Source organism: Mustela putorius, unplaced genomic scaffold (assembly GCF_011764305.1).
Source record: "Mustela putorius furo isolate JIRA1106 unplaced genomic scaffold, ASM1176430v1.1 tig00000743_pilon_pilon_pilon, whole genome shotgun sequence".
NCBI lineage: Eukaryota > Metazoa > Chordata > Mammalia > Carnivora > Mustelidae > Mustela > Mustela putorius.
Genome location: NW_025421464.1, coordinates 4662992 through 4946850, shown reverse-complemented (window position 1 = coordinate 4946850; position 283859 = coordinate 4662992). Strand labels below are relative to the sequence as shown.

Below are 283859 nucleotides of genomic sequence, written 5' to 3'. Positions count from 1 at the left end.
TTCCCAGGTGTTCTTATTTGGTTTTGGGACAGACCAGCTCATGAGGTGGTCCCATTACTGGGATGATAAATATTGGTTTGAGAGTAACATGCACAGTTTCAAAGAAGAGCAGAAGGTCATCCTCACGCTGCAGGGCGAGGGGAAGGTTGCTATCTACAGCTGCCATGTTTTCCATCCTGTTTAGTCCCCGGAGGCCCTAGGAGGGGGGCACCATGGAGTGTCAGAAAGAGGACCCCATATATAGATCACTCTGCTGCTAAATAAAACTATAGCTTATTTCTCTCATTGGAGTCCTGGTGATATTAAAGGGCTACATCCTATTTCAGATTCTTTTTTATTTTTTTAATTTTAAAGATTTTATTTATTTATTGGACAGAGAGATCACAAGTAGGCAGAGAGAGAAGGGGAAGCAGGCTCGCCGCCAGGCTGAGAGCCCAATGCGGGGCTCCATCCCATGATCCTGAGATCCTGAGATCATGAGATCATGATCTGGGCGGAAGGCAGAGGCTCACTGCCACCCAGGTGCCCCCTATTTCAGATTCTTAACAGCATACATATCACACATATCACCAAACCATATGTATGTATATATCTCACAAGGAATATCTATCTATCTATCTATCTATCTATCTATCTAATCTCTCACCAATAAATTTAATCAAATGAAAAGAGGAAACAAGCGAGCCCTAAAGTTGAGAACAAATCAAATGGATCTAACCATATTTAACTTGATAACAGAAGCACCAGAGAAAAGAATTATTTTGAGTTCTTTTGGAACTCAGTACACTGTATATCCTTTGCAGGATATATTCTGTGGACAAAAAGAGCTACAAAGACATTTTAAACATCACTTAGTAGATTTTTTATAATATTGGTATTATTTTTGAAACTATACGATGAGTATCATGGAACAAGGTAAATAAATAATTATAGCAATATTATTAGGAATAATAAGTATAAAGTCAGACCGGTAGAGAGTAAAAACCCTGTGACATTACATTCAAATTGGAAATATCATTATAAACTCAATTTTTAAGTTAGTTTTTATTGTGGCAAAATATACACAACATTTACCATTTTGACCATTTTAAAGCATGCAATGCAGGGCCATTAAGCACATGCTGTTGTGCAGCCAACCCCGCTGTGAACTCAAGATTTTCTTTTTTTTTTTTTTTAAGATTTTATTTATTTATTTGACAGAGATCACAAGAAGGCAGAGAGGCAAGCAGAGAGAGAGAGAGAGGAGGATACAGACTCCCTGCTAAGCAGAGAGCCCGACTCAGGGCTTGATCCCAACACCCTGGGATCACGACCTGAGCTGAAGGCAGAGGCTTTAACCCACTGAGCCACCCAAGCACCCTGACTCACAATTTTCCGAATACATTTTCTGCTCTGCCATCTGAATAGTCTAAAAGCCTGAACATAGCGGTAGCAAGGATTAATCCCAGAACCCAGATTTTGTTTTCTAAACACTTCTTTCCCACAAAGATTCCAAGTCTGGACAGAAAAGTTACAAGGAAAACCCAGACCTCAATGTTGGGAAGATTTGAACATCAAAAGTAGCACTTATGGTGGAATCACAGGGAATATAAAAAAGATACATAAAGAGATTCAGAAATAAAACCAGTTCGTTGGGAGGAACTATTACATCAACTGGGAAGGGGAAGCATTTATCCTGCTTTCCTTGTAGAAACAGTGGTTCAAGGTAACCAGACAGCCTTGGCCAACAAGGGTGTGCAGTTGCTGGGTCTGTAAATGAATAGCCAGTACATTCTACCTCTCTGTCTGCCCAAGAAGCGCGCACACACACACACACACACACGCATGCACGCACACACACTAACAAAATGCCTATGTCCCTCATGAGACCAGGTGCACATGTACCCGCTCCCCAAGGGCTCTGCGGTGACTGGCTGTTTTGCTTGGAGCCAGAGTCCAAAAATCCCCAAAGGCGTGAGCAGCACAGCTGCCCATCGTCTGTTATTCCGGGTACTGGACCCAACATGACGCATATAAACCTATTTGGAGGAATAACGTTACCCACGGCAGAAATAGTCTTTAAGAATCAGCTGCTTCTGGAGAGAGGTTGGAGAAGAACTGGATGGGAAATGGCTACCTTCTTTTCTACTGAATTTTGTAACCAGGGGATGCACTGGCTTCATTTTAAATAAATGAAACAAAAATCTGCGGTGGGGGGAAGTTTGGGTGGAGAGAAATGTACTTAGAACCACATCATGGTTAGATCACTGTAGGTTCTTTTCTTAAGAGGGGCCGGGAGGCTCTTCCTCTCCCCATCCCTGCCTTAAGCCCAGAACCCCTGCACTGGCAATAGAGGCCCCCGTCTCAGAGAGAGGGGATACCACAGTCTGGCCTGCTGTATTCCTGTCCTCATTATCCTTGATTTCCAAACCCTCCCTTGTCGGCCAGACCCTGGGCTGAATGCCAAGAGGAAGGCGATCATCCCCCAGGCCTCCAGGCAGGAACTCACAATGTGGCCTGTGTGGCGGGGTCCCTGATACTGGGCTGCCATGAAGAACCCCATGGGGCACCAAACCCATCTCCTCTAGGAAGGGCACAGGATACACCAAATGTTGCCTCTTGCCCGCTCCTTTCAGCCTCCATCAGCGCACCCTGTAGAGCTTAAGGGACTGTGAAGGAGGCCGCCAGCACAGGGGGGCGCCGGTGAGGTCCTGACCAGCTTCCTACTTCTCCCAGCGTCTGGTGTCTGAGTCAGCCCGCCTCTTGGCCCAGTGCATGGGACTGTAATGAAGCCTTCGTGGTGGATGTTAGGCTTGTGGGCTGCCTTGATGTTCACCTGTGGCTGATGCTTCTGCTCTGCTCCGGAAGGTCTGACTTGAGCAGGCTGGCTGGTAGAGCTCCAAGGGCCTGCCATCATTCTTGGGACGAACAGGCACACCTCTGGACCCCATATCCCAGTGTATCCATCCAGTCAGCTTGGAAACACCCTGAAAGGGCTTTTCAGCGGTTTCTTCCACCGTGATGTTCTGTGGCACTTTGTCTGGCTTTAATCGAGTGGCCAGTGAGTCTCTTCTGGACATCCGGGTCATTCTGTGTCTGTCTACACCCAGGCACGTCTTCCCTGGGGAAGAGCTCCTCTTTTCAGGGCTCACTGTGCAGCTTCATGACACACAGGTGTGATAAGTATTTGCCAAGTGAATGAAGGGCTGGATCCGGGGCAGGGGCAGCAGTCAGCCCATTTTCTCCACAAGGTTTCTATGTCTGGAGTTGGGCAGACGAGAGGTGGGCCCTTATACAGAGAAGGGAGTTGGGTCTACTCCAGGCACTAGCAGAAGGCAAGGGAAGCAGCCTGCTAGAATGTGAGGCTATTCTTGGCCAGGAGCAATCCTTAGATTCTTGGAGCTGCCTGGCAGGGCTGAATACTCAAATCTAGGAGAGATTATGACAGGAAACCAAGAGAGGAGTGACATATGGATCACCAGACACTGGATAAAGCCCTCCCTGATTCCCTCACCTGGACAACAAGCAATAGTTAAGGAAGAACCAAATTTGAAAACAAGTTCTCCACTCCCTGCCCACCTCTACACATAGGGCCATGTGCTGAGATCAGAGAGTAGCCACTCTCGGAGGGACATGGGGCACAGCACTAGCAGAGAAATGCACTCTCCTCGGACCCCTGACCCATTCACCTTTTTACCTCCAAGCTCTCCCACTTGTGTGAGGCTTTGGGCCTCACAAAGGCATACAAAGAGCTGATAACATTGGTTAGCAAAGGACTAAGAAGAAAGGTCATGATGTCCACACTGACAGGCCACCAATATAAACGAACTAGGTGACACCCCATGAGCACAGCCCTCCTTTCTCCAGAGGAGCCTCCGTTCTCGGCCTTGTCTCCATGGGAGTCTAGGCAAACCCGGGTCCCAGCAGAGTAGACAGAGCAAATTCCAGGGCGCCAAGTGAGACTCTGTGGTCTTCATGCTCCCTTGCCTACTTTCTAAGCGTGGGGAGAGGAGCTCAGCCTTCCCACTGTGCTGGATGGTCACACAGGGGATGTGCCCTGCCCCTCCTGCCCCCCTGCCACCAGCCCAGCTCTTCAGGGCTAGTGTCTGCACAGAGCTCAGCTGTTCCCTTCCCCTGGTCTGGGGAGCGAACAGGTGGTCAGTGGATCAGGGGGTGGGGCTGGGGAGGACGCGGCACTTGAAGGTATCATCTGTCCAAAGACCAATTAATTAAACAATCAGTTGGCTGAAAGGGACCTGTCTCACAGGTGGAGAGGAGGCCTGCATGCAAAGTCTTAGCCTGGGAGTTGCCTTGATGCTTTTGTGGGTGAAGGATCCCCACCTCCACGGTGCTTCTGGAAAGTTCTCCTGCTGGCCCCAGAGCTGCAGAGGCTCTGAGGTTGCTCACCACGGCGCCACATCTGCATAGCCTGTTTTCACGGGCGGGCTGTCTGCCTGGTCTGACTTCCAGATGGGCTCCAAAGCTCCTCATGGAGCTAGAGACCTCCATCTCCAGAGTTCCTGGGCTCTGGGCTGTATCCCCTCCCTGACTCCTTTTCCACTCCAATGGGGTCCAGCCTCCTCTGTGTGAGAACACGGCATCAAGTGGTAAGTGGTCTGTGCTCTTCTCCACAGGCACTGATGCTGGGAGACCCAACTCGTGTCCAGCAGGTCAAGGAGGAACTATTTCAGCTGATCCCCGGTCCCCAGGTCACAGCAAAACCCTGAGACCTGCCCACACCTGTCCCGTGCTAAACAGTGCAGGACTCAGGGGATCTGCAGTCTTTGCGCCATGGGACATCCACCGTTGAGCAGCACACTGGGTCTCAGAGGGGGCGGGAGGGTGAAGGTGGTGAGCAGTGCTGGCCTGTGAACCCCAGTGCCCTCCTGACTTCCTGTCTCTGCAGAATGAACCAGGCCCCATTTTTAGGTTCAGGGAACAAGGGTAACCAAAAGAGCCTACCTGCACATAAAGTACTGGAGAGGGCCTGGGAGCTGGCAAGAATTCCCACTCCCTGTGGAAGCTTCCAGATGTAGCGTGGGCTGCACGGTCTTGAGCCTTGGTGGACAAGGGCACCTCTTACCAGGTGGTGTGACTGGTGGAGGCCCCAGGCCTGGAGCAGGCACCCCTTGGCTTTTTTATTTTTTTAAAGACTTTATTTATTTTTTGGCAGACAGAGATCACAAGTAGGCAGAGAGAGGAGGAGGCAGGCTCCCCGCTGAGCAGAGAGCCCGATGCAGGGTTCTGGGATCATGACCTGAGCCGAAGGCAGAGCCTTTAACCCACTGAGCCACCCAGGCACCCCACCCCTTGGCTTTTTGGTGTAAATGTCGATCTTGCTGTCACTAGGCCACCTGTGACTACATTCCCTACCCCCTCGCTAACATATAGACAGTTTTTCCTTTCCTACCTCATGCCAGGCAGCTTTTTTGCCTTCAAGCTTCTGCTAGTCCCAAATAGGGAAGCAGATGGATGAGTCAAGGTAACTAGGTTGTGCTCTGGTGATCCTTGTTCTAATACACAGTATGGAGACTCGTTGAGAGTGGGATGCCGCACCCCCCCAGACCTAGGCACTCCCTGGAACAGGAACGTGGCCCAGGCTCTGGCTCAGCTCTTGTCCCTTTCTACTCTTAGGGCTTTCTGGCCTGTACCAGCCTCTAGCAAAACAGATGAGGAGGAGGTTGGAGGAAGAAGTTTTGTGAAAGGAGACCCTTGCGCTCAGCTCTGACCTTTCCCCTTAGGGATCTGGTGACCAACTTCACCATCCTCAAGTACATCCACGAGACCTAGCTGGTCAGGAACATAACCCAACCACCGATTTGCTGTGGCATGGGACAAGGAGAAGGAAAGGAAGCGCTGGCCTGATGCCCTTAGGTAAGGTTGGGTCCTGTCTGGAAGGTCCACACTCTAAGCTAGAGAACTAGAGGGAAGAGACTGGAAAGGAAGGTTCCAAGAGAAGTCCTGTTTGTCTTTGAGAACTCCTGGCACAGAAAAGGCCAGGTGAGGATTCTGAGTCATAGGGAGCCTGAGCAGAGGTGGCATCCAGGGTCTAGAATCTTTAGGGCCTCAGGTATAGTTCGGCGGGGGGAGGGGAAGGGTTCTAAACTGTGACTTTTTACTAAGCATCTGTTGCGGAGTCTCGTACCATGAATTTTTTTTTAGAACAAAGCTTCAGCAGTGGTGAACCCCCCTCTCCCATCCGCTCTGTGTAATGTGAGGGGATACAAGGGGACTGAGCCCTGAGTAAGTAGGTTTGGGGTAGTGGGGTGCTGCTCTCAAAACCCACATTCTTGACTAGGCCTTAGCTCCATCCTCAGGCTTAGAAAAAGGAATTCCAGATGACAACTGAAGGGCCAGAAGGTGGCCAAGCCCAGCTTCTCTAAAGAAAACTGTTCTCTTAGGCTTCAAAGAAGTTGCCAATGGTAAGTCTTAGCCAGTGAATGGGGTTCAGTCCAGGGTGCCTCCACCAGGGTCAGTCCATAAGTGACAAATTCTGCTATCGTCCAGCCTCTTTACTGGTTTGACACGTGACTGGACTATGGGGGACCAGAGTTGGTCCCAGGTGGTATGCCCAGGAAGGGAGGCTGGGGGCATTCACTCAGAGAAGGGGAGTGAAACCAGATGGAATGTCTGAACTCGAGAGACCGACTAGCCGAAGGTCAACTCAGTGTTTCTGAAGCCCTAGAACTTAAGTCAAGAACATATTATAGTTCCTCATCCTCCCTGAGATCAAATCTAGATTCTAAGCCCCTCTATCATCCCCTTCCCTCCCCATCTACCCTCGGCCCCAGCACACTCCGCCATAGGCCCACAGATCTCACCAGCAGGCCTAGCAACCCCGCCTGACGGCTCCAGCCTTCAACGGCCAGCTCAAGCCTTCCTTCCTTGGTCACTGAAATTTCTATGCACTTCTGGTCAGCACACAGAGCTGTGACTCATCCATGAGTGTTCCTGCCAACTGGACTCAAGCTCCCTGTGGACAGGGGCTTTGTCTTGCTGAGTCTGCCATAAGCCTTCTCTGTCAGAATGCAGGTGGACAAGGAACTCACGCCGCCTGACAGGAATCTGTGGCAAATTCTTCCTTCACAAATGCCCCGCTGTGCTGTGGCCACCCAGTGACAAAGTGGAGACAGTAGCAGAGAACAAACACAGAGACGTGGGGTTTATTGTTGGTGGGGAGGTGCTGGGACAACACAATTGAGACAAGAGGCATCGGATGCTCCTGTAGGTGACTCTGTGGGCAGCTGTGACTTGCCTCGCTCCCATGGGAGCCAGGGCCTGCTCCCAGCCTTGTGGGCTTCCTTCCTTCCTCCTGGGCCATGACAGCCAGCTGTCCATCCATGTAGTCCCAGGCTGGCCTGGATTCTGCCCCGGGTGCGGCTGCTACCTGGAGATGGCTTGGGTAGTGCTGGGACTGGGGCACAGCGGGACTGGTCCTGGGGACGTCAGACTTTGAGTCAGGGACTCGTCCAGCTTGCGGGTCTCGGCTTCCAGGACGGTGGCCTCAGGGGCCTGGGCCACGGCCAGCAGAGAGTGGGAGAGGCTGTGGTGCAGGCCCGCTAGCTCACGGCTGGTCTGCACCGAACGAGCAATGTAGTCCTGCTTCTGCTTCCGCTCCAAGGCCAGCTGGGCTCGCAGCAGGGCCACCTGGGTCAGTGCGGGTTGGGGGAGGGGACCAAGAGGGAAAGAGTAATTAAGGGCCTTGAAGCGGCCCCAAGTCCTCCTGCTCCGCTCCTGGGAAGAGCATTTGAATCAACTACCCCACGCCAATCTCAGGATCAGGCTCTAGGGTGTCTGGGACAAGGGCCCTTGGGAGTCCTGGGAAATCCAGGGCTCCTCAACCCTGGCCATGTAGGAGACTCAGATAGGGGCCTTACAAACAACAGCAATGACAAAACTACTCATCCGTTTTATTGAGGGATCATTTGCATGTAATAAAATGCCAGGATTTTAAGAACATGTTGTGATGAGTTTGATCACACACGTGTGCGTGCGTAACCGCTATCCTGATCGAGATACAGAGTATTTTATCGTCACCGCAGTACGCTCTACTCTGGAAACTCTTGATAAATACTCTGACTTAATTAGAGGGCGCTGAGGCCTGGGCATCAGCGTTTTTTCAAAGCTTCCCAGGTGGTTCTCAGGTGCAGCCAGGGCTGGGAATCACTGACGAACCCTTGTTTCTCCAATGAATACACAGCACCAGGAGGTGGTTATGGGGAGCTCCGGGCAGCGCCAGGACGAGGGTGAGGCAGAGAGGCCCCTGGGTTGTGGAATTTAAGGAGGGACTCCAGGTCGCCAGTGAGCATCTCCTTAAAATTCTCACCTGGGTGTCTCCCTTGCCTCACCCTTGTGTGGGCCCCATCTCGGGAATGCTTTGTGTGAATTCCAACTAATAGCTCAGTCTAGTCATATGGTCAGGCTCTGCTGGTAGTGACTATTAGTTCCTGAAACAGGCCCAGAAATAAAAATTCCACGGTTCTTACTACTCTGGGGCCTTGAGAGACAGGGTGAGTCTTCAGGTAAGGCCTGGGAGGCAAGAAGGCACTTGATCCTGGCTTTCTGGGGCGAGGCAGCTGGAGCTGCGCTTTGAGGTGTGGATCTTGGTGCTGGTGCCAGGCTACTCTGCCTGGTGTGTTGGCAACAGCACGGGTGCATGTGAGGGCAGAGGAGGCTGGGATCCTTGTTGTTTGCTTTCCTCTGTCCTCCTAGAATCTTCTGTCTGCCCTTCAGCCCTCTTTATTCTCCTGCTCCTTCATAGCTAGGAACCTGGTGGTCTGGGGTCTGGAGCATGCTTTCTTCCCTCCTCCTACTCTAAGCAGATGGGAGGTTGAGTTGGGACTGGGCTCTTCTTGCCTCCCACACAGACTGAGGTTCTCTGAGGGAGGAACTATTTCCTGTCTCCCTGCTGGAGGGGCACAAAGGGTCAGGCACACAGCAGACACTCCTGCTTTATTGCCTGATGGCAAAGGAGGGAAAGGGGGCTTAGAAAGCTGATCCTTCCAGAACATACCTCTTTCTGCAGTTCGGCCACGTGCTTGGCATCTGAGGAGCCCTTCTGTCCTCCTCTTCCATCCTACGAAGACAAATACCATTCTTACTGGAATAGGCCTTCCTGCCCTAGGGGTTCTGAAATAGGCATCTTTAGCCAGCTCATCTCAATCCTGGGGGCCAAGGCAAGAGCTATGTGACAGAACCCAGACTGGACTCCACGGGGCACAATGACCATTGGGCAAGGAAGCCTGGGAGGGCCCAAGCCAGCCTAGTGGATGACGCCCCACAGAGACCTGATGTTGAACATCCAAAAGGCCTGGGTGGCATTGGCTTCTTGAAGTCAGTCACCTTTTTTTTTTTCTCTTTTTATTTTTTTATCTATTTGACAGAGAGAGAGAGAGATCACAAGTAGGCAGAGAGGCAGGCAGAGTGAGAGAGAGGAGGAAGCAGGCTCCATGCCGAGCAGAGAGCCCAATGCGGGACTCGATCCCAGGACCCTGAGACCCTGACCTGAGCCGAAGGAAGCGGCCTAACCCACTGAGCCATCCAGGCGCCCAGTCACCTTTTAATTTACAGAAGTATAACATGCATTTGCCTTGTGGCAGCCCTGGGCTGTGAGCTAGGGGTGCAGAAAGGAAGTAAGACGAGGTGCCTGCCCTTGGGAAGCTTTCATAAAGGAAGGGGGATGGAGAGCTCGGAGACACTCAGCTGGCAGCAGTCTCTCCCCGACAGGCCACAGCACCGTTCATGGATAGCATAACTCAGCTAGAAGAGTCCTAGTATGGGGAGTCTTCCTCCAGTTCCTTACCCCAAAAAGGGAGTCTAACTCCTGGAAATCCCACAGACTCTAACCTCGCAAATTCAGTCCTATAAGGGAGGAGATCTGAGAGGCCCACAAAGCTGCTCTAAGGCTCATGGGCATGTCAGGGTCTGGCAAGTACCACCTGACACCCACTCACCCGGGATTCTGACCAGAAACTTGATGAGCCCCGCTCCTAGATGAGCCCAAGGCCCTGGTCTGCAAGCAGGGAGGTTACACATCAGGGAAGGCTTTTTGAGCTCCTGAGAAGGTAGGGCTGTGAGCCGTGACTCCATCCCCACCCACTGAAGATGGATGGGCCTCCTTCCTGAGTCAGGGACAGACTGAGCTGTGCAGAAGCCAGCCTGGAGGGGCTCCCCTGAGCAGCTCACACGGCCGTGTCCCCCTGCAAACCTGCTGTATGGGGGACGAAGCTGTGGCTTCCCTGACCTCCGAGACGCCCGTCCTCGATGCGCGCATGGAGTCCCTCTTCAGTTTCCTGCGCTCTCGCTCCACCTGCCGAGATGCAGGTGGAAAGTCAGGGCTCGGCTTGGCTCTGGGGCTGGAACAGAACTGCTGCCCTCAAGAGGAGGCTGGCATGCGTGTGGCTGTGGGTGTAGGGGTGAGCAGGGGACAGCAACCTCGAGAAGGGGTGAGGAGGGCGCAGGCCAGGGCAGCCCTGAGAGCAGAGAGGTGCTGCTGGGGCAGAGAGGTAGGACCCGCCTCTCAGGCCTTCTGACTGGGCTTAGCAAATGCTTTCTGTAGTATTTTGGGCTCTGCAGGCCGTTAGATCTCTGGCCCAACTATTTGACTCCACTATGCCGGTGTTCCCATGAACACTACTTTTCAGCAAGAGGCAGCAGGCTGGATATGACCCCTGATCTGACTGCTCTGCTCCGGGGGCTCCATGAGAAGTGAAGATACCCGTGTGCTGAGCCCCAGATAAGGACACTGAGGACACGAGAAAGGACTCACCTGCTCCAAGGCGGCCCGCAGCTGGACGTTGTGATGCTGCAGCCTGCTCCGGTCAATCTCTAGCTGTGCCACTGCTCGCTGGAGGTGTTCCAGCCTCTGTCCCCAGAGCTGCTTCTCCTCTGTCCCAAGACCAGGCTCAGCCTCTCCCCCTGGCACCTGCGGGACAGCCCGGGGACTCTCACCTGGCCAGCCCCTTAGACCAATGGGGGAACAAACAGAGGGCAAACAGACCAGTGTGGCAGGTCTGAGCTTCAGGGACCCAATTTCCAAAGGAGGGGAACAAGCCCCTGGAAAGGAGCTTCCTCCTGGCCATCGGTTCCCACCAGGCCCCCAGCTCACCTCTTTCAGCTGTGCACCTACCTCTTCTCTGGGTCCCCGTTCTGCTCTGCTGGTTGAGCCGGGGCTCAGGAGTCGCTCCTTCTCCAGAGCTTGCCTGGTGAGCTCCAACTCATCCTGGGTTATTGAAGTGTGGAGCAAATCGCACCGTAGCAACCTCCTACCCAGCCCCATGCTACCTTCCATCCTCATCAAAACCCCAGAATTCTCTCATCAGGTTATAATCTTATTGTTCCTGGAGCCTCTGAGCTATTCTAGGGTAGAATTTTTATTTACAGATGACAAGCAAAGCAGTAGAGAGGGATCTGTTGGAAGTTACATGGTGGGCTAGGACTAAAACCTGCCTTGTTTGAGATCTTGCATAAATTAAGCAGCAACCTGGAGCACTGAGGTGTTGTAGAAAGAGCATGGAGGGTGCCTGGGTGGCTCAAGGGGTTAAAGCCTCTGTCTTCTGCTCAGGTCATGATCCCAGGACCCTGGGACTGAGCCCCGCATCCGGCTCTCTGCTCAGCAGGGAGCCTGCTTCTTCCTCTCTCTCTGCCTGCCTCTCTGCCTACTTGTGATCTCTAACTGTGAAATAAATAAAATATCATGGATTCGGGAGACACACAGAGCAGGGTATTCTGTTGCTACTTACTGGCAATATGACCTGGGTCAAGATATGAGCTCTCTCCAAAACCCAATTTCCTCATTTGCAAAATGACCACATGCTCCATGAAGCATAGATCAGGCTTTTGGGGTTTAATCCCTCCTGATAAGCGGGGGCCTCAGGCTAGATATTTTCTAGGCACTGTATGTCTCACAGGGGGAGTTCGGCAAACAGGCAGCATTCTAGAGTCAGACTCCCTAGATCTAGTTCTGCCATTGACTGGCCATATGACCTTGGACAAGTTACTTGGCCTCTCTGAACTATAAACGAGAGATAATTCCAGCTTCTCAGGGTTGTTGTGGAGGGAAGCAAGAGCAACAGTGCATGGCATGGAAAATGCTTAATAGAAGATATGATGGCAGTTAGATGAAGGGCTGTATCTGAAAGATGTTCTTGAGTGTTCGGGGGGGGGGTGGTGCCAGTGCAGGGGGATGCTGACCGGAGCTATAATACTGCTCAGCAATCCTCCCGCCCAGCAACAGACCTTACTTGTTCTGTGACTATACGAACGAGCCTAGAGATAGGAAAAGAATTCTACTTATCGAATGCTTATCTCTTTTCATACTCAAGATGGCCCTACAGGGCTGGTATTGGTATTCCCCCAAAAGTCAGAGAAGTGAAGGCACTTATCTGGGGTCACACAGCCCATAAACTGTAGGATGGTATTGCAAACCCAGGAACTTGACTCCAAAGTTCACACTTGGATCCCCTTCTCGGCATATTGCCCCCAGACGGGAAGCCCCTGCAGCGCTGTGTCTGAGAGGATGGGAGGGGTTCTCTGGGGCTCAGCCCTGGTCAAGGCCCAAGATGTGGGGTCAATTTCCTGGAAAAAATGGGCTGGGTTGTTCTTGGCAAGAGAGACAATGCTTCTCTATGGCCAACGGTCAACCTTGCTTTCCTGTCTGCTCTGTTGCAGGCCTTGTGGCCAGTGCTGGGGCAGCAAAGGGGACTAAGGCATGGCCCCTGACCTTGAAGTTGAATGCCACACCCTAAAGTCCACTTCCCTTCTCATTTGATATTCCATCTAGAAGAGTTCACTTATCCTTAACTGCTGAGGACCCCAAGTCTATCCTTAGCCTCACCCTTCAACTTCAGATCACTTCACAGACCCGCTTCCTGGACCTCACCCCCTACAGGTCCCACAGGCACCTCATTCTGCGGCTATTCCACAGCATTCCTGAAACCTGCCTATGAGCAGAAACCTGGGGGGTCGGTTTCCTTCTGCCCTTTCTTTAGTCCCCTGTTTCTTAGCCAGTCAGCTGCCAGAAGGCCTGTGAGCTTCTAGGCCCCCCCCCACCGCCCCGAGTCACCATCCACCCTTCCTGTCTTCGGTCATCATTTGTCCCAGGACTTCGAGGACCACCTCCTTGTCGGTCTCCCCAGATCTACTGTGACATTAGATGTGTCACCCTCCCTCACTGCCCCAAACACTTCGTCCAGATCCCACTGGTCACCCAGGTCCTCGACATGACTCCAAAGCCCTGAATGATGGGGCCCTCGCTGCCTTGTCTTCTGTGGTCAATTGCCCCTCTGCGTCCCATTCAGCCTGAGGTCTTGTACGGCTGCTCCATGTTCTCCTTCCTCTTTCCTCTTCCCCAGAAAGCTCCTCCCCACCCTGTGCTTGGCTAATTCCTTACTGGTTCCTTCAGATTTAATCTTAAACTCTGCTTTGACTGGGAAGCCTTCTAGGATTTACCACTAGGAGAGGCCAGCTGGGTGCCCTCTTTGTGCTCAAGAGCACGCCGAACTTCCCTACCGAGGCTCTGACTTGAACTAGACACTGCATTCCAAGTGCTTATCCGCTAGACCATAAGCTCTATGGAACTGTGGGCGTCTCTCCATATCCTCCCAGATGAGCACAATACCCTGGATTCCATCTCTCTCTGCCCTCTTGCACCCTGAGGTGTCACAAGCCCGGGGTGGCAGGGACCCTCTGAGTGCAGCCAGACATCAGCCTCTGCCCCCCAGCCGTTACCACCCATGGAGTGACTCACCTGCAGCTTCTGCTGCTCCGAGTCCCGCTCCAGAACAGAGGCCTGCAGGAACATGGCTACGTCCTGCAGGCTGCTGACGCTCGCCTTGCTCTGGGCCAGGGACAGCGCCAAGTCCTGGGCCTTCTCCCTCCACTCTATCTCCCGGGCCTCCGTCTGCCTCAGCGCTGCCTGCAGTCGCTCCAGCTCCTGCTGCAGCCGCGGCCCGGCAGCGCCAAGCTTTGTAAAGGGCTCCTCCGCCGGGGAGGCTGCGTGGCTGTGGGCTGAGTCCTCCAGATTCTTCCTTTGCTGGGCCTCCCTCAGCCCCATGATCTCCTTTTCCTTTTGGGCTAGAGTCAGCTGCAACTCCCTTAGGCTTTCACGGAGGCCCCGCACCTCTTCCTCTTCTCTCCCCCGCTCCGGACCCTGGTTCCCTGGGAGGGCATCTTCTCGGGCTCTCTGGGCCACAGACTGCTCTAGTAGCTGTCCCTGCCTCTTCTGATAGCTCAGCTCCTCATCCTTCTGGGCCAGTGCCCGCTGGAGCTGCTGCACGGCCTCCTGGTGCCGGAGATCCCGGTCCTGGATCTCACCTTCCCGCCTCCGCAGGGCCTCCTCCAGCTGCCGGGCCTGTGCCTGGCAGGAGTCCAGGGCAGTCTGCAAGGTGGCCGTGCTGGCCTCCAGGCTGCGGCTCAGTTCTGCCTGCCCCAGCAGCCGCTGCTCCTTCTCCTGCAGGGCGGCCTGAGCCTTGCTCAGGGCCTCCTGCAGAGCCTCGGCCTGCTCCCGGGCTGTCTCCTCCCGCTGCTCGGAGGACCGGCTGGCTGCCTGCAGAGCCTCCAGCTCCTGGTCCCGGTCCTTGAGCGCAGCCTCTGCCCGCAGCAGGCGGTCCCGCAGGCCCGTGACCTCTGTCTCGTGCTCCTGGGCCCGCTCGGCACACTGTTGCCGGAGGGCCAGCAGAGCCTCCTCCTGCTCCCGAGACTCGGCCCTGAGGTCAGCCAACACCTCCTCCAGGGCCTGCCCACGCTGTCCCTCCACAGCCAGCTCCTCCTGAAGCCTTCGCACATGCTCCCTGTGCTCCTCGAGCTCTCCCTGGCGCTCCTGCAGCTGCACACGGGCCCGTTCCACGGTGCCCTGCAGCGCGCTCGCCTGCTCCTTCGCCGTCTCCTCCTGCGCCCGCGCCTGCTGCTGCTGGTGCCGCAGGGCCTCGAGCTCCTGGTCCCTCTGCGCCAGGGCTCTCTGCGCCTCCTCCAGGTGAGCCTGCAGGGCCTGCTCTTTGAGCTCCCCCCGTTCCCGGGCCTCCTGCAGGTGCCGCTGCAGGACCACTAGCTCCTGCTCTCGCTGGCTCAGGAGCAGGCTGGTCTCCCCCACCTTCCTGTGCAGGCCCTGGAGCTGCTGCTCCAACTGGTCCTTGTGCTCCCTCAGCTCGTGCAGGCGCTCCTGCTGGCATTCCACTTCCTTCTCCTTATCACGCAGGATCAGCTTCAGGTGCTCGAGGCTCCCACGCTGGGCTTTACTCGGGCTCTTCCCTTCCTCCGCCTGCTCCTGCATGGGCGGCCTCTGGGAGGCCAGCTCCCGGCCTCTCTCCCTCAACGACAGCTTGATCTGGCCCAGGTCCTCCTCCAGCATCTTGGTCTGCAGCGTCCTCTGGTCTTCTAGGGCCCGAATCCTCTCCCTCTGGAGCAGTACATCCTGGTCCCGCCTCTCCAGGTCCCGAGCCAGACGCTCTTTCTGCCTCTGTAGCTCCTCGATCTGCTCTCGCTGGCACGTCAGCTCCTGGTCCTTGTCCTGGAGCTCTCTTGCCAGAAGGGTGCCGTGGCTCTCCAGTTCGTCGATCTGGCTGCTCTGGGCCTGCAGCTCCTGGCTCCTCTCCTCCAGGTCCAGTGTCAGGTGGGTGAGGGCCACCCTCTGCATCTCCCTCTGGCCCTCCAGCTCCTCGATGGCCTTTTGCTGGCATTCCATTTGGTGATGGTTTTCCTCCAGTTCCAGGGCGAGGCACTCCAGAGTGACCAGCTGCTTCTTCAGATCCTGAATCTGTTCTTTCTGGGACTCTATCACTTGGGCCTTCTTCTCAAGTTCAAGAAGCTGATGCTCCAAGATGCTCCCCTGGGTCTCTCGAGCCTTCTCAAGCTCTTTGATTTGCTCCCTCTGCACGGCCAGCTTCTGCTCCCGCTCCTGAACGGCCAGGGGCAGGTGCTCTAAGACAGACCTGCACTTCTCCAGCTCCTGGATCTGCTCGTGTTGCACGCCCACCTCCTGGCTCCTCTTCTCCAGGTCCAGAGACAGGGCGTCCAAAGCAACCTTCTGCATCTCCCGTTGTTTCTCCAGCTCCTGGATGCTTCCCCGCAGAGCCTCCACCTCCCCTTCTTTTTCGGAGAGGGCCTGGGTCAGGATAGCTAAATTTTCCTGCAGAGCCTTCCACTCGGCCACTGTCAGCTCGCCCTGCTCCTGCAGAGCCTGGGCTCGCTCACGCTCGGTCTCTGCTTCCTCGCTCTTGAGTTTCAGGGCCGAGCGAGCGGTTCTCAGGTCCTCCTCCAGAGCCCTGACAGCACTGGCCTGAGCCCTGGCTTCTGCCACAGATGCCTGCAGACGGTCCACCTGGGCCATCACGTTCTCCTTGGCTGCCTGCAGGAGCTCTCGCTCCTTCTGGAAAAGAAGAAGAAAAACCACCGTGGGCTACATTTCCCAGATACCATCTGCCCAGTGCAGGCCCTTCGTCTCCTTTCCCTGCAGCCTTAGCACCAGCAAAGGTCGGGGGACAAAGAGAACTGGTGCCTTCCACTGAAGCTAATCTAGTAAAATATTGTCCTTACGGAATTCCAGGGCTCTGCTAGGCCCAGAGGAGAGAGCCTGAAACAAACGAGCCATCCCAGACTCTGGTCCTTCAGGGCAGGGGACAAATACTTCAGCCTCCTTTCAGGAAAACTGACCAGGGCCTTCCTAATGGACCTCAAGGAGCCAGCCAGGGAAACTGAGCCCCTTGCTCAAGGACGCTGGGCACTACACGTGGCTGGGGCCTGACCACAGGCCCAGGTGGGTTTGGAGCTTCAGCCTGGCCCCCAAGGACTCCTCCTGAAAAAAGTCCCTGCCCCAGACCAGGCCCACCTCACCTGGGCCTCCAGTCCCTGCAGCTCTGCTTGCCGCAGACGACTCTGCAGAGACGTCACGGTTTCCTGCAGTTCCGTCAGCTCGGATTCCAGCAACTTCTGCTTTCCTTCCCACTGGCATTTCTCTTTGGGAATAGGGGAGGTGGTAGAGCGAGGCCCAGGGTGAAGGAAGAGAGGGACATAGAGGCAGATGGAGGGGGAGGAACAGAATCAAAGGGGAAGAAGGGGAGGAAGGAGAGAATTACATCCAGTCTCACAGCCATGTCACCCATCAGCCAGCTGTTCCGGGTTTGTCTGGGCCCCTGCGGCTCCCACACTCGCATCCGTAGTTGCCGCCCGGTGCCGGCACTTGCCTGACTCTCCTCCCAACACTACCTCATCCTCATCACGTAGTGATCTCCAGCCCTGGATTCCAGATCCAAGGGTAGGGGGGACCAAAGATGCTGGAGGTCCTTTCTAGTCTCTAATTCTATGGTTTGCAGAGGTTCCCAGAGACCACTGTCGCTCTACAGGCTGCCCCCCATTTCTGCAAGACCCACTAGCTCTGTGTGTGTGGCTCTCAGGGAGCCCTCTGGGATACTTTCAAGACCTGACCCCCCTCCCCAAGTTGTCCTCTTCTCTTCTACCACAGAGCCCTGGCCCCCTCCTTTCTTTTCCAAGTAGTCACCACCCACGCCCTTGGCCGTGCCAGGGGGCGGGGGGCATTCTCCCCAGGTCCCCCGAACTTTGGTGTCTCCTGAACAAGCCCATAATCCCTCTGCTGTCAAAGGTGAGTAATTTTGACGACACAGCTGGAGAGAACAAAAACAAGTAACACAGATAAATGACAAAAGACACAGAATTTTATAACATTCTCACAGTCCTGGCCCTAGGTTGCCTGTTTTTTAATCTGCAGGCAGAGAAAGTGGAAGCCCAGCCAGGAACTTCTCTCAATTCACCTACTCTGTCCCCCTGAATTCCTCAAAAGCCAAGCAAAGCATAAAAACTGTTCACAGGGGTCATCACCCCTTTGGAGAGGTTTCTAGGTAGCTTCTCACAGTTGGGAGCGAGCAGCAAAGAGTGGCTACCGCTTCTGGGCTTCCAGCCTCTCCTCTCCCTCCAAATCTCTCCACTTGCCTTGAGCTTCTTACCTTCCTGGTTCTGGGAGAGCTGTCTCTGCAAATCCTGTAATTCTGTGCAGACCTGACTTTTCTCCGCCTCTGCATCAGCAAGACGCTGTTCCAGCTTCAGAGCCTGCTCCCTGAGGTCATCCTGGGAAAGGAAGGGCAAGGCTAGACTCCAACCTCCTCATGCCCCACCAAGCTATCCCACACCGGGACCCAATTGCCAGCCCCCCTTCCTCTCAGCCTCTGTGGGATCTGCCCCCTCAGATCTGCTTCCAGATCACTCCCTGGAGTCGTGAAAGGCTCTGCTCCAACGGCCTGGAGCCTAGAATCCCTGTCTAAGCCCTGTGCACCTTCGTCCGGGGTCTGTCCTCTGTCCAAACTCTTACTTCAAAGCTCAGCTCCAAGGTCCCTTCTTCCTTCCCTGTGACCCTCCCCAAGCAGGAATGAACTGTCCCTTCCTCCTGTCATTATCATTTGCATCTGTAACTGATCTGGTTAATTCTATCAGTTCTGCTTACTTTAGAAGGCAGTTTCCTTCCTCAGCCTTCTCGAGGGTGGAGATCTGGTATTTCTCCTTTCCGAGCCGTCAGCTCACACTGGCTGGCACAGAGGTGGCATTCAATTTTTACTGAATGATAGGTTCACTGAGAGGTGGAATTTACGGGACATTTAGTTTAGCCTTAGGCCTGGAATGTTCCTATAAATGGCAGCCTCAAATCTCAGCAGTCCGTTTGTCGGGTTGTTCTTGGAGGTATCGGCACCAAGAACAAGTAATTCACAGCTGAGAGGAAAATCAGGCAAAACAATATTCCTCGTCTGTGTAGGCTTCTCTAGTTCAGAGCCTCTCACGTCCCTCACTCGCTCGATCCTCACAACCCTGAGGCGCGCATCATTTGCCCCTGCTGACTAGTGAAACCCAGGCCCAGGAAACCAAATGCTGTGCTCATGCCTGCCCCGTGAGGAAAGGCTAAAGATGGAATTCATCCCAAACTGGGAATAAAACAGCTCAAACTGCTTCATGAGTCCTCTTCCGGGGAGTGAAGAGTTCAAGGAAGGAGAACAGGGCATCGTACCCGGGCCTGCTGAGTCTTCCACAGGTCTTGGTGAAGCTTCTGGAGGGCAGATGCCACTGCCTCAGCTGACAAGGCTGCCAGGAGGGGCCCTTTCTTACGGAGGAGCCTAGCTCCATTCTGGTCTGAAAAAACGAGGAAACAGCTCCTCACTTGGCTGCCCTATGAAAGGAAACAGCCAAACCTCCCCAGATAGTCTTGGCCTTCCCACAGATCCCTCCTCTCCCCAAAGAGCCCCTCCTGAGCAGATCATTCCTCAGGCACTTTCTGCATTCCTATGTGCCAGGAGCTGTGGCGGGCACTAGATAATGCTAGCTGTCACTTGTTGGGCATTTATTAAACGCCAGGAACTGTGTGACCTCTTTGACTTATGTACTCTCAGAAACTCCTTAGAAAAATCCTGAGAGAGGAGGCACCTGGGTGACGTAGTTAGTTAAATGTTCCACTCTTGATTTCAGCTCAGGGCATGATCTCAGGGTCGAGAGATTGAGCCCCAAGTCAGGCTCTGTGCTCAGAGGGGAGTCTGCTTAAGATCCTCTCTCCCTCTCTCTCTGCCCTTCGGCTGCTTGCGCATGCGTGCTCTCTCTTTCTCTCTAAGAAACAAAAAATCAAGCTCAGGGAGGACTGAATTAATTCCAGAGTCTGTGACCTTAACCTTGCTGTGATATTGCCTAAGGAACTGGGGGCCCCTGCCTTCTCCCTCCAGGGAGCCAGGGGTGGCTTTGGCCCAAAGGACCGAGTCCTTGCATGGCCGTCTTACCTGCCTCAGGGCCCCAAAGGGAAGCAGAGTCTCCCCCGCCACGCAGCTCAGGCCTGCCATCACAGGTGAAGCCCAAGGCCTGCTGCAGAACAGAGCAGAGGCTGGCCAGCTGGGCCTGGGCCTGGTGCCCGGGCTGCTGCTCTGCCGCCAGCGCCGCCAGCCGGGTCTCTGCGCCACGCAGGCGGAGCTGGACTTGGGCAGCCTTGGCTTCGAGGGCGCGCAGCGAGGCTCGCAGCTGCTGTTCTGTCATCTGAGCTGCCTCCAGGTCCTCCAGCAGTTGTGCTTCCTGAGCCAGAAAGTCCGCCTCCTTCTCCCTCGCCTCCTGCTTCAGGAATTCCACCTGCCGGGAAGGCAATGTTGTCACTCTGAGCAGGGAGTGGATATACCTTGACCGACCCCCCCTGGCCTCACACTGAGCAAGCCCTGGGCTCACCTTCATTGGGGCCAGGAGGCTTAGCTCTCCAATGGGCAAGGAGGGCTCTGGAAGGAGTGTTACCCTCCATCCAACCGGCCTGCCCGCCTACTGACTCCTGTCACATGTACCTAGGCAATGCAAACGGGCTGTGGCCCTAGTTCCCCTGGCAGCCACACCAGCCCCCTGCTTCAATCAGAACTCGGCCTAAACCCTGACACTGAGCTACATGAAAACGGTCGCAATAATAATGGCTCCCATTTATAGAATGTCTGCTGTGTTCTGACACTTCATACATTCCCCTAATGGCTAAGAATAATCATCCTTGTCTTACGGATGAAGAAACCGACGCTCACGCAACCTGCAAGCTAGACTGCTAGGAGCCAAAGCCAGCACTGATGACCTGACCCGGTCCTTCTCCACCCTAGTCTCCCTTCCAGTTCTGACCATCTCCCTCTTCCTCTCCTGGTTCCCGCTTTCCCCTGTGCCCAAGGTCTGGGGTCCTGGTGTGAGCAGATGGAGTCCTGAAGTTTTCTTGGTGCTGCCTATCTGATCTGTTCTGTTGCTGTGTCTCGCCAAGCTGACCTGGCACACTTAGATGCGGCCACACTTGACCCAGGCCCCTGGGAGCCCCGCCCCTTTGGGCACCATGTTCTGGGCTGTCAGAACCCTCCCCGGAGCTTCCTCAGCTCTGCGTCAGGTTAGCCCCCACCCTGCCCAGTCCTGACGTGCCCCTCCTGCCAGGGCTGCTACAGTCCCAGCACATCCTGTAATACGGAACAAGAGAACGGTCCTCTTCATGGGAGGGTCCTAAGCAACTGGCTTCTCCACTCCAGGAGCAGGCCTCTGCCGAGGAACGGGGCCCACGAGCGGTGTGGTTGAGTACCTGGGCGCTGAGCTCTCTCCCCTCTCCCCGGGCCTCCTGCACGTCCTGGCGCAGGGAGTTCAGCTCTTGCTGGTGAACAGACTCAGCTTCTTGGAGAATAAGGAGCTTCTGTTCCTTTTCCATCAGCGACTGAGTCAGGCTGCAGAGAGGCCAGAGGACTAAGGTCATTCTCTCAGGGAATGAAGAACTACCTTCTCATGTGACTGTGCTAAACATGGCACTAACCCTTCAGAGAGAAACAGTAAGATCACAATGGCAGCATAACAACAGAAGCCAGCATTTACTGAGCACCGACTAAGTGCTCCTAGGTACTTCTGGCACGTGATACCTCCTTTCAGCTTCAGCTTCTTCTCTGGCAGATTCCAGAAATATCTATGCAGCAGCTCAAATTCACTGTATCCAGTTCTTCCCATCCTTCTGCACACCCCTCTTCCCGGCCCTGCTCCCTAGCTCAGCGAACGGCACCTTTATCTACCCGGTGGTCCAACTTGGCAGCCTTGACCACATCAGAGTTCTCCCTTTATCCTACCTATGTCCAATCAGTGATGACATATAATGGACTCCAATTCCCTCAACGTCCCTTGAGCTCTTCCCCTGCTCCCCTTCCCCACTCCCCCTACCCTGATGCAGCCTTAGTATCTCTCAGGCAGACAACTGCACCTGTCTCCTAACATGTCTGGCTGCCTGTGGTTGCCTCAACAAGAGGGACTGTCATGCTTCAAGCTCCTACATCACTGAGAAGACACGCCATGCTTCACCCGGATGGCCCTAACTCATCCCCAAGGTTTCTTGCCATCACTACCTCTTCTGATATACCCTGAGCTGGATCGTGCCAATTTCCCTGCTTAAAATCCTCCAGGGGTCTCCTACTAAACCTAAAATAAATTACACACTCCTGGCCATAGCCCACAAATCCCCAATGACACAGCCTTGCCCAGATCCTGCACCTGGGTCTTATTCATCAGGCTCTGGTCACACAGTGCTTCCGGTGTCCCCAAATACCTCACGTTCTGAGCCGTCTCTGGGCCCTGAGATTTCTCTTCCTACCACAGAGCTCTCTCTCACCCCTTTGCCTGGCTGGTTCGTGTCTCCGCAGTGATCAGTTTAAATGCAACCTCCCTAAGGAAAGCCTTCCCTGAAATCTTATCTGAAGTACATCCCTGGGGCACCTGGGTGGCTCAGTGGGTTAAAGCCTCTGCCTTCGGCTCAGGTCATGATCCCAGGGTCTTGGGATTGAGCCTTGCATCGGGCTCTCTGCTCTGCTGGGAGCCTGCTTCCTCCTCTCTCTCTGCCTGCCTCTCTGCCTACTTGTGATCTCTGTCAAATAAATAAAATCTAAAAAAAAAAAAAAAAAAAGTCCTTCCCAACGCCCCCCCATTTTGACATCAGCATCCTGTTTCTTCCCTCCATGCCATGTAACATAACCTGCACCGATTTCTCTGGGGGATCACTTAATTAACATCTTTCCCACAAAACGGTAAATTCTGCTGAGGCAGGGGGCCATCCCCAGCCCCTGGCACAGTACCTGGTGCCCAACATGTACAGGCTGGGGCTAGAGACATGAGCAGCTGGATCCGCTGAGGGAAGGGCTGAGGGAAGAGCTGTCCACCTCACAGTGACCACAGCAGCTAGACAGACAAAGCCTACTCCGTGGCCTGTTGAACCTACCTGGCTTTCTCCCTCTCTAGCTCCTTCTGCATTCGGCTATACTCCTGGGCCTCCCTCAGCTTCTCCTGAACCTCCTGCTCCACCAGCCTCCTAGAGTCATCCCTGGAAAGCAGCTGAGACTTCAAGTCCTCCACCTGGAAAGATACCACGTGATGACCAAGGGCAGGAGGCCCTCGGGGGGAGGCTTCTCACCAGGACTCCAGGTCCTCTGAGGTCACAGTCACTGGCCCATTTCCAGTGCCCTGGGGGTTTCTGCCAATGCTTACACACTATTCTTAGCACCCCTCTCTCTGTACCGTCCAGCTCCACTGTGGTCTCCCAGCTTCACATCTGCTGTGTCAAGGCAGGCACAAATCAAAATCTTGGCTGAATATAACCAAAATATAACCAGAAGCAGGGTGATAAAGGGATGGGCAAGTGTACAGTGATCGTATTTTTTGAAATAAACAATCAGAGGGGTGTCTGGGTGGCTCAGTCAGTTGAATGTCTGCCTTCGGCTCAGGTCATGATCCCGGGCTCCTGAGATCAAGCCCCACATTGGACTCCCTGCTCAGCGGGGAGCCTGCTTCTCCCTTTGCCTGCCACTCCCCCCTGCTTGTACTCTCCCCCTCTCTCTCCCTGTCAAATAAGTAAATAAAATCTTTTTAAAAACCAACAATCAGAACACCAGCTGATAATGGGATTCTGAGAAGGAAAAGGAATCAGAGTAGGAAAAGCAACTTGGAATATTAAAATACTGGATCTCTGGGGAGGGTGGGAAGAATGAAGGGCACAGGGGCTGCCTGAGAAAATCTAAGTTCTGTGGTCATGACAGGGAGAGATGACTGTCCCAGGGCTCCAAGGGCATGTGTTCTACTCTAAGCGCCCTTCCATTTTCCTCTCCTTCCCAAGCAGCCCCAAGGCTCCCCTTTAGCGCAGAGGGAGCAGGCCAGCCTGGCTATAGGGCTGGGACAGAGAAGGAGGCACCTGTCCCTGCAGGTCCATCTTCGCCTGCAGCAGGGCCCTGCACTCTTCTCGCAGGGCAGCGAGGTCGTCTCTGCTCTGCTGGCCCGCCTGCTCCAGCTCCCGCCGCGCCTCTCGGAGCTGGGTCTGCAGCATCTCGGTGGTCTCCTGTCAAGGGAGAAGACCACAGTGAGCAGGAGAAAGCTCCCATTGGGGCCTGTGTTTTAAAGTCTGTGTCATATAAATACCAGTTTTTCAAAGGGGTTGGTGGCAAAAGCTGAGGCAGGACCCAGCAATCCACACTGTTTCCATGATGCCACCTCGGCCCTCACCTCCTAATCTGTCTCCTCCCCCACAGAGCGCACTGGCTCACCCCAGCTCTCTCCGCCAGTGCCCGAGTTGGTCGCAGTCCGTCACCGAGACCCCCGCAGCAGGCTCCTGTTGCAAATCCCTACTTCCACGCCACGACACCACTCCTTGGCATGCATGTGCACACGCACAAACATGCACACACTTCTCCACTCAGCAGCTAAAATATTTTTTAAAATGCATGTAGCAAGTCATGTCTGCTTTTATTTTTTTATTTTTATTTTTCAGAGGGAGAAGCAGGCTCCCTGCGGAGCAAGGAGCCCGATGTGGGACTTGATCCCAGGACGCTGGGATCATGACCTGAGCCGAAGGCAGCTGCTTAACCAACTGAGCCACCCAGGCGTCCCTCATGTCTGCTTTTAAAATCCCATCCAACGGTTTCCCACTGCCCTTAGAACAAATTCCAAGCTCCTCCCATGCTAACCAAGGGCTCCTGCCTATCACTCCACTCAACCCTGAGCCTATCACGGTGGGGCCACTTCGCCTCCTTTCTGTCCTGGCACTCCTCAAGCCCTTTCTGTCTGTCCCACTGCCCTGACCATGGCTATTTCCCCTGCCAAAACGGATCTTCAAACAGCTGGCTTCTGGGGCACCTGGGTGGCTCAGTGGGTTAAAGCCTCTGCCTTTGGCTCAGGTCGTGGTCCCAGGGTCCTGGGATCAAGCCCCACATCAGGCTCTCTGCTCAGCAGGGAGCCTGCTTCCTCCCCCCCCTCTCTCTCTGCCTGCCTCTCCACCTACTTGTGATCTCTGCCTGTTAAATGAATAAATAAAATCTTAAAAAAAAAAAAAAAGCTGGCTTTTTCTTCTTCCTTTTTTTTTTTTTTTAAAAGGGCTTTACTAAGGGGCACCTGGGTGGCTAATCAGCTGCCTTCAGCTCAGGTCATGATCCCAGGGTTCTGGGATCAAGCCCCGCATCAGGCTCCCTGCTCATCGGGGAGGCTGCTTCTCTCTCTCCTTCAGCCCTGCCCCCCTCAACTCGTGTGCATCCGTGCTCTCTCTCTCAAATAAATAAATCTTAAAAAAATAAAAGGGCTTTACTGAGACATAGTCCACATATCATACAATTCACCTGTTTAAGCATATGATTTGATGGTTTTTAGTATATTCAGAGTTGTACATGTCACCACATTTCAGAATGTTTTTATCACCCTGTACCCTCCCTATTCCTATCCCCACTCCCGACTATACATCTGCTTTCTGTCCCTGTAGCTTTGCCTATTCTGGACATTTCCTACAAAGGGAACCCCACGGGACATGGCCTCTTGTGACTGGCTTCTTACACCGAGCATAAGCTGTCGGAGCTCATTTCTGCTGCTGCATGCGGCTGGCTCTTTTCAGCCTTCACGTCTCAGCCCAAGTGTCACTTTTTCAGTCAACCCCACCCCCGACCACCTTGTTCAAAGTGGCCTCTGGTGACTCACTCTCAATCCCGTCACGTCACCCTATCCGTCTCCCTCGAAGCACTCCTTCCCACCCGTGATCATCTCATGAATCCTCTATCTGCGCATTTTTGTATGCTCCACCACTAGAACATGAGCTCTTTGAGGACAGGGACCATGTGTGTCACGTTCACAGCTGAGTGCACCTCGATGGTTGTCCTGGGACGGCACCTTGCCCCGGACCGGGTGCACAGAAGCACCAGAGGGCTGGCTGCGCTGCCTTGCCTCCCTGCCCAGGACCGGCCTCCATACCTGCTCCTTTAACTTCTGAACCTTCATGTCCTGCCTCAGCCGCTCCAGCTGTTGGCTGGCATCTGCGAGCTCCTTCTGGGTCTGCAGCAGCGTCTCCAGGAGGGACACCCTCTCCTTCTCTGTTTCGAGTTGCATCTGTGGAGGGGCAGAGAGGCGAGAGCTTGCCATCTCAGGGGTCACCGTGCTCACCTGCTGGGCCAGGAGCACATTCCCACTGCTCTAGGGCTCCTCCGGCAAATGGGGAGGGAACCCAGGGTCAAAGGAGGTCTGGACCTGCTTGTTAAGAACCAGGAAGTGCAAAGATTGTCCCCGGTTTGTGAGCTGACAGGATGTGGTGAGCATCGGCCCTCCCTCAGGAAGTGTGACATGCCGTAGGCCCTAAAGCTAACTCAGGGGTCCTCGGGCTCACTAGCAGCAAAGGGAGCAGGTACTTCTCTTCTGGAAGCCCCCTGCAGCAGCATGCTAGGGAGTGGACAAGGAAGTGGTCAGAGGTAGGGGGAATCGCAGCTCGGATCTTCCCAGCTTCCCACCTGGCAGAGGGCGCTCTCTGCCTCTGCCCGTTCTTTCTCCCTCTGCCTCCGGATGGTCTCCATGTCTGCCTGCTGTTCCTGCAGCTTCATTTCCAGCTCTGTTTTCTCCCTCTTTAGGCTCTCCAGGGCCTTATCCAGTTCTTGCTGATGCCAGGAGCGCTCCTTCTCCTGGTTACATGAGGGAAGCACCGTTAGAACCCAGGGGGTGAGGAGAAGAGGCAGGAGGGGGGCTGGAGCAGAGAAGGTCCCCCCTTCCCGGCTGAGTCTTTGGGCCCTCCCTTGGACTGTCTCCCCATCGATAAAGTGAGGTTGCCAACTCCTGCCTTACCTATCTCATCACATTTTATGAGACTCAAATGAGATTTATAAAAAAAAGTCAAATGATACATGAAAAAGTGTTTTCTAAAATGCAATTCTCGGGACGCCTGGATGGCTCAGTTGGTTAAGCGGCTGCCTTCGGCTCAGGTCATGATCCCAGCGTCCTGGAATTGAGTCCCACATCAGGCTCCTTGCTCTGCAGGGAGCCTGCTTCTCCCTCTGCCACTCTGTCTGCCTGTGCTTGCTCTCTCTCTCTCTCTCTGACAAATAAATAAATAAAATCCTTACAAAAAAAATAAAGTGCAATTCTCCCTAATATAAGTTACAAATGTCATTTTAAATCAACCAAACCACAGGTGATGCTATGACTATGAACTGAAGAAGCAGATTGGTTCTCTGATGCCCACTCTCCCCTACTTTAGGCACGTAACTCCCAAAAAAGCAAACTTTGGTTGCCATCTTGCCAACAAGTCAGCCTTGTAATAGGAGTCAAATCACAAATACGCATAAAGCACAAGTCAACTTCCACTTCCAGAAATCTGACAAACAAGATCTCTGAATAATCTAGCTGCAAAATGGCAAAAAATACTGGATAAAATATTAAATATACATTTCCACGTATAATGAGCCAGCAGGAACTTCAGAGAAGTCAAAAATAAAGGCAAGACTTGTGATCCAAAGAGGTAAATGAATGCAGAACTGGCTTTCTCTTGGAGGCCTTTGCTATACCTAATAACCTTGAAACTCATCTTAATGCTATGTGGGGAAAGAAAACAGAAGACAAGGGTGGGGAGTCCAATAGAAGATTCTCACATAAAGCTGGACCCCCACAGGGCTAACCAGAGGTCAACAAACTATGGCATGTTGGCCAAATCTAGCCAGCCTCCTTTGCTGTGTGGCCTGTGAGCTAACAGTAGTTTTTACATTTTTAATGATAAAAAAAGAAGTTAAAAAAAAAAAAAAGACTTCGTGACATGTGAAAATTATATGGAATTCAAGTTCCAGTGTCTGCACTTAAAGTTTTATTTGAACATAAACATGCTCATTTGGTTACATATGGCTGCTTTTGTACTACAACAGCAGAGGTGAGTTAATTACGACAAAGACCTTAAGGTCCACAAAGCTTAGTATGTGGCCCTGTACCAAAAACTTGCCTATCTCTGGGCTATAGTGCCCTCAGTAGAAGGATAAACTTGAGAGAGAGATGAAAGAGGAGACAAATGGGGAAGAAAAGCAGAGAGAAAGTAGGAGAGAAAACAAAACAAAAACTCCACAAAAGGAAACAATAAGAACATTTGTTTGTTTCAACCTTTATACAGGGTAAAAAAAAAAAATCTCCCTCAAGAAGTCAACCACAACCTGGTCTTCATATGGGTGCAGGGCCTAAATGGGACGCCATACACTTTCAACAGAAATTTTGTATCATTTTAATTTAAAATTTTATTTTAAGATGAGATGTTCTGGGATGCTAGAACCTTTAATCCAACACTACTAGAGTAAGTGAACTGAGTTAATTTCTATCATATTTCTATGCCTCAGTTTCCTCATCTACAAAAATGGGGATAACAACAGTGTCCTCCTCTTCTGCCAGGAAACTCCTAACAGAAGTAAAAGCAAATCTTCTGAAGAAAAACTCCTTCACCTGAGGACTACAAGGATTCCCAAAGAAAAATTTCTAAAGAACATGAGCTCAGAGCCAAGAACCACAAAACACACAAGCGAGAACCAATGGAAACAACATATAACAGCATCAGGCCCAAAAAGATTTTAGTTACTGGTATTATTAGCATAAAAATATGTTTCATGTGTTAAAAGAATAAAAGAGGATGAAAATACAAAATAGGGAAAAATGATTAAAACCAAGAAGATTTGAAAAAAATAATGGAATACACTGCCTAGAAATTTAAAAAAATTTAGTAAATGAAATTTAAAACTTGGCAAATAGACTACATAGCAGATTAGACATCGCTGAATGGGGAGTTGAAGAGAGATCTGAAAAAAAATCATCTACAACACAGAATAGAAAAAGAAAATGAACACAGAAAATTTAAGAGTTAAGATACGTGGAGGATACTGTAAGAAGTTCTGACACCCAACTAATCAAGGTCTTCCTGATACCTACAATGGAATAATCACTATGCTAAGAGAAAATAACTACCATCCTAGAATTTTATACCCAGTGAAACTATCCTTCAAGAATAAAGTAAAAAAGGAATATTTTCAGACAATTAATTACCAACAGATTCTCACCAAATAAATTCTATTTCAAGGAGGAAAATAAATCCAAATGAAAGTCTAATACACAAGAAGGAATGATCAGTGAGAAAAATGTCATTTTTCAGTGTATCTAAAACAAATATTAACTGTATAAAACAAAAGGTCAGAATAGTTTATGGTGTTAACAAACTAGTTATAACAAGACATTGCATAAAAAAGTACAATGGGTCGGAGGAGTGAATGAAGGTAAAATGTTCTGAGGTCCCTGTGTCATTCAGAAAAACAGGAAACATACCAAATAACCTGAGATTTTATTAAGTATGTATTTTTATTTTACTTTTTACTTTTTAAAGGATTTTATTTATTTATTTGACAGGGAGAGAGATAGCGAGAGAGGGAACACAAGCAGGGAAGTGGGAGAGGGAGAAGCAGGCTTCCTGCTGAGCAGGGAGCCCAACCTGGGGCTTGATCCTGGGACCCTGGAATCATCACTGAGCCAAAGGACACCCAGGCGCCCTTAGGTACATATTTTTAAATATTAAAGGAAGCAACTACAAAAATTAAAAAAAGAATAGAGAATATACCATCCAAAGTAATAGAGAAAAAGAACTGAGAAAAAAAATACAACTTAATCATCCAACTGAACTCCCTAAAAATTAAGAAGAATAACCTCTCCACCCCAAAAAGGTATAAAAAGGCAGGAAAAACAGCATAGGATGGTGGAAATAAATCCAAATGTACCTATAGGGACAATCAAAGCTAATGGACTAAATTATATAATTAAAAGACAAAAGAAATACAGTTCTAAACCGGGAAAAAGGGGTCCAAGGTATTCCTCTGTGCCCTGGGGCCAGTTTAACAACTGTAAATCCCAAGATCCATGCTTAACTCACTGTACATAGCAAAGCAAAACAACAATGACAACAATAACAATAACAGCCAACACAAATACAGAGCTTACTACATGTCAGAAATCATTCTCAGGGTTCTCCATATACTACTCATTTAATAACTAGAAACTGGATTTTGCACCTTGGAGACCAGGTGCAAGACCAGGTCCCATTTAGATCTCTCTCTCTCTTTTTTAAGATTTTAAAATTTATTTGACAGACAGAGATCACAAGTAGGCAGAGAGGCAGGCAGAGAGGGAAAAGCAAGCTCCCTGCTGAGCAGAGAGCCCGACTCCGGGCTTGATCCCGGGACCCTGGGATCATGACTCAAGCCGCAGGCAGAGGCTTTAACCCACTGAGCCACCCAGGCGCCCCCAGATTTCATTCTTATAAGCAGCTGCTTCTGGCCCAAGAGTCAGCAGGTAGAGTACCCACTGAAGGGAGGCCAGGTCTGCCTCTCCCGTCCCCAGCCACATCCATGACCTACCCATTTCTCCTCTAGCCGGTTCACCTCCTCCTCATGGGCTGACTTCTGCTGCTGCAGGGCCGTCTGCCCCTCGTGCTCAGCCTGGGCCAGCCGAATGGCTGCCCTCTCCCGCTCCTGCTCTGCACGGCTCCGCTCGGTGTCCAGTTCCAGCTTCAGGCACCTCACTTCCCCTGAGATGCCACAGATGCATGAGCTCCCATTCGGCCTCTGCCCTCTTTCTTTCTCCCCTCTCCTCAGACCTCGGGAGCAAACTCCCATCTCGGAAGCCCTGGGCCTGGCCACAGCAGGACCTCTGATAACTTCCCACGGCCTTGCTGGCTTTCCACATCCCCATGGAATGAATCGTCCCCGTTCCAGTTGGGGTCTCACCTTGAATGACTTCTTTGGCACGAGTGACAGTTTGAATCTGGACCTCCAGTTGGCCCTTGGTGACCTCTATCAGAGAATTTTGTTGTTGGGCCTCAAACAGACTGCTCTCCAGTTGCTCCTTGGCTGAGCTGTGAGGTTCAGGAATCAGGAAGAGTTCTGACCCATCAGGCCCCTTAACCTTCCTTAAGACGAGTTGAGTTCTAAGTACTGACCACCCAGAGAAATTAGGGAGCAGCGATAAATTCACAACTCGCTTAGGAGTTGTGATACTTTGGGCCTGGAACCGGGTTTGGCTCCCCTTCGCCTCACAATGCTCCCTCTGCCCTTGTCCGAACTGGGTCTGGGCCCTACCTGAGCCCCAGCAGTTGTTCGGAGAGGTCCTGCCGGTCTCGCTCCACAGCCTGCAGCCGCACCTCGAGGGTGGCTCTCTCTCGCACTAGGGCTTCCTTCTCCTGGACTTCCCGAGCGAGCACTTCTTCCTGTCGCTTTGTCTCCTGCTGTAGCTGGTCCAGCTGAGCTAAGGCTGCCTCCTGCTGATGACGGGCCTGGGAGGAAGAAATGGGCAAGCTACAGAGTGGAGGCAGGAACCACCCCCCCCCCCCGGGTTGCTATCACCAGGTTAGGGCCGCTGGCCCTTCAAGGATTCCCGACCCAGCTCTGTGAGTTTGGACGGTCACCCGCTCATGTAAATCCTATTTCCTGTGTCAGCCTACAGAACTCTTAGCCGAGACCCTGTGTGTTAGGGCTGGAAGAGAACTACCTCTAAGGAGATTTTAGTCTTAAGGAGTAAGACACCCAAAACATCAGGAAGAAAGTGATCAGTCTCTGAGAAAGGGACTCTGGAAGGGAGGTATATGTATCATTTTTGGGGCAGTGAGAAGTTTGGTAGAGGAGAAAGATGAACTTTAGCTGAGCCACTGGCTCAGAAAAAAATTTACTGAGTTGCTGCTATGTGTCAAGACATTTTGTTAAAAGGTGGAGGAACAGGGGGGCTTGGGGGCACAGTCAGTTAAGTGGCTGACTCTTGTTTTTTTTTAAAGATTTTATTTATTTATTTGACAGAGATCACAACTAGGCAGAGAGGCAGGCAGAGAGAGAGGGGGAAGCAGGCTCCCCGCTGAGCAGAGAGCCCGATGCGGAGGGGCTCGATCCCAGGACCCAGGCAGAGGCTTTAACCCACTGAGCCACCCAGGTGCCCCTGACTCTTGGTTTTTGCCTCAAGTCATGATCTCAGGGTTGTAAGATTGAGCCCCATGTTGGGTCTGTGGGCTCTGTGCTCAGCATTGTGTCTCCTTAAGTGCTCTCTCCCTCTCTTTCTGCCCCTTCTTTTTTTTTTTTTTTTAAGATTTTATTTTTATTTATTTGACAGAGAGAGATATCACAAGTAGGCGGAGAGGCAGGCAGAGAGAAAAGAGAGGAGGAAGCAGGCTTTCCACGGAGCAGAGAGCCCAATGAAGGGCTCGATCCCAGGACCCTGGGATCATGACCTGAGCCGAAAGCAGAAGGCCTTAACCCACTGGGCCACCCAGGCGCCCCCTTTCTGCCCCTTCTTAATGCTCTTGCATGCTCTCTCTCTCTCTAAAATAAATAAATAAATCTTAAAAAAAAATGATGTAAGAATAAAAACAAGTAAAACACAGCCTTGTCTTCAAGGAGCTTTTGGTCTAATGGTGGAGACTATAAATGGATTATACCACAGTGTGTCTTATGTGTGGTGTGGTAGCTGGAATATCTGGAGGTAGAGTACCTAGGAAAGGCATCTAATTCAAGCCAGAGGGTGTGAGTTGCTGGAGGAACTGAAGGATTCCTACAGAAATTCTCTTTAAAACTGGAAGGTGGGGGGGGGGGAATACCTGGGTGGCTCAGTTGAGCCACTGCCCTTGGCTCAGGTCATGATCCCAGCGTCCTGGGATCGAGTCTTACATCAGGCTCCTTGCTCAGCAGGGAGCCTGCTTCTCTGCCTGCTTGTGTGCCTGCTCTCTCTTGCTCTCTCTGACAAATAAATAAAATCGTAAAAAAAAAAAAATCAAAACTGGAAGGTGGGGCGACTGGGTGGCTCAGTCATTGGGTGTCTGCCTTTGGCTCAGGTCATGGTCCCAGGGTCCTGGGATCGAGTCCCACATCGGGCTCCCTGCTCAATGGGAAGCCTGCTTCTCTCTCTCCTACTACCCCTGCTTGTGTTCCCCGCACCCCATAAGATAAACAAAATCTTAAAAAAAAAATCGGAGGATGTATCCCAAACTAGTAATATCAGTCATTTTTAGGAAGTAAGATCTTCCCACTTTCTGAACCATTTCTGTTGAGTTTTCATCTTTTACGACGGGTTTGTGCGATACCTTCGTGTAATGGCATCAGATCTGTCCTCTCACCTCGCTGAGCTTCTCCTGAATTTCTTCCTTCTCTTCTTGGATGCCCCTGAGGTCTGCCTGCAGCTCAGCCCTGCTCCCCTCCGCCTTCTGCAGCTGAGCCTCCAAGACAGTGTTCTTCTCCCGAAGGGCTTCCCGGCCCCTCTCGGCCTCCGCCAGGCCCAGCTGCAAAGTGTTTCTCGCCTGCTCTGCTGCTTCCATTCTGCGGCACACAGACTGGTTCTCCTGTTCGAGCTACTGGTCAGAACGGGAAAGGCATCAAAGACCAATGGTTACAGCTTACGGATCAAGTGCTAAGACAGAAAACCGAGGGAGATGGGACTCTGTTCTCCAAAGAGGAACACAGGAGGGCTTATGGGAGAGGCAGACTATGTGCATTCGTTTGCTCTGGTGCCTGTGTTCCAGGCACTGGGTGGGTTGATGCTGTGGATGGTGATTAAAAGGCAAAAACGCTTACTCAAAGAATTCAGAATAAAAGGACTCTGGAACATTTCCAGGGCTCAAGGTAACAGTGGTAGTGAAGAGCCATGTTACATCTGCAACCCATAGAGAAGACTCTTTGAGATGTAGGCTCTTCAGCAGATCCTTTTCTGGTGATTGCTATTATCTCATGCAATGAGATTAAACACCTTGTCTTCCTTTCAGAGGATGCGGGCCTTCTTCCTGGCCCTGGTGATTTTACCCTACAGCCCGTAAGTGGTTCTGTGGAGGTGTGAAAGGGGACTATTTTTAATGGCCAAACCCAGGTGTTATAGTCTTGGCTGTCCTCTGCACCCCCAATGCTCCTTTTGCTCATCTCAGGACTACATTTAGGAGCTGAGTTGTCTTGGGCTGATCTATTATAGACTCCTCCCGGTTATGGGCATCAGGTCTACCAGTCACTGGCTGGCCTTGCGTCAGGGCCCAGACCTACCCTACAGATCAGAGAAGTCTTTGCTTACCTGGAGAAGCTGCTGGTTCAGTCCAACTTTATCTAAGGCCAAAGCCTCATTTAAGGCACTGAGCTTGATAGCAGCAGCCCGAAGATCGGCAACCTCAGCCTTCAGGCTGTTCTCAGAACTTGACAGTTCGGAAACTGACTGTTCTGCCTAAAAACAAGGAGAGTTAAAGGGATGCCTTGTGCCAGCTTTCCTGCCACAGTGAGCAGCTCACGTCCCCAACACCTGCTGCTGTCCTTGTACAGAGAACACTCTTCCTTCCCTTACATTTGAAACAAGTTTTCCCTCTCTCCCTTCCTTCCTTCAATCACAGAGAAGTAGGAGAGGAGCTCACGGTAGAGGCAAAGACATCAGGATGTACAAACAACTAGAACTGCAAGGACATCCCAGGCAATGTAAGCCCACAGTGCTCTGCAAATTATTTACTGTGTTTATTCGGTTTGGGGGAATCAGAATTCTATGTTTGGCAGAAGAGCTGGCAGCGAAGGTGGGTATTGAGCGGTGAGGAAGAGTTGTGGGTAGAAGGAGAGGAAGGACGCAGTCCAGCCAAAGGGAAGAGGAGCCCACAAGCAGCGGAGGCAGGAAAGAGCAGCGTGAAGCCGGAGAACATCACGTGATCAGTGCCAGGTGGCAGGAGTCGAGGTGGATGGGGAGTTAAGAAAGGATCTGGAGAGAGGAAGAGGCTGGGAACAGTTTGGGGCAGATGCAAAGGGCTTTGAACGTGTCACCAAGCAGCTGGGAAGCCACTGAATGATTACAGGAAGGAGATCGACGTCACCAGATTTACACTTTGGAAAACCATTCTAACTCCAGCCTAGAGAGTCCATTGGGAGGGACAGAGGCCAAAAGCAGAGGCAACTAAGTGATGTAGGAAATATGAAGGGTCGTGCCTGGGTAGGTGAAGAATGAATGAGTCAGGCTGCATGCCTTTTGCCTAGAAACACAACTCTCTAAAACCCCCCTCACCTTCCCCAAGCAAGCCCACCTACCCTGGTCAGCGCCAAGGTCACTTCTGTTTGCTCCTGCCTCAGCAACTCCCTTTCCAGGCGACTTGCCTCCAAGGCCTCCCGAAGAGTGATGAGCTCACTGAGCGATTCTGACTGTCTGGCTTCCAGGCCCACCAGCATCTCCTGACTAGGATGGAAAGGAGAGGAGGCTGGGGCCAGTCTCAGGGGGTGGCCACACCCCAAAAGGTAACAGGAGTGTGATTACGCTTGTCACGCAAAAGGATGAAGAAGGTCCCTAAAAACCATGAACTCCATGGTTTATTTCTAAATAATAAGAACTCCAGGACATATAAAGTGAAAAAAGTCAGACATTGGGAGAAATTAAGAATATGCATAGGCCAGCTCATTCGGTAGAACATGAAAGTCTTACTCTCAGAGTCATGGTTGAGGCCCCATGTTGGGTGTTGGAGTCTACTTAAAATAAAACAATAGGGGCGCCTGGGTGGCTCAGTGGGTTAAAGCCTCTGCCTTCAGCTAGGGTCATGATCCCAGAGTCCTGGGATCGAGCCCCGCATTGGGCTCTCTGCTCAGTGGGGAGCCTGCTTCCCACCTGCCTCTCTGCTTACTTGTGATCTCTGTCAAATAAATAAAATCTTTAAAAAAATAAAAATAAAATAAAATAAAATAAAAACAATAAAATTTTGTTTAAAAAAGGAATATATGCATGTATTTGCATGAAGCAGATGGAAAGACAATCAACAAAGCAGTTTAAGATGTTGCCTATAGAAGCAAGGGAAATGGCATGAATGAAACAGAGAAGCGGATCTCTGAGTTTGTCTTTTTTTTTTTTAAAGGGAAACGCTGGGGAGGAGTTGAGGGAGAGGGAGAGAGAGGCTTTTAAGCAGGCTCCATGCCCAGCTCTAGACCCTGTGATCATGACCTGAGCCGAAATCAAGAGTTGGGTCCTTTAACCGATTGAGCCACGCAGTCACCCCTGTGTTTGTCTTTTTTAATAGTTTTGACTTTCAGGTCATAATAAATATTGATATATGTATTACCAGTTCACACTAATTAAATTTAAAAACATAATTATCTTTGTGGGTTGTCTATTCTCCTTAGTATGGGGGAGACCATCCTTGCATGAGTCATGATTCTTATAGTAGTCCTTCAAGATTCCATTATCCGTGCCTCCTGCTGCAAGGAGCGAGAGCGCAGGGGAGGAGGGGAATGTACCAGAGGGGAAGAACACAGGCCCCGCTACCAGTTACTGAAGACCTACCACATGCCGGCTCTATGCCAGCATTTTGCAAGACAGTGCTCTAACCTTTCCACGGATCCTTCAAGGTAAATACTATCATCCCCATTTTTTTTTTTTAAGATTTTATTTATTTACTTGAGGGAGAATGAGTGAGAGAGAGCATGAGAGAGGAGAAGGTCAGAGGGAGAAGCAGACTCCCCCAGGAGCTGGGAGCCTGATACGGGACTTGATCCTGGAAGTTCGGGATCATGACCTGAGCCGATGGCAGTTGCTCAAACAACTGAGCCACCCAGGCGCCCTATAATTCCCATTTTATACAAATAAAATAATCTACCCAAGCGGCAGAGCCATAATTTTAACTAAGATTTCACCAGCTCAAAAGTCCTTGCTTTTTCTATGACATATATGGGCATTTATAGATTCGCTAGGTCTCTTGATTCTGGAATTCCCTTTCTCTTTCTTTCTTTCTTTCTTTTTTTTTGAAGATTTATTTATTTGACACAGAGAGAGAGATCACAAGTAGGCAGAGAGACAGGGGGAAGCAAGCTCCCCGCTGAGCAGAGTGCCCGATGCGGGACTCGATCCCAGGACCCCGAGATCATGACCTGAGCCGAAGGCAGCGGCCTAACCCACTGAGCCACCCAGGCGCCCCTGGAATTCCCTTTCTTAATGCACTCATCTCCCATTACTACCTGGGAAAAGTCCTACCCTCCAGCCAGCCTAGCCTACTCTGTATATGCCACGAATCTGCTGCATTCTTTTCTTTGCTAATCTGTCCCTCTGGCCCCTCTCCCACTCTCTACCAATCAAAATATGTCCAGGCCCAGCTCAAAGACCACCCCCTCCTCCATGAGGCTTTCCATTATCAACCGTCACTCTCATGCATCCAAAGGACCCAGCTGGAAGCTCTGGTTTCCTCATACTTCATCTGGCCTCATGCCACAGTTTGCTATTTACTTGTCTGTTTTCCCCATGAGACTGCAACTGCTTGAGATCAGGGCCTGGGTCTTACTAGTTCCTGTACCCCGCAGTGCTTCAGCCCTTAGCGGGGCTCAGAAAAGCCTGGGTGAACTTGCTGTATGCAGCCTTCTGCAAAAGGAGCAGAGTAAGCTAGTGGAAACCCACTGCACGCCAGGCTTCGATTTACTCCACTTCCTATGAGACGGGAGTGGGTGGAGGAGAGTGTGGAATTGAAGGGACCATCAAGCCCCAGGGAGGAGGGGACACACGTACAGGCGCTCCCTTTCCCGGACAGCCTGGTGCAGCTCCTCCTGCTGCTCCTCCTTCTCGCCCTGAGCGGAGTCCCCCTGCAACTGAAGCTCCACGTTCGTCCTCCGTAGCCGCCACGCCTCCTGCTCCAGCACCTCCAGCTGCTGCTGCAGCTCTGCCCTGGTCTTCTGCAGCAGCTCGCGCTCCCTGGAACAAGCAGAACCTCCTGGAACAAACCTTGGAACCTCCAATCCTTCCCGGAAGCAGACATCACAGGATCAAAGGACAGACGTGTTATTTCCTTTCAAAATCTCATCTTCCCTTTTGAGCAGGGAACTTTTTTTTTTTTTTTAACTCATCACAAACACCCCAAAGTGAGTGAGCAGGAATAAGCAGAACACAAAGCAAGACATCCCTGGACAACCCTGGGGGTGAGGGCGGGCAGGGACAGGCAACCAGAAACATCCAGGGAGTGAGCAAATGGCTGGATGAGGACTGAGCCGGGAGTGGGGCGGGGGAAGGATGAACAGCCCCCTGCTCACTTGCTAAGAGACTCCACTTCCCCCTGGAGGTCCACGGTCTGCCCTGCCAGAGTGTCCCGCTCTCCAGTGAGCTTCTGCAATCGCTGTCTCAAGGCCTCGCCTTCCTCCTCCCACTGATCATGCTGTTGCCGCAAGGAGCTCATAGCTTCCTGGCAGCCCGAAAGCTGCTGCCTTAAGTCCTATGGAGGGAGAGGGACAGAAGTGAGATGGTGACCAAGAGGGCAGAATGAAGCTCCCTGAGAGTGGGGCTGGGTGAGGCAGCTGAGGGTTGCCAAGGATAAGGGTAAGCCAGGAATAGAGACGTGGCCAGTCAAGACGACAGAGGATGAGAGATGACTACTGGGCTTCTGTGCTGCCTGGAGTCTTGGGGCCCATCATCTTCAGATGTGAGCTGGGGCGCGATCACGGAGAGGGTTAAGTGTAGCTGGAACCCTTAGAGTTGGGAACACTTACACTACACTTTGTGTAGTGCTATACAAAGATGGCATGCCAAGGGAAGCATACCACTGGGCACACAGAATGTGCCTATTAGTCACAAGGACAACTGGGCAGACACCGGGAGATTCTAATGAACACTTTGGGAACGTTGAAAATACCTCAAGAATGGTCAACATAGTGGAAAGGGCAGTGCAGGGACCCCTTTGTGGCTCAGTCGGTTGGGCGACTGCCTTCGGCTCAGGTCATGATCCTGGAGTCTCAGGATCGAGTCCTGCATTGGGCTCCCTGCTTGGCAGGGAGTCTGCTTCTCCCTCTGACTTCCCCGCTGTCATGCTCTCTCTCTCTCTCATTCTCTCTTTCTCAAATAAATAAATAAAATCTTTTAAAAAAAAAAAAAAGGAAAGGGACAGTCCAGGTGAGGAAGGTACCTGGGGCACAGAGCAGTTCGGACACACCCATACCCATGGCTGAGGAGGAATGGTCAGATTCTCACCTGCACAGCCTGGCGTCTTCGAGTCACCACTGAACGCACCAGAATAAGGGCCTTTTCTGGGTCCTGGGAATCAAACTGGGAGGAGAGGCCACTAGCGTCCAACCCCAAGGAGCAATCCTCACCACAGCCTTGGGCCATGCTGTCCCCTTCTTCCACCATGACCTGAAACCCAACACGGTAGAGTCACTACCCTACTGACCAAGGCAGAAGTCCGCACAGAAGACTAACTAGAAGACTAACTTGAGAAGACTAATCCTGGACAAACCTGACATTTTCCTTCTCACGTCTTTTCCCCTGCAGATGGGCGGAGGGTATCTGAGAGCAAAAAGGATTGGTTCCTCCAATCCCTCACCTTTGGTCACCCAAACATAGGACTAGCAAGAAGGCTAGAGTACTCTCTGAGGCAATTAACAAAAGAAGAAATGAAGAAAGGAAAGGGTACTGATGTAACAAAGACCAGAGTCCAGCCACTGGCCTGAGACTTGCAGATGGCAATAAGGAACAGGGTCTCTTCCAGTAGGCAGGGCCAGCACGTGAATGCTTAGCTACCCCTGAGCAAGCCCATCCTCAAAGACACTCAGAGAACTCGTTCCTCAAAGACCCTAAGCCCAAGCATCTCAGAATGTGGAAACCTAGGCATGACTAAGAGGACAAGGAGGCCTGCGGAGCAGTGAGCCATGATCCGGTTTCCACAAACAGAAGGCTTACCAGTACCTGGGTTATATCCCTGATCACCTGCTGTAAAGACAGCTTCTCCTCTTGGGCACTCCTACTGAGAGATGCCTCGTGTTCCATTAATTCTGCATGATTTGTCTCCTGAACAGGGAACAAGACAGAGCTGTGAGCCAAACTTGCAGAAGTATCTACCGTTCCGGGCTCCAAATGAATCAGAAGCTCATTCTGTCTCTTCGGTCAACGCTACTTTTTCCCTGACCACAGGTGAATCCTACTGTTGTCCCAGGACTCTGAGGACAGTGGGATGTGGTGATTAAGAGTTCAGAGTAAGCAAATCAGAGCTCCAAATGGGAATGCCTAGGTTAGAGTTCTTACTCGATCACATCCTAGCTTGGCAACCTTAGGCCGCTGCTTCTTTGAGCTTCTTTTCTCTTTAAAAAAAGAGAAAATTAACAGCAACTACTTCACAGATTTGTGTTGAGGCTTAAATGAAAAAGATACATGTAAGTTACTCAACACAGTGCCTGGCACAAAGAAAATGCTCAATGAATGACAGGGGTCATGGGAGGGAGGGTGGCAGCTGTCCCTGAACATCAAAGCGATCCTGGAGACCTAAGGCTAGACCAGAGAAACCCCAAGCCCCAGAGCTTTCCTCAGTTTTTCTGATCATACTGTTAGTGAAAGCCTGAAGACATACACTTGCAGCTGTGTTTTCTTTGGCCTGCACAGAACTTGAACTGACATTTATAAACTGAGAGATTTTGAGAGATTTTATGAATTGAGAAATTCTGACTTTCCGGTTTTTCTCAAAAAGTTAACAGATGAGCCACACCAGCTTCCAGGTCCCCACAGCAATAATTTTCTGAAGTTGAACAGTGGGTGCCTCTGCTACAGGAGACTTGTATTTTTTGGGGTTCCATGGTCCCTACGATGCCTCCTTGTTTCCTTAATATTGAGATCAAGTGTCCTCTCCTGTACTCAAAACGAACTATGACAGCGCTGGGCAACCAACCAGAATCCGTACAACTGAACCCACTTTACTCTTCGGCATTATCTAGGCACTGCAGACATTGGACTTTGCAAATTTCTGACCAAAGGGAACCAAAAGGCACAAGTAACTGAGTCCCCGCTGAGCCCAGCTTGGATAAGAAGACCAGAGGTTTGCATGTAGATGGTCATTCAGGATCTGTCTAAAGAGAAAGATCTGAAAATTCTAAGAAACTAAAGGAAATGTGGAATTAAGCCAGAAGTTCTAATTAGTCGAACCTTCAGAGAGTCCCTTTGATAATATCTCTGGCAGATGAGAAGCCAGGGACACGAACCTCACTCTTCCACAGGACAGACTTCTCAACGATGGAGGCTCTCTTGCTGGTAGACAAATTGTCCCAGCCTATAGCTTCTAGTCACCGACACTGCCTGTGCCGACCCGAAAACATTAAACAAGCCAACTCCTTCCCCCTATGTTAGTCCTTCAGGTCTGTGGCAGCGGCCATTATGTCTTCCCTCAAGCCCTTCTCTCTCCAAGCTGACCGTTGCCACATTCCTCAGTTGTTCCCCATGTGACTGGGTTTTGAATCTCTCACACAACCCCACCCTTTGCCAGTGTGCCTCGAAACGCGTGTCCCACTCTCTCTGAGGAGGACATACTGGGTGTGCACATCATTGTAGTTTCCTCAGGAATGCAGGAGGGACGGGACGCAGTATTTACTGATGAAGGAATAAATCAATGAGTTAATTAATTGTCAGATTCAGCCAACATTTTTTTTTTTTTTTTTGGTTTTTATCAAGGCACATTTAACTGGTATCCTGCATCATCTGTCCATAAAGGAAAAGGAACCTACAGGCCCACTCCCAACTCCTTTCCAGAACAAATGGTCACGTACCAGGATCTCCACTGTCTCTCTCAGAGCTTCTAGCATCTTCTCATAATCCTTATTTTGTTTCTGAGCCTGGGTCAGCAGAGCAGAGAGTTCGGTCACCCTGAAGAGAGAGCACAGCACTATCATCCCGGAGGCCCACTGAGGTGGACAGGCCTATCATGTAGCACACCCCAGCCCCAACAGACACTCCCACTGCAGCCCCCCCACAGCTACCTGGGCACCCCCACCCCTGTACTCCCTGAGTACCACATAACGCTATAGCCTTGAACTGGGGTGAAAGGCAGGAGTCAAAAGGCACTCAGACACATGCAGGGATTTACCACATCTCATGGCTGGAGCACGTGTTTGAGGGCCCGAGAGCTGAAGGAAAGCCCTGGGCCAGGCCTTTCCAGGCCCCACTTGGTCTTGAAGTCAAGCACCCTGAAGCCAATAAGAACATCAGAGTTGCCACATGGGAGAGTCCCCAGGTCCCTCTAGCCCAGGGGTCTCTGATAAGGAAAATGAAGGGGTAATTTGGGGAAGATTATGGTCAACCTCTGTGATATTAACCTCAAAGTTCAGGGAAATCATCATATAACTCTGTCACTTAATGCTACATCTTGGAGCTCAGTACCTAGTATTCTATGGGTAGCTAAATAAATATTTTTTTAAGTTTTTATATTTTTTAAAGTAATCTCTAAACCTAGCAGGGACTCAAACACATGACCCCAAGATCCAGAGCTGCACATTCTACCAAGCCAGCCAGGCACCCCTAAATAAATATTTCTTAAATAATGTTATTTAGGAGTTAAAATTATTTTTTTTCAAGTCTTAATAATTAATAAAAAATATCTAAGAGCTTTCATTCACTGTATGGCTATTCATTTAATCCTTGTATCTTTCAACAAACATTCTTTGAATGTTACTCTACAGTAGATGAAATGCCAAGCACTGGAGACACAGACTTAACTAAGACATGGTCTCTCTGTCCTTCCCAACCCAACCCAAAACAAACTGCTATTTACATCCACCACCAATAGGTGGTGACACAACCCTAGCCATGGGGTATAAGCCCCAACCTGTCCAGAAATTCAAATGGGGCTCTTCGCTCAGGTCCCTGCCCTTCTTACTATTATTTTTAAAAAATCTATTTTGTCATAATCCAAAACAAAAACAAAAACAAAAACCCCCAAAACTAAATAATCAGAGAGAAACAGTGGGATCAAAGCTGTAACAAGCAAGTCAAAAGGCCACACCAGGGCATAGAAATTTAACAGGCTACTGAGTGCAGAGAAGGGTTCTCAGAACCATGCCTTAAAGGATAAGGTGGAGGCAGAAGGGAGGGAAGCGTTCCAGGCTAAGGTCAGCATGTACCAAGGCAGGGAAGCATGGAAGAGCTTGGCTGTTCTGGGAATGGGAGTAGGTTGGTGTTGACAGACAACAGTCACCATTAGGTCTATAAATCAACAGGAGAAAAGCTGAGCTGCAAGACAGTCTGAGGGCAGAGGGCAGTGACATGGCCCCAACTGTGGCTTCAAACTAGACTCCCTCTGGCACCTCTCCTTGCCCTCCGGTGGGGGGGAAACGCTCTTCACACCCCACCCCCAACTCCTATCAGCTGTCTCGGTCCCCCTAAGGGAGTCACCACCCTCGGCAGACCCCAGCCCATCTCACCGATCCTGTAGCTCAGCCTTCTCCAGATCGCCCTGACTCTTCAGCTGCATTAACTCCTGGCTCCTTTCATGGGCCTCCTTCTCCAGCTCCTGGGTCTTGGTTAGTAGAAGCAGCAGCTGGCTTGGCTCATTGCCATCCAGTCTCCCAGAGCCCTCAGACTCTCGAGACTGGGCACCCACAGTCAAGCGCAGACAGCAGGTCAGCAGGGACCCCGAAAGCCTCACATGCTCAGCCTTGAGCTCCGTCAGGTCTCTGAGTACAAGGCAGGAAAGAGCGGACTCTGGTAAGCATGGATTAAGGGAGCATCGAGATCAGGCCCAGTAAAGCTTGAGGAGCAGGTCTGGGAAAATCATCTGAATCCAGCAATATCCTCCCTCCCCCACCCACTCTTCCATCCCCTTCTACTTCATGCCCCGCTGCTACAGCAGCCCACTGCCCTAAGTCTAGAATCAGCAGGGGCAAACCTCCCTTCCTAAACCCACACTAACCTGTCAGTAGCTGACTTCATTTCCAGGAAATGGCGTCGGAAGGTCACCACCTCCCGCCACAGACCAAGAAGGCGACCGTGCTCCCCTTTCAGGTAGCCCTTGAAGAACTGTGTATTCAGAAACCCAGGTCATGTCAAAGGGCAGAGGGCCATCTTTTGCCAGCACAAGAGTCTTGCATTCCTCCTGACTACTCGGGGGAGGGAAGGAGGGACTTACAGGAGAGAGCTTATGAACGGGGGTCTCTATTCAAGTCACACTGAAGTGTTTAATAAAGTTAGCAGTGGCATTTAAGAAGTCGAAGGGTTTGAGATGGCATATGACCTTCCTCTGAGCGGATTAGAAAAAGATAAACAGTTGTTGCTAAGCCGCCATTACTACCACAGACTTACAGTGAGGACTAGCACAGTGCCTGGCACCCAGAAAAGACTCGGGAAACATTCGTTTCCTTGCACTGGGATCTGAAAAGTCCCAGGGTCTTTATCTGGTCTTTCTTTCCCATTTGGTTTCAATAGCTACCTCCTTAGCTTCTAGATATGCAGACCTCCAGAAGAAGGGAGTCAGCAAGCTTTCAGATCCTTCTAGAACCAAAGCTAGTCCCTCATGCAGGAACAGAGGTGCTCTGAGTGTCATGCCACCTGCTAGCAAAACCTCGACGAGGCAGGTAAGGACAGGAGTCAGCCGAGAGCCGAGGCAGGGCAAAGTCGCCAGTCGGAGTGGGGAGGAGAGCCGGGGACTCTAGTGACAGCTGAGCTTCCATCCAGGTCCTCAAGGTACTCTTTTCCAACACTGACCAGGCTGGTGCCCAGAGTGCAAGCCCTCCTGTTCCTCCTACCTCCTGCTCCATCTGCCACTGGCTCTCCTTCCTCATTAGCTCATCCCGGGCTCGGCTCCAGTCCACTGTCAGCTTTTCCACATCTTCCCGAAGCGCTTTATTCACCATGTCAGCTTTTTCCATGTGCAGTCGAAGCTGGGTGTTCACCTCTGCTAGACTCTCACACCTGCACTGGGGAGGGGCAGGAGCAAGTGCAAAATAAAGGCTTGATCCAACCCTTGGACCTCTTGGAGTAAGACGACAAACACTGGAATTTTCCATTGCCAGGGACTGGAGGGCTAAGGCTGAGGTCCGTGGTTTGAGCCCTATTAGCGCTCAGGGCCGAGGTACCCTTTTCTGCCTTTTCAACCCACAGGCCACCAGAATCGCCTGCCCCCACCTCCCCGACCAGAGAACTTGGGGTTCATCACCTCTGTTGTTCCTCCTCCAATCGGACCAGCAGCTGCTCCAGGTTCGGCTCCTCCACGCTTTCCCACCTCTGTGGGGTTGGTCCCTTAGCCAGACAGAAACAAGATTTTTTTTTACCACCAAAGAGAACACCATTCAGACCAATGGCTTGATGCCCCCTTCTGCAGCCACCTGCTTTCTTTCTATTCCTCCTCTCCGGTGTTAGCAATATGCCTCTTTACTCCACCACTACATCCTGAAGGTAAATCCACTGCATCCCCTTCTCCAAAAGTGAACCAGTAATGTCTCCTGAAAGACGGCGCTGGGTAGGGAAAAGAGCTTTCAACCCAAGAAGTGTAAGATAGAGCTCTCACTAACAGCCTTGACTTCTACTACACTACATTTTGGAGTGTGGGAAGTTATTCAACTTCTCTGAGCCACAAAGTCTTCACTACAAAATGAAGGAGACACCGTTCCTCATAGAAAGTTGCCTCGTAGATCGTTATATGACAATGCCTAATGGCGCCTGGCCTACACGGAATGGTGCTCAGTAAGTTTTGTTTTTTCCCTTCCTCTGAGAGAACTTTTCTGAGGGTAATGTGAGAAGGTGCCAAGAGAGAGCTGGAACAAAGGCAATGAGTTTTTCAAAGCCCGTTCTACCCAGCCAAAGGCACAAATAAATTCCTCTGCCACAAACATGTTTAGGCTTGCAAAGCCCCACATCTAAGACAGATAAACACTGACACCTTCTGGAGGAAAAATGCATTTCTTCCCTCTGATTCCACATCCTTTCTAGTCTGATTAAATCTCCTGAAGCTACATTTTGTCCTCAGAGAGCCAAGGGTTGGTGGCTGACAGGCCCGGAATAGCCAATCCAATCAGAGTATCTGTGGGATAAAGCTCTCAGGGACTGAAGAGAGGAAGGACTTCCACCAAACACGGCCTTGTCACACCCCAGTCTCCATCAATCAGCAAACAAGGCCTTCCTCGCAGGTATATTCACTGAGGGCTCTGGGGGCGACACAAAACAGTCTCACTCACCCCAGTGGCTTCCAGCTGCTTCTCCAGCTCTTGACACCAGGTCCGGTACTGCAACACCTGAGGCAAACAGAGCAGGGTGTGGGTGACGGTCACAGCTGGTACCAACAGCCCAAACCAAAGGCCCAGGAAGATTTGGGACAAACCCTGTGTGAACAGTGTCTGGGTGACAACAGCGGGGTAAGGCCATAACATTTCATCATTTCCATTTGGTCAGTTAATAATACTCTCTCCATGCCTGTTGTATCGGAGGGGTAAGAGTACAGGCTTTGGAACCAGAAAACACCGGACCAGGTCCTCGCTCTAGCCGAGGGGAGCAAACATAGACAACCCACTTAGCCCTTGGGACCGCCATCTTTAAAAGCGACAGGATCGATCTCTCCTGGAGTAGTTGTGAGCGTCACAGGAGAGGCTGCTGAGGGACATTCCCACTACATGGCTCTGTCTCCTGGAACCCTTATCCCACCTCAGCAATCAGTGCTTGGGGGTGTTCTCTTTGCCTCCCTGGATGGGCTGCTGCCTCACCTTGGCCTGCAGCTTCCTCACGAGGGTTGCCTGCCTCTGCTGGGCCTCCTGGGAGCTCTTCAGCTTCCGCCAGGAGGCGGCTTGGTTCTCTGCCATCTGTTGCTGTAGCGCCAGTACTTGCTCCTCCAGCACCAGCTGCAGTGCCTGGGGCTTCATATTGTTCAAGCCGGGGCCTCCCGTCTCCATGGGAGCACCAGACAGGTAAGCCCACAGGCCCCTATTCAGCCAGAGGCTGCTCAGTCCCGGTAAGGTCTCTAATCATTCCTGTGCCACTTGAGCTGGGGACCTCCTCTTGAGCTGGGGACCAAAGCACACAGAGGAGATGAAAGGAATGTCTGGGTGATTCAAATTTACTCATCAAACATTCACTAGATCTGACAAAGCTGAGTTGGAGAAAGTGAGTGGATTCCTTTACTACAGGATCCATCAGAGCCTTTAAAATACTAACATGGACCCTAATCTCTAAAGGGGGGGGTGGGCTAAGCATCATTTCCCAAATTTACTGGATCATGAGACAACCTCAGAGAACCAGGGTTTTCTGGCACACCTTCAGGAACTCTGCACTAGATCAAGAGCGCTCAGTTTACCTGCATGTTCCTGGTGCTTGGCACAGTGCCTATGAGCCATCTGTAGAAGGAATCCCTGAAGGTGTTTCTAGTCTAGTTGGGGAGAAAGACACAATCACAACACAATGTAGTCCGTGTGATCATGACAGAGATGTTAATGACAGGAAGGGTAAATAGTGGACTGGCATTTAACCCAATCTGCTGGTCTGTGAACTGTGTGAATCACCACCACGGTTAATCCTTGTCAGGTATGTCTATGGGTCAGCCACAGTTCACTGCTTTACCCGTGCTAGGTCATTCTGTCGTCCCAAGAATCTTGAGACTTCCAATGCCTTCCTATCACACTTCAGCAGAAGTGATATTAGAACTCTTTGTACACGGATGAAGAAACTGAAGCTTACAAAGAAAGCTTAAGCCTCCGTTAAGAAATTAAAAAGGTTAAGCAAGTTGTCAAAGTTCATACAGTTTGCATTCAGTTATTAGGGATTTGAATACCAGCAAGTCTGACCATCTGATGAAGAAACAGAGTAGCAGGCATTTCAGGCCAGGAGGGTCCATTAAGACAGCAGGGGATGCAGTGGGAAGGCAGGGGGAGGGGGAAGGAATCACCTTCAGTTAGGATAGCAAACTTTAGTTAAGATAGCAAACCTCCTCACCCAGCAGGAGCTAGGCCAAAACAAGGCAATGGGCCATCTCCAGGGGCAGAGGGGAGACAGGGACAGGGGGACGCCAGCCTAAGCAGAGAGCTTGGAAGAGACATGGAGAGGGGGAGGCATGGTGGTCAGGAAGAGTTTGGGGCACCAATTCAAGCTCTGCCTCTAATGGGCTCTGTGATCTCGAACATACCATTTCCCTTCCAGTCCCTCATCCATGAATGAAGGTTCCCAGCCATGTTACCTCTGAGTTTCTGAGGCTTCTGAAACACACGATAACCTGGGAGGAGGGGGGTAGGTTAGAGCTCTCATTTTATTAACCCTGAGACATGAGATTCGCACTAGAAGGGTTAAGGAATATTTGTTTTTCCAATTACCTATCAAGAAAATAGAAAATTAGAGCTGCCCTCTTGGTCTAGCTAGCACCCCATCAGTGTGAACATCTGAAGAAAGTGGTATATACAGTGATGAAGAAAGTAGTATATACAGCAAATGCAAATCTAACATTTGCATATACACTGGGAGTTTCAGGGGCCCCAAATCCCTTTAATGCACCAAACTGCTGACTTCCTACATCCTGGCTCAAATGCCATCTCCTATCATGTCATCCCAGATGTACTCGGGAAGAGTTAATCACTTTTATAGCTACATATATGACCCTATGTATTTAAGACATTTATATATATATAACTGTATATATAATACAGAAAGAGTCTAATGACTATATTACATCTTATGATTATTAATTGTCTATCTTCTCTACTAATCTGTGAATTCGCAAAAGCAGAAGCTGTCTAATTCATTTTGGTCATTAGGATGTTGAGGAAACACATGTGGGCCTCACTCCAGGCAGATCTAAAACCTTAGCAGAGGTTCGAAACGTGACCTGCTCATTCTTTTCCACCATTATGCGGCCTCTGCCAAGCTTTTAAGAATTCAAATTAGGTACACACATTTTCCACTGGGAGAATGCACACGAAAATGCTTATTTCTGGGGGTGCCCAGGTGGCGCAAATGGTTGAGTGGCTGACTCTTGGTGTTAGCTCAGGTCATGATCTCAGGGTCATGGGATTGAGCCCCAAGCCTAGCTCTGTACTCAGCTTAGGGGTGAGGAGGGGTGGGGGTGGTTGGGGGGGTAAGGGAGTCCGCTTTAGATTCTCTCTCCCTCTCCCTGCCCCTCTCACTTGTGTGTGCACCAGCACTCTCTCTCTAAAATAAAGAAATAAATTTTTAAAAAAATAAGGATTTCTGGCTCCTTTGGAAAAGCAGAATATCTAGTGACCTGTGACCCGCATCCCTACAAAGCAACGACCAGCTGTAGTTAAGAGTGTTTGCCCCTTGAGGATGCGGAGAAAGGGGAACCCTCCTACACTGTTGGTGGGAATGCAAGCTGGTGCAAACAGTATGGAGGTTCCTCAAAATATTGAAAATAGAACTGCCCTATGACCCAGCAATTGCACTACTGGGTATTTACCCTAAAGATACAAACCTAGTGATCCTAAGGGGCACGTGCACCCGAATGTTTATAGCAGCAATGTCCACAATAGCCAAACTATGGAAAGAACGTAGATGTCCATCAATAGATGAATGGATAAAGAAGATGTGGTATATATACACAATGGAATACTATGCAGCCATCAAAAGAAACGAAATCTTGCCATTTGCGACAACATGGATGGAACTAGAGCGTATCATGCTTAGCGAAATAAGTCAAGCGGAGAAAGACAATTATCGTATGATCTCCCTGATATGAGGAAGTGCTGATGCAACATGGGGGCTTAAGTGGGTAGGAGAAGAATAAATGAAACAAGATGGGATTGGGAGGGAGACAAACCATAAGTGACTCTTAATCTCACAAAACAAACTGAGGGTTGCTGGGGGGAGGGGGGTTGGGAGAAGGGGGGTGGGGTTATGGACATTGGGGAGGGTATGTGCTTTGGTGAGTGCTGTGAAGTGTGTAAACCTGGCAATTCACAGACCTGTACCCCTGGGGATAAAAATATATGTTTATAAAAAATAAAAAATTAAAAGAAAAAGAGTGTTTGCCCCTATCTAAGGGGGGGCATATGCTCTCCAGTTCACCAGTCTCCAGCCCCACCACCGCCCCAGTCGCCCCAGCCTATTCTCTCCCTCACACCGATAGCAGATTTTAGTGGCTATTTATCACTGCACTTGTGCTGTTGCTTTTCTTGTAAAAGTTACAGAGGAAAGTTCAGTTTACTAATTTACATTACCCCCTGGACAACAGAAGACCGTGGAGTTCATAGAGCCTGGAGGAGACCGTAAGGGAAGGGCACAGAGTGGGAAGGGTAGAGTGGCGCCAGTACTCCGGGCTGCCTCTTCCTAGCCTCTAACCCGGATGAATGCAGTCTTCCTCCACACTCCAAAGATTGTCTTTTTCTGCCCTTCCTTTCCACCACGGCTGTCAACCCGTTCATGGGGGGGCTCTGTGAGATGCTGATTCAGTCTCTCCCTGTGGAGGAGGCACGAGCTTGCGGGGAAATCACTCTTCTGCCAACACTGCCAGCAACAAAAGTAGCTCTCAGTTGCTTCAAGGGACCCGACGGACCTTTTTCTTTCCTAATACCGTGAGCACTGGGGCTGGGCTTTTGTACAGTGGGAGTCTCAGAGGTCTCAAGGGCATCCTCTCCCTCCTTTGAATTCCTATCCCCCAATGTTGAGCTGAACCATATAAAATTGCCACATTTGCCCATCTTTAACCTACAAAAATGGTAATGTTGTATAGTCAATCTACTGTCTCTACAGGCAGCTCTGCCACAGTCCCCAGAATTCTCATACTTAAACCATCTCTTAGGATGAGGCTTGGGCTGCTCTTAATCTGGGTGGCTCAGCTGGTTAAGTGTCCGACTCTTGGTTTCAGCTCAGGTCATGATCTCATGGGTTGTGAGATCGAGCCCCTCAGTGGGCTCTGCACTCAGCACAGAGTGAGCTTTCTCTCTCCCTCTATCCCTTCCCGTTGGTACGTGTGTGTTCTCTCTCTCTCTCTCTCTCTAACAGAAATAATCTTTTTTAAAAAAAGGCTGCTGTTGGGGCGCCTGGGTGGCTCAGTGGGTTAGGCCGCTGCCTTCGGCTCAGGTCATGATCTCAGGGTCCTGGGATCGAGTCCCGCATCCGGCTCTCTGCTCAGCAGGGAGCCTGCTTCCCTCTCTCTCTCTCTCTGCCTGCCTCTCCGACTACTTGTGATTTCTCTCTGTCAAATAAATAAATAAAAGCTTTAAAAAAAAAAAAGGCTGCTGTTAAGATGTGTATACTCTTTGGGAAGGTGATAGTAATGCTTCAGTAAAGAAGTGGAATTGTATTAGAATTATATGATTATTTTATTTCAGCAGATAATTTAAACATTTTAGAGCTATTTAAAAAATTTAGTCCAATCCTCCCATTTTACAGGTAAGGAAACTGAGGCTTCCAGAAATATAGTAACTTCATCTTGCTCATGTTTTATTTATATGTTCCACTTACCCCCAAGAATGATTTGGAATTATAGCAAACATACCATATGAATGTAAGATGTTACTAATAGGGGAAACGGGGTGCAGGGCAGACAGGAACTCTCTGTATTATGCCATTTTCCTATAAATCTAAAATTGTTCTAAAAATAGTTTACCTTAAAAATGATTTGAAGTGTTTTACAATTAAAACAAAAAAAATCCCCATAAAACTTAAATTCATTAAAACTAGAATAAAAAGAGGGAGCGAACAGAGTCTCCTCAAGATGGAGTTCAGCACTGTTTTATTAACACTCTGTCAATCTCCCAGGAAACGAACTAGCAGACCGCCAGAAGAAAGGTAGGTTTCCGTGTCCCCCCAGCAAAGCAAAAGGCCAGTATTTGGCAAATGGTTAGCGGCTGGATGGTGTTCATGTGAGACCGTGGAGGTCAGTGTGCTCTGTAAACTGTAAAGCACTGAATAGACAGGAAAAGGAAAAAGATTCACTTCTTTTATGCATTAACTTATTCCATAGACACTCATAAATTGGGATCTCTTCTGGGCAGTCTGCCACAGTGATAGAGACATGAGCAAGGCTGACCACCTCCTTTTGCCAGAAATCAGACTAGAAGGGCAGTAACCTCTGAACCTAGTGTGGAAAGTGACAGAAGAGTGATACACATTATGCTGAGTTCCCCTCACCTGAAACAAACCAAAAGGGGTATTTAAATAAAGTCTAGAATAGAAGCAACACCACCTAGACTTGGAGGTGTGTATACTGCAAGGACTAGCATGGGGACTAGTATCATTAAATAGAATTTGTCACTTACAGCAAAAAAAAGGGAAAAATGCTTGAGGGCACAACATTTTACTTCCTGAACAATGAAAATTAAAATATATATATATATATATATATATATATATATATATATTGTCTGTAGAGACAACTTCTGTTTCTTGGTGGACACACAAAAAAATTCAGCATGTTTTCTGCCTCCAATACGCTATATATATATATATATATATATATATATATATATATGTCTGTAGAGACAACTTCTGTTTCTTTGTGGACACACAAAAAATTCAGCATGTTTTCTGCCTCCAATACGCTATGGGACCCGTGAAAAAGCTTGTGGCAAGGGGGTGGGGGGACAAAAAAAAAAAAAAGAAGCAAGTTCTGAGGTTTATCCTTGACTGCACCTACGTGCACCCAAATGTTTATAGCAGCAATGTCCACAATAGCCAAACTATGGAAAGAACCTAGATGTCCATCAACAGAAGAATGGATAAAGAAGATGTGGCATGCATATATATATATATATATATATATATATATACACTACGCAGCCATCAAAAGAAATGAAATCTTGCCATTTGCAATGGCGTGGAAAGAACTAGAGGGTATTACACTGAGCAAAATAAGTCAATCACAGATAGACAATTATCACATGATCTCCCTGATATGAGGAATTTGAGAGGCAGGGCGGGGGTTATAGGGGGTAGGGAAGGAAAAAATGAAACAAGATGGGATCAGGAGGGAGACAAACTATAAGAGACTGTTAATCTCACAAAACAAACTGAGGGTTGCTGCGGGGAGGGAGGGAGGGAGAGGGTGGTTCGGTTATGGACATTGGGGAGGGTATATGCTATGGTGCGTGCTGTGAAGCGTGTAAGCCTGATGATTCACAGACCTGTACCCCTGGGGCAAATTATACATTATATGTTAATAAAAATAACTTTAAAAAAAATCATGGATTTTTTTGATTCCATGGATTGGAATCATGGATGCTGCCAATTTTGAGCAGTTTCTTCAAGAGAGCATCAGAGTGAATGGAAAACCTGGGAATCTCCGTAAACCAGAGCAAGATGGCTGTTAATTTCTGAGGTGCCTTTTTCCAAGAAGTATTTGAAATATCCCACCACAAAACATTTGGAGGAGAATAATCTACGTGATTAGTTGCATTGCCTCCATATTTACCACGATAGGGGAAGATGAGGATTAAAATTCATTTACCTGGAATATTTTGTATGAGTTCTTGAATAAAACTTGGGAAGCAAAAAAAAAAAAGCTTGTGGCCCCATCCATAAACCTCCCATGAGAGGCCTCTCTCTTTTTTCCTCCCACCTCTCTGGCTTCTCCCTTTAGTCTCCTTTGCTGGTTTCTCATGTCCCCAAGGTTGGAGGCCCTAGGGCTCAGGCTTCTGGCCTCTCCTCCATCTACATTCATTTCCGGGGCAACCTCATCCTCATCAGTTTCCTGACTTAAAATAGCACCTAGAGGGGCACCTGGGTGGCTCAGTGGGTTAAAGCCTCTGCCTTTGGCTCAGGTCATGATCCCAGGGTCCTGGGATCGAGTCCCGCATCGGGCTCTCTGCTCAGTGGGGAGCCTGCTTCCTCCTCTCTCTCTGCCTGCCTCTCTGCCTAGTTGTGATCTCTGTCAAATAAATAAATAAAAATTAAAAAAAATAGCACCTAGATATCCATGAATCCCATGTTAGGTCTCCAAGCTACACTTCCCTCTGAATCTTTACACTCCTAGACTAAGTCCAGACACCGGTTTAACTTCTCCACATGGGTGTCTAAGAGGCATCTCAAAGTTAACCTGTCCAAAAGTGGACTTCTGCTCCTGCAATCTTCCCCATTTTAGTATATGGCAATGCCATCCTTCTGGAGCCTCAAGCCCAAAGCCTATGGTCATATTTACTCCATTCTTCCACACCCTATAACCAATCTATCGGCAAACCTGTTGGCTCTACCAGATGCTATCACTTTTCAACCTCTCACTACCACCATCCCAAGCCAAGGCACTCTCTTGCCTGGTGTGGTGGCTTTAAGGGACACCCACAAATTCTTTGATATTTCTTCCTTCAAGAGGCAGAGCCTAATTCTCTCTCCTTGGGTAGGAACTGGAATAAAGTTAATGAAGCTGAATAAAGTAGAAATGACTTCTAAGAAAAGGTCATAAAAGGCACTATGGCCTCTCTCTCTCTCTCTCTTTTTACTCTCCCCACCAGGTCCTGAGAACACTCAGGCAGCTCTGTGAAAAAGGCCCTGCAGCAAGGAAAGATCTTGGGAGCAAAGCAGCCAGGAACCTGACTGCCATCTCCTGAGAGGGTCCTGAGAAACCCTAGGCCAGAAACACCCGGCTAAATTGCTCTTAGATTCTTTTTTTTAAGATTTTAAAATTTATTTTGAGAGAGAGGGAAAGAGAAAGAGAGAGCATGAGCGGGAGAGGCAGAGGGCATGGGAGAGAGAATCCCAAGCAAGGAATCCAGTGCAGGGCTGGATCCCATAACCCTAAGATTAGGACCCGAGCCAAAACCAAGAGTCGGACACTTAACCTGACTGTGCCCTGCTCCTAGATTTCTAATTTACAATTGTGTGAGATAACGATTGCTATTTCAAGCTGCTAAATTTGGGGGTGTTTTCTTGCCCAGTGATAAAGAATTAATACATCTGGATTACTGGAAAAGCTTCCTAGACTGTTGTAATGCTACCACCCCTGACTTTAGAATTTGTTCTATCTCAACAGAGTATTCAGAGGGATCTTTTAAAACAGTGACAGATTGGGACGCCTGGGTGGCTCAGTGGATTAAAGCCTCTGCCTTCGGCTTAGGTCATGATTCCAGAGTCCTGGGAGGGAGCCCTGGGATCGAGCCCCGCATCGAGCTCTCTGCTCGGCCGGAAGCCGGCTTCCCCCTCTCTCTCTGCCTGCCTCTCTGCCTACTTGTGATCTCTGTCAGATGAATAGATAAAATCTTTAAAAATAAATAAATAAATAAAACGGTGACAGATTATGCAACTCAGAACCCTCCAATGGCTACTCAGAGGAAAATCCAAAATCATGTTCATGGCCCCGAGGCTCCTAATTATTTGATCCCAGCCTCCAATGGTTCTAATTCCATTTCCTACTCCTCTCCAGTCACACAGCCTTCCTCGAGGCATGTGCTTGGAACACACCAAGACACCCACTCATTTCTGGGCCTCTTCCTCCAATTATCTTCTTGATTCGCTCACTCCCTTACCACCTTCAGATCTCTGTTCAAGTGTTACCTTCTCAGTTAAAGTTGTTCCCTAACCTCCAAATATAAAATATCACCACTCCTCCACACACTGGTATTTCTATTTACCTTATAACGTGCTGTCGCTATCTGATTATTATGTGTAATATACTGATCAGAATGTAAATTTCCCAAGTACAAGAATAGTTTTATTGACTGTTATATTCCCAGCTCCTAAAACAGTGCCTGGTATAGAGTAGGAACACATTAAATATTCGACTGACCGAATGAAAGAATATAAGGGCATTAGGTATCGTGATCCACATCATCAATGGTCTTACAAAACGCTCACAGCTCTATAACCTTCTAAAAAGCAAAAAGAGGATCATGTGGCTTATATAGCATTTTACTTTCTCAAAACAATTACCTGCAATCTTCACCAAAAAACCCTTTGAGGTAAGATCATTGTCTTCATTTTGCAGACAAGAAAAATAACGCTCAGAAAATGGAAGGGATATAAATGACCGGTAGCCAAGCAAGCATGAAACCCCAATCTGCTTCCAAACTCCAGGCTTAATCCATTACATTAAGCTGCCTCATAAATCATGAACTATGAAATCACAGCTCTATGAGGGGTACTTTCTAAAGCCTGTGAAATGATGAGGTCTAGGTCTGCAGCTCTCTGATGGAAAAGGAGCAAAGAAAGGTAGAGTGTGCCTGAGGAACATAGGGCAGGAAGTAGGTTCTGGCCGGGATTTTGTCCCAATCTCACTCCCTATATTTGGGGATATCAAATCTTCTTTCCAAGCCCTCTCAGTCAAAATGCACATCATAACCGTGCCCACCATAACACACGGGGTTAAAGTAAAAACCAATTCAATAGACATTTATCAAACCCAAAGGCAATCCAGTGAAATTATCACATGCTCTGGGGATTCACAGACTAGAATTCACCTCCCAGCTCCACTCACTAATTAGTTATGGAACTCTGGGCAAAATGATCTACGAATGCCTCAGTTTCTTCATGCATAAAATGTGAAGACATAGAACCCACTTTATGAAATTGCTGTGAGGATTAAACGGGCCTTCACCTGTAATACATTTAGTGGCACTCGACACTTCGTGACTATTTAGGAAATCTTAGTGTCATCATGTGCCAGGCTCTGTTATCTAGAGACAAAAGGCAAGGCATAATATCCTAAGTGCACGGGTGTACAAGTGGGCAGGAAAAATAACTCCGTGCAACGAGTTCAAAAACCAAGCAGTGGAATTAACAGCGCCTGCAGAAAGCGGCTGGGAAATGTTTCCAAGGAAGTGATACTTGAGTCGGGTCGCGGAGAGCCAGAGTTCCGGAGCGGGGCGGTGGGTGCGACTGGGCTTTAGGACAGATCACGTGCAAAGCCCCAAGGATAGAGGGAGTCGCAAAATTCTGGGAGCCGGGAGCGAGACGCGCGCAGGACGGAGAGCACAGCGCCTTTTCCTGACACCTCCGGACCCGGCAGCTGCGGATACGGGGGTCGGGAAGATCCCTTTCTGCGCGGAGTGGCGGCCGCGGCTGGAGGCGTAGGCAAGGGGCCGGAATCCCTAGGACGGGTCCCAGACCCGCTCTGGGCCTCGGGTTCGTCCCGGGGAATGGGAAGCCGCTGCTCGAACGGGATTCCCTGAGGCGCCCTCTTCGGGAGCGTCTCCGGACCTCGGACCGTTAACCCGGGCACCTCCCGCCTGCCCTGAGGCCCCACCTCACCACGCTTGGCTCCCGCGATTTCCAGCGTGATCCTCAGCACGGGAGCGGGAGATGCAGCCACTAAGGCCCGGCCGGGGGCGGGAGCCCAGCCCCGGGTCCCGGCCAAGACCCCGCCCCCCCCGACTCCGGCCGGGGCGGCGAGCCCCGCCCCCGGAGCCTGGATCCCGTAGTCGGATTGCGCCGCTTCGGGGGCTGCCGCCATGTTGAGTACTGGCATCCGACTTACTGGAGTGGCCCAGAAGGAACAGTGGGATTACATTAAGAGATGAAAGAGTCCCTGGCCAGAGATGACGACAGCCAGGGGTGCTGAATTCGAGTAAGGGAAGTCTTGGTAACTGAGAAATCTTGCCCTCAATCATCCCCGTTTTGGCTTCGGAGTTACACACTGCGCATGTGTCTGGGGCCTGGTTATATGTGCGCCTGCTCACTGCTCCCCCCCGACAAATCGGACTGCAACCCGCGCTTGGGTCTGGATAAAACGTGCTGGGAGACCAGTTCTTGCGTTTTTTCACATTCAGATCGCGAAGCTCCAAGCAGCCTCAGGCAACACGACACTTACAGCATACTCAGTGTTGTTCGGCCGCACAGCACTTTTTTGCGCGCGTCTTGCACAGAGTGGCATCTGCGTGAATGTTTTAGTCCGGAGAACTGCAGTTTGTCTAATTTTCTGTGTAAACCTGACTTTCTCAAGGGAACTCGTTCTTAACCTGTATGACCCACTGTTATTTCGTAGCGTTTTGTGCTTAAATTATGAATGCATTATCATCCAAAACATCTTAGAAAAGTAAACTTCATTTACCTGTCTCTTTTACATTCAGTGGTTCTAAATTTTTAGTTGGGATTAAAAAAAAAAAATCAGGGATCTTCTTAAAATGCAAAGTCTTGAGTGTGACATCCTTAGAGTGTGAGTAAACCAAGGGTGAAACCCCAGGATCTGCATGTTGGCAAATACCTTAGGTGATACATCAGGGACACATTTGAGCAGCGCCGATAAGGCTGTGTATCTCTAGCACTCAGCACAATCCCTGGTACAAAACAGGTGCTCAGTAAGTGCTGAGTGAATAGTTGAATGGATGAATGGACAGTAGGAGTGAAACACAATCTGCAGCCAAAAGAACCTGACAAGGAAACACTTTGATAAGTGTATCTTTTCTCCTATAAAAACAGAAAAAGTTCTCAACGGTTACTTTGAGAAAAAAAGTAAGTGGAGGGCAGGAGGGAGGAGGGGGAGGACCAGGACTCTGAAAGGCAAACTAGGGAGAAAAGAAGAAACATCCAAGACACTGGACAGAGAAAAAGATGCAAAGAATCAGTGGTGTGGGAATCCACCCCAGGCAAATACTCCTGCAATGGGAACTGTGCAAGAATGTTCACTACAACAATATTTGGAATGGAGAGAAAAGAAACAACCTCTTTGCCTCAGGGTCTTTGCATATACTATGCCTTCTACCTAGACCGCCCCCCCCCCAGGCTTAACTGATACCTTTCCCTCCTTCAGGCCTCAGCTTAGATGATACTTCCTCAGCTAGATCTTCCGTGACCATGTTATTCAATATAATATCCTATCATTTTTAAAAAAGATTATTTATTTGACAGACAGAGATCACAAGTAGGCAGAGAGGCAGGCAGAGAGAGAGAGAGAGGAGGAAGCAGGCTCCTGGCCAAGCAGAGACCCTGATGTGAGGCTCGATCCCAGGACCCTGGCATCATGACCTGAGCCAAAGGCAGAGGCTTTAACCCACTGAGCCACCCAGGCGCCCCTATCCTATCATTTTCTATCACAGTACTCTGTTTCTTTCATAACATTTCCCACTTACTATCATTTTTTGTTGACTTACTATCTTTCTCCACCTTAAAAGTTTAAGCTTCACGAGGCGAGGAAACTAGATCTGACTTATTCCCAGCAGTTAGCACAGAGCCTGATACATGGTAGGTGTTAAATAAGCATCCATTGAATGAATGAATCAAGTCAGCCTCAGTATTACAAAGATTGATAACGTAAAATTCATCAGCAAACTATTCAATATGTTTAAAGACCATGAGGAGTGAATACAGGTTTCATACTACCAGTAAAGGGTAAATGTAGTAGAAGGGATTAAAACCAAAGCAATCTCAGTCTTTGCAAAGGGGGGATTTGTTTATTCATTCCCTTGTTTGTTTATTCATTCACCCAGCAAAAGAGAAAGTTGGAAATTGTATCAAAACATAAAGTAGTACAACTGGGTATTTTGTCTGGGCCAGAGCAGAAAGTGGAGTTCAGTGATGTGTGAAGGTGGTTAATATTCCCCCCGGCCAGAGGTTCTCCAGACTTAGAGAATACATCGGCCTTCAAATGTTCTTCAAAGTGCCAAGAAATTTTGGGACAAGCAAACGAATAATCATACACATCACTTGAATTGCTTGAGGCCCTAGTGCCGTCTGAGGAAAGAATTAATCCATTTGGCTGTGTTGAATCTGTCTGACGAACCAGAGTAGGGAGAGGTCCTCAAAGGAGCCTGCACTGAAGGGAGAGAAGATGGATCTGTGGAAAGAAAACCAGCATTGGTTCCCTTCAGGTGAACTGGGCTTCTTTCTTTATGCTCCAAATTATATCTCTGGAACATGCTTTGTATCCTAACTCTCTCCTGGGGCTAAAATATGGATCATGCACCCCAGCCTTGCTTGTTATTTATAGATATTCTCCCTATTCCATGCCAAGAGGCTGCCTGCACTGACTGACTTTCTTTCTTTTTAGAATTATATATGTGAAATTTCAAAGTGAGGTGCTAAAAAAAAAACAACAAAAAAAAAAACACCTTTTTCCCCTAACAGCCTAAAATCTATTTTAAAGGGTTTTTTTTTTTTTAAGATTTTATTTATTCACTTGACAGACAGAGATCACAAGTAGGCAGAGAGGCAGGCAGAGAGAGAGAGAGGAGGAAGCAGGCTCCCCACTGAGCAGAGAGCCTGATGCAGGGCTCGGTCGCAGGACCCCGAGATCAGGACCTGAGTGGAAGGCAGAGGATTAACCCACTGAGCCACCCAGGGGTCCCTATTTTAAAGTTCTTAAATCCCTTATCTATGGGGTTAAGAGAGCAGAGGATAGAGAAGTTGTGTGGAGCTATTTCTGGCTGTGAGTCCCCACCCTTCTTGGAGAAGATTTAACTGCTCTAAACAGGTGATTGAAAGAGGGAACTTCCAGAAGGGTCTGAGGTGCCAAATCTATCCCCCATTGCAGTTGGAGAACACAGGGACTCGATCTTCCTCCTGCCTGGGAAATCTAGCAAAAAGAGACAAGTCTGATAACTGCTTTGGTGGCAGACCCAGGAGAGTGCTGCTGTGTTGGAGTTGGCCTGCTCTCCCAGAATTTGTCAGGGAATGTTTTGTTTGTTTGTTTTCTGGGTGCGGGTGCAGAGGGAGGGAAAGAGAGAATCTTAAGCAGGCTCCACTCCCAGCATGGAGCCAACTTGGGGCTCAACGTTACAGCTCTGAGATCACGACCTGAGCCAAAATCAAGAGTTGGCTGCTTAACTGAGCCTCGCAGGCACCCCGGGAAATGTTTTCTGTAGGCCAGATATGGGCTAAGTGAGAGAAAGCTTGAATAGGCCCATCCTGGCTCCTGTTCAGTAGGGCCTCCTAGAGGGAAAAAGAGACCCCAGAAGAATGAAGACAAATGACCACTGGCAACAGAGAGGCCTTTGCTAAGGGGGAATTCAGGACAGGGGCTCAGCAGGGAACCCCTAAAGAGCCTGTTAAAAGAACCCCATGAAGTTTTGATGATGGGCAGGAGCAGCTATAAACATCAGCCAGACCCGGAAAGCATAAAGCCAGCCACGTTATGGCTGTTCAAAGAGTTTAAAGAAGACTTTTGCCACTCCTTTCCCCATCTTCCTCTCCATGTCAACACCTCGAGCTGAGGATGACAGAGGGGAAGAAATTGAGGAAAAAATCCCAGCCATTCCTCCCTTTCTCACTCCAAGCCACCAGTCCGAAGCAGAGCTCGGGACACAAAAAGTATATAGTGTCTTACAGTAGATTGTGAACCACCTGCTGCTGCCCATCTGAGTCTACTCTTTCCTCATTAAACAGATATTGATTGAGCACCTACTATGTGCCAAATCCTGAATTAGACACTGGAAGAGACCCACAGATTAGTAATGCATGGACCCTGCCTAGAGCTTCAGCTCACGGACTCACATGGGAGTCAGGAAAATAACATGTTTCATACACACAGTGTGGTAAGTTTTGGAAGGAAGGAGTGGCTGCCTTCAGAGAGGTAGTGATGCCGTAACCTGATGGCAAAGGTTAAATCTGCTGTGCAGAGAAAGGCAGGAAGGGAATTCCAAGCAGTATGCATGTCACAGTAGTGTACAGGAGCCTACCATGTTAGGGGAATGCTGGGGGTTTCCTCCAGGAGCTCCTCTTGCTGATTCTGCCCTTAGGATTGTATGAATTTTCTTGGATTGGAGAATTATATATAAGACAGACCCTTTCATCTGCTGCAAATTTTCCCCCTGGTCCTGACCCTGCCGCAGGGGGCAAGTCTTATTCTAGTCCCGGCCCCTTCTTACTGACAAAGTCAAGTTCTAAGTAGCTAATTCATCCAAGCTTGACATTTTTCGAAGTGGGCGGCATCCTTCCACTGCCATTCCGGACTTGGGCAATAAAGGATGTTTGGTGACAGCTCCCATAGGACCAGGTCCTCTCCTTCTTCAAAAAAAAAAAAAAAAAAAATGAGCCCTTACTTATATTTTAACCTGAGATTTTACCTACTGCTTCAGGTGTAACAGCAACTAAGCTCCAAGATTCAGACAGGAATCAGGTGGAGGAACATGGTGGAAAGAGCACTGGGCTTGGAGGCAGACATACTCACCTGGGGTTGAACTTGTGGCTCTGCCTTGTGTCCTCAAGCAACCAGCCCTTGAGGCCCTCTCTGAGCCTCAGATCTCTCAGCTACAAAACGGGGATACATAATACTTCTCTATTAGAATTTTATTTGCAACATAGGAGATAAGATGAGATGAAGGGAGGGAGGAGTAGAAGAACTCTAGCAAGAATCTGAGCTTTCGGGGTGTCTGGGTGGCTCAGTGGGTTAAGCCGCTGCCTTCGGCTCAGGTCATGATCTCAGAGTCCTGGGATCGAGCCCCCGCATCGGGCTCTCTGCTCAGCAGGGAGCCTGCTTCCTCCTCTCTCTTTGCCTGCCTCTGCCTGCTTGTGATCTCCGTCTGTCAAATAAATAAATAAAATCTTTAAAAAAAAAAAAAAAGAATCTGAGCTTTCAGAGTTTAAGAATGACAATAAGGTTTTCACATCCCAAATATTAACTGTGGTTACCTCTAGGGACGGAGACCGGGGAGCTGTGTGAAAGGACTAATCTCTTTTAATTAAAAAGCTTTGGTATTGGAGTGACTGGGTGGCTCAGTTGGTTAAGCATCTGCCTTGGGCTCGGGTTGTGATCCCAGGGTCGTGGGATCGAGTCCCATATCTGACTCTCTGCTCAGCGGGAAGCCTGCTTCTCCCTCTCTCACTCCCCCTGCTTGTGTTCCCTCTCTCGCAGCGTCTTTCTGTCAAATGAATAAATAAAAAACCTTAAAAAAAAAAGCTTTGGTATTGTTTGAATTTTTTTTTTTACAATAAGCATGAATTAATTTCGAATTAGAATATATTTGGTATGGATATCATACTTCAATAAAAAGTTTTTAAGGGGTGACTAGGTGACTCAGTCAGTTAAACATCTGCCCTTGGCTCAGGTCATAATTCCAGGGTCCTGGGTTCGAGTCCCACATCGGTCTCCTTGCTCAGCAGAGAGCCTGCTTCTCCCTCTGCCTGAGCTCTCTCTCTCTCTCGTGCTTGTGTTCTCTCTCTCTCTCTGACAAATAAATTAATAAAATCTTTTAAGTTTCTAAAAATATCTCATATTGTATAGAAAGTTATCCAGGAGACTGATAAGAGTGGTTGATTCCAGAAAAGACTAGAAGAACTGGGCTTTTCTGCCTATTCTTTTGTACTACTGTTCAAATTTTTTTTTAATCACAAATTTGTATTATTTCTTTAAGATGTATAATTTTGAAGGGATTTTTAAATTACTTTTAAAACAAAAATATTTGAGATAAAGAATAAAAGTGAAAAATTATGGTTACTTTGCTCATGCCCCACACCTGCAACAGACAGAAACATACATACACCAACACACAGTTTCCAGACTATAGGAGTTGGCATGGGTGGACCTGTGACAGAAGGCCCTGGCTCTGACCAGATGCAGTTCCCGAGGAGCTCAGCTGGGGGAGCCATTGAGAGCTCACTAGGGGAGAGCCCCAAGGAGTGGCAGCTCCTGGGAAGTTTAAACAACGCAAACCAGAAAGGGAACGGGAGGATTATGTCACTCTGTTCTTTTGGGGCTCTCTGGGCTCCGTTGATGGGAACAGGTCAGGCTCCACAGATCAGAACAAACATGGAGGGTCAGGGACTCTGGGCCCTCTTCCCATCCAAAACCCTAGCATGTAGGGTGATACCACGAAAGATCAACCTTCCTTCTAGAGGGAAGAGCACTGGATTCTGAGTCCTGTGTCTGCGTTGAGTCCTGCCTCTAGCATTTCTATGTGATCTTGTGGCAGTCACTTCACTTCTCTGAGACTCAGTTTCCTCATTTGTAAACAAGGTTAGCATATTAACAACCGAATCCTTTTTTTTTTTTTTTTTTAAACTATAAATTATGGAGCACCTTACCGTATGCCGGTCACTGAAAGAAAGGCGCTTTGCATATGTAAATACAATTTAGTTCTAAAAAGAAGATATTTGGGTTCCATTGGTTAAGTGGCTGCCTTCAGCTCAGGTCATGGTCCCGGGGTCCTGGGATTGAGCCTCGCATTAGCCTGCTTGCTCAGCGGGGTTGGCTTCCTCTCACTCTGCCCCTCCCTGCTCTGTGCTCTCTCTCACTCTCCCTCAAATATATGAATAAAATATTTAAACATAAATAAATAAAGACATTTTTATCCTAATTTTATAGGCAAAGAAACAGATCCAGGGGCGCCTGGGTGGCTCAGTGGGTTGAGCCTCTGCTTTCGGCTCAAGTCATGATCTCAGGGTCCTGGGATCGTGCCCCACATCGGGCTCTCTGCACAGCAGGGAGCCTGCCTCCCTATCTCTCTCTCTGCCTGCCTCTCTGCCTACTTGTGATCTTTCTGTCAAATAAATTTAAAAAAAAAAAAAAACCAGATCCAGAGAAGTGATTTTTTAAAAAAGTAATCTCTATGCCCAATGTGGGACTCAGACTTAACAACCCCAGGATCAAGAGTTGTATGCTCTACTGATTGAGCCAGCCAGGTGCCCTTGGAAGTGATTTTTGAAAAAATATAGGTGAGGGAATGGCTGGGTGGCTCAGTCGGTTAAGTGTCCGTCTTTGGCTCAGGTCATGCTCTCAGGGTTCTGGGATTGAGCCCCACGTCAGGCTCCCTGTTCAGTGGGAAGCCTGCTTCTCCTCTCTCTTCTATTCCCCCCTGCTTGTGTTCTCTTTTTATCTCTCTCTCACACAAATAAATAAATAATCTTTAAAAATTTTTTTAAACTATAGATGATAGGTAACATTTATGTACTGCTTGCTATGCATGAGACACTGTTCTATGAACTTACAATTGATAACAATTCCATGAGGTAAGCATATTATTATTATTCTAATTTTATATAGTAGGAAATTGAGGCACAGAGAGATTAAATTAACCTAAGGTAACACAGCTGGTGAAATGGGGAGCCAGGAATTAAAGGTAGGTAGCCCGGCTCTTAATCATGTTACAGATCAGACTTTCCTTCTTAAAACTCTCCATTGGGTTTCCCAGCACAGTAAAGATAAAATTCAACATCCTTTCTCTGGCTTGCAAGGTCATGTTTGAAGTGGTTCTGACATTATCTTACTTCATCTCCTATCATTCTCCTGCTTGCTCACTCCACTTCAGCCATACCAAGTTCTCTTGGTTGGTAGATATGTGGAGCACATTCCTGCCTCAGGGCCTTTGCATATGCTGTTCCTCCCACCTGGAATGATCATTCTCCAGTCTTTTGCATGGCTCATTCCGTCACTATATCTAGATCTCTGCTCAAACTTCACCCCTACACAGAGACATTCCTATCTAAAACAGACATTCCTTTGACCCTACTTAATTTTTCTTCACAGCATTTAGAACTCTCCGTAATTATGCTTTTGTTTGCTGGTTTATCTGTCTCTTCCATTAGAATGAAAGCACAGACTTGGTTGTCTTGTCTAACTCAGTGCTCAGGTGTGGGATCTATCACATGATAGACACCCAACAGAGAGTTGCTGAATAATTAAGTCCATAAATGAATGAATATTCATGGGTACTGAATTGGCTAGAGGCACAGGCAGGATGCCAGCTGAGGCTAGAGGCTCTGCTGTAAGCCACTGTGCTTTGCCGGACTGGCTCTGTCCGTGATAGCATCACGGATATGAAACCACTGTAAGAACTGCTAAGTGCCTGAAAAAAGCAAAGGATTATTATTATTATTACTCAGTGCACTGTTTGCTCATCTGAGAAATGGGGATAATAATAATCTGCCCACCAACTTTAAGAGGATGTTTTGTGGACCGCCAATGAGATAATGGATGGGGAAACATACAGAAGTTAAAGGCTCTGCATGGCAGAGGGAACCATGAAGATTATTTCTATGCTGGTGGCTTCCCAAGGCTCCCGTCCTCTACCTCAAGTTTGACATTAATATTGCTGACAGGAGTAGGGGAGGTAGGGGGACATGGGAGACCAAGGGACTCTGCATCCCAGTAATTAAACATGTTGGACTGAAGTCCTGCCAACGGCAGCATCTGGTTGCAATTACCAGAGGGGACTGAAGTGATTAGTCACCTTTATAGTGAGAGCCACATCGGTCCCCTGGGTTCTTCCCTGGAGAGAGCCTTCTCATCAAGCTCGAGTCCCCTTTCCCTGCTCTCGTCTCATTTCTGGAGTTCCCTGATATCCAAACAGTGGTCCCTACTCTGAGACTCTTCCCTGTCCCCAAAGTCCCAGCCCTGCTCTGAGACTCCTCCATGTTCCCAAAGTCCCAGGCCATTGGATGAAACCTTGACTGAGAGCCAGGAGTACCAGAATCACCCCACCACCCTTTTACATCTTCTTGTGTTTCTACGGACCAGGTTAGGATTCTTTGGCACAAAATGTGTCAAAGCAGGAATTCAGCTTAAAAAGCAATTTAACCTTTCTGAACTTCTCTTTCTTCATCTACAAAGCGCAGATACCAGGAACACCTTCATCGTGGGATTATTGGGAAGATAAGTAAGGTACAAAGTACAGTGGACTATGAGGGCCAGAGTCTCATTTATTTGACTACCTGTTTAATAAATAGTATCTATTATGAATATTTGTCAGGTGCTAGGCTGATACCTTTTATGATTCATTTAACTGAATCTCTGTAAACACCCTGGGAGGTGATACCGTCATGATCCTTGTTTAGGGTCTCAGAGAGGCTTAGAGGTTTCCAAAAATCATGCAATGCATGAAAGCATCTGCCAGAACCAGGATACCAAGCCAGCGTGTCTCTAGGGGCCCTTACTCCTTATCAAACCATGTGCTGGGACATCTTTGTTGTTTGATTCATTCATCCCTTCATTTCGTCAAGTGCCTGATAAGGGGCAAGACAGAATTCCTTCCTTTAAGGAACTCAGAGTCCATCAGGGAAGTCATGACAGGTCCATAAGTCATTATACCTTGAGGTAGAAAATTATGGGCTTTTGTATATAAGGGCCACTTAGAGGTTTATTCATCCGTATCACACACACGGAGAATTTGCTATGTGCTGGACCCCGTGCCCAGCACTGGAGATAAGTGAGAGATAAATATAGTGCAGTCTAGACATCATCTAATGGGGGAGACAGAAATTTCAATAAATTATTTCAGTTGTCAGGGATTAAGTTATGATTTTAAAAACATGGGAGGGGTGCCTGGGTGGCTCAGTGGGTTAAAGCCTCTGCCTCCAGCTCAGGTCATGATCCCAGGGTCCTGGGATCGAGCCCCACATTGGGCTCTCTGCTCAGTGGGGAGCCTGCTTCCCCCTCTCTCTCTTCCTGCTTCTCTGACTATTTGTGATCTCTGTCTGCCAAATAAATAAATAAATCTTTAAAAATTAAAAAAAATTTAAAAATCAAAACATGGGGAAAAGGTACATACACAGAGTAGAAGAGATAAACTGTGTTCAAAACAGGGGGCAGAGGCAGGAGTGGGTAAGGTCTGAGCTGCCAAAGCAGGCAGGAGCACAGAGGTAGGATGGCAATTCAGAAGTGCATATTTTCTGGTGGATGAGGGAAGGCTTCCTGGAGGAGAGGGTACATGAGCTGGCACTTTTCCATAGGTAAGTTTTAGAGAGGGGGAGCTTTGGAACAGAGAGGTCCTGGATGTCTAGAAGCCAGTTACCAGGTAATTATAGTAGAACAGGTGGTGAGGACCGAGATAGTGAGGCAGTGGGGGATGGACAGGAGGGAGGAATGTCAGAGATGACTGCTTCAGTGTGGGCCAGCCAAAGGGAAACCGAGTATTGTGAATGTGGGCAATTGGGGGTGGGGGAGAGTAATGAATTCAGCTCTTTCTTTAAGCTGCCCCAAAGAATGTCTGATGGTGCTTTGGTCCTCTGAGATGGGGAGTTGGAGCTCTACAGGGTATGAGGGCCCAGGAGCACACAGAAAGCTTGAAATGGCCAAGTTATGCTGCTGTGCTCTGAAGGTCAGTGAGGATCCAGGAGCATCATTATGAAAAGGCTGGTCAAGCACCTGGACACTCTAGCCCTGTCTCAACCTTCATTCATCAAACACTCGCTGAGTTTCTACTCTGTGCCAGATCATGCTGAGAAACCAATCTGGTGACCTTAGAGTGAGAACAGATCCCCATTAAGCAGGCTCAAAGGATCTCAGATTAAGAGGGAAGCTTTCCTGATTACTCCTTCTACGCTGCTTCCTACAGTGTGACAAGTGTCATGGCGACAGGTACAAGAAGGGGTAGTTTGTCCTATCTGGGGATCAGGGAGGGCTTCCCAGAGGAGGTGGATTTTCAGCTGAAGCTCTCAGGATGAGGAGGACTTCCTCCAGTTGTGGGAGCTGATATTTCAGGTGAAGGGAACAGCTTCTCCCCAGGAGTCCTGCTGAAACTCTGACTTTTTCCAGAACTACCTGAAAAACATCAAGGGGGATGTCATTTTTCCAGTGTCCTGCAGGGGCCGCTGCTGCCCTAGGCTGAGGCTGCAGCCTCTGGGCTCAGCCAGTCCTTCCCAACAGAACTCAGGCATCTGTCTTGGCTGGGGTGGTAGTGAGGTACACCCCAGACCTGCCTCCATCGAAGGAATGGGCTCGGGGGTGGCAGTGCCCCCTGAAGCCTGAAGAAATCATCTGAACTCCATCAGTGGCACTCGAGGGGAGGGGTGCAGTGGGGACAGACATTTTTTTGTCTCTGGGTCACCACAAGTTTATTAAAATAAAAGCAACTGTGGGTAAATGCTGCCATCTGTGCTGCCCCCCCAACAACAAATCAGGCCCCAGACTAGACGCAGGGGTTGAAACTGCTTTAAAACACCCCAAGGACTTAACTGAAAACCCACACTCCCCATGCTTCTGGGGCTTAAGATCTTGAGCTCATTCCTTAGTATCTCTCCTCAGGAAGGTGGGGTGGGCTGCCCCTGGAGGTGGAGGTGAAGACCCCCTGAGTCTGCTCCATGGGCTGAGAGGCCCCCTAAGCCTAGAGCCCTGCCGCGGGGCTCTGTGCCAAGAGCCCCCCGTGAGCCATGGCCTCGAAAGGGCAGCGGTGATTTTTTTCACATAAATATATCGCACTTAAATGAGTTTAGACAGCATGACATCAGAGAGTAATTAAATTGGTTTGGGTTGGAATTCCGTTTCCAATTCCTGAGTTCAGGTTTGTAAAAGATTTTTCTGAGCACCTGCAGGCATGTGTGTGTGTGTGTGTGTGTGTGTGCGCATGTGTGTGTGTGTGAAGTATTTTCACTGGAAAGGATTCAAAACTTAAAAAAAAAAAAAAAACTGGAGCACACAGGCAGCATTACGCCATTCTTCCTTCTTGGAAAAATCCCTCAGCCTTATACAAGCCTCCTTCAAGCCCTCAGTCAGTTGTGCAGGAGAAAGGGGGCGGTCGGCTTTCTCCTTTCAAGAACGAGTTATTTTCAGCTGCTGACTGGAGACGGTGCACGTCTGGATACGAGAGCATTTCCACTATGGGACTGGATACAAACACACGCCCGGCAGACTTAAAGAGTCTCAGACTGAGGAGAAAGCCTTTCCTTCTGCTGCTCCCGCTGCTGCCGCTGCTTTTGAGGGTCCACTCCGTTCATGGTTTTTCCTGCCAGACCAGAGTCACCTTCGCTGCTGCCGTCCTTCTCTCTGGTGTCATTCAGAGGCTGGCCAGAGGATGAGACTCCCCAAACTCCTCACTTTCTTGCTTTGGCACCTGGCTTGGCTGGACCTGGAAATCATCTGCACTGTGTTGGGTGCCCCTGACTTGGGCCAGAGACCCCAGGGGGCCAGGCCAGGCTTGGCCAAAGCAGAAGCCAAGGAGAGGCCCCCTCTGGCCCGGAGCATCTTTAGGCCAGGGGGTCACAGCTATGGTGGGGGGGCCGTCGCCAATGCCAGGGCAAAGGGGGGCACCGGGCAGACAGGAGGCCTGACACAGCCCAAGAAGGATGAACCCAAAAAGCTGCCCCCAAGATCGGGCGGCCCTGAACCCAAGCCAGGACACCCTCCCCAGACAAGGCAGGCGGCAACGCGGACGGTGACCCCAAAAGGACAGCTTCCTGGGGGTAAGGCACCTCCAAAGGCAGGATCTGTCCCCAGCCCCTTCCTGCTGAAGAAGGCCAGGGAGACCAGGCCCCCTCAAGAGCCCGAGGAGCCGTTCCGCCCGCCCCCCATCACGCCCCACGAGTACATGCTCTCGCTGTACAGGACACTGTCTGATGCTGACAGAAAGGGAGGCAACAGCAGCGTGAAGTTGGAGGCTGGCCTGGCCAACACCATCACCAGCTTTATTGACAAAGGGCAAGGTGAGGGGGTGGGGTGGCAGGGGCTCGGCTGAGAGGGAGGGGCATCTGCATGCGTGGAGGGGCCTTTCAGAGCCCCGACTCTGCTGCACCGGTGGGAGAGACTGTGTGCATCGGCCTGGGGTGGTGTCTGGGACTTACCTCCCACATGCCCGGTCCCAGGCCGGGTCAGAGCCAATGCCTGCAAGGTGCAGAGGGGGTTACTGAAGCCCGGACAGGAGACAAGACCTGCCAGTTGGTGGCAGAGTTGGGGACCACACTTTAAGACTCCTACCAGGCCATGCTCTGTTCCAAGGTGGGTTGGCCAGACTTTCCAGGCTCCAGAGGTTTGTAGGTTTTCCCAGATGGCAGGGAGAGAAGTTACTCTCCAGTTACCCGTGGTTCTGCAAATTTGCCTTCAGGTTAGGGGACAGAGGAGGTGGGATGGGTGAAGGCAGTAAATGGGACATCTTGGAATCATGGAATGACATTTAAATATATGGTGTGGGGTGTGGCAGACTTAGGGTCTAACTTGCAATGTGACCTTGAGAGAGTTCTTTTTCCCTTTGAGGCCTCGGTTTCCCCATCTGCACAACTCGATGGTGGGGATGGACTGGGTGATTTCTGAGAGTCCTTCAAAAATGAACACTTCATGTCCTGTCCTAAACACAGATCATTTTTATCGTCAACCCGGGAGGGTATCCATTCCCCTCACCTCACTCTATGTTCACCTAGCATTACTGTTTTGGCTTTTCCCTCTCCACTTGCTGTGTGATCTCAGCAAGACTCTTCCCTTCTCAGGGCCTCAGTTTCCCTGTAAGTGTGAAGAGGGAGATGGATTACTCATTGCCAGGGTTGCTCATAGCTCTTATGCTCTGGTTCTGGGAGGCTTAGGACTTCGGCTGGCAGGGTGGGGGAGGGGCCAGAGATGGGGAGAGGCTCCTCATTAGAGCTGGCCTGTGGGGGAATGACAGGGTGGGAGGAAGCGGGAGGCAGCAGGTCTGGCTGGGGTGGGGGAGGTGGCCTGGCTGCCTGCCCAGCAAGGGAAAGCTGTGACCCCTTGGGGGCTCATAAAATAAGTCCTTGTGCCCCCCAGCTCTAAGGGAGCTTGCAGAGGGGGAGATGGGGAGTTTAAAGGCCTAATTAGTCACCTTCTAGAGCAATGTATGAATGCTTCCCAATGGCAAATTGGTATTTAGGAAGGAGGGCATGCTGATTTGGACACACTACAGAGTTTCTCTCTCTCTCTCTCTCTCTCTCACACACACACACACACATACAGCCTTGTATTTATACATATATGCTGAATAACACACATGTACACATGTAAAACACACCTTCTTACATGTACATACAGCATCATCTTACACACACACACATATATATACATATCCTTCAAATATTCACACGAGCACAATCATACACACTCGTCACTCACTATACTTTACCTTTTGTATTCACATTTAAGCCCAATTGTATGCTCACACACACGCGCACACACACACACACACACACACCCCAGCTGTCACTCACACACACGCTCATACACCCAGCAGGGTAAGACATGCACACAACAAGATCATTAGACTAGGAAGCCGGGGAAATTGGATTGTCACTTGCCCTCCTGTGCCGCATCTGTAGAATGAGAACACCAAGATCTTCCTTAAGGTGTAGTGGGAGTAGCTCAGGGTTGGGTATAAAAAGTTCTAGACTATAGTTCCAGTTCTAATCCTCTCAGACTTCGGTTCTTCTCTGGAAAAAATAGGGCTCATTATAATACCCATCTATCTCTCCTATGAGATATCATATAAGATAAAAAAGAGATGGGGAGGGAGATGAAGCAGCAGTTCTAAGGCTGAGGCATGTCTGATATGCATTGTCCTTGACACAAACACCCAGAACTGCTCAAATCACCACAGTCACATCTATGGAGCAACAACCCTACTTGCTCTGCCGTTTAGGAAGCTCCCTTATTTTGAAAAAGGCTCTCAGTGGTTTGGGTCTTGGCCTCTGTCAGAGTAGGGGAGAGGTTAAAGAAAGCTGTCTCCAGAGCAGAGAGAGCCGTGGCCCTCCCCTGAGGCCCCAAGGTGGCTGGCTTTCTTGGTGAGGTTGCAGGGAATGACTTCTGGGTGTTCTCTCTAGATGACCGAGGTCCTGTGGTCAGAAAGCAGAGGTACGTGTTTGACATTAGTGCCCTGGAGAAGGATGGGCTGCTAGGGGCCGAGCTGCGGATCTTGCGGAAGAAGCCCTCGGACACGGCCAAGCCAGTGGCCCCCGGCATCGGGCGGGCTGCCCAGCTGAAGCTGTCCAGCTGCCCCAGCGGCCGGCAGCCGGCAGCCTTGCTGGATGTGCGCTCCGTGCCAGGCCTGGACGGATCTGGCTGGGAGGTGTTCGACATCTGGAAGCTCTTCCGAAACTTTAAGAACTCGGCCCAGCTGTGCCTGGAGCTGGAGGCCTGGGAACGGGGCCGGGCCGTGGACCTCCGTGGCCTGGGCTTTGACCGGGCTGCCAGGCAGGTCCACGAGAAGGCCCTGTTCCTGGTATTTGGCCGCACCAAGAAACGGGACCTGTTCTTTAATGAGATTAAGGCCCGCTCGGGTCAAGATGATAAGACTGTGTATGAGTACCTGTTCAGCCAGCGGCGAAAAAGGCGGGCCCCGCTGGCCACGCGCCAGGGCAAACGGCCCAGCAAGAACCCCAAGGCCCGCTGCAGTCGGAAGGCGCTGCATGTCAACTTCAAGGACATGGGCTGGGATGACTGGATCATTGCACCGCTTGAGTACGAGGCCTTCCACTGCGAGGGGCTATGTGAGTTCCCCTTGCGCTCCCACCTGGAGCCCACGAACCATGCAGTCATCCAGACCCTGATGAACTCCATGGACCCCGAGTCTACACCGCCAACCTGCTGTGTGCCCACACGACTGAGTCCCATCAGCATCCTCTTCATTGACTCTGCCAACAACGTGGTCTATAAGCAGTATGAGGACATGGTCGTGGAGTCTTGTGGCTGCAGGTAGCAGCACTGGCCCGCTGTCTTCCTGGGTGGCATGTCCCAGAATGCTGGTCACAAAAGCCCGTCCCTGCACTCCTGGAATCAGAGAACCTGGGAAGCAGCAGCCAGAAGCTTCTACACCGTCTGCATGATAGGGGGTTCCCAACAGCCTTGCTCTTACTCTCTGAGTGGGACTGGGTTCAAGGTTCCCTTCTAGCTCCAAGTCCCCTTGTCTGAGGATTTCTGCCCTTCTACTGCTCTGACTGGCAGGGACAGACCCAGGGAGACAGACTCTGAATGGGACTGAGACCCAGGAGACCTTGCTTTCCAATGAGACTCAGCCCTCAACCTCTCCTTACCTGGGCCTTTCTGGTTTCCAGACTTTCCAGGGAGGGCTCCTCCTGGGAGGGCCCACAGGTGCCGCCCTCTCTTTTGAATCACCATTGTGCCTGGTGACTTCCTGCCGCTGGGGCAAATGAGATGCTGATTGGGCAGGGGTGGGCAGGAGGGGGTAAGGGCTTGGGCCGGGGTGAGGAGTGTGAGGCTGTTAGACTGTTAGATGAAAATGTACATTGACGAGATAAAAAGCAAAACTGTTACTAAAACTGTGGCAAATTTCTTGCTTACTCCAGGGGACCCGGTGACCCCTCAAAGAATGACTGACCCAGGGAAGGGAGGTGCATTGCCTGAAGCAAAATGGGAGGGTACAGGCTGAGTAGGGCCAATGGCTACCTCTAACCCCATTCCCGTTCCTTCCAAAGACCCGTTGGTCTGGAGCTCTTGTCTGCTCCTCTGGGGCCTGGCAACAGATTTGACATTCCTTAGTCGAGCTTGTTGCCTCTGAAATGGATTCCTACATGGGAGGGAAATTGGGAAATTCATTTCCTCTAAAATCATCCCCACTTCATTCACCTATTTGCACCCCACTCCCCCACATATTCACCATTTAGAGAGCCCTCTACCTTTCAGTGGGGAACTTGGGCTGCCAGGGATCTCCTCCTCCCCGTTGGGGCATCTTCTTTTTGCCACTGACCACTGTTCCTTGAACCATCTTGTCTGTGGCCCTGCTACCCTCCAGCTTGACAGCTTTACCAGTCCTCCTGCTCATCAATCACCTCCTACCCATCACTCCACCTCTAGAAACAGCTGCAGTCCCTCCCTTTCACATTATATATTATACATATACCTAATCATATATTAGATAAGTAACCTCCCCACTAACCTTAGACAGACCAATGCCAGACACATCCTGACAATGTTTCCAGCTTGGCCCAGAGGAGATGCCCACTTCCCTTTAACCACTAGAATCCATAGGGGGCATGAGGCATGAACGCTTGGGAGGGGAACAGAGCCCTTTGGTTGGTTGGGAAATTTGGGCATGCAAATCTTTGTTCTAAGGGCTCTGGACCAGACTCTGCCTGGCTGCAGAGAGGGAGGACCAGGGGAAGGGAGTCTAGGCCTCTGCTTCCCACCCAGAGGGCCTCAACATTTTCCCCACCTCTCTCCAGCTGGGTCTTGGATTCCCAGGGCTCCTAGCCAAAGCTGTTTCAACAGTAGGGATTCCTGCCCAGCTATGGGCAGATCTTGTGTCCCTTCCCTCTAGGCCTGAAACCTGGGCTGTCAGGACCTGAAACAAGAGCCCAGCGCAAGGGGCAGCCTACCTTTGAGCTCCCTCCCTGGCTTGGAGGCCATTACCTGTCCCTGAGGGGCCAGTCTGCACCTGGAGCCTAGCCCTCCCTGGCCAGGCTTCGTTGTGTTTGGCTGATGGCAGGCCTGCGAGCTCCGGCAGTAAACAAAGGAGCTGCCACAGCAGACAGAGTTCTGGTGTGAGGGGAGAGCAGGTCTGGAGGCGGTGCAGGAGAAGCCAACCAGGGGTCTGTGGACACAGGGAGAGCAGTGTAGAAGCAGGCGGGCTGGAAATTCAGGGGAGAGAAGGAGAGATGCAGGACGAGAAGGTTACAGGTGGGGCTGGCTCCTAGAGGCGCTGATTTTCTGGTCTGTGTGTCCTTGATTTCTTGGAAAGTCTGACAGCCTAGAGCGGCACCCTGCCTGAGCCCTGTCAGAGGGGGCTTCTTGTCGTCTCAGCCCCTGTGCTCGTCCTGTCCTGCTGTAGTCCCGAGCACTGCGTTGACTGTTGTGGTCTGGCTTGGAGCTTCCTCTCCCACCTCAACCTGCCCTGGAACTTGCTTTCGCAAAAGAGCCACTCAGACTGTGTGCCCTCCCCTTTTTCCTCCTCAGACTATGGGAATCCAATCAGACCAGTGTGGGAAACAGTCCTTCTATCCTAACTATCTGATCAGCTTCCTCCCTGGACAACGATATCTACCTGAGAATCCACCTCCAGTCCCCATCGAAACAAGCTACGGACTTGTAGGGAACACTTGTGTGCCAGAGGGCACCAAGCATGTATCATTCTTGGGGTTCACAAACAGGCTCTCTGCTGAGGTTCACAAACATGCTCACGGCTCTGAAGGGCTCAAAAGGCAGCCCAGTTTCAAATTTCGGATCTGTCACTTAGAGTTAAAGGCCTTGGGCAGGTAACTTAATTCCATGAACCTTGGTTTCCTCATTTGTCGGGGTTGAGGTGGGGGTGGAAGTCAGGAGTGGGGAGGGGTAGACAATATGCCTATTTCATAGGGCTACCTGTGTGGATATGAAAGACACTCAACACAATGACCAGCCCAGTGGTGGCACTCAATAAATATTAGCTGTTATCATTATTGCGTCTCCAACAGTCCTGTGAAGCAGGTAGGGAAAGGACTATTACTCTCCACTGCCCACCCCCATTTTTATAGATGAGGAAGCTAACATCCAGAGAGGTAACACAGGCCTCCTGTGGGTCTTAGCATTCTTTGTACCATTCTTACTACTTCTCTGGGCCCCCCATGCCACTGAATCCCGTCCTGGCATAGACCTTGCCTTCCTGTTCCTAAAAGTTTCTCCTTGGGGATACACAATATGTTAGCTTCTGGGGACAAATAGCTAAGCATGTAGGTTAGGACAGGGAAGATGAGAGGCCCATAGGGGTGGAAAGAAGTAAGGCTCCTAGTGCTCTGATGTCATCTCTTAGCCCTTTCTACATCCCTATGTCCCAGGGCCATACATGGGAGGGGGACTCGGCTTTTCTAGGGTTTGGAAACACAACTCTGGAACACCTCTTGGACTTCACTCTGACTCCACAACTAGTTCTTTGGTTCTGTGTACACTTGTAAGGAAACAGAGTAAGGAAGGGTGAGTCCCATATGCTTGGGAGTCAGGCTGATCTGCGTTCCAGTTCTGGTTTTATCACTTTCCAGCTGAAACTCTCTAAGCCTCAGTTTCTCTGTCTGTAAAAGAGGGATAATAATATCAAATTTAGGGGACTGGGATTTGGAAGAGGGGATATTTATTCATTCCAACAAACTTTGATCCATTCATTCATTTGTTAATCAATAAGATTTTATTGAGGGCTTGCTATGGCTCAGACTCTGTGCTGAGGGTTGGGATAATAATAACAATCACAATTGTAAATGTTTATCTAGGGCCTATTATGTGCCAGAATACTGTGCTTAGCACTCTACCTGACTTCTCTTACCTGGCAATGACCAGGCCCTCAAGTTCCATGCATGAATGAAAGAGAAAATAAAGACCCTAAAGAATGCTAGGATGATGATATAAGAGGCTGAATCAAAAGAGATGAAATAAAGGGGAAATTTCGAATTGTCCATCAGAATGCACAAAACTGACCATACAAGTACAGCATGTAAAACAATGGGATTTCACAACTTCAGATGGGAAAGAGATTGTATTCTAGGCAGCTGTGAACTGGATTGAATCAACGAATATAATGTGGGTGCCTAAGTGCAAATATTAAGTGTGGGCTTCATTCACAGACAGGTAGTGTATAAACCCAAGGAAGTTGTCATTTGCTGTTAGGCAGGACTTGAGGAGTGTTGAGATGGACAGAGTAAGGGAGAAGCAAAGTCAAGCGTGAATCCTGTGGGGTCTTTTCGCTTGGGCAACTGGGTGGAAGGTATGCCATTCAAGAACAACAATGAAAGAGAACACAAAAGGAGGAACACATTTTTGAGAGGAAGATGATGTGATCCGATTTGGACATGTCAAGTTTGGAGAACTCTTGTTTAAGATTTTATTTATTTATTTGACAGAGAGAGAGAGAGAGAGCGAGAGCGAGCACAAGCAGTGGGAGTGGTAGGCAGAGGCAGGAGATGCAGGCTTCTCGCTGAGCAAGGAGCTAGATGTGGGCCTCGATCCCAGGACCCTGGGATCATGACCTGAGCTGAAGGCAGACGTTTAACTGATTGAGCCACCTAGGCACCCTGAAGAACTCTTAAGAGATTGAATTTAAATAGGAAAAGCAGGGGCGCCTGGGTGGCTCAGTGGGTTAAAGCCTCTGCCTTCTGCTCAGGTCATGATCCCAGGATCCTAGGATCAAGCCCCTCATTGGACTCTCTGCTCATCGGGGAGCCTGCTTCCCTGCCTCTCTGCCTACTTGTGATCTCTGTCTGTCAAATAAACAAATAAAAAATCTTAAAAAAAAAAGGAAAAGCAGCAATTCTTTAATGAAATGATAAGAAGAAGGGATACACTCATATGATAAAAGCAGGTTTGTTGGTTGTGAGGTGGGAAGTCAAGTTTCATTCTGATGGTTTCTAATTTCTATTTTCTCTGCGAAGTAGGAGTTGAGGCTGTCTGTTCAGAGACAGTAAGAAGGGGTCAGAATCAAGGTTTGAGGAATGTGGAAAAGGCTCCTGTTATGGGTTTAACTATGTCCTTCAAAAAAATATGTTTAAGCCCTAACCCTCATATCTGTGAATATGACTGTATTTAGCAAAAAGATCTTCGCAGACGTAATCAAGTTAAGATGAGGTCATTAGGCTGTGTCCTCATGCAATATGACTGGAGTCCTTAGAAAAGAAGAGATGCACAAACAGGCAGATAAGAAGAAGATCATGGGGGTGCCTGGGTGGCTCAGTGGGTTAAAGCTTCTGCCTTCAGCTCAGGTCATGACCCCAGGATCCTGGGATCAAGCCCCACATTGGACTTTCTGCTCAGCAGGGAGCCTGCCTCCCCCTTTCTCTCTGCCTGCCTCTCTGTCTATTTGTGATCTCCGTTTGTCAAATAAATAAATAAAATCTTATTTAAAAAAAAGAAGAAGATCATGAAATGACAGATGAAAAAGTTGGAATTATACAGTGGTAAACTAAGAAACACCAAGGATTGTTGGCACCTGCCAGAGCTAGGAAAAAACAAGAAAAGATTCTTCCCTTCAGAGAGAGCATGGTCCTGCCAACACCTTGATTTTGGACTTCTAGCCAAAACAATACGTTTTCATTGTTTTAAACCACCTGGTTTGTGTTTTACTGTTGTTGTTGTTGTTGTTATGGTAGCCCTATGAAATTAATGCCGTTATGAATCGCAATCCTAGAGAAAGCAAGCCGAGTTGAGCATAATAGAAGTGGATAACCATATTTGGTGGTACTTGTATGATTTTCTTGAATAATACTCAATAATCTGGATGCAGGCATGGAATGCATGAACAATTACAGCGTTGGAGTCTTTCTAGGTGGACAAGATAGATGTTTGAGTAAGAGAGTTAATATTGGTATGAGAACAATTGGAGTGATAGACCATATGATCTGAGCTCCATAGGAGTATAGCGAGGAGAGGGTTGACAGAGTATAAAGAGAAGAGATAAAAGGTCTGGAGGTCTCCATGGGGTAGAATGACAGGTGTACTAGAAGTAATAAACGAAAGCTGAAAGAATAGGATGGTTAAGAACACAGAATGGGGGCGCCTGGGTGGCTCAGTGGGTTAAGCCGCTGCCTTCGGCTCAGGTCATGATCTCAGGGTCCTGGGATCGAGTCCTGCATCGGGCTCTCTGCTCAGCAGGGAGCCTGCTTCCTCCTCTCTCTCTCTGCCTGCCTCTCTGCCTACTTGTAATCTCTCTCTGTCAAATAAATAAATAAAATCTTTAAAAAAAAAAGAACACAGAATGGCATAAATTGAAAATTTCAGAATTAAAACAATTCCAGTAATAAAGTCCAGGAATTGGCCATGGAAGGGGGTGGCTGAACACTCAGAGAAATTGAACCATAATCATACAATATGTAGCCTCTTGTGACTGACTTCTTTCACTTAGCCTGTTCTCCGGGGTCATCTGTATTGTAGCTCTTATCAGTAGTTCATTCCTGTTTATTGCTGAATAACAATCCATTTTCTCAAAAGACCACATTTTAGTTATCCATTCATCAGTTGATGAACATTCGGGTTGTTTTCACCTTTTTATGCTATTTTGAATAATGCAGTGACTAACATTTATATACAAGTTTTTGTGTGGACATATGTTTTAACTTTGACCCAGGAATGGAGTTAGTGGGTCATATGGTAATTCTGTGTTTTCATTCTGAGGAACAGCCAGACTCTTTTCAGAACAGCTGTGCCATTTTACATTTCCATCACTAATGTATGAGGGATCAAGTTTTTCCACATCCTTGCTAGCACTTTGTATTGTATGTCTGCCTGCTTATAGCCATCTAGTGGTTGTGTGACATGGTATCTCATTGCGGGTGCATGTGTGTGTATGTGTATGTATGTGTGTTTGTAGTTCCCTAAGGACTATTGATGTTGATAATCTTTTTATTAGCTTATTGGCCATTTGTAGATCTTCTCTAGAGAAATTTCTATTCAAATCATTTGCCCATTTTTAATCGGGCATTTGTTTTTTTACTATTGAGTTGTAGAGTTCTTTGTATATTCTGGGTACAAGTCCCTTATCTGATACCTAATTTGCAAATATTTTCTTCCATTCTGTATCTTTTTACTTTCCTGATGGTATTTTTTGAAACACAAAAGTTTAAATTTTTATGTGTTCCAATTTATTTTTTCTTTTGTCATCTGTGCTTTAGGTGTTACATTTAAGGTTTTATCTAACATGAGGTCATAAAGGTTTACTCTTATGTTTTTTTTCCCTAAGAGTTTTATTGTTCAGTTTTTACATTTAGGTCTATGATCTATTTTGGGGTAATTATCCATATGGTGTGAGAGAGGAGTCCAACTTCCTACTTCTGCATTTTTAAAAAAATTGTGAATATGTATTATACCTACCCACCCCACCACTCCTAACTGTAATATCCTTGAGGGCAAGGACCAAGTTCTAGTTCTTTGTATTTTCCATAAAATCAATGAGGAATTTTTTTTTTTTTAGGATAGGATTTGGAGAGTAACATGAATGTTTTTATTTCAATTTTATTTTATTTTTAAGATTTATTTATTGGGGTGCAAAAGCCTCTGGCTTTGGCTCCAGTCATGACCCCAGGGTCCTGGGATTGAGCCCCACATCAGGCTCTCTGCTCAGCAGGGAACCTGCTTCCCCCTCTTTCTCTGTCTGCCTCTCTCTCTCTGCCTACTTGTGATCTATGTCTGTCAAATAAATAAATAAAATCTTAAAAAAAAAGATTTATTTATTTACTTTAAAAGAGAAAGAGTATGCGAGCAAGTGGGGGGAGGGGCAGAAGGAGAGAATCCTCAACTCCCAGCTGAGTGTGGACCCCCAGTATGGAGTTCGATTTCACCACCCTCATGACCTGAGCCAATGTCAAGAGCTGGATGTTCAACCAACTGAGCCACCCAGGTGCCCTTCTTTTATTTATTTATTTGTTAAAGATGTATTTATCATTTTAGAGAAAGAGGGAGAGAGTGAGAGTGGGAGGAGGAGGGACAGAAAGAGAGAGAGGGAGAGAGAGAATATTTTCTTAAAAAATATTTTATTTATTTGTTTTTATGAGGGAGAGAGAGAGTAAGAGAGTGCAAACAAAGGGAGTGGCAGGCAGAGGGAGAGGGAGAAGCGGACTCGCTGTTGAGCAGGGAGCCCAAGTTAGGGCTTGAGCCCGCGTGACCTGAACCAAATCCAAGAGTCAGATGCTTAGCCAACTGAGCCACCTAAGCACCCCTATTTTATTTTATTATTAAACATTTTAGTTTTAAGTAATCTCTACACCCAGTATGGGACTCTAACTCACAACCTTGAGATCAAGAGTCATATGTTCCTCCCACTGAGCCAGCCAGGTGCCCCTATTTCAGTTTTAAAGGTAGTTACATAGATATGGTCAAACTTCAAATAAGACAAAAGGATACAGAGTGAAAAATGTGTCTACTCTTCATACCTAACCTCCTAGTCCTCCAGTCTTCTTTCTCACAATCAACAACCATGACCAATTTCTTGTCTATCTTTTCAATGATTTTTTATACCTATACTAGCACACACTTGGAATAGAATCCAAAGTTTTTACCATGGCCTATAAAGTCCCCCAGGATCTGGCCTCTATTGCCACCTTATCAACCCCATCCCCTCCCAACTCCATATCCTACTTTTCCTTATTCATTTGGCTCAAGCCATAATAATCCTTTGGTTCTTCCTTGGAAGCACCAAACATTCTTCCACATTGGGATCTTTGCACTTTTCCTCTCTGCCCAACATGCTCTTTTTTGAGATAGTTACATGGATCTCACTCTCATTTCATTCACATTCCTGATCAAATTCAGTGAGGTCCTGCTTGACCATCCAAGCTAAAATAACTATCTGCTCTATTACTTTTTATTCTTGTTCTGCTTAGCACTTACCAATACTTGGCATTAGATTATATCTATTTATTTGCCCGTTTGTCTCCTTTCACTGGACTATAAACTCCATGAGAGTAGGAACATTTATTTTCTATTGTATTGTCAGCATCTAGATCTGAACTTGCATCATGGTAAATGCTCAGCAAATATATTTCTTTAATGAATGACTGAATTTCAATGTGGAGCCTCTATGTGGAGGTGTGGGAATCCTGAGGGGTAGAGGCAGTGTGGAGAAAGATGAAACATAGAGAGAGGGAGCTTTGGGAGAACAGTGGAGATTGCTGGGACACAAGTTGTTGACAAGCTCTGATGGTGGAGAGAAGTTGAGCAGCCTGGAGAGTTGAGACCAAGGAGCAGGGGGAGGAGCACCGTGAAGGGCATCATGGAACCTGCCATCTCCATGGGTTTCAAGAAAGATAAACTTGTTTATACTTTCAGCCTGTTCACAGAAATTTCCTTCTACTTTCTGTCTTAACTGAAACCTGGCCTTCCTCTTTGAATAGTATTTCTATTATTTCCCTGCAGCCTTTCTTCTCTGGGATGGTGCTTGTCATTATTCTACACCCTTCAAGTGTTAAGATGGGCAGTTAAGGAGTCTTCATCTGCTTGGTCTCCAGTAATTACCCCTCTTCCTGCTGCTCCTTCATGGCTCATGCTCTACGTTCATGTTGCTTCCAAACTCAGACACTCTCTTAGACTTTGGCATCAGAATATGCCTCTTCATTCCAAATCCAGCCACCATCTGAGATAACCTAAATGTCTATATAGATGACTCTCTTGAAACGTGGGCCCTCAATTCTTTGAAGACCTCTTCCCCAGGGATTTCTACCTCTCCTTTACTTAGGCCACTTTCTTAACAGCTTCTTCCTTTCTTTAAGTGTTTTACCATTCAGATTTCCTGGCCTACCCCTTGAACCTCTTTCTTAATAATATTATCACTTTCTTTTTGCTGAGGACATCCATTCCATGACCTGGAAAACCATAATCCTTTAATAAATGCAACTATCAGCTCTCTCCTCTGCTAATTCCAAGCTGGCAAATGATTTTGAAGAAAAAAAGAGGTAATTGGTGCTATTAAAAGTTTTGGTCTTAAATGCACAAGAATATTCATGGAAACACTGGTCATAGAAACAATGAGAACAAAAAGGAAACAAACGTCTGTCAACCATATTATATGATAGAACAGCTATTAGAAAGACCTGAACTGGATCTATAGAGAGCAACAAACACAGAATAAAAAAACTGTTGAGTGAAAAAAAGGAAGAAGCAAAATAAAACATAAGAATGTTGTCAATTAATTAAAAAAAAAAAAAGAAGGAAAGAAGAAAAAACCCCCACACCAGCCAGAGTGATATATTTTCTGAAGGAATATGTATATATATGTGAAAACAATACAAAATATCTAGAAGGAAATTCGATTTTAGAGAGGGTGGAAAGAATTGGGATGCAAGGCACAGGTAAAAGGAACTTTAGATTTATCTGTAACATGTTAAGTTTTATTTTTTATTTTTTTAAAGATTTTTAAAAAATTTATTTATTTGACAGAGAGAGAGATCACAGGGAGGCAGAGAAGCAGGCAGAGGAGGAAGCAGGCTCCCCACTGAGCAGAGAGCCTGATGCGGGGCTCGAACCCAGGACTCTGGTATCATGACTTGAGTTGAAGGCAGAGGCTTTAACCCACTGAACCACCCAGGCACCCTAACATGCTAAGCTTTAGAAGAGAATGTGATCATGCATCACCTTTTAATTTAAAATTAATTAATAAATTAAAATTAATAAAATGAAGATTTACCAACTTCAACTAGATCCTCCATGTTTCAACTGGCCCCTTTTTCTTTTGTTCTCTATTGAACTTTAAACTCTCTCCACTTTTCCATAGTCTCCGTGCCATCTGCATTCCTCTGAGTGGGAAATCTCTCCCCCTTAGTTCACAGAGAAAATAGAAATCATCAGAAAGGAAATTAAGTATCAATCTTTTTTTTTCCTCTTGTGCCCAACATCTTAGGTAATCATTTTTTGTGTGAATTATTTATTGGTCTATTTGGAAAGCTTTTGTATTACATTTTTAAAAAGATTTTATTTATTTATTTGAGAGAAGGAGAGAATGAGGAATGGGGAGGGGTAGAAGGAGATGGAGAAACAGAGAAGCAGACCTCCTGCTGAGAAAGAAGCCTGATGCAGGGCTAGATCTGAGCACCCCAAGATCATGAGCTGAGCAAAAGGCAGATGCTCAGCCAACTGAGCCACCCAGGCACCTCTTTTTTTTTTTTAAAGTTTATTTATTTATTTTAGTAACTTCTACACCCAAAGTGGGGCTGAAACTCAACCCTGGGATCAAGAGTCATATATTCTTCTGATTGAGCCAACCAGGTGCCCCTAACATTTGCTTCTTGAATCTGATTAACAAGAATGTCTCTATTATCTCTCTTTTTTTAAAATTTATTTATTTGACAGACAGAGATCACAAGTAGGCAGAGAGGCAGGCAGAGAGAGAGGACAGGAAGCAGGCTCCCAGCTGAGCAGAGAGCCCGATGCGGGCCTTGATCCCAGGACCCTGGGATCGTGACCTGAGCTGAAGGCAGAGGATTAACCCACTGAGCCACCCAGGCGCCTTCTCTTATCTCTCTCTCTTTTTTTTTAAGATTTATTTATTTATTTATTTATTTGACACAGAGAGAGAGAGAGAGATCACAAGTAGGCAGAGAGGCAGGCAGAGAGAGAGGAAGGGAAGCAGGCTCCCCGCTGAGCAGAGAGCCCGATGCGGGACTCGATCCCAGGACCCTGAGATCATGACCTGAGCCGAAGGCAGCGGCTTAACCCACTGAGCCACCCAGGCGCCCCTCTTATCTCTTTTTTAAAAAAAGATTTTATTTATTTATTTGAGAGAGAGCATGTGCACACACTTGCAGAAGTGAGTGGGGGGAGGTATAGAGGGATAGGGAGAGAGAATCTCAAGCAGACTCCTCACTGACCATGGAGCCCAATGTGGGATTCAATCTCACAACCTTGAAATCATGATCTGAGCTGAAATCAAAAGTAGGTTGCTTATTCGACTGAACCACCCAGGTGTCCCTCTTGTCTCTTTTTAATATGTGATATCACATGTCCTAAGGTACATGTAGGACCACTATACCATTGTTTTTCAATAATACATATATAAACTACAGACTGGAAATCAGAAAGCATCTTCACTTTGGCTTATAAAATCCTTCATATGGAAGACTGATGAGGGAAATCTTTCTATTCTGTATAAAAACAAAACTAAATTCATGTACGAAAATCATTAGTGTTTGAATACTATTAGCCTACTAACTGGTCTTCCATTTTCATATTTAACTCTCTGATCCATCTATGTCAACATCAGCTTCTTTTTTTTTTTTTTTAAAGATTTTATTTGACAGAGAGAGATCACAAGTAGGCAGAGAAGCAGGCAGAGAGAGAGGAAGGGAAGTAGGCTCCTTGTCAAACAGAGAGCCCGATGCGGGGCTGGATCCCAGGACCCTGAGACCATGAACTGAGCTGAAGGCAGAGGCCCAACCCACTGAGCCACACAGGCACCCCTTAACATCAGCTTCTTAAACATGGGCCAGTTAGTTGTCCCCTGCTTAATATCCTCTAATGGCTTCCAACTATACTTAGAATAAAATATAGACTTCATCTAGTAGTCCTTGCATATGTTAGCTTCTGCCCATCGTTTTTTTTTTTTTTTTTTTTTTTTTAAGATTTTATTTCACAGACAGAGATCACAAGTAGGCAGAGAGGCAGGCAGAGAGAGGAGGAGGAAGCAGGCTCCCTGCTAGATCCCAGGACTCTGGGATCATGACCTGAGCTGAAGGCAGAGGCTTTAACCCACTGAGCTACCCAGGCGCCCAAGCTTCTGCCTATCTTAATTATCTCTTTAAATGAATTCAAATTAATTTCAATGCCACACTGGTTTTCTTTTTCTTTTTTAAATATTTTATTTATTTATTTGACAGAGATCACAAGTAGGCAGAGAGGCAGGCAGAGAGAGAGAGGAGGAAGCAGGCTCCCTGCAGAGCAGAGAGCCCGACGTGGGGCTCGATCCCAGGACCCTGGGATCATGACCTGAGCCGAAGGCAGAGGCTTGAACCCACTGAGCCACCCAGGCGCCCCTTTCTTTAAAAAAAAAAAAAAAGATTTTGTTTATTTATTTGACAGAGATCACAAGTAGGCAGAGAGAGAAGAAGGGAAGCAGGCTCCACAGTGAACAGAGTGCCATATGCGGGGCTTGATCCCATGATCCTGAGATCACAACCTGCACTGAGCCACCCAGGGGTCCCGCCACACTGGTTTTCTTTGGGTTCTTTTTTTTTTTTTTCCCAGTTTAAGTATAGTTGACACACACTGTTCTATTGGTTTCAGGTATACAGCATAGTGATTTGGCAACTCTATGCATTACTCAGAACTTACCATGATCAGTGTAGTTACCATCTGTCACCACACAAAGTTATTACAATAGTATTAAATCTCTATGCTGTACTTTTCATCTCTGTGAATTATTTCATAACTCGGAGTTTGTACCTGTTAATTCCCTTCACCTATTTTATCCATCTTCCCACCCCCTCCCCTCTGGCAACTACCAGTTTTCTGTATTTATGAGACTGTTTCTGCTTTTTTATTTATTTGTTTTGTTTTTAGATTCCACATATAAGTGAAATTATATGGTATTTGTTTTTCTCTGTCAGACTTTTTTCACTTTTCATGATACTTCCTAATTCTATCCATGTGGTCAAAAATGGCAAGATTTCATTCTTTTTTATGGCTGAGTAACATATTATTGTGTATATATATATATATACACCACATTTTCTTTATCCATTCACCTATGGATAGCCACTTAGGTGGCTTCCATATGCTGGCTACTGTAAATAATGTTGCAAGAAACTAAGGGGTGGATATGCCTTTTTGAATTAGTGTTTTTGTTTTTTGGGTATAAATACCCAATTCTTTGGATGCTTTAAATAAACTCTTATTCTTTCCCATTTCAGAACTCTCCTCGAATCTTCTTTCCCTTTCTCATCCCCCAAGACTTGCTGAGAAAATAGCATATTCAAAGTGACTTGCCATGGCCAGCTTCTTTTCATCCTTTGGGTCTCAGCTTACATGCCATCTCCTCAGAGAGGCCTTACCTGGTCATACTAGCTAAAGTATAATTTCCCATGTTATTCTCAAGGTTAGTTTGGTTGTTTCCCTCAAAGCACTTACCATAATTTTTAAATAAGTCTTAATTACTTTATTTTTTCATTGGTTTACTAGACTTTTGCCTTGCCTCCCCAGCAGTCTAGGAGCTGCACAAAGCCATTATCCACACCTGTCTTGTAGCCAGCACATAGTGAACATTCATCTTTGCTAACTGAATGACAAGAAGGAAGTCCTTGGACATCCTGTCCCTCTGCTCTCAGTCAAACCCGGGGAGCTTCCACCCCCACCTTTCCTCCTCTACTGCTCTTGGATACAATGGAAGGGGTCCTCCAGCCAAGGCCATTCTCTCCCACCTCCTCAAGAAGCTCCTTGCATCCTTGATTTTTTCTTCTGTATCTTCACCTTTACAATAATTTCCTATCAATAGGTAAAAGATATTCTCATGAAACCACCCACCCGTCAGAAACCCCAAAAGTTCTCTTCAGGCCTCAGGTCAGCCCATGACCACCCTCTTGCCCTGACTTTCAGGATTCAGCTTAACACTCTTCTGTGTTCCTCTACAACTCTTTCTCAGGCTCTTTTTTTTTTTCGGGAGCCCTTATAATGTTGGGATCTCCCAAAGTCTTTCCCCCCCTCACCCCCCAACTCCCCCACTGACAAGGGGAGGGATTCCCACGGGGGTAGAGTCTGGAAAAGTTCGGACAACGGGGCGCTGAGGAATGAGGCTGGGTGAAGCAGAGCGGACAAGGAGAGAGCTGAGAAAAGCCCTAGGCCACTGGTCAAGGAGGACAGGTGCTGCGGAGAGGACTTGAGCCTCTGTGACGTGTCTTTGGGGTGAAGACTGGAGAGACCGGGAGGCGCGCGCCCGGAGAGGCAGCCTCGCGCTCAGCTAAGAAAAGCGCGCGCTCGTGAGCGCGGCGGCCTCTGTACGCTTGCGCCGGCGTTGCCGGGCACCCGCCGGCAAAAGAACGACATTGGCAAGGGGTGGGGGCCGCGGGGACTCCGGAAGGCCACCCTTTACCCGGAAATGGTTGTACAGGAACATGGCGTTGCTGGTGCGAGTCCTTGTGAGTGAAGGAGTAATTTGCTGCGGTCGCCCGCTGGGCCCCAGGGTTGGAGTCGGAGAGGGCAGGGCGGGAGAAACTGGAGGAAAGTGCAGGAGGGGAGTTTGTGCGGCAGCGAGGCTACGCGGCCGCCTTCTCAGTGGGGAGACTGAGGCAGCGTCCTACTTCCCCCTACCCTCTGTTTGGCTGTGACGTCCCCCTCTTTGGAGGTGGAAGAGAATGACATAGGACCTAAATTTGGCGAAGTTGGCTTTTTTAGTCACCTCATGCGACCGCTTTCCCGCCGGGAGAGGCAGCACGTGGGGGCACTGATTGGAGTGTCTTGAGACCTGGGTTCTAGTTTCTGTTCTGTCACTGATGCCCAGTGTGACCTTGGGCGAGTCACTTTCGGGTCTCGGTGTCCCGATGGGAAAAATGAGGTCAGTCTGCAGTCCTTTTGGTTTTTGAGGTTCTCTGGGTTTTGTTTCCGAGATAGTAAGACGATTTATAACTGTACAGTTAAGTGGAATACTATTTTAGGTTGTTAGGTTGAGAGCTGCACGAAACTGGGCTCATATCTGTCGTTCTGACTGCCCAGCACAGTGCATGGCACATCATAGGTGTTCAAGAAATACTTGTTGAAGGAAGGAAGGATTACTAGGCTTTTTAGCAGTTTTTTTTTTTTTTTTAAGATTTTTATTTTACTTATTTGACCGAAAGAGAGACAGAGAGGGAATACAAGCCAGGGGAGTGGGAGAGGGAGAAGCGGACTTCCCTCAGAGCAGGGAGCCCGATAGGCGCTGGATCCCAGGACTCTGGGATCATGACCTGAGCCGAAGGCAGCCGCTTAACAATTGAGCCACCTAGGCGCCCCTAGACTTAGCACCCTTATGGGAAACTACTGCCCTGTGATTCAGTCCTTATTCTTCTAGCATACTCTGACATCTGGGAATTCAAGGAGAAAGAACGTGGCTGCAGGAAAAGGTTAGGAAGATACAGAGCTTAGTTACTAATCATTGAGGGATGGGAGGGTTTATAATTTTAGGGAATCTTCCAAAAATTGTTTTTTAGAGCAGACACTTTCTGCTCTAAGAAAAAAAATCTGTTTTTTAGAGTAGACACTTTCCATTCCTGCCTCGGGCTGTCTTGTGAGTTGCTATTTACACCTAACTTTTAAATCTTATATATGGTTTGCAAGGACTGCAGTTTTACCTCTTGTATTTCTTGTCAGCCTAGCAAAGTGCAGTACTCTCTATTGCTGATCAGTAAGTCTTTGAAGAATCATAGCTCATTTAACTTACAGAAAGATTCATTTGGTGAAGTAATTGTTGATGCAGGACAGAAATTGATTCAGATTTGAGAACTGTTGGAAATGGCAACTAGGATGTCCTTACTTAGTTTTCAAGGTGGATATGTCAGGAAAAAGATGAAAAGTTTATTGAGCTGTACATCCGAAATGAACACCTTGATTTGTCTTGGAAGTTATTGGCTGCCCCAGATATATTAAATATTCTTGTCCCTGAGTTTGTGGACTGTTGCAGGTTTATTCCTAGGTGGTAGCATCCATTGAAACTGCCAAACTGGCCTCTGTTAGTCATATTTTTTTCTATGTATTCCTTTCTGTTCATCTTTTTAGATAAAAAGTTTAGGTAAGGAAGGTCCTTCACTTTTTTAGGGTTTAAAATCACTTTCACTTTATACTGTGATTGTTTATAAAGTCCTCTTATATGATACAATGTGCTGCATGACAAAGCCATGGACTAGTTGAAAGTGGCAGTAAACATGAAAGCAACAGATATTTATTGATAACCTATTCCGAAGAAGCATCTTGGTTAGGTACTGAGGAATTCGTAAATACAGGAAATCTACCTGTCCAGGAGTCTGAAGAGCCTCGGTCGAAAGCTTGGCTCCATTACTTACTACGAGTGTGACCTTGAGCAAGTCATCTAATTTCTCTGAGCCTCAGATTTTCTTAAAATTTTGATAGGATTGATCAGAAAATCAGTTGACACAGGTGACATTTAAGTGCTTTTCTTCCCTTCCTTTTACTTTAGCAACTGTTTTTAGAGTTTACTACATTCTAGGAACTATCCAAGGGACTGAGGATGAAAAACATAAACCTTTCTCTGAAGTGTATAATCTAATTAGGAGAGGCAAAAAAGAGAACAACTAATATAGTACTTGAAATGCTGTGAGAGAAGACTGTACCAGGTGCTACAGGAGCAGAGTAAGAGACACACCTAACCCAGCTTGAGGATAAGCATCCGTTGGGGAGAGATGCCTGAACTAAATGAGAGTATTGGAGAATGGGAGAAAGAGCACAGAAAAGAAGCATTAGCTTATTCTACTAATGCCAGACAACCAAGAACTGTACATGAATCTTTGGCTTGACTAAGGGGTACTTATGGGGAAATGGCAGGAGAGGAGTCAGGGTCTTGTGTTTCAAGGTTAGGATTAGAGTTTTATCCTGAGGCAGAGGAGAACCTTTGAAATATTTTAAGGGAAAATTCATTTTTAATAGGGTTTTTTCCAAATATTATTTATTTATTTTTCAAGTAGTTTTCAAGTTGAAAACATCCTGATCTTCATTCTCAAGTTGTTCTTAACACCTATAATATAATCCACTAAGGTACTTCTATAGGGTGAGACCCTGAGTCTTGCAAGTGGGCTAAGGAAGGAGATTTTTGGTGGGTAGGGGGTAGGTAAGCTGCACATGCGCACTGAGGGGTGTTTGAATGGTGTGCAACCTAATGTGAACTGATAGCAGGTCAGGGTGTGGGCCGATTTCCTGTGGTCCCCAGTTTGTGTTGGGCCCTGGAGACTGGGTTCTAGGACAAGGTTACTCTCTCCCTGATCTTTTGTGACTTGTGCTGGAGATACGCAGGTAGTCTGTGATAGTGATGTATATATATTACTTGGCATCATCTCTCATGCTCTAGATGGCATCTATGTCAACGCTTCTGTTTTTAGGGTGAAAATGTTTATTTTTAAAGGTTTTTTGATACATTCTTTTTTTACTTAAATTTTTAAAGTTAATAATTGACATACAGTAAGTTGTACTTCTTTATTTACACAATTTGATAACTGTTAACATACATAGACACTTGAGAAGCTATCACCACAGTAAAAAAAATGAACATGTTTCTCCCTCCCCAAAATTTCTTTGTGCTCTTTTGCAGTCTTTTCTCCTGTTGTTCTCCCCCTGCAACCACAACTGATCAGGGGAACACTTGAGTTTCTTCTCTCATTTTCTGTTTTTATTTTTGAAATTTTTATTTATTTTTTTAAAGCTGTGGTCTTTTTAATTTTTTTTTTTTTTTTAAAGTAAGCTCTAGACCCAATGTGGATCTTGAGCTCATGACCCTGAGATGAGGAGTTGAGTGCTCTACCAACTGAGCCAGCCAGGTGCCTCTCTTCTCTCATTTTTTAATTGAAATTTTAAAATTGTATCTTGAAAATATAAAAAAGTTAAAAAAAACCCCTCATCTTAGTGAACTCTCACACCTGCTGTTAGATTTTTGCTTTAATAGATCCCTGTAGCAGTTGTGGATGGATCAAAGGGCTGAGGTTCAAGTCCTGAAGCCGGTCAGAAGCTACTCAAGTAATCCTGCAAGAAGTGAGGAAGGCCTATAGTAAGAGGGGAAGTGTGGTTAAAGAGGAAGGGATGATTTTAGCAGGTATTGAGGAAACTGTCTGCAGGGATGGGGAAAGGTTAGATATTGAGGGTGAGGAAATGGGATGTCTAACAGTGAGTCCCAGGTCTGCCTTGGATGACTGAGTTCATAGAGCAGTGTCCTTTACTGAACGTATCCAGCTGGAGAGGGTGGTGTTTTGCTGTTAGTGTTTGTTTGTAAGTAGCTGGAGAGTTGGTGTTCAGGAGAGCGTAAGCAAGCTGAGATAAAGACTGTAGTTGAAATGAGATGTTGAGACTTCCATGGCAAGAATATGGATAGTTAACATTTTTAGGGCATTTATCAAGGTGCCCTGGGTAGCTTGGTGGGTGCTGTGCTGGACTCTTGATTTCAGCTCAGGTCATGATCTCAGGATCCTGAGATTGAGCCCCACATAGGGCTCTGCACTCAGTGGGAAGTCTGCCTGAGATTGTCACTCTCCCTCTCCCTCTGCCCTCCTCGCAGCCCCGTGCATGTACGTATTCTCTCTCTCCCTCCCTCCCGCTCTAAAAACAAAAAAAGTTTGACATTTATAGGGCGTTTATCATGTGGTAAGCACTCTTAAATACTTTATATATGTGAATTTACTTAATCCTGACAATAGCCCCCTGAAAAGGTAGACACTGTTGTTTTCTCCATTTTAAGATAAGAGATTTGAACCCCAGAGAAGTAGTATTCCTACAACTTTCTCATTCGTTTCTCCTTAGTTTTTCTCTTCTTTCTCTTCTGCAGCAGTGGGTTTAGGAAGTTCAAACACTGCAGTTGCTGAGTAGCTCTAGCAGAGGAACTGGACACTTGAGCAGTGCAGGGCAGTGGGACTCGTTTATGGTTTTATCTAATAGTTACCTTTATCACCACTGGGCATAGGTGATCATTTTTACTTTCTTTGACAGTAGTAGAAATTGCAGAAAGCCACTCTGTACTTAAAAAAAAAGATTTATTTATTTATTTGAGAGAAAGAGAGAGTGTGTGTGTGGGGCAGGGTGGGGAGCAGAGGGAGAGAGAAATTCAAACAGGCTCTGTGCTGAGCACAGACTTGGATTCAGGGCTTGATCTCACGATGCTGAGATCACAACTTGAGCCAAAACTAAGAGTTGGACACTTAAGTGACTGGGCGACCCAGGTGCCCAGTACTTATATTATATTTTGTACTTATATTTTTTAATTGTAGTAAAATATACATAAAATGTACCATTTTAATAATTTTTAATTTTACAGTTCAGTAGCATTAAATACATTCACATTGTTGTGCTGCCATCACAGCCATCAATCACAGAACCCTTTTTATCTTGCAGAACTGAAATTCTACCAATTAAATGATAAATTACCATGCCCCCCTCTCCTTACCCACTATTCTTTCTGTCTTTATGATTTTGAATATTCTAGGTACTTCATATTAGTGGAGTCATATGGTGTTTATTCTTTTGTTACTGGTGTATTTTACTTAGTATAATGTCTTCAGGGTTCTTCTATGTTGTAGCATATGTCAGAATTGTCTTCCTTTTTTTTTAAAGATTTTTTTTTATTAGAGAGAAAGAGAGGGAGAGCAAGCGAGCCTGAGAGAGGAAAAGGCTAGAGGGAGAAGCAGACTCCCCACGGAGCTGGGAGCCTGATGTGGGATTCAATCCCGGGACTCCGGGATCATGGCCTGAGCTGAAGGCAGTTGCCCAACCAACTGAGCCACCCAGGCATCCAGAATTGCCTTCTTTTTTTTTTTTTTTTTTTAAGGCTGAATAGTATTCCATTGTATGTATAGACCACAGTCTGTTTATCCATTTGTCTGAGGACAGACACTTGGGTTGCTTCCATCTTTTGGCTATTCTGAAATAGTGCTGCCATGAATATGTATATCTCTTCAGGTCCCTTTTTTCACTTCTTTTGGGTATGTATTCAAAAGTAGATGGGGCGCCTGGGTGGCTCAGTGGTTGAAAGGCTCTATCTTTGGCTCAGATCGTGTTCCTGGATTCCTGGGATCGTGTTCCTGGATTCCTGGGATTGAGCCCCACATCGGGCTTTCTGCTCAGCGGGGAGTCTGCTTCCCCCACTCTCTTTCTGCCTGCCTCTCTGCCTACTTGTGATTTCTCTCTCTGTGAAAAAAAAAAAAAAAGATCTTCAAAAGTAGAATTATTGGATTTTATGGTAATTCTGTGTTTAATTTTTTGAGAATTTGCCATTTTATATTCTGCAGTAGCTGCAATGTTTACATTCCCGTCAGGAAAGCATAAGGCCTCTAGTTTCTCCACATCTTTGCTAGTGCTTATTTTTCCTTCTTTCCTTCCTTCCTTCCATAGCGACCATTTTTTTTTTTTTTTTTAAGGAGTGCATAGGAGTGGAGTGGGTGAGGAGGGGCAGAGGAGGAGGTAGAGAGAGAATCTTGAGCAGTCTCCATGCCCAGTACAGAGTTTGATAAAGGGCTTGATCTCCCAACCCTGAGATCTTGACCTGAATAAAAATTGAGAGTTGGACACTTAACCGACTAAGCCACCCAAGCACCCCCTTAGTGGCAATCTTAATGGGTGTGAGGTGATGTCCCATTGTAGTTTTGGTTTACATTTCTCTAATGATGAGTGATGTGGAACATATTTTATATGCAAGCTGGTCATTTGTGTAAATGTCTGTGTGACTCCTTTGCCTGTTTTTTAATTGAGTTTTTCTTTTTTTTTTATTTAAGATTTTATTTATTTATTTGTCAGAGAGAGAGAGAGAGAGAGAACCCAAGCAGGCGGAGTGGCAGGCAGAGGCTGAGAGAGAAGCAGGCTCCCTGCTGAGCAAGGAGCCCAATGTAGGCCTTGATCCCAGGACCCTGGGTTCATGACCTGAGCCGAAGGCAGTGGCTTAACCAACTGAGCCACCCAGGCATCCCTCTTTTTTCTTTTTCTTTGTTAAAATTTTATTTATTTATTTGTCAGAGAGAGGGAGAGCACAAGCAGGGGAGCAGAAGGCAGAGCAGCAGGCTCTCTGCTGAGCAAGGAGCATAATGTGGGAACTTGATCCCAGGACCATGGTCATGACTTGAGCTGAAGGCAGATGCTTAGCCAGCTGGGCCATCTAGGGATCCCAGTTTTTTTCTTTTTAATATATTCTGGATTCAGTCCCTTATCAGATACATGATTTGCAAATACTTTATCCCATACCATGGATTGTCTTTTTACCTTACTGATAGTATTTTTTGATGCACAAAAGTTTCTAATTTTGATGAAGTCCAACTTAACTATTTTTCTCTTATTGCCTGGGCTTTGGTGTCATATCCAAGAAATCCTTGTCAAATCCATTGTCATCATCTATATTTTCTTGAAGAGCTTCATAGTTCTAGGTCTTAAGTTTAGGCCTTTGATCAATTTTGAGTTAATTTTTGTATGTGTTAAGGTTTTACTGTGGTTTTTGTTATTTTCTTTGTGTTTGCCATGGGAATTACAATTAACATCTTGATTTATAACAATCTAGTTTGAATTAATATCAATTTGATTTCAATAATATATAAAAACTTTTATTCCATTTAGTGCCATTCCTTCCTGAGTCCCTCATGCCCTGTCATCAAATTATATATTTATACATCGTGTGCCCATCAGCATAGATTTACAATTACTCTTTAAGCAGTTCCCTTTTAAATTAAAAATAAAAATGGAAATAAAAAATAATTATAAACAAAATATATTTATGATGTATTTTTTATTTTTCTAAATAGTTAATCTTTATCAATGTCCTTTATTTCTTCATGTGGATTTGAGTTTACTGTCATGTCAGAAGTCTCATTTCAGCCTGGTGTTTTCCCTTTAATATTTGCTATAGAGCAGGTCTGCTGTTGACAGATTTTCTTAGTTTTTTTTAAATCTAGAAAATCTTTATTTTTCATCCCACTGCCTCCTGACTTCCGTGGTTTCTGAGAAGAAATCAGCTGTTAATGTTATCAAGGCTTTCTTACACATGTTGAATGGCATTCCTACTTTCAGGATTCTGTGTTTTTGTCTTTCAGCAGCTTGATTATGATATGTCCATTTACAGATCTCTCTGAATTTATGCTACTTGAGTTAGTTGAGCTTCTTGGACTTCTAGATTGATGTTTTTCATCAAATCTTGGGATTTTTTGGCCAGTATTTCTTCAGATATTTCTCTCTTGTCCTTCCATTATACATATGTTGGTACATTTGAGATCATGACCCATAGCTCTCTGAGGCTCTGTGAAATTTTTTCATTCTTTTTTCTTTCTGTTCTTTCTTTCTGTCCTTCCATTATACATATGTTGGTACATTTGAGATCATGACCCATAGCTCTCTGAGGCTCTGTGAAATTTTTTCATTCTTTTTTCTTTCTGTTCCTTAGTCTGGATAATCTCAGTTGGCCTATTTTCATGGGCACTGATTTTCTCTTCTTCAAATCTTATGTTTAACCCCTTTAGTGAAATGTTCATTTTATTCTTTCAACACAAGAATTTATATTGTTTATTTAATTTATTTGACAGAGAGAGAGAGAGAGAGAGAAAATGCACAAGTAGGGGAATTTGCAGGCAGAGGGAGAGGGAAAAACAGGCTTCTTTCTGAGCAAAGAGCCTGACGGCTCAGTCACGGGATCCTGGGATCATGACCTGAGCTGAAGGCAGTTGCTTAACTGACTGAGCCTTCCAGGTGCACCAAGAATTTTTTTTTTTTAAAGATTTTATTTATTTATTTGAGAAAGAGAGAGGGATGGGGGTCACAAGTAGGCAGAGAGAGAGAGAGAGGGAAGCAGGCTCCCCGTCGAGCAGAGAGCCTGATGCGGGGCTTGATCCTAGGACCCTGAGATCATGACCTGAGCTGAAAGCAGAGGCTTTAACCCACTGAGCCACCCAGGCGCCCCAAGAATTTCCATTTTTTAAAAAAATAATCTCTGTTGATATTCTCTATTTGGTGAGATAGCATTCTTATACTCTGCTGTAGTTCCTTAGACATGGTTTCTTTTAGATTTTAAACATTTAAAATAGCAGGCTCCAAGTCTTTGTCTAGATTGTCTAACATCTGAGCTTCCTCAGGGACAGTTTTCTTTTATTTTCTTCTTCAGGGACAGTTTCTTTTTTTTTTTTTTTTTCTTTTCCCAAAGATTTTATTTACTTATTTGACACAGAGAGAGATCACAAGTAGGCAGAGAGGCAGGCAGAGAGAGGGGGAAGCAGGCTCCCTGCCGAGCAGAGAGCCCGACGCGGGGCTTCATCTCAGGACCCTGAGATCATGATCTGAGCTGAAGGCCGAGGCTTAACCCACTGAGCCACCCAGGTGCCCTGCCCCAGGGACAGTTTTTACCATTTTTTCCCCCTTCTGTTTCTTTACATGTTTCATACTTTTTTTTTTTTTTTTTGTATGTTTGTTTTTTGTTAAAACCTGGACATTTAAAATAATATAGTATGGCAGCTTTGGAAATCAGATCTGTCCTTTCTCAGAGTTTGTTTATTTTTTTTCTGTTTAGTGACCTTTCTGTATTTATTCTGAAACGTCTGTATTCTTTGTTGTGTGGTCTCTGCTTGGTTAGCTTAGTGGTCAGATAATGATTGGAGACTTCCTTAAATACTTGGAACCAGTACGTCTCCTGGTTTTTGCTGAGGGACTCTGTGCACATGTTGGGGCACGCTGTTCTGCCAGTCATTTAATATCTCTGTCTTAAACTTCACTTTCTTCTTGTGCGGAGCCTCAAGGTCAACCAGAGTTCTCAGGTCTTCACCTGTTCATGTATACAGCTCTGTGCATATGCATGGCCTTCAGATTCCCAGGAATATGTCAGACGTTTTCAAAGCCCTGATGAGCTCATTCTCTTGCTTTTCCTTTTAAGCTTTTTTATTAGCCTTTTGTTTTCCCCAAGTAGTATCCACTACCTCAGGCAGCCATGAAGTTAAACAGTTGCCTCTATTTGTTTTCAACCAATACTCCTGGGGAAACGTTTTCATATTGGAAGAGTTCCAGGGCACCCTCGCAAATGAAGTCTTACAAAGAACTACTAACAGATCAAATATCGCTAGTGCTTTGCAAATAAGGCTTTAAGCAGGGCACTTGGGTGGCTTAGTGGGTTAAGCCTCTGCCTTCAGCTCAGGTCGTGATCTCAGGGTTCTGAGATCGAGTTCTGCATTGGGTTCTTTGCTCAGCTGAGAGCCTGCTTCCCCCTCTCTATCTGCCTGCCTCTCTGCCTACTTGTAATTTCTCTCTCTCTGTGTCAAATAAATAAATAAAATCTTTAAAAAAAAAAAAAAGGCTTTAAGGAGCATCAGCCCCATTCAGAAGTCAACTTTTCTCCAGAGAAGATTAGTTCTTTTTAGTGAATATTGCTATTTAGAAGCCAAACCTGGATGCTAGATGTAGTCTGCTTCCAGGACCTATTAAGACAAGGTTAAGAAGTGTATGTAAGTACATACATATACATAAACACACATCTGTTTCTATATTTATATATACATAACAAAAACCCATACTAATTACTCTAAAGCCATACTAGTACCATAGGGTTTATTGTACTCTTCGTCTTTTCATATTTGTTAACTCCTTTCTTTAATAGATAACCCTTAATATATATAATAATTAATATATGTTAATTATTTGCTCAATCTTAGTACATTTACTGATTTGCTCAAATCTTTCCTGGACTTAATCTTTTAAATCTAAGATTGGACACCCCCAACAAAGTGGGAGAAGCAGAGTATTCAGTAAGTATGGACATTCTCTGCTCCTTCTGTCTGAGTAAATACCCTTTTATAACATGCCACTTTGTAACTTGTAGGACAGTTTGCTCAGGTAGTGTTTATCTTTGAGATTATGGAATTGAATTAGTTTCCATGCTATTGGGAGTACAGGAGCCAGTGGACATTTGCAGAGTGTATTTGGTGACTGTGGTTGATCTTCATTATTCACAGATTCTATATTTTTGAATTCATCATGCTTGCTAAAATTTATTTGTGATCCCAAAATCAATACTCATGGTACTTTTGTGGTCATTTACGGATTTGTGCAGAGGAGTTAAAAATTTGAGCTGTCACATCCAAGTTCCTAGCTGAGACAGATACTCTAACTTCTTATTTTAGCTCTTTTTTTTTTTTAAAGATTTTATTTATTTATTTGACAGAGATCATAAGTAGGCAGAGAGGCAGGTAGAGAGAAAGAGGGGGAAACAGGCTCCCGGCCAAGCAGTGAGCCCAATGTGGGGCTCAGTCCCAGGACCCTGGGATCATGACCCGAGCCGAAGGCAGAGGCTTTAACCTGCTGAGCCACCCAGGCACCCCCTTATTTTAGCTCTTATAGTGTAAACAAGTACCCTCTTCCAGGTTACTTAATGGCATGTGTTTTTGCATTTTTGTGCTTTGTTGGTGATTTCCCTGTTGTTGTTGTTTAATATTTTCTTTATTTATTTGACCGAGACACAGCGACAAAGGGAACATAAACAAGGGGAGGGGGAGAGGGAGAAGCAGGCACCGGGCCAAGCAGGGAGCCCCATGCGGGGCTCAATCCCAGGACCTTGGGATCATGACCCAAGCTGAAGGCAGATGCCTTATGACTGAGCCACCCAGGCTCCCCTGTGATTTCCCTGTTTTTTTTTTTTTTTTTTTAGGGTCTTAACTATAAATCTTTATTTTTATTTTTTTTTTTATATTTTACCTATTTATTTGATAGACAGAGATCACAAGTAGGCCGAGAGGCAGACAGAGAGAGAGGAGGAAGCAGGCTCCCTGCCGAGCAGAGAGCCCGATATGGGGCTCGATCCCGGGACCCCGAGATCATGACCTGAGCCGAAGGCAGCGGCCTAAACCACTGAGCCACCCAGGCACCCATGTGATTTCCCTGTTTAATATGGCTGCCAAATGTTAGTGCCATCTAGTGCTGTCTGGTATTGCTAAGTGCAAAAAGACCGTGATGTTCCTTACAGAGAAAATTTATGTGTTGGATATATTTTGTTCAGGAGTGAGTTACAGTGCTATTGGCTATGGGTTCAATGTTAATGAATCAACTACATATACATATATATAAAATAAGCTGTCTTTAAGTAGAAGCACACAAGGTTATATATTGATTGGTTGATGGAAATGGGACCAGAGGCTTGTAGGAACCTAAGCCTGTATTTACCGAAGGAGTGATGGTTCAGTATTGACTAAGTGTTTGTGTGCACTTGACAAAACAAAACTATGGGGAATAGGAAAATGGATGCCATGTAAAGCCTTTTCTAGCTCATGAGTAAGCTGAGGAAAATACTGTGTATCTTAAATACCACATGGAGCAAGAGGCTGGTCAGCAACAGACTGATTATAGTTGAAAAATTGGTCTGTCCAAGTATTTTGAAATACAAATGTAAAATCACCTGCAATTTTCAATACTCACAGGAAATAAAAACGTGGAACCCGTCTAAAATTTTGGTTTTTGAAGCATTGATGAGGCAAAAGACAATAAAACTGGTTCCCATTTAGTTGTGGTGTATATATTATCCTAGGTTAAAGCAGTAATTTTAACCATTGGAAATGGCTACAAATGATTTCCTAAACTTGGGAGTTGAGGTTTGCTAATTGTTATAAGCCTGATATCAGTATCTGTAAGTGGGAGAGAAGTACTTTCACAGTTTTATATTTATAAATGAAGAACTGGGAGAGGTATGGAGGAAAATGGACCGAGTAGAGTCAGTAGAACCAGTACTTGGAATCTGGGGATACTGCTTGAAGCTAATGAACTCATGGGTTGGGTAAGAGGGAAGAAGAGGAACTGACCAGAAGGGGATTAGGTTGTGTGGGGAGGAGCACTAATTCCCAAACCTGGGAATCTGAGTCAGGTTTTGGAGCTGCTGAATGGAGAATACAAGGCAGGGTATTTAAATATAAAGTTGAGTCTACAGGGGTCCAGTTGGTAAAGATCAGGTAATCAAGTTTGACTAAAAGGGCACTTGGAGGCACTGAGAGCTTTTGAGAAAGGGAATAGCAGATTCAGAACAGTATTTTAAGAAAATGGTTCTTGTTGCTGTGACAGTTTGCTATGGAAGGAGAAGCTTCTGCACATAATTCAGTAACAGTTGTTAAAATGATGCTTTTGTGTGTGTTTTAGAGTTCTTGAGGTGCTTTTACAAATGATCCTTGGAACACGCCTTTGGGGTAGCTTTTATTATTCCCACTTTACATTAGGGAAAATAGAGGTCCAGAATGTTGAGTAACTAGTTCAGGGTCACACAGCTATTTAATAACCATCTTGGAATTCATATACCCTTCCTGCTGCACCTCAGTTTCAATTAAGGGTTTGAACAAGAATTATTGTTGTAGGATTGGAGAAGGAAAGAACAGAGCTGATTGCGTCTTTCTTCTAATAAGAACTGATTTAAAGTGTTGGCATAAAACCAAGTAGAACCAAAATTAAAGAGAAAAGTTTTGTTGACGTGGGAAAAAATATGATGAAATTCTTCAGAAAATCTTTCAGAGTTTTTATTGTTCCTACATGTAACTTCCCTTTACTTTTCTTCCCCTGCTCTGGACTTAAATCTGCAGAAGTTTATCCCATATTTACATTTTTAGGAAAGGAAGATCTAACATTGAGTGATTCTGGCAAATGATTAAGTGTTAGTAAACAAAAAGCTAGTAACTGTGTCTTATTTAAATATTATCCCAGCAGATCAAATCTCAGCTGAAATAAAATATTAGAAGCTTTACTTTTCATTCAAAACATAAGGGGTTGTGAGTGGCCTATTAAAAATAGTTATACAGGGATGCCTGGGTGACTCAGTGGGTTAAGCCTCTGCCTTTGGCTTGGGTCATTATCTCAGGGTCCTAGGATCCAGCCCCGCATCGGGGCTTCCCCCTCTCTCTCTGCCTGCCTCTCTGCCTAATTGTGATCTCTGTCTGTCAAATAAATAAATAAAATCTTAAAAAAAGTTTTAAAACTATGAGACACTTTAGAAAGCATCTCTAGGTTTGAAATTCCTATACGTTTTTCTACATCTTACCCCTTCCTGCCTACTCTGGAGGAAATGGAGATTCACATTCAACTTACTGTTTATTTGGACATGCTGCAAGGTACATTTGTTGATTTTTCTGAAGTTCTGAGAAGTAGGGAGTCCAAGTACATGGCTCTTTCCACAGTACGATACTGTGTTTTATTGTTTCAAGACTAGATTATAGAGTGTTAGGGGAGACTTTGGAGATACTCCCTTTACCCTTTCATCCCATAAATGAGCATGGATTCTGGAGTTGGGCTACCTGGGTTCAAATCTTAACCCTATCATTATAGTAACTGTTTATCTTTTAGAGAGAGGGCGTGTGCACGTGTGTGAGTGTGTGTGTGTGTGTGTGTGTGTGTATGAGTGGGGGCGGGAGACAGAGGGAGAGGGAGAGAATCTTAAGCAGGTTCCATGTTCAGCATGGAGCCTGAGGTGGGGCTTGATCTCATGAACCTGAGATCATGACCTGAGCCGAAGGCATGGTCATAGTGATCCCACACTGCTTACTGTAAAGGGATTCTGTGAAGATCAGACAAGTCAGTGTTTATGAACTTGCTATTGTAAACGCTTATTTAAATGATAATCTAATTGTGAAATGCCTGAAGTCTGCTTATTTTGTTACATTCCTGAGAGGGAACTCATGTATCCTGGCTTGAGTCAGCCATTACTAGAGTTGTTTTGGTTCATAGATCTGGAATAGGTAGGGGTATATCTTCCTTAGAGAGATAAGCATGCGGAGTTTTAGTCTTGTCTTATTTTGGAAGTTCTCTTTTCTTTTTTTTTTCTTTTTAGAGATTTGTATTTATTCATTAGAGAGAGAAAGAAGAGAAGGAGAGAGCGTGAATGGAGAGAGGGACAGAGGGAGAGGGAGACGCAGACTCCCTGCTGAGCAGGGAGGCCTGCATGGGGCTCTATTCCAGAACCCCGAGATCATGACCTGAGCTGAAGGCAGAGGCTTAACTGCTTGAGTCACCCAGGGACCCCGGAAGTTCACTTTTCATGTACCCTGTTCTGGGAGGATTTTTAAACTTCTATACATGGAGTGGGATAGAATTCTTGACATTTTTTTCTCTCTCTAGAAGAACCGGATTAACATTTCCCCATGGGTTCCAGTATGCAGCCGATTGGTACCTATGTCGTCTACACAGGGACAGTGGGGCAGGGCTCTGTCTGGTACTTTCCAGGTAAGGTTTGTTGTTTCTTTGCTTGGTATGAAAACCTTAGTGTTTATTTGCAAATGTCATATATTTATAGATTAGCCAAACAAATTGTGTGATGGAAAAACCTCATGAGACCACTTCTGGGTCTCTGTGGTGCCAGCTCAGGACTGATTCCTACAGTATGGTGTCTAGGGCGTTGCTTCTAAATACCCCAGCAGTGGAACTTAGCCTAGGATACCATGCTACAGTCTGATGATTTTTACTGTTGGGAATGTTTCCAGATATTCACCTCAGAGTTAACTTCAGTTTTCTCTTTGCAGCCACATTGTGCCACTTTTATTTGGGGTAACAAATGTTTCTTTTCTTTTCTCTTTTCTTTTCTTCTCTTTTCTTTTCATGAACACAAAATCCAAGGAACAATTATTTGAGGCCTTAGTTTACCATTGACCACATGATTCATTACCTTAGACCCTCTTTGAGAGTTTTTTCTCCTGATTTTTGTTAATTATACAAATAATTTAGTAATAAGGGAAATAAAAATCATCCATGACCTCAAACTTGAAAACATCTGGTTTTTTTCCAGTCCTTATGTGTGCGTGTGTGCTAATTTTTTCCTTAGATACCTTAACAAATAACCACAGAATTTTATTTTCTGGTGCCCTTTCACTTATTAGAGCAGACATTATTCATGTTAGGTAGATTGCATAATTAAATTTTTTAATGGCTACGTGTTATTCTACTTACTTAGGCCGTGTTTGATATTAAAATCACTTCCAATTTTTTTTCCATTATAGGCTTAATATAGTTACCATTTTCTTGATATATAGTTTTTAAAATTTTTAATTATTTATTAAATATAAGTTACTAGGAGGGTGTACCCTGGGTTGATGAGTATGAGCTGTTTCTTTCTCCATAAGGTTGTTTTAATTTATAGTGCCATCAGCAATGTATATATAGGTAGTCTTTCATTATTACCACCTCTGAATTGGGTGTTTTAAAAAAATTTAAACTAACTGGGTAGAAAATATTGTCTTGTTTTGCTTTGTATTTCTTTATTTATCTGTCGGGGCTAAACATTTTTCTGTGTTTACCAGTTGTAGTCTAGTTTTTAAAAATCATATGCTTGTATCATTTCTCCATTTATCTATGGGAATTTATTTTTCTTACCAGTCTATGTGAATTCCTTCTGTAGCCACTAACTTCTTCATATTTGATGTAATTAAAAATATTTTTGATAAAAAATTGTGTTATGTAATTTATTTATGTAAATATGCTAAAACAATTTAAAATAGTATAATTCCCTCTAACTAGTGTGTAAGCTTTTCCCTTCTGAGGACACATTTTGTTTGTGCCTGTACTTCCTGGGCTTCTTACTCACTTTGGCACAGAGTAGGCGCTAAATATATGTTGAATGAATAAAGAATATGTCTGTACAGAGGAGGCATTCTACTTTATGTAGTCATGGAGCTATTTCTTTTCAGAGTTGAGGTATGTTCTGTTACTCTTTGTGCATTGGAAAATTTTAATGAAATTTATCATGGAGTTCTAAGTCATTTGTTTTTGTGTGTATATGGGTGGGGGGAACTCATCATGTGAATCTCAGACTTATGTCTCATTCTTTGAATCAATAAACATTTCTTGAGTACCTAGTATGTACCAGGTACTGTATTAGGTTCCGAGACAGCATTATAGCAATCATCCATGAAATAACTTAGGGTGGTTTATCTCATGCTGACAAGAGGTAATTTCAGCCAGTATAAATAAACTGAACATTTTGTTGTGCCTCATTGGCACATTTTCCCACTTTGAGGACCCCTGGTTGGAAAAATCTGGTTTTCTTCAGGTACATGTCTGACAGGGAGACAGATTTAGCTCAGAATGGAGAAGAACTTTGTGTTAATTAGAATTGTGGGGTCATGGAATATGTGGGCTACATTTTGACATAGTAAGTTTCCCGTTACTGGAAATATTCAGGCAACGGTTAGAAGACTTATGTGTTAAGAGCATGACATAAAAGAATTCATTGGTTGAATGATAGTATCAAATGATCTCTAAGGTAATGTCCAATGCTGTAATCCTGTTAATATTTTCAAAAAGTTAGGGACATTATATTCTTATCTCTGTCATGCTTTGATGAGTCTACTTAAAAAACATTTTTTTAGGGGGGACTGGGTGTAGGTTAAGAGTCTGCCTTTGGTACAGGTTGTTATCCTGGGGTCCTAGGATTGAGCCCTGAGTTGGGCTCCCTCCTTCTCTTCTCTCTCTGCCTCTGCCCCCCACTCACGTTCTCACTCACTTTGCTCTCTCTCTCCCCAGTAAATAAATAAATCTTAAAAAAAAAAAAACCATAAAAAATCTTTTCTAAAATTTGAAATAAATTTACAGAAAAGTTGCAAAGATAGTATGCTTATATTCCCTTCGCCTAGCTTTCTCTAATGTTAGTATCTCCTGTAACAATCGTGCACTTATTGAAACTAGGAAATTAACATTGATATTATACTATCAACTAATCTGTGTAACTTTTACCAGTCTTTTTTCCACTAATGTCCTTTCTTTGGTTCTTTAATTTCAGTTTGTCTAATATTTTCTTGTAATTAGGTTATACATTTTTGGCAAAAGTGATGTTCCCTTCTCAGTGCATGATTACAGGGGATATATGATGCCAATATGTCTTGTTACTGATGATGCTAACTTTGATCACTTGATTATTTAATTGGTGTCTGTCAGGTTTCCCTACTATGAAGTTACTATTTTCCCCTTCATAATTAATAAGTACCTTGTGAGAAGATATGAGGCTATGCAGATACCCTGTTTCTCAGCATACTTGTCTTCACTACTTTTAACATCTATTAGTGTTTCTTTTTGTAAGATATATAATATCAATTAATTAATTATTTTAAAAGTTGTGGTTCAAAAAACACATAGCATTAAATTTACTGTGTTAACCATTTTTAAGGATATACTTTAGTGTAGTGTAAAGTATATTCACATTGTTGTATGATGGATCTCTAGAACTTTTTCATCTTGCTAAACTGTAATTCTATACCCATTAAACACTAATTCATCCCACCCCACCCTTGGCAACCACATTTGTACTTTCTGTTTATGATTTAGACTATTTTGGATATATGTTTAAGTGGAATCATATAGTATTTGTCCTTTTGTGACTTAATGTTGCTTAGTATAATGTTCTTTTTAAGGTTTTACTTTATTTTTTTTTAATTTATTTGACAGAGAGAGATCACAAGGAGGCAGAGAGGCAGGCAGAGAGAGCAGGGGAAGCAGACTCCCCACTGAGCAGAGAGCCCAATGTGGGGCTCGATCCCAGGACCCTGGGATCATGACCCAAGCCGAAGGCAGAGGCTCAATCCACTGAGCCACCCAGGTGCCCCGCTTAGTATAATGTTCTTAAGGTTCATCCGTGTTGCAGCATGTGACAGGATTTCACTTTATAAAGGTTGCATAATTTTCCATTATATGTATATACCACATTTGCTTTATCCATTTTGATGGGACATTTGGGTTGCTTCCACATCTTGGCTACTGTGACTAATGCTACACTGATGTAGTGTGCAAATATCTCTTCAGGGTCCTGCTTTGGATTCTTTGGGATGTATACTCAGAAGTGAGATTACTGCTTTATGTGGTAATTCTGTTTATGGTTCTTGACTGCTGTAATCGTTCCTGTGATGTTCGTGTAATGGTGATTTTCTGTTTCCATCATGATTACTATATTTATTGTTTGGAATTCTACTGTTTAAGGAAGAGCTGTTACTTCTCTATTTATTTATTCAGTTATTTATATCAGTATGATCTCATGGATGTTTATTTCCCTCTGAGTTGTAATTTGTCTCGCTTATTATTATTTTTGTTTATCAAATTGTCCAGGTTTGGCTCTTAGGGACTCCATCTTTTCTGTGAGCTTTCATCATTTTTGAACATTCTTTATTTCCTAGCACAAGATGTTTCAAGTTCATGTTGTATTTTCTTTGCTTTAGCCCTGGATTCAGCAATTTCTTTAAGGAGCCCTGGTTCCTTTAACTGGAGAATAGTATTTGGAATGTTTGGAAACTCAGAGATTTGTGCTCAGTGCACAGAGCATGTGTCATTGACCTCTACTTAGGTTTTTTTTTTTTTTTTTTCTTTTTTAAAGATTTTATTTATTTATTTGCCAGAGAGAGAAATCACAAGTAGATGGAGAGGCAGGCAGAGAGAGAGAGAGGGAAGCAGGCTCCCTGCTGAGCAGAGAGCCCGATGTGGGACTTGATCCCAGGACCCTGAGATCATGACCTGAGCCGAAGGCAGCGGCTTAACCCACTGAGCCACCCAGGCACCCTCTACTTAGGTTTTTGAAAGCAGCTTGATACAGGGGAAGGAAGATAGCTCTGAATATATGTCTAATCCTTTAATGAATTTTTCTTCTTTGGACCTTATTGTCCTTATTTCTAAAGTGGGAGAAAATTGTATCAACTTTGCAAAGTTGTGAGATAATTTGAGTAAAAAACATCAAGCATATAGGTGTGAGGCATATAGGAGATCTTCAGTAAATTGTAATTGCTGTTTTTGTTGCTATATGTATGTTGATGCTACTTGGGTAAATTTTATCCTCACTATATAAATTGAAACTTAAAAAAAAAATTGTCCTAAACTACCTCAAGTTGCAAGCTTTCCCTGGGTCTTAGTTTTCTCGTCTGTGAAATGAAAAGGTTGGACTTAGATCTTTGAGATTTCTTCCAGCTCAAGTGTTGTTATTCTGAGTTACTCCTTAGTTCTTCAGTTGCTTTTTCTCCAAGCTGAACAACCTCAATTCATTTTAACCTTTCCACTAGGACCTTTTATTCATCTCTTTGATCATTCCTGTGGTTCTTTTCTGGATCTTCTCCAGATCGTCCTTCTATTTAAAAAAAAAAAAAAACAACAACACCTAAGTTTTATTGAGTGCCAACTCCATGCCCAGAATGATATTGAGCAATGGGACAGTATAAGAGGGACCGTTCGCTGGTAGAGCTTACAGTTTTGCTAAAGGGACCAGTTACGCATACCATGGTAGTCCAGAATTGCTGGAGTCCTTCCTTCCTTTCCTTTTTTTCCCCTCCTTTCTCTTCCGTCCCTCAGACCGTCCCTTCCTTCCTTCCTCCCTCTTTCAGGTCAGGAAGGTCTCTTTACTTTCAGAACCTTCCTGAAAGGGGGGAAAAAAAAAGGTAAAATCTTACATTTATTTTAATAAGGACTGCCTGTTTAAGAGTTTATCATTGGAGTTGTCTGGAACAGGTTCTGTTTCTTGTGTAGTGAGTCTTTCTGTTCTCCATAAGACTATGAGCTGCTTGAGGATAGGGATTGTTTGTATCCTAAAACCTCACACAAAGACTAGCATATTGTGGGCATTTAATTAAGGTTGGGTGAATGAAGAATGTATACATAGCATAGATAAAGACAAGAAGGAAATAATAAATAACCATGTAAATGGTTGGGTTTGTTCATTCAACAAATATTTGAATGTTTCCCATATCCAACACCCTGTATTTCATTCTGGTAATATGTCTAGTTTCTACCCTCATGGATCTTTTCCGTAGTGGTGATAGGAAATAAGCAGGTTTTAGAGGTACATACTTGTACATTATAATGAGTACTATGAATGAAATGAACAGGCTACTGCTAGAATAGAGAATGATGGGATTATAAGAAACTATTTTAGATAAAATGGTCAGAGAAGTCCTCTTTGAAAAAGTGACATTTGAGTATTTCAGGGTATTTTTTTTTTTTCTTTAACAAGAAGTTGTTTATTGGTATTTTTTCAGATTAAAGAAAGGAAAAATTGATGTCTTTAAAGGTCAAGGGAATCTTTTTTGGGGGGCAAGAACAACAAATTGTAAATGTGTGTATTTATAAATATGTGTAGGTATGCGGAAATTAGGTGTTGTTCTTGGTACTAATACTTAGGTACTTCAGTAGTTCAAGTAGTGTTAAATGTTAGCTCATGAATAATGGTTAGAACAGAAATAGAGCAGTTGGTGAGACAGTCACACAGGAATCCACTGCTTACTCCTAGAGCTATGGGAGAAGAGAAGGATCATGTAATCTAGTTAAAGAGAATTTGCCCCAAAGCCCAGCTAGTTGAAATTGTTGTCAGTTTTTTTTTTAATATTTTATTTACTTATTTATTTGACAGAGAGAAATCACAAGTAGACGGAGAGGCAGACAGAGAGAGACAGAGGGAAGCAGGCTCCACGCTGAGCAGAGAGCCCGATGCGGGACTCGATCCCAGCACCCTGAGATCATGACCTGAGCCGAAGGCAGCGGCTTAAACCACTGAGCCACCCAGGCGCCCCATGTTGTCAGTTGTTTTTTGAACCTGTTTGAGTGCTTTGTGTTCTAGATAAACTATTATATTGGTGTATGTAATGTAATGGGAGGTGTTCTGTGATTGTTCTGTTTTATAAAGCCTGCTTAATACCTATGAATTAAAAGCACAAGTGTCCTTGGGACTGACTGGGAAAATCCTAATATTTTAATATCCTTATTTGAAAAGAAAAGTACATAATAACTCAATTAGAAATTCTGTTTTTCCCTCATTAGAATTAAAGAAAAAATCATTTCATTTCATGTTTTCCCTCTTTCCTTGGAATAAACCACTTCTGCTTCCTCACCCTTGTTTTGGTAAAGGTAATAAAACATTACTGAGAATTTGGAAACTGTTCCTAAATTCATCCATAATTCTATTAACTTAACAAAGTTACTCTTTAATTTCTATATGTTTCTTTCTAGAGATGCCCATATACATTCATGTGTCTACCTATAATCTTATACATATAAGTGTTTTCATGTTGCTAGCAATAATGAGCTTTAATGTAAACTCTGGACTTTGAGTGATAACGATGTGTCAGGGTAGGTTCATCTGTCATAAGAAATGTCCTGTGTTGCTGGGGGATGCTGGTAGTGGAGGATGTGAGTATATGAAGAAGGGGTTTATGGGAGTTCTCTGTACTTCTGCTCAGTGTTGCTGTGAACCTAAAAATGTTTTAGAACATAAAGTGTATTTAACAAATCTCAATGATTACCTGATTTTCTATTGAGTGACTTTACTGTAATTTAATTAACCATCTTATTGGACTCCCCCTCTTCCCCCACCAAGTTTTCACTCTTGTGAATAATGCTACACTGAGGCTCTCTTACATGAAGCTTTTTCCCCTTGGGAATTTATTTTCAAAACTGCATTTATTGGTCTTGATTTTATTTCCAACCTAATAGCGTTAATGGTGACTATTAAAGAAGACAATATATGTTAAGGCACTTAGCATTGTACCTGGCATATGATAATTGTAAATAGTGGCTATTTTATTGCCCAAGTGCATTCAAGTGCAATGAGAACATAAAAGGAAAGCAGTTCTGATCTGAACAACAATGATGTTGGTGATGATGGAAGCTTCTATTTATTGAGTATTTTGTGAAAGGTACTTTACATGTGTTATCTTCTTCAGTCCTCCCTACAACTGAGATTCAGTAAGTCGCTCATGGCCACCCAGCTTATACATGGCAGAAGCAGGCTTTATTTATTTATTTTTTAAAAAGATTTTATTTATTTATTTGAAAGAGAGAGAATGAGAAGGGAAAGGGTCAGAGGGAGAAGCAGACTCCCCGCCTAGCAGGCAGCCTGATAAGGGACTTGATCCAGGGATTTCAGGATTATGACCTGAGCCGAAAGCAGTCGCTTAACCAACTGAGCCACCCAGGCGCCCCAGAAGCAGGCTTTAAATTTAAAATTGACTGTTAAGGGGCACCTGGGTGGCTTGGTGGGTTGGGCCTCTGCCTTCGGCTCGGGTTATGATCTCAGGGTCCTGGAATTGAGTCCTGCATCGGGGGGTGAGGGGGAGGTCTCTCCTCCACGGGGAGCCTGCTTCCTCTCTCTCTCTCTCCCTGCCTCTCTGCCTACTTGTGATCTGTCAAATAAATAAATTTTAAAAATCTGTTTAAAAAAAAATATTGACTGTTAAGAGTCTTTCCCCCCCATCTACCACACTGCTGCCAATGTTTAGGTAGGTCTTTATTACAATTCTAGTTCCTAGAGTTGCCCCAGATTTATTTAGTTCCAGGTTTCCAGGGCCAAATCCTTTTATTTATTCAGGTATCCAACAGATGTTTATTGAGTACCTACTGCATACCAGACACAATCTTAGGTGCCCATCTCGGATTCTTTTCGTGATCAGATCACCAGGACCTAGGTTGGAAGGATTCTATGATCTTTACTTTGAAGCAACTCTTCTCAGAGTAACCATCCAAGTGAATGCTCTCTGTTGCTTACATCTATTTTTTTTTTTTTAAATCTCCCAGTGGCCTCAAATGAGCCAGTCCCTGGAATGTGGTGGATCAGAACAGATTCCTGGGATAGATGTTCAGTGGAGTAGGAAGTATCACACCACAAATAAGGTGAGAATTATTAGTATTTTCTACATTTATAGACTGCTTTCACACAGGTATTCTTATTTGAACTTTAGCAGAATTTTTACCTGGATGAGGCAAGGAATTTTATTGAATACAGAAGGTGAGTCACATGGAAATGAAGTGACCTGCCCAAGGTCACAAGGATAAGTGACAGACCAACAGAATATTTGAACCTAAGGCTTTTGATCCTGTATCCTGTATTTCTTCTGTTGTACTTTCTTGCTTGGAAAACACTGTAGAGAAAAAGTTGTTACAGATTTTTCATATGTTAAAAGTAAAAGTAAATACTTTTATATGTTAAAACATACGTTATCTGTTTAAAGTATTTAACTTGGAGAATTTCTTATAGCCTGCCTTCATGTAGAGAGCTTAGCATTAGAATAGGTTTTTCTGGGGTGCCTGGGTGGCTCAGTGGGTTAAAGACTCTGCCTTCAGCTCGGGTTATGATCCTGGGGCCCTGGGATAGAGCCCCACATTGAGCTCTCTGCTCAGCGGGGTGCCTGCTTCCCCCCCACCTCTCTGCCTACTTGTGATCTCTGTCTGTCAAATAAAAACATAAAATCTTAAAAAAAAAAAAAAAAGAATAGGTTTTTCTTGGAGTTTATTTGCAAACTACAAGACTCATAAAATATGGTATACTAAAAATACAAGTTTAGGAACATTTATTCACTGCTTGCTTTGGTTGGTTATGATTCTGAATGACTTTTGACTGCTTTCAGACAGTAATCTTCTTTCCTTTTCCTGTTATTTTAAAACAGAACATGCTTCTCAGATTTCTTCTCTGGGAGATAAAGGCCAAGATTTCCTTTAAAAAGTACTCTTTTCCATAGAAGTTTTATTCTCATAGCCCACATCTGTCATTTACTAGACATGGGTCCATAGGTGTATAGTCAGTGAGGTGGCTCTGAAATTTGAAGGACACCTATTAGAGTTCCAGATGTGTTTGTACTGAGTGATAAGATGCCCGGAAAAAGAAGAATTAAAAATTCTAGGTGGAAAAAAAAAATCTAAGCAATAAAAAATACCCTTATATCTAATAAGAAACAAAAGCATTATTTTTTGGATAATTATTTTGGGGGGCACCTTTGTGGTACAGTCTGTTAAGTGTTTGACTCTTGGTTTTGGCTCAGGTTGTGATCCTCAGGGTGGTGAGATCGAGCCCCACATCAGTGCTCAGCAAGGAGTCTGCTTAAGACTTTCCCTTTGGGGGCACTTGGGTGGCTCAGTTTGTTAAGCATCTGTCTTTGGTTCAGGTCATGATTCTAGGGTTCTGGGATTGAGCCCTGCATGGGGCTCCTTGCTCAGTGGGGAGTCTGCTTCTCCCTCTTCCTCTGCTCTGCCCCTCCCCCTGCTCATGCTCTCGCTCTCAAAAACAAAACAAAACAACAAAAAATACTTTTCTTCCTCTCCCCTCAAAATAGATAAATCTTAAATTTTTTTTTTTTTTTTTGTAACTAATTTTGTCCCTTTCTTTTTGATGAAATAGCTTTCTACTACCAAGGATTCCCCACAGCCTGTTGAGGAGAAGGTCGGTGCCTTCACAAAGATAATAGAAGCTATGGGATTTACAGGACCTTTGAAATACAGTAAATGGGTAAATTCTTTTTAAATTCTTCTCATTTTCTTTTTGGGCTTTATGCCTTCTGCTCCTTATAGATGTTTTTTTTTTTTTAAAGCTTCTGCTTTGCTTTTGTGAAATTCATGCATTATTTTGAGAGCTTCAGAATGTGTTGTGTCCCACCCACCCCATTCCGAGTCAGATCTATGTAATGTGTGGGTCTGGAGTATTCTCTCTGTTCCCTTAACCTGATTCCATAAAAGTATTTCAGTAAAAGCTAAGCCAATAAAACTGGGCTTTCCAGGTTCTTGCTATGTGATATGCCATACAAATGAGTTCTAATGAAGTGGATGGGCAAAATGTTCTGATGGATAGCATTCCTAAGGAAATACTACTCCCTGATGAATCCATATTCATAAGTGATTTTTTTTCACTAGGTCATTGTAGTGACTTCTGTTAAAATTTTACTAATCATTTTTAAATTTATCAATTTTAAGATTTATTACAATTCTTACGATGGAGGGAGATTTGCTAGCTATGTCATTCCTAGTCAAGTCTTGGCCTAGCATGTTATTTGCTTTATAGTTGTTGCTATAAATGAATGAATGTCTTCTGTGCATCAGGTACGTATTGCCCCTGGGTTTTATAAGTGCCTCTAACCAATTAAAGTAATAAAATATTAGCCCAGTGTGTCTCCTGGTGCTAGCGTTTCTCTAACTTTATAGCAGAAGTGCCTTTTAATGTTTTTCAAGGTTGCTAGAATGTTGGATAAGACTAATCAGTCATATGTTATATAGCCATCAAAACAAGTCAACACAAAGCAGTAGGGAGGACTTTTCTAGAAAACTTTGTAGCTTTGCTGCAAATGATCAAATAATTCCAATTATGCCATTTTAACAGGATGGATTAAAATTAGAATTTCAGTTTTGTTGCAGACTTTACTTGTAGTTTCTCTTTGCAATGTCTGGTTCTCTTCCTAACAATTCTCACTGCAGTAAGTGTAGGCTTCTCTCTATAATCTCTTTTTTACATAAATTCTGAAAAGCTAATGGTGATTCCACAAACATTTTGTTTTTAAGGGGCTTTAGAAAGTATGGAAGATAACACATACACAGGTAATGATGTTCTTGAGACTAAGATTATAAAGTGCCTTCTTAATTGTCAGTGAAATATTAGTTATATTCATCAAAGTTATCTTTTTTACATCTTAATCTTTCGGCAAATGATAATCTGATATATTTGGTAATGTTTTTAACAAGAATCCTTTTTCTTATAGAAGAAGGTTTGTGATTATGGCATTTAAAACTTAAAATACGTGTTTGAAAGTTAGAAATTAAGAGAAAAGAGAAATGAGAGCAGAAAGAAAAAAAGGGAAAAATTTACTGTTTTATTCATTTCTTGAGGTTGAGTTCCACTTTGTTGCTACCATTGCTTTGTCTAGTCTGTTTTTTTATGATTCCAGAGGGAAAGTTGGCTACAATTTGGAGGATTACTAAATCATCAGGAAAATTTCTTCACTGTTGTAGTTTAAGTTAGCCTTTGATTTTTCTTGGTTCCTTTGCGACCTCAACTAAGTACTTAATATTTGCGTTTTAAAAGGCTTTATGATGTGCAGTGTCTACTTTTGTAACCTTTATCTTTAAATTTCTGACATCAAAACATCAAACATGACATTCTAGTATAATTTCGGTGGGAAACATAGGTATAACTTTACTTCTGGAAAGACTACAAGCCCTGGGTGCCTGGGGGGCTCAGTTGGTTAAGTGTCTGCCTTTGGCTTGGGTCATGATCCAGGGGTCCTGGGATTGAGTACCGCATTGGGCTCTCTGCTCAGTGGAGAGTCTCCTCTCCCTCTGCTGCCTGCTCTCTCTTCCTCTCTCTTTTAAATAAATAAATAGAAAGAAAGAAAGAAAGATATATTGATTGCAAGCCCTTTTCGGTAAATTTGACTTAGATATCTGATGAGGCTCTTGGATTGTACTGGAAAGATCTTTAAGTTTTGCGTTTTTACATGTCTTTCCTTAGGGAGTAAAATATGTGCTTGACATCAGCAGTATCAACCATCTTTCCCCCATTTTTTTCTGTAACATTTTCATATGTAGTTTAATTTTTCTTTTAGATTCATATTTAGGAATTTAAATGTAGCTTTTCCTTACCTGTTTGTCTTGAAATAACCAGTCTTTTCCATTATCTTTATGTAGCAATATCAGGCAAGACAAGGACATTTCCCATGTTCAATTGCATGTCAAATAGGCAGTTTCCAGATTAGCATAAAGCCAAGAATTGATTTCTGTTCTGAAGGACACTGACAAACTGGAATGCATTCAGAGTGGGCAGTGGAGGGTGCCTGGGTTGCTTAGTGGGTTGGGGCCCCTCTGCCTTCGGCTCAGGTCATGATCCTGGGGTCCTGGGATTGAGCCCCGCATCCGGCTCTCTGCTCAGCGGGGAGCCTGCTTCCTCCTCTCTCTCTGCCTACTTGTGATTTCTGTCAAATAAATAGATAAAATCTTTAAAAAAAGAAAAAAAAAGTGGGCAGTGAGCCTTGTGAAGGGTTTAGGAACCGTGTTGAATGAACAGTGGTTGAAGGAAATAGGGATGCCTACCCTGGGAAAGAGAAGACATGATGGTTCTTCTCAAGTATTTGTAAAAAAAAAAAAAAAAGAAAAAAGAAAAGAAAAGACTTAATCTAAGTAAGGTATTCCACTGGGCAGTGGACTTTTCATGAATGTTACATGAAGCATATTTACATTCAATGAAACAAAAGTCTTAACAAGAACTGTCCTTCAGGGGGATAGGTAACCTCACGAGGTCATTGGACTTGTTTGAACAGTGGCCCAGATGGTTGACTGTGAATCAAGAATGCTGTAGAAGGAATTCTAGTACAGAATAGAAGGTTCAGATGACTTCAAAGCCCCTTCAACTCTCACACAGCTGTTAGTGCAGACCTTTTACTACATTCATTTTTCATTTTGTAAGATGGCACAAGATGCAGCAGTCAGTGGGAGAGCTGATTTTCATTTCTTAAAGCTGCCTGAGGTGCTTGTGTTTTCATCAGAGACACTGATGAAGTCTTCCAGAGTTAGAATGAAATAAACATGAAGTCTTTTGAAAACCAGAACAATTTGTATTGACTGGGTGGAATTTAGTGCACCTACTTCTTTAACTTATATTAATACATGAATCCTTGAAGAAATTCTTTCCCCAAGTTGTTATTTCCAGTCCCTCTGTGATGGTCTTAGGGGACTTGCTTTAGACATTTGTCCAGGAAAATGGCTCACCCAAGTATAAAGGCTTGGCTTCACTGCAGGAAAAGTGAGGAACTATAAAATGCTCCTGATTGCCACATTATGAGCAGTGTATAAATACACTGGCTGGTCTGGTGAGGTCTTCATTATTTGTAATGGATGCTTTCTTCATGAACATGTGGGGGAAAGCCTTCTTCAGGGAAGATTTGGGTCTTGGTGGCAAATCTGCCTTTCTTAGGTAGAATAATTAATGAATCTATAGGACTCTCTCTATGTGAGGATCTGGAGGAAACTGTGGAGTTAGGAAAAAAAAAATCAAGAAACAGGCCATTAGGAATTTTACTTAAAGTTGTGAATGTGTTGACATTTATATACCAGTACCCACATTTGACAAGTACTAATTTTTGCCAGATTTGCTTTAATTTTATTTTTTCCAAGATAAACTTTTACAGAAAGTAAACTAGCCCATTTTTCCTTTCTTCTCTTTCTCCACCAAGATAATTACTGTTCTAAAGTTGGTTTTTGTCATCCCCTTGTACATTTTTTTATCTTTTACCACTCATATATTATCCATAAACAACATATATAATATATTGTATTAATGAAAACTATATAAGCAGTCTCTCACTTTTCAACCTGTTTTTATTAGTCAACATTATGTCTTTGAGTGGAGATCTGATTTTTTTTTTCATTTCAACTGCTGAATAGCTTCACACTGTATAATTAAACTACAGCTTAACTATTCCTCTACCAAATACAGTTGTTTTAACTCTTTCATAATGACAGTACCTTTTAAATTGTGCGGGAGTTTCTTGAGAGAGAGAGAGATGGAATTGCTGAGTACTAGTCTATGAGTATTTTTAACTGTATTAAATTATATTCATGACTTGTTTTATCAGTTTATATGTCCATCAGTTAGGGTTTAAAGGTCCAGAATCATTTCCAAAACTTGATACTGTCAGACTGTCTCACCAATTAGATGGTGTGATACAGTATTTTTTATTTAGTTTGCATTCCTCTGGTTACTAATAAAGTTGAGTGTCTTTTCCTATGTTTACAGGGGGAAAAAAATTGTCAATGTGTCTATAGTTGAGGGTAGGCTGTAAGCTTCATGAAAGCTGGAGTTTTTTACTTCATTGTTCGCTTCTTTCTTCCCGATGTCCAAATCCACATCAGGTACTGAGTTAGGTACTCAATATACTATTTGTTCACTGAAGTGAAGAGTTAAAAGATGTCCTTAACTCCCTACCTGAGGATAGAAGTAGGGCTGTCAAAGCCAAGCATTAGGATAATGATACTAGGATGTCATTAGTTTGATCATGGTACGGACCAGTACTCCACAAAATGTGTTCTGTGTCAGATACTTCTAAGAACTGCAGATGTTAACGAAGTTAAACAGGCTTCTTTTTTAGCCTGCTGATACGGTGAATTACACTGATTGATTGGTGAATGTTGAATCTGCTTTGCATTTCAGGAATAAATCCCATTTGGTTGTGATTTATTGTCCTTTTAAAATATTGCTGAATTTCATTTGTTAGTATTTTGTTAAGGATTTTTGCATCTAAATTCTTGAAGGCTATGGTTCTATAGTTTTATTTTCTTCTAATGACTTTGGTTTTGATATCAGGATAATATTGGCCTTATAGAAAGAGCTAAGAAGTGTTCTTCCCTCTTGTTTTCTGGAAGAGTTTATGTAGATTTCATAACATTTCTTCAGATGTTTGGTAGAAACATTGAGTGATGTTTAGTGATGCCATTGAGCATGGAGTTTTCTTTGGAGAGGCTTTTTTTTGTTGTTGCAAATCCCATTTCTTTAATAGATAATAGGACTATTCATGTTATTTATTCTAGGGAGTTTTGGTAGTTTGTGGTTTTTTCCAAGAAATTTGTCCATTTTCTCTAATAATCATATCTGTTGTCCTAAAGGTGTTCATAATAGTCCCTTATTATTTTATGAATATCTCTAGGATATATTGTGATAACTTCTCTGATTCTGGTAATTTTTATATTCTCTGTTTTTTCTTTATTCCTTGATCAGTTCTGTTAACATTTTATCAATTTTACTGATACTACTAATAAACTGGCTTTTGGTTCTTAGATTTTCTGTGCTATTTTTCTGTTTCTAATTTTATTGATCTCTGTTCTTTATTATATCATTCTTTCTGCTTGCTTTTAGGTTTAATTTGCTCTTTTTAGTGTCTTACCATAGATTTTGTTTAAATTGGCTTCGAATGCTTATTTATTCCCATGTAGATATATGTTTTTCAGTTGTTACATGTTTATTCTGTTTTCCCCATATGAGCTTTACTCTGAAAGCCTTGAAAACATGACAGATCTCAAATTAGCAAAGAAAAAAATCTTAATTACAATTAGAGACATAATCCTTCTCTAATTTATTCTGGGTTCTTCTGCCCATTAGAGACACTGCTGTTCTGACCCTAGAGTGTTTTGAGAAATGAGCATGATACAGTGTTATAGTATTTTTTGGTGAATTTGAACCATAATAATATAGCTTTACTAAATTCTAGATTGTTTTTTCTTCAGTTGCTATTTCATTCTCAGTTTCTGCATTTTTTTAGTCTGCATATTTGAGTTTGTAATTATCATTTTAAGAAAAAATTAGCTGTTGTAAGACTTTTGTGGTTGGACTAATTTATTTAATTGTATCCTTTAGGAGATATTTTGAAAGTCCTTAGAAATACTTCCTTACTTTGGCACTGAGTTGGTCTTCAGACCTACAATTTAACTCTTAAAAGAATTTATTTTTCACTTTCAGATTTATTTTTATGGAGGCATAATGTACATATAGTAAAATATACAGATCTTAGGTATATAGTGAATAAATTAAAACCACCACTCAAATCAAGATTCTAAGAGAATTCTTAGTGCTTTGGGAAGTAGTAAAATTTTGATCCTTTTACTATATTTTGCATTCATTGAAAACCCTTAATGGTAAGCATAGCCTTCTCTTAATCAGCAAACTATAAAACTAGGGAAAATATAGAAAAAAATGACTCTTTCCCCAAGGTATAAAAAAGACTTATAGAATAGATAGTAGTGCTTCTGAAGTAAGGTTGAAGGATTGAGGGGGTTTTTGGTTTGTTAGTTTGATTTTGGTCATAGAATGGGTAGTTTTTTAATATAAGGGGTTTCAGATTATAAAGAGTTAATGTGAGTGATGCTGAATAGTGATTTAGAGGCTCAAATGTGATGAAGTAAGTTTGAATTAAGGAGAGATTTCATATAAATAAATATTGGAAAAATCTTTTTGACATTTTGATGCTAACTCATAAAATATGAAAATTGTGTGAAGTCTGTGAATGGTTAGCTTTAAGAAAGAAATAATCTGTGTTGGTTTAGCTATTAAATTTGCCTAGAGACAGGTTTGGACTCATCCTCCTGGTTGAACAAATATAAGATGTTGTGACTATATCTGCTAGCACTGGAACATACTTGGTCATATCTTGAGTTTGATTTTATTTTATTTTATTTGTTTGTCTAGAAGATTAAGATTGCAGCCCTGCGCATGTATACTAGCTGTGTGGAGAAAACTGACTTCGAGGAATTCTTTCTAAGTAAGTTTACTGTTTTTGATAGTTCTGAAAAGGAAAATCAATCTACTTTTCATGGGGTGCCTGGTTGGCTCAGTCGGTGGAGCACGTGACTTTTGATCTTGGGGTTGTAAATTCGAGTCCCATGTTGGGTGTAGAGATTACTTAAAAATAAAATCTTAAAAAAAAAACAACCTATTTTTCGTTTTTATGACTGGGTCAGTTTTGAGTCACTATTGAAACAATTTTTCCTGTACAAAAGTGTGTAATAAAAGCTACTTATTTTTCTCTTTTAATAGAATAAACAAGGGCAAAAAAACCTATAAATAAGACATTTTAATAAGTTAGAGAAAAGAAGAAACCAAAAATTTGTCTAGTACTTTGACATTTTCCACACATGCATCTTTTTACGTATGAGTACTCATAGTAAACAAATCCTGTTCACATTCTGGATGTTGTACTTAGCATTTTGGGTGAAGTGAACTTTTTGCCAGTCATTCCTCTTTTATTTCTAGTTTTTAATTGTTTTGGTTGATGCCTAATGATTGTTTTCTTTCTGTTGAAGGATGATTGGGTCAAAGGTATATATATGTGTGTGTGTGTGTGTGTACACACACACACACACATATATAATTTTATTATTTATAAATAAATAAATATTATTTATTATTTATATCCCATTGAAAGTAAATTGTTTTTCAGAGGGGTTTTGCTGGTTTAGATCATCACTGTCCATTGATTATAGTGGCATAGTATTCATTTTGATGCTGTCAACTGTTTAGTTACAAATAAAGTTAGTTAAGCAGGTACTTTTAAAGTAATTGAGAAAGTTGAAGCTGTTTCTAGTTCTACAGATTTTGGAAAGAAATGTGTGCTGTGCACATCTGTGGTTATAGCCATTATCCTGAAAGCCACAAACACTTGACTGTATATATTTGATAGTTTTCATGGAGAGCAAATATTTGTATAGAATTATGTTAATAATAAGGAAGATAACTAGATGCAGTTTGGATTATTTAATAACTCTTTTGGTTTTTAAAAACCAAATGCAAGTTCTTTTGGTGATTTTATAATTTCAGCAGATCAATATTATGTTAGAAACTTAAAATACATACCCTACTGAGTTGTAATCCTGATTTAGTGTCTACCTTCTGTTTCTTATTTACTCATAGGGACAAAAGTAAACTTTCTTGCTTCTTTTTAATCTCTAAAAAAATTCTCATTTAGGAGAAATTAGTCTAAAAGGAGAAAATATTCTCTATCTATTTGATGAAGAAACTATTAATATTTGAAGCTGGATTTTTCCTAAGTGATTTCTGGAATCCATCTCCCCAAGTATTTTTCATCAGATCTTTTTAAAAGTTCATCCTCAGATATCTGTTTAATATTTGATTTTATAAATAACTAATAACTAATAAATTTATAATTATTTTGAAATGATGTTTACTAGTTATCTTTGTCTTAGCCAGTCCTCATTATTGAAGATCCTTGAGTTAATATTCTAAATTGAGTACTGAGATTATTATTGTATGTTTAAGGTAACATATCATGTTTCAATTTATGATTTGTTGTTAACTACTAATAAAAATAAAAGTTTATACAAATTATTACCATTACATGCTAATCACATTTACATGGTGTGCTTTTACAATGGGCTCATTTAGGAGTTATAAAACCTTGTAGGATAGGAAGGACTTGTATTGTTTTCATTTTTATGTTCTTTTCAGAAGCAGTTGTAACTTAAAGGCGAAGTGATTTCCCAAAGTTGCTTATGATCCTATGTTGTCTGGCTTAAAGGCCAGAAATTTTTCCACTATAATATATGACCTGTGAAAGAATGTAATTGCAAATTAGAAATTGTAATTCATTTTAATATATTTATATGTTATTGTTTTTAAATAAGAACTATTCCTAGGAGATATTCTATTAGTATTATTAACTGCTGTTTACATATATTAGAGTATGTTCACCTCAATAAACTTTGTTCTAGCTTTGCCCTTTGAAGTTGTTACCTGGAGAGGCAGCACATTTTGGTGATACCACTCTTGCTTATGGTTTTTTAAGACCTAGTTTAAGAATTGCCTTTTAGGGGCACTTGGATGGCTCAGTGGGTTAAGCCTCTGCCTTTCCATCAGGTCGTGATCTCAGGGACCTGGGATCCAGCCCCGCATTAGGCTCTCTGCTCAGCGGGGAGCCTGCTTCCCCCCCCCCACCACCCTCGCCTGCCTCTCTGCCTATTTGTGTTCTCTCTCTCTCTGTCAAATAAATAAATAAAATCTTAAAAAAAAAAAAAAAAGTATTGGCTTTTAGACTTACAGCTTATTCATTTGTATTAATGCTCCAGTGTGGTCCATCTTTGTTGTGTTGTTGGGTAGATTAACTTTTAAAATGAAACCAAAGTGGTTCTGAACTGTGGCTAGGAATAAAAAATGGAGCCAATCTGAAAAATATGATTTGGAGGCAGATAAATATCTATGAAGCAATGAGACTTGCATCTTCTAAAGAAAGGTTCTAAAGAGTAGGCCAGGCAGGTTTGGGATAAAAGAAGAGAATATATATATATATATATAGAGAGAGAGAGAGAGAGAGAGAGTAGGCCAGGCAGGTTTGGGGTAAAAGAAGAGGAAAAAAAAAAAAAAAATATATATATATATATATATATATATATATATATTTTTTTTTTTTTTTTTTTTTTTTTGGGTAAAAGAAGAGAAAGTTAGTTAGCCAAGTGTAATCTTGGGAAGTGAATATATTCACTTCCCAAGATTACACTTTTAAAGTGGCTATTGCCCTTGGATTTTTGGTATTTTAGGGCTTGACTTTTAGAGTCCTGAGCATTCAGTAGTTTTTAAAAAGGATAGAGAGGCTTAGGTAGCTCAGCACTGTCATCCTTACTCTTCCAAAAAAGTGAGGCCAGTGTTAATTCCTGAAGATTGTGTAAGAATGAGTTGTGAGTAGCCCTATAGCCTCTTGGATTCGCCCATAAAATGTCCAAGTTATAGACTCTGTATCATCTCAGAGCCAACGTGTTCAAAGGTCTTGATCCAGTGACTTCAACCTTGGGGATTCTGACTGGTGAGACTAATGGCCCCCTGTTGTTTCCAAGATGTTCTGATGGTTATCCCATTTGTGGCATCAAGGAGTATAACCTCTGTGAGAATGCAGTGGTTTGCTAACTGGTCTTTTGGAGATCAGTTCTGTTATGAGGAGCACTTTGGAACAGACGGGGCCAATCAATAAAGTTTGTGTTGAATTCCATACTGAAATTCCATTCTGTATGAAAACTGCTTTGTCTTTAGCTCTTAAGAGACTTAATACCTTGGAGAGGAGTTTCCTTAATGAGTAAGTTCTGAGTCAGTGAATGAGGTTCATTTTATTGACACAGTCTTAAATAGTGAGCTATTTAAGATATTTTAAACCCTACTGTGGAAATAATTCACTGAGAAATAATAGTAAATATTTATTGAGTACCTATTAAATATTAACCATTTTGCTAACATTTCATAGGCCTTATCTCATTTAATCCTCACAAATCCCTATAAGGTAGGTTCTCTTGTTCTCCCCATTTTTACAGAGAAGATGGCATAGGCACTGAGAAGGCTAAGTAACTTTACCCAGAGTCACATAGCAAGTTAAGAGGTACAGTCAGGGTTTTGAATCAGAAGGTCTGTCCCCCGAGGCTGCATTAAACAAACAACTGTGTTAATACTGTCACTCCATAACAGTGATGAATTATTTAATTTTATCCAGCTTGATATTGAGGAAGAAAGTACTTAGCCTCAGGAAATAAATGGGCCAAGCGTGTACTGGTGTAAGAGTGTGATCTTGACAAAAGGCAGTAACATTTTAACTTTGACGTGTTTAAACACAGTTTTTTGAGCTGAAGATCATCTATGTTTTTGTGATGCTTATGGTCATTCAGTGGTCTTATTTCTCAGGGCTTTACCCTGTGGGTTTCTGTTCTGACTTTGCTGGGTACAGGGAGTCAGTATGCCAGCTCTTTTCCCATTGTTAGCCCTGAGCCGACCCCCAGGATGGAAAATGGTGACCCAAGTCCAGCTGCTGGCCTGTCTGTCTGTCTGTGCTTTCCAGCCCAAGAATTGATTCCCTCTCTGAGAGAATTGGAAAGGCTCCTGGAGGCTGCCGAGAAGCTTTGATGTAGAAGTAGCAATTGAACAGATTGTCCTTTAGAGGCAGCCAAATTTCATTTTCCAGATTGAAAGACAGACTTCCAAGAAAACTTTTCTTTTTAATGTTTTGTTCTAGCATCCAAAAAAGACCCAACTTCAGATCTGGGCTTGAGAGTTTCTCATGGCTATTCTTGTTCTAGGTGGAGGGTGGTTGGCCCACTCTCAGATGGCATGTGTCTTAATAGCTGTATGGTTGGCCAGGCCAGCTTCACCTCCCTCCTACTGGGTTCCAAGAGGAAGTCCACTTGACAACTGCTGGGCACCTCCCAGTAAGCTCACCAGAGTATTTTGGTGTCACTTTATGACAGATCTGGACTTAAACTCCAGCCCAATCACTAGCTTGTTATATTGTGGCTGCCCTCAAGTTACTTAGCCTTTTTGGTCCTGTTTCCTCATCTCTAAAAGGAGGATTATAATGCCTCCCTTCAGGGTTAAAGTGAGAATTAATTAAGATAATGTATTGCCATGACTAGCAGTGGACCTGGCAGGAAATACGGGCCCTTAGTGAATGTTAGCTTCTGATACTAGTATTAGAAAATCAGTTAGCAATTAAGACCACAGTGCCTGAAATCAAGCAGATCTGAATTTGATCCTAGATGCTTGATTTCGTAGCTGTGTGACTTGGGCAATTATGGTCTCCTAAGAGTCCATTTTCTCACCTGTCATTGAGGGTATTAGTAATATCTACCTCACAGGCCTGTTGGTAGGATTCATTGAGTCATGCATGTAGGCATCAATTACAATGTCTCACACAAAGTAAGCCCACAAGGAATGCAGCTCTTTAGTATTATTGGTAGTGTTAGTGTGCTTCACAGAGGTTCTGCTCTGTGTTTTCTCTCCTAGTGGCCCTAGTTTGTTATCATTTAGTACATTGTATTGTTTACAAGGCAGAAAATAACCCTTTTTTCTTGAGTCATTGCTCAAAGGGCAGATTCTACTCGAAGGGCCCAAACTGAGCACTGATACTATTCTTCATCCTTTTGCTTTACCTTTTCTCCCTGTCATGTAATTGGGAAGGTACATTCAGTGGGGGACCCCTCATCTAGGCCAGAGGCATTTCCTAGAGATCTGAGAATTGAGAGGCGTGGATGTCTAAGCAGTAACCTGAGTTTTAGTGTCTTAAAGTTTTGTCATTCCTAGGGGGTGATGAATGGCCTTTCGTTAGATGTAATCTGCTTTCCTTTTCAACTACAGCTCCCTAGAGCCTCACTTCTTTCTCCTGGTCATTTATTTTGGGCGAATCATTCAGCATACCCAGTATGTTTGTAGCATACCCAGTATGTTCGTAGCATACTGGGTCGCCTTAAGGAAGAAAGACAGGAAAAAGAAACTAGAAGAACTTAGACTTCTCAGCAGGGCAACAGTGAAAAACACTTATACTTAAGTGTGGTAGACAAAGAGTGTTGGCCTAGCTTTCCAGATGAACTTGAGACTAGGAAGGGAAAATAGCATATAAGTTGGAAGGAACCATACAGATCATCTAGGCCACATTATGCGAAGTGAGAAAACTGAGCATCTGAGAAGAAAAGCGATTTGCCCAAGGCCACACAGTAAAGTGGTACCAGGGCTGGAACTAGAAGGCTGGTTGTCTGACTGCATTCAATGCTCTTTCGACCCATCATCTTGCCCTGTGGTTCCACTGGCCCTCTCTGTGGTCGCATAATCAGAGAACACTGTAGCTGCCATATATTTGAGTTGAACAGATTCCTACCAATATTTAAAATATAGTCAATATTCCTTCTCTAACCCCTCACGTATTTATACTTTATTATTATTTTCTAGGGTGTCAGATGCCTGATACATTCAATTCATGGTTTCTTATAACTCTACTTCACGTCTGGTAAGTGAGCAATTTAAGTGAAGTCACCAAAAAAAAAAAATTTTTTTTTTTTAAACACTGCTAACTTGCAAGGTATAGCCTTCAGCAGGGCTGATGATATGAAATGGCAGTTGTTCAGGCATTAAAAACTGTTCCTTTCATTTTAATAACTAGTGTCTTAAAGCACATTTTTATTAAAGGTCAAAGCATAGTCCCAGAAAGAAACTAATATTTGTAAGCTTTTCTCAAAGAACACCTAACCTGGTGAACAATGCTATCACTATCTTTAAGAGACTCTGTGAGCATGGATGGAAAGTTCTCTCCCTTGGCTGTTTTAGGAAAATTCACATTTACGTAAAAGTGGTTTGAATTGTGAGAATCCGTGGTCATTTTCATTGCTGGTCATCAGAAACCTATAACAAATTATAGCACTGACATTTACGCCTGTACCTCTAAAATGTGCATACAGGTTAAATTCATGCCAGGTTTGTTACATGTAAAAATATTTAACACCTTAAACAGTATATTTTTTCTTCAGCTGCAAATTAAGTAGCCAAAAAAAATCAATTTTTCATCTAATGTTACACAGTATTAAAGGTCAGAAGGATATAGGAGAGACGTTGAAGTGGGGGCTGGGGAATGCATTTATTGAACTGCCAGATCTTGGGAAAGTAAATTCTGGAGAACTAAGTTTACTACTTTGACCATAGTGAGTATCTGAGGAATGTGGGGAATGGTTGCCCTGTCAAAAGGACCCTTGTTTGAGACTCCCTTCAGCTGAGCTTTGCATCACAGGACTGACTACTATATAAAGACTTTTTGGTTTTGATCGCCTCTGAAATATTTCTCCTTCTGAACTTCCATAGTCACTGAGATTGGCTAAGGGGCACAAGGTAGCAATTTATTTTGTGTTATTTTTTCTAAGCGGGTACTTGATTGAGTGCATGCTCTGTCCTGGGAAGTTTGCTGGGAACTAGCAGTGGTTCTCAAGAAGCTCACAGTCTAATGAGGGAGATAAGACATTTAAAATAGTCAGCGATAAATTGGAATGGCTAGGTTTTATGATAAATCTGAGTAAGTAGTGTCTATGGGACCACAGAGGAAGCCACAATTATCAAAGCCTTTACTAGTTCTGCCTATTTTTTTTTTTTTAATATATAGTCTTTTAGTCAGGCAGCTAAGAAGGCAGACTACCCTCTGTCTGAACGGTGAAGGTTAAGGAAAGGTTTAGGGAGGGCAGCTGGATATACTGAGAGGAAAACCACTTTTTTAAGAGGAGAGCACTGCAGAGGTGGCACTGCAGAATTACTCACTGGAAAGGTGGGAGGGCCGAAAGGAGGCTAGGCTGTTCCCAGAGGAGCTCAAAGATAATATTCAGAGCTGGTATGAAAGACTCTTTATTGCCCATATAGCTAGAGGTATCAGAGAGTTAGAGGGAGTGGATGGCAAAATAAAATATATAATCCCTGTAACCACATCCCAAGGTCGATCCCTGACTAATAGTAGCCAGGAGAACCTTGAAACTACTTAAGAGTTCTTTCAAGATAGCCACCATTTCCAGACATGCCTGCTGCATCTTCCTTGCTGAGGTTGGTTCTAATTTCTCAGAGGAGTGGGGAGTACTGCTACCAGTTAAGTAGGGGAGGGCGGCTGTGTGCCTCAAATCCACACTTGGTCTCCCTCCACCCTTCCTTATTAGTTCTTAGGATCTGCAGGCTCACAGATGGTGAAATGAAGTGGTAGCTTTTCAGTTTGAATCGGGAAACTCTTACTGAGAACTCACTGGGCGTTAAGGACTGGGGGCTTTGGAGAGAAGGGCATGCACCTTTGGAAACAGTCCAGCAGGTGACAGGCAGAAAGTACACTTGCCCAAAATGGATGACATTGAAAGATGTGCTGTGCCCAGGGCACAAGCAGAATCTATGGAAGGACAGGGAGGTGTGACTAAAGCCAAATTTGGTGGTAGTGGTTGGGGAGAGTATTGGATAAAGAGTGGCTTTGTGGTAGGAGTGACATTGAGATGTACCATGAAGGGTGAGGAGAATTTCTGCCAGAGAAAAGGAGGGCATTTTAGGTTGAGGGAGTATCAGGGGCAAAACACAGAATGTATGTTCAAGGACATGGAGTATTTGAGGACAGCCACTTGTCTGAAGTGTCTAGAGCAGGTTTGTGCAGGAGTTTTAATGGGAAGCATTGCCGTAAATGTAGTTTGGGGCCCAATTGTGCTGTCACCCTCCAAGAAGAATTGGGGAACCTTTTCTTCTAGGGCATAAGGGTATTAGGAGGAGGAATGGATCCACTCCAAGTCTGTGGAGAAGCTATGTTTTTCCAGCCCTGTTCTCTTAGCCCGGAGCTCTAGGAGGATAACTGAGGGATAGCCATGTCCGGTATTATAGGACTCAGTGGACTTGCCAGAGATGTGTAAGGTTGAAATACTTCCTGTAGGTGGTAGTATGAGGGAGAGCTAGGGAGGCTTAGAAAGCAGTTACAAAAGTAGAAAGAGTCCTTCCCATCCCCTAAGAAAAAAAAGTAAACCCTAATAAACAGAATACCCCGGCAGTGGACTTTCCAGAAAGCTTCCTTGGATTCCCGAGGATGATGACTCCCTGTTGGCTCTTAGAACAGACACAGGATTTCTCACATATTTCTAGTTCCCTAGAGGAGGTGTTGATGATTTCCTTATCCTGTGTGCTTTCTTTAGTTCCTAAGTTTTTCTGTGTATTTCCAGTTTCTAGAGGGCCCATATCAGTGTGTATTCACTTGAGCGTGCAGCTGCAATGACGATGTGTCCTTTGTCTCTGCCGGACAAGATTAGTATTGACTGTGGCCGCTGAAAAATTGTTGAGAGAGGTTGCTCTCTGGCTTTCTTGCGTCCAACTGTAGACTTGATAAAGGCAGGCCTTCTCTCTTCCCTGTCCTGGGCAGTCACATTGCAATCCCTTAAGGTATCCATACCAGAAACCAGGGAGAGCTCCTTGACTTTCCTATCCCTTCATCTGGTCTCAAACTTTTTTGACCATGAACCACAGTAACAAATGAATTTTACCCTACAACCCAGAACGCATACATCTCTGATACTATAGTTTTAAAACTTGGCCTTACAATGCCAGATGGTCTCTGATATTTTCTATTCTGTTTGAATTCATTATAAAAAAAAAATTTAAGATGTCACCCGTTAAATTGATTTTACTGGGTTATAGGCAACAGTACCTGGAAACTGGTCTTTCGCCTCCAGTTTCCATCTTCACATGCCATTGGTCTTCTCAATCTCAATACAAATTGGATCAGTACACACACACACTCCTTAATATCCTCCATTATTCTTGGGACAAAGTATGTTTCTTGGCACGGTATTCATATCCCACCAAATACGCCACCTCTGCTAGTGCTATTCTAGGTGCCACTATCACCACCACTCCCTCCTTTACAAGATAAAATAGTATTACATAATAGAAGTATCAAATCTTCTCTACAAAGCTTTCTTCTGTTCAGAAAGCCCTTCTCCCTGCTCTCCCCTGACAAACTCCTGTTTTTCATTCAATATCCAGCTCAGATATCATTTCTCTTTGAAGCCTTCGCTACCCTTCAAAGGCAATAATTAGTTCCTCTTCTGCGTTTTCTTAGTATTTTAGACACTTCTATCACAACACTCATCATGTGATACTATTATATTTTACCATATCCTCTTTTTTTTTTTAAGATTTTATTTATTTATTTGTGAGAGAGAGAGAGAGCGAGCGAGTGCGAGCACAGGCAGACAGAGTAGTAGGCAGAGGCAGAGGGAAAAGCAGGCTCTCCGCCGAGCAAGGAGCCCGATGTGGGGCTCAATCCCAGGGCGCTGGGATCATGACCTGAGCTGAAGACAGCTGCTTAAACGAATGAACCACCCAGGCTCCCTACCATATCATCTTTATAGATGGTGAATTTATTGAGCGCAACAATTTTTTTTATTATCTTTTTGGAAAGGTATGAAAATGAGATATTTCTTCCCTCAACTGCATGTCTTACTCTTAGTTTGTATCAGTAAATGTTCAATAAGTAATTGATGGCCCCAGATCTGGCTTGGCTCCTACAACATTTGGAAGGGTCCTGGCACTGTCTTTTGGTTGGGTGAGAGTGGCAAAGCTCCACTCCTACTTGTTTCTCTGGTGGTTACATGTATGTAGCTGGAATTTATGTTGGCGTTAGTAGATTTGTTGGAGGTTCCCCTTCTAGTTGTGGAACAGTAATACCTTCTAGATGCAGAGGTTAATTTTAGGAAATGGAATGGAATAAATAAAATTAGAATATACTTATGGAGATGGGATGCAGGGAATAAATTGCAGTTTGTTTTTTTTTTTTAATTTTATTTTTAAGTAATCTCTACACCCAATATGGGGCTTGAACTTACACCCTGAGATCAAGAGTCACATGCTTCACTGACTAAACCAGCCAGGTGCCTCTGCAGTTTGTATGTTTTAAAAATTATTTTAAAGTCAGGTATATCATAAATGTAATAATTACTAAGCCTTTTACTAATAATATCTTTTGTTTATTTTACATGTCCCTTCTCCCTCTGCCCCTCCCTGCCTGCTCTCTCTCAAATAAATAAATCTTAAAAAAAAAATAAAACCACAGATCTATTTGATTTTACAAATAGGGAAATGATTTTGGCAAGTTTAAGGAATTTGTCACAGGCCTCTTGATCTGTAGTGGAGGACCTGAGACTCAAATCCAAAGGTAACTGCTCCTTCTGCAATCCCTTTTATCCCCTTTTGATGGTCATGGGCATGGGGGCTTCTTCCCATGAATAGGAACAGCATAACACTGACCATCATCTGTACGAAACTGTGTTTCTTGGTGCTCGCTATCTGGGTTCTGGGGGAGGCAAGAAGTAGATCTGAAAACAGTACAGGGTGATAAGTGCTCTGTGTAGGTCTTATGGGAGCACAGAGGAAGAGGGCACTGCCTGGGGATGGTCAAAGGAAGCAGTTGCATTGGCCTTCTGGGGTCTAGAACCAGAGCACATGGGGTCTTGAGGAGTTATTAGGAGGGTAGGAAGTAACTGTAAGCTACTTTTTAAGACATTCCAAGTGATTAAGAAAGATGTTCACTAGAAGGAGAAACAGGACAGAGAGGAAGCATTTTGATACTTGCTTTCTATTTTTTATTTTAAGAGGGGGAAACACTGGAACATTTTTATGAGTCTGGGGGAAGAAGCCTCTGGGAAAGAAGAGAAGGAAGTAAACTGTGCTGGTAGGAAGGGGTTGGAAAACAGACTGGTCCCAGTCTCCAGCCAGAGAACTGCCCTAGCAGATGCTCCCGGCCTTTGCAAGGGGGCTCTTTAAAATGGCTACAGCAGCTTTGATGTTACTGTAGTCCTGTAGGCTCACGCTGGAACATCCAGCGGCTCCAGACCTGCTAGATATGCTGAGGCCTGGCCATGTGTACATCCTCACTCTCCATGCCCCAGCCAGTCACTCTGTTCAAACACTCACAAATGTGGCTTTTTACCCAAACTAAAGGCCGATGCAGCATCATTTTATCAACATTGCATAACCTAAAAGCACTGGTACCTGCTACCCAGGAGCTTGTCCTCTGTAGTGGATCTGACAGGCAGGCCCCAGGCCAGGTGTAGTTCTTGGAGGAGGCTCGCTGTCAGGTGAGATGGCTTCAGGAAGTGCCTCACCCCACTTGTCTGTTTGCCCACAGACTGTCCTGTGGCCCCCACACTCCCCACACTCCCCACATAAAGGTTAGGCTTCATGGGGAGGGAGTTTAGGAAACCAGATGGAGATAGCCATGTACACAGCCCCGGGGAAGGGTAAGCATGCCAGCTCACAAATAAATAAACTCATTCATTAGCACACTGCTGAGGCTTGAGTGTGGGCATGTAGACTCTGCTTCCTTGGCCTCGGCTGGTGGCAGAGGAAGGGAAACAAGCTATGTGAAAGTCCCTTTGGGATTCCTTCATAGCAGCCAGAGTGACAGACCTGCCTTGAATGCCCACTAGTCTTCATTGAAGTCAAAATCTGATCCACTCTGAGCAGCTTATAAAGCACCATAAGGGAGAAACAAGGCCAAAACACAACTGGCATTGTCAGAAGGCCCAAACAGAGCAAGTCGTACAGGGTACTGAGAGCTGCCAATACATGGCAGGAGGTCAGCCTCAGGAATAACAAGAATTCTTCCCTCCCAGGTTTAGGAAGAGAGGAGCAGAGCGTGGCTAGGACTCTTGTTCCTTTGAACTTTTGCAGAGAGTGTTGCTGTCTTTCTCTTCTTCCTTGTCTGATCCAGCAGGAAGAGGCTCTTGGAGCTGTGCTGTCACAGAATGAGGGAGAGAGCCCATATTGACACTGCCCTGGGAGACACTGGCTTGGGGGAAAGTAGGGGTGTTCAGGCTTCATTCCAGCTCTGTTCTTTTCCTTTGGGCAACCTTAGGTTACTCAAGTAATTATGAACTACATTTTAAGGTTTTCCAAATGATCAAGAAGGTGGGATGGAGGGGAAACATTTTTTTATTTCTTATTTGAAGATGGGGAGACACTGAAATATTTTTATAAACCTAGAGAAAGAAACCTCTTTACTTCCTTCTCTTCTTTCCTCAGAGTGTCAGTTTTGTTTTTGTTTTTGTTTTTGTGAAATGGGAGCAGTTAAAATTGATTGAAAGAGGGGTGCCTGGGTGGCTCAGTGGATAAGCGTCTGCCTTCCAGTCAGGTCATGGTCTCTGGGTCCTGGGATCGAGCCCTCATCAGGCTTTCTGCTCAGCAGGGAGCCTGCTTCCCCCTCTCCCTGTGTCTGTCTCTCTGCCTATTTGTGATCTTTCTCTGTCAAATAAATAAATAAAATCTTTAAAAAAATTAATTGAAAGAGTATGAATGAAAGTGCATTTTCTTTCTTTTTTTTTTTATAAGTTTTTGTTTATTTATTTAAGAGAGAGAATGAGAGAGAGAGAGGATGAGAAGGGGGAGAATCAGGGAGAAGCAGACTCCCCGATAAGCAGGGAGTCTGTGGGACTCGATCCCAGTACCCCAGGATCTTGACCTGAGCTGAAGGCAGTCGCTTAACCAACTGAGCCACCAGGCGCCCCAAAAATGCATGTTCAAGTGACAAGTCTGATATTAGAGGATGTCACAAATGGGAGTAATCACTATTATTATTTGCCACAACATCTTAGCCCTTTGTTTTTTGAGACACCTAGTGAAGTGAGTCTTTTTCCCCTTTTCTCTGCCTCTGTGCTTGCCTTTTAGCGATGGTTGGGAGCCAGGACTAAGACTTAACTACTCCTTTTTTTTTTCTTTCCTTTGCTAGCTGGGCTATTTGCTTTCCTTATATGTAAAGGAGATCAGTATTATTTATGAGCCACTGGAATCACTGAGATACAAGGATGGTACTGTGAAGCTTAAAACCTCAATAATAAATTGTGGGTTTAAGAACATCATCAAACTTGGGAGGGGTAATTGGAATTGCTCCTAAACAGAGCGTAGTTTATATACAGACTAAGTCTATAGTTAGTGTAGGTGCTTAGTAAATACTTATTAAATGAATGATTAAGTTCATTATTTAATATAAGAATATTTTATTGATAAGTTCTTTCTTTGTAAAAAGATTTTTAAAAGTAGTCTCTTTAGGGCAGTTTTAGGTTTGAGCAGAAGATTATCTCTTTTTTTAAAGGTTACATTGCATTCTTTTTTTAAAAAATTTTAAATATTTCATTTATTTATTTGATAGAGATCACAAGTAGGCAGAGAGGCAGACAGAGAGGGGGTTGTGGGGGCTCAATGTGGGGCTCAGTGCGGGACTCGATCCCAGGACCCTGGGATCATGACCTGAATTGAAGGCAGAGGCTTTAACCCATGGAGCCACCCAGGAACCCCTACTTTGCATTCTTAAGGGCAGTTTTTATTATGTTTTAGCAGGGAAGTGTCGCCCCTTTCCCCTCCTCTATCCCCCACAACAGAGCTGAAATTACGAAGTTGAATCAATAGCAAAATGTAATTTGTTTTCTCAACACTTAAATATTTATTATGAGGAATGCACCTATAATGTAAATTGAGGTAGAGCTATCCTGTTCTGCTCTTTAAACCTAGTATTCTCAATTGTGGAATATAGTTTACTTAGGGGCTTAGAGCCTGTGTGTGACAAGATCGTTTTGTTTTTGTGTACCATTTTGGACTTATTGCACTCCTTTTCATCTCTCAATGTACTTTAACCTTTTCTGGGTGATTCAGGAAGTCCTGATAACTGTTTTTTTTTCTTCAAGATTTTATTTATCTGCCAGAGAGCACAAGCAGGGGGAGCAGCAGGCAGAGGGAGAAGCAGACACCCTGCTGAGGAGTCTGATGTGGGGCTCGATCCCAGGACTTTGGGATTAAGACCAGAGCCAAAGGCAGTTGCTTCATTGACTGAGCCACTCGGGCGTATCCTGGTCCTGAAAAGTCTTAGCTGTACTTTGCCAGGCTATCTTTTTTGAGTTGTGCTGGGTATGTTACCATCCCTGCTGAACCTCATTTGCTGTGCTATTTTTTGTATGTTTGTTTCCAATATATTTTTAGTTTCTTTCTTTCCTGCTAGGGTGCCAGCAGTTACTTTTGGTTGTTGTAGGTACGTTTGCCTCAAGTTAGCCAGCCTTTCCCCTTCTAATACGTTATTTCTAATGTGATGCTAGTTTTTTTTTTTTTAAAGATCTTATTTATTTATTTGACAGAGAGAGAGAGATCACAAGTAGGCAGAGAGGCAGGCAGAGAGAGAGGGGGGAAGCAGGCTCCCCGATGAGAAGGGAGCCCGATGTAGGGCTCGATCCCAGGACCCTGGGATCATGACCTGAGCCGAAGGCAGAGGCTTAACCCACTGAGCCACCCAGGCACCCCTTGATGCTAGTTTTGATACTTATTACCCTTGTGAGGATTAAATGGAAAATAGAGTAAATGGATTCCATAAGATTTGTACTAGTCAATAAAGGAGGAAGCTAAATAGTACTGCCTGGGATCAAATTATCAGGGGTCAGATGGCACCTTTGACTAGGTTTGTAGCTCTGGGCAAGTTATTCTTCTGAGATTCAATTTCTTCAACTATAAAGTGTTGACAGTGGGAACACCTGGACTATACCAAAAGAAAAAGCTTTTGCACAGTGAAGGAAACAGTCAGCAAAATGAAAAGGCAACCTACTAAATGAGAGAAGATAATCACAAATGATATATCTGATAAGGGGTTAATGTCTAAAATATATAAAGAACTTATATGATTCAACACTCCCCCAAAATAAGTAATCCAATTAAAAAATGGGCAGAGGACTTGAACAGACCTTTTTCCAAAGAAGACACAGATGGCCAACAGGCACATGGAGAAATGCTCAACAGCAATAATCATTAGGGCAACATAAATCAAAACTACAGTGAGACTTCACTTTGTATCTGTGAGAATGGTTAGAACAAAAAAGACAAGAAATTGGGGCGCCTGGGTGGCTCAGTAGGTTAAAGCCTCTGCCTTCAGCTCAGATCATGATCTTGGAGTCCTAGGATCGAGCCCCACATTGGGCTCTCCCTTGCTTAGCAGGGAGCCTGCTTCCCCGCCCCCCACCTCTGCCTGCCTCCCTGCCTACTTGTAATTTCTCTCTGTCAAATAAATAAATAAAATCTTAAAAAAAAAAAAAAAGAAATAACAAGTGTTGGTGAGGATGTGGGGAAAAAAAGGAACTCTCATGCACTGTTGGCGGGAATATAAATTGGTACAACCACTGTGGAAAACAGTATGGAGGTTCCTTAAAAAATTAAAAATAGAGGGTGCCTGGGTGGCTCAGTTGTTTAAGTGGCTGCCTTCGGTTCAGATCATGATCCTAGAGTCCCGGGATTGAGTCCCGCATCAGGCTCCCCGCTTGGCAGGGAGTCTGCTTCTCGCTCTGACCCTCCCCCTTCTCATGATCTTTCTCTCTCAAATAAATAAATAAAATCTTTAAAAAAAATTAAAAATAGGAATACCGTATGGTCCACTAATTCCACTACTGGGTATTTACCCCCAAAATGAAAATATGAATTTGAAAAGATACATGCACCTCTGTGTTTATTGCAGTATTATCTACAGTAGTCAAGATTTAGAAGCAACTGAAGTGTCCATTAATAGATGAATGGATAAAGAAGATTCTCCCTCTCTCTCCTCCCCCTTCTGCAATATTACTCAGCCATTAAAAAGCATGAGATTTTTTTTATAACTGTTTTTGACAATAAGGATGGACCTAGAGGGTATGATGCTAAATTAATGAAGTCAGAGACAAATACCATATAAGCTCACTTATGTATGAAGTCTAAAAAACCCATGAATAAACAAAAATCAGAAATAGACTTATACAGAGCAAACTGATATTTCCCAGAGGGGAGAGAGTGAGGAATGGATAAAATTGATGAAGTAGAGTGGGAAGATACAGGCTTCCAGTTCATGGAATAAGTAATGGAGATAAAAGGTACATCATAGGGAATATAGCCAATGGTATAATAGATTGTATGGTAACAGATGGTAGGTACACTTGAGGTGAACATAGCATAATGTATACTTTATGGTCTGAGAAAATCTGTGCCTTTTAAACTTCAGAAGGCAGGTGTATTAACAAACTACAGAATTTCAAATAAATGAAGTATTCCATTACCTCACTTTTGCTGTTGATGAAGTGGCCTCTGACGACATGTAAGCATCAAAATTCACGGTGTCTTTTCAGGTGAGAGGCTGACATGAGCGACTTGATTAAGAAAAATCTTATGAAAAAGGACTGTTGAACTTTCTCTGTCTAGTTTGTTTCTGCTTTGCAGTATATCCTATGTCATATGAAATAGTCAAATCTTTTTCCATGACGTGTTTTTATTGTTACAAAGTGTTACTTCTTAGGCACCAACTGGGTTCAGAGGTTACAAATTTAAAATCATAGCATCCCCAAATCTCATGGTTGGAAAGGATATTAAAGACCACGTAGTCAGCCTCTTAGCTGAGTTCTCACAATGTGTTTACCCTTCAGAAGTAGGCAAATTCTTTACATCTTGGGCTTATTCGTTCCATTATTCAAATCTTCAGAAACTCTCCTGTTAGAAAGTTACTTCTTTCAGTGTTCAGTGTTGAGGACTTCTTTCTCCCTCTGTGGTTTACCCATTGGTTCTGATTCTAACTCTTGGACAAATAGTCCAATCACTTGTCTACGATATTTAAGGCAACTCTCTTGTTTTTCTCCAGGCTACATGTCTTCTGATCATTCCTCTCATCCTCTTGTTTCGTAAAATATAACGCTTAAAACTGTGGACAGCGGGGCGCCTGGGTGGCTCAGTGGTTTGGGCTGCTGCCTTCGGCTCGGGTCATGATCTCAGGGTCCTGGGATCGAGCCCCGCATCGGGCTCCCTGCTCCGCAGGAAGCCTGCTTCCCTCTCTCTCTCTCTCTCTCTGCCTGCCTCTCTGTCTACTTGTGATCTCTGTCTGTCAAATAAATAAATAAAATCTTTAAAAAAAAAAACAACTGTGGACAGCATTCTAAGCTTTCTAAGAGTCTGATCTGTGTTGAATGGAACAAAAATTTCACTTTGAAGATATTATGTTTCCAATACTATATCTAAAATCACGTTAATATGGGGGGCAGCCTCATCATCACCTTGACTTCCTTTGAAGTTAATTGTCAGCTTAAGCCTATACGGCTTTTTCACACATAGATGGGCATGACTGACCTATCCTGTACCAGTACCAGTTCTTTAAGACTCAAGTACAAGACCTTAGGTTTACCTCTGTTCAAATTAATTCTGTTATATTCAGCCCATTGAAACAGTCTGTTGAAGTATTTTTGGCTTATGGTTGGGTCATCCAGCATATTTGTCTTCTTGCCCAGCTTCTTGTCATCTGCAGATTTGATAAGTATGTTTTCTTTTCTCCATCTTAGTCGTTAACAGAGATGTTGAGGCAGGCCAGGCTGAAATCATTCCATTGTACCATACTATTGCTAGTAGAGTTTAATGGGCTGGATTAGATCCAATATGGCATAATTATAGCAGGAAATGTCTTTTGGTGAGTAGTCCTATTAAAGCCACCTAAAAACTATTAAATGAAAGATAATAGAAATAAGGATGTTTATTAAGAGTGAGATAAGGAACTAGTTTGAAAAGTTAATGTCCCTGTTTGTATTTTTACACATAGTTAAGTATAATATATGTTTACTAATTAATAAAATATAATACAATTCTTACATTCTTATGGAAGATTTAAGCAGAGACCCTTATGGACTGATTAGAGGCAATGTGGTATAGGAGAAGAAGCCCAAACGAAACTTGAGATGTTTTATTCACTTATTTATTTAGCAAATAAGTATTAAATGCCTACTATTCTTAAGCCCTGGATATACAATGGTTATTGGAAAAAAAAAAAAAGAAACCCAAAACAGCCCAGGGGTGCCTGGGTGGCTCAGTGGGTTAAAGCCTCTCTGCCTGTGGTTTGGGTCATGATCCCAGGATCCTGGGATCGAGCCCTACATCAGGCTCTCTGCTCAGTGGAAAGCCTGCTTCCCTTCCTCTCTCTGCCTGCCTCTCTGCCTGCTTGTGATCTCTGTCTGTCAAATAAATAAATAAATAAAATCTTTAAAAAACCCAAAACAGCCCATACTTGATCTTTGCCTTCAGTGGAACTTATATGCTAATGGGGGATACGTTTTGATAATTACGTAGGTGAAATCATAGTACTTTCTGTGATTGGTGTTCTAAATAGGTTCTGTCAAACAAACAGTGCAACTCATATATTGAATTTAAAAGTTTCTAGTAGCTCCATTAAAAAAAGTAAAAAAATAATGAAATTTATTTTTAATAATTGGTTTTATTTAACTCAGTATATCTGAAATAATATTTCAGCATGTAAGCAGTATAAAAAATTTGAGGTATTTGTATTCTTTTTGTTGAACTAAATCTTTGAAATCTTAAACTTATGCTACATTTCAGTTGGAACTAGTTACATTTTAAGTGCCCAATAGCCACATGTAGCTAGTAGCTTCTGCGTTGGACAGCATAGTGCTCTGTCCATCTTTACAGACTACTCAGTGGTGTTGGGCACCACTTTGTGTAGCCTCTGTTTTTATTCAGTAAAATGAAAGATTTGACTTGCTTATCTTCTAACAACTAAATGTGGGTCACTTGCATGTATGAGAGTGAGGTTCTCCGAATAATCTCATTCTCTTGATCTGGGTGCTTCTTATATGTATATAATATATAATATATAATATATAGTTTCTCAGGCTATACACTAAAGATTTGTGTACTTTATAATATTTATGTTATACCTCAATGAATGTTTTTTTAAATAAGATCACTTACAGTTTTTTAATTCTGTTTCCTGAAATACTCAGATGAACTGACCTTCAGTATAAATGTATGATACAAAGAATGCAAACAGCCAGTTACTCTTTATATCTTCTTCCCACCCAGGATGTGTCTAGTCCGAATGAAGCAGGAAGGCCGGAGTGGGAAATACATGTGTCGGATCATAGTTCATTTTATGTGGGAGGATGTTGAGCAGCGTGGCAGAGTCATGGGGGTAAGTGAAATGCTGTCAGATTCTGGTCCTGGAGAACTCCAGTGAGGGATTGCCTGACTTGAGTTGACGTTGTATATGTTCTAGAATGGCTTTGCTTTTAGATTTCTGTGTATTGCTGCCTAATGTCAGGTTGTAATTCAGCTAGAGTTGCTTCTGCCTCTGTGGAGACTGACATGCCATGGAGACTTTGTGTTTGCACACATTATTATGGTTTGTCAGTGTGAGGACATCCTGTGTGTGTGTATGGGTATGGATTTATTAAGCCCAAATAATGGTGGTAAGAGGGATGGATTTGTTGAATGGAGGAAATCAAATAATTGAGCTTTAGGACGCTATGCCTTTGACACCAATTCAGTCTTTGAACCAGTCCTCCTCTAAATTTGTTCTGATGGAAATACCCTGGCATCGGGCCTGCACTGTCCTCAGGAACTGAAAAACAAGCGCCTTGATCACTAACAACCTAGAATAATTTGGCAGGGTATCTGCTGAAGATGTACATTAGTACATTTAACAGTTAACTGAGAAAGGGGGATTGCGTGTGACTGTGTATGTGTGTGTGTGTGTGTGTGTGTAAAGCATAGAGTGTAGGAAATGGAATCATAACATTAGAATAAGATTGTTTATATAAATAGTAATCTTTTCCTTTGGGTATATTGTATATTTTTGTGTTTAGACCATATTTTACTAGATTGTAATCCTTGTTTTTTCACATTTCATTGCCTCCCAGTTTAGGATTGTCTAAAGCAGATGGGATCACAAAATGGGTTTATTTGGTTTTTTTTTTCCATTAAGATGGTCTCCCTACGGACTGAGGAGTAAACAGAGTTTATGTATGTATTATAAAAGTACACATTCATAGAGTAAAAATCAAACAGTAAAAAGTATTTAATGTAAAGACAAGTGTCCTTTCCCCATTCCAACCCCCCAAAAGTAACCATTGTTAAGAGTTGATGTGTATCCTTCTAGTTGTTTCTTAGATAAATGCAAATTATAAATAACACAAATGGGCTTAACCATACACAGTTTTGCATCTTGGCTTTTTATCTTGATACGTATTAGATATGGGTTTTGTTTTAAGACTTTTTTTTTTATGTAATCTCTGTACCTAATGTGGGGCTCAAACTTGACCCTGCAATCAAGAGTTGCTCCAATGATTGAGCCAGCCAGGTGTTCCTATATTAGATATGTTTTTACTTTACAATTGTTTTTATTTTCATTTTTTTTGAAGGCAATGAAGTTTTTTTTTTTTAAATTAACATTAGTGTATTATTTGCCCCAGGGGTGCAGGTCTGTGAATCATCAGGCTTACACGTTTCAACGGCACTCACCTAGCATGTACCCTTCCCAAAGTTCATATACCAGCCACCCTATCCCTACTCCCCTCACCACCACCCCCAGGAGCCCTCAGTTTGTTTTGTGAGATTAAGAGTCTCTTTCATAGTTTGTCTCCCTCCCCAGTCCCATCTTATTCCATTTTTTTCCTCCCTAACTCCACAGCCCCCTGCCCTGCCTCTCAAATTCCTCATATCAGAGAGATCATATCTTTCTCTGGTTGACTTACTTCGCTCAGCATAATACCCTCTAGTTCTATCCACGTCATTGCAAATGGCAAGATTTTGGGGGTTTTGATGGCTGCATAGTATTCCATTATAGGTATATGTGTGTGTGTGTGTGTGTATACACATATGTGTATATACACCACATCTTCTTTATCCATTCATCTGTTGACGGACATCTAGGTTCTTTCCATAGTTTGGCTATTGTGGACATTGCTGCTATAAACATTCAGGTGCACGTGCCCCTTCAGATCACTGCATTTGTATCTTTAGGGTAAATACCCAGTAGTGTGATTGATGGGTTGTAAGGTAGATCTGTTTTCAACTTTTTGAGGAACCTCCATATTTAAAATTGTTTTTTAAAATTCAAATTGTTTCTACTTGGTGTATATTTTTTAAGGCTTTCTTCTATGTTATCTACAGAAAAAATATAATACTGTTTTTGTGTCTGTCTATTGGATTATACCTGATCATCTTCTGTGTACTAATATGCAGTTAATATGTACTTAATTTTATTTTCACTCAACAATATGTCTTGGAGAATTTTTCCCGTGCTGCTTAAGAGTTAAGTGGGAGGTCGTCCCCTATGTTGTATTTATTGTAATTATTTTCACATACTCTTACATCATTGTCTAATGGTATCATAGGCTTATGTGCTCTGTGTGTAAAATTGTGGTCTTTGAGGCTGAATCAGGGAGATGATGGTTTCTTACTGAGAGGATATTTCCAAATCCTCATGTCTTTGGAGGAACTGCATGTATAGGAAGCACAGTGGACATCCGTTTGTTTTAAGACGTTTCCAGTGACATTTACATGTCTTTCTCTGGGACAGTAGACCATTGGCGTTTCTGTTCATTCCAAGAAGAGGATAGCATTTGTCAGAGTTTTAGCTGCTACCAGCATCATCATTATTTGTTTCAGAGTCAGTGAGTACTGTCTTTGGAAGTGTGTTTGTTCTTTAGTTTGTTGTTCATTTTTTTTCACTATCAGGCCTTTCTGCTGTCTTTGCTACCCAGAGTGGGTCAGCAGTCTTGAAGCTATTCCTGTAGCTAAGTGTTCCACATGCGCTCAGGTACTTACTGTCCATCTCTGTGGCAGCACCCAGTGGACATAGGGTGGTGCTGCTGGTACCAAATCACTTAATGATAACCAGTGACACCCCCTGGCCAGCCAAAGCCTTGGCTGAGTGCCATGCAGTGACACAGTAGCTCTTCTAATTATTTAGCCTGTTTTTTCTTGTCACTATTGACTAAACGTGCCTGGATGTTAGACTGCTAGAGCCGTGTGGGCCACATGGCTTAATGAGCCATAGGTTACTGATTCTCGAGCTACAGGAGCATTTTAGTTATTACCCCTCCTCCACCATCAATTTCCTTTGGACCTCCATAAATATCCCCATCACAATCTCCAGCACTTTGAATCTTCTGTGTTACTTTATAATGTTACTTCCTCTTGACTGTATGCTTTATAAAGGCAAGAGACCAGTCTTAATCACACGTTTTTGCTTACATAGGAAACATTGGATGAATAAATACTTGTTGAATGAATAAATTAATTTCAGCCTCTGAAATTTTATTTTAAAGCCCACTTATCAGATGGATGATGCTTGATTTATTTGTTTGTAGTCCATGTGTACATCAGTACAGCCTTGTGGGAATTAGTTTTTCCTTTTCTTTTTTTCCCCCCTCCATTTTATCCGACTATTTTTCTTTCTAAATTTTGTTAGATATGATGTCCTCTTGAGAAGTGTGTTAGATAGGTGTTTCTCAAACTTTATTGTGCCTGTGGTCCACCTGGAGAATCTTGTTAAAATGCAAATTCTGATTCAGTAGGTTGGGGTGGAGCCACAGTCTAAATTTTTAGAAAGTTTCAGCTGATGCCAGCACCATAGGTGGAGCAGGGTCGGATGGGGCAGCCACACTTTGAATAACAAGGTTTTAGACGATCCATAATACTCCCCAAGTACAGACTTGTAAATTCACCTGCATGAAGAGAAATGCCAAGCCCAGTGTAGTTACAAAGACTATAAATAAAAGATGGTGATTTAAAAATAACACGTTTGAAAGAGTTGGGGAGTTACCAGTACTGCTTTTCTATTATAATTGACTTGGTTCCCCTGCACCCCCTTTCCAAACTCATGGTAGACACCCTTTACACAGGCAAGAAAATTATATTTTAATCACTTTTGTTATGTGATTGTGTGTGTAGAGTGTGATTGTGTGTGTAGAGGGGTTCTCAGCCTTTTGTGTGTACAGCCTAAAGAAATGGGAAAGTTAGAGATGTGCGGCTGGGGAAAGTAGTAGGGAGACAGTCTGGCCTGGTTCTGACCCTGGCGGCCACGTCTCTCCTCCTCTGTGCTTCAGTTTCTTTAAAAAAAAAAATGTGAGTTATTGGGGTGCCTCAGAAAATCTGACTAGAAGGTGGTAATTTGTAAATCTGTCTCCGTATAATTTGGCATCCCAGGTGTACATCTTTAAGAAAACCCATATAAAAAGTAGTAGAATTTATAAGACTGATCAATGTAGTGGTGATCTTTTTCATGCCAAAGAATTCTTAGAGGCAATTACTTTGAGTGGAACCACTTGTGAATTAATGACGAATCAGAAATTTGATTCAAGAGCTCCTTTGAAATTAGAACTGCAGTCTTATTTGGTGGGGAAATTTTTATTAAAAATGTTTTGCTTTTTATCAGCTTTTTAGGAGCCCAACTATTGTGAAAAACAAGGCAGACTCATATATCATTAGTGAAGCTGGTATAAAATGCGAGTGTTAAATTTGAGGTTACAAAAATCACATCAATAATTTAGAGTGTTCTAACTTTTAAAAAAACATTATTTGGGATTTAAACATATAAATTAGCTGTGGAAATAAAGTTCATTATATCACCTCATCTGGTCTTGTTTTATTTCATTAACTGGTTCTTAAAAACCTTTGTGAGCTGAGTTGCAGCTGAAGAGGCTGGAGACCATTTTTCCTTGGGCCCTTGCCTCACTCCTGAGTGTTGCTAAGAGTAGAGAACTAAGACTTGACACAGCTGTAAAAACAGACAGCGCCTTTGGCCTCAGTGCTTTCTCTTGGTGCAGGCACATTTCAGATGTAAATTTCACTTTCTGCCTCTCCTACTAATGAAGTAAGTTTCTTTTGCTGGGTTTGCAGCCAGGTGTGTCCAGTCTTGTGGCTAACCCGGGTGCTTTAGTTAATTTTTCCATTTGTGACATTTCAACCAAACTTAAAAAACAAACATAAAAATTAGCTCAAGGCAGTGGCTCAAAGTGTTAATGGTAACCTTAGGCTGGCTAAACGACTTCCTCTCAGTTCTGCTCTGCCAGACATCTCCACCTTGTGGCTTACAATGAGCAGGTTTAAGCTTTCCAATAGTTGGAGACTAGGTGGGAAGGAACATTAAGAAATTCCAAGTTTATCCTTATCAGTGGTCCCTGGAATGCAAGTTGTCTCATTAGGACTTCAGATGATTTCTTGCCAGCACCATTCCAGAATAAGGATGAGCCTCCTGTCATCTCAAGGTCTCCTGTCCTCGCTAGCAGAGCTGCCTCATGGGTGCAGCAGGCCTAGAAAGAGGTGGAGGAGCTGTGGGCTGAACTGGACTCCTTTGTAAAATTCTCCTTTTCTTCTTAGAACCAGCATTTTGCTTTGCAAGGTCCTCTGTGATCACACTCCAGACTACCTTTCCAAACTCATTTCCTCTAGCTCTTCTTGAACTGTAAATATGTAAAACCTTCTAGCACATGTGCCTGGCACATAGTAAGCACTCAGTGAACATCACATTCCAGCCTTGCTTCACACACTCTTCCCTCCAGCTGAGCTGAATGCCTTGCTCTTCCGGTCTTGCGTCTTTCCCCACGCGGTACAAAACACGGGTTGCCTAAACACCTCAGCCTCAATTCCTTTACATCCCTCCACCCCATACTGGAAGCCAATCCCAGTTGTCCCTAGCTGGAAGTACCTTAGTAATTTATCTATACCCTTCTTCTGGCTCTTATCGGTTCTCTTTTGTATCATTGTTATTCGTGAGTATTGATTACTTTCCAGGTAACTTCCCTGGGGACTGGGTCCCGGGGCCTCTCCCCGCTCCCCGCCTTTGTATTCTCCAAAGTACTTGTCTTTGCCCCTTGGCTGAATGCTTGTCCAGTAAAGAACTGACAACAAAGGACTGTTCTGGAAGCCCACTATATGTATTAGAAAAAGTGTGGTGGAGAGGCATCCCTTTTCATTCTGCGCATATTTGTTTGCTCTGTTAGTCTTAAATATTGTTAGAAAAAGAAATGAGAAATTGTTTCCTTGACCCTCAAGTATTTCTTTTTCTGTGCTTTCACATCTTCTAATGGATTTGACTAAAAAAACCAACAACTTATATATGAGGCCGTTTATGTTTCTAAACTAACAAAGACTTTAAATCTATAAAGGGTGGTAAAAATAAGAATTATACATACTCCAGTTTTTCTGGAAATTTTCTTTCAGGCCTCTGTAATACCATTCCCTTCTTCTCCCTACCTCCCCACAGAAATCTTGAAACTCCTCTCTTTTACCATGAAGTAAAAATTTTGCTATAGTTTGCACCTCTAAGTCAGAATTAACACTCACTGCCATCCATAGGTATTGTTTTAAAAGGCAAGGACCACTTTCAGGGCATAGTTTTGTGGCCAGCAATAAGAACGGTGGGGTGTAAATTCTGAGCAATTCCTTGGGCTTGAGGCCTTTAAAATAAGACACACAATCGGAGAGGAGAAAGACAGCTATCATATGATCTCCCTGATATGAGGAAGTAGAGATGCAACATGGGGGGTTAAGGGTTTAGAAGAAGAATAAATGAAACAAGATGGGATTGGGAGGGAGACAAACCGTAAGTGGCTCTTAAGCTCACAAAACAAACAGGGTTGCTGGGGGGAGGAGGTTTGGGAGAGGGGTGTGAGGTTATGGACATTGGGGAGGGTATGTGCTATGGTGAGTGCTGTGAAGTGTGTAAACCTGGCGATTCACAGACCTGTACCCCTGGGGATAAAAATACATTATATGTTTATGAAAAATAAAATAAAATAAAATAAGATAAGACATGTTTGTTGCCAGATATCAGATGTCTTTTTTGAAAGTTTTTGAATGTCCTAGGCTGTTGGAATGGATATTTGTTTATTAGCTGAAAGAAGGCTAAATTCTTAGACGGCAGAGCAATTTCATTTTGGGATTGGCTCATGAACTTCAGCAGGGTCCTGCTGAGATGCATCTTTGGTAGATGCATTTCTTTCTTTGCACAAGTTTCGTGACCCCAGGTCTCAAGAGGTGGCAAGGCTGCATGGAATGTGTGCTTTAGGCAGTTTTGGGACTGATCAGCTGCCTGGGCGCATACAGCCAGAATGCCCATGTGACAGCTTAGTTTCCGTGTCCTTCTGGGCAGCATGCTGGACTCACTTCATTTCAGGGATTGTCCCTGCAAGAGAAGTTATAAACCTTTCTGAAATTGAAATTAAATAGAGCATAAAGCTCCTCTCTATGCACATGATGGCTTCTCTCTCTCATGGCTGCTTTTACCTTCAGTTACAGGTTGTGAGTTTCCTGAGGTCTAATTTATATTTGTCTTTTAATTCCTCTGGTATCTGAAATGGTGCGCTGCTCTCTTTGATGTCTTTTGTACCAAAGTTCTAGTATGCTTAGAACTGTGTGCATTGGCCTCAGCCAGAGCCATTTGCCACACCTCTCGTGCAGGTGTTGGTAATGGTTCTCCTAAATAAATCTCACTTGGGAGATGGGATAAATAGCTCCATGAACCTGTTCTTCCTGTTTCCTGGTTCACTTCAGACATTGTCCCATCAGTCTAGCCTCTCCAAGCTGGAATTCTTAAGAGTTCTCAACTCTTGCCTCATTCTCTGCACCCAAATTGTCCTGTCATTTTTTTTTTTTTAAGATTTTATTTATTTATTTGACAGAGAGAAATCACAAGTAGATGGAGAGGCAGGCAGAGAGAGAGAGGGAAGCAGGCTCCCTGCTGAGCAGAGAGCCCGATGCGGGACTCGATCCCAGGACCCTGAGATCATGACCTGAGCCGAAGGCAGCGGCTTAACCCACTGAGCCACCCAGGCGCCCCTGTCCTGTCATTTTTCTGACCAAAATATCTTTGGATTTTTTTTTTTCCTGTCTTCTGTTCCATTACTTCATATCAACCCTCGTCATCTCTCCTTCATTGCACATGGCCTCCTAACTGGTTCTGGACTTGCCTCACTCTAGTGAACCCTGTCACCATATAAATCACCAGAGGTTTTTCCAAATTCCATGTCTGATGATATCCCTCTGTCTAGAAATCTGAGGGATGAAATTGAGATATCTTAGCAATGGTATATAGAATGGTTCGTAGTCATATAAGAGGATGTTCTTAGAAGATACAGTGTTCAGTATTTAGAAATGAAATGATTTGATATTTTCTTTTTTAAAAATTTTATTTATTTGTCAGAGAAAGCACAAGTAGGCAGAGAGAGGCAGGCAGAGGAAGAAGGAAAAGCAGGCTCCCTACTGAGCAGAGAGCCCAAAGCAGGGCTTGATCCCTGGGCCCTGGGGAACATGACCTGAGCCAAAGGCAGACGCTTAACCTACTGAGCCACCCAGGCACTCCCAAAATAATTTTATATTTTCACGTGGTTTAGCAAAAGATAAAAGGGCATGTGTATGTATATATAGAGAGAGATGAAGCAAATGTTAAAAATATTAACAGTTCTGGGACGCCTGGGTGGCTCAGTTGGTTAAGCAGCTGCCTTCGGCTCAGGTCATGATCCCAGCGTCCTGGAATTGAGTCCCACATAGGGCTACTTGCTCCGCAGGGAGCCTGCTTCTCCCTCTGACTCTGCCTTCCACTCTGTCTGCCTGTGCTCGCTCTCACTCTCTCTCTCTCTTACAAATAAATAAATAAAAACCTAAAAAAAAAAATATTAACAGTTGTGAATCTAAGTTATACAGATTTTTATTGTAATGCTCTTAGATTTTTTTAAGTAAGTTTGAAACTTTTCAGAGTGAAAACTGGTGGGGGCAGGGGGAAGGGGAGGAAATCTTTACATTCCAGCCCCAGCTCATCTTTCTAGTCTGATTGCTAAGAGACCTCTTTAATACACAGATATCCATGCGTGCATGTGTACACACACACATACACACACACCCTCAAACACAGGTTTCACTCATGCCAGGTTTTCACTGATGCTATAGTATACCATGTTCCTTTATGCTTTGGGGCTTTTGTTTATGCAGTTCCCTTTGTCTGAAGTGGCCTTAACACCTGTCTTGCCTTTTCATGGCACTGTAAGACACAGCTGGATAGTACCTCTTCCAGGAAGCTTTTCCCAGCAACACCCCCTGCCCCGGCTGCCCCCCCCCCCCGCGCCCACCGCTTGTAATATTGGTATATTTGGCCACTCCCTTCTCTGTATTGCTGTAGCGCTGTCCTATAATTGTGGGTTTGTATAGGTCACGCCCAGTAGACGGGATGAGGATCCTAGAATTCCTGGTGTCTTACCTAGAATGCCTGACATGGTCGCCCTTCAGGCACTTGGGTGGACACAGGTCCTTGCTTCCATTATTAGTGATTGGGCAGCACTATCTCCCAAATACTGACCTAATAAATGATCTCTTATCACACCTGGATTCCTTTTCTTTGACCCACACTTCCCTGAGAAAGTTTTGTTTTTCTCTCCCTGCCCTGCCTCTGGGGTTCCTGGACTCTTTCATCATTTATATTCTCATTCACTTTATAGAATAGACAAACCTTAGAATATTAGATTGAGGGGCACCTGGATGGATCAGTGGGTTAAAGCCTCTGCCTTCGGCTTAGGTCATGATCCCAGGGTCCTGGGATTGAGCCCCACATCGGGCTCTCTTCTCAGCAGGGAGCCTGCTTCTCCCTCCCCCTCTCTCTCTGCCTGTCTCTCTGCCTACTTGTGATCTCTGTCAAATAAATAAATAAAATCTTAAAAAAAAAAAAAAAGAATGTTAGATTGAATACCTCAGAGATTCTCTCGTTCCATGGTTCTCAATATGGAGGGGCTCAGATATATGTATTTTGAAAAGTCACCCCAGAGGATTTCTGATGTGCCTCTTAAAATAAGGACTATAGATCTAGTCCCACTGGCTCATTTTCTGTGGTGAGAAAATGGAGTCCCAGAAAAGTTCATTGATTTGCCCAAGGTCAAGTAGCTATAAAACAGCAGAATGAGGACCCAAACTAGGGTATGCTGATTCCCAGCCCATTGTCCCCTTTACTATACCCTGATCCCTCCCAGGGTGCGGGAAGGAGATCAGTCAACTTCAGGTCCAGATCCTTCTCCTTGGTCTTCTTACCAAGGACTTCCATAGGCCAAGAGGACAGCTTTCCTTGAGTCTCGAGACATTCCATTTCTTCAGTGCAGTCCCCAGCCTGAGGCCCCTTTTATTCAGAGTTTCTAATCCAATCCGGCAGAGGCTTCCTACTCAACAGGACTAATAGAGATTAAGGGGAAAAAAAGGACAGGTGAGAATGCTAACAATGTTCTGAATTTGTTTCTTTTTCCAGCATTTCGAGTCTGAATGTCTCCACATCGTCTGAATTTGCCTTAGTGGATTTTACAATTATTTTTCAGAGATTCCTTGGTTGTGTTTTTTTAAGAGTAGAGGAACACTGAGACTGAACACGGTTGCTTGGAGAGGCCGGCCCGGAGACTAACAAAGGCGGTATTATACTGCGCCCGGCACAGCCAGTGAATGAATCCAGGAGACACCTACATGTGTTTCTGGAGGAGGGCGTGAGGGGGAGGGGTCTGGTGAAAAGGCAGAAAGGTGGGATTAAGATAAATTAAAATGGGGCCAGCATGTTGGATAAGGGGACAACCCCTTCCTGTTCCCACTATTGCTTAAGATTTTTCATTCTGCCTAGTTCAAAAGTTAAAACTAGTCCTTAACCATGGACTTCATATTTTCCCATCCCTCACTTTTTTACATAGGAAAAGAACTTCGTTGTGAAGCTATTTCAGCCTGATACAGCAGTGTTTATTATGAATGCTGGCATCTATGGGGTGTCTTAAACTATTAAAACTGGAAAGGAACTTTGAAATACTCTAGACCAGAGATTTTCAAAAGTGGGGTCTCCAGATCTGTAACCTCAACCTCACTTAGGAACTTGCTAAAAAATGCAAGTTTCGGGGCGCCTGGGTGGCTCAGTGCGTTAAAGCCTCTGTCTTCGGCTCAGGTCATGATCCCAGAGTCCTGGGATCACCCCGCTTTGGGCTCTCTGTTCAGCCACCCACGCATCCCTTCCTCTCTGCCTACTTGTGATCTCTGTCTGTCAAATAAATAAATAAATAAATAAAAATCTTTTTTTTTTTTTTTTTTTTTTTTAAAAAAAAACCAAGTTTCGGGCCTCACCTGCAGTCTGCTACATCAGAAACTCTGGCTGTAGGCTGTATAGTCTGTGTTTTAATAGACCCTCCGGTTAGAGGTCCACTGCTCTCCTGCGGTCTGGTCATTTAACTAACAGAGAGACTGGCTTGAGGAGAGGACTAAATCTGTTAGAAACCAACTGAAGAGCAGAACTTGGGTCTCCTAACTGCCTGCTCTCCCTGCTGAGGGGAGTAGGGTGTGGGCGTGGGCAGGTGCCCCGTGAAAGTTGGGGATTTCAGCACAATGCAGAAACAGTTCACCCCCAGGAGTAGCTAACACTTACCGAGAACTCTCTCTTTGCTGGGCACATAAGCACCGTATGAATTTTACATTTTACACACAATTTTACCTGTGACTTAGTATTTCTGTCCTCGTTTTGTAGATGAAGGCAGCTAGGATCAGAGAGGTTAGTGGATTCGTTTCCTGTAGCTGCTGTAGCAACTTAGCACAAATTTGGTGGCTTAAAACAATAGAAATTCATTCTGTCATAGTTCTGTCTATCAGAAATCAGCTTCATGAGGCCAAAATTGAGATTTACCAGGGTTGTACTCCTTCTGGAGGCTATAGGGGAGAACCTGTTCTTTGCCCTTTCCAGCTTCTGATGGCCGCTGGCATTCTTTGGCTTGTGGCCACATCATTCCAATTCCAGCCTCCCTCTTTAAGTGTACATGTGATTACATTTAGGGCCTGCCTGGATAATCCAGACTAACTTCCCCATCTGAAGACTCCTGATCTAATCATGGCTGCAGAGTCCTTTTTTCCCCATATAAGGTACATTCCCAGGTTCCAGGAATTAGGCTGTAGATAACCTTTTGGGAGACCATTATTCCAACCTACCAGAAAGATAATTTAATCAGTCTTAACACAGTAAATTTTAGAGCCTGGATTGGAACCCAAACTTGCCAGACTTTAGAGACCATGCTCTTTTTTAAAAAAAATTATTTTATTTTATTTTTTTATTAACATATAATGTATTATTTGCCCCAGGGGTACAGGTCTGCGAATCGTCAGGCTTACACACTTCACAACTTAGAGACCACGCTCTTAATCACTGGTCTGTGCTACCCGAAAAGGTCATCACTCAGAACCATGGCTCTAACGTAAGCATTAAGATTTTTTTTTAAAAAAGATTTCATTTATTATTTATTTGACAGACAGAGATCACAAGCAAGCAGAGAGGCAGGCAGAGAGAGAGGAGGGGAAGCAGGCTCCCTGCCGAGCAGATAGCCTGATGAGGGGCCTGATTCCAGAACCCTGGGATCATGACCCGAGCTGAAGGCAGAGGCCTTAACCCACTGAGCCACCCACGCATCCCAAGCATTAAGATTTTTAATTTAAGTGTTGTTTCTTTCTTCCTCTAACTTGCACATTATTGACCCTCTGAGTCCTTAATAAGCATGTCTGTATGTTGGTCCTGACTCCTTCAGTTAAATTGTTAGCTCCTAAAGGACAGAGATTATATCTCTTTTCTTTTATTAAAAAAAAATGGAATTATACTTAATCTACCATAAAAGTCATGATTTTAAGTTTTGGGCTTTTTTTAGTACATTCACAGTGTTATGCAACCATCGCCACTATCTAATTCCAGAACATTTTCATCACCTCAGAAAGAAACCCTGTGCCCATTAGCAGTCACTCCAGCCATTCCTTTCTCCCCCCAGCCCCTGGCAGCCACTACTTTACTTTCTGTTTCCATAGATTTTCCTATCCTGGGCATTTCATGTAAGTGGAGTTATAATATGTGGCCTTTTCTGTCTGGCTCCTTTCACTTAGCATCATGTTTTCATGGTTCATCCATGCTGTAGCGTGTGTCAATACTTCATTCCTTGGTATGGATATGCCACATTTTATTAACCATTTATCAATTGATGGGCATTTGGGTTGTTTCCTTTTTTTTTTTTTACTTTTATTAATAATGTTCCTGTGAACATTCATGTACATTTTTTTTTTTAAGATTTTACTTATTTATTTGACAGAGAGAGGTCACAAGTAGGCAGAGGAAGGCAGAGAGAGGAGGAAGCAGGCTCTCCACTGGGCAAAGAGCCCGATGCAGGGCTCCATCCTAGGACCCTGAGACCATGACCTGAGCCGAAGGCAGAGGCTTACCCCACTGAGCCACCCAGGTGCCCCTCATGTACATATTTTTGTTTGAACATAGGCTTTCAGTTCTCTTGGGCATATTATCTAGGAATGGAATTGCTGGGTCATACAGTTAAGTTATGTTTCACTTTTTTGAAACAGTGCATTGTATCAAGTTGTTGGAATTTTAGCATGACACCCATTGTTATTTATAATGAAATAACATTCTGTAATATGTAGTCTTATCATGTTCTGTAATATGTAGTCTTATCATGTTTCTCAACTGCCAAATAAATATTTACACCTATAATTTTCTATAGTAAAGAGAATGGATGGGTGGTATGGCATAATGGAGGGAGTTCTGGCCGGCCTGGCCCACTCTGGGTGAGCTCGAGTAAGTCAAATCAGCTCACTTCTCTGGGGAGGAGAGTTAGATGATTTCTAAATTCTCTTCCAGACTTAACATTCCGCAATTCTGTGAGAGTCTGAAAAGCTAGCCTTGTGTTAAATCCCAGAGCTTGTGTTCTGTTTTTTTAGCAGTTCATCATTCTCTGTCGGATTTCTGTTCCCAGACACAAACAAGGTTTTACCCATCTATCCCTCCATTTTATTGTGGCCTGCTAGCTTCAGGTACTCTGCTAGGCACTGGAGATACACAGATGATGAAGATATTGTCCCCAACTCCCCAGTCTTATAGGAGAAGACAAACATATAAGCTGGTGATTACAGTATTAAAAGACTATGATATTTAAAAATTGTTGAGAAGGCCCAGAGGAGAGAAGCTTGGGGTAGGTGACATTTGGGTTGTATCTTTTCAGATAAGTGTTTAACAGACAAGAGAAGCCTTCTGGGCAGAGGAACAGTATAGGTAGAGGCAGAATGGTGTGAGAGCATGTTTGCCTTCGTATGGTGACTTTTTTCCTTTTCCTACAGTGCTGAAAGCAGACTCTTTTTATCCAGATGAGCTCCCATTTTGAGATTGTGTGTCTAATATTCAGAGACTCATTGACTCAAAGGTCTGCAAAAAAACCTAAGTCCTGGCCACCTGTAGATCTTCTTCCCAGTTTTTAAGGGTACTTCAGACTCAGTTCAGAGTGATGAGGTTCCCTGAATGGCCAAGAAGCCTTGATCAAGATTTGGGTTTTCTCTTAGCATCAGCTTAGTTTGGGCTCCTTGCAAATGCCCTCTGGTCCCCCCTGAAGATTTTAGTTACATAAAAATATTAGGAACGTAAAATTTTACAATATGATCAGCACAGCACAAACTAAATTTCTAACCTTTGACTAGAAAACATATACGGAAGGCTTTGTGTTTTAAACTGCCCCCTTCCCAGCCTCCTCGCCTTCATGAGAGGTCATTGTACAGCTCTTTCCATGGTCACTGTTCTCTTCCCTTTTACTGGAGGGCAAAACTAGGGCAGAGAAATAATTTTTATTCACTTCTGAAAGGTTACAGTAATAAAGAAACTCTTGTTAACATCAGAGAATGTTGCAGCCAAGAGTTTTCACAGTCTGGCATTGTTTATTTTACATGTAATTTGGAACCTTCTGCACTCTTAAAATATTGGCACAAAAATGTTTTAACTGTTGAAGTACTTCCCTGCATGCAGCAGCAGTGTGCTGTCAGGGGGAAGCAGGGCTCTGGAGAGCTGTTGGCCCTGTTCCTGTGGAGAGAAAAATGGTGTGGGCGCGTGTGTGTGTATGTGTGCACATCTACATCCACTCGACTGGAGATGTGCCTCTGTGCATTTAGAATTTAAGAACTTTCTCTGTCCTGATGAACTTATGTTTCCCTTTATTTAACGATGCGATTGGTATAACAACCCTGCTTCCCTGTTGCCATGGCTGCCAGAAATTACAGAGCTTCTCTTACTTGGGTATTTGATACAGTTTTTCATTACCTTTTTTCTTCTTTCACACCTACACTTTATTAACCCTTTTCTTCTACCTTTTTGGGGTTTTTTCCCCCTTTTTGGTTGAGAGGTCTAACTGTGGGCCCAATTCTGGCAGACATTTCACATATCTCATCTCAATCACAAATTGCCTGGTTAGAGAGGTGAGTGTACCCATTATGCAGCTGAGGAAAACTGAGGAGCAGAAACTTTAAAGAACTTGGCTGTGGCCACCATAGTAGTCACAAGTTCAGATCTGATTGATTTTCAAACTTTTGCTCTTTTGGCCATACCACATGGCCTTTTTTTATAAGCCGACCTGAACCTTTTTCGGAAGTAGTTAGAATACAAGAACATGAACTAATGACTAACCTATGCATTGATAGGATCAAAGTCATTTGTGTTGATGAAGATAATAATACACAGAAGTATTGGGTTCCATCAAGGTTTTTTGTTTGTTTGTTTGTTTGTTTGTTTTTAAATTTATTTGAGAGAGAGAAAGAGAGAGAGAGTAATCACAAGCGGAGTGGAAGGAGGTGGAAGGAGGTAGGCGCAAACAGACTTCCTGCTGAGCATGGAAGCCAACGAGACCCATCCCAGGACCTTGAGACCACGATTGAGCAGAAGTCAGACGCTCAACCAACTGAGCCACCCAGGTGCCCGCATTAGAGGGTTTTTATTGTTGTTTTGTTAGGTTGAAATTAAGATTTGAAAACAATTACGGAAGGATCCCATTATGGGAAGAAGGCTGGAGTGGTGACTAGGCTTCCAAATTCCGGGCTCAACTTTGCTTCTAGAATTTGGAGGACCTTCTCTTTCCCCCATCTGCTTCTTGTCCTGTGGGCTTAAAATAGAGCTATTTATATTAACCTTGCTAAGACTCAGGGATTCCCCAAAGCTGATCATCCTCTCTCTAACCTATCTGGCCTGCAGACAGTGGCCTGCTGCTTCACACGCTCTTCTTCCTACAAATCTTTCTTCCTTGGCCTCCAAAGTGGAGTTTTGACTAAAGAGGCAGGGGTTACCCCCACCAGCTAGGCTCTGCAGAGCTGTCACCAAGCCGGAACCTTCTCCGGGGATCTCCAGCAGGGGCCTCCTTCCTATACAGGAGTTCTCCTCTGGGTCTGAGAAAAGGGCATTCTGCTGTCATGTATTTGTGTGTGTAACTTCCCAAGCACTTATCTCCCGTCAAATGGGCTTCGGAGCCAGACAGATCTGGGTTTTGTTCATACTGTGCCATAATGTGGCCTTAAGACCCTGGGCAAGTCTTTTTACGTTTCATTGTCTCCATTCCTTTCTCTGTAAGATAAGTCACACATAGTGTGTGATTTCAACAATGGGATGCTAGTAAAGACCTAGCACAGTGTGTGGCACATTTTAGTCACTTGATAAAATGGGCACTGTTTGGACCCTTTCTATAACACTTACCATCGGCTGCCTTACTTCAGAATGATTTATGTCCATATCTGTCATGCCTCACTGGCTTCTGACTTTTTGGAGGATAGAGATTCTATCTTTCATCTTTGTATCGCCTGTTCTGCGTGGCATGGGTCATGGACGTTGCAGGCCCTCAGGCCCTAGTGGATGTTGGCTGAATCTGTTAGGATGACTTGGACAGGGCAGGGCGGCCATGAATATTTTGGTTTCTCCATCCAAACCTGGGGAAATAGTAACCCCTTATTTTGGAGCCTTTGAGGACAATTTAAAACGATATGTGTGAAGTGTTTGGAGCCCTTTGAAAGGAGGGTACTGGGGAAATTAATGGTGTTTTTGCTGTTCTTGGGAAAGCCCTTTGTGGTTCCCAGCGAATAAATTACTTGGAGTGAGTTTTCTAACACCTCCTACTCCACTCTTCACTAAGGCTTTTTTTTTTTTTTTTTTTTTTTTTTTTTAATAACTGTCTGCTGTAATGCTTCTTTTGCTCTGACTTATAAAGATATATATTTTTGGTTTTGGACTTTTGACCCCTTTCTGCTCCCAGGAGAGAAATTTCTATCAGAATAATAAAAGGTGTAAACTGTGTGTGTTGCCCCTTTTGTGGGCCCTGGGCAGTTCAGCTGCTGGGGTTAAGAATCAGCAGGCTTGTGGTTTATTCCTGGTTATGGGGAAGTAGGAGACCATTCCCATTAAGCACTCAGTGGCATGCTCAATGTCCCCCATACTACTCCTTTCATCCTTGTCCTGTGCCCTTTTGCTAAGATTCTTTGGATTTCAGATGAATTCTAGTGTCTTTGGTATTTTGAGTACAGATAATTTATGGCTCTACCTCTTCTCTTTCAAAGACAAAAAGTGTTTATCATCAGCTGTGCTTTACGTCCCAACTTGCCTTGCCAAAGAAGCTCCTCCTTTTAGAGGAAGGAGGATGGGAGAGTTGAAAAACCACTCACTAGTTTTGGAGTCAAAAGGGTAAGGAATTAAACCTGGTTTTTACCATTTAATCAGCAGGTCAGGTGAAGAGCCTGAACCAGATTATTTCTTTCTCTCTTTCTCTATTTTTTTAAGATTTTATTTATATATTTGACAGAGATCACAAGTAGGCAGAGAGGCAGGCAGAGACAGAGAGAGGAGGAAGCAGGCTCCCTGCTGAGCAGAGAGCCCGATATGGGGCTTGATCCCAGGACCCTGGGTTCATGACCTGAGCCAAAGGCAGAGGCTTTAACCCACTGAGCCACCCAGGTGCCCCTCTCTCTCTTTATTTATTTTGAGAGATAGAGAGAGAGAGAACTCACATGAGAGTGCTAGGTGGGGGTTGGGGGGCAAAGGGAGAGGGGGAGAGAGAGAATCCCATGTGGACTTCCTGCTTAGTGCTGAGCCTGAGATCATGACCTGAGTTGAAACCAAGAGTTGGACGCCTAATGGACTGAGCCACCCAAGCACCCCTAGACCATATTATTATTTTTATCATTTTTTAAAATTTATTTATTTATTTATTTATTTGATTGAGAGACAGAGAGGGAATACAAGCAGGGGCAGTGGGAGAGGAAGACGCAGGCTTCCCACTGAGTAGGGAGCTTGCGATGTGGGGCTCGATCCCAGGACCCTGACATCATGACCCGAGTGGAAGGCCGATGTTCAATGACCAAGCTACCCAGGCACCCTAGACCATATTATTTTTAAGAGCCCTTCCAGCTTGAAAAAAAAAATCCATTAAGATAATAGGTTTCTAACCCAGGGTGGAATTCACAAGAGGGAATAGCAGTTTGTCAGACTTTGAACTTAATCTCCAAGTTCTGTAACCCTGGAAGAACTGGCCCTTTCCCTATTATCCTCAGCTCAAAGGCCCAGGAAAGACTAACGTGGTTTGGGGACCAGTGTGGAATTTAAAACATGCTGGAGTTGTCTGGTTTGAAGTCATGGATAGACATGGATGGCGGAAGAATCCCACTTGGTGACGCCCCCCAGGGATTGCGTTAAGGAAGTCCAGACTGCTCCAGCTGATGGCAGGAAGCCCTATTCAGGGCTGGACCGCACTGGTCAGAACTGCAAAGCAGTCAAGGTTGGTATTTTGTGCCACTTCAGTGGTTGGCAATCTCCTAGAAGTTTGACAGGGACAAAGATGATCCTGATTTAATCTTTTCCAGTGGAGAACACTTAGTCCTGGCAAGAAAAAAATGACTTGTTTGGGGTCACAGTAGCAGAGCAGAGATTAAAACTCACTGCTGATTCATTTGTTCTTTTCATTACATCATACTATCACCTTTGCCATTCTCTAGAGCTGCCATACATTCCCTCCGTTTGTCTTTCTATGTCACAGATCTTTTTTGATTCTTTTCTCATAAGGTCAGTGTTCTAGTGTCTAGCACAGTGCTTAGTACGTACTAATAAGCCTTTATCAGATATGTTAGTGGATGAATGAGTGAACTCACAGAGTCTGTTCCTAACTCATTATCCGAATGAGAATCAGTTCTCTACTGCTACCTTACCTCATAAACTGATTCATGCTAAATTGTTAATGGATGCTAATAGGGTAATGTTTTAATGGTCCCAGATAACAACTGCATTTTCACTGGGACTTTTTGTAAATTGTGTCTTCAGCAGAAGGAATGTTTGCAGTAGCCCTGTGGGGGGCTCTTAGGGTATGGCAAGATTGTTAGGGCCCCTCATTCTTTGTCCTACCAGAAGTAGGCACCTGTCTGCTCTTTTCTCCTGTGCGTTTAACCCTGCACTGGGCACTACCAGGACAGGAGGACTACGTGAAAAAGTTCTGGAAACTAAGGCGTCACACCAGGGTCCAGTAGGGATAGACATGGGTTGTAGCTGTCTTGGATGTGCTGTGAGTATTTCTGGATTGGCGAGGCAGTTGTAACAGCCCTCTTCCCCATTTCCCTAAAATGCTGGGTGAATAATCCTGTGGTCATAGTTAGATCTGAAGGGGCGTAGCTGGAAAGTAGCAACTTCTTTCTCCACATCGATGCATCTATGTAGCTGCTCTTTTCTGAGTGGCAGTGATAGGCACCATACATGTGACATGTCTGGTCCTCAGAGGAGCAGGAGGAACCACAGCCACTCTGTGGACTTGAGCTGCCTTACTTGACAGAGCCAGTCCTGACCTCCTATCTCAACTCACTTTTGGGTGCTTCACAGATCCCCTGCCTGTCATCTCTCTTCATCTCAGATGCATCTTGCAAATCATTCAACGGCCTGGCTCATCTTCTTAAACACTGCTTATGTCAAATACTCCTCACACGGAAACCCACAGTGGCTCCCCAGGGCCTGCTGGCTATACACCATCCCCTTACCCTGTCTTCAGGGTTCCTTGTAATTCACCATCATTTGATTATCTTTTCTGCCTGCAGAACTTTTCCTTCAGTCTCTTCCCATCCACAGGAAACTCTCCTGAACCACTCTGCTTGATGTGTCTTACTCTGCCAGTGTGATAGTAAATTTCTCCAGTGCAAGGATCATGGGGCATCCTCGAGTAGCCTCCTCAGGGCCCAGCACAGAGCAAGGCGCATTTTAAGTACACAGGAAATGGTGCTTGATTTCATCGAACAAGTGGTTTTGTTGCATTGCAAGAAGCTCCAGGGGAAGAGCAAAATGAAGTAAAGACAGTCCTTTCAAAAATTAATAGGTATTGATCCCGGGTTTTGGCACAAAAAAACCAAAAAAGCAAACAAAAGTCCTGACAGGTATCGAAACATCTATGCTAAATATATGGGTAAGCATATTCTGAAAAATATTTTCTTGATTAATTGTCCTCAACTATCCCATTGACTCTTTCGTACTTGACACAGTGGTGCAGAGCAGAGCTATACATAGGAAGGCAGGGGGCCTCCCACTCTCCCTTCCTCACCATCCCCCGATGCTGTGCCCTTGCATAAAGTGTCATTCAGTGCTTGCCATGTGCTGAGGATACAGGTGTTACCGTGTGACCTTGTCCTCCAGGAAGATACATTAAAGCTTCCATCAAACATCCTTGCTTCAGTCTTAGAGCAATTTCTCCTTCCTTTACATCAGTGCGTGCCAGCTTTTAGCAATAGCACTCTTATCTTAGCCCCATATCAGAACACCATACATACAGCACTGGGCAGTTCTCATTTTAGGAGCTTTGAGTGATAGGATTTGGACAATAGCACTAAAATGACTGTCTTGGGGCGCCTGGGTGGCTCAGTCGTTGATCGTCTGCCTTCGGCTCAGGTCATGATCCCAGAGTCCTGGGGATGGAGCCCTGCATTGGCCTCACTGGGGAGCCTGCTTCTCCCTCTCCCTCTCCTCCTCTCCCTTGTTCCCCTTTTCATAAATAAATAAAATCTTTTAAAAAATAAAATAAAATTACTATCTAACATTCTATGTATTTTATTTTGTCTTTCCCCTTCCTAAAATGTAAGCTCTAGGAATTCAAGTATTATCTCTCTCTCCTCCTTTTTTTTTTTTTTTTTAAGATTTTATTTATTTATTTACAGACAGAGGTCACAAGTAGGCAGAGGGGCGGGCAGAGAGAGGGGGAAGCAGGCTCCCCGCAAGCAGAGAGCCCGATGCGGGGCTCGATCCCAGGACCCTGAGATCATGACCTGAGCCTAAGGCAGAGGCCTTAACCTACTGAGCCACCCAGGTGCCCCTCTCCTCCTTTTTTAAAGAATTTTGTTTTTAAGTAATCTCTGTATCCAATGTGAGGCTCAGACTCCGAGATCAAGAGTCACATGCTCAATCTACTGAGCCAGCCGGGGGCCCCTATATTGTCTCTTGATTATTGCTGTAGCCTCGACTCTTAGAACGTGTGTGGTGGGTGGTTAATACTGAATATACATTTGTCGATGATGAAGGCACTATTGAATTTTTTTCTCCTTCAGGTTCAAGCAGCATTATTAATTGTATGGCTCTGTTTAAGGGTTGTTTTACTCACTTATTTATTTAGGGCACATTTTTGCTAATGTTCGCATGCTAATCCCCAAATGCCTTTGATAGAGAGTGTACCAGAGAGAAATGATCTTACAGGGCTTATATGCCAAAAAGAGAAATGAGGTGGAATCTTTTCTAGGTTAGGTTCTGAACTATAGATGAACAAGTAAGATTGGAATTCACCTGTTTTTTGTTTTGTTATCTTTTTGCTGCAGACTTTCTAGAGAAGCTAGCTGGCCGAGCACAGGGCTGAGTGTGATGACAGGATGGTGCTAGAAACTAGGCAGCCCCCAGGCGCTGAAGGGAGGGATGGAGACTGGCAGCCCTCTGCACAGGTGGAGGAGTGGGTTGGGTTTGTAACCAGATTTCTAAGGCAGAATCACAGTGGTTGAGAGCCCTTAGACACCAAAGTCAGACGAGGCTCAGATCCCATGCCAGCCGTGTGACCTTGAGCAAGAACCTTAGTCTCTGTGCCTCCATTTTACTCTCTGTAAAATAGGGATAACTCTAGTACCTACCTCACCTTACTTAAAGTATTGTGAAGGGTTAAATGAGTTACCATGTGTGAGACTGTTTAAAGAGTGCCTGGGGGGCTAGATAAAGGTTTGCAGCTCTTCATTTTATTACTTATTAAGTATTTGTATCAGATGTGATGATGTAAATAGAAAAAAGAAAGGCAGTTTTGCATAGTTAATGGAAAAACTGTCTCAAAGAGATATGTCTTGCACAGTCACAAGGTGGGAAATGGAGCTGTGTGGGCCCAGAGTTTGCGTAGATTTCCAGGCATTTCTAAGTTCTGAGTGGGACTTGAATACAGATCGTTAGAGAGAGCAGCTCTTTACCAGATACAGCATTCCAACCGAGGTTTTCTTTTTCCTTTAGATAAAATGTTTACTGTTTTAGCAATATTTTACTGAAAAAAGAGGACAAAAAGAATTAACCTGTAGAGATGAGGGCCACTCTCAGAGCTCATAAAGCCAAGTGTCCATTCCATTTTCTGGGATTCTGAACGTTCCTGCTTGTCTCACCACTGCCCTTCTCATTACTAGAGCAGGAGAGCTTCTTCCGGAATCCAGACTCAGCCCTTCCCAGGATACTTCTACAGGATTCTGTCAGCAGAATAGCACTTCCGTTTGAGCCTTAAGACAAAAGAATGTTGGCCTAAGAATCAGATGACATTGTGTTTCTGTGAACATCTCCACCATCTCTGAGCAGACTGACACTTGTCGACTCATCTTTCTGAACCTTTGTTTCCTAATCTCCACAGCAGGGACCAGCCTGTTTCTGAGGTTACCACAGGGGCGGTATTTGGGAAGTTGTGTGGTTCAGAGCAGTAAGCAGTAAGGAGACAGCAGTGAACGACAAGCATTGTGTATGACCCATGGAGAATAAGGGAAGTGTCCACTTCACCTTTTGGGGTTATAGACTTTGGTCTGACCTCCTCTGCCCAGCTGGAGTCACCAGTTAACCTGTGTGATTCTGTGATTTAGGGTGGTACCTCTCTTTTGCTCTCCATTACTGCAGAGAAGGAGAAGACAGGACTGTTTGGTAAAAGAGCTAGGAACCTCAAGATTGGGAAGAGGTAGATTTTGAATCCTCTGAGAATGTTTTCTGGGTAGCATGATGCCTGTCTTGGACTTGCTGAGTGGGAAAGGACAGTGCTACCTCCAGTCTTCTGGGATGTTTAGATCCTCAGCACCCAGGACAAATGACAGTGCCCAGGCTCCATTAGTGTTCAGGCTCTTACTAGCTTATTAATTGTCCATTTTCATCTGTTCTGCTTATATGTCTATGCACTTGAGATGGCCAGTGCTGATGGGGAACAAGCATCCTATGGTTTCCCACTGTCCCCAGTCTGCCTAAATTTAATAAAAAATCACTTAGAAAGCAGCATTGTGCCTGCAGCTTTCCTGTGCTCATATGGGCAGTCATGAGGTCCATGGTGCATTTGGGAGCCTACAAGTGTCTCCGGAAACCTAAGGTGTGTCAGCATCTTGCTGACAGCAATCAGACCTCGTGACTGCAGGTAGAACCCAGAGGAATGATATCCACTGATTCATTTCCACTGAAAGGGGATCAGGCTCCTCGGCCCTGGTGTTCTGTACTCCTGCTCCATCGTGGATGCCTGCCGAGCTCAAGCTAAGTACACATCTTGCTCATATTACATTTTGTTCAAGTAGGATTTTCCATTACCACAGCACAGGAGACATTGAGGGCACTGTGATTGCTAAAACCCTATAAGACTTGTTGTCTGTCCTGAGTGTGACCAGGGTCAGAAAGTCATCAGCTTATGATTACAAATAGCTGTTGCATTCTTTTTGCAGTTGGTATCCAGGGAGGTCTAATTATGTGCAAGGCATGCCCTCCTCACCTTTCTCCTCTGCATTCACCTGATAATCAAATCATGTTGATCCTTATGTACAAATCCTGATCTTGCATTTCTCTGGAAGGCCTGCCTTCCTCTTTATGCCTGTTGTCACTTATGTTAATTCAGTTCCTTACCAACTCTCACCTGGGCCATCGCTGCAGCCTTCTCCAGTATTCCTAGCTCTGGCCTTTCCCCTGACTTCGTGGTCTGTACTTTATACTTCTAGGGCTAATTTTCAGAAATAAATCTGTTCATATAACTCCCCTGTGCCTAGACCTCTTCTTGTGGCCTTCAGGGTCATTTCCAGTCAAACAGATACTGCCTTTCCAGTTCTGCCTCCCTTTCCCTGCTGCTTTCCATTCGTGGCCTTTTTCTTACAAATTTTCTTCTGCAAATGCAGTATTTGTTTACCTCTCTGTGGCTTTGCACATACCATTCTTGCAGTTTGAAAAGTAGTAATCCCTGTTCACCCTTTAATACCCAATATAATAAATGTTGCATCATCTCTGAAGCCTTTCAGCCCCCAGACTCACCGTTGCCATTTTTTACAGTGTGTGAGGTGTTTCATTTGTGCGTGTTTTGTCTTCCACATGAGATCACAGACTTCCTTGGGATAGCTACTGTGTTTCGTTCATCCTTTATGTCCACTGCATACCATAATGTCTTGAATATAGTAGACACTCCATATATGCTTAGCAAATGTGTATAAGGCAGTGTAGAATTCTGCACCTGGACTAGCAAGGAACGTAAGTTACTTCCTAATACTACTGCTTAGAAGGGGGTAACTGTTTTTGTTTTTGTTTTGTTTTTTAATTTTTATTTATTTATTTATTTTTATTTTTTTTATTTTATTAATTTTTTATTTTTTATAAACATATATTTTTATCCCCAGGGGTACAGGTCTGTGAATCTGGGGGTAACTGTTTTAAGAGAGGCTTCAATATATACACATGGTTAAGTCACAGATTGAAATTCTTGTGTGAGAAGAATCATTTGTAATTGGAACTGTCTTTTTTTTTAATTGTGGTAAAATATACATAATATTTATCATTTTAACCCTTCACAAGAGTACCATTTGGTGGCATTGAATGAAATGCATTCAGAATATTACATACCCGTCACCACTATTTATATCAATTTTTTCATCATCCACAACAAAAACTCCCTCATTTCTCCTCTCTCCAACTCCTCACAGCCTCTCTGCCTATCCTAGATACCTCACAGAAGGGGAGATCATGCAATATTTGCCCTTCTCTGTCTGACTTGTTTAAGTCTAATGTTTTCAAGGTATATCCATGTTATAGCATGTATTACTTTGATTTCTTTTAATGGCTGAATATTATCCCATTGCCTGTTAGATACCATATTTTGTTTATCTATTCATCTGTTGATGGATGCTTAGGTTTTTTCCGCCTTGTAGCTATTGTGAATAATGCTGTTGTGAACATTGGTGTACAAGTATCAGTTCCAGTCTCAGCTTTCGATTCTTTTGGGTATTTACTTAGGAATGGAATTAGTAGGTCATAGGGTAGTTCTGTATTTAGCTTTGTGAGAAATCACCAAACTATTTTTCACAATGCTGTGCTATTTTACATTCCCACCAGCAATGCTTTAGAGTTCCAGTTTTTCTATATCCTTGCTACCACTTGATATTTTCCTTTTCCTCTTTTTTTTTTTAATTATAGCCCCCCTAGTAGGTGTGAATGGAATTATCTTTTGCTTATTATACTTCAGTAATTGCCTTGCTGATTGGTTCTACCTTGATTATTGGCCATTAATGACCACTAATAAATGAAACTGTTTTCACTTTCCAAATCTTGTATTTAACAGCAGAAAACCAAAGCCTGATCAAAACTTTTGTGCACTGGCACTTGTTAGCAGGGCATGAGCCCTTTGTTAAACTTGGAAATGTAAGCAAAAGGGCATTTCTTAGGAAAGTTTCCTAGTTATTCTTCCATAGCACTCGGTATAGAACAGGCAGGGATCAAAGGTCTGTTAATGTTTAACCTGTTCACTTCAGAGAGTTAGCTGGCTTTTTTTTTTTTTTTTTAAGATTTTATTTATTTATTTGACAGAGAGAGAGATCACAAGTAGGCAGAGAGGCAGGCGGGGGCGGCGGGGGCGGGGGGAGCAGGCTCCCTGCTGAGCAGAGAGCCCAATGCGGGGCTCCATCCCAGGACCTTGAGATCATGACCCGAGCCAAAGGCAGAGGCTTTAACCCACTGAGCCACCCAGGCGCCCCGAGTTAGCTGGCTCTTAATCTCATTGGAATGATCAGTGAGAGAGGAAAAACCCAGTTGCCCACTTCATGTTTTCTTACCCTGACACTTGTGAAGTTCTTTCTCTGTTCAGTCAGAGGTTCTCCTTCTATATGAAGTATTTTGACTTAAGTCTAAAACACTGGAACCTGATAGTCGTGGAACTAGAGGTGGTCTTGAAATATTTCAGTGGAAGAGACTGCTTTGAGAGAGGTGTGGGGTTTCAGAGACCAGGTGAGGACACACTGAAAGACAGGCCTCTTCAGGCTAGAGTAGTGTTTGGAAACCATGAAAACAGCAGCAGCGTGTACACAGGCCCGCTCAACCCCTCCCAAATCCATGTACTCAATCCTTGTACTCAAGGGAGCTTTCCTGAAATTTGTAAAGGTGGGTGGACATCACTAATAGAAGAGGTAATTATGACAGGGAATACTGTATTGAGTCATTCTGCTGCCATGTGTTGAGCAATGCACCGTTTTTGCCCTCAAGGAGCTCACAGTCTAATGCAGTCCGGGAATGACAGGGACAGACTATGAACAGACTATTAAAATAGCACAGTATGACTTCCTGGTGGAAATATTAAAAAACCATGTGAAGGAAAAAAGCAACAATTGTTAGGGAACTTGAAAGACTTCACAGAAAATAAGATGATGCCTCTTCTGTAAAATGAGAACAATGACACCCCCCTTTTAGGATTATTGTGAAGATTAAAGAGATAAAACATGAAGTTTTTAATACAGTTGCTGACACATGGTCGATATTCTACAAATGTTAACTAATGTTGTTATTACATTATTATGGAGAGGTTTTATTGAATTGATGAATGACAATATATCCATTGATTACACTCAAGACTGACTTCAGCTAATTTAAACAAACAAAAACATTTATTGGGGGCTAACTAGTGCTCACGGAATGGAAAAGAGAGTTTGACAACAGGCCCCAGGAAGCTCAGGGATTGCAGTTTAGTAATAGGAATTTAATACGTTTCTTTGGGATGACCCAGCTTTAGCTGCCTTTTATCTTTGGGTGTCTCTGTTCAGAAGCAAAACTCTGATTAGCTGGGATTCTCTGCCCGTCTCTGTGATGAGGGGACAGGTTTCCAAGACCAGCAGCCCACCAACTCATATGGAGTTGGGAAGGAGTAGGTCCAGGCCCTAAGGAAGGGATGCAGGGAATGAGTGATACTCACCTCAAGCAGTATTCAGAGTATTCCCCAAATCTGCTGATCCATTGATACCGATGCTGGAAGCAACCAGGCCAACTCATGAAACACTCTCTGGGTGTTTCTTTTGTCCACAGAATCTTGAATGCTCTAGCTTATGACCAGTGGCAACCCAGCATGACCATACCTATCTGACATTCTTCATGGAAATTTCTCTGGTTTCTCCATGTTTGTTATGATGGCTAAAACAAAGACTTTTGACTATTACAATAGTAGAAGAAAGAAAACTTTCTGACCTTTGTATATGGAGTTTCTTTTCATATGTTCGCCTTAATCATTTCTCATTTGTCAGCTCATGATCAGAGAATTGCTCTGGGATTTTATTATGACTATGTGTGTAGTCAAACCCTCCCTTTGTCCGGTTACTTATTATTTTAGCCTATACATGCTGCTGTGTATTTGACCTTGTTGAATCTCATCTTGTTTCTAGAATAACTTTTCAAGAATTGAGTCATTTTCATTTTACTCTAGTTTTTCAAAGTACTAAAATTAACAATTTTAAATTTTTTGCTTCTGTGATTCTCCATTTTGAGAAATTTTGACTCATCAAAAGCAGAAAGATGTGACATATCAGCGCAGACACTAGATTTAGGGACCAGCTGTCCAAGATAAAAGTTAAAGCACTGTCACAAGAAGAATGTGACTTCGGAGCAAGCCGTTTAACATTTTTGAACTTCTGTTTTCCCGTTTATAGAGTCAGGACAATAGTAGCAGTTAGTCTGTGAGCTCCTAGAAGGACAAGGTTATTGTCATGAAACACAAATAAGATTGTATATGTGAATACATTATCAAATCAAATATGATGTATGCTTGTTGTTACTATCACCACTATCATAATTATTATCATTTCCGATTTTCAGTGGAGGCTCCCAGAATTGTTTCCTTTAGAACTTTGTGCTGTCAGTGTTACTGTTGAAACAGTGACTCTTTCAAGTCAATATTAACTCTTCTAACTGGAATATGCATGAGACTTGCCATCTGGGATGCAATAAAAAACTTCAAAAACAAGAGTATAGCTGTTATCTTCCTTTAATCTGTACGTCCTGACAAAGAAGAAAATTAAATTGGCGTGATAGTTTGATCTTCCCAGGATCATAATGTTCCTCATCAGCTCTTTTCAGGGTGTTTTCAGACTTAACTGATGTGTTGGAATGTCTTGTCAAGTGGGTAAATTACTATAATTTTCAAGGACATCTGTCTCTTGCTTTGCTCTTTTCCAAGCCTGAGGAAAAGACTCCTGTGCTTTGTAACTATTCAGAAACTAAAGCCAGCGGTTCGGCCGGTATACCTGCCAAACCACTTACCTTGTTTTTCAAGACATGATCTGGCTGTGCAAATTTTGAATATGCAGATTCCAAGCTGCAAGACTGGGTTTTTTTCTTTTTTTTAAAGATTTTATTTATTTATTTGACAGAGAGAGATCACAGTAGACAGAGAGGCAGGCAGAGAGAGAGGGAAGCAGGCTCCCTGCTGAGCAGAGAGCCTGATGCGGGACTCGGTCCCAGGACCCTGAGATCATGACCTGAGCAGAAGGCAGCAGCTTATCCCACTGAGCCACCCAGGCGCCCCAAGACTGGGATTTTTAAAATAAGTAAGTAAGTAAGTAAATAATGTAAAAAGGCATTTCAATGTAGCCAGCTTCCCTGTGCATTAAAAGTTCAAAATGATTTACTAAAATAAGATGTAAGAATTATCTCATGTTTTGTTTAGGTTGGCTTTTCATCACAGCTGAAATAGGCCTTACCACATGATTTTCTAAAGAGGGAAGAAGAAATCGAAACAGACCATCTTTTCAAGTTTTACTATTTTTCCTTTTCTTCTTTGGTGTTAATGTAGTTTTCTCTGGATCTGCCTCTCTCTCTCTCTCTCTCTCTCTCTCTCTCACACACACACACACACACACAGAAAGAGAGAATTTTATTTTGTTATATTTTGTGATCATTGCTATAAGGCCCTCAGTAGATCTGTTAGCCATCATGCAAGTTAGCACATTAAATGCAGGCATGTGTGTTTGGTCTCTCCACGTCCTCCTCCTCTCTGTCTCTTCTCACTTGTTTCTGTGTGTTTTGCATAATATTGTACAGTGAGCTCATTTCTAACATTAAATTTAATAGACTGGCTGATGTTCAGTGCACATTAGCCTATTGCCGTGCAGTTGCTGTAGCCCATGGTGGTGATCCTGCAAAGCATTGCTGATGGCATTTCTGCCTGCTGGAAAGACCTGACCTGTGATCCTTTGCACTGTTGTACCCTTAGGATGAATTTTGTGTATTCCTTATGCTTTAGTCAGCAACTCTAGCCACCCTTTATTAGTCATTCATTCCAATAATTATTTTTCTTTTTTTTAATTTAAGATTGTACTTTTTAAGTAATCTCTACACCTAATGTGAGGCTCATAGTCACAACCCCAAGATCAAGAGTCACATGCAGCACTGACTGAGCCAGCCAGGCTCCCCCATTCCAACAAATTCTTATTAGGCTGCTACTGTTAGTAGCTTTGCCTCAAGCCAGTAGCTGTAAAACTTACTCTTACCTTCACGGGCATCCGTTCTTGTGTTGTCACCACCAGCCTTCGTCCATTCTGTCCTCCCATGCCCCAATCACACCCTTTCGCCCACTAGTTTTCCCAGGAATGGGGCTTTTCTATACTAGCGATATCTAATGTCTGTTAGTAATTGGCCAGTAAATGACCCATCTGGTGACCTGTCTCTAGCCACCATTGCAATTGGGAGTCTCTGAGTTGTGTTTACCCAAGACCTTATTAGTTGTTCTTAGCCGTACTTCTACAGAGAATCTGAGTTGTAGATACAGGAAGTGGTGGCCACATAGTTTTTTGTGTTCGTTCTAACATAGATAAGCACTGGAGTCAGACTGCTCTGTATTCTCATCTTCACCCACTATTTCCTAGCTTCCCAAATGTCCGTTTCCTCTTCTCTAAAGTGGGGATAGTAACAGTACCTGTCTCAGTCACTGGGAAGGATTAAGTGAGCTCACATGCATGAAGTTCTTAGCATAGGTCTTGGCACTTGGTAAACAGTGAGTTATGGGACCTCTTTCTGGACTTAAATCACTTTTGTGGGGCACTGTAGACTGGGGAGAGGGTAGGCTTTGCAGAAGATATAGTTGATAAGCTATGTCTTAGAGGATAAGAAGGAGTTAGCGTCCCAGTGGGTGAAGAAGGGGAAGGAATCCCGGCAGTAGTATGCTTAAGAGCTATAAGAAAGCAAGCTTATTTGTGAAAATTGCGTATCGTTTACTGTGAATGTAGGATGAGCTAAAAGTGGGGAGGTGGGAGGAGGTGAGGCAGGAAAGATGACCAAGAACAGATCACAGAGAACCATGTAGAGCTCATAGAGGAGTTTAAACTCAATCCTCCATCACTCTCTCCATCCACATAATCTGGTTCCTCTGTTATTAAACAGTCACAGAAACATCTTGAAGAGTAGCAACAGCAAAAAGGGGGAAGAGGGCAGTGACTTGGCCTCAAATGAACTGGCTTCTCTTTAAAAGCTAATATTCCTCCTTGAGAATACCATATTAATTAAACATGTGCCTTGCGAGATTCATTATTGTTTTACTTGTGTTCCCTGTTGGTTGTCTCATTCATTAATCTGCTGATTAGTAACCCTGAACTCTTGTATCTCCCCACCCCCTTTTTGGCATTCCCTTTTTAATATACTATGCTGTTCCCCCTGGGACGTCAACTCCAGGACCCGTCCCTGGCCTGCTCGTGTTTGTTTTCTTTGCCCCTTGTGCCTGCCTCTGCTATAACATTTGTAGTATGTGTTAAGTAATCCTTAAGGTAACATTTTTATTATGTCATAAAAAGTGCATGGCAAATATATTATAACTCATGGACTTTGTTTAAAAATGAACGGATAATTTATTGAGTGTGTTACATGAGCCTTGCTCCCCTCCCCATTTCAGCTGAGACTCGCTGCTCATTTAGCCTAGCCTCCTATTGAGTGCTCCCGCTCTGTGACATGCTGGGAAAGCAGACCCATGGTTGGCTAGAAATGACATCATAGTTTATGTACTCAATAAAAATTTAATTAAGTCATTACAGGAATTGCAGTCATCATTTAACCCTCTGATTTCTTCTGTTTAGTTTATTATTAAACATTCAGTAATACCAGTCACCAAATCCTGATGGCTTATAAAATATCTGCATGAATTTTAATAGCTTAAATAAATGGGAAAATATGAGTAACTGATATAAAAGGAACCTTTTCCTTGTGGTGGTGCTGTATGTATGGGTTTTTATGAAAAGCAAAGCATTATGGAAAGGATAAGAGTTTACTGAGAGAACAGCCCAACACTATCTGGGAGGAGTTTCTCATTCGGTTTGTCCATCCGTGGATTCATCACAAGCAGGGTGCTCCGTCCGGAATCATCTGGCAGTGGGGACACAGAACCTGCAGGTCAACAAACAAAAGCTTAAGTGCGGGAATATCCAGCTCCCCTTGGCCGCTGGGCTGGCTAGGAGGGCCCAGTGGGGTGAGTCCCGTAGTTCAGGAAGCTGTTCTCACTCACCCTCACCTGTTGCCTGCAGATCATGTGTCTGCACTGATCGAGCTTCCACCCTGTTCCAGGAAGGGCCTTTTTCATGATCTAATCCAGCCTGGGTGATGATATCTGAAAGCCATTCCTGGCTGTGGCTGCTTGCCATCTCTCAGCTAGAGGGGAGAGGGAGAGGCAGCTTATAGGTCACTGGAGTTAGACTATAGGACCAGAGGTGGTAGAGCCTTGCTCAGAGGGAGTTCTCCCCTTGCTTTCCATTCTTCTGGGGTCATAGCCAGCCAGAATGCAGGTGCATCCCAAGAGGAGAAAGTGTGTTTGTATGTTACTGGACCTTGCTGGAAACTGAGGTTTGCAGATTAATGTGTTGCTGGTCTCTAGAAATGTCCTACAGATGGTGAAGCAGGTAAAGCACTTTCTAGAATCAGGTTCCGATCCTGGCCCTCCAGTATCTTTCTGTGTGACCTCTGGCAAGTTCCTGACCCCTTTTTGGGTCTTAGTTCACCATTTCTTCGGAGGGATTGAACTAGTTGATCTCTGAAGACCCTTCCAGCTCTAAAGCTTACTAGGTAGATGCAACACATAAACTAAGTGTGCTAAGCAGGTTCAGTGCCTGGTTGCCTCTGAGAGATGCTCTTGCCTTTCTGTGATGTCTCTGACATCTGTTTGTGGCTCTGATTCTTCTTGCAGGATGAGAAGAATATCTGTACGGGAGTAGGGAGAGCCCCAGAATGGCTCTCAGCAGGTCTGGTTTGTAGTCCCATCATCGTGCTTCAGAAGGAATGAACTCTGTCTCTGGCTTGTTTCTTGACTCTGCATTTCACCCCGGCCCATTCTGGAAGATGGTGCAGTAACTAGTTAGGCAATACTTGTCGTTGAAATTTCAGAAATGTGCAAGGTATTCGAGCAGCAAAAAAGGGGAAACAAACAAAAGGGTGTCATCGGATAGAACACGTTATGCCTGGCACTCAGGCCCTTGTAAGGATTCAGTCATCAGCATGCCAGTCTCAAGTCCTGTTCTGGGCCAGGCCCTGGACCGGGTGTCTGTTGGGGGTGCTAAGGTTAATCAGAGTTCCTTATGACCTTTGAGTAGCTTACAGACTAGTGGGAGAGACAGGTACATACATGGCTCTAAACCGAGTTGTGCATCCAGGAGGAAGAGTGTGGACAGAGCTCTAGGAACATAAAGACTGGAGGTCTGATTTGGCCTGGGTTGAAGGTAGGGGGGAAAGGTCATGGATTGTACCACCAGCTGCATCCAATCTCACATTTTCCAGTCTTGAGCTGGGCTGTTCTCTCTTCCTTTTTGAAAATTATCCCTGACTATTGGAACTGGTTTTGGTTTTCTGTAAACAAACCAGAAGGTGTTTCTCATAATTCATTGCATTTGCAGAGCACGTTACAGCTTAGGGAGGCTTTCAGCATACACTGTTGAATTAATGAATGAATGCATGCTAATTCGATTGCTGTGTAAACCAGCACTGTGTGTAGTGCATTTGAAAAGCAAGGAAGTAGATTATTTGACTTGCCCAATATCACATCCTCTGTATACAGCACAGTTAGAACTTGAACCAGGTTGTCTGACCGAACCCAGGTCCTTTCACTACTCCTTTCTGCTCTTCTTCAGAGACCAGTTATGAACCACAGGATTAAATCATTCAGTCTTTGATATATGATACAAAGTAGAATCATCCTTCTGGAGGCAGGAAGCTGATGGAACAGAAGGCACGTGGCCTTTGGACTCAGACTGAGCTGGATGTTGGTCTCCGCTCTCTTACTAATTTGCTGTGGGACCTGGGGCCAGTTACTTCACCTGCCTGCGGCTGTTGTCTGTGTCCATAAAAATGTGAGCGAAGCACACCTACCCTCTGAGTTCCAGTGAGCTAGAGGCGAGGATAGCCATAAAGCACATGGGCCATACTGGGTCCTCAGTCAACAGAGGGGATGACAGTGGCATGGTTATGGTCAGGGTTGTTAAAGGACAAATCTTATCCTCCACGTTAACGTTCCTAATAACTTGGTTGTTTCTAAAACCTGTCAGTTTAAATATCCAGTGAGTCCTTCCTTATGTCCTGTACATTATACCAGACTTTCTTCTGGGATCCCAGAGAGGAATGAAACATGGCCTGGGCTTTTAAGCATCGTCCTAAAGGTGTGGAGGTCAGAGTTTTACCCTACTGAAGGTGTTGACTGAACTCTATAGTCCAGACTCTGAAGGCCCACCTGGCTGTTCTCTGAGAGAAGTTCTACCTTGGAGTCCATGGTCTCCCTGGAATTATATTTCAAAACAATCTATTAAGATTAACAGTCTTACTGGGGACCTGGGTGGCTCAGTGGGTTAAAGCCTCTGCCTTCGGCTCAGGTCATGATCCCAGGGTCCTGGGATCGAGCCCCACATCGGGCTCTCTGCTCAACAGGGAGTCTGCTTTCTTCTCTCTCTTTGCCTGTCTCTCTGTGATCTCTGTCAAATAAATAAATAAAATCTTAAAAAAAAAAAAAGATTAACAGTCTTACTACTTTAGCCCGGCTTATTCTCTCCTCTTCTTCATAGCCTCTGTGGCTCTCCATTCTCCTCAGCATCTCACTTAGGGTCCTGCTTCTCTGCCTCCTCTTCACATCTCCTAACAACTTCCTTCTGTCTTTCACCGCCACAAGCTTCTTTGAGTAACCCTTAGATGTTTCCTAACCTGGTCCCAGCATACCTTTCCAGTGTTCCTGCCCATTCACCTTCCCTGGCACTCCCCAAACATGTCCTTTCCTGCCTCTGTACCTTGGCACACCTTGCTCTCTTGGTCTAGAATGTCCTCTCTCCTCCAAGGTCCACCTAAGTGTTACTTCCTGGAGAACTCTTCTCCTGCTCCCAGAGCAGAGATCATTTGTACTAAATTCATTTATTGCTCACCACTTTTGGGATAGAATCTGAGGCAACATATTACAGTTTAATTATTTTTTACATGTTTGTTTTTCCATACTAGACTGTGTGCTCCTTCAGCTAAGAAACCATGTCTTACACTTTGTGTTCTATAGGGTCTAGCACAAAGCCTGACATGTACTTGGGGCTCAGCTCATTAGACTGAGTTACTGCTTTGTGTAATCTGGGATCAAAACCTGAACGAAGCTGTCAAATTGGGGAGAGTCCTGGCAGATCAGGGAAATGGAACTAGCAGTTTGACCTGTTAAGGGCCTTCTCTCTTTGTTTTTTTACTAAGAGTCTGTGGTATTTAGAGGCAAAAATAAGTTTTGTTTTTCTCCCCCTTTTTTCATACTTTTGTTTTTGTCATTTTGTTTCTGTAGGTTAATTCTTATATCCTGAAGAAGAACATGATCCTTATGACAAATAATTTCTATGCAGCAATCTTGGGATATGATGAGGTAAGAGCATTTGTCAAGCCTTAAGCAGAACATTGGCTTTCCCCAACAAAGACCTTTTTTTTTTTTTTTTTTTTTTAAATTTAAATTTTCATTAGTGAACACCCAGTGTAGTATTGGTTTCTGGAGTAGAATTCAGGGATTCATCACTTACATAGGAAGACTTTTGATGAGAAACTCTGAGGGAACCTTCAGAGGACATTGTCACTACCCTACCATTATGGCTTAGAATTTATTTCCTCATCTTCATTGACTTGGCAATAGGAATGACTATGCCCAGCAGTTTGCCTAGTGCTTGGGAAAGAGGGCACAATAGAATATGGTCAGATCATTCAACTACTAGTATTTATTGAGTCCTTGTGCGGTGCTAGATGTAGGAACAAAGGCAAATCAGTCACTGTTTCAGCCTCTAGAGATAGGAAGACAGCATGGGCTGCCAGACAAATCATATACTTTTGTGGTTTTCATTATAAAAGCAGTACATACGCATTTCAAAAACTCATAAAACTGCACATAAGTGGTTGAAGTAAATAGAAGGCCCCTTTCCTGTCCTGCCCAATTCCCTGTCCCAGAGGAAAACTTCGTTAATAGTTTATTGGGTGTCCTTCCAGACGTTATGTTTGCAGACACAGGCACCTACGCATTTTCTTTCCACAATGGAAGTTACACTGCATACATTATTTTTTCATTGTACAATATACATAACATCAAATTCCACCTTTTTTTTTTAAGACTTTATTTATTCATTTGACAGAGAGAGATCACAAGTAGGCAGAGAGGCAGGCAGAGAGAAAGGGGGACGCAGGCTCCCTGCTGAGCAGAGCCTGATGTGGGGCTCGATCCCAGGACCCTGGGATCATGACCTGAGCCGAAAGCAGAGACTTGAACCCACTGAGCCACCCTGGCGCCCCTCAAATACCACTTTTAAGTGCATATTTTAGTGGTCTTTAGTCCATTCACATTGTCGAGCGACTGTCCCCACCACCCACCTCCAGAACTTCTTCCATCTTCCCAAACTGAAGCTCTGGTACCCATTAAACCCTTACTCTTCCCTCAGCCTCTTCCTAGTCCCTGGTAACCAGCACCTTCTCCTTTCTGCCTCTGTGAATTTGAATACTCTGAGTATCCCTTGTAAGTAGAATCATATGGGTTTTATTCTTTTGTGACTGGCTTACTTCACTTAGCATAATGTCCTCAGGGTTCACCCATGTGGTAGTATCCAGTCTCATCTTTCTCCCCCACTATTATTATGGAAATTTCAAACACATCAAAAAGGTAAAAGCATGGTGTAATGAACACCGGTATGCACACTACCAGGGTTCCTCATACTTCATCTTTTTAATAAAACGTGTGCTTTTCTGCTCATTTCGTGGTGACCTCCAGATTTAATGCAAGCACCACCCCTTCTGCAAAGCAGGCCTAGAACTTTCCCAGACTCAGCTCCTTCCACCTGCTCCGGACTCCACCGTACTCACTACGCTCGTGTTAACTGTCACCCTGGCTAGGTGGGGACTCCTGGGTGGTGGCACTGTCTACTATGTCGGCATTTCTCTTGCCTGGCCTGTGGTGAGTGAGGAATGAGGAAGGGAGGAACGGCATAAAGGATGAAAGTAGGGAGCTGCAGTTCAGGCTGGAGGAAGTGTTACTAGTGTGAAGATCATAATAATTAAAGCCAGGAGATAAGCTTACAAAAATAGGACTAGTTAAAATTGAGGTTTCCTGATTCTCGGCCCACCACATATTTGTAGAAAACAGCAAGATTTATGGGAGAGCAGTTTAGCAATTGCGTACACACACGTCATCGATTTAATATGAGCTTGGTGAGCATGGGACAGGAGTTGAGAAACACTGCTTCCATCTACACATTAATTGTTAAATTAGATACATTCTGACTTCAGAAACCTTATAGTGTATAGAAAAATGAGGCTTAAGGGGCACCTGGGCGGCTCAGTGGGTTGAACCTCTGCCTTCAGCTCAGGTCATGATCTCAGGGTCCTGGGATTAAGTCCCGAGTTGGGCTCTCTGCTCTGTGGGGAGCCTGCTTCCCCCTCTCTCTCTGCCTGCCTCTCTGCCTACTTGTGACCTCTCTCTCTGTCAAATAAATAAAATCTAAAAAAAAGGGGAGGGCGCTTAGAATTGAAGAAATAGAATTCTCTATTAGCTGGCATTTGGTTGAGGACTTCACTACAGCTGGCTCAGCTGACTGCTTTCCCCAGTCTTAATAATGTTCTGAATTGTGTGTCTTTTCTGTCCCTCCCATCCCAGTCCAACCTGGTGGGGCCATCTTATAAACACGCCTGATGGCAAGAGTCACGTGGGGAGCTGTTCGAATCTGATTCTTGAGCACCTCTCTGAAGATTCCAGGTCAATAGGAGTGGGGCCTGGTGTTTAGCAAGCACCTTTCTTGACTCTTTAGAGTGGGAAGGTTTGGAAAATACACTAATTACCTGGGACAGTTTTTTAGAAATACCACTTGTTTGGGCCCTGTCTCCCCAAAGTTCTGTGTTAACTGCCGTAGGTGGGCATCTGTTGTAAAAGTTCCTCAGGTAATTCTAATGCACGTGCAGATCACGTAGGTAAAATTCAGATTCTGACTCAGCAAGTCTGGGGTGAGGCCTGAGATTCTGCATGGCGAACAAGCTGCAGGTGACTTGGTGACTCCATTCTGCAGACCGCACTGGGAGTCATGAGTTCTAGAGCTGTGCTGTCCAAGACTAGCCACGGGTGGCTCTTTTCTGTTGTTGTCAGCACGGGGCTTGAACTCACGATCCTGAGATCAAGACCTGAGCTGAGATCAAGAGTGAGAAGCTTGGGTCGCCTGGGTGGCTCAGTGGGTTAAAGCCTCTGCCTTCAGCTCAGGTCATGATCCCAGGGTCCTGGGATCGAGCCCCACATTGGGCTCTCTGCTCAGCAGGGAGCCTGCTTCCCTTCCTCTCTCTCTCCCTTCCTCTCTTTCTGACTGCTCTCTGCCTACTTGGGATCTCTGTCTGTCAAATAAATAAATAAATATCTTAAAAAAAAAAAAAAGTGAGAAGCTTAACCGACTGAGCCACCCAGATGCCCCACATGTGGCTATTTTGGTTTCAAGTCCTTATATACAATTGAAAACTGGTTACATTTCGGGTGCTCAATAGCTTTATGTGGCTGGTGGCTGCTGTGCTGGACTGTGTGGCTGTTGAGCATTTCTGTCATCCCAGAAAGTTCACTTGGACAGTGCCATTCTGCAGCCCCCTTTTCCTAGAATGCTGCTTGGGTTTTGCCCTTACCCTGGCCACTTTGGGAACCTTCCTATGTTCTACTACATTAAGTCCCAAATTCCTCCATGGAATTTCCAGGCCTCCTTTCAAATGTCCCCATTGTGATATGTCCTATCCACTGTTATCTCCCCTTGCTTTTGAGTGTGTAACCTTCTTTTCCAAGTGAGGCCATTTGCCCCACTGCCCCACAGATGTGCTGTGCCTGCTGGAAGCCCTCCTGGGCAAGGAGGTTTGGAGCGCAGCGCCAAGTCCATCAGCTTTGGGCCTGGCACCTTGTAGGCATTCTCTCTTTGTAAATGTTCAGTGAACCAGTGTAGTCTCTCTTGCTTAAAATGTAGCTCTCCAGATATTCTCCACTTTTAAAGGCCCTTTTCTCCTAGTGCCTTCCCTGACCTCTCTAGATCTGTGTTTGTTTACTCTGAATTTCAGCCTCATCCACCCATCCACCCATCCATCCATTGAACAGGTATAAAGTGCCTACCATAGGGGATGCGCTGTCGTAGCAGCTAAGACAGAAGAATGAGGAGCGAGCTGTGTCCAGTCTACCTTGGGAGTCTCCCTCTAGCGATGGTCAGTTGTTCACTCTCTAGGACTTGATCCTGTGCTGGTGGGCACTAGCTTGTTTCTTCAACTAGCTGCCTGTGACCTGAGACTGTTTTGCTGTGATTCTATGTTCTCAGCGTCATGCTAAGCACGTAATGGTGTCACAAATCAGTCTCCTCTGAACCAAACCTGAACCATACTGGGACCCTCAAGGCACAGGCTTCCTCCCAATTACTTTAGACGTAGGTGTCTTAATCTCTGGAGGGATGGGGTTTTTTGTGTGTCGTGAGGGAAAATAGGCAGACCCCCTAGTAGATTACGGAAACATTGCTATGCAAACTAATATTTGGCCTCTAAGCACCCTTTTTCCTTTCCTGATTTCTCTCTCACAGACCAGTCTCCCATTTGTTTTCACTAACTTACTAGCAGTTTGGTGGAAAGAAGGCTGAAGTTGGGCTCGTTGATATATTCAGCCACTTTTTATTGCACCCACCACTGCAAGCCGGGTACTGTGTCCTAAATAGAGCTGGTCAGGCACCGTCCCTTGACCTCACCAGTGCATTCTGGTCCTGAGTCTACTGCCAATTAGCTAGATAACCTCTAAGCCTCTGTGTACTTATCTTCCAAATGGGGATAATAATAATCTATTCTTCTGGCAAATGTAGTCATTAGGGGCCAGGTGTGTGAAGAAACTGACAGCCTGGAATAGTCAGGTCTTATCACTGTTCATCTGAGCCCTGAGTCATCCTTTTCTTTCCGACTGATGGTGGACTTTCCCCTTCCCAGCCATCTCCCCCCTTGCCCGGGGTGCCTGCTTGCAGCAGGCCGTGGCTCCCAAGGCTTTCGCTGTCCTGCGCTCTGTGTTCATTCTCTAGGTCCTCGTGACACCCGCTCCCACTGCTGGTCCTTCCCGTGCAGCACACGTGGGTCACTGCCAGCAGCTCCACTTGTGCCCAGGGCACTTCAGACACAGGCAGGCTGTTGTGTTAGCAAATAGCTTGGAGAACGGTGATGTGCCTGAGCTTGTTCGTGGGCCCTGTCCCCATCTGCCAGAAGAAGCTGGTTTTCCTGACTCAGCCATTGTGCCAGCACAGCCTCTTAAGCCGGGAAATCAGAAGGATGTTTAGCAGGGGGCATTTGGACCAGGTTGGCTGTTTTTCCACCAAACTGTCAGCACCCCACCCTGGACTTGGCCCTTTGTGGCAGCAGGCCTGGAGTCAGACCTCATATGCCACCGTGTCCCAGAAGCCAGTGAACAACATCACACTGAAGGCGTGATCTGGGGTCTTCAAAGCCTGTGTCGCACAACAGCGCTGTGGGCTGGGTCTTACTGTGCTTGTTTGGCTCATGAGGAACTGAGGCTCAGGAAGGGCTGGTGGCTTTCCAAGGGCCACACAGCTGTCAAGTGACAGAGCTGCCGTCTGAACCTAGGTGGTCTGATCCCTAGATCTCACTGTTGGTTCAGCTGTAGCCACAGCGGCCTGCCAAAGCAAGCTCCTGATTCTTGTATCTGACATGCTACACGTAACAGAATGCCTGTACATGATCTCACTTTTATAATGCAAAGATGCTGTATGTAGAGCAAGCACTTCGGTCTCTGTTTCATAGATGATTAGTGAATTGTCCGCCACCCCTGAGCATGGTAGTGGCCGAGCCAGGACTTGACCAGCCTTCTGATTTATAAGTCGGGGCTTTGTCTGGTTCCACATTAGCATGGCACCCGGACAGAGCAGCTTCTTGGGGCCTTTCCCTTCAGTCACCCTCCCAAACCCTCCCCTTCCCTTAGAGGTCCAAACTAGAAAATGGCCCTAGTCCATGGCCCAGGTGCTGATTAGTCTCTGTGATACTTGATATCTGTTCCTTCTTAGCAGAGTCCTCCTCCGTGCTGCAAAGGACAATATCAGACATACACACATGCTCACGGGCTCTGAGCATTCCCTCTGGTCTGTGGCAGTCCTGCTAAACAGCCTGTTCCTCCACTTGAGGCAGGGCCTCAATCCAGAGATGGGTGACAGTGAGGCCAAGGTGCCTGGTTTACTCTGCCTGAGAGCCAGCTGCCTTGCAGATATGTGCCTTTGGACTAGGAAAAAGGTGCAGTCTATGCCCACCTCCTTTTCTGGGGGAAAAAATATCCACCCACAATACTCTGTGCCCATTCCTTACAGAGAGCAGTAGGAACACTGTATCACCATTTCTCTTCTTGGCCTCACAGGTATTGCTGGGTCATGTACGGTGTGGGAGAGTGTTGGGAGCTGTGGCCTGGGAGGGCGGCCATACATGCGTTAATCTTAGCCAGACACTCGGCCCCTCTGGCTTCCATGTCCTTCCTCTGCATAAAATGAATGAGTTGGACCAGATGCTGAAGACCCTTCCAGCTCTACCACGTAGCTGCCCTGTTTTCTCTCTTGTAGTGTCTGTAGGGTCTTTGCAGTCCGATTCTGTGGTTGCTGGTGTGCTCACACTATCCCCACCTTTTGTAGGTCTGGCTCTGCCAGACTCCCTGGAAGACAAGTTATACTCTCTTTTCCAGGGGATTCTTTCAGATGACCATGGGCTGGCTGCTGCACTCTGGAGGACCTTCTTCAACCAGAAATGTGAAGACCCCCGGCAGCTTGAATTGTTGGTGGAGTATGTGAGGAAACAGGTGAGCAGGCCTACCCCTCCCCTCCAGAGGCTCACAGAAAGCAGGTCTTTCTGAGGTGTGGAGATGCTGGACTTTCAGAGGATTGTGAGAGGTCGAGTTCCCAGAGGCCAGCCTGAGGGAATTCTGACCACATCCTGTCAGCAGCAGTGCTCGTGAAGAACACCTTCTGTGTGTCTGTCCAGCCGTGAGCTAGGCTGGGAGAGGGAATGGGGTAGAAGCAGCAGCTCTGAGGAGTCTGCTCTCACAAACTTAGGCATTCATTCACTACCTGTTTTTTGATTTGCCTGTTACGTGCCCAGTGCTGTGCAAGACCCCGGACACACACAGTCTCGTAGGATATGGGAATGGGGTACAGTGTAGTTGCCTACTGTAGCCCCCTCCCTCCCCACTTTGAAGCTCCAAGGTTCATGTTTCCTGCTCCTGATCTCTAGCAGGACTGGGCTCCAGGCGGCATTCCACGGGCGTCCTTCGAGACTGTCCCCGCCAAGTGCTAGCCACAATCAAGTAGGGTCCTCCTGCTTCATTCACCAGCCCCTCGTCCGCCAGGGCTCCCTGACACCAGAGCTTCTAAGAGAACTCCAGAGTGGGGACTGCTTAACTACATCATTTTCCTTGAAACCATGGCTACTTCCCTCCTTGATCTCTCTGTCCCCCTGATCCTGTACTGATGGGAAACCCATACTTGATAGATGAGTGAGCTGAGTGGCAGAGAAGAGGAACATAGAGGCTCTTCCAGGGTCTCCCAGTGAGTCAGCCCGCACAGCTGGCCTACAACCCCAAGCCGGTGATTCATGTAGCCACTAGAGGCCTTAGCTGCTCCAGACGGCTCATCAGCTCAGGCTGTCCCATGAGTCACACCTTTGCTTCATGGGCCTGGCCCTGGAGCTGAAGGGGCCTCACCCCACAGTTATTTTCTTACTCACCTGTGTCCACGGCCTTTAAGCTTTCAACAGCCAGGAAATGGAAGGCCAGGCCCTAGCTCTCAGGGAGAAGACAGGGCCAGCAGGAACAGCTTGCTGATTGCTGGAAAAACCACACAGTAGGGCTCCTCAAACCCAGAGAATAGAGAACCCCAGAAGCCAGGACTTTTGTTTGATCATTCTTCAGATCTGCCAGAGCTGGGAGAAAGCACTGTGGCCAGAGGACTCCACCCACAGAGAGCTCTTAAGACTCACACTGTTGACTGGCCTCACCGTCAGACACAAGTAGCAGTTGGCAAAGCAAATGCAAAAGCAAAGCAAATGGTTTTTTAAGAGACTGGCTTAACTTTTCCATCTGCCATGGTGGGCTTGTGCCAGGGGCCACAGCAAGAGCACAGCTGGGACTTCTCCGAGAGCCCCAAAAGAAGGGACTGTACACCAATCTCTTAGGAGTCCCCATATTGTCCAGTGAGAGGCAGGCAATAGGGAAACAGTGATGGGGCTCTCTGAGGAAAGCAGGGAGCTTTGATGGGGACCTGGTCCTGTCAGCAGAACTTATGAATATGTGCTGTGCCGGGGACTCTGTTGAGAAAGCAGAGATACATAGGACCCAGACCTGCCCTCGAGCCAGCTCATGGTTTGGTGAGGAGAACAGTCAGGCACAAGGCTGATAACCCTGGCGTCAGTCAGTCTGTGAGGTGATACAGGTAGGAACAAAATATTGTGAAAGGCCAAAGAAAGGCAAGACTATGAGTGAGCGGATCAGGAAAGATCAGGAAGCTGGGCCCTCGGCAGACTAGTCCTGTACCGCCATGATCCTGGTTGGTCTGGTGGGTAGCCCAAGGGCCAGTCAGAGGTTACGTAGGGATTTTCAACACAGAAGATGGGCAGAGAGGTGGCGTGAGGCACAGAAATGGAGTTGTCGGAAAGAGAATGTATTTTAGGCAAGGTCTTGGGTCCGTTGCTCTCCTTGTACTGGAAGACGGCAGGACATGTGGAAACCTCAACCTGAGGTGTATGTGAGAGACGGGTTGAGTTCAAGGGTCAGCAGCCTGAAGGTGACAGAACAGGAATGAAGGAATTCTTGAAAGAGGGAGAAGATCCAAGGAACTAGGATGAGGCCTCCGACTCCTGCCGCTTTCCTCCCAAATGCCTTCGCACCCCACAGTGGAGCTTCATCTTTGTGAATCCAGTGCCTATTCCTGATGTGACCCAGCCCTCCCCTTGATTTGGCCTGTCCACTAGAAAGCCTTTCTCATTCTGCTGTTCTTACTAGCAGCAGCCCGGGGAATCCTCCCCGAGACTTGGCCACTCATTAGATCACCTGCCTCTTGCTGAACCGCCCAGCCACACCTTCCCTGCAGCTGCTCTCCGTTCCCCATTGCAGGAAGCCACCCCGCCCCCCCAGCCAGCCTAGTGGGTGAAGCTGGACCCACTGGTCTGCATGGAAGCCCGCTAATTGTGGGGTCAGAGCTCACTAGAGGACAGAAGAGGCATACATATTTAAAATAAAAAGTTCCAGTGACTACAGTGTACATGTACTGTATCGTTTAATCTCCTCATGAGTCCTGTGGGGTGCACGTTACTGTCCCCTCTCTCAGGGAAACTTAAAGCTCAGAGAAGGGAATTGGCTCACCGTAACACCACCACCCTGAATGGACAGATAAAACTCACATACACATCCCAAGAACATGTCTCCCCGGCTATAGCCACCCTAGAAAGTTCTTGCAGTCCACAGAGTTGGGGCTCGTGTGTCTCTCTGTTCAGGGGCATGACAGGGAGTTCCCTAAAGCCTTCTCCATGAGCTGCTCCAGTAACTCATTTCTTCCAACCCACTGTAATGAGATAGCCTGGACGATCAGAGACCTGCTGTCCTGGGAGCTGGGATGGTTGGACCCAATCCCCCAGAGCCCCTCCCCGTCCTCACCATTCGAAAGCTGTTTCCTTAATGCCGTCTTACGTCTCTCCTGCCCTTGTCCCTGTCCTCTGTTTCCCGCTCCCTCTGTTGCAGATGCAGTACTTGGACTCCATGAATGGGGAGGATCTGCTGCTGACAGGGGAGGTGAGCTGGCGCCCTCTTGTGGAGAAGAATCCTCAGAGCATCCTGAGGCCTCATTCCCCGAGTTATAACGACGAGGGTCTCTGATGGGCTGATGTCTCTGCACAGCTGGCCAGCTGGCTTTGAGGAACTGCCAGGAGAGAGGTGCTTGTTTGGCTCAGAACCCTGCAGAAAGTGGCCTGAACTGACCTGTGAACAGCATCTGTCAAATACCTGGCCCCATTTGCATTGATTTTCCTCTTAGTATGCCCAGGAGTCTGACCTGGTGGGGTACAATGCCGGGAAAACCCTTAGCTCTTCTGAGGTATCCTCCCCCTCAGGAGAAGCCTGGAGCGAGAGCTCCCCAGCACACTCTCCTCTGGTCCCCTCCAGTAACGATGTGATTGACAGCTTTCCCCAAAGGCCGCAGAGGGATGGGGATAGGTTAGCAAGGGGACACTTCCACCAAGAGCCCACCGTGGCCAAGAGGCAGTTTGGCGTGCTGCTGAGTCAAGACGGGTAACCATGCTCTGTCCTCCGGCTTTGAGCCATGGGGTTGAGTTGGCCATTAAAAGAAAAACTTATCTCTGCCATGGCTCTTCTTTATTCCCGGGTTTTTAGAGACTTACCTGAGATGGCAGTTGCCATAAGCTGAGGACCGCCCCCCAGCTCAGTTAGAGACAGGCAGGCGACAGGGTCTGCTACTGCTTTTGTCTCCAGTTCATGGAGATGTCCCTGTTCTGGCCAAGCCATAGCCTTGCCAGGCTCCATCGTCTGGGACCCAGAAGCCCTGGGGCTTGTCACATCCTGCGCTATTTGGAAAGAAGCCCCAAGAGCACTTCCCCACTGAATGAGGGGGAGGAACATGCTTGTCTTTCCTCTCTTGACTCCCTTTATGTGAGATACCGAGGAGAAGAAGAGATGCTTTCTGGCTTCTTCGACCCAACCCAGGGCCCAGCCCCATGCCCAGCTTTCTAGCCCCATCCCAGCTTCTGGAGCGTGTGCTGCAGAGCCAGCTTAGTCTGTGCACCTGGGGGTCAGTCCCCTCCTTCCCAAGCGTGGGTCAGCTCTTGGGGGACTTGATCTTTGAATTAAAGACAGGGGGCGGGGAACCATAATGCCCCTCCTTCCCCCATCAAACTTCCTTCATTTAACTTGCTATAAAATGAGTCATATAAAGAAATTCTATATGGGTGAGGTATATCCCACTTCTGTGAAAACATTACAAATCAGACCGCCTTCTCTGAGTTTATTTAAGATGCTTTTGTTGCGAGCGGAGTTCTAGAGTGAAGCCCCCTCTGTGTGTGTGAGATAGTAACACCTTGTAACTCATTACAGCTGGGCACTATTTACATAAACCAGAGTTGAGCCAGGCAGGAATTTGCTGATTAATTTATTTTTAATGGAGTGAAGTATACCATGCACCAAAATAAACTTTACTGTGTGTACCTAACTGCTCCTGGAATGGATGGAAAAATTAATGGAACAGATTTTGGCTCCCAGCTCCACACATTAATTCATATATAAAAGTTATTTGAGCCTTAACCCATTTGCTGCCCAGGGCAGCTCCCCAGCCACAGATCCCAGCCCATAGCACAGTTCAGCTACTGGGCTTGCTGGAGAATCACGGAACTGCAGATTGAGAAGAAGCTTTAGAGGTCACGGAGTCCAGCCCGGGTCCAGAACTTGACTCTCCTTCTCAACATCCCAGTTGGCCTCTGTCCACAAAGGCCGTTTATGAATATGTCTGCCTGCAGAGCCGGGTCGTGTCTCTGTAAGCCAAGTACTCGTCAGACAGCACAGCTGGTAACACGGACCTGTGTTTGAAAGAACCGAATTGGAGCTCTCAGGTCGGGGATGTCCCAAAGCCCTCACTTCCAGACTGTTGGCGTCTTTCACCCACTACACACCTCCTTTCCCCTTCAAGATACAATCCAGGCTCCTGGAGGCTGCCAGGCTCATCTTAATTTGACCTGTTCTTGTGTTCTGAGTCTCGAATTCTTTTCTTCTCTAACCAAACTGGACCACTTGGGGTTACCTGAAGTGATCACCCTGTCTGTTTCCTCTACCTGGAGTCCTTGCCTGCCTATCTGACTAGAGAAACCCCCTGTGTGCGCTCAGGCCTACCTCCCCCACCCAGCCTGGTCCGCCCCAGAGGCGAACGGCGGCTGACCTCCCCACCCTCCTTCCTGCGCTGTGAGCTCCTTCAGAGCGGGCACTGTGTTTGGGTCAGTCACCTTTGTGCCCCAGGAGCGCCTGGCTCACAATGGGCATCAGTATAGGCTTGGACAAATGAAAGAAGGAATGCATGATTAGATCATCCGTCAATGATCAGTACAAGCCCCACGAAAAAGTCCCTTTCTGGATCATTCTCTGACCTGCAGTTCAGCTTATTTTAACAATTCAGTACAAAGTACCTCCACTGGCCTTTGCATAGGCACGAAAGCTAAATGTTCATTCTGTAGCTACATGTTTTTCTTTCTCTCCCTCTTTTAAGTAATCTCCACACCAATGTGGGGCTCAAACTCGAAACCTGCAGACCAAAAGTCTCATGCTCCACTGACAGGGCCAGCAAGGCGTCCCTGTAGCTATACATGTTTCTGCTGAAAATTGTTAGTACACAAAACAAGTGAAGGACATTTTTTGCCCTCAGGGAGATTGCTCTTTAGAAATAAATTTGTCATTTATTTTTACTTTCAGAAAGGATCACAGCAAATCAAAAGACACAGTTATAGTAAAACTACAACATGATTAGGACAAAGTTTAAAAGATAAGATGCAAGTATTGAGAGGTGGGAAAGGGAAATAATCATGTCAGAAAACCTGTACCGCTAAATAACCAATTTTCATGGGATTTTTTGGGTAATTTATAAAGTAGTTTCAAGATATTATCTCAGTGGTCCTGTAAAATAGGTATCCTCATCATTCTTAACCCCTGTGAGGGGACCAAGGCTCAGGTATCCAGCTTCAGGAAGAAGGGGCCCAGTGTGCCCCAGTCCCCATCTTCCAACCGCAGGGCCCTTGCTCTCTCCCCATCCCACACTGCCCCCCACAGGTCAGCAAGGAAATCTGCAACCGAGTATAATCAAAGGCAGAAATGGGAGAAAGTTCTAAGAGTTCTCATTGTCACATAAAGGAAAGTATACTTATTCACCAGAAGAAATGTTTCAGAGAAGAATGTATTATAGGGATGTTAAATGAGAAACACCAAACACTGCAGTGAATAATATCTCTAAGATTTCAGTTTTGCCTGTAAGTTTGAGAACCATAAACGATTACTGTTTCTTACATCAAGCTGAGATTAAAGCCAAGGCCCCAGTTCAGCCAGTATTTTTTGCATTTCTGTTCTGTGTCAGACACTGCTTGGTATTTTTACTTGTTTTCTGTTTTAATCTTCAGTGACAAATCTGTGTGGTGTTACTAAGCTCCTTCATTGAGGGAAATTACATGAAGCTGGGGCGGGGGCGGGGGTGGGGGGTGGGGGGTGCAGAACTCCCAAGTCCAGTGCGCTTAGTTTCAGAGAAGGAGTGCTGGATGGAGAAAAGGACCATGTGCTACACAGTTAAAAAGTGAAAGAACGCCTTCAGTGATACTCCAGCTACATGGGCTTGTGTGGACACGTTCTTGTACTAACAGGAAAAATCAGAACAAGGGGGTTAGACCTCAGAAGAGTCTCGAAGGGAGTCGGGACAGAGAGGATGGGCAAAGTTTAGGTGGGTGGAAAGAAAAACAGGAAATGGGGAGCTGCCTGGGGGACGGCACAGAATAGGAAGCTTCTTCAGACTCAAGTGGACCAGCTGAGTGGTTTGTTAAGGGCAGAAAAGGTTGCAGGAGAGCTGGGTGGGGCCACGAGTAGGGGGAAAGCTGGGTAACTCTGCAGCTGGCAGGCATTCTGGGTAAGGACAGAGACCTGCTGGGGGTGAAGATGTACAGCCGTGTGCAAGGTAGATCGGCTCAGTCAGGAACCAGCCATCTAGGCTTGAGGGGCTGGGGGGTGATTGTAGGAACTCAGAGGGAAGTTCAACCCCAGAGACATTGCAGAGAAGTCCTGGGGACTTTGATACCTCCCTGCACATACAGCCTGTAGAAAGCCATCTGGAGCTCTCCTGGGAACCAGGAGATGGCAATGTCAGGCAGAAGACGGAAGCTAAAAAAAAAAAAAAAAAAAAAAAAGCCCTGTACTGTGTGTTTTTTCCAAGTGCCACATTATGCTATGGGACAGACAGGGCGGGGATTATTGCACCCATCACGCAATAGGGGAACAGGTCCACTGAGAAGAAGCCCCAAACTGGTACAAAGTGGCCCTGTAGCAAAGCTGACCAGTCTCCTGTCTTGAACCCTACTGCATTGCTTTTGGTGTGTGTTGGTTGTATCTGTATGGGAGCCAGTCTGGCGGAAGGTGCCCCAGGGAGGGCAAGAGAGGAGCTGGATGTCGGGGTGATTAGGGTGGAGGGGCTAAGGATTTTGGCTTTGTTTTTCATGTAGAAGGGGCACTTGAAGTCATGAAAATGGATGAGCTCCCAGAGGTGAAATGGCCAGGGACTAGGATGGGTGTGGGAGAAAGCATCCCAGGGTAGGTGGTGTGGGGACAGGAGGGTAGGGTGGGTGGGGAGAAGCAGGAAGAGCAGGAACCAGCACAGGAAATAGAGGCTGGAGTAGAAGTCAAGGGAGAGGAAGCTTCCAGAAGGAGGACGTTCTTAATGCTGCATGCTGCAGAGTCGGGGCCAGGGAGTAAGTAACTGAGGCTCGGGCTTTAGAACAAGACTTTTTGAGAGAATGCAGAGATTGCAAAGGGTTGAGAAGGCACAGTATGGCAGTGGCTGTGCTATCTTGGTAGGTGCCTAGCTGAAAAGAAATGGAGAAAAATTGGGCAGGAGTTAGGAGAGTAGGGTAAGAACTACACTTTTTTTGCAGCATGGAAGAAGGCTGAAGATGTGCATGGGGGTGAGGAGGAGCCTGACCAAATGTAAAGCACTCAGTGGAGTAGGAGACCCCCGTAAATGTTAGGGATCATTAGATCCCTTTGGAAGTGGGAGCCTGGCCTTGAGAACAAGGGCCTGGCTTTGGAGGGAGGGAGGGAACTTTTTCCTATGACCAGAGATTGGGGCCAGATGGTGACAAGGGATTTCTGAGGTGAGGGCTGGGGGGGAAAGACCAGTCCATGCTGGTCTCGATGCCCAGGGAACCTAGAATTATCGGCCATTGAGGTGAAGGGGAGAGGAAGGCGGGGTGGGGGGAGCGGGCAGGTCTGTGGGCAGAGAACAAGACAGTCCCAAAACGTTTGAACTCTTCCTTGGGAGCAATCCTCCCCTACTTACTCTGGCTCTGCCCTCTTACAGCCATCCCACAGCAACCCACTATGCCTTGCCCACCCCCACCACTGGGTTTGGGCTTAGGGAGGAGTAAGCCAAGCCCCTGGCCATGATCCTGTGCCCATTCACCCCTGCCCCTGTGTTAACCAGCCATCACAAATCATCTGTGGCTTCCAGAAGACTTCCCTTGAGCCATGCCGGTGAACCTATTCACTACTAAGGGGAGAGAAAGTCCTAGAGATCCTGACTGGAGAATTCCCAGGAAGGGAGTCTTCAAGTACTGACCAGTAATATCAAAAAGTGATGGGGGGAAAAAGGTGATGGAATATATGAGTGCTGGAAGAGACTTGGAGACCTCCAGCCCAGCCTTCTTAACATCACACGTGGGAGGCTGTGATCCTGAGAGGCTCACTCCAGGTTTCACAGTTGTGAACTAGAGCCACAGGCCTGTGCTGGCTTGTTTCTTCCCTAAATTTATCTCTCCCTGTTGACAGAAATGGCTCCTTCACCTCCCAGTCACCATCTGAGAAAAAGCCTGCCGCAGGGCTGTACCCTCGTTGGGGATGGGGAGGTGGAGACATGGTTCCTCTAAGGTTCTAGAATGGGTCATGAGCTATAAACCTCAAAGCACTTGGTTTATACCTTGGCTTAACCTGTGACTTATAATTATTTATGAGTCTTCCTTCCCCACTAAACTGTGAGTTCCTCCAGGGCAGAGACCAAGTCTTACTCATCTTTGGGACCACAGTGCTGGCCTAAAAGAGGCATTAAATACATGTTGGATGAACTGGATGGACAGAGGGAGAGGAGGGGTTGGGGTAGGATGGGGAGGGTGAGGAAGCTGGACCAGTAATGTTGGGGGCTTAAGAGATCATTAGATAATATCTCCTCCCAAGTTCAAAATGAACTGAGAAATAAGACATAAGAGACAGACAGACATGAAAACTGGTTTTTTACCAATATTTCTGACAAATCTGATTAAAGAATGTAGTTTTTACTCTGGTCAAATGTGGTTGTTAATAACCTAAAACTTTGGGTGCCTGGGTGGCTCAGTTAGCTGATTGTCCAGCTCTTGATTTCAGCTTAGGTCATAACCTCGGGTTTGTGGGATTGAGCCCCAGCGTCAGGCTCTACGCTCAGCCAGGAGTCTGCTTCTCTCCTCCTTTCTCTCCTTCTGCCCCTCCCCTGGCTCTTGTGCACGGGCACTCTCTAAAATGAGTAAATAAATCTTTATTTAAAAAAAAAAAGATTTTATTTATCTGACAGAGCACAAGCAGGGGGAACGGCAGGCAGAGGGAGAGGGAGAAGCAGCCTCTACGATGAGCAGAGAGCCCGATGTGGGGCTTGATCCCAGGACCCTGGGATCATGACCTGAGCAGAAGGCAGAGGGTTAACTGACTGAGCTACCCAGGCGCCCCTAAATCTTTAAAAAAAAAAAAAATCCCCAAAACCTCTTAAAACTAACCATGCTTGCCTCCATACCCCCCAAGGAGCAGACCTCTCCCTCCTCGTTATAGGGACAGAACTTCCTCTAAAAGTTTACCTTGTAGATCAATGAAGAATATGCTGTCTTTGCCTAACAACAGAACAAAAAAAAAAAAAGAGAGAAGAGGTTGGGGGTGGAGCAGAAGGATTCAGCCACCTTCCATGCCACCAGACAAGCCTCCTCCCTTGGACTGGAAGGCTGAGTGAAGAGAAAAGGGAGGGGGGCAGTCCTCTCACACCGCCCCCCTCCAGGAAAGTGGAGTGGGAATTCCCTCCCTGTATGGAAACACTAGTGGGGACAAGTCTCCCCCCATCCATGGGATAGGTGAATGAATGGCTAGAGGGGGGTTAAGGGAAGGAAGACGCCGTCATCCCAAGGTTTGCAGGCTAGAACCCAGACATAGCTACCTGTCCAAGATAGAACGCCCAAATCCTCATTCCCGTGATCTGCCTGCCAGAATGCTCATCTGTGTAGGAGAGTGAGGAGAGGACCTTGCCTCCTCTGAACCGGAATAAGAGACCAAATCTCAGAGCCACACTCCACGGACACAGCCAGAGGGCCATGTTCACATTCAGAGCCGGCCTTCGGTCTAGAAAGGGCAGCAACTGACGAGGGGAGCGCCTCTGGTTGCTGCTTCATGTGTCTTCAGGCCTCCACCAAGCACCTACCCTTTCATGGCCTGAGAAAGCTCTCGAATCCAGCACGTACTGAACTACTCCTCTCAGGCACTTCCCATAGAAGAGCCCATTTATTCCTCGCAAAGACCTGGTGAAAGAGGTGATGTTGGTCCCATTTTACAGATAGCGAAGGTGATTCAAGAGTTGTGATTGTTCAAGGTACCCATTATGTTCCAGAGCCGGGGGTGGGCGTGGGGGCTCCTGAAGGCCTGTGCAGTGCTCAAGAACAGAGGACCACACCCATCTGGGTTGTTAGTGGGAGTCTAGTGCTTCGGGCCACTCTCCTCCTCGGGGGCTGCTTGGTAAATAATCCTAAAACACAGCTCTAGGAATCTTGCCAGCCTTGCACATGGTCTGTACAATGAGAGCCAACAACTTACCTGGGCCCTCTGCGGAGTGTGGCTCCAGACGGCCTTTCCCACCGCCCCCATCTTCCTTCACAGCCGTACCCTCGCCCCTCTAGTCCTCCTCCTGGGAATGTCCTGCTTGTCATTTTGCACAACCTCCAGTCTTTCTCATCCTTTGCTATCTAGCTTGGGGACCCCTCACCGCATGTTCCTGGGTCTTTAACTCCCACATCACTTCACCTTGATTCAAGGGATTTGGGCGCACCATGGCTCTCCTATCCCTGGCGGCTCGACCAGGGAATGTTGTCTCCAATGACCCAGAAGTGCCACATGAAATGTATGTGGCAGTGTTGGCATGGGAGCAGCCTGCAACTGACCATCTACAGCCCATCCCCTGCTCCTACCATCCCTAATGGGACAATCACCTGTCCAGGCGCCTCTTGCCTTATAGGAGACAACAGACAGGGTGTCTGGGTGGTTCAGTCATTAAGCGTCTGCCTTTGGCTCAGGTCATGATCTCAGGATCCTGGGATAGAGCCCCGCATCGGGCTTCTGGCTGCATGGGAAACCTGCTTCTCCCCCTCCCTCTCCGTCTTGTGTTCCCTTTCTTTGGCTGTGTGTCGCTCTCAAATAAATAAGTAAAATCTTAACAAAAAAAAAAAAAAAAAAAAGACAACAGACAGGGCTAAATGGCCCCCAGGATGGCAGAATGATGCCAGGCAGGCGCCTGACACATCTCCTGGACGTGACAGTATTTTTCGTCCTTTTAATAACAGTTATTAAGGGGCCCGTGCCAGCACACTGCAGCCAGGGGCTGGGCTTTGCTATCTTTCGCGTTGGGTCTCCACCTGAGGCCCAGCCCGGAGGCCAGGATACACCCCTCTCCCCTCCCATGGCCCTTTACCCGGTCAGCCAGGAGGAAGGGTGGCCAGTCTTGCCACCTGGGGAGTTTGATTTGATTTTCAGGCTTTCAGGATCAGGATGTCAGGGATACCTTGGGGCCCTTGTCACTTCAGTCTGTGCATCCCTGCCTTTCTCCGGTGAGCTCCCTCTACCAGATTCCAGGGTTGGGGTCCGAGACCTCCACTACTGCCCAGACACTCATGCACACAGATAGCTCTGCACCCAGACGTGCACACAAGTGCACAGACACTGACGCGTGCACAGGTAAACACACACTGACAAATGATTACTTAAAAACAGCCAAGCAGACATGCAAACATCAGAGACAGTGCATACGCTTACAGACGTGCACAGGTACATAAGGTTATGCATGGGCATATGTGCATACGTTGAGTTGGGCCATATGAAATCACCAATATTCAGTGTTTGTTTCCTTCCTTCCTTCCTTCCTCCCTTCCTCTCTCTCTCTCTTTCTTTTCTTACCAAAATAGAATCTTAGGGGTGCGTTGCTGGCTCAGTCTGTAGAGCATGTAACTCCTGATCTCCGGGTTGTGAGTTCAAGTCCCACACTGGGCATAGAGCTTGCTTTAAAAAAAAAAAAAAAAAAAAAAAGATTAGGGGGTACCCAGGTGGCTCATTTTGGTTAAGCGTCTGCCTTCAGCTCAGGTTGTGATCTCGGGGTCCTGGGATCAAACCCCCATATCCCACATTAGACTTCCTGCTCAATGGGGAGTCTGCTTGTCCCTTTTTCTGTGTCCCTTCCCTTCACTCGTGCTCTCTCTCAAATAAGATCTTAAAAAAGATAGGATTTTTTAAAAGATCTTATTTGAGAGAGAGCACAAGTAGGTAGAGCAGCAGGCAGAGGGAGAGGGAGAAGCAGGCTCTCTGCTGAGAGGGGAGCTCAATGCAAGACTCAGTCCCAGGACCCTGGGATCATGACCTGCCTCTTAACCCACTGAGCCACCCAGGCAGCCAAGAGAGAGAGAATCAAATACAAACATGGCCATGGAAGGAAATAAACAAAAATCTAGAGCCAAATTTGTACACCCACACTTAAGCAGCAGCATTCACAATAATCAGAAGGTGGAAACAACCCAAGCATGATGAATGGATACACAGTGTGGTCTACTACACACAATGGGATATTATTCAGTCTTAAAGAGGAAGAAAGTTCTGACTTCAGCTCCAACATGGATGAACCCAGAGTACATTATGCTAAGTGAAATATGCCCGTCACACACACACACACACACACACACACACACACAAAATTCCACTTAGATGAGATGCTTAGCGTGGTCATATCTATAGAGTCAGAAAGTAGAGTGGTGGTTGCCAGAGGCTGGGGGAGAGGAGGGAATGGGGAGTTGGTGTTTAATTAAGGGTACAGAGTTTCGACTGGGGAAGATGAAAAAGTTCTGGCCATGGATGGTGGTGATGGTTGGGTAACTATGAATGTACTGCATGCTACTGAACTGTAGGCTTGAAAATGGTTAAGATGGTAAACTTTATGTTGTATTTTGCCACAATTAAAAATAATTTTTAAAAAGCCCAAAATATGTCTCATCAGATAGATGTGTAAACACCGAGGGATAAACACGGGAGCGTGCTGCCTCCCCTCCCAGGAGCGCTTCTCCAACCCAGATAAGGCCCCGGTTCTCCCCCTCAACAAATCTGGAGATAAGGCCCTAATGAAGGCCTGCCTCCTTGGATACCCCCCCACAGCTCATTACCCTCCTACGGTCTGGCTTTGCTTACTCAACCGCCCACCCTTCACTGCGGCCTCCCCCCCCCCCTTGGGAGGAGCCTCCTTAGAGCCCCTGGTGCTCCAATTTCTGCCCCTGCCCCTGGAATGTGGTGGAATGGCCCAGCATTTCACCTCCTGGCCTTACACTGACCCCAGGGCTCCTCCCTTCTAAGGTTCCTCAAAGACAAAGCTCCAGCCCCATTCATCTTTGGTCCCAGGGCTCAGCTCGACACAGGAACCCCTAAATCTCTCTGCCCCCTGCTATGAATGTGAGGGGCCCTATGTGAGGCTCAGTAGACATAAGGACCTGCGTCTGGTCTGAACATGATCACAGGCCAGATAAAGCAAGGGCAATCAGTATTATACAAGGTTGTGAGACCTTATACAAGGTGTTTACACCTTATACACCTTATACAGGTGTTTGCTCTTCTGCCCTCCAGGCCGTCCTCATCAGAGCTCGTTCTTCCTCAGAAGGGGGATACCTTGAGCTGACACTGTGCACTGTTGTGGCCACGTCTGCCTGGCCTGCATCCTAAACTAACCGCCATCTGCTGACTCCTCTTCTCTAGAACAAAGCCTCTTAGGCTACTGAGGACTCTGGTCTTTTTTCAGGGGCAGAGAAAAGAAACCTGCCTGCTCTGTTTGCCTCCCGACCTTGAAGTTGCCCCCATCCTCTGAAACCTTTCTTACTAACATTTATTTTATTTTTTAAAAAGATTTTTATTTATTTGACAGAGATCATAAGCAGGCAGAGAAGCAAGGAGAGGAAGCAGGCTCCCTGCTGAGCAGAGAGCCCGATGCAGGGCTCGATCCCAGGACTCTGGGATCATGACCTGAGCCAAAGGCAGAGGCTTTAACCCAATGAGCCATCCAGCCTCCCCTCTTACTAACATTTAATACTCAGCCCCTGAGTTGGGGAGGAAGGCTGTGGTGTGGCCCACAGCAGGCCAGGAGCATCCCTGAAATGGAGGGTGTCAGAAACTTAGCCATCTGGAACAGCGTTTCTCAGGAATGGGCCTGGGCCCACTGCCCCAGGTGTGCCAGGGTAAGTATAAATATAAAAAGCAGGCTCCAGAAACTTACTCAGACTTTCTGGATTTGAATCTCAGATGGCTGGAGCTTGGGGATCTGCATTTGAACATTTCCCCACTATTCCTGGGGACTAGGGTGAAAGCCCCTGCTCTAGGCCCTTGGAGAGTGGGCTCAGAGCCAGGATGGGGGTCGCAGTAATGGAGGTAGAGTGTGGCAGAGCCATGATGGGAGCAGAGAGGCCCAGATGCGGGACAGACAGGTGTTGATGTTGACAGTTCTCTGTGACACTCTGATTCTTATTTAGGGCCTGTGTGCAGGCATATCAAGGCTTGGGATACCAAGGATACACCATGGGTTGGGGTTATGGCTAATCTCTGAATTAGCATTCGGGTTTGCTTACATGAGTTTGATCAAAATGTGCGGTCTAAGTATGTCAGCCTGTACTTCACATCCATGTGTCAGCTGTCCGTGGGTCAGCCTGTCTCCTGTGTGTTCACGCCTTTGTCTCCATGTCTTGAGTCATTTGTCCACCCTGGTGTGTATGATGTGTGTGTGTGTGTGCACGCGTGTCCCCGAGAATGCCTGGGTCCGTCTGGATCATAAGCCAACCTTCTTGGGGGCTCTGGAAGGTGAGGGTTTGGAGGAAACTTGCTAGGAGGCTGGTGGGGATGGAGCAGATGATGCCGGGGTGGGGCCAGGGTGGGGGTGGGCAGGAGTGTGTGCTAAGGGCCTGGCCCCGCCATTTCCCTGGGCGGGCGAGTCTCAACAACAGGCAGACAGGTGAGGCTGACCTGACAAGTTCTAGAGGCCAGGGGCAATGGGGCGGAGCGTGGCTCTGACTTAGAGTAGCAACAGGTTGGGAGCCTTGGCACATAGAGGGCGGGCGGGCAGGCAGTGCTTCTGTTAGTGTGTTTCTCCTGCTGCAGCCAGCCCCGGGGTGCAGGCCATGGAACCTGCTGGAGGGTGAGGGCAGCCGGTGGGCAGGCATGTTTGGAAGCCTTGGGCCGGGGGACTTGGGAGCCCAGGGCATGGCAGGAGCCCTGCGGAGCCGGGTGGAGGAGCTGAAGCGGCCGTGGTGGCGGGAGGCCTCACCGCTGGTGCTCCAGCACAGTGAGGCGGCCCGGCTGGCAGCCGATGCCCTTCTGGAGCGGGGAGAAGCTGCCTACCTGCGGGTCATCTCCGAGGAGCGGGAGCTGCCCTTCCTGAGCGCTCTGGACATGGACTACATGACCAGCCATGTGCATGGGGGCCCTGAGCTCAGCGAGGCCCAGGGACCAGAAGCCTCAGGGCCTGACCGCCTCAGCCTGCTCTCTGAAGTCACCTCGGGCACTTACTTCCCCATGGCCTCCGACGTTGACCCCCCAGACCTGGACTTGGGCTGGCCCGAGGTTCCACAGGCCACAGGCTTCAGCCCCACCCAGGCTGTGGTCCACTTCCAGCGGGACAAGGCCAAGAACATCAAGGACCTTCTGCGTTTTCTCTTCAGCCAGGCCCGCACGGTAAGGGCCTTATCTCTTCTGGCATTAATTTCACAGATGTGGAAACTGAGGCCCAGGGAGGGAAAGGGATCAACCCCAAGGCCATACAGTAGCCTAGGGACAGCACTGGACTAGAACCTCCACTCTGGAAGGTGGGCATGTGTTTTACTTACCTTGGTAACTGCCTGGCACTCAAGATCATTTGACCACGAACACGCTGGATATGCACGCACGACTGTGTATACTACAGGGAGAGATCCTCTGCATCTTTCTTGGGAGAGGGTCCTTGGTCTTTATCAGAGTCTCAAAAAGGTTTATGATCCCAAACTAAGAACTCCAGCCTTGTGAACATTTGAGTCACCACCTTGACTTTCAGAGCAGGAAACTGAGGCCAGAGAGGGGCTGGAACTTGTTTAGGGAGGTCCAGTGTCAGTTGGTGAAATAGATAGTTTAGGGGGAGGCCGCTGCCTTCTAGGACCTATCACCAGCCACACCTCACCCTTCACCCACTGCATCTGTAGCTGGGCTGGGAGCAGGGAAGGGGCACTGGTGCCTGGGCCACAGCATGGCATTGGAGGGCTGGGCTTTCTGTTTTGCACCCAAAGGGAAGAGGAATGGAGGCTTCTGGGCTCAGGTTTGGGGATTAGGGGCTCAGGAGAAAGAGAAGGAAAAGGGCTGGTACTGGTGGTCAGTACCTAGGAAGGCTCCAGCCACAGACATGGCCTCATTCCCGAGCCCTGATCTCCGACTCAGGAGGCAGGGGCATGGATCAGATGACTCCAAGAAGGATTTGAGGTGAGTTAGACTCCATGTCTTTGTCTGGGGAGCAGCCCAGAGGGTGCCAGCTGCAGAGATCAGGAGCCAGCACGTTGGGAATCTCACGGTTACCTCCAGAGCCTCCCTGGCAAACCTACCTGTGCCCCAGGCAGGGGAGGGCCAGGCTTGATTAGCACTGGGAATGGGGTTATTAGTGAAGTGGCTGCTGTTGTCACTCCTGTCCCTTTGATCTTCCCTACCTGACCTTCTTCCCCTGACCCCTGGCCAGGCCTGTGACAAGGAGGGATCCTTAACCCCATCCAGACCCCCCACCCCTATCATTTGGGCCAGGAGCCATGCTTCCACTCTGGGCTGCCACTGACTGTCCAAGTGACCTTGGGAAGTGTTTCCTTTTCTTGTAGGCCAAGGTCCTTGTTTGTTAAGCAGGCAGGAGGCAGGGAACATTTGTTGAGTGCTTGTCGTGTGTGGAGTATTTTCACATCTAACCCCCAGAACTATGACATAGAGCTCCCATTATCCCCATTTAACAGATGAGGAGATTGAGGCCCCCAGAGGTAAAGCAACTCGCCCAAGTCCACATCACTAGCAAGTAGCAGAGTGCAGATTCGAACCCTGTTCTGTCTGGCTCCAGAACTGGGGCTCTTTGTCTTGCACCTCTTGACTCAGCCTGGACGAGGAGAGGCGCTCTCGCAGCACGTGTACGCAACAGGAAGAAGGGGCAATTGGGGGCTTGATGGTGCAAGGATTTTTTTTCAGGGCTTCTCTGAGACAGTCCATTGTAGGAGGAGACCACAAGCCCCAGCCCCACAACCGAGCAGAAAACTTGGTTCCACCTGGTGTGGGTGGAAGTGAGGGAGTCCCTGGGTATGGGAAACCATGCCAGACCTCTGCAGCTTCACAGGGAAACTGAAGCAGGTCTGGCAAAGGGCTTGAGGATTCCAATAACTGGCTTGCAGCTCTAATTCTTGAGGAGGGAACCGCCGACAGAGCTAGCCCGCCGACAGAGCTAGCCCTGGAGCTAGTGGGAGAGTGTGAGGTACATTGGGAATCAGGGTCTCGGTTCTGCTTCTGACTCCTTTCCCGCTCTGGGCCTCTTTGAGAAGCTCAGGACAGATAAACACTCTGTCCTCAAAGATATGCACGTAGAAACTTTCAGATTCTGGGCATTCAAAACAGGGGACCCTCCATGCGTCTCAGTTAAGGAGAGTTGTTGTTGTTAATAAGCCCTTTCAGTCCAGATGTTTTCCCAGGCTCCAGCCTCCCGATGTTAAGCCGAATTCTCTTTTCCTGGACCCCAGTTCCTAGCCCCCCCGCACTGGGCAATGTTCCGCGCAGGACTGAGTTTCCCTTACATCCCCCAGGTGGTGGCCGTGGTGATGGATGTGTTCACTGACATGGAGCTTCTATGTGACCTCATGGAGGCCTCGAGCCGGCGTGGTGTCCCCGTCTACCTGCTTCTGGCCCAGGAGCACCTCAGGCACTTCCTGGAGATGTGCTACAAGATGGACCTCAATGGGGGGCACCTGCCGGTCAGTGAGGGACAGGGGCAGTAACCAAGGGGTGGGGTGGGGAGTTGGCGAGGGAAGAAGGGTCAGTTGGGTGGTCAGGAAACATTGGGGGTCGAGGGGAGTGGGCAACTGCGTTCCCTTCGCTGTTTAAGGTTAGAGACTGCGTGGGATTTAGACAGGGCTTGAGTCCCATTGTCTTAAGGTCAACAACCAATCTCCCTCTGTCCTTGGCCTAGAATATGCGTGTGCGCAGCACGTGTGGGGATACTTACTGCAGCAAGGCAGGCCGTCGCTTCACGGGGCAGGCCCTGGAGAAGTTTGTCGTCATCGACTGTGAGCAGGTGGTGGCGGGCAGCTACAGGTGAGCATGTGGGACCCGCAGAAAGGGGCGGGGGTCTGTGCCACTGGCTGGTGAGGGTGCCTGGGGTCTGGCAGCTTGAATGGGCCTCCCCTCATCCCTCCCTTCCAGCATAGACTGAGCAGCTGCCCCCTGCCAGGCATAGTACTGGGCTCAGGAGATAGTATGGGAAGCAAGACAGCCCCAAGCTGGACCCCGGAGGAGGTCATCCCGTGGAAGGATTGCTTTAGTGCTTTTGGCAGAGAAAATGGCTATGGTACCTCAGAACTGGAGACTTCAGGGAATCTCACCCCCAGTCTATTTTACAGATGGGCAAGTTGAGGCCCTGAGATGGGGAACCATGGGCCCAAGTCCTCTAAGCTCAGCTCTGAAGTCAGAGCTCTGCGTCAGCTGGGTCCTCAAGGTGGTGGAGGTGTGGTTGATGTCCTCCCCTGGTTGTGACCCCTGCCTAACCCCAGGGTCCTGCACTTGGCCTTCTGACCCTGACCCTCTGCCCCCAGCTTCACCTGGCTTTGCAGCCAGGCCCACACTAGCATGGTGCTACAGCTGAGAGGCCGCATCGTGGAAGACTTTGACCGAGAGTTCCGCTGTCTGTATGCCGAGTCTCGGCCTGTGGAGGGCTTCTGTGGTGGCGAGGATCCCGTGTCTCCTAGGGCACTGTGTCCTCCCCCAGCGGCCCTGGGCTTCGGGCCCGCTGTGCCAAGCCCCACTTCCTCCTCACCCTCCAGCACCAGCCTCAGCAGCATCAAACGCTCACCTCTGATGGGCCACTCCTCTTACCTCGCTCCACCGGGAGGTGCTGGCTGCAGTGACAGGGGTGTGGTGTCCTCATCCCTGGGCCCTGCCCGCCGCGAGGCCAGTGGCCAGTCCTCTCTGCAACGCCAGCTGTCAGACTCAAACCACGGCTCACTGCTAGGGCTCTACAGGTCCAATCTAGGCAAGCTGGGGGCGTCCCCATGGTCCCAGTCCTCTCCTGCCCTCAACCACAATGGTGCTAGTCCCTTAACCCTAGCAGTGGGGTCACCTCTGCTTGCTCGCCAACGCCCCCTCCTCCCCTTCCCTCAGGGGGCTGTAGCCCTGTCCCGGCTCCCAGAGAATGGGCTTCTGGGAAGCCAGGAGTGTAGCCCCCAACGAGGTCGCTGGGTACCTGGTACAGCCCTGGAGACAGTGGAGGAGAAGAAGGTGTCTCTGAGTCAGAGCCATAGCCAGTTGGATCTCCTTGTCCCCTTCCCCAGAGCCAGAGAAGCTGGAGGCCCTGATTCTGGGGTTAACCCCAACTCAAGCTCCCCCTGGCCTGGAGAACAGGCCCCAGAGGACAGGAAGTTGCCCCCAAACCAGAGATACAACCAGCTGGATCTCCTGCCCCAGACCCAGGGTGCTGGGGGTACCCCTGAGTCAGGTTCCCCTAGACCTGGCAACCGAACCCCAGAGGACAAGAGGCTGTCCTCGAACCACAGCCACAGCCAACTGGACCTCCTGGCACAGTATCCCAAGGGTGGGGGCTCCAGAGTGCCTCCTGAAGCCAGCTCCTCAGCCAGAGCTGGCAAGCAGGGTCAAGATGAGCGACGACGGACACTGGGCCACAGCCAGCTGGACCTCATCACAAAGTTTGGCCCATTCCGGGGCGAGGGACCTGGGCCCAATGGTCTCCCCAGACCAAGCCCTGCTCGAAAGGCTGGAGTGGGCTCTGGGGATGAGAAGCGGCTGACCCTGGGCCACAGCAAGTTGGACCTCATCACCAAGTATCATCAGTTGCAGGGTGCCAGGCAAGGACCTGAGCCTGGCCTCCCCGGGGGCCCCACAGGTGGACATCACAATGGCAGTAACAATGGCCTGTTTGGGGATGAGAAGCGGCTGACCTTGGGCCACAGCAAGCTGGACCTCATCACTAAGTACAACAAGTCCAAGTTCAAGCTGCTTCGAAGCCGCTTTGAATCCTAGTCCTGCTCCCAGCGGAGACGTGTCCCTCCTCCATCTACTTAGACTCTAGATTTATCAAAGTTCCAGACTCCAGGGCACTCCAGCAGGGGCTGCATGGAGAGCCGAGGGTGTCTAGAAGCCCAGGTTAAATACTCACTGGGCTCGGGATTGTTTACACACACACACACACACACACACACAGAAATGGAACCCACAGTACCTGCCCTTTGCCACTGTGCTGGGGACTTCACACTGGTTAATTCCCATCCTTCATGCTCATAATATCCTACAAGATAGACCTCTAGAAGGTATACATGTCTAAGGTCATAGATACTATCTTTCCTGTCTTAGAAATGTGGAAGCTGAGGCCCAGAGAGTTTGATGACTTGGTTGGAATGAGATCCAAGTCAATGGCAGAGCCAGGGCCCAAACCCCATGTCTCTGACTCTTAAGATGGTGTTTTTGCACACTGCACACTACTATCAACAGTTCACATGTCCCCTGCACACAAAATATGCACATTACAGAGATGCCCCAAATGCCATACAATATACTAACGGGGTTCACATCCACAAACTGCACACCCGTAGACACACAGAAAGTACACAAAGGTTCATGTGATAAACCCAAACACCCAGAATTCTAGTTATAGGTATTCAATAAATGTTATACGGCTAAATGAATGGCTACACAAAATATATACATTCAGTTCACCTGTAGATCTCTCAGGAACCACAGATGATAAATGTGCACATAACCACACACACACACACACACACACACACACACACAGACTTGCACACACCAACCAGTATCTTCTTTGACCTAAGCGGTGTACCTGACCCTGGACTAGCATACAATGGGGCTGACAAGTAAATCAGACTCGGTCCCTGGGAGACAAGGATTAAATGCATAAATGCCGGTGGCAGGCAAGACAAAGATGTATCTAACTAAAGATCAGTCAGTAATGGATGGTGGAGAAGGAAGGGCAGAGAGTGGTGGTGACGGAGTGGTGAGCAGTTTCAAAGGAGGCAGACTTTGAGCCAGGCCTTGAAGGATGGGGAGGATTGGACAGATGGTGAAGAAGAGGAATTCCTGGTAGAAGGAAGCGGTTGAAGAGAAGCCAGGGAGAAGACTGGAGAAGTGGGTCTGAGATGAGCTGGGGAGAATGTAGAGGGCATGGATACTCAGACTCCCGACACACACACACACGCACACACACAGGCACACAACAGTTTGCTGAGTGTCCCTAGAAGCAAAGGTTCTGACAGGTTGTATGTCCTTTTCCTGAGTTCACCACCTGTCTGGGACAGTTTACATGATACAAATCAATAAAGGCAGACATGCTATGACCCAGCAGCAGCCTGGTGTATTCTGAGAAAGGCGGAGTTATGAAACTGCATGTTGAGGGTTGGGAAAGGGCACTGTTCAGTCCAGTTATGGAGGGCTCCCTGAGAGAGAGTGGATGGCTGCAGAAGGGCTGGGGGTGAGGGGAGGTGGGGGGAGGACAGGGGCTCCAGGCCTCCTCTACCTTCATTGTGACATTCTTTTTTTTTTTTTTTAATATTTTATTTATTTATTTGACAGACAGAGATCACAAGTAGGCAGAGAGGCAGGCAGAGACAGAGAGATAGGGAAGCAGGCTCCCTGCTGAGCAGAGAGCCCGATGCGGGGCTCAATCCCAGAACCCTGGGATCATGACCTGAGCCGAAGGCAGAGGCCTTAACCCACTGAGCTACCCAGGCGCCCCTCATTGTGACATTCTGAGAGGCCCTGGGGCTTTGTGGATTCTACAAAATGTAGATCAAATTCCTCTCATCCACGAGAGCCACCTTGACTGCCACCCTCTATCTCGGGGACAGAAAGTGGCTGCTGACTGATCAAGCACATGCAAGGGGCACACAGTGGCAGCCAGTCAGGACCCACACGGTTGGTTGCCCATCTGGACCCTCCCTAAGACGCGGCTTCATTCATCCTTCCCTCTCTCCAATATCTTCTTCAGCCTGGTTTCTTCTACTTCTCTGGCCACACCTCCTTCTCCAGCCTTTGTCCTGGTCTAATTTCTCCCCACTGGAAGCCTCCATGGGTGACCTCATCTGCCGGAGACTTCAGCCCCAAATCTCAGTCCCTCACTCTCTCCTGGGCTCCAGATCTGGCTGGACATCTGTCTCGCACCTCACTCTCGGACTGTCACCTTACTCACACCTGCTCTTCCTCCTTAGGCTTTACTTCAGTAAATACCTCCATCATCAGTTCACTGTGTCTCTGGGAGACATCCCTGGCTGCTCCTCTCTTATGTCTCGCATGCAAGCAGCCACAGGTCTCAATCAATTGCATCTCCTAAAAAACTCCTGAATGAATGAATGAATGGATGGATAGATGAATGAGAGCACGCTTGGGGCGGGGCCAGGTGGGGTACAGACCTGACCAATCGCAACCCTGGAGTCCTCCCACGGGGTGGAGCTACGGTGGCCGCCTGCGTGGCTGGGTGCGCCGAGCGTTCCCGGAAGTCTCCCTGGGCGGAGGCGGAAACGGAAACCTACTTAAGGCCGAGTGGACTCCTTTGCCGCGTGCGGAGGTAGTGGTGGATTGGTGAGCCCGTGCGGAGGGACATCGGAAGGGACAGATCCAGGATCCCGGCATCCCGGCATCCCGGCATCCCGGCATCCCGGCATCGTTAGTGGTAGGAGCCGGAGGATTCGAGGCTAGAGAGTCTAGAGGGGCCCAGTGGGCGGGACCCGAGGTTTGAGGGGCCGAAAGGGGCGTGGTCGCAGCGGGGCTTGAGGGGCCGAGGCCCGCGAACCGGGACCCAGGGGCCGGGAGAGGATCTGCGGGCCCTGAACTCCCGCTCCCGCAGCCCTTAGGCCTCATGGCGGTCCGAGCGTCTTTCGAGAACAACTGTGAGATCGGCTGCTTTGCCAAACTCACCAACACCTACTGCCTAGTGGCCATTGGAGGGTCCGAGAACTTCTACAGGTGCGGCGGGAGCCCCGGATCCGCGGGCAGTGGCGTGGCTGCATGGCGGGGAGGGTTCTGGGAGTCGGGGGCTCTGGCAGAGTGAGGGCTCACGCCCCTGAGCCCCGTAACCACCGAGTCCATGTTCCTACAGTGTGTTCGAGGGTGAGCTCGCCGATACCATCCCCGTGGTGCACGCGTCCATCGCCGGCTGCCGCATCATCGGCCGCATGTGTGTGGGTAAGCCTGGTGGAAGACGCGGAGCGAGGGAGTGGAGCCGACCAGAGGCTTTAATTGTAGCCTCGGAGGGAAGCCCAAGTGATCCTTGGATTTTCCAGGCTTTCATCCATTTTCTTCAGAGACGAGAGAATCTCTCAGGCCTGGGCCGGACCCACTTAGTGTCAGCAGATCTGACACTGGAGAAGGCTTCAGGATCCATAGGATCACAAATAACACTAAGTGCTTTCACTCTTACACTTGATTTCTTTCCTCCTTCACCAAGACCCTGGCAGGTAGGCATTATTGCCTAATCGGATTAATGATGAAGCTAAAATCCAAAGAATCCCAGTGACTCACCAGGTTCCACACCTAGTGTGAGAGAAATTGAAATGTCATCTCTCCCTTGCCACTGACTCTGGGCATGTTGCTTCCTCTCTATGAGGATCCAGTTCTACCACTATAAAATTACAAGCTAAAATTCTGGGTCATCCTGTTCAGTTACCCATTTAAATGGTAAATCCTCTACCATGTCTCTGAGTGGCATCCCCATCCTACTCCTCTACTTCCCATCACTGTTGAGTCTAGCCATTGGTCATTTCTTTGAGCTGTATCTGTCTCATTGTCGCCCCTTATTTCTTTACCATCACCTCTTCTTGCTAGTTCTTTTCACTGGAGGCATATAGGAATTTGTTCTTTTATTATTTTTTTATCATAAGCCTGATGATCCTGGCCTCTGAGTATTTTCTTATTCAGGCCAAACACTCTCATCCCTAGTCATGAACTTTGGACTTGATACTTGGTGTGTGTTTTTTTTTTTTTTTTGATAATGTGTGGTAACTCAGAGTTCAGAAGTTCAGAGTTGTGTTCTAGCTGTAGTAGGTGGAAGTTTAGTTATGGTTGTTACAATATAATTGTAGTTCATTCTTTTTTTTTTTTTTTTAAGATTTTATTTATTTATTTGACAGAGAGAAATCACAAGTAGGCAGAGAGGCAGGCAGAGAGAGAGAGAGGAGGAAGCAGGCTCCCCGCTGAGCAGAGAGCCCGATGCGGGACTCGATCCCAGGACCCTGAGATCATGACCTGAGCCGAAGGCAGCGGCTTAACCACTGAGCCACCCCACCCAGGCGCCCCTAATTGTAGTTCATTCTTACTGCATTTTGTATAGGTATATAACACAATATATTCAACCATTGTGCTGACAGTAGGCATTTGGGTAGTTTCTGGTTAGTTTTATTACGAATAGTGTTGCTCTGGCTTTCACTGAACAAATGGACATGTTTCTCTTGGATATATAATACCTAGGAGAGGAATGCTTGGGTCACAGGGTATGTGAGTATATGTACCAGGTGATGCCAGATAATTATCTGAAGTGGTCGAGCAATTTACACTCCTGTTGGTTGTTCCATATATCTTTGCCAACCTGTGGTGTTGACATTTTAAAAAAAATTTTAGCCTTCTGGTAAGTGTGTAGTATTACCTCAGTTTTTAAGTAGCAAAATACACAACACCAAGAGTTCCTCTTTCTAGTCCTGGTCTCCCCTGGTTGATGATGGCAAAGTGGATGGGGTGTGTTGGGACAGATTCCTGGGCTATCTGTGGCCTGCCCAGTGGGACTCCTGGTCCCCCCTGGGTGTTGTATGGATCAATAGGTTGGTGGGCTGGGGGCTGGACCTAAAGCTTCTTGGGGAAGCTAACTGGACTGGATTATGTCTTCAGCCCCTAGAGCATAGCAGGCATCCTGTGGATTTGTGGTCCGTTCTTGTCCCACCTCTTAATTTGGGTCTCTCTAGGGAACAGACACGGTCTCCTGGTGCCCAACAATACCACCGACCAGGAACTGCAGCACATTCGCAACTGCCTCCCAGACTCGGTGCAGATCCGGAGGGTAGAGGAGCGGCTCTCAGCCCTGGGCAATGTCACCACTTGCAACGACTACGTGGCCTTGGTTCACCCAGACCTGGACAGGGTAAGGTACCCTGATTTGGCCCGGGAGTCACAGGACCAGCCTAGTCAGTGGTTGGTTAGTCGCTGGTCTTGCCAGGACTTAGGGGTGTCTTTTGTGGGTTCTTTTTATATTGGGCTCTAGCATGTTACGCACTCATTCGTGCCTGACATGCTAGGCATTAATGGGGCCTTCCATGGTGTGGTCAGTGCAAGAAAGAAGCTGAAGAGGGAATTAATCCTTCAGAATCAGGGAGATGGTCACATCCCGTCCCGCAGCCAGTACCAGGAGGGATGATTGACAGTTGAACTTTTGAGTATGGGTTAGAAGAGAGACAGTGATTTGGAGACCAGCCTGTCTACTCAGGGCATTCACACATACTAGGGGCTCCCGAGCGGGCCTTGACTCTGCTCCAAGCCATATGCCCTCCTTTCTCTGTGTGAAGCTTCCATACGCAACTACGTAGCAGAGGAATGAGGGGCTTAGGGAGCCCAGCCCCGGGGTGGTTCTGGGCATGGAGGGCCCTGGGTTTCCTTGACCTGCAGGTTCTGGGCTGAGTACCATGCCTTTGGCTAACAGGAAACAGAAGAAATCCTGGCTGATGTGCTCAAGGTGGAAGTCTTCAGACAGACAGTGGCCGACCAGGTGCTCGTAGGAAGCTACTCTGTCTTCAGCAATCAGGGAGGCCTGGTACATCCCAAGACTTCAATTGAAGACCAGGATGAGCTGTCCTCTCTTCTTCAGGTCCCCCTTGTGGTAAGCGTTCCTTTCTCTGACCTCTGTCTCCAGCTGAGGCAGCTCCGTTGCCCTATATAAAGGATCAGAGTTACTACCCGTCCCAGTTAGCAGTTGGGTTTGCAGGGCGGGGAGCGGGATTTGGGGAACGTCCTTAGCGGGGAGTGGCAGGACTTGGGCTTTTGGGGGCATGAGACACACTGAGCCATCCCTTGGCAGGCGGGCACCGTGAACCGAGGCAGCGAGGTGATTGCCGCTGGGATGGTGGTGAACGACTGGTGTGCCTTCTGTGGCCTGGACACAACCAGCACAGAGCTGTCCGTGGTGGAGAGCGTCTTCAAGCTGAACGAAGCCCAGCCGAGCACCATCGCTACAAGCATGCGGGACTCCCTTATTGACAGGTACATGGGCCTCTCTTCTGCCTTTGGAGGGTAGGAGGAGATGCCACCAAGAATGGGAGCCGCACTGTGTTCATACCGGTAGGTTCTCCTCATGTGGGAGGGCACACCTGCAGCGCTGCTGAGGGGTCCCAGGCCACAGCCAGTAAGCATTGCCTGAATATCATCACCATCTCTGAAGGCTCAGCTCATAAAGCTTCCCTCGGGGCCGTCTTATTTTCTCACCATGTTGTTTTGTTGTCTGGCTGCTTGGGTGTCCATGTTCTCAGCCTGCAGCCCAGAGTCTGAGACAGAAAGAGCGGTCTACAGAGGGAAGGAAGGGAAGCTGCTCTTAGGAACTAAGGAGATTCCTAGGGGGCCTGTTGGGGTAGGGTTGCATCAAAATTGCAGTCGTCTGGATTTTTGTGGGCTTAAGGAAAAAGCAGGTTCTTGGGCCCTAACCCTGGAGAGTCTGGGGTGTGAGGCTCTGGAATCATTTTTCTTTGGAAAAGCAGCAGGCGTGGGCAGTCACCCTTCCTGGAGGATTCTTCTCAAAGCATGCCGCCCCCAAGTATCACAGGAATCTGTATGAGAATAGGAACCCCATAGTAGAGCAAGCACTCAGTTACAGACCCCTTACCTAACAGGCAAAATTATCCTTCATTCTCCCTTCTTCATTCATTCATTCACCTGATGTGCACTGAGCCCTGTTCCCGTGAGACACTCTGTTATCCAGGAAGGTTTTTGTGGAGGACACATCATGTAGTCTGGTCCCCAGGGGAAGGAGTCGGTATTTGAATAGGCAGAGATGGAGTGGGGAAGCACTTGAGACAGACCCTGAGTGGGAAAGTGTGGAGTGGGCAAGGGAAAGGCAAGGACGTGAATGCTTGCATCAAGAAGTTTTGACTGTGGGCCTGTGATTTTGACCTTGAATCTATGTTGCAATGCTTGTTGATGGAGATTCTTGGCATCACCCCTCACTCACTGATTGCCTAGGTCTGGAGTGAGACCCAGCCATGTGTGGTTTATTTTAATACGTTTCTCTGGATGATTCTGATGGGGAACTGTCATTGGGAGAGCAGCTGAAAGGGTCAGTTGAAATGGGAAGGTGGTATCAGTGGATTTGTCATTTGTTCAATAACTTCTTTTTGAACATCTGCTATGCCAGACAGTCATGATGTGGTAATGAATAAAATACATGCTCCCTGCCCTTGTGGAACATATAATCTTAAAAAGAAAACAGTGGGTACGCAATCATTTCATTAAAGAACAAAACTTAAAACCTCTTAGCAGCCTAAGAACAGAAAGACATTTTTGCAACCTGATTTTTTTTTTTAAGATTATTTATTTATTTATTTGACAAACAGAGATCACAAGTAGGCAGAGAGAGACGAGGAAGCAGGCTCCCTGCTGAGCAGAGAGCCAGATGTGGGGGTTCCATCCCAGGACCCTGGGACCATCGGGACCATGACCTGAGCCGAAGGCAGATGCTTAACCCACTGAGCCACCTAGGTGCCCCTGCAACCTGATCATTGATACCTACCAAAAAACTACAGCAAATGTTGTATTTAATGGTGAAGCTTTAGAAACTGCTCTTAAAGCCAGGCAGAATTTACTCACAGTCCCCAGCACGTGTCAGCATATAGTGGTCCTAGGTCATGCAGTTAGATAAAGATGTGGTATTAGAAAGGAAGAGCTAAAACTCACTGGCTTCCTTTGGTTTTGCACCCACTGATTTGAGGTACCCATGAGCGCTCATAATGATGGGGTCAGGTAGGTGATTAGAAATACGTACTCTAGTTTTATAATTTTATGTGTGATTATTACCTCCAGGAAGAATGTTCTGGCCCTATTCCTGTCACTGGGGGATTTGAGGTCTGGGCATGTCCCTTCTAATTTGAATCCTCTTACTCCCTTTTCTGATGTTTGTTGGACTTGACCTCTGAGGTTCTGGTTTATGATTGATAAGTTTGAATAAATTACTGGGTTGAGTGGGGAAGGAGTTACTTTTAGGTTTTAAGCTCTGAGGGATCTGGACTGGATTGTGACTCAAGGAAGCAGTGTAATCTGGGCCGGGCAGCAGGGTGGGACTCTGAGTGTGGCTTTTCGGGGCTGAGCTGGAACAAAGGGGTAAGGGTGGAGGCAGTGTCCTAATAAAGGGTGAGGTGCATTCTGAGAAGAACCTACTGACAGTATTCCCTCTTCTCTCCCTAGTCTCACCTGAGTCACCTTCCATGCTGTTCTGTGGGCTCTTGGCTCTGGACTTCGGCTCCCTCCATGCTCCACCCAGTTTGTTCTGGATGCTGGCCGGGAGTTGGCAGAGAGCTCACTGGGACTGAGTGGCTGTATGCCCAGTTTTTCACCTGTGCCCATCTCCTGAATCTACAGTTACTGCAAAAATCTGCCATGTTGTGCTGTCTGTCAGGCCTTAAGGGCTCCTGACTGACTGCTCTGTTTGCTGTACCACTTCCATTAAAGGGCAGCTGCCTCTTGCTATTCTCGAATGTGTTGTTTGGGAGCCTCCGCCTGCAACCCTCCTTCGCTAGCACTGTTCTGGGGGGAAATGGGTAGGATGCACACACACACTTCAGTTTCGCAATCACCCACCACCCTCCCACCATGATCAGGATGGGTGGATTCCTCCTATGGCAAGAGGAAGAAGCATTCTCTCTACTGCAATTCTCGCATTTTCCACACAACTTCAGCCTCATACTTATGGGCTTCAAGGGGTGAGAATCTGGTATGAGAACGTGTAAGGGGTCTGGAGCAACGGGCCACACGGCAATCTTGTCTCCTTGGACCGAGGTGGACGGAGGTTGCGGTGCTGGCTGCCACCCTCTGCGAAACAGCTGCCCACCGTAGCTCCAGTGGGTGTGGGAAGCGTCGGGAGGAGGAGTCACTTGTGTCTCCGGGCGGTGTGTGGGGCGGGGCCCTGGGACGCTGGAGCCGCATTGGCCGGGGGCTGGTGGGTGGGGTTGTATCTGTCAGGTCCGCCCCCGGGGTGTGTAGCAGCGGCCTGAGGGCGGGGCCGGTGCGCGCGATGACGCCACGGCGCCAGCCCCTCCGGCGTAGCTACGCTGCCTGCGGAGCGCCGTCGCCGGCCCGGGAGCTGGGATCCCGGACACCCGCGGCTCCCCTGGCGCGAGGTGAGGGCAGGGCTGGGCTGGAGCGGGGCGGGGAGACGGGGTGGCGTGCGGCCGGCCCACGCCTGACGGCCTCTCTTTGCAGACCATGGGCTCTCGGCTGAGCGGCGGCCAGGGCGCCGCGGAGCAGGTGCAGCCCCAGCCCCAGCCCCAACCCCAGCCCCGGGCGCCCGAGGCCCCTGAGCGGCCCCCGCCAGAACCCGGTCCCTGGGGGCCGCTGGACGATGTGCGCTTCCTCATCGCCTGCACCTCCTGGTACTGACAAGCCACCCTCCGCAGTTACCGCCAGCCGCCAACTGTCGTTCTGTTCGCCTCACCTGGTTCGTCTCTCGTGGTCTCTTTCTACCCCCGGTGCCCAGGAGACGCTCGGAGAGTTGAGGAGGTCACGGAGGACCATGGATGGGGCACCGGCTTGCCTCTAAGCTACCCCCAAATTTGTTCGCTTATCAGCCTGAACCCAAACCAGCTCAAACCTTCGTGCTCACCCCTCCCCGTAGCTTCAGCAGTCTGGGTCCTGGGGCAGCCCTCCCCAGCACTGATTTCCCAAACCAGGCCAGGACTCCTGGTAAAACCCCAAGACTGCTGACTTGACCTCCTGTCTTCTGTCCTTTATTGCTGAGAACCTGGCTTTTGCTTTTGTCTTTGGTTATGGCACCACGTGCCTTGCCTTCAGAGAAGATCTAGCCACAGTGACCCTCCCGGTGCCCTTCCTAGGGGAAGTTGCTCTGTCGTCCTGGATCCTATTGAGGCATTATCAGGCTGTGTTCCGGGAACCCCAGTAACCTTGGGCCTACAGGGCCAGCCTTTTGGAGAGAGGAGACATCTGATTGCTGGGCTGGGAGATGAGATGCATGGGACAGTTCCCAGACACCCCAAAGCACCTTGTTCCCCTTCTCCCAGAAGCTTCTTAAGGCCACTCCCAGAACCGGATCCTTGTTCCTAAATCCCAGGGAAACAACATACTCTGTATTTTTGTTTTATTTAGAAATGATTTAAAAAACATTATACAAAGGCTGATCAGTTTAAAATGTGACCGACACTGAAATGCTGTGATGTTCCCCAGGCTGAGGGAAGCTGGGCTCTGGGGTCCCCAGTGCTGTGCCCCTCTGTCTGTCTGCCCTGTCCTGGGGTGATGGACAAACAGATGACCACAAGACAGGAGAATCCGAGATTGGAAGCCTCCAGGCTGAGCCCTCTCTGGGCCTGGCCCTGCATCCCTCACGTCTGCAGCCTGCTCTGCCTGCCTCCATCTCCTGCTCTTTCTCAGCTGGCCTCCGTAGTACCAGGAGCCAATGGGGAGCCTGGGGAGCCTAGAGCTTTCAAGGTGAGAGCACCAACCTGAGGAGTGGAGGGGGACCTAGAAGGGGAGAAGGGAGGCCAGGAAGAGATGGATAAAAGAGACCCTTCTGATCTCATCTTGGACCCTAGAGGCGTCCATAGGTGGGGACCAAAGACTCAGCCAGCCCACCGGATGATGGCCTGGGTGAGAAACAACCTCTCTGTGCTTCATTTGAGGGCACGGTGAGAGGTACCCTAGGCTTCCCAGGGCCTACACGAGTTTCATGTGAGTGGACAGGTATGAGCTAATAAAGTGCTTTGCAAAGTATAAAACACTATACAAACCTATGAATTGCTAATACCTCTGCAGTTGTTCCCCACCCGCCCCAGGGAGCCCGCCCTTGGCCAAAATGAGAAAAAACAGAAGGATGATGACAGGGAACACAGTGGACCCACATAGGTGCCTCTGGGACAAGAGAGATTTTGCTCAAGACAGCTCCCAGGGCAACAGTAGTCCCTGCCTGCTACAGGGTAAGCCAACCCAAAGCTCAGAGGCCACAGGGTAGGGGCAAGGCCCATGCAGGCTCAGAGGGTCAGGATGGCATCTGAGGCTCTGCCAGCACCCTGAGGACTGATACCTCCTTTTGGCTTTGGCAGAGAGCCAGTGGGCACCACTGAACCCATGGGTCTTTCCTGGGGCTCTTCAGTGACAAAGGGGGCTGTCTCCACTGGGTTGGAGAGAGGCAAGCTGAGCCCTAGGAGTCCTGCCAGACAGTGAAGGGTTGGCCCCTAGCAGTGGGACTGTTACCAGTTGGGGGTGCCCTTTTCCAAAGAGCAGTGCAGGAAGATGGGCCCAGTGAGCTGGGTTAGCAAGGGCCAAGCTTGTATAAACACTGCTTCCAGGCTGAGAGATCGAGTTGGCCTCAAGGTAGCTAGGGGTGTGGGCTCTGAACACTTCAGAAGGCTCCCCTGGGCATGTTACTCCAAAACCACAAGAATGTTGGCCTGGAGCCTTTTCTGTGCACCTAATTAGTCAGACTGAGCCCCAGACCACACCTAACTAGTCGGGCTGAGCCCCAGACTGTAAGCAACAGGGCCAGGGACTAGGGGAGCAGGGAAGAGGGACAGGGAAGTGGAGGGTGTTCACAACTCAGATCAGCCTCCAGAAACAGGGTCAGCTCCTGCCCCAGCCCGTTAGCCTCATGAGCTGAATCCAGCTCTTGGGGTGTCTGGGCACTAGAGTGGCCTTAGCAGCACCTTGGTCCTTATCTCCTGGGGAAGGGCCGGCCACCCTGGCCTCATCACCAAGATAGTCACCTCTAATTCACCTAACGCCTCAAGCAGCCTTTGCAGAATGGGACTTTTAAAACAGTAGTGACAGGACATTTAAATATTCACGACATGACAGCTGGGTCCTTGTCAGACCCAGCTGGGCCACAACACTGCCTGCAACATGTGACCCTAAATCCTAGGTCTCAGGAGGAGACCCTGATTCCTGGAGCAGGTTTCCTGAGGGATCTGCTGAATGCCAGCAGGGGAAACCCAGGCTTGTTGCCCACCGTGTTTGCAGCAGGGGTCTTGTAGCCTTGGAGGACAGTGGGGTGGGAGTAGGGGTGGGGGGGGGGGGACATCTGACCAGCAGGTGTTGGCAAAGGGGGACCGGGATCGGTGGCATCTCCCAGGTGGGGCTGAGAGTGCTAGTGCTGGCTTCCACAGGAAGGTGCTGGGCCCAGCTGGGAACGGAGCTGTGGTGCCTCATTGATACCACAGGATTCAGTGACCACAGGGCCTCCTCCTGGCATGGTCCCTGCCTCCTGATGGGGCCTGGCCTATTCCCTTGGGTAGGGAGCAGTTTACCCAGGACAGAAGGCTGGCAGCTGGGTGCCAGACACCCACCCTGGGGCACAGCCACCACCACTCCCTGCCCCACGCTCAGCCTAGGCCAATGTACCTACCACTTCAGCTGCATGACCCCTGGCCTGGGGCCCTGCTGGCCCCTGTGGGCAGTGGCCAGAGCTGCCCCTCAGACCCTGATGAGGAAGGGCCTGGCTGGCCAGACCGAGTGGACGGAGAGAGCTCTGGGCTGCTCACACCCACTCCTGGACTGGCCGCTTATAGTAGGTGACAGGCTGAGGGCCTGCCTTGTTCTTGAACTGGAAGATGGTGTAGACCAGCACCAGGATGCAGAGGGAGAGGATGCAGGGGATGACCACAGCCACGGCATTCACAGAGCCTGGGACGTCGTTGATAGTCACCATGATGTCCACATCGTCCTGGGGCAGCCGCCGCTCCTTCCGCCGCTCCACCTCCTTCTGGTTGCAGCCCATCCAGTCACGCAGGATGTTGCGTGGGTAGCCTGGCTCCACGCTCAGTTTCTGGTTGTCAAACTTCCAGTAGTCCCGGCCCTTGTAGAAGTAGGTGTAATCTGCAGAAACAGGGCCCAGCATCACTCCCAGACACTTCCCTCCCTGTACCTGCTCTGACCCATGGCGAGAGGGCAGCATGGAGGAAGGGGACCTCTCCCACCCTGGAGTCCAAGAGGAGCTCTGAAGGAGGGGTGGGAGCAGCACGTAGCAAGGCCTGGAGGTGGGGAGAGGGCAGCGCTCACACACTCTGCACACAGTGTGGCAGGGCCACGGAGTATGACCCATACAGTTGCAGAGAGGTGTGCCCAGGACCTGGGGCCGCCCAGACCGTCATCTCAGAGGTGCTGGGAAGCCACTGAGGGGCTTTAAGTGGTAAGTCCCAGTTGGCCCCTCTCTGCCTTAGCTTTGGGTCACAGCGCCATCACATTTGCCTTTCACCAGCACCCCCCCCCCCCTTCACACTGGTGAGTAACTATGGCTTGGACAAGTGCCTTCTTAGCTCTGGAGCCTCAGCCCAGCTCCTGCCTAAGGCAAGGGGGGGGTGGGGAGCAAGACTTCTCCTTTTGTTGACAGCAAACACCACTTTGTCACAGTTATCATGGGTTTTCTTTGGCTTGTCACACATCACAACACAGAGGCAGGGTCTCTGGGACCCTGCTGGGGAAGGGCCTGGAAAGAAAGGTGGGGGGGGGGGCTGCGGTGCTGGGCAGCCACAACATCCTCAGGGCCCAGCCAGTCTAGAGACAACAAAGCAACTCATTCGGGCTCTCCTATTGGCCAGCCCCCCCACACCCTGGGACTTTCATTGGCCAAAGTCCTTGATGTCACCTGTCTCTGAGGCTCCCAGAAAGCGAGACCATCAGGTACACAGGAGATGCACCAAGTAGCAGCTCTGCCCCCTGAGACTTTTGGCTTTCTTACCAGTGACATCTCCTTGGAGAGCCCTTCCCCCAAACCCCCAGCTTTCCCTCTGCATTCCCTTCCCTTAGAGCTTTTGTTGCCACCTTAGCTGTTTTCTGCCTCTAGACTGGGAGCCAGGGATGCAATGCAAGGCTTGTTTCCTGCTCCTTCTCCAGCTCTCCCACGCAGGCTGACGCTCAGTAATTATTGTGGAGTAACTGAATGACTCCTGCCATTCTACGTAACACAAGACACGCCAACCAGAAGTTGATGATGGCAATGATGACAACAGCTAGCACGCACAGGGCAGGGACCGTGTACTAGGTGTGTGTCTAAGTACTCCCCTTAATTTATCTTATTTAATTGTGAAGAAATGCCAACGAGGTAGGTACCATTATTATCCCCATTTGATAGATGAGGATGCTGGGAAAACAGATGTTTTGCCCAAACTCCTAGGAAGTGGTGGAGGTGGAACAGGAAGCCAGCCAGGCTCCTGAGTCCCAGATCAGGGGAAAGTTATGGAACAAACATCCATGGACTCCCACTCTGCACTGGGCAACACCCAGTCCCTCCTCTTGAGAAGCTCCTAGTCTGATGGGGAGCTCCCAGCCTGGCCTCCAGGAGGAGCTTTGGAGATGTCTCATAAATATAAAAGGCTTTTCTTTCCATTGGCCTGCCCTCAAGCCTTATTACACAAGCACCTTTGAAAGCACCCGTATCCATCATTGCTTTTCAGATCTGAAAACTCGAGGAACCCCTAGAATACATCTGAGGACCACTATTTGAGAGATGCTATCCAAAGGGGCAAAGTCAGTCTGTGGAAACATAAAATGTGAGACATCCCTGCGGATGAGAGGTGTGACTTGGTAGCTGGGAAGAGAAAGGGGTAGACATGAGGCCTTTGTCTTTACCATCAGGCACCTTTCTCAAATCTGGGTACCTTGAGAGTATGCCCATGGACCCTGTTGAGACCCATATAAAATCAGCCCACCCCCTACACCACCAAGCTTTTACGTACATCCTTCCTTGCTGATGAAGGCCCCCTGCGGAGCCTGTGGGATGCCCTTCCACACAGTGATGGGCTTGGGGTAGCCAGGGTCCGTGGCCCGCCTCTCCTCGCTGTAGCGCCAATACCGTTCACCTTTGAAAAAGTAGGTCTTGCCCACGGGTTCCCAGCGCAGAGCTGTATCGATGCCTTCTCGGGGAAGACAGCTCCCCAGCTCTCCTAGGCTGTGGGGGTACCCAGGCTCCACCGTCACCTCCTTAAACACCCAGTACTTGTCACCTGTAGCCAAGAGAAGCCCAGAATCAACCTTCCCCAGTCACACAGTACCAGGGGTGGCAGCTAGTGCCACGGGTCTATCTTCCAGGACTAAAGTCATTCACAGAGCCAGAGGATCAGGGGGAAGCAGCTAAGGTCTGCTTGAGGTCCTCTGTGGGAGACTGAAGCCCCTTGGCCCTGGCAGAGGATGGGAGCCAGAAGCCAGTCACCACAGATCCTGGGCAGCTGGACCCACGCCGCCCAGCCTCCATGCCCCACCCCGCTGTTGGCTCAGGTGACCTGTTCCTCTCCTCTGGGGTGTCCTCAGCCACTCCTGTGGCTTCACACATATGAGGACTCCCCCACCTTCCACCAGTGACACCCAACTCTGCAGGTTCACAGCGACTCCCATCGGACCTGAGCCCCAGAGCCAGGAACCCTGATCCCAGCTTCTGGGCATTTCCACATCTGCTTCCCGGAGTTCCTCATCGCCTCCACAGAGGGCTCCCTCCCTCATCACCTTTCTGCCTCCCAGTTCCCCAACAAGAAGCCCTAGCATCACCTTTGCCCCTCTCTTTCCTTCTCCTCTCAATGTTCCGCCTCTTATGAGGCCTTTTGCATCGTTTAGCTGTCCCCACCCTGGCCTCACCAGTCCTCCCTGGTGCGAGCCTCGTCGACTCTCTCTCCTTCCCTCCGGCAACTGACTCAGAAATGGCCTCCGCACCTCTGACCTATTGGATTGCCACCTGCCCCCTGGCTCTCCACTACTCAGAGACGTCCCGTGAACTTCCAGCATTGCTCTAACAGGTCAAGACCGCATTCGGCCGTAACCGAGGCTCCTCAGGACCCTCCCCCACTGTCCCTTCCAGGTCACCGCTCACAGCTGTCCGACGTGGGGCTCCGTGGTCAGTCAGTCTAAGCTCTTCCAGTGGACGTGCACATTCCCACACCATGACTCTGTTACCCTCCCTTACCCCTGGACTGCCGTCCTCACTTCTCACTGTCTCTTACCCTTCTGGGGCTGGGCCCACCTCGGGATAATGGAAGTGAAACCACCTAGCTCTGAGTGGGCAGGACACACACGCTAGCTCCCCCTGCCCCCTGCCCTGGCTTCTGCAGCCTCTGTGACCTCCTCCCAACCACCTCTTACAGAACTGCTGGGATGGCCTCCCATGGAGCCCCGCATGGTCTTCACGTGCCTGGACCACCCAGTGTAGCTGAGCCTTGTTATCCCACCAACTTGGGCGCACAGACCCTCCACTATCTCTTCGTGACTTAATTCCCCCAGACTGTGCTTCGTCTGCCTGCAGGGATCTGCCCTGTCAGAAGTCAGTGTCTCTGTTAGGGCCAGAGGGGCCCTTGGCGGGGGGCACCTGCTCCTCACCCCACCTCTTCCTGTGTACAGATGGGAAAGGGGGGTCCCGAGAGGGTCAGGGAACTGTCCCAGGTCTCTCAGCACAGACTGTATTACCTTTGAAGAAGACAAATCTTCCGTCGGCCCTTTCGTAGGCTGCATCTATGCGGGCGGGCAGACCCTTCCAGAACTGCTCAATCTGCATCGGGTAGCCCTCTTGCACCCGGTTATTGCGCAGGCGCCAGAACCAGCGATCCTAGAGGTGAGGGATGGGGGAAAGGCATGGCAGGCCCTGCCTCAACCTAGTGGTCTCAGGCCTGGGGCTCAAGCCTTGGTAACCCAAAAGCTTCCCCTGGGCCCAGCCCTGCAACCCTCCATGATGTCTGTCCATCTGCTGCTTCTAGCTTCCAGTGCCTTGTGAGGAAGACAAGATGCCTGTGAACTCTCTTCATATAAGCCTCCTGATGGCTCTTGCTGCCCAAGACAGACAGCATGGGGCCATGAGACAGACAGCAGACGGGCCTGGTGCAGGGGTGAGGTGTGGAGGACCTGGAAGGGATGATGCCGGGCCTGGTGTGTCCACATGAGGGCAGCAGAGAGTCACTGACCTTAGCGGCCACTCCCAGGCTGGCCACTGAGCCTGGGCAGAGCGCCCCCCTCGCCAGCTGGCTCCACCCAGCAGGGCAAGGACCCTGGGAAGCAAACTGTGGGAATCTTTCAAGACCTGGATGTGAATTCAGGTTCCTCCACTCAGAGCTGCACTACCGTGAGCACAGACTTTAAGCACCTCACCTACAAATGGGGGTAACAATGGGGATCAGATGAGAGATTATGGGTAAAGTGCCTAGAACAGCAGGGGGCACATAGTTGGTGTTGAATGAATGGCAGCTCAGTAGGCCAAGTGTCTGATCAAAGCCCTCTTCTTCAACTAGTGTCATGGGCCTGTACAGGTAGGCAGTCTGGGCAAGGCCTATAACCTACCAGGAGCTCAGTTTTCTCATGTGTGAATGGGGATGATAAAACCTAGACTGGCCGAGGAGCCATTCGGTAGGGGATCAGAGTGCAGAAGGATGAAGGTCATGTGTAAATGATGGTACAAAAACTAGAAAAGGTTTTTTTAAGGTGTTTTACAAAGTACTTTCACAACGAGTTTTTTAAACCTTAGTTTGACTTTCACAATCTATTGTTAAGTAGATTTGAGATAGTCCAAGTCTTAAGGAAGGCCAAGTGACTTTCCTAGAGCTACTCTGTGAGAGGCAGGCTTGGCGTTGACTCGTGTTGCCGGACTCTAGCTTGGTACTCAGAGCTTGCTGGGAGAACTCCCTGAGAGGAGTGGGGGCAGCCCCCACAGCCACCCAGTGTGATGGAGACACGCTGGCCAGGTCGCTTTCAGCGGAGGGCCTGTTGCCCTGGTGGCCCAGGGTGTGGTCAGCGGCTGTTTTCAACTGCCAGCTTCTCTGGGGATGGCCTCAGCTTTAGAGAGGTCCCCCAAGGTCATACCCCTTCTCATCCAGTGACTGAATGAAGCAGGAGGCCCAATATGGGATGACTCTGATGGGCCATTCTAGCTCCAGAACTCCCTATGGGGGTGGCCAACTCTGCAGCGGACCTAGTTGCTGCTTTTCTCCCGTCAGGCTTGCTTCCTTCCCTCCTTCCCAGATTTTGATCCCAGAGGTACTTCCTAATTGAAATCCTGCATTCCAAACACTGTCTCAAAATCTGCAACACACCCACCAAACAGGCTGGCCCGAGGTTGGAGCATGGCTGAAGTGACAGGAGCAGGACAAGTGATGAGATGGAGCCTAGGCCAGCTTCCTATCAGGCATCCCTTGGTACTGGCCCCTTAACTCTGGCGGGATCTGGTGACAGACTTAGCCACCACAGTGCCAGCCGTTACTCCAAATTGCTGTCTTCACGGCCATGCACCCATCTGATCTTCATATACCCTTCATGAGGGGAATGACTCCCAGCTTTCAGACGGAGAAACTGAGGTCCAGAGAAGGGAGGTGACTTGCTCAAAGTTACTAACCAGAAGCAGGCCTCCAGCACTTTCCCCCAGCATTAACCCCTGGGAAGGTGTAGGATCACCAGTCTACCCACCTCCCTCTTGGAAGTAAGTCACATCACCCGGCAGCACCAGAAAGGGACCCCATGTCCTGGCCACTGGGCCAGCTGCTGTCCAAGCCCAAAGCAGGCTGAACCCCAGAGCATCAGTCTTCTCCTGCCCCACAAGGAGGAACGAGTGGGAAGGGGGCCATCTGGGTGTTGCCAGTGGACTGGCCCTACCTTGAACACAAACATCTCGCCTCGGAAGAGTGCCACCGTGTTGAAGTTGCCATCACAGATGTTGGGTTTGGCCCCCGGTGTGGATGGCCGGTCCCCCAGGGGCGGCCGAGGGGGCCTGGGCTGGCGCTCGTGCTTCCTCTCACTCGGTGAGTGGATCCTGCGGACGGGGAGCGTGGGGAGTGGTCTCGTGGGCTCCAGGGGCTCAGCTGGAGGTCCTGGAGAGAGGGGCTGCATCTTAGACAGGGCCTCCCAGTGCCCGTGCCTCGTCACCACCCAGGCAGCTCTGGGGTCTGTCAACCTCCAGCCCTCTGTTCCTTCTCCCATTTTTCCTCCTCCCCCAATCTTTGAGAAAATAGATGGAAAGAGCCATTAAATGGGACTCTTATCTTTCCACCTGCAAATCCGGTATCTTCTCTTCTTCTCTTCTGTTGTAAGAGAGAGCATGTCCTTTCTTAGGCTCAGTGTCCCATACCGTCTGCCCCTGACCCCTGCACACATGCTGGCCTCACTCTGTCTCCCCTTCCCTCTTTACCCTGCTCCAAGACAGTGTCCGCCCTGTCTGTCAAGATCTACAGTGACCTCCATGTTGCCAAATCCAAGGGTTCCTGACTCAAACTTTGATGTGCATCCAGATTATCCAGAGATCTTGATAAAATGCGGATTATGACTCAAGAGGGTCTGGGGTGGGGCTTGCCATTCTGCATTTCTTCAGGCTCTCAGATGATGCCAGGAGTAGCAAGATGAGAGAAGCACTTTTCCAGGAGCCCGTACTGACTTGATTTTCTTTCTACTTCACGGGCTGTTGCTTCTCTACCTCCTTTGCTGGTAGCTTTTCCTCGCCCACCCTACTCTAAAGTTTGGAGTGCACCTGGATCCTCTTCTTTTTGTTTTTGCCCCCAGGTCAGTTTTCTCACTCGGGCAGTGTATTAGGATCACTGGGAGAGATTTTAAAATGCTTGATGCTCAGAAGGCAGCCCAGACCAATCAGAACCCAATCTCTGAGAATGTGGGCACTTTTTACTGAAATTCCAAGGTAATTCCAATGAGTCCCCTAGTTAAGCATCACCACCCTAAGTGATCTCATCCGGGTTCATGGCTTTAAAGACCTTCAATGTTGGGGCTGTCCAATAGGATGTTCTATGATGGCAGAACTGGTTTATATGGGTACCGTCCAATACAGTAGCCTCCAGCCATATGTGGCTGTTGAGCACTTGAAATGAGTGACTAGTTGTTAGTGTGACAGAGGAACTGAAATTTTAATTTTGTTCAAATTAATATAAATTTAAACTTCAATAGTCACACGTGGCTAGTGGTTATACATTGGACACCAGGGATTCCAAATCAATATCCCAGCCCAGATCTCTGAGCAATAGACTGGTAAATCCTATTGCCTCACAATTAGAAAAGCCGGGAATCTTGGTGTTGTCCTTGACTCTCACCCCCATGTTTGGTCTATCAGCAAATCCTGTCTGTTCTACTTTCAAAATACCTCCAGTCCCTCCCTTCCCCTCCCCTGCCCCGTCTTCCTGGCTTCGCTGGTAGAGATCCTGCCCATCCTCCACGGTTCTGACTGGGGCCGCCTGTTCTGTGAGAAATTCTGGGCCTCCAGAGGGAGCCCTTCTCCCGTGCTTCATAGCCTGGGGCCTGAGGCGGCCTGTGCTATGCTCCTGTGCATTTGCCCCAGAATCTGGTCTTCCCCTCTCAAATGACTTGATAAGAACAAGACCTTCATAGACCAGTGTGAACAGAGAACTGGGAGGGAGGCCTTTCCTATCTTACCAAGATATCAGTCTAGCTTCTCATTTTTCTCTTGTTTAGGAATCTCTTGACTAGAGGTGGGGGTCCCCTTGAGAGTGCACCACAGGAGGCAAGATGGAGGTGTATGGAGGGGGAGGAGGGAGAGAAGAGGGAGTGAGTGGAATTCCACTCATTTTTGGCAGCTCAGACCCTCCCCGTGGTTTCCCAGTGGGTCAGGCAAAAGACCTCAGAGGTCTCTCAAGGTCAGACAGCAGCTATGGTGAAGGATGTGAGTGTCCCCCAACCCCTTGGGCAGGTAGTCACAGTCCATTCCCGAAGAAGGAGCAGTGGCCCCCGTCTCCCCTGCCACACACCGTAGATCTTCTGGATGCCCTGGAGATCATCCTGAGGCAGTTTGAAGTTGTGTGTCTCCATGTACTGGTAGAAGGGCGCCATGATGGCGCTGGGGTCGTTGGAGTGCTCCAGTCCCAGCGCGTGGCCCAGCTCGTGCACAGCCACCAGGAAGAGGTCATTCCCTGTGGAGAGGGGGGTGGGGAGGTGCCCAGGGCACCCACTTAGGTATCAATCAATCCATTGCTTCAGCAAACACTGAGCAAAGCTTTGTGTCAGGCCCTGTGCTGGACACTGGGATCTACCAGAGAAATCCTACACCGTCCTGCCTTTTGGAACTCTCCATATAGTGGGGGTTTGGAGAGAGAAACAAATAAGTGATATTCATGTTCCAGGTGCTTGAATAGATATCTGTAAGGGTCATGGGAGGATTCTGAGAAGAGAGGCGTGATTTACACTTGAAGATGTTCAGGGAAAGCTTCATAAAGGTGAAGTTTAAGTCGACTCTTGAAAGAGAAGAAGTTAGTCAGGAGTATAGATTCGGGATGGGGGGGCGGGGCAGTTGGCATTCCTGGCCGAGGGGACACTGTAAACAAGATCCAGGGACAAGCAGGCTCATTCCACTTGGCTCTGGAACAAAGCACGAGGGGAGGGCAGAGAGAGAGATGAGGTCAGCCAGGCTGGCAAGTGGGGCTGGGATGCCACGCAAAGGAATCTGGATTGGCTTCTTAGCCGGTGAGTCACTCTGCCTGTGCTGTGGCTGGAGGAGGGAGCAGAGGGGAAGGAGACCAGAGCTAGGGCATCAGTGGGGCCGGTTTGGAGCCCGGAGAAGGGTCTGGGTGAGAGATGGAAAGGGCCAAGCCAGGGGAGGGAGTAACAGCAGCAGCAGCAGGGGGAGGTCTGGGGGCAGCGGACGGGCAGTCAGCTTCAGGAGGCCCGGGTGCAAGCAGGGCTCTGATTGCCGGCAGCGCTCGGTTGGGCAAGACCTCAATCCTGACAGAACTGAACCATGGCCAAGATCAAGGCAGGGACTCAAATGCGAGTGAAAACAACAAGGTCCAGGTGCTGAAAGTGGGACACGGGATCCCGAGCACGAAGCTGGGGCGGCAACATGGCACAGTGGTCATGAGTGTGGGCCCCTGAGCCAGACGGACCCTCATCTCCAGCTCTACCCCCACCAGTGCTGTGAACTTGGCCAGTCGGTCTCCCCTCTGAGCCTCAACATCCTGAGCTGTAAAATGTGGAGATCATATCTACCTCATAGGGTCTCCTGAGGATTGGATAAGATATGTGTGAAGGGCGTGGCACTGCCCAGCAGCTGCTATTAGCATATCTAAGGTGGCCACTTGGCACCTGGAACATGCCCATTGACCAGAAAGGAAGGACAAGGCCCGTGCCGGTCCAGCTACCAGATTTTCTTAGGCCAGCTCCTCTGAGCCTCTGGATCAGGCCTGGGACAGAGCAAGGCCTGATTTGAGGGTGGGGAGGGGTTAAGTAACCCCAGCTTTGGGAAAGGAACACAAGGGACAGTGAGTTGGGCAGGCTGTTGTAGAGTCCTGACCCCTGTCCGTCCTGTTATAAACTCTTGCTTGCCTTGACCTCTGGCATTTGAGCTCTGCCTCTCATTGCCCAGCCCTAAGGCATGTTGTGGCTCAGTCCTGCCACCTTGAAGTGCAGGGGAGGCTGCCAGGAGCCCATGAGGTAGTCAGGAGTCCACAGCCGGTGCCTTCTCTGGCTCCAGTGTCACTGGCAAAGTTGCCCAGCCCTGTGCAAGGCCCCGTGAGGGTCATATGGGGCTGGCGATTATCTCTGGCCTTTCTGGTTAAGGTCTTGGGAAAAGAGGAGTTTTCTGGGCGACCCAGACGTGTGCATGCCTGCCTCTCTGCTGACATCATCGGCGTCTCCAGCAAAGTGGGGATGGGCAAGATCAGGGCAAGGTTGGCCAAGAGCCTGGGGCTGGCCTTCTGCTGGGGCAGGGCAAGCTGGCAGGAGGAGGCCAGGCCGCCCCCAGTTCCTTCCTCAGGTCCTGGTTCCTCTGGCAGCAGGGAAGGGTGAGCTCATCTCTCAGCTCCATCCCAAACAAAGGCAGCTACTGGAGCCAGCGGAAGGCAGCTCTGCTTCCCGGGGGCTTGTGCTGCCTGGCTTTGCTCCTGGCCTGTTCTGCGACCTGGGACAAGCTGTTCAGGCCTCTTGTCCCATGACTAGGCTCTTCCTTAGGGGGCATCCACAGGGATCTCTGCTGGGAACCAGGCAGCGGGGCTCTGAGCACTTGGCAAGATTCTAAACCTTTGTCCTCAGTCTGTGTCTGTTACTCTGATGGCCTCTGTGCCTGGGTCTTTGCAGAGAACAGGAGTAAGCCCTTGAAGGAAAGAGGACCGTGGGCTTATGCTGGAAACCAAAAGGTAGAGAGGACCTGGGGAGCTGGCATCCCATGGCACAGAACCTGAAGAGACTTTTCAGTGGGGGGTGCTCTGGGGAGATGGAAGGAGAGAGGAGGGGGCAGAAGAACTCCCTGGAACGTGTGAGAGGAAAAGCAGAAGGATGGAGAAGATCCCAGGACTTAAGGGGCAGGAGGCTTTTAGGGTCTTCACCCTCCCAGAGGGTGAGAAGCAAGGAAGCAGAGTAGTCGGAAGTGTGGTCCGAGGGAGCCGGACCCGGATCCCAGCTCTGCATGTCACAGCCGTGTGACGGTTTAAATCTCTTCTCTGTAATATGCGGGGAATGGTACCTTCACCCTAAGAATGGGGGTGAAGTCAATGAGGCAAGGCATGTAAAGTGCTCACTCTGCCTCCTGGCACAGAGCTGCGGATCACCCTTAACTAGCAGGGTCCCGTGGAGCTGTGTGCAAGGACCAGCATCCCCACAGGCTGGGATCACCTAGCAAGTACCCAAACGTCTGACTCGACTACCCAAGTATACCTTGTCTCTGCCTCATTTCCTTTTCTTAGAATCTCCTTATTTGTGAAGTCCTATCTCATTGACCCCCTCCGACCCCCCCAAAGGCTATAACATTTCCCTTTCCCTCTGTTCTTTTGCCAGTGCTGTCCCCTCTACCCAGAATAGCCTTACTCCGTCCAAGTTCAGCTCATGGCCACATCTTCCAGGAAGACTTCCTTGAATTCCCCCACTGGCAGTGAGTCCTCCCTCCTCGACTCCCCTAGCAGTTTCTTCAAGTCATCTTTATGGCACTGACCCCTTTCCACCTTCCGTGGCAGCCACTAGCACACACGGTCTTCTGCCCCAGACTGTGACTTCCTTGAGGGCAGGCTTTGTGCTGGACAGGGCTGGGTGACAGCAGCCAGGAGGGAACGGTGCCAAACATTCCAGGTGTGTTCCTTGGACCACCTGCTGCAGCACCATCTGGGGTGATTATGAAAAATTCAGAGTCCTGGGTTCCCACCTGCCTCTGCCACTTAACGGAGTTTTTATAACCACTTGGAGCTTTACTCTCCTCATCCGTTAAAGGGAGATTATGATCCCTGTCTGGTCTAACTCCCAGGGCGGGGAAGAGTCACAGAAGTCATCGTGGAAGGACTCTACGAAGGGCTGGTCTCAGTGACTCTTCCTGTCTTGTCACCTTTCCCCAGGGCCGGGCCCCCTTCTCATCGAGCTTAGTGAACTCAGATGTTGGTGCTTGACTCACTGAAAAGAGATGAGGACAGCAGGTGCCTGGAAGCAGCCCCCGAAACCAGCTGGAAGGGATGGTGGGCCAGATTGCCCTTTCCACAATCTCCAATGACGTGGAGGAATCGGGATCACCCTTCTACCCTTACATCCAGTGGTTCTCCAGGAGAGCCTTTTAAATAGACGGGGGGAGCTTCTGATTCAGGGGTTTGGGGTTAGGACTTAGGTAACATTTTTTTGTTTTTTAATTTTTTTTAAATGAGATTAATCTGTAAGCTGTTCTGCAGCAAGATTTTTTTTTTTTAAAGATTTTATGTATTTATTTGACAGAGAGAAATCACAAGTAGATGGAGAGGCAGACAAGAGAGAGAGGGAAGCAGGCTCCCTGCTGAGCAGAGAGCCCGATGCGGGACTTGATCCCAGGACCCTGAGATCATGACCTGAGCTGAAGGCAGTGGCTTAACCCACCGAGCCACCCAGGTGCCCCCATTTTTTTGTTTTAAATATAAAATCCCCCAAGTGAATTTTATAGTGATTGGGTCAGGCTGACACACGTGAGGCCGCCACTCCACCACGGCACCACTAATGGTGGGGCAGCGGGGCATCCCAGTGCAGGACGACACCTGCCACTTAGGACGCTCTTGCCCAATAGTGAGTCTAGTCAGGCCTGCAGGTCTAATGACCAATATTCAGGATATGGGAGGAAGGGAGATGCGTTAAAAGTGAATCTGAATCCCATTAAGCCAAATAACTGTGCTTGGGACAAGTGACCCGGTTTCTTCAATGGGGTTGCGGGTGGGGAGGTGAGGTGATGGCTGTGAATGGAAATGGCTTACGAGATGTCAACGGTGTGTGCCATGTGGCTATTGTCTGGGTCCAGCTGTGAGCAAACAGCTGTTAAAGACGTTTTTGAGATAATTCTGGGAAAATGGACCCAAACCAGGAATTGGATTTTAAGAAATTCTTGAAAATTTTGTTGGGTTTGATAACGGTTTGTGGTTGGGTTAAAAAATAACCCGTTAGAGGTATGTCCTAAAGTATTTACAGGGGACATGATATTGTGCCAAGGATTTTCTTTAAAATACGTCAGCCAGGAAATAAAAGTGGCAGGGGGAGCGTTGGTGAGCCGGCGCAGACATCACAAGGGGAATAGGCGAAGCAAGGTGGTGGGCACCTGGGGGTTCATATTATCATTCTCCCTTATTTTGTGAGTTTGAAGTTTTCCATAATGGAAATTTAGAAGGAGAAGAAAGCCAATAAACACAAAGTTCCTGGGAGGCTCCACATACTCCCTCGCTGAATTTATGTGGAATTTAAACGAGATAATATACAGGTGCTCCATAAATCTTGGTTCCTCTCATCTCCTTCCAGAACCTGTCTTAGGGCAACCTGCTGTGTTCCAGTTCACCTGTCAGGGGCCCGTTGCTAAGGTCAGGGGCTGCATTAAACAAGTTTGTGCTTGGCTTTCCAGAGCACAGGAAAGTCCTGACTCTTGTCCAGAGAAGACATTGGCCATCTGGGACGATCTGTCAGAATTGGTGATTGTTCTTCTGGATGGGGTGGGACAGGCGAGAGATGCTGGGACTGTGCGCATCCACAGGTCCCAGCTCCTTCCCGCACGCACCACCAGAAGTTCATGGGATTTTGAGATGGGACGCAAGGTCTCCAACAGCAAGGAGGGCTGGCAGGCAGTAGAAACCCCAGAGCTGGGAAGGGGAAGGCAGAGTTGGTAAGAGTGTCCTCCCTGTGCCTCCTCTAGCCAACATCCCTTTAAGAATTCATTTGTCTCCATCAGGGCTAGAACTAAAATCTTATCAGCTAACCGTGCCAGGCACATAACAGGGCTCAAAAACGTTAATTTCTTCTCCTCGCACTTTATCAGGTAGCACAGACAGCCCTTCCTGGACACTGATTCAAGAAGAAGAAGGGGAGAAAAATAGCTGTTTAGAAAGCCAGAAAGCACACCCAGGATGTCAGGAAGAGGGTATCAGGGCCGAGGAAATGGCGTTGGATAGGAAAGAGGACCAACATTTGAAGAGGGCGAGGGACAAAGAAGCTTAACACTTTCCTGTCTTTGCCCAGGCTGAGCCTTGGCGAGTCACCCTTTGACAGATAAGCCAAGAGATGCTGATCCCTGATCCACGCAATGATCTGAAATGTTCTCAAGGAGGTTTTCCCCAGCCCCAGACACCGGACTGAGCCCCTGAGGAATGGGGCCTGTAGGAGTCAGCTCTCAGCCTGCAGCACAGCTGAGGGAAAAGAATGCCCCGTGTTCCCAGGACGTACCTAAGTTTAAGAATCAGAATGCCCAGGGGAAGGGCCTAGGAATCTGTTTCTAACAAGGATCTCAGGGGATTCTTATGACCAGGCAAGTGAGGGGAAACTCTGGGGACCAAGCCAGTATTTCTCGAGATGAGGGAACGCCTACATCGGAAGTTCCTGGAGCATTTATCACACCAAGCGCAGATCCCCAGGCCTGACCCCAGAATCAAAGAATCAGAGTAGCAAGAGGTTAGGGGCCTGGAACCTGGAATGGGCATTCTTTAGATAGATTTCTGGACGATTCTGGTGTGCCCCGCAGTTTGAGGACCATGGGAGCTTAGCTTCGTAGCTAAGAGTATGTGCTCCAGGGGTGCCTGGCTGGCTTAGTCATTAGAGCATGAAACTCGATCTCAGGATCATGAGTTTGAGCCCCATATTGGGGGCAGTGGTTACTTAAAAAAAAGAAGAAAGAAAGAAAGTGCTCCAGAGTCATAATGCCCAGGTTCAAAGCCTCATCTCACCATTCACTGCCTATGGCACTGTAGGAAGACTCCTTAATGTTTCTACAGACTTCAGTTTACCAATCTGTAAAATGGGGATGATGATAATGATATATACATATTATATAGTATGTGACAAGCCCTTGACACAGGCCTTGGAATCTCAACATGCTAATCATTATCTATTCTCATCTCGGAGTCAGAATCCTCTATCCCTTTCTCCTCCAGACCCCCTCTGCCTCTTCTTATTTTTTTGGTACTTCAGCTACCTCCTTCAGTGGTTGGCTTTGTGACAGAGTTGCTTATGCACGCGTGTCTCCCCCCACTCAACTGTGGACTATCAGAGGGCAGAGACCATGTCTTTTTTGTTTAAATGTTTGGGTATCCTCTTCCCTGGGCTGTGTATCATGTTACACTAGTGTTGGAAGAGGGCTTAGAGATGACCTAGTCCAGTCCCTCGTTTTTATATGCGAGGATACTCTGTGCCTCTAGTCACAGAGCTGAGTGGCTGGGCTGTGTTTTGGGCCCTTGCGCTGCTGGTTACCAGCTGTACCGTTTGAGCCCCAAGCCTTTATCTTAAAAATGGGCATAATGATGTCCACTTGCCTCCTTACTAAGCAAGTGCCTTGGGAGTAAATACTGATGAGGAACGCTTTTGGAAGCTCAAGAGTATTGTTACTGGGGGGTGAAAGTTACGGGGGTGAAAAGCAAGTTACCCAAGGATACTAGAGTGATTATGGGGCCCATTATTCACCCATGAGGTTGACATAAAGGAGAGAGTCACGTTACCTTGTACGATGCCTTTGAAGCCCTTAGCAGCCAGGCCAGGCACTACCATTTTCAGATCCCTCTTTCCGCTTGAATGATGTTTTTACCTTTTCCTCCAGCCTCTGATCCATGACTTCCTCTTCCTATTCATGGCCTAACCCCTCCTTCTGGACTCACCCCACGTTAGAACCACTTACTAAGTGATCTGATCCATCTGCATGGATGGGCCAGTGTTGAACATTATCAGAGACCTCAGTTTCCACCCTCGTAGGTTCTTAGCTCTTGGACACAAAGCTCCAGAGCAGGAAACTCATCTGTGGCATCCCACGCTCTTCCCTGGGGCGTCTTTCCCTGACAACTGAGCAATCCAGGACTAACCCCGTTCCCCTCATGGCCTTACCATCATGGTTGGCATTTCCTAGTGTCCACGGCTCATCTGAGTCAAAGTGAGTGTCTCCTCCAATCCCTGGGCCAGGAAAGTAGGCGTGGGCCAGGAATCCCCCTTCTCCATCAAATGGGGAGCTGTCGCCATGGAAACCAGAAGCAAAGAAGATCATGATGTCTGCCTCCTTCCGGTCACTTTTGATCTCATGGTATGGCACCTCTTCAAAGGTCAGCGGGGTCACCTTCTGCCAGACGTCAAAAGCCTGGCGAATCGCTTTCCGTGTGTCTAGCTCGCCCACCTTCGGGGTGTAGTTGTGAATGCTGGTGAGAGAGGGGAGAGTCAGAAGGGAGGAACCGTCAGAGTCAGAGATTTGCAAGATAATAGGATACCAGAGACCATATGGACCAGTCATCTCCAAATTTTGAACCCTAGGATTCTGCTGAGTTACCTCTGGTGTTAAAGAAGAGGCTGGGTGAAGCCTTTGGGTCCCTACCCCTGACTCAGTCTCAGTGGCTTAGCTTTAATTGAGGTCTTATATTTGACCTTTCACAAAGCTTGTGTTGAATACAGAATTCCATTCCAATGTGCAGGAAAGAAAGGGGGAGGGGAACAGCATTTTCAAAATTTTACATTTTTCTCCTAATACATAAAATGTATTTATAGAAGTTACAGAAATATTTAAACAGTGGAGAGTTTAAGTGAAACATCCCTTTTATAAATATTTGGTACCAATTACCCAACTATTACTTGTCGACCTGGGAAGTTGGTATACAGTGGTATCTGATTTTGTCAGTTAAAGATTTCGTGATTTAAGGTTACAAGAGCCATATTGAATGGTTCTCCATACAGGGCATCCCTACTGGGTGCTCTGCCCCATGAACACCTGGGTAAGGATTATTCACCCATTCTATAGGTAAGGAAACTGAGGCCCAGAGAGGTTGATGATAGAAGTTAAGGTTAGAAGCCAGTTCTTTCTCTTGATTCATTCTACCTCTTTAGGATACCTTAAGAGTCTATCGAGTTTCTAACCCAGATTCTTCTTAGGTTTCCTTCTCTTGTCAGATTTCTGGAAAAAATTCAAGTCCTAGTCTCTATCGTTGATTAGCAGAAGAGTCCTTCATTCTTCAGTTTTAAGAATTTCTGTCTTAGGGACGGTGCATTTGGTTAAGTGTCTGCCTTGGGCTCAGGTCATAATCCCAGGGTCCTGGGATTGAGCTCTAAGTTGGGCTTCCTGCTTGGCAAGGATCCTGCTTCTTTTCCCTCTGCCCCTCGCACCTCCACTTGTGCTCTCTCTCTCTAATAAATATATAAATTTTTTTTATTTTATTTTTTATTAAGGGATCTCTGTCTTAGGTCCTACCCCTAACCTCAGGGCATCTACCTGAGATGGAGTCAGAGCCTTGAGAGGTGCCAACTAGAGCCCATCTGAGTCTGCTCTATGCCTGGCCTCGGCCTCAGCCCCTGAGATTCAGCTGTCTGAGTGTGCTGTGCTGGGCTCCATCACCCCTGTCCTCCGTCACTGATCTTACTTGGGGACTGATCCTCCTCTGCCCTTGGTTTCCCCAGACAGTTCAGGAGAGACGTTGTTGTGATTCAGTTCCCTTAGGAGACAACTGGAACTGTGCTGGGAAGTTCAGGTGACGTCCATGGGGTCTCAGTGGAGAAGGGACCCAGATCAAAGGGAGGGAGTGGGGTTTGGTAAGCAGGGACAGGGAGAGTGCGCACAGCCCTGGATTTTTATCACAGCAGAAAGCTGCTGAATGATCCATACCCCACTTTCTAAAAACTGTAGGACTCTAAGCAGGACACAACTAATGAGCCCCCAAAGGACCAAATACACCTGAAGTTGGAAACATAGCATCCTCTGGAAGCTACCAGGGGGACGAAGTCATAGGCCCTCTGCACCAGGTCTTGATGCCAGCATACCTGGCTCTCACCCCCATCACACACCCACCACGTATACAGCAGGAGCCGGTGGCGAAGCCAGGAATGGGGGGCAGGGAGGTAAGCACCTGTAGGTGATGTGTTTCTGCCTCCACTTCTGTCCGGTCAGAGCATAGCGCTTGTTCCTCCGCCTGCGGCTCGAGTGGGGGTGATCGGGAACACCGCAGCGGGGCTTCTTCATCCACCTGGGCAGAGAGGACACACATGCACGTGCTGTGGTCACCCGGCACTCTAAGAAGGCCAGGCAGGGTTCCCAGTCCTGGTCGAAATGGCCGTGTGCTCCCACACCCTGGATTGGGGACCCTGGCTCTGATGGGCTCCCTTGCGGGACAGGACCTACTGGTTACTCCCTGGGGCTCAGCGGCGGGGGCTTGATAGTTCCAGCTCCACCACTCATCGTGGGAGCCCAGGCAAGCGAATTATTGTGAACCTCAGTTTCCCCATCGACAACACGAGAATTCTCGCTCTCGCTGTTCTTAGGTTGTAGTAAGCCTTAGTTTATGTAGAAATACCCTGTAAATGGGATGAGGTCACCTCACTCCCTGCTTTAAAACCCTCCAACGATGTCCCCAAACACCTAGAATGAATGCAAACTCCTCATGTCGGCCTGCGGGGATACACATGATCGAGGCCCTGAGTCCTCTTCAAGGGGAAGGCTTCCCCATCGCCCCCTACACTGGACTCCCAGCCACAGGGCCTTCTTGCTGGGCCTGGCACAGGCCAAGATGATTCCCACTTCAGAGTCTTTGTTTCTTCTGCTTTCAATGCTCTTCTTCTCCACATGATCTGCTCCCTTACTTCTTTAAGGTCTCTGATGTTACTCTGATGTGAAGATGTTACCCCTTCAGAGAGGACTTCCCTGCCCCCCTCCTCTGAAATAGCTCCCCACTCTCATCCTACAGCTATCTGTTTATCCTGCTTAATTTTTCTTCATAGCATTGATCATCACCTGAAACTATATCATATATTAGCTTTTTTGTTTATTCTTTGTCTCTCTTAGCAGATTCTAAGTTCCGTGAACATAGGAACCTTGCCTGTGTAGTGCCTAACCCAGAAGATGTTTGCTAATGATTTGCTGAATGAATCAGAGCATGAATCAGAACCACCCAGCAGCAGAGTGGCGTAGCTCCTAAGACAGCAAATTCCCTTTCACTAGAGCTGTTCAGAAAGTGGCTAAACACCTGTAGGGCTTGGAACAGAATTCTCTGCTGCAGTTCATACGCTGTGTTGTGATTTTTAAATCTATTAGTGTATCGCCTCTAACAAATGGCAGATTCTTTGAGGACTGGAATGGCATCGTATTCATCATCATGTCCCCAGGAGCTAGCCCAGTGCCTGGAACTAAGTGAATCCCAATAACTATTGTCAGGCTAAACGACATTAAGCCTGGGACATCATTGGGGATATCAAAAAGAGGGCAGGGTAGGAGATTTTAGAAGATCGTAGTTGATTGGGGCCCAGGCTATCCTTGTATTTTATGTCCTTGTGCTGGCCTAATGACCAACTCACTAAACCACAGCTGGAGATTGCTGGAAGAGCCAACAGTCCACCTCCTGGGCAGCTGCTGAAAGCTGTTGCCATGGGCAATATAGAGAAGAGGAAACAGAGACTGTTGTCACCAAATAGTAAAAGGCCCCCCGAGGGACTTCACCAGGTTTTACTCATCTTTGCAGGCTTCCTGTTGCCTCTACTCAGAAATCAATACTAAAAAACACTATAATAACAATATCACATATTGGTATAAACGTTTCTAATTTTTACAGAGTTTGGCGTTCTTTTAAAGACATTTTTTTTTTCAATTCTCAAAACAGCTCTGTGAGGTGACCAGAAATTATTTATCCTCATTTTTGCAGAGGAGTGAAAAGATACACAGATAAATCGAGTAATTTGCAGAATACAGCCGTTGAGGCAGGACAGGGACTTAGTTGAATGAGTAAATGAGCTAGTAATTCATGCAAGTTGACAAACAAAACAAGACAATAGAAGCTGGGGCTTTTCTTTCCTCAGGCCTAGCACAAGATTGGGCTTGAGGATATGCTGAATGAAGGAATGTGTGACATTTTTCCAAGGTAGGCACTCAAAAAGTAGTACTTTTAAATGGCTGCTCTGGCTTCCTTTCCCTGATGGTCCTTAGGAAGAACCAGGAGCCACCTGTGCAACAGCCAAGGCTGGGGTAGGCCTGGAAGGACCCCTGGGGAGGAAACAGGCCCAGAGAAAGGCAGTGACTGTCAAGGTCACAGGGCTGGAATAGAAACTAAGGTCTCTAAATTCTACCCCACCAAACAGCCTCCCCACTCAGGTCTGGGATGAAGTGTGTGCGCCTTCTCCCTTGTCGTGCCTCCAAGACCGCGTTCCCTGCCTTCCTACAAAGAAGTGGGGGCAGACCTGCACGTGGGAGATGCCATCCTCCTCCCCCAGCTCGCTCCCTCCACCTCCTCCTCTCTTGGTCCACCTGCCACTCTCTGAACCCTGTCCAGCAGGCCTGGGGCTTTCTGGAACAGAGTAAAACCCAAGGCCAGGTGGTGCCTCAGCAGAGACACCAATGCTCCTGCCCCAGGATGCACTGCCACGAGGCCCGCACAAAGCCCTCAAAATAACCTCTGCTTTGAATACGGCTGGGCTCTCTGTAACCCGCTGCCTCCAGAGGCCACGGGGCCACGGCATCCCCCACGCCATCACTGCAGCAGTGAAATGTATTGTCTCCGAAGCTCACAATCTCGCAATCAGAGAACCCGAGGACTAGAAAATGTTCGTACAGAATTAGAAGATCAGAAAACCTCAGACTCAACCCAATTTTAACAGCTTAGAAAAATGGGATGTAGAATTGGAGACCCGTAATCCAGCGCTCCCCTTTCTTTGTACGTGAACAAGCCGAGGCCCAGAAAGATGAGTCTCCTGGGGGTGACTCAGGCCCAAGGTGGATGGATCTTGGATCCGCCCCCACCTACCACTTCCCCGCACCCTGCCCTGGGGCTCTGCTCCCTGCTACTATCTGGGCTCAGGACCCCCAGCCCTCCGCATCTCCTTGGGACCCTCCCCCAGCTCGCTGCCAATGCCTTCGTGGTGGTAGTGGCTTTCCTTGTGCAGCGTTAATGACTTTGAAGGCTACTTCTCAAACAAACGTAAGGATGCTTAATTCTCAGCTATCTTCAAAAGAACAAACAAGCCAACAAAAATCCATCCACCTCCAGCTACCCTCTATTCCTCCCTCACTGTCAGGCTTCTAGCAAGTTTTGCCTCCACTCGCAACCTCGACTCCCCTCCTGCGCTCCTCCCCACTGCTGGACCTCGTCTCCACCGGTCCACAGAGCCTGCACTGGTCTCCTTCCTGCTAGACTCGGCCTTGGTGCTCTTCTGTCTCCTAACTGCTCTGCAGCAGCCGGGCCCACTGGCCATGCTCCCCTTCTGCTCCAGGACGCAGAACCCCTAGCTTCCTCTACTGCTCTGGCTGCTCCTTTTCAGCCCCCATCCTGGGTTCCGTTCCTGTCACTCCGTCTCTTCCTCCTCTTTGTACTCCCCCTGAGTAAACGCAACCAGGCTCATGGTCTGGCTTCTCTGGAGTACCTCCCTGAAAATTCACGTTTCCTTCTGTGTTCTAGACTGGTACAGCCAGATGATTGCACTTTTCATGGCGTGGTGAGCCTCTGAAGGGCAGCACTCATAGGATCAAGTCCAGTGCCTGGCACACGTAGGCATTCAGTGATATTTGAAAAACGGAAAAAGTGGAACGAGTTGCCAACTCATGATCATTCTGGAGTTGTTTGTACCGAGGGAGATGTGTACGTCTCAGGAAAAGGCAGAGCGGTGACTCAGAGAGCCAAAAGCTATTAGAGTCAGAAGAGATTTAAGACCCCCTCTCACAAAACTGCTCATTGTGCTGATAAGGAAACTGAGGTCCAGAAGGGTTAAGGTCACACTGCAAATTTAGGGCAGAGCCCCTCCCCCACTCACATAGGAAAGGGCACCTTGGGGTACCCACTGGATGATACTGCAGGAGTGAAAGACAGGCAGACAGGATGGGCATGGTATATACACGGGACCCGTGACAAATATGAACCCAAATGTAAGTCTGGAGAGTAGGGCACGATGGCCTACGCAGATCTTACTCGATTGTTGTCTGATCCAACACCCCAGTGACGGGGATCCCATAAAACTGCTGCATAGTGGAGACTGCTGACTGTAAGGCCTTCCCTGAGTGCAGCGCGGGTGCCCGGGAGTCCGAGGGGAGCAGGTAGCCATAGGACTTTAGCCAGTTCTGAAAGACACGGGAAAGAGAAAGACGCATCATAATGCAGAAGGCTTCGATCTACCTGGGCAGAGATCCGCCCTTGAAACTCGGGATCATTTTACTGAAGGGACCGATGGATTCATACTCTGATTGCTTCCTCCTTCGTTCCCTCCTGCACACGCACTGGTAAACTAATCTCCAGAAAACCCAGCTCTTGTTGGCTCCCTCTCCTTGAAGTGTTCCTGGGCTCTCTACTGGCTACAGAATAAAAGATTAAATTTGCATTCAAGGCTGTCTGGTACCCTGCCTCTTTACTCCCTTATGCAGTGGTTTCCGCTGAAATGTAACTAGACATGCATGAGCATAAGAATGCTTCTTCTCTGAAGCAGAGCAGCCTGTTAAAATGTACGCTCCAGAACCGCTGTGTCGAACGTCAGAGTCGGCTGAAGGATCATGTTATAGAATCCTTACTGACCTGAGATTATATACAGGCTTTATCGCTAACCCCTCCAAAAGAGCAAGCCATTGTAAGTACATATAAGCAAAATAATGCATTATTTAATTTAAATATAAATACATAAATGCATGCATAGGAAAAAGCATAGACAGGCACACATAAAAAAATAAATAAATAATAGCATGGTTATGTAAGAGAATTTCTTGTTTTTAGAAAATATCCACTGAAGTATTTTGGCTTATATAATGGCGCACGATGTCTGCAACTTTTCTTAAACAGATTCAGAGAAGAGAGAGGGAGAGGAGGGGCGGGGGACAAATGTAGTAAAACGTTAAGAATTGGGGAAACCAGGTGAAGGGTATTCAGGACTTTTTTGTCCTATTCTGGAAAAGTTTTCCGAAAGTCTGAAATGATGTCAAAAATATTTTTTAGGGGCGCCTGGGTGGCTCAGTGGGTTAAAGCCTCTGCCTTCGGCTCAGGTCATGATCCCAGGGTCCTGGGATCGAGCCCTGCCTCGGGCTCTCTGCTCAGCGGAGAGCCTGCTTCCCCCTCTCTCTCTGCCTGCCTCTCTGCCTACTTGTGATCTCTGTCTGTCAAATAAGTAAATAAAATCTTTAAAAACATATATTTTTTTTAATGAAAAAAGAATTAACCAGGAGCATCCTCCATTAGAGGATCACGGGGGAGCATTTCTGTTTTCTAAGTTTTAGGCATGGAGTCAAATAAAAAGGGGAGGAACACTTTGAAAGGGCAAGAATGTCAGAAAGTAACTTGGAAGAAGAAACTCAAACAGACAATGGCTCCGGAAGACAGCAAAATAGAGAAAAAAAAAAAAAAAGTGTCATTCCCACTGACAGGCGGGTATGGAAGCCTGAAGAAACAAGAGCACCAGGAAATATCTGTGGCATCAGTTGGAAAATGAGGGAAACCCCCATGGGACTCTTGAACCCACCAGCATTTACGGGGCACCTCCCCCCCATGCTGGTCTCTTAGCCAGATGGAAGCTTCAGCCCACCCTCAGAAAATTACCCTGCACACCACGTGATTTAAGGAAGGAGAAAGAACTTAGAAAATAATATTATTCCCATTGTGATTTTTGCTTCTTGTTTCTATACCAACAGTCTTCTTGTGGATGTGTCTATCATTACAAGTCAAAGCAAACCAAGGAAGGAAGCAGACCAGAAACTATAAATAAGTTATTATTTTTTTCATCTAAGGTGACTATAACATCTTTATTGCCTTGTGATAAATGCAGCTGACTGATTAAAAACAAAACAGAACAATAAAGTCTTAACCTCTACAACAGCATGACAGCCTTACCACCTTCCTACTGAGACCTAGAACGTGTCTTTCACTCCAAATTATGGCACAAAATATCAATACTTCTTACACTTTTCAAACACTGACTCTCTCTCATGCTTTTGTATGTTTTTTCCCCTGGCCCTGGCATACTCCTTAGGCTAAAATCTTCCATTATTTTAAAGCTCCACTCAGAACTCCAGAAGACTTCCCTCACCCCACCCCCAACTAAGTCATTTTCTTCCTCTTTTGTGCTCCCCCGACCCCCCATTATAGATAGTAAAGACCTTACAGTACTGGGTTCTAATCGTTACTTGACTTGTCAGACTCTAAGTGCCTTAAGGGAAGAGTCTGTGTTCTAACTCGTCTCTCTTCATCCAGTGCCTGGAAGTGCCTGACACCCAGTGCTGCTCCTCATATCTGTTCAACAAACATAACTGGGCAGTCACTGCAGGCACCATGCAAGGCTCTGGGGATACACAGATGCCTAAGGAACTCACAGCCCCACAAGTAAACCTACCATGAAAACACAGCCCTCAAAGTCAGGTGTGTACAGAGTTCTATAGGAGAACAAGAGAGATGTGTCTTCTCCACATAGGGGTGGGGACCGGGAGAGAGGGGAACTCAGGGGAGGCTCCCAGGCAAAGAGGGATTGAAGCAGTGTTGAGGCATAAAGTATGAGCAATTGTGGGAGGGGAGCACGGGCACATTCCGAGAGGGGTTTCAAATGATGAAGAATTGGGGGAGGGGAGCGTGGTGATCAGAGGAGGAGGAGGAGGATGTGGAGGGAGATGATATGTCATTATGTGTTCACAAAGTGGGCAAATTACAGAGAATCACTTGTGACTTTGTTGTGGCCCAGGATCAGCCAAAAAGCTCAAGTAAATCATCTAGAAATGGACATGACAGCACAGCTAAGTTACCCACTATTCATCCTGGTGCCCAGCTGCTCCCCGCAGGTTAAGTCATGCCATCGAAACATTACACCCCTGCACTGCATCCTTTCAGCCAGAATGGTACATTAGGTTCCTTTTTTTAATGGAAACCTCAGTGAAGAATTATTGGGTTAAATAAACAAGGCGCACAGTGGGAAAGAGGTACACAGTTCTGAGATCAAATCCTGACTTCTCTGCTCGCTGGCCATGTGACGCCAGGCAAACTGAACTCCAGTTTCCTAGTGTGTAGAATGTGAACCATAATTCCTCCTCCACAGGATTACTGTTAAGATAAAATGAACAGGGCGCCCGGGTGGCTCAGTGGGTTAAGCTGCTGCCTTCGGCTCGGGTCATGATCTCGGGGTCCTGGGATCGAGTCCCGCATCGGGCTCTCTGCTCAGCAGGGAGCCTGCTTCCCTCTCTCTCTCTGCCTGCCTCTCTGTCTACTTGTGATCTCTCTCTGTCAAATAAATAAATAAAATCTTTAAAAAAAAAAAAGATAAAATGAACAAATGTCCTTGACACATAATCACAAAGGTGCTTGCTATTGCTGGGGATGGTGTCTCTGTTATCTTTTGCAAACTCAACGTGGAAAAACTTGGTCTCTGACTCCTTTGGCTTTTGAAATCTAGTCATCCCATCCTCCCACATTCTCCCTGGACCAAGAGCCAGTCCTAATGGGTCCTGTGGAGGGCAGCAGGTGTCACGGTCAAGTCTGCTTGCCCTTAGGTGGCAGGTGGCCGTGACCATCTCTCCCACAGCACCTGGAGAACTGCTCAGTGGAGAACTGACAGCTGGCTTGAATAGTATACTCTTCACCCTCACTCAACTTTCTTAGGCCCAAATACAGTTGCTTTCTATCAAGCTTTAGCTTGCTGAAAATGTTTTCCCTGCAGGAGATTATGTTTTCTGGATTCAGAAAGTGGACCCTGGGTGACCCAGGGGTTTTCCCTCTTGGCCTTTCCCCCAAGAATCCATCAGCCAAATGTATGGCTTAAATATGGAACATGGTGAGACCTGGAAGTAACTTACTTTTTTCATCTTTCCCACCACCAAGTTATGTTTCATCCTTAAAAGTCTTACTTACAACCCTTGTCTCAACCTGTAAGCTGTCTCAAACCCTTCCAGAAAGAGGTGTGGTACAAATCTAAAATAAATGGAATTCCTCTTTATCTGTGGAGTTTACACTCGGGAAACCCAACTAAGATGAATGATGGCATTTGGGAAATGACTGGGCATCTTTGGACAAATACCACCGACAAACCAGGCAGCCAACTGAGTTCTTTGAGCCAACTGAGGATTTCCTCAGAACTAGCACAGGAATTCAGAACTTTCTCCCCTCCTGCCCTCATTACTGTTTATGGTAAGAGATAAGGAACAGGGAACTCTGGGCATAGACCTACTCCAGCCTTTGACAACCTGGGGGAATTGAAAATAGCTCCTCCTCAGTAAATGGCCACCTGGTTTACCCAACTCTTTTTCTGGGCTACCCGAGCAAGGAGCCACTCAGGGGCCACATAGGTTATGTCATGAAGGTCACAGAGTCTAGCTCAGCAGCATCGGGAGCTAGGACCTAAGGATCTTAGGCAGGTCCTAGGCAAATGTCTGTATCAGGCTGAAACATGAGAATGGACTGGCCTTCTCTAAGCTCTGCTTCTGCTTCCCTCCCAAGTTCACTGGAAACTATCCTCAGAGCTCAGGGGCAGACCCCTAAGAAGGAAAATGGGAGGGGGAAGGGCTGGTCCAAGGACAGACAGCTCCAAACCAGGGAACAGGGCATTGAGATTAGACCTGAGTGTGTGTATGTACGTGAATGCATGTATGAGGGGCTAAGAGGCTAGGGACCAGATAATTCCAACTTCTGCTGTTTAACCCAGTCTCTACCACTCACTTGCTTCTGCTACTGTGCAGTCCCTCTTGACCTCTCTGGGCAGAAGCTCCTCGTGTCGTGCATGTCTTCTATGCTCCAGCCATACCTATTCCAAAATAACCCCTGCCCTTGCATACTCTCAGGCCGTTCCTGCTGTTTTCCAAGCCCATTGTCTTTATGTGTGTTAGCAAACTCATCCTTCAGGGTCTAGCTGAAATGTTACCTCTCTTGGTAAATCTTCCTTAAGTCTCCCTGCAGAACTGGCAGGCACCCTCCTTACTCCTGCAGGGCTTTGCTTGTCTGCCACTCTAAACGCAGATGCCACAGTGAGTCCTACCTGTCGGTTGATATGTTTTCCCCACCAGATTGAGACCTGGAGGAGCAGAGATTGTCTTATTTAATTTTGTATCTGTTACAACACTCAGAACAGTGCCTGGCACAACAAATCATCACTAGATGAATGAATAAATGAGCGAACGAATGAATGAATGAACCAACAAACGAAAAGCTGGTCCAGGAGGGACCAAGGAAGGGATTTCATCTTGCGAAGGCTTCCTGAGCAATACACACAAAAACACCAAGCACAATTCTTGGTATCTGTTAGAGGCCGAGAAAAACATTTGCTGAAATTCAGTCTACCGTGGTTTGACTTTTCTGCTTGATGAGGCAATAAGCGCCTTTGTCCCATCGGAAAGAAGATAAAATCCATGAAAAGAAAAGAAAAAAAAAGCCCCATTCAGTTTTAAATACAATGACCTACCTTCCGTCCTTTTACACCTGGATCCATTAACCAATCACCAGCCATGTCAGAAGTCTGATCTTTATAGCTCAGTTCACCAACTCTAGGATGTCTGTCACCCTTTAAGTGCTGAAAGAGGTGTAAACCCAGAAAAAAGTGAGAAAAATCTCAGAGTGTGGCGAGCAGGGACCAAAATAGCGGGGCTGAACCGAAGATGTAGAGATGGCAGACAGTATGTGTGATTGGTTTGCTGGCCAGAAGGCGGGATTTCAGTTCCTGAGAAGCCAGAGCTGAGATATTCAGTAGTGGCAGGCAAAGGAGAGAGCGGAAAATAACAAGGAGAAGAAACGTGGCCCGGAGAGGGAAGAGAGCGGCAGACAGCAGAGGCGGTGGTGACATTAGAAGTGGCGCTGGGGGCAGCAAGAAGTGGATCAGCGGGTGGTGCTGCTGTTTGCTCTTGGAGAACAGAGAAAGCGGTGGAGGAGGAGAGAAAGATGGATCCGCTAAAGCAGCATGGCCTCCAGGGCTATCCCGGAGCATCGCACGGTCTGGGTGTGCGGCCAATGCCAACTGCGCAGGTCTGGAGAAGGAGCAGGAGAATGGTTAGGATCAGATGTTTGATCAGGATCGCAGTGGGCTGGAAGGTGTTATCAGAAAGGTCCAAGGGGAAGCCCACAAAGAAGGACCAGGCAAGAGGTGTCCAATTTGGAAGCATGAGCTAGAATGAAGAGGAAAGAATGAAAGACCCCCGATCAAAGAGTTTGGGTAGCTGAGGTCATAGTCTAGGACGATGATGTGAGTAACAGGAAGAAGGCATGACCAGGTCCCATCCCACAGAAGGACAGTGACTAAGGGAGAGTGGCTGGGTGAATGAAGGAACCACTCATATGAAGCATGTCCTACTAGAAGGGAAGTAGGAGAGATGTTTAGACTGGAGAAGGGGGAGTTGCAGGGATCATGCCAGTCTTCATAAAGCTGACTCACTATAGATGAAGAGGATTTATTCTGGTTGATCCAGAGGGCAGACCTAAGACCAGCACAGGAGATGATAGGACATAGATCTTGACTCCTGATAGGAAACAATTTTGAAACAGGTGTTCTAATTACAGCAACAATGATAACAGCTACTGTGTTAGAATGCAAGCTATATACCTGGCATTACTCTAGAACTCAATGACCCCACAAGGTAGGAATCTCCCCGATTTGCAGATGAGAAAACAGGTTCAGAGAAGTAACCAAACCATCCAGAGTCACAAAGCTAAGAAGTGGCTGGAGGCAAACCCAGATATGGTTGAAACCAGGCATTCCATACTGTCAGACAACTTGGACAAGAATCTCTTTCCCCTCCCAGGACATCTTACACCTCATACTCCAAAGAGCAATGTCTTATCTCACATGGTGAGTTCCATACCCTTCTACTTTGACCCCTGTGCCAGGGCACCATCACGTACCCAGTTATCCAACCAGCAGCCTCATATGACCCATGACTCTACCCTCTCCTTCACAGTCCACATCCATCTTTTGCCAAAGAACTGTTGGTTCTACTTCCTAAATATCAGATGGGCTTCTGTCCATTCATTTATTCATTCACTCATTCATTCTGTAAGTATTAAAGGTCCCACTCCTATGTACCAGGCACTGTGTGCTAGGCTCTGGGATAGAACAGCAAACAGAAACAATCTTGTTAATGTCGAGTTACAGGCTAGTGGAAGAACCATGGGGCATTATGTGCTATGAAAAACAAAGCAGGTTGAGGAGCTAAGAGGGGTAGGACAACTGTTTTATAAAGGATGGTCCGAGAAAGTGGCCCCATGGAAGTGACATCTGGGCAAGAGACCTGAAGAGGGAACAGAAAGTACCATTACCTCCAAGGCTTCAAAGGCTTTCCATCAAGAACTTTCCAGGGAGAGAACAAGAGGTGTTAGTCAAAGGGGACAGTGTTTCACAATGTTAGTAAGTTCTAGAGATCTACTGTACAGCACAGGGCCTAGAATGAACAATACTGTACTATATACTTTAAAAATTTTCTAAGAGGGCAGATCTTAAGTGTTCTTGGCATGAAATAATAGTGATAAACAATGAGGGCAGGAGGAAACCCCTGGAAGGGATGAATTTTTTCATGGCCTAGACTGGGGTGATGGCTTCACAGGTGCTTATCTCCCAACTCATTAAGCTGCCTACATTGAATATATACAGCTTTTGGGGTGTCAATTATACCTCAGTAAAGTGGCTCCTTTGCAGCCTCTTCTACCATTCCCCACCTAGCACTCTGTGTTTCTGGTGTGTTCCAAGTCTTCCAGACCCTTCCATACATTGGTCCTTCTATCTAGATCTCGTTCCTATCTCTGGGGAGGTCTTCCTTGACCCCTTAACTTATCACAACTCTTATCATGCACTGTTGTCATCACATGCTGTTAACTGGTCACCTCTTCTTGTCTGCACAGTGCCCGGCCAGGGCCCATAGTCTGTCTTCACCACCACAGCGCCTTGACACCTAGCACAGGGCCTGGCTCGGATACGTGTTTATTGAGTGAAAATGAGTGGACGTGTTCGGGGAGAGGGAGAATCATGGAGTCAGAACTTGCTGTAGAACAGGCTTTCTCAAACTCAGCACTACCGATAGTTTGGGCCAGATCATTCTTCATTGCAGGGCGGCTGTCCTGTGCTCTGTAGGACGTTTAGCAGAATCCCTTGTTTCTTCAACTAGAATAACTAGTAGCACCACCTCTCAGCTGTGACAATCGAGAAAATGTCTCTAGACATTGCCGAAAGTCTCCCCGAGGAGACTGTCCTGAGGATGGGCAAAACTGTCCCGGATTGAGAACCTCTGCTATAAGAAGAGTCCCACATAGAGCTGCCTTGACTATCCTGTAAGGGTCCGTTTGACCCTGTTTTAGAGAAAGCATGAGACCTCAGTCAGTAGCCTCCCAGGTGGAGGCTCAGAGTGAGAATTGGTTTCCTCATCTGGGCAGGTGGGCAGGAGTGGCCTTGATGTGGGGTAGGCTGAGGGGTGAGGACTAAGGCAGCTCCAGAGGACGTGTAGGGTCGTGGTTAAAAACATATGTTTTGGAGACAAACCATGCTCTGTTCAAATCCTAATTCTTCGTCTACTTGTTGCACAACCTCAGGCACAGTATTCAACCTCCCTTATGCTCACTTCCTCCAACCGCTTCGTGTCATTCGCACATGCCTCGTGGAGTGGTTGTGGAGACGAAATAACATAGCTCGTGGTATTAAGTCCTCAGTAAAAGATAGCAATAACAACAACTATTATTTTCCTGAGAGGTGACAGGCAACTTAAACACCTCGTTGTACTAAGCCCCATCACCAAGGCTGTGTCCCTCGGTGCACAGTCCTCATGTGTCATGGACTGTCAGCATCACAGGGTTCCGGGAACTCGTTAAAAGTCCATATTCCTAACTCTGAACCTAGACCCTACTAAACTGGACTGTGTGAGGCTGGAGGCCGGAAACTGGGAATCTGCATTTTAAAACTCAGCATCAAGAGTGGTCTAACATCATTCTTCCCCATCTATTCCCATGTTAGCTCAATCCTTATATCTGGGTTTCTGCCTCGGTTTCCCTGTCTGGCACTTAGGTCCCAAGCTGAGATTGCTATGACCCTAATCTGTTTCTCAAGGTCTCATATTCCCTGCCTGGTTCCCGGTCTTCTCCAGAGAGTGAGACTCTAGTCTCTGTACAGCTGGGAGCTGGGTAGGGTCCTATCTGAAAAGACAGGTCACTTGGGACCAAGATATCACCACATACCAAATATCACCTAGCTTTGCTCTTTCCGGCTGAACATCCTTGGGCAAATGACCTTACTTCCTTAAGGTTCATTTTCTTCATTTATTAAGCAGAGGATGATAAAAAAAAGGTTGTGAGGAGGATCCAATGAGATGATCACTGTGGTAGGTGAAAAAAATGGCCCTCCAAAGATGGCTGCAGCCTGGTCCCTGGACCCCATGACTGTGTGAACTCACTTGGCAAAGGAGCCTTTATAGATATGAGGGGAAGGATCTTCAGGTGGGGAGATTATGCTAGAACATCCAAGTGGGCTCAATGTTAATCACGGGTTCCTTGTGAGAGGGAGGCAAGAGAGTCAGAGTCAGAGAAGGAGAGGTGATGACAGAAGCAAGAGACAGAGTGCGCCATGCTAGAAGGGGCCACAAGCGTGGCCACACTGTGGGAGGCCTCTAGAAGCTGGGAAAGGCCAGGAACGCATCCTCCCGTGAGCCAGCCCTTCAGAGACCTTCCTTTTAGTCCTGGTAAGTCCTTTTTCAGGCTTCTGACCTCTAGAAGATGAGAAATCCGTGTTTTAAGCCACGAAGTGTGTGGTCATTTGTTTTAGCAGCAATAGGAAACGAATGCAGGGCCAGCATTGAGCAGATTCTGGCCGGTAGTAAGCATTCTTACAAGGCTGTTGTCTGTGTTCTTGCTCCTGCACTCTCTGGCAGGAGAGGGGCCACTATCTTTGGTGACCCAAATCACAGTGCGGTAACGTCTCAGAGATCAGCCCTACCATCGTGTCAGTCCCCCAGCTCCTGTCCCACCAGAGCCCTGTTTCCTTCTCCAGCCATACCTCTGGGATCCCAGTCTTGCCACGGAGCCCACCTCCGTTATAGCTAAGTTTTAAAAATTGCAAACTTGAAGGCTTCACCATTCAGGTATCTAGAAAAGGCACTGGTCAGCATGCTTTGGAACCATCTGCTTTAATACACTTGTTTTGCAGAAGAGCAAGATAAAACAACGAAGGGAGAAATGACTTATCCAAAATCACCGAGCAAGTTGAGAGAGGAAATGGAGCTGGGTCCCTGCCTGCTAGGGAGCTTTCTCTCTGTCATGCTACACCCTCCGCTCTAGCTCTGGTTTGCCTCCAAGCGCTGGCTTTTTTTTTTTCTTTTTCTTTTTTTTCTTTTTCACTTACAGCCAGTCTAAAAAGGGCCCTCAGGATCGCCCACAATGCCCAGCTTAGCTTCTTGACAAACACCTTAATGGCACAGCGTTGCCTCTTGGCTGCCACCAGCTCCTGAGTGGGTGGTGAGTGCACTGGCGGGAACTCCCTGGCGCTCTGCTCTGTGTCCTTGGCCCATTCCCAGGAGGCCACCACAAGCCAGAGAATCACCATCCCCAAGGAGATGGCACATTTGGGGTTTGGGGCCAGCACGGGGATGTCCAAGTTTTCCGAATTCCGGGGAGGCCTCCTCCCGGGGCCAGCAGAGGGGGCCACGCTCTTATTCACTCTCCGAGGAGGGAGGAGGCTTCATCGTCCTCACCTCTTTGCAGGGCCTTCCTGCCAATCTGCCACAGCTTTCTGTCCCCTGGGGTTTGACGTACTGATGAGTCAAGAAAAGGGAAGAGGGAACACAAGACCGTGGTCAGGCCTCAGTTTTTCAACTGTACCAGGCAGGTGGCTGAAGTAGATAACCCGTAAATAATCACACAAAGTATAGAATGTATAATAATTTTAGTTTGATGGGTTTGGGTGTGGAACCTGTCTTCTGGTTCCTCGCTGCCAGTTTTAAATCCAGACTCCTTCGTGTGGCACCCAAGCTTCCCAGTCCGACCCAATGCACCTTTCTAGCCTTATCTTCAGTCAAGAGAGTCTTACTGTTTGACTGCCCACCGCAGGGCTCCCTCTGGAGCTACTGATAACCTCTTTGTGTTGACAGCACTCATCCCACGGTTTCCTTCCTCTGTGCCTCTTTCCTTCCCTCTTAAAGAATGCCTTCCCCTCATGGCTTCTCCATGACGAACTATTAAATACCCTTCCAAAGGCCACTTCATCTGGGAAGGCTATCCAGGGGTGGGTGGGCTTCCTCTGGGCTCCCAGTGGCATGCCATGCCCCCCTCACTCACATGACATTACACATCATGTTTCACATACCCATGGCCCCCACTGCATGCTGCAGCCCACGGCCTGGTGAGAGGGACAGACACAGAAAGACTCAATGTTTCATTGAGCGGGATGAAGGAGAAGGAGAAGGTGTCGTGAACGTGTTTGACAGGAGACCCGGGCTGTGATGTCAGCGATGGCCTCCCTGAGGATGCGTGGCACGTCAGTGGCGACGTGTGTCTGAGCAGAAGGGGCCCAGCGAAGGCAGAGGAAGGAGCAGCCCGGGAGGAAGCACATCTTCCTGAATTCCTGAGATGGGAAGGGGCCTGCACATTAGCAAATGAGAAAGAAGGCCAGGGTGGCCAGACTTGAGAAGAAAGCGGGAGAGCCGGGAAGGACTCAGTCACGCAGGCCATCGTCGGCTCGGTGGGTGCCGGACACTAGGGGGTTCGTAATACTATGATCTTCCATCGGTGTTTGAGATGTTCCCATAACAAGAATCAAAAGGAAGAAGTGGTGGTAGAGTAGGAATACTAGTTAGTCTCCCTCCTCAAAGCCACTTTTAGCAAGGTGAGTGTGGGAGTAGCGTGGTCAGATTTTTTTGTTTAAAAAGTTTTTTTTATTATTATTATTAAATATTTCTAGCACTCAGTAAGGCATAAAAATAATCAAATAGGACTTGGATAATCGCCGACCAGCTTTGTTAAATCTTCGCTTTGGCCATATTTGCTTCAGATATAACTGACCCCTGTGTGGATTTATTTTTAAAAGGTCACTCTGGCTGCCATTTGAGGAAGGATTAGAGGCAGGTGAGAGAGGCAGAGCAGGTGGGAAATTTCTGAAGTCCAGATGAGAGAGAGTAGACGCTCAGACTACGAAGGAGGCAGTGGAGGTGGAGAGAAGTAGATGCACGGGAGATCCAGTCAGGAGGAAGAACTTCTGGGGCCTGGTCATTGATTGCAAGGTGAGGTGAGGAAAAGGTGGGGGGACGGGCGAGCCCCATCTCTCTGGCCCAGAGCTTTTGGGGCACAGAGAACAGTGTGCCCAGGAGCGTATGTGTGCTGTAGAATCAAGTTCTAAAATTATTATGGCCAACAAAAATTGTTATAACAATGCCTGTTTTTCTCTACCTGCTTTGTTACAACAGCCTGTCTGATCTTTGAGAAAATGTTGCCTTTTATATATAGGCTTTGCCATCTTCCTGTATGTCATTAAAGCCTAGTTCAAAGTTGCCTTTTAAAACAAAGGCATAGAAGGGAACACCTGCGTGGCTCAGTTGGTTAAGTCGCTGCCTTCGGCTCAGGTCATGATCCGAGGGTCCTGGGTAGAGTCCCACATTGGGCTCCTTGCTCAGTGGGGAGTCTGCTTCTCCCTCTGCCTCTGCCTGCCTCTCTGCCTGCTTGTGCTCTCTCTCTCTGTGACAAATAAATATATAAACAAATATCTTAAAAACAAACAAACAAACAAATGATGGAGTAATGATGAAGGAAAACTAGCGGAGGATGTGAATGCAATCAATCCTGAGGTCCAGAGAAACCAAAAGCTTTTTTCCAAAATCTCTTCGCTAGGGAGGGCTGGAGCTGGGACTCCCAATTTCTATCCACACACTATTTCCTAAAACAGGTATGCAGATCTAAGCTATGGGAGGAAAAACTCAAGCCTCTGGCCAGGAGCCAGCACCCAGCTGGCTCAGGAACAGGCCCCTGTCCCTCCATTTCTCAGCCTGGCTCTGAGCAGGTCACTTCTCTGCTCAGAAACCTTTAATGACTCCCCTCAGCCTCTGGACGAAAGCCAGCTTCACAATCTGCTCTCAGCCTCCCTGTCCAGCCTCTTCTCCTGCTCTCTTACTGGAAACAGCCAGTAACGTGATGCCTCTGGTTCATCAAGTTAGCTGCCGTTTCCTAAACATACCATGCGCTTTTATAGAGCCTTGGTTCCCGGTTTTCCTTCTGTCTGGACTGTCCCCTCACTGCTGACTGCCCTCCTCTTCCCTCAATGGTTCATCTTTAATACCAACCTTCTTCCTAAAACATTCTCTGAGAGCCTCATCTCTTCCCCATGCTATGTTCCCCAGCCCTCATTTATACCTCTAGCATGCATTCATCTGTTCTTCAAACAAAGGTGCTGACTTTTGTGTATGAAGCGTGATCGAGAGAAGTTGGTGGGGGCCCGGACAATAGAATCAATTAAAAAATATTTAGAATGTGCCAAGCACTGTTCTAGATACTCAGGAGACATTGGCTGCCATCTATTAAGAACCGGTTCCTCTCATTTTGAGTTCAAACTATACTGTATCATAAGGCTAGACATGTCCCAAGATCAGTCTCTTTAGTACAATTATAATTAACTTTTCTTTGCTCTGAAACTACCTGGTCTCAAGGACTGGAAAGGACAACCCTTTCCAGTGGAAAAGATGGGCTGAAAGGCTATTGCAGTACTCTAGAACAAGCACACAGACCGAGGACCAAAAAAATCTAGCTTCTAGGGTGCCTGGGTGGCTCAGTGTGTTAAAGCCTCTGCCTACAGCTCAGGTCATGATCCCAGGGTCCTGGGACCGAGCCCCACATCAGGTTCCCTGCTCAGCGGGGAGCCTGCTTCCTTCTCTCTCTCTGCCTGCCTCTCTGCCTACTCGTGATCTCTGTCTGTCAAATAAATAAATAAAAATCTTAAAAAAAAAAAATCTAGCTTCTAGTCCTAGCCTTACTGTTTATTAGCTACATGTGGGTCCCTGGACAAGCTGTGGACAGGTCACATCCTTTCTCAGAGTCTCTGTTTGCACATCTATAAAATGATGACAGTATTTTCCCTGTCTCACTCATGGTGTTGTTGCCAGGACCAAGGGGGGCCACACACATGACGGCATCTGGAAAGTGCAAAGCACCTTTCAGATATGAGGCTGTTAAAGTCATAGGGAAAAAACCACAGTAATAATAAGAGAAATGAATTAAAGTGCAGCAGACTAGGTTCAGATTAGGTAAAAGGGAGAACTTCCTGAGAACTTTTTTTTCCCCCCAGACAAGAATGAAGCTATAATTGGAGGCCATGATCATATTGAAAGAAATTTATGGTTTGGGAATCTGTTTGTGCTTCTTAATAGGCCTGCCTCACTTGCTAAACTCACTGGGGCTCTAACTTTTCTTGACTATAGATGCAAACCAAAGAATGCTCTCTATCCACTCAGGGCAGTTCCCTCAAAACTGGTCTAGAGGGCAAGAGTCCATTATGCCTTGGGTCCCCCGTCATACTCCATTATTTGTGTGACCCATGTTGATCAGCTTGTCTCTGTCTGTACTGACCTTCCTCAGAATCAAACTGGAAAGTAGCAGGGCCAAAACACTATCTGTGGGACATTCTACTCAGCTAATAATAAAAGAAAGGGATGCTTTAAATAAACCGACACAGGAAGCCAATTAGGGAATCAGTGGGACCCCCTGATGTGCAAAATACAAAAGAAAGACTCAAGAATGCGAAGGAGAAAACAGATTGAATGAGCTGGGTTGTTTTTCTTTTTCTTTTCATTTTGTCTTTTGGTAATGATAGATCAGAGATATAAAATTAAAAGCCAAAGATAGTGAAAATGCTTTCAACTGAGAAGTCAGGAGACCAGGGAGAAGTTTCAAGTCCCGAATCACCTACTATCAGATTTAGAGTCCATGGGCAACTCCCAGCAATTCAAGAAGTGTCTATTAGGTACTACCATGTGCTTATTTGGTGATCTCTAGGATCACGGCCACCTCTCAGTGCCTCTCTGTGGTATGTCACTACCACCAGATGATGACCTACTGAGCAGGTTTTCAAGGGTGAGATCGTGGGACCACTGCCAAAAAGAATAACCTCTGTTTCCAATGAAAGAAGGACAGATGGGCAATGAGTCCATCCCTAACAAGCATTTTAGAAGCACCCACCCTATCCATAAGCATCTATTTCAGATCCATGTAACTTTTTGGCACAAGGGACAAAGAGTAGGAGTCACCGAATGCTTATTGAGTAATTAATGATGAGCATTGGGGATTATGTTAGATCTAAAACCAGAAGATGTGTTCAGGCCCTGCCTAAGAACTGCCCAAATGATGTTTATGTATTAAAAAAAAAAAAAAAATTAAATGGCAAACTGGCTGGGGCTGCTTCAGAGTGTTAACCTGAAAAGAGAGGAATAAATAATTAGAGGAGTCAGGGAGTTTCCTGAAGAAGTGGGGCTTGGGCTGAAACTGTAAGGAAAGGTCACAGATGGATGAGTGGAGGTACTGACACAAACGTCATGTGACGTGCAGAGAAATGTGGGTAGTTAGTTTGTCTTAGGATAAAGGAGAGACAAGCTTGTTTGCAGTAAGACTGTATACCGATGAGCAGTGGGAAACACAGCCTTCCAGAGAGGAGGTCGTGTGGGTTCAGACTCCAGAGGATTTAAAAAACAGAAAGAGGAGTTAAATATTATCTGCTGGCTGAAAAGCAACCATATTTCTGTAAGGTTTCAATCACGTGAGCTGCTAGTGTTCAACGAAGGGATAATTAGGAGCAAATTGTTGAGAGAAACAGAGGAAATAATTCTTCTATCTTTTAGAAACTTTTGGGCAATATATTAGACATTGAAAATGGAGTCATCATGGAATTAAGGGTGGGTTTTTTTTTATCGGGTCACTTAGAAATAGGAAACAATAGAAATATAGGGTCACTTCTTATAATGAAAGGAAACGAAGAGTTCAGGGGGCCCCAGGAGACCATGCTGGGACTTGTCTCATGTAAATTTTTTATAAGTGATCCAGAAGTAGAGCAAAGTGAAAATTTCAAGAACTGCAGGTCCTCTCAAACCTTTGAAGGAAGGGAAATGCTCTGCCGAAGGAGACAGAGCTAAAGGAGGGTACTGAGTGGGATGCAAAATAGCAGGTAAACGTCAACGTGAGGAAACGTAAGGTAAAGCACTCTGATAAAAATAATCCACATACGGGGTGTTGGGTTCCAGGCTATCAGTTTTGACACAGGAAAGGGATCGGAGAACTACTGCAGATTGTTTCCTAAAGGCAGTGTCCTAACGTGTGGGTCAGGAAGGCTGACAAAGGGATAGGCAGGAGCGGGAATGGAGCTGAAAACCAAAGAAGGAATCATCATTCCTTTGTGCCAGACTACAGAGTCCCACATCTGGGACAGTGGTCAGGTTTATATCTATTGAAAACTAGGGCCCAAGGATATCTAAAAAAAGGCAACTACCATGACCCAGAGGATGAATGTGGCTCTTCTATGGGTGGCTGGCTGGTCATAAGGGGGAAGCTCACGCATAAAAAGACAAAGGCTAAGAGAGGAGGAATAATCAAAACCTTTAAAGCTGATAAGGATAAGGCATGGGTATGCATAACCTTTCCTCCACATCCTGACATATTTAAGCAAATAGTCTCCTCCTGATGCTTGAAATATCACAGGAATAAAAGGGTTTCAGAGTTGAGGTCATCTAGCCCTATCTCTTTATATTTGAGATGGTAGAATTCAAGCCTAGAGAGGGCAAGGAAATGGTCCAAGGTCAAGAAGCCACCAGGGGCCAAGGTCAGATTAGAAACCAGGCCGCCTAAATCCCAGGCCAGGTCTTCTACCTCACCCTTTGAACTCAGGAATACTAAGGGATTCCGACTTTTTATAGGGTATAAACCTATGAAACACATTACTTTGAGATGTAATAAAGCTGAAAACACAAACAGGAGAGGGAAAGTTTCCACTAAAAGTCAATGAGCAATGATAGATCTTTGAAAGACAAATACCAACCGGGGCAAAAGAGACTTTTTACACACCCTAATTTTTTGGGATCGTGTACCCCTTTGACAATCTGAAGAAATCTCGGGATTCTCTTCTAGAAAAATACATTTGCATGCACAAACACAATCTAGCACAAAATTTCAGTCCCCCGAGTCCCATGACCAGTTAAGAATCCCTGTTCTGGCACATTCTTCTGAACAGACTGCCTGCTGCAACAAATGGGCTCAATCTCACAGGATAACTGAGGCAATCACTCTAATTTTCCTTGGCAGAGAGCTACTGTCCTAACTTATTACTTAGCACATATTAGAACTGCAGACTTGCAGGTTGGAAGAGACCAGAAAAATTACCTAGTCCAACTGCCCCCCCCCCCAAACCCCTTCTCTGTGATATAGAATAGTGTCATGGTTAAATACATGGTGACTAGAGTCAGCCTGCCTAGGGTAGAATCCCAACATCATTGCTCCATAGCTGTGTGACCTTGGGCAAGTTACTGAAGCTCTCGAAGTTTGTATCCTCATCTCCAAAGGGGGATAATAATGACAACTATCTCATAAAGTAGTCATGAGATTGAAATTAGATTATTAATATAAATCACAGCACAGGCCTGGCTCATCAGTAAATACTAGTTGGCATTATTGTTATTATTATGCACGTATCCATCCAAGCCCCCACCCCCCCAACGAGCTTTTGCCTGCACATGTCCCCGATGAGCAGCTCACCGCCTCCTAAGCTGGTTGAGCAGCTCTGATTGTTACAAACTTCTTAATATTGAGCTGAAATTTGTCTTCTTGCAACCCCTACCCCCACCCCTGTTGACCCTAATTCTGCCCTGTGGGGCGACTCAGAGCAAGACTATCCTTCCTCCACGTGACAGCTCTTCAGATACGAAGACAGTGATCGAGTCCTTCCCCCGCCCTCCCGTCCCCCACCCCCCCATCCTCTCTTCTCCAGCTTGAACATCCTTGGTTTCTTCTCCCAGCCCACAACATACTGGCTGCGCTTACTATTTACTCCGAGGCGTTGTACGGTTTCCCTCACACATAGTCATGCAGGCCACACACCCCACCGCCACCACAACAATCCCGACCCTCCTGCTCCGCCCCCGCCCGCTGCCCCTGTCCGCGGTGCTGAAGCAGCTCCCAGCCCCGCGGCCCTTCCCGGCCCCTGCCCTGGGCAACCCCCGGCCGGGCCCCCAGGCGCAGACCCCCGCGCGCCACCCCCGCGCCCCCAGCGGCAGACGCGGCCCGCCCCGGCCCAGGCCCGGCCCCGGCGCCGCCCCCCGCCCTGCCCGGAGGCCCCGAGCCCGCCGCCCCGGCCCAGCGCGCCAGCCCCACCTGCCCGGCGAAGGGCGCCTCCGCCTCGGCCGCCCGCGCCGCCGCCGCCGCCGCCGCCGCCGCCCGCGCGGCGCCCGGGAGGCAGCAGAGCGCCGGCAGCAGCAGCAGCAGCCGCCCGGGGACCCGCCAGCGGCTCCAGCGCGGGGCCCGGCCCGGCGGCGGCAGCGGACCCGGCGCGGCGCGGCCGCCCCGGCTCCTCGGCATCCCCGCGGCGGGGCCCGGCCGCCCGGCTGCGATGGCGGCGGCGGCGGCGGCGGCGGCTCCGGCCGGGTCCTCCCGCTGCAGCCGCTGCGGAGCCGCCGAGTCACGGCGCCGCGGACACGCGCCCGGCCCGCCTGTCTTCGCCGCCGCCGCCGCCTCGGCCGCCAGCGCGCCCCCGCCTCCGCGCGCCCCGCCCCGGCGGGGGGCGGCCAGGGGCACCGGGGCAGCACCCGGGCGGGACCACGGGGGCGGCGGCTCCGGGCCAGCCCTAGGGCACTGGCTGGGGAGCTGTGCGGGGGAGGGGTCTCAGCGGCCCGTAGCACAGCTCTGAAGGGAGGGTCTGAAGGGGTGGAACCGGAGGCGGGGGTCTGGGGGCAGCCCTGAGGGAGGGGGAAGAGGCTAAATAAATAGTCGCAGAAGTAGACCGCGCTATGGCTCTGGGGGAGATATACTGGGTTCGGGATCCGAAGCCAAAAGACTAGCCCTGAGGGACGGAGTCTGAGGGGGTGGCCCTGGAGGAGGGGGGTATGGGAGACAGCACTGGGGGAAGGAACTGAGGAGACGCCCTGGGGTAACGGCGGGGGTGGGGCCGGTGGCCCTGGCGGAGAGGGTCTGAGAGGGGGGCCTTGGAGAAAGGAGGGCAGGGATGGTGGGACACTAAGGAATAGATTTGAGGAGTGTTTTGGGGGGAGCATCCCTGGGAGACATTAGGTAAAATTAAGGTGAAGCTCATTCTCTCACCGCCCCCCTTAGTTGGAGAGTGATCAACCAGTTGGGAAGATCATCTTTCATCCAAAACAACCCATATGTATCGAACACTTTCTATATATATGTAGGACTCTGGGCTACTTGGGACTTAAAAAGAAAAAAAAAAAAAAAAAAAAGGAGGCTGATTCCCTGAAGTGTAGAGGTTTACAGCTGGGTGCGAAAACAGAAGTGCAAAGAAACACAGGGCAGCAAACACCAAGTGTCAAAAAGGATCCAGGCAGGTGCTCCAGGGGTCAGGACAGGCTTGATGGGGGACAGGATGAAGTCAGGACAGGTGTTATGAAGGGAGTGGGGGCTCTAACTAGGTCTTGAGGAAAGGCTGGATTTAAATAAGGGAAGGAGAATGGGGAGGGCATGGCAGGTAGGAAGATGAGGGGCACAGGATGTGGTTGGGGCTGTAGATCATTTCTCTGGAGCACAGGGATCCCATAGTAAAGTGCTGGGAGTGAAGGAAGCAGAAGACTGTCGGTTCCAGGATAATGAATTTGGGAAGGGAAATGGGGGTGGTGGTGGTTGAAAGCTCCTTTAAGCAGAATAGTACGTGGGAAATGGTGTTTTATGGTTACTTGGTACTTTGGAGGTGGGGAAAGAGAACAAGCTTAGGAATCAGACCTATGTTCATATATTGGCTCTCTTCCATTTTTACAGAATGCTGTTGATTTTAATGCATAAGGTTGTTCTTAAGATGATGTGCTTGGCACTTAAGAAATGTTCCGTATTAGTTCCCCTTCCAGTGTACAGAATGATGACCAGAGGAAACAGAAATTTGTTGAAGATGACTACAATAGTCTCAGTGTAAAGAAATAATGATGACAATAATAACAAACACTTATTAAATGCCTAGTATGTAACAAACATTGGGCTAAGCCCTTAACTGTGTTATATCTCATTTAATCCTCATAAATAAACCTATGAAACAGACACTATTAACACCCCCAATTTAGAATAAGGAAGTGGAGGCTCTGAATAAGTTTGCCAAATTTGCATGATTCACAAGTGGCAGAGTGGGAAGCAATCTGACCTCAGAACACATTTTTCTAGGATAGGGTTGGGGGAAGAGATTTAAGAGACATTGGGCCAAAAAGAAGGAAAGGAGTTTGGAGTGATAACAAGTCCAGGAAGATGGACTGTAATGTCTTTACAGAAATGGAGGTATCATAAGGAGGAAGATGGCAAACAGTTTTAGGCTTGCCGAGGCCACGGCAATGATAAGATCCCTGAGATGGGCATAGGAATAAATTCAGAAGAGGGTGGAGAGTGGACATTTTAGAAACCTTGAGATCAATGTGATAGTTGAAACTGAGAGACTGGAGTAGAAAAAGCAAAGCTGCAGGCCCTGCGTTGAGACATACATATTCAGTCTAAAGAGTGCTCCAAAGATTGTGCAGTCAGAATCATGGAGTCTATGGGAAAGGGGAGGAACATTTCAAGGAGACGAAGAACACTTGGCAGTATCAGGGAGATCACAGAGATTGAGGACTGTATACACACCATTGATTTCCTGCTCACAGTCTAGCAGGAAGATGGGGCAGAGCTAGTCACATGGATTCATGCTAAATTATGACAGAGATGGGAAGGAAGTGTTATGGAAATATTGAGGAAAGAGCAGCAAATTACCCAATGTTGGAAGCTTTGGGAAAGGGTGCATTCCAGGAGGAAATAGTACATTCAAGCCAGATATCAAGAATGGTGGACATGGGTGGCCATCGGTAATTAATGATAAAGAAGGAAATTTTGGTATAAGCAAATGGATGCTTATAGAATATAACCCTAAGGCAGGTCCCTAGTAGAGAAGGTCTGGAGTCTATTGTGAAGCCAGCCCAAGAGGAGGTTTAGAGGCATCAGAGTAACACTGTAAGATGAACTCACCAGGGCACGGCTTTTCTTTTCCCTTTTTTCATGGAAAAGGCACAGGTCTGAGAGTCAGATACCTGGATTCAGTATTGGCTGTCGCTAATTTGTAGTGCACCCTTGGGAGAGTCATTTCATATCCTTGAGCCTCAGTTTCCTCATTTGTAAAGTAAAACTAATGACCCTTCCCTCTCTGCTTCATTAGAAGGACCACACAAATGGTTGGGATTCACTTTGTAAACTACATAGTCAACTGAGCAGATGTTGGGAGAAACTTAAATATTGATCATCTTACCAGGACTCGTTATGCCAGTACGAGAGCTGGCTGTAGGGAAACTAGAACCCTTCTCCCTTTACCTCTTCTCTTAACTTCTCTACTCAACAAATATTAATTAAGTATCTTTTGGGTACTAACTGGGCGTGGATACAAAGATTAGGTTATAGTTGTCTCCTTTAGAAAGATAGTCAGCTGAGGAGATGGACACATATAGATAGCAAGAAGATAGCACAACATGTGCAATAAAAGAAAAGTTTTAGGAAAGTAGAGAGGAGGGAACAACTAATTGTTTAGAGGTGGCAGGAGGTGAGATGGGCCTTGAATGACCAGCAGGAATTTGCTGTGTAGAGTGCAAAAGGAACTGTATATCCAAAGACACAGAAAAAGACAAGTGCCATGCTGAGGAGTTTGGACTTCATGTTCGAGGCCAGCAATTCTCAGAGAGTGGCTGAGACCCTTTCAGGGGGTCTGTGAGATCATAACTATTTTTCCAACAATACTAAGCATTGTTTGTCTCTTTAACTCTCCTTCCCACCTGAGGGCGCTGTGTGGTTTTTTTTTGAGGCTTCACAACAGATTACAGAAGTAGACATGAGAATATAACTGTCTTCTATTAAGTCAGACAGTAAACAGGTTGTCAAAAATGTCAAGCAGGGATGCCTGCGTGCCTCAGTCCGTTGAGCTTCCAAATTTTGATTTCAGCTCAGGTCATGACCTCAGGGTCCTGAGATCGAGCCCCGCATGATGCTTGGCACAGAGGCTGTTTGTCTCTCTCCCTCTGCTCCTTCCCCCACTTGCTCGCTCTCTCTTAAAAAAAATGTAAAGCAATACCAGTCTTTTCACTAATTTTTTTTTTAAATCATAGCTATTTACCACAAGAATGTTATTTATGTTACCTGGTTTATTACTGTTTTTTAAATGAATTAATATGAAAATATTTGACAATTTCTCAGCTTTGATTACTAGTGGTAATGATCAATAGATATAATTCATATAAACACAAGTTCTTTGGAGTTCTTGATAATTTTTAGGAGTTTAAAGGGGATCCTGAGATTAAAAAGTTTGAAAACCCTGTTCTGAGCTGCTGGACCTCACCAAAGGGCTTTGAATAAAGGAGTGACAGGATAACATTTCAGCAAATTGTTCAGCAAATATTTATTAAACACCTGGATGGGCCCGGCAGGATTTGAGGTGCTGGGATAGAGTAATAAACAAATCAAATCAAACTCCCTGTTTTCACAGAACCTGCATTATCCTGGTGTGGCAGACAACAAGCAAAATAATTGATATCCGTAGTATATTAGAAAGTAATAGCTGTTGAGAAAAGCAGGGAACTAGGATATGAGAGCTGAAAGGTGTGTGTGTGTGTGTGTGTGTGTGTGTGTGTGTGAGTGAGAGAGAGATCTTGGATAGGGAAGGTCGCAGTAAGAAAGTGAGTTTTCCGGATACCTCAGTGGCTCAGTGGGTTAAAGCCTCTGCCTTTGGCTCAGGTCATGACCCCAGTGTCCTGGGATTGAGCCCCGAATAAGGCTCTCTGCTCAGTAGGGAGCCTGCTTCCCCCTCTCTCTCTGCCTGCCTCTCTGCCTACTTGTGATCTCTGTCAAATAAATTAATAAAATCTTTAAAAAAAAAAGAAAAGAAAAGAAAGTGAGTTTTCAGTAAAGGTCTGAAGGAATAAGGAATAGCCTCTGCAGATATTTGGGAGAAATGAAGTCAGACAGAGGGAACAGCAAGGGGGAAAGTTCTGAAGCAAGAGCATGGCTGGCAGGTTTGAGGAACAATGTGGAGACCAGTGTGGTGGAGTGGAGGAAGGGCAAGAGTACTAGGGATGGGGGCGCCTGGGTGGCTCAGTGGGTTAAAGCCTCTGCCTTCAGCTCAGGTCATGATCCCGGGGTCCTGGGATCGAACCCCACATCAGGCTCTCTGCTCATCGGGGGGCCTGCTCCTCCCCAACCCCTCTCTCTGCCTACTTGTGATCTCTCTCTCTCTGTCAAATAAATTAATTAATTTAAAAAAAAAGAGTACTAGGGATGAAGGTTATAGAGGGGAGGTACATTTCTTGAGATAAAAAAGCCCATGGAAGATTTTAAGACCAGAAGAGACATCTTCTGACTTACCTTTAACAGAATCACTTTGACTGTTGTACTCAGAGCAGGTTGAAGGGCCGTAATCGGAAAGGTTAGCTAGGCGGCCGTGGTAAGACTCCCGATGCAGGATGATGATGGTGATATGGACCAGGGTCCAAGCAGGGATGGGAGACATAGTTGGTGTCTCAATAGATTTTGAAAGTAGAGTTGACAGAACATGGCAATGGATGGACAGGAGGGATGAGGAAAAAAGAAGAGTCAAATGACACCAAACATTTGAGTAACTGGAAGAGTGGAGTTGCTGTTGTGTGACACAAAGAAGGCTGCAGGAGTGGCTGGTTTGAAGAGAACTATCAAGAGCTTGGTTGGGGACATATTAAGCGGGAGATGTCTATTAAACATCCAAGCGGATGTGGCAAGTAGGCGGTTTCATATGTGAGTCTGACTTCAGAAAAGAAGTCTGGACTGGAAAATGAATTGGGGGGTTCTCAGAACAAAGACAGGATATAAAAGCCGAGGGATTGGGGCATCTGGGTGGCTCAGTGAGTTAAGCGGCTGCCGAGCAAATCTAATATGTCGAGGTTGGGAAAATAAAGAGGAATCAAAAAGACACTGAGCAGGAAGAGACAAAAGAAGAAAAATCCAGAATCATGAGAAATCCTGGAGACCAAGTGAAGAAAGTGTTTTAAGGAAAAGAGAGTAATCAACTAGACTAAATGCTCCTTTCAGATTGTCATGCGAAGATTAAGAAATCGTAATTGGATTGACCAGTGTGGAGCTATTGGAGATCTTGGGCATTTTTGGTGGCTTGTAGGGGTCAGTCATCTGATTGGAATAAGTTCAAGAGGGCACAGTTGAGGAATTGAAAATGTTGAGTACACCCACACTTTTTCAAGGAATTTTGCTACAAAGGGAAGGAGAATAGGTGGCAGCTGGAGGAGGAAGTAGAGTGAAAAGAGGGTTGTTTTTGTTTGTTTTCCTCGTGGGAGGAATAATATTTATAAGGTGACCTAGAACAATCCAGTAGAGAGGGGGAAACTGATCCTGGGGGAGAAAGGGAAGAGAATGGCAGAAGCAGCATCCACGATTATGCAGGTGTACAAAGGGAGTGTAAATTTAGTACCAGTGCAGACAAGAGATTAGAGGGGAATTGGCATTTGTTGGTTACTTACTTTTTGCCCAGCAGATGGGGAATGCTTTCCTCACGACTGTCCCCCTGTACAAGGGAGGTGAATGATAAGGCTGTTGCGACTAGAATTCCGGGAGCCCCAAGGCGCTGTGTTCTTTATGTTAATATTTATGGAACTTTGTCTGTTTCTCAATCCTGTTGCTGATATCAGAATGCCTTCTATTCAATGACAAAGATTCTTTGCTTGACCAAACTGTGGTCAGGCTTCTAAACTTTCTCCTAGGCCCATCTGCGTGCACTTCCTAGTCTTATACCAAAAACTTTGGTAACTCAATTTATCCAGAACCCCTCCCCCTTCAATGTCTGATCCCCGTGCTATCTGATCAGGTCCCTCATTTTCCACTGTCTCCCCAATGATGTCTGGTCATCCTGGCCTGTCTTCAGCAAGAGTCCTGTTAGGTCTGCTCAGCCAGAATCCCCCTTACCCCTGAAGTTTCTTCTTTGTAATTTTCTATCACTTGGCCCTTGCCCTGTTCCTTAATTATAGATGCCCTCCTTTGCTCATGCTGTATTCATAACTGAGCCTAATTTTCCTCCCCCACTGCAAAATTCCATTGCGGTAGACTCTATACCTATGGCAACACTCCTCCTCCCATGAATTAAGTCTTCCCCAAGGGTCATTGATTTTTTTTCCTTTAACACTGCAGAGGAAGAAAATAACCTGCTAGCTCAACCATAGGGTAGAGATCCTTGCTTCTCATAAAGTTAAGAAACAGTTGAGTAGCCCTTTGTGCTGGAGTGCCCAAGGCCTGAAGCCAGACAAATTTACCCAAAAGATAAAGACAAAAAGAGAACACAGGAATAGAAAAAAGTGAAGTTCTCACTTGGAATCTGAAAGCAAATATATCCTTTTTTAAAAAAAAAATATTTATTCTTTTATTTATTATTTTTAAAAATTTTATTTATTTATTTGACAGACAGAGATCACAAGTAGGCAGAGAGGCAGGCAGAGAGAGGAGGAAGCAGGCTCCCTGCTGAGCAGAGAGCCAGATGCAGGGCTTGATCCCAGCACCCTGGGATCATGACCTGAGCTGAAGGCAGAGGCTTTAATCCACTGAGCCACCCAGGTGCCCCTGAAAACAAATATAGACAGGAGGCTGGAGAGCACCACCCAGCTCAGGAAGTCTCCTGGACTTCTCTTCTCCTTCTGAATTCCCACTATGGCAACCAGCCCATATTGAGGGCTTATTAAGGGCATTGCGATTGATCCCCATTACGTCACTGAATCCTCACAAGTGTCCCAGGACGTGGATTCTAAGAAAAGGGTGAGAAGAAAAGTGATTTAGCCAATGACGCACCCAGAAAACAACCAAACCAGGGAAAAACCCCAAATGTCTGGCATAGAAGCGTATGTCCTAACTCCTTGTATATTTTCTCGTTCATTAATTACCTCAGAGATTCTATAAACATTACTAAGCAGCCATTCGGGAAGGCATCGGGTGAGTGAGACAGTGTTTAGGTACAAGAGTGAAGACTTGAGCACATAGAGGATGTGACAACCACAACACATTACAATTACCATAGGATTTCAGAAGGGGGTGAGGTCGCTCTGGCTGGGGGAAAAAAATCACAGAGTTCAAGGAAAGCTTCAGAAAGGATGTAGCATTTAGGATGAGCCTATGTAAGCAGAGGAGTTTTTTACACTGTTTTATCTGCAATACATGCCGCTCATTAACACACACAAGCAATGGAAGACTGTGTGAAGTTTTGACGGGCAGAGATGGGAAGGTAAAGGCTTAGAAGGAAGGAAAGGGTTTGACTGTTCAGGATGTACTGAAGGCCCCGTTCAGTTTGCCGCCTTTGTCTCCCCCTCCCGCCTCAAATCCAATGACTTAGGTGTATTTTCCCCTTACGACTGTATTCGGAAAAGACGCACATTCAGTGAAACACTGTGAGGCCATTTGAAAAAATGAATTCCTTTATGAACTGATAGGCAATTGTTTCCAAAATGTAATGTTAAATGAAAAAAAAAAAAAAAAGCCAGGTGCAGAATACAGGGTAGAGTATGGCAGTGTTGGTGTGATAATGGAGAACAAATGTGTGTGTGTGTGTGTGTGTGTGTGTGTGTATGTGTGTGTGCACGCGCGGACCCTTGTCTGTTAACGTGTAAAATATGGAAGGATCCCCAGGGCGCTGAGAACAGTAATTGCTTTCCTGGAGGGGAACCATGTGGCTGCGGGACAGGATGACAGGGAGATTTGTCACTGCCTACTTTTTTGTGTCCTTTGACTTTTTAACTATGTGGACGGATTATCTATTTGAAAAGTAGACAAATATGAGTTGAACTTTTTAAAAGTAAGTGTAATCGTCTCCAAAGGCCATTCCCTGAAAAGAGGGCATATGTTGTAATATGAAGGTAGAAGGAAAAACGGTTCATAGGTGGGCAGTCTCAAAACTTCAGGCCTTAACCTGTATGGCAAAAAAATTTTTTATATATATAATAAATAAACAACAGAATAGGTAATATATTTACTCTTCATTTTCTTAACATAAGACAGCTCTTAGAAACCAATAAGGAAAAAAACCTATAACCCAGTTCAAGAATGGCAAAATGTGTTTCCTCTTAACAGAATATAAATGGAGTTATAATCTATTTTTTTTAAAAAAACAATCAACCTCGGGCACCTGCCTGGCTCAGTTTGGCTCAGTTTTCTGCTCAGGTCATGATTTTGGGATTCTGGGATCAGGTCCCACATCAGGCTCCCTGCTCAGCAGGGAGTCTGCTTCTCCCTCTCCCTCTGCCCCTCTGCCTGCTTATACTTGCACTCTCTCTCTCTCCTTTGCTCTCTCAAAAAATAAATAAAATCTTAAAAAAAAAAGACCAACCTCATTTGTAATTAAAGAAAGGCGAATTAGAACAATGAGCTCTTGCTTTCTCACCAACAAGACTGCAAATTTCAAAAAGTTGTACGTTACAGAATGTTAATGAGGGTATAATAAAGGTATTAGTGGGAGGGGTATAAATTGGTATGTTTTCTTTGGAGCACAAATTAGCAATGCCTGTCAGCCTTGGAAATGAGCATGCCTTTGGCCCATCAATTCTAATTTTGAGAATTGATTCTAGAGAGATAATCCTTACACGAGTACAAGGACAAATGTACAGAATTATTCATTGCAGCAGTCGTCGTGATTACAAAAGATCACAGTCAACCTAAATATTTTCCAACTAGAGAAACCGCTGCATCTAAACAGAGGGACACTAGGTAGGTGTTGAAAAGAATAATGTGGGTCTGTAGTGCTGTTGTGACAAGATGATCTTAATTTAGCCTCTCATTATCTCTTACTTGGAGGACAGGAATAGCTTCTCGGCAGGTCTCCCTGCTTTCGTCTTATCCCCTCACAGGACCTGCTACATAATGGGTGGGGCCCAGTGCAAAATGAAAATGCAGGGCCCTTGGTTAAAAAAATATTGAGAATTTCAAAAGAGCGATGGCAGAGCACGGAACAAGGATGGGGGCCCTTCTAAGAGTCCCTGGGTGACTGCAGAGGTCACGTGCCCCTTCTACACAGGTTGCAAAGCTCTTTCTGCCTGAACCACCTTGCCCCCACCCTCTCTTTTTCTGTCTGGTGCACTGCATGCCTGTCAAGAAATCACTCAAATGTCCCCTGCTTTGGGAAGTTTTCCTTGGCCCTTCTTACCCCAGATGCTCTTTCTTCAGTGCTCCCCCAGCTCTTGCACTGAAGCCGTATTTACTCTTCCTTACGATGAATTACAAGCATGTGTTTAAAAGTCTCTCTCCCCGAGCTTCTGCGGGGCTTGGCCTGTGGCTTGTGATTCTTCGGTAACCCCAGCACCTCACTCATGGCCTAGCACATGGGATTTGGGAGAATGAATGAGTCGCTGTGGATACGTTTGGGCAGGTGAGCTTAATAATCAGTCAGATTGCTTCCCGGTTCCACCTCCCCCTCGTGTTGCTAAATCAGGCTGGACTCTAATCTCACTGAGGACAGCAGGCCCTGATGGCTGGCTCTGGCTTCTGAGAGTCGTGATACAGTTTCAGGATGGTCCCCTGGAGTGGTGGGAGATGCCTGAGCCTGAAGGCGTCTTGGAGGACCGTTGAAACCGCCCACACCTATCTCTGAAGCTCCTTATACAAGTTCAGGCTTTTAAAATGGGGGTTTGTAGGGGCACCTTGGTGGCTCAGTGGGTTAAGCCTCTGCCTCCAGCTCAGGTCATGATCTCAGGGTCCTGGGATCGAGCCCTGCATTGGGCTCTCTGTTCAGCAGGGAGCCTGCTTCCCTCTCTCTCTCACTGCCTGCCTCTCTGTCTACTTGTTCTCTCTCTCTCTGTCAAATAAATAAATAAATAAATAAAATCTTTTCAAATAAAATAAAATGGGGGTCTGTAAATAAACATACAAAATAAAAATTAAATTAAATTAAATCAAATAAATAATAAATCAGACCCAGCCAGCTCCATCAGTCAGTTCCAGGTTCTAAGAACCTGATAGCAGTTCTAAGTTGTCCCTAATCCTTTGCAAATCTGGCCTTCAAATGGAAGTGTGCAATAACCCGCTGATACATGACGATTTCCCAAGAGGTAGTCACGTACCGGTATTTTTAAGGGAATTAATTTCCATATCCTCAACTTCCATAGGTACTCTGCCTGAGAAAGTTCCTGGGGATGAGACTCCAAGCGGCTTTTCCTTTCCCTCCCCCCTCCTTCTCTCCCTCTCTTCCTTCCTTCCTTCCTTCCTTCCTTCCTTCCTTTCTTTCTCTGAGAGAGAGAAAGAGAGCAAGTGAGCCTGAGTTGGGGGAGGGGAAGAGGGAGAGGGATAAGCAGACTCCTCCATGAGCAGAGAGCCTGATGTGGGGCTCAATTCCAGGACCCTGGGACCATGACCCGACCTGAAGTCAGAGCTTAACTGGCTGAGCCACGCCAGTGCCCCTAGCTCTTTCATTTAGATCTTTGATCCATTTTGCCAGTCTTCGTAAGAAAGGTATACCCCTGGCCTGCCCTGAATCCCTGAGTCTTACCAGGGTATATTGCCTGAGGTAATTAAAAAAAAATCCTGGAGGAAACAAAGGGACTTTTAAAAATAGCAGTTTCAGGGAAACACATTTTAATTACAGGGTGACAGCATTTATCAAAATTATTTTGGGTGGTATGTGAAAAAGAGTATGAGGACTTGTCCAAGGCAACACATTCTGGTGGCCCCTGGAGGTTTTTCTAGGAAGTCCTGGCCTGGATCTTTCAGACTCCAGGCCTCTGAAACTGAGCCTGCTTTCTGCCAGGTAAACCAGGTAAATAAGTTCTACTTGATTTGTTCATAACTTCCACCACAGTTGACAGCCTTCCTCTTGAAACACACTCTCCCCTTGGCTTTGACTTTATGACACTCTCCTGACCTTCCTCCGGGTCTCTCTGGCTCCTCATTCCAAGCTTCCTGATCTAGTTCATATCTTCCGAACTGGACTTCTAAATCCAGTAGTTTCTCATGGCTGTGATAAGCCCTCTTACCTTTCCTTCTTTTCTTACTGAGAGATCTCACCCATAACCACAATTTCAAATACCACTTGCTTATTCCACATCTACACTGGAATGTCTCATAGGATTTCCAAACTGGAAAAGGCAAAAGCTAAGCTCATGGTCTTCTTTCTCCAAGCTAACTAGTAATCTAATCCTATGAACTACACTTCGTGCTAGATTTCCCTGATCTTCCAGACTGAGTGTCACACCCTTGGTCTACACCCTCCACATTTCACAGTGCTTATCCAAGTTGTAATCACATTATTATTTGTGTAATTCTATCTCTCCCTCTACATAATAAGCTCCGTATGCACAAGGACTGTGTCTGTTCCCCACCACCACCACTGGCACATGGTAAGATCTCAATAAGTATTTATTAAGTTAACCAATGTAAACTCTCAGCTTGGGACAACTGTGTGTTAACTGTGTGTTGAAATTAGTACGTAATGCCATGCGCCCAGTAGGGGGCAGCAGAGTATAGCTAATGGGAAGAGTCCAGGCCTCCCTAGGGAAAAAAGTAACTGCCTACATCACTTAACCTTTCTGAGACTTTATTTCCTTCTGGGAAATCAGAGCGAATTCTCCATTTCTTGGATTAACAGAGATAAGTAGATATAAAAGGGCTTTCGTGCTGTTCAAACAGAAGGGAGTGTTAGACGCAGTTATGATGACTATTTATTGAATAAATGGAGGCAAAGGACAAGGATCTTATTTATGCTACGGAACTCTTGTGAGCGGAGACTTGACAGGTTCAGAAGGGAGAAAATGAAAGCTCAAGGAGACACTGGCTGAAGTCCAGAGCCAGCCGGAGGCAAAGCTGTGAAGTCAGCACAGTGTGTTCTTGGCGGGCTCTCAGCTCTGCTCCCTGATATGCTGTCCTCCCGCGGCCAGCCCCAGCCTCTCGCGTCCCATGGCTGCGATCGCCGCAGGCCCTTCTTTTCCGAAATTTCCTCCTCTCAGACCACATTTGTCCTGTGTCCTGGCCCCTCAGAGGCCTGCTCACTGCCATCCACAGTGACAGCTAGTTACCACAGTGACTGGATCCCTGCTAAAGGGCTAATGACAGGTAGTGTGTTATTTTACCACTCCCAGTAAAAGGAGGCTGACCTCCCCGACCCAGAAACAAGAACCTACTCAAAAAGAATAAACGGCTGATGGTAGAGTTTCAGGTTCTATGGAAGGAGAGGAAATGAAAAAATGAACAGGCATTATGGCAGTCCTAATCTCGGGCTCAAGAAAAACAATTAGAGGATGCCTGGGGTGGCTCAGTCTGTTTTGTGTCTACCTTCAGCTCAGGTCATGTTCCCAGGGTCCTGGGATCGTGCCCTGCGTCAGGCTCCCTGCTCAGTGGGAAGCCTGCTTCTCCCTCTGCCTCCTCTTCCTCCTGCTTGTGCTCTCTCTCTGGCAAATGAATAAATAAGATCTTATTTAAAAAGAGAAAAATAATTACACAAATACAGAATCTGTTAGATGTGACTTGATAGTATTATGAAAAGAAAACTTAAAAATTCATGTATATATACATATGCATTTATTTAACTTAACTTTAATTTACATTAGTAAAAACTACTTTTTGGCATAGAGTTCTGTGAGTTTCGACAAATGCTGTCATATAACCACCACAATCAAAATACAGAATAGTCCATCATTCCCTAAAAACATCCATGTAGTTACCCTTTTGGAGCAAAACCTTCTCCCACCCTTAAGTCCTGCAACACCAATGTGTTCTCTATCCCTAGAGTCAAATTTATCAAGTATTCCCTTTATGAATTTCACTTTGATGTTGCATTTAAGAATTCTGTCCAACCTAAGATGACAAGGATCTTTCTCCTTTGCTTTCTTCTAAAAGTTTCATAGGTCTACATTCAGGTCCATGATCCATTTCAACTGAATCTTATTTATTTACTTATTTATTTATTTGACAGAGATCACAAGTAGGTGGGGGGGGGTGCTGGGATCACAACCTGAGCCGAAGGCAGAGGCTCTAACCCACTGAACCACCCAGGTGCCCCTCAACTGAATTTTTAAAATAGAAAATACAAGGTATAGGTCAAGGTTCACATTTCTGCATGGGAATGCCCAATTACTCCAGCATCATTTGCTGAAAAGACAGTCTTTCCCCATTGTACTTTTGTAAAAAAATCAATTGGCCATATTTGCGCCAATCTATTTCCAGACTCTATTGATTCACATGTGTCTATCCTTTTGCCAATACCACACTGTCTTTATTAGTGTGTAACTGTAGTAAGTCTTGAAACCAGATAGTGTGAGTTCTCCAACATTGTTTTACTTTTCCAAAATTGTTTTAGCTTTCTAGTTCTTTTGTCTTTCCGTATAAATTTTAGAATCAACTTATTGACATCTATTTAAAAAAAAAAAAACAAAACCCTGGGCACCTGGGTGGCTCAGTGGGTTAAGTCTCTGCCTTCAGCTCAGGTCATGATCTCGGGGTCCTGGGATCGAGCCCCACATTGGGCTCTCTGCTCGGCGGGGAGCCTGCTTCCCCCTCTCTCTCTGCCTGCCTCTCTGCCTACTTGTGATCTCTCTCTCTCTCTCCATCAAATAAATAAATAAAATATTAAAAAAAAACAAAAAACAAAAAACCCTGCTGGGATTTTGGCTGGGAATGTGTTGAATCTGTATTTCAATTTAGAGAGAAATGACATCCTAACAGAATTGAGCCTCCTACTCATATTCTATTGCTCCATTTATTTAGGCTCCTTTGATTTTCTTCATTGGTATTTTGAAGTTTTCATTGTAAAGATCCATCATATATTTTGTTATATTTATCCCTAAGTATTTCATTACTTTGGTGTGGTTATAAATTACATTGTTTATTTAATTTGATTTTCCAATTATTTGTTGCCAACTGTGTCTTTATATAGAAATATGATTGATTTTTCTATTATGATTTTGAATCCTAAGACTTTGACAAATTCATTAGTTAGTTGTAGGAGTTTTTTGGTAGATTAAATAGAATTTTCTGCATAGACAATCATTTTTGACTACTAATGGAGACAGTTTTGTTTTTTCCTTTCCAATCCATGTGTCTTCATTATTCCCTGGTCTTGTTGCATTAATTAAAATTTTCTGGATAATATTGAATAGGAGTGGCAAGAGTGAACATCCTTTTGAGTTCACAACTTCAGGGAGAAAACATTCAGGCTTTCACCATTAGGTATTATGCCTTTTTTTTTTTTTTTTTTTTTTTTTAAGGTTAGAGAAGTGTCCTTCTGTTCCTAATTCATTGAGAGATCTTATCATAAACAGAAGTTAAATTCTGTTAATGCATTTTCTTCATCAATTAAGATTATCATGTTTTTTCTTCTTTAGCCTGTGAATATAAGGAATTACATTCATTGATTTTTGAATTTTGAAATTTGGGACCAGCAACTAGGGCAAAACCATAGGCAACTCAGGAGAAAAAGGAGTAAGTTGGGAGGTATTACTTTGGAGGAAAGACCCTTTGAGCAAAGTGAGAGTTGAGGATGATGATAATCTCTCATTGGCTGAATGTGGCAGTTTCTCATTGGCCGCGCTATTGTTGGGCCAAGAGAAAAATCTTCCTTCTTCTTGCTGGCAATGCAAGGTCTGTCTTTTCTTGACTGAGTTGGTATGGGGTGAGAGCTCCCTCTGCTGGCCTCCCGGCTCCATTTTAATTTTATTTATTTATTTTTATTTTTAAAGATTCTTTTATTTATTTTAGAGAAAGCGAGTGAGCAGGGGGAAGGGGCAGAAAGGGAGGGGAAAGAGAGACTCTTTAAGCAAACTCTGCTATGGGGCCTGATCTCATGACCCTAAGATTAGGGCCTGAGCCAAAACCAAGAGTCAGACAGGCTTAACAGATTTAGTCACCCAGGCGACAACTCTATCCACTCCCTCACCGCCCCCCCCCCTCCATTCTGAAAGAGGTTTCCTTCATTCAGTTTCACAAGATTGGCCAGGAAATGAGAATAAAATGAGAATAATACTTGCCCTTCTCTCCTAATGAACTTGTTGGGTGGTTCAGCAAAAATTTTAATGAGATAATAGGATAAAAGTGTTTCTGAAAGTATAAAATTCCATATAGGGGCACTGGGGTGGCTCATTCTGTAAGCATCTGCCTTCGGCTCAGATCATGATCCTGGGGTGCTAGGATGGAACCCCTCATCAGGCTCCTTGCTCAGTGAGGAGTCTGCTTCTACCTCTCCCTCTGCCCTACCCCCTGTTCATACTCTCTCTCTCTCTCTCAAATAAATAAAATCTTTTTAAAAATTACATATAGGGCACCTGGGTGGCTCAGTGGGTTAAGCCACTGCCTTTGCTCAGGTCATGATCTCAGAGTCCTGGGATCGAGCCCGCATCGGGCTCTCTGCTCAGCAGGAAGCCTTCTTCCTCCTCTCTCTCTGCCTGCCTCTCTGCCTGCATGTGATCTCTCTCTGTTAAATAAAAAAAAAAATCTTTAAAAATTACATATAAAAGTGAGGATTAGTAGTAGTATAAACTGATATTGGATGAAATAGCTTCATTTCTCAAAAATCATGAGTTCATTCTTTCATCCAGCCATTTGTTGTCTATCTTCCAAATCCCTGTGGCTATTCTAGATATTAAGGACACAAAGATGAACAAGGCTAATATTTCCCTAGAGGAGTAAATACATAACCTATTTAGTTAGCCCATAGAATTAAGTTTAACTGCTTAGCATGGCATACGTAATCTGGTACCCAAGTGTTTCATCCCATCTCCCACATTTCCTTGCATAAACTTAATTCAGAGCAGCCACATCAGACCATTTACCGTTCCCCAAACATACAGGGCACTTTCATCCCCTTTGCTTTTGTGCTGTTATAGCAGTCCAGAATCCACTCATTATTCACTTACCGAACAAAGACATACTGGGCTCTTTCCTTATATGACATATTATTCTAGGTGTCAGGAACATGTTGATAAATAAGACCTTATTCTTTCCTCAAAGATCTTAGCCCAAGAGGAGAGAAATATCTTTCCCTCTTCACCTAGTAAAATTCTCTTTCTACAAGGCTCAGATGGAAGATATGGCCCCTGTGTAGCTTTCCCTGATCTCTTTTCCTCAGTACATAGCTTATAATCACTTTTTTGCCTTTTTCATTTCTTCTGTGCTCAAACGACGTGGTTTGTATGCCTCTTCCTCCAGACCGGGAGCTCCCGGGCAGGGATCATGTTTTACCTCTTTCTGCATCCCTGAGAGCAGTGAGCACAATGCTTTGCATCAAATAGACCTCAGCAGTAGTTGGCTGAACTGGGTACAAAACCCTGAACCTCAGACCAGCTGGCATGAGGCATCTAATCATGAGACACACGTTGAATTGAATTAAAAAGTGGAGGAATTAGGGGCATCTGGGTGGCTCAGTGGGTTAAAGCCTCTGCCTTCGGCTCAGATCATGATCCCAGGGTCCTGGGATGGAGCCCCGCTCTCTGCTCAGTGGGGAGCCTACTTCCTCTTCTCTCTGCCTGCTTCTCTGCCTACTTGTGATCTCAGTCTGTCAAATAAATAAAGTTTTTTTTAAAAAGCGGAGGAATCAAAGTAATCCAAGCCACCCAGAAGGAGATTTTTAGGATGCTCTAGAGAGCCTCTTATTTACATTTATTCCAGATTTGTTTATTTCTTGTGTAAACTCCAACATGACCTCCCGTGGTCTGTCTGTCAGGGGACAGGCCTAAGCCAAATATTCTGAGGTCATTCCGAGAATAAGAAGGGTACTTCTAGGACACTTAGAATTGCCCAAGTTCTAGCAGTCTGGGCTTAGGAACTTAGAATCCTAATTCTTAGACCTGGAAGGTATCTTTAGAAATTATAAATTCCCTTTCAGAGAGGGGCCTCTGACTGATTATCCAAGGTCACACAGCTAGAAACAAATATTCACACACTGGCAGATGAACTTTCGATTCACTCTCTCCCCTGTTGTAGAACGTCCTGGAAATGAGGATCATACCTCTAAAGGCCCAAGAGTTACCCATCCTACTGTTTTCCCTGATGCTTTTACCTCTCCTGCTTTTGGATGTGGACAAAAGCTTTTCAGAGAATCCTGTTACTCCTACAACGTGGGACTCTTGCTTCTCCTCCCCCAGGACACAGTGTTGCAGCAACAACTCAGGGACTCAAGTCAAAAGCCCCAAACTCTAGCTCCAGCTCTTGTCCTAGCCAACTGTAGAAGCTTGGACACGCTGCTTAGTCCTTCCCAGCTTCAATTTCACCATCAGGACAAGTGCGTTTGGGTCTAATATTTTGTAATTTTACCTCCTTATTCTTCTTGTGGACACAGTGGAAGATTCATCAGACCGTGGACTGAGAAAGTACAAAGAGAGAATGTACCTCTCCCAACCTAACTCCAGAGTCTCACTCTCTCTCTCTTTTTAACAAATTTTTTTAAGATTTAAAAAAAAATTATTTATTTATTTGACAGAGAGAGAGAAATCACAAGTAGGCAGAGAGGCAGGAAGAGAGAGAGGGGGAAGCAGGTTCCCTGCAGAGCAGAGAGCCCCATGCGGGATCATGACCTGAGCTGAAGGCAGAGGCTTAACCCACTGAGCCATCCAGGTGCCCCCATCTTTTTAATAATTATTAACATTTTTAGACAGCCTCTGATTTAAGCAGCCATTGCTTTCTTTCTTTCTTTGTATTCAAGATTGTTTTCTCATGACCCCTTTGTAACATCTTTATTGAGATATAATTCATATACCATAAAATTAATCCTTTTAAAGTATGCAATTCAGTGGGTTTTTTTTTTTTAAGATTTGTTTATTTATTTTAGAGAGAGAGCATGTATGCAAGCAGCAGGGAGGGGTAGAGGGAGAGGGAGAGAGAGAATCCCAAGCAGACTCCCCACTGAATATGAAGCCCAAGATGCCGGGCTTGATCCCACGACCTTGAGGTCATGACCTGACTTGAAATTAAGAGTGGGATACTCAACCCACTGAGTCGCCCAGGCACCCTGCAATTCGGTTTTTTAAAGCTATATTCAGAACTATGCCTCCATCATCACAATTTACATTTAGAATATTTTCATCACCCCAAAAAGAAATCGTGTACCCTCTAGCAGTGACTCTCTGCCACCACTCCATCCTCTCAGCGCTACGTTCTACTACTCTACGTTCCATATTGATGGATTGCCTCTTCTGGAAATTTCATGAAGTGGAATCATATAAGATGTGATTCTTTGTGACTGGCTTCTTCTTTCCCTTATTACATTTTCAAGGCTCATCCATGTTGTAGCATAAATCAGGACTTCATTCATTCTAGGCCAACGTGAGATTCCATTGTATGAACATCTCGCATTTTGTTTATCTATCCATCAAGTAATAGACATTTGGATTGTTTCCACATTTTGTTTGTTATGGATAATGTTGCTATGAACATTCATGTACAAGTATTTGTGTAGACATGTGTCTCCCATTCTCCCGAGTATGTAACAAGAGTAGAACTGCTGAGTCAAATGGAACTCTATGATGAATTTTTAGGGACTGTCAAATGTATTCCAAAATGGCTATACCATTGTACATTTCCAGCAGCACTATAGGAGGGTTCCACTTTCTCCACATCCTTGCCCACACTTGTTATTGTCTGTCTTTTTTATTGTAGCCATTCTTGATGGTGTGAATTAGTATCTCATTACAGTTTTGACTTGCATTTCCTTAATGACTAGTGATGTTGAACATCTTTTCATGTGCTTATTGACCTCTGATGTATCTTCGAGAAGTGTTAATTCAAATCCTTTGTCTATTTTTAATTGGGTCCTTTGTCTTTTTATTGTTGTGTTGTAAGAGTCCTTTATATATTCTGGATACTAGATTCTTTTTTTTTTTTTAAGATTTTATTTATTTATTTGACAGAGGGAGAGATCACAAGTAGTCAGAGAGGCAGGCAAGGGGGAGGGAGAAGCAGGCTCCCTGCTGAGCAGAGAGCCCGATGGGGGGCTCCATAACAGGACCCTCAGATCATGACCGGAGCCCAAGGCAGCAGCTTAATCCACTGAGCCACCCAGGCACCCCTGGATACTAGATTCTTATCAGATATGTGATTTACAAATATTTTCTTCTATTTTGTGGGCTGTCTTTTCGCTTTATTAATAGTGTCCTGTGAAGCACAAAAGTGTTTTTATTTGGGGGAAGTCCAATTCATCTATTTTTTTTTTCTTTTGTTGCTCGTGCTTTTTGTATCATAACTAAGAAACCATTGCTTAATCTAAGACAAATATTTACATCTATGTTTTCCCTTAAGAGTTTTATGGGTTTTTTTTTCTAAGATTTTATTTTTATGTAACCTCTATACCCAACATGGGAGCTTGAAATCACAACCCCAAGATCAAGAGTTGCATGCTCCACCAACTGAAACAGCCAGGTGCCCCAAGCGTTTTATGGCTTTAGATAATATATTTATGCCTTTGATCCATTTTGGATTAATTTGTGTATATAGGGTGATGTTGGGATTCCAACTTCCATCTTTTGTTGGTGATGACTAGTTGCCCTAGAACTACTTATTGAAAAGATAATTCCTTTTTCATCAAATTTTCCTAGCATCTTGTAGAAAATCAACTGACCACAAATGTAAGGGTTTATTTCTGGAGTCTCTGTCTTATTCCATGTCTGTCTTTATGCCAGTAAAACACTGTGTTGATCATTGTAGCTATGTGGTAAATTTTGGCATCAAGAAGTGTGAGTCCTCAACTTTTTTTTTCTTCAAGATTTCTTTGGGATCTATTCTGGATCCCTTGCACTTCCATATGAATTTCAGGATCAGCTTATCAATTTCTGCAAAAAAGGCAGCTGGGATTTTAATAGGAATTGCAATGAATCTGTAGATTAGTTTGGGGAGTATTCCTGTCTTAACATATTAAGTCTCTGGTCAATAAATACAGGATGTTTTTCCATTTGTTTAGACCTTTAATCTCTTTCAATAAGTATTTATATTCAATGTAAAAATCTTACACTTCTTTTGTTAAATTTATTCTTAAGTATTTTACTTTTTCATTCTATTGTAAATGGTTCTCTCTCTCTCTTTTTAAAATATGCTAAACACCCAGTGTGGATCTCAACATGGGGCTTGAACTCATGATCCTGAGATCAAGAGTCAGATGCTTGGGATGCCTGGGGTGGCTCAGTCAGTTAAATGTTTGACTCTTGATTTCAGCTCAGATCATGATCTCAAGTCATAAGATCAAGCCTCACATCAGGGTTCGTGCTCAGTGCCCAGTCTGCTTATCCCTTCCCTTCCCTCTGATTGATTCCTCTCTCTTTCTAAAATAAGTAGAGAAAAAAAAATTTTTTTTGAAGAGTCAGATGCTTAACCAACTGGGCCACACAGGTGCTCCTGAAATTCTCTTTTAAATTTCATTATTGGGTTGTCCATTACTAGTGCATAGAAATACAATGGATTTTTATATATTAATATTGTATCCTGCAACCTTACTGAAATTGTTTATTAAATCTAATAAATAAGGTGGGGTTTTTTTGGAAGCTTCTTTAGGATTTTTTTTAAAAAGATTTTATTTATTTATTTGACAGAGAGAGATCACAAGTAGACAGAGAGGCAGGCAGAGAGAGAGAGGGAAGCAGGCTCCCCACCGAGCAGAGAGCCCGACGCGGGATTCAATCCCAGGACCCTGAGATCATGACGCAAGCCAAAGGCAGCGGCCCAACCCACTGAGCCACCTGGGCACCCTAGGATTTTTTAAATACAAGATCATGTAATTTCAGAATAGGTATACCTTTACTTTTTTCTTTCCAATCCAGATGCCTTTTATTTCTTTTTCTTGCCTGAGTGTGCAAGCTAAAATCTCACATATAATACACAGTGAAATTAAGAAAGAGCAAAAACCCTTGTCTTAGTTCTGATTTTAGGGGAAAGTTTCAAGCTTTCATCATTAAGTATGATGTTAGCTGTGGGATTTTATTTTTCCAAAATTACTAATTCAGTCTCTTTACTTGATATATATATCTATTTAGGGTTTCTATTTCTTCTGCATCTGTGATTGTGTCAAGCATGGATGTCTATCTAGGAACTTGTCCATTTCATCCAAGTTCTCTAATTTATTAGGCATATAGTTGTTTGTAGTATTCCTTATAATCATTTTTATTTCTTTAATGTAATTTCTTTTTTTAAAAGATTTTATTTATTTATTTATTTGACAGACAGAGATCACAAGTAGGCAGGGAGGCAGGCAGAGAGAGGGGAAGGGAAGCAGTCTCCCTGCCGAGCAGAGAGCCCGATGTGGGGCTCCATCCCAGAACGCTGGGACCATGACCTGAGCCAAAGGCAGAGACTTTAATCCACTGAGCCACCCAGGCACCCCTCTAATGTAATTTCTGTAACATTTTTATAACTTGATCTTCTCATTTTTTAATAGGTAAGTCTACCTAAAGTTTTGTTAATTTTATTGATTTTTTCAGCTAAAGAGGTTTTATTGATTTTCTTTACTGTTTTTCTAGTCTCTATTTTACTTATTTTATCTACTTATTCTTTCCCTTTTTCTGTTTGATTTAGGTTTGGATTACTCCTCTTTTTCTACCTTATTTAGGTGAAAAGTTAGGTTTTTGATTTGAGGTATTTCTTCTTTTTAATATAGGCACTTGCAACTATACATTTTCCCCTAACCTTGCTACTCTCGTAAAATGTCTCTTTTCCCCTCTTACAGCTAAGGCAAGGGCGGCATGATTTAGGCTTGGTCATTTGACACTCTCATCAGGACTTTGAATCTTGAACAAATAGTGTAAAAACATGGGGACAGAGTAGAATTAATTTACGATGGCATCATCATAATGATGCTCATGATGAAAGCAGTGGTTCCAGCTGTGGCCCCCTTACCTAGATCATTCCTCTGTTGTGACATTGGCTGATACTCCTGGTTCTATTCTCTGAACTTAATTAGCTAACCTTCCTATCAAACCGAGGATTTCTTGGTAACCTTCCAGTATGTTTATTTCTTCCTTAAGTTGGTGGAGTTGGTTTCTTTTGCTGGAAACTAAGAAACCTGGCATACTGTTGAGGTAAGGTTAGGGAGAAAGAGAAAGCACAGGTCTTTCACTTTTCCCTTTGCAAAAACTTTCTTTGTAAATTTCTGTGTTGCTAGTATTGTTGTATTACTTCTGTTATTTAAAAATATACTCTTAGGGGCTCCTGGGTGGCTCAGTGGATTAAAGTCTCTGCCTTCGGCTTGGGTCATGGTCCCGGGGTCCTGGGATTGAGCCCCACACATCTTGCTCTCTGCTCGGCGGGGGGGCCTGCTTCTTCCTCCCTCTCTGCCTGCCTTTCTGCCTACTTGTGATCTCTGTCTGTCAAATAAATAAATAAAATCTTTAAAAAAAAATCTTTAAAAATATACTTTTAGGGTGCCTGTGTGGCTCAGTGGGTTAAAGCCTCTGCCTTTGGCTTAGGTCATGATCCCAGGGTCCTAGGATTGAGCCCCGCATCAGGTTCTCTGCTCAGCGGGGAGTCTCCTTCCCTTCCCCTCTCTTTGCCTGCCTCTCTGCCTGCTTGTGATCTCTGTCTGTCAAATAAATAAATAAATAAAATCTTTAAAAAAAATAAAAATATACTTTTGAAATTGAGAGCCTAAAGCACAGTGGGGGGAAGAGGAGTGGTAGGATATAAAATATGAAACTCAGGATGAGGCCAGATTGTACAAGGCCTTGAATATCATTTTAAGGATTCTGATTTTAGCTCAATAATTACTCTGCTTTACAAAGCAGAGCAACGATGACATGAGAGATCTTTGTTTGTTTTTGTTTGTTTTTATTGCCATGTAGATGGATAAGAATTCAGAGAAATTAGAGGACAGGAGAGTAGTCAGAAGGAGGCTATTGCCATAGTCCACATACAATATTGAGCAAATCTCTCAATCTAGAGAAGGAGGGAGAGAGAAAGAGGAAGGAAGGAAGGAGGAAGAAAGAAAGAAAAAAGATTATCAGTCATAGGGTAGAGTTTTCTGGAAGCAGATGCTGAGACAATTGAGGTAGAAGATACTAACTGGGGAAAGGAAGCAGGGTTGAAGAGAGGGAGAAGTCAAACTGCAGTGTAGATAGGACAATGACAGAGACCCAGCCCCCCCTGGCAAGGAGCTCTGGAGTGAATACTGCTTATCAGAATTGTCCTGCAGTGAGCCAGAATGGCTGAAACTTTGCATCTTTGCTTTGCTCAGTCACCAGATGAAGACAGCCCCAGGAGGAACGTGACCTCCTGCAGGACTGTTCTCTGCAGGTGAGGCCGACACGGAAGGAACTGAAGCAGCTAGAGGCTTGCTAGCTGCTGCCTCTACGCCCTGTAACTAAATGGCTAGACTTTCCCTGAAGGTAGGACCGGGTAGTATACCTCCCGGCCTGCCACAGAGAAAGACAGGAGGGACCCGATCTTGGGAAAAAAAAGCAAGAGAGTGGAAAACGTGGATTAAATTCTACAGATACTCTCTCTTCTAGGTGGGGACCTTTATTGACCCTGAGGTTAACCTGAGATCTCTACCCTGATATGATTTGATAGTAATTCTGTTTAACTGACAGCAAACAACAGGAGAGAGAGAAAAGGTTTGGGGAGAAAGATAAGGAATTTAATTTAGAACATGTTGACTCAGAAATGTCTGCAAAATATTAAGTTAGAGATGATTTCAAGAATTAATGTAAATGGGGGGTCTGGAGGTCAGCGGTGAGTGCTTTATATCTATACTCTTTCTTTTTTTAATTTTGAATGCACTTAGTACTTCATTTATTTTAATTTATATTTGGGGAAAATGCATACCTAAGAAGTATATCAATTTAAAGGAAAACAGTACATAAATAGTCAGGGTGTGATGCTATAGCAAAATCATGAAGGTGGGTCACAGGTGACCAAAGTCTGAGAAACCCTGGGGTGCCTGTCCTTGGATCAGTGCCCACCCTTAGACAAATCTGTTCATGGAAGTAGGGTTGCCTGTTATGGGATATGGCTGCCCAAGTTCTGGCTCTTCTCCAGGGACTGAGGACAAAGCAGTTTCTTTGGGAAAATTCTGTGGGCAGGGGTAGCTTGAGGTGTTACTATGAACCTCTAGGTTGAGTTGTAGCTCTGGGGGCCACCGTCTGGGAGTGTCTGAGGTGGGCGTGTGGTTTCCAGCCTTCTGTGACCTTACTCTGAGGGGAGGTTGTGAGAATTGAATGTGATCATTGATACAAAGGTGCTTTGAAAATCAAAGCGAGGAGACAGTAGGCAACCTCCCTCATCTCTTCCGACTCAGTCTCTTTATGGGATGTATATCTATATTCTTACTTCATATTTGTAAAGCCTCAATGAGGTAAAGGCAGGTGTTATTTTTATTATACTCTTTATTTATGAAGAAACTGAGACTTGAAGAAGTTAAATTCTTCATTCAAAGAAGTAAAACTCAAGCCTGACGATAAAACACTGGCTTTTAAAGACAAAATGTGTTTTCCATGGAATGTGTCTTCCATGGAAAACACCGCAAATACATGGCATTTGAAGCCATAGCAGCTCATCCACAAAGGGTACAGTTCAAATGGGAACAAAAAGAGCCCAAAAAATGGAATTCTAAGGAAGCCACATTTCCAAGGCAAATGGAGTAAGATGACAAAGGCAAAGGGATTGAATGAGTGGCCACAACAGTTTCTAAAAATTAGAAGGATGGTATCTCAGAAGTCAAGGTTCTAGTCCACAAAGGAAAATGTTACGGATATCATGTGGGATGAAGCATTTACAATTAGAGGTCATTGATGATCTTAGAGCAGTTTATAAGGAAGTCAGTTTGCAGTGGTTTGGGAGTGTACAGAAGATGAGAAAGTAGAAGCAAAAGGTAAGGCTACATTCCCAGAAGTTTTGCAAAGTAGAGGGAGAAAAAAATAATGCCATATACATAAGTAAGGAATTTATTAATAATATTATTAAGTAATTAATAACTCTTTGCTCCCATATTACTTATATTTTACACTTTCACCATTTCTATGGTTATTTCTGTCTACCTCTATTATACCAGCGTCCCTTCCCAAGTCTGATGTGCCGGGAAGTACCGAATGTTGTTTATTTTGGTTGTGGATGGACTTCTTGTATTTGTTAGGTGTTTTGAATGCCTCAGGTGATTCTGTCCTTGAAGGATGTGCCATAGACATCCCCCCAGCCCCACCCAACTCCATCAACTGTTTTCCACAAAGATAGATAAGCATTCGCTTCTCAGACCAATTCAGCAAAGCATGCAAGCTCTTAGGTGCTCAGCAAACCAAAGACTCTGTCTACCTAGCCTCCTCCCTTCCCTTCCCCTTCCCCAGACTCTGGGTGGGCAGATCAGAGAGAAGGAGCCGCCACTCCAAACCTTCTGGGATGTAATGTCCCAGATGGGGGACTGTGTTTGGTTTTGTCGTGAGCTGAGGTCTTCCCTTGCCAGCCCCCGTCAGTCCAGCCCTTTCTCAGAGGGGGCTGGAGAGTAATCAACACCGCCGTCCACCTGTGCACAGAAAGATGCCTACGGCCACACCAGCAATGATGAAACTGCCCACCAGGACGCCCAGGACCAGCGAAGTGTAGGAGCGGCCTGTTTGGCTCCCTGCAGAACATGCACAGAGTTAGCCTGAGGAACCTACCTCTAACATTCTCGTCCATGCTCTGAGTCACACCCGAAGGGATTCCCACCCGCAAAGGAAGGGGCTAATTCACCAAGTGATGGAAGTTGTGTATACTCTGTCCCAAACCTCCAGCCCGGGGCCTCCTGTTGCTCAAGGCACCCATCCTTCAGGTCCACCCATTTGCCTGGAACCCACCCTATACCCAGCCCCTACCCCCTTCCCATCCTACCTTTTGAGTTTTTCCAAGTGACATACTCCTGCATGTACCGCACGCAGATGTCCCGCAGATATTCTTGCAGTTCGTACCGAGTACGATTGTAAAGGTTGAGCTGATGCACAGTGAAGGTAACCACCTTGGACGGTGCCTGGGGCCCTGCCACCCATAAGGCTGTCTCTGGCTGGAAACTCACAAAGGAGCTCCCATTCATAGTCACTTCGAAGAAGACGCGGGCTGGAGAGCCCTCAGGAGGCTGCTCACAGCCCAGGAAGCAGCGAAAGGTCAGAGGAACTGTGGATGAGGGATTCAGGGTGAGACAGCTGTGTGGAAAGGGTGTCAGGTGTGGGAGGATGGCCACCGGGGGGAACATGACCTTTTGGGGTTTAGGATGGATCAGGGACAGGACGTCCCAACACGGTCTACCCCGAGGTCATGCCAGCAAGAAGAGGGCCTGACCTAGGGTCCGCAAGTAGGACTCCTCTTCGGGCTCAAGCTCCCACCCAGCAATCAGCAAAGGCAGGTGCCCTGACACCTGGGCTCCTCCGGAGCAGCCAGATCACAGAGACCCCTCCAGGAACCCCGCCTCTTCCTTACGCCCCTCCCCTTTCTCCAAGGCCCGCCCCCACCAAGTCCCTCCCACAGGCCACGCCTCCCAGCCGGAAGGCCCACCTTCGCCGGCCCCGCCCAGGCTGCACCTGCCACTCACAGGTCAAGCGCCGCTCCTGGTGCACCAGCAGCACCATCATCTGGAACTCTCTCAGGTAGGTCTTCAGGTGTTCCTCTGTGTGCACCCAGCTCTCGGGCGCCTCCAAGGGCTGCAGCTGCGTGATCGTGACGTTGGTGTCCTGGCCTTCCAGCACGTGCGTCGTCAGTCCCCCCAGCGACGCGTTGCCCCGGTGCCACACTTGATAGGGGTCACGGAAGTAGGAGATCTGGAGCATGTGGAGGCCTGCGGGTAGGTGTCAGCGCGTCAGCTCTTGGGCCGGCGTGAAGCTGGAGATAATAACCCCCTACCCAAAGGCCGGCCGCCCACCTTCCTGGCCGCCCATAGTTATAGTTATAGTTATAAAGTGTGCTTTCACCCTTCCTCCCACAATCCTGTCCGGAGAGCAGGACAGGGATTATTATCTCCATTTTACAGATAAGGAAACTGAGGCTGGGAAGAGCAGAAGCCACTTGCTCCAGGGTAATCCAGTCAGTGGAAGAGCCGCTCCGATCTTTCTCTCTCACCCCTAACTACCTCCATTTCCGGTTGGTCAGCACAGGCTGACCTCCAATAAAATCCCATTACTTCTCCAGTTCTCGGCCTCCCCCGCCACTGCCCTACTTCAGGCCTCATAGGTGCTCATCTGGACGGGGGTAGTAACTTCCTTCCTCATCCCCCTGTCCTCGTTGTTCAGTTTCACTCCTTCCAATCTGACCTCCATCTGACCCAGAAGTAAGATTATGCCCTTCTCCTACTTAAAATGCTCCAGTGACACATTCGCCTATCAATAATAGTAATAATTGCTGTTAAGTACTTATGATGAACCAAACAGTGTACCTACACACATTATTATCTTATTTGTGCTTTCCTCCCATTAGCTCAATGCAGTGGCTGCTGTTATTAACCTCAGTGCATAAGGGAAGCGGGCTAAGTGGTACAGCAGAACCAAGATCTGAATGCAGGCAGTGTGAGTCTGGCACGGTTAGCCACTCAGCCGTACTGTCTTCCCATGGGATGTCTGTCCACAGAATGAAGTCCAAAGTCTTTCGCTCGGCATTCAAGGCTGCAGGAGACCAGGTCCCAGCTGGCTTCTCTGGCCTCTTCCTGTGCTTAGATACAGTGAACTACTTGGAGTTCCTCGTGCTGCCTTCTGGCTGACAGGAATAGCCTGTCCAGGTTGCTCTGCCTCCAGGCAAACTTCTTTTCGTGCCTAAAGACCCAGCTCTGTTGCCATCTCCTTGTAAAAGTTTTCCTAATGCCTGTCCTCTTTACCCTCCCAGACACAGGGACGCCTGGTGGCTTAGATGCTTAAGCGTTCTTTTTTGTCATGATCTCATAGTCCTGGGATTGAGCCCCACATCAGGCTCCCATCTGCTTCTCCCTCTCCCTCTGTCCCTTCCCTGCTTGTGCTCTCTCTCTCTCTCTCTCTCTCTCTCTCAAATAAATAAGTAAAATCTATAAATAAATACTTACCTACTCTCCCAGACACAGTGAGTCTGTTTCAATGATCCCAGATTTCACATAACTGTTTTCAAATACATAACTGTCTCTGAATATACAGACTAGACTGGGCTCCACTAGGCTATAGAATTGTGCCTGGTTATCTGCCTTCTACACCTATTAAGGACCTGGCACAGGGTTGATGTCCAGAGAATGTATGAGGAGGGGTGGGTCTGGGGTTGTCAATCTGTGGGTGTGTGGTGTGTGCGTCTGGTCCACATTTGCATATGAAAAGTGCTCTGTGTCTGCAGGTATGAATAAGTAGGTCTGTGTGGGTAACCCTAGATAAGGTTCTTAACTGCCCCGCGCCCAGTCTCCTCTGCTGTAAAATGGAAATAATCATATTGCTCGCCATAGAGATATCGCGGGGGTTAGATGCGTCACTGCGTGTATTAACCGTAGTGAATGCTTGTAGAATTCTGGTGATTTGCTCCCTCTCTAAGACAGGGGTTGATTGGGGCGGGGGGTATAGCTCTGGAGATTGTAGGAAAGGGGAGAGGAGGTCCGTGTGCAGTCACAATACAGAGCAATAACTCCTTTCTCCGCTTAAAGAGCCACTTAAGGCAGCCTGACCCCTGTACGCTCACCCATGGACCACAGCTTCCCTTTCCCCAGACTTTCCCGCTGCCCCCTGCCACCCATCTTCCACCTTCTCCAGTCTCCTATCTGCCTTGCTTCTCTCAACCCCAGTCTCTTCAGTAGCTTCCCATTCCTTCCATCTCTCATCTCTCCTCCGAGTCTCTTCCCATCTTCCGTGGACTCACCCCTATCCACATTACTCTCAGCACTCCCTCTCCAGACTCACCCCCTCTCCCCAGGGCCAACCCCCTTACCCTTTCTGCCCATCCCTTTCCGTTTCTTCAGTCCTGTTCCTCCAGCCTCTTCCATCACCCCCTTTCCCAGGCGAACTGTACTTCCTCACCTTGGCTTTGGGACACAAATCAGTCCCCGGGACCCAGCCTGCCCCATCGAGAGATCTGGCTGGCTGCAGGCACAGGCACTGTGGGAGAAGCGCTCCGCTGGTCTTCCCCATGTGCCCCAGACAAGCTGAGAGTCTCCAGAACCATCCCGAGGAAGGAGATGTGCCCCTGACTCACCGTCTGAGGCGTCCTGGCTACAAAAGGCCCAGCCAGGCAGGAGGAGTAGACGCAGCAGTGGCAGCAATGTTGTCAACATCCTGGGGCTGAGGTTCTTACCCCACCTGGGCTCCTGGCTCTGGCAGGCAGGGGGCTCTGGCTGGCTGCAGCCTAGAGGGAAAAGAAGTGAGGAGTGTCTGGAAGGGGAGGAGGCTGAACGGAGGAGGTTGGAAGGTGGCCAGAGGATAGAAGGAGGAAGAAGGCAGCAGGCTTATAAAGTTATTCCTCCCCTGTCTCATTTCCTACTAGGGGGCTGGCTTCCCTCTTGCCCTTCCCTTGCCCCGCCCTGCATCGGCTCTCCTGCCCAGACCTGCCTTTTCCCTTTTCCCTGGGCCTCTTCCAAACGGGGAGCGGAAAAGGGGGAGTCAGATTCAGAGAGAAGTTCTGCCCTCGCTGAGTCAGGGGGTGGGGCATCTGCTTTCAACTTGGAGCACCCTCTAGGGTGTAGCGATCAGCAGGTTATTGATGGGGAAACTGAGGCCCCAAGAGGTGCAGGGACTTGCCCAACAGAAGTTTGTATGTCGTGCTGGTAACCGATTGGGATTAGAGTTCAGTTTTCCAGCATGCTGGCTATGTTTTATCAGGATTATAGTAATTACACAATCAAGGATCTTGCTCTC

At 46.4% G+C, this 283859-nt stretch overlaps 9 protein-coding genes across 30 annotated transcripts in view; 6 read left to right on the top strand and 3 right to left on the bottom strand.

The window, feature by feature from the left end:
• Positions 1-278, top strand: part of CUNH20orf173 (chromosome unknown C20orf173 homolog) — a 2524-nt gene extending 2246 nt beyond the window's left edge. Inside the window, 1 exon segment of the mRNA XM_013053364.2 lies at positions 1-278. This exon segment is cut by the window's left edge and continues 328 nt beyond it. The gene's annotated coding sequence lies outside the window, so the exon portion shown is untranslated.
• Positions 279-7115: 6837 nt separating this feature from the next.
• CEP250 (centrosomal protein 250) lies at positions 7116-56703 on the bottom strand. 18 transcript variants are annotated; one of them, XM_013053348.2, is made up of 35 exons: positions 56597-56703; positions 47600-47686; positions 46775-46846; positions 46188-46484; positions 45666-45722; positions 44648-44730; positions 44238-44403; positions 43406-43512; positions 42918-43169; positions 41268-41364; positions 39418-39525; positions 38710-38871; positions 37779-37957; positions 37261-37443; positions 34812-34956; positions 33826-33972; positions 32888-33118; positions 30870-31063; positions 30519-30646; positions 30150-30319; positions 26238-26405; positions 25708-25842; positions 23672-23815; positions 22706-22839; positions 21038-21176; positions 19740-20079; positions 18983-19104; positions 17934-18054; positions 16807-16928; positions 13727-16342; positions 11108-11200; positions 10748-10903; positions 10187-10288; positions 8993-9055; positions 7116-7626 (listed from the first exon to the last, which is right to left on the bottom strand). In XM_013053348.2, exons 4-35 carry the CDS (start codon positions 46371-46373, stop codon positions 7363-7365), a joined length of 7314 nt encoding a protein of 2437 aa, XP_012908802.1. In that variant the 5' UTR covers positions 46374-46484; positions 46775-46846; positions 47600-47686; positions 56597-56703; the 3' UTR covers positions 7116-7362. The 18 variants fall into 18 exon arrangements, with proteins under 18 accessions (XP_012908802.1, XP_012908804.1, XP_012908808.1 ...); XM_013053350.2 differs by having other exon boundaries at positions 56602-56683; XM_013053354.2 differs by lacking the exon at positions 46775-46846.
• An 11969-nt stretch (positions 56704-68672) lies between these two features.
• Positions 68673-73209, top strand: GDF5 (growth differentiation factor 5). The gene is made up of 2 exons (XM_004746553.3): positions 68673-69636; positions 71755-73209. Exons 1-2 carry the CDS (start codon positions 69009-69011, stop codon positions 72627-72629), a joined length of 1503 nt encoding a protein of 500 aa, XP_004746610.1. The 5' UTR covers positions 68673-69008; the 3' UTR covers positions 72630-73209.
• Positions 73210-87323: 14114 nt separating this feature from the next.
• Positions 87324-184367, top strand: LOC101692773 (ubiquinol-cytochrome-c reductase complex assembly factor 1). 2 transcript variants are annotated; one of them, XM_004746554.3, is made up of 10 exons: positions 87324-87456; positions 102101-102205; positions 110510-110605; positions 112107-112214; positions 118926-118998; positions 124947-125004; positions 138396-138504; positions 173438-173515; positions 179843-179956; positions 182888-184367. In XM_004746554.3, the coding sequence occupies exons 1-10, from the start codon at positions 87433-87435 to the stop codon at positions 183020-183022; spliced, it is 900 nt and encodes a 299-aa protein (XP_004746611.1). In that variant the 5' UTR covers positions 87324-87432; the 3' UTR covers positions 183023-184367. The 2 variants fall into 2 exon arrangements, with proteins under 2 accessions (XP_004746611.1, XP_004746612.1); XM_004746555.3 differs by having other exon boundaries at positions 87325-87456; positions 102104-102205.
• Positions 184368-194218: 9851 nt separating this feature from the next.
• On the top strand, positions 194219-201810 carry FAM83C (family with sequence similarity 83 member C). The gene is made up of 4 exons (XM_004746556.3): positions 194219-195916; positions 198034-198201; positions 198417-198541; positions 199039-201810. Exons 1-4 carry the CDS (start codon positions 195404-195406, stop codon positions 200477-200479), a joined length of 2247 nt encoding a protein of 748 aa, XP_004746613.1. The 5' UTR covers positions 194219-195403; the 3' UTR covers positions 200480-201810.
• Positions 201811-202957: 1147 nt separating this feature from the next.
• EIF6 (eukaryotic translation initiation factor 6) lies at positions 202958-209190 on the top strand. 4 transcript variants are annotated; one of them, XM_004746559.3, is made up of 7 exons: positions 202958-203036; positions 203316-203434; positions 203568-203653; positions 205423-205598; positions 206154-206330; positions 206529-206710; positions 208901-209190. In XM_004746559.3, the coding sequence occupies exons 2-7, from the start codon at positions 203328-203330 to the stop codon at positions 208908-208910; spliced, it is 738 nt and encodes a 245-aa protein (XP_004746616.1). In that variant the 5' UTR covers positions 202958-203036; positions 203316-203327; the 3' UTR covers positions 208911-209190. The 4 variants fall into 4 exon arrangements, with proteins under 4 accessions (XP_004746616.1, XP_004746617.1, XP_004746615.1 ...); XM_004746560.3 differs by having other exon boundaries at positions 202961-203039; XM_004746558.3 differs by having other exon boundaries at positions 202974-203050.
• Positions 209191-209682: 492 nt separating this feature from the next.
• Positions 209683-210420, top strand: MMP24OS (MMP24 opposite strand). The gene is made up of 2 exons (XM_045084117.1): positions 209683-209832; positions 209915-210420. The coding sequence occupies exon 2, from the start codon at positions 209918-209920 to the stop codon at positions 210089-210091; it is 174 nt and encodes a 57-aa protein (XP_044940052.1). The 5' UTR covers positions 209683-209832; positions 209915-209917; the 3' UTR covers positions 210092-210420.
• Positions 210421-211565: 1145 nt separating this feature from the next.
• On the bottom strand, positions 211566-253491 carry MMP24 (matrix metallopeptidase 24). Its single transcript, XM_045084116.1, has 9 exons — positions 253288-253491; positions 234952-235100; positions 230914-231030; positions 228917-229221; positions 221386-221547; positions 219275-219489; positions 217106-217244; positions 215392-215658; positions 211566-213532 (listed from the first exon to the last, which is right to left on the bottom strand). The coding sequence occupies exons 1-9, from the start codon at positions 253489-253491 to the stop codon at positions 213195-213197; spliced, it is 1896 nt and encodes a 631-aa protein (XP_044940051.1). The 3' UTR covers positions 211566-213194.
• Positions 253492-278834: 25343 nt separating this feature from the next.
• Positions 278835-283554, bottom strand: PROCR (protein C receptor). The gene is made up of 4 exons (XM_004746563.3): positions 283201-283554; positions 280604-280846; positions 279910-280188; positions 278835-279661 (listed from the first exon to the last, which is right to left on the bottom strand). Exons 1-4 carry the CDS (start codon positions 283277-283279, stop codon positions 279546-279548), a joined length of 717 nt encoding a protein of 238 aa, XP_004746620.1. The 5' UTR covers positions 283280-283554; the 3' UTR covers positions 278835-279545.
• Positions 283555-283859: the final 305 nt, after the last annotated feature.

Bases quoted from the DNA above. Each gene is read 5' to 3' on its own strand.
- FAM83C (XM_004746556.3), top strand. From the start codon at position 195,404: ATGTTTGGAAGCCTTGGGCCGGGGGACTTGGGAGCCCAGGGCATGGCA. The intron at 195,917-198,033 runs GTAAGGGCCTTA...TACATCCCCCAG, and splicing joins TCTTCAGCCAGGCCCGCACG to GTGGTGGCCGTGGTGATGGA. The intron at 198,202-198,416 runs GTCAGTGAGGGA...TCCTTGGCCTAG, and splicing joins TCAATGGGGGGCACCTGCCG to AATATGCGTGTGCGCAGCAC.
- EIF6 (XM_004746559.3), top strand. From the start codon at position 203,328: ATGGCGGTCCGAGCGTCTTTCGAGAACAACTGTGAGATCGGCTGCTTT. The intron at 203,435-203,567 runs GTGCGGCGGGAG...ATGTTCCTACAG, and splicing joins GGGTCCGAGAACTTCTACAG to TGTGTTCGAGGGTGAGCTCG. The intron at 203,654-205,422 runs GTAAGCCTGGTG...GGGTCTCTCTAG, and splicing joins CATCGGCCGCATGTGTGTGG to GGAACAGACACGGTCTCCTG.
- CEP250 (XM_013053348.2), bottom strand. From the start codon at position 46,373: ATGGAGACGGGAGGCCCCGGCTTGAACAATATGAAGCCCCAGGCACTG. The intron at 37,958-38,709 runs GTGAGAATCTGA...CTCCCTCCATAG, and splicing joins GAAGACGCCAGGCTGTGCAG to GACTTAAGGCAGCAGCTTTC. The intron at 22,840-23,671 runs GTGCCTCCTTCT...GTATCTTTCCAG, and splicing joins AGATGGACCTGCAGGGACAG to GTGGAGGACTTGAAGTCTCA.
- PROCR (XM_004746563.3), bottom strand. From the start codon at position 283,279: ATGTTGACAACATTGCTGCCACTGCTGCGTCTACTCCTCCTGCCTGGC. The intron at 280,189-280,603 runs GTGAGTGGCAGG...CCTCATCCACAG, and splicing joins CCAGGAGCGGCGCTTGACCT to TTCCTCTGACCTTTCGCTGC. The intron at 279,662-279,909 runs GTAGGATGGGAA...CATGTTCTGCAG, and splicing joins CACTTGGAAAAACTCAAAAG to GGAGCCAAACAGGCCGCTCC.
- MMP24 (XM_045084116.1), bottom strand. From the start codon at position 253,491: ATGCCGAGGAGCCGGGGCGGCCGCGCCGCGCCGGGTCCGCTGCCGCCG. The intron at 221,548-228,916 runs GTAAGGCCATGA...CCCTCTCCACAG, and splicing joins AGGAAATGCCAACCATGATG to GGAATGACCTCTTCCTGGTG. The intron at 215,659-217,105 runs GTAATACAGTCT...TCTTGGCTACAG, and splicing joins AAGATTTGTCTTCTTCAAAG to GTGACAAGTACTGGGTGTTT.
- MMP24OS (XM_045084117.1), top strand. From the start codon at position 209,918: ATGGGCTCTCGGCTGAGCGGCGGCCAGGGCGCCGCGGAGCAGGTGCAG.
- LOC101692773 (XM_004746554.3), top strand. From the start codon at position 87,433: ATGGCGTTGCTGGTGCGAGTCCTT. The intron at 102,206-110,509 runs GTAAGGTTTGTT...TAAATCTCCCAG, and splicing joins CTCTGTCTGGTACTTTCCAG to TGGCCTCAAATGAGCCAGTC. The intron at 179,957-182,887 runs GTGAGCAGGCCT...CCTCTGTTGCAG, and splicing joins TGGAGTATGTGAGGAAACAG to ATGCAGTACTTGGACTCCAT.
- GDF5 (XM_004746553.3), top strand. From the start codon at position 69,009: ATGAGACTCCCCAAACTCCTCACTTTCTTGCTTTGGCACCTGGCTTGG. The intron at 69,637-71,754 runs GTGAGGGGGTGG...TGTTCTCTCTAG, and splicing joins CTTTATTGACAAAGGGCAAG to ATGACCGAGGTCCTGTGGTC.